The 281,154-nt window shown below is 38.9% G+C and overlaps 2 protein-coding genes and 1 non-coding gene across 3 annotated transcripts; all 3 read left to right on the forward strand.

The window, feature by feature from the left end:
- The first annotated feature begins 16,248 nt into the window (after window positions 1–16,248).
- On the forward strand, window positions 16,249–80,021 carry UFL1 (UFM1 specific ligase 1). The gene is made up of 19 exons (XM_043438980.1): window positions 16,249–16,442; window positions 17,620–17,765; window positions 19,123–19,151; window positions 32,309–32,406; window positions 32,928–33,042; window positions 35,544–35,674; window positions 59,916–59,974; window positions 63,714–63,860; window positions 65,526–65,701; window positions 66,326–66,505; window positions 68,225–68,345; window positions 70,641–70,757; window positions 73,592–73,709; window positions 74,746–74,912; window positions 74,993–75,123; window positions 76,365–76,445; window positions 76,760–76,845; window positions 77,338–77,518; window positions 78,145–80,021. Exons 1-19 carry the CDS (start codon window positions 16,366–16,368, stop codon window positions 78,361–78,363), a joined length of 2,379 nt encoding a protein of 792 aa, XP_043294915.1. The 5' UTR covers window positions 16,249–16,365; the 3' UTR covers window positions 78,364–80,021.
- A 7,786-nt stretch (window positions 80,022–87,807) lies between these two features.
- Window positions 87,808–141,602, forward strand: FHL5 (four and a half LIM domains 5). Its single transcript, XM_043438981.1, has 6 exons — window positions 87,808–87,968; window positions 124,247–124,417; window positions 125,219–125,393; window positions 127,149–127,318; window positions 131,456–131,642; window positions 137,145–141,602. The coding sequence occupies exons 2-6, from the start codon at window positions 124,259–124,261 to the stop codon at window positions 137,306–137,308; spliced, it is 855 nt and encodes a 284-aa protein (XP_043294916.1). The 5' UTR covers window positions 87,808–87,968; window positions 124,247–124,258; the 3' UTR covers window positions 137,309–141,602.
- A 1,004-nt stretch (window positions 141,603–142,606) lies between these two features.
- LOC122422963 lies at window positions 142,607–142,713 on the forward strand. Its single transcript, XR_006264047.1, has one exon. It is a non-coding gene; the product is annotated as a U6 spliceosomal RNA (small nuclear RNA).
- The last annotated feature ends 138,441 nt before the right edge of the window (window positions 142,714–281,154 follow it).

Raw genomic sequence — 281,154 nt, forward strand, 5'->3', positions numbered from 1 at the left:
GAAAAATAGATGGGGGAAAAAATGGAAAGAGTGACAGATTTATTTTCTTGGGCTCCAAAATCACTGCAGACAGTGACTGCAGCCATGATTCAAAGACACTTGCTCCTTGGAAGGAAAGCTAGGATCAACCTAGACAGTGTAGTAAAAAGCAGAGATATCACTTTGCACAAAAGTCCATCTAGTGAAAGCTATGGTTTTTCCAATAGTCATGTACAGATGTGAAAACTGGAACATGAACATGAGGGTTGAGTGCCAAGAATTGATGCTTTTGAACTGTGGTCTTGGAGAAGACTCTTCAGAGTCCCTCGGACAGCAAGGGGATCGAACCAGTCAATCCTAAAGGAAAGTCCTGAATATTCATTGGCAGGACTGATGCTGAAGCTCAAGCTCCAATATTTTGGTCATCTGCTGTGAAGAGCCAACTTACTGGAAAAGACCCTAATGCTGGGAAAGACTGAGCATAGGAGAAGAAGGAGACAACAGAGGATAAGATGGTTGGATGACATCACCAACTCAATGGACATGAATTTGAGCAACTTTTGGGAGACAGCAAAGGACAGGGAAACCTGGAGAGCTGCAATTCATGGGGTCGCAAAGAGTTGGACACGACTTAGCCACTGAACAGCAAGGCACTGTGCTGTGCATGTTTGTTGAACACAAAAATGAATGACTCTGTCCCTGCTGCTGCTGCTGCTAAGTCACTTCAGTCGTGTCCGACTCTGTGCAACCCCATAGGCGGCAGCCCACCAGGCTCCCCCGTCCCTGGGATTCTCCAGGCAAGAACACTGGAGTGGGTTGCCATTTCCTTCTCCAATGCATAGAGGTGAAAAGTGAAAGTGAAGTCGTTCAGTCGTGTCCGACTCTTTGCGACCCCATGGACTGCAGCCTACCAGGCTCCTCCGTACATGAGATTTTCCAGGCAAGAGTACTGGAGTGGGATGCCATTGCCTTCTCCAGACTTTGTCCCTAGACTTAGGTAATTTATGAGATAGGTTGTTGGTGGTTGTTAGAATTGGAAAGAAGTAAAGGATGTCAGAGATAAGAGACAAAGAATCTTTGGGGTTCAAGAAGTACCAAAAGATGTTTCCTGCTTTTCTTGCACCTCCTGTTCCCCTCACTAACAACCAGGCACATACAATATCCTTTTATATTTTTTGGCTTATATGTTGTTGAACAAATGTTATTAGGAAGAGAAAACATTTTTGGATTTAGAATACTATTTTATACTGTATATTTAAATTAGAGTATTTCTTCTTAAGATGGCAATATATCAAATTTCTGAAAGCCCATAAATAATTAGTAATACTTTGTGGACTTCTAAACATGTTTCTTTTTCATATTGTTTTTCTCTACCAAATTACCCAAAAGAAAGCTATCATAAACAGAATTAAAATGTGTGAAACCTCCATATGGTTATTGTGGCTTTTCATGGTATAGCTATAGACTTTAATCTCAATTCTGCTGCTAGTGTTAGAATCAGTTTCAAGTAGAACTACTGAATATTTTTCCCTCTGTATCCCAATCTATTCTAGCATGTATCGTTTTCTTGATAGATGAATGTCTCATATTGCAAGGAGCACAGATGTGTCTTTTTCTCAGCTATAATGATGAAAAACTCCAGTAAGCAATTATTTTGTGAATGGATTTTACAGAATGCCAACTCATGCTGCAGAACTAATTCATCCTTCTGTTAACAACAAACATTCACCCAAATATTCCCCCACCTGCCACAATAAGTGTGATAACAAATACAAGATTTTAGAAAAACCATGTATTTACCAAATTCTGAAGCAAAGTTCAATCATAGTAATATTACAGATTTTTATGAGGAAAAATCACTAGATTTTAACATATTGCAGTATATCATAATCTAGAACATTGTAATGTTAACAGTATTTCAAAGAAGCAATCTTATTAAATTTGCTTCAACCTCAGGGAAAGCAATTGAAAATTTCTAACAACTTATGAAAAATACACACCTTGAGAAGTTGGGTATTTTCTTACTGACCCATTGTTTATCCTCTAATGTTTTATTTATAACTAAAGACTTAAAGAAGCAAATTAAGAAGCTTTACTGTTGGTATTAAAAGTTATTTAAAAATTTAAAGGAAACTCAATGCTTTCTATTATCTTTGGGGTCCTGTCTAAACTCTGGGTTTTCTACCTAATTAAAAAATCAGAAAAGTTCTTTAGGTTCATTACTTACAAAATGGAGGGTCTCCAATTACTGTACTGCATCACCACCACCTCCAAGATTGTATAATCATACTTACTTTTGAACTTCAAGTCTAAAGGGAAAAAATGTTGCCTCTGATATCCAAGCTTAGTCCACTTTAGTTTTCTGTGGTTACTGTAACAAATTACCGCAAACTTAATAACAGAAGTTTCTGGAGCCTCTTCCAGCTTTGGGCAGCTCTTCTGGTGTCTGTCTTGAAATTCTTGCTACCTATCTCTTACAAGGATATATGTGATTGCATTTAGGGCCCTCTCAGATAATCCAAATGGGTTTCCCTGGTGGCCCAGCGGTACATAATCTACCTGCATTGCAGGAGACAGGTTTGATCCCTGGGTCAGGAAGATTCCCCTGGAGAAGGAAATGGCAACCCACTTCTGTATTCTCGCCTGGGAAATCCCATGGACAGAGGAGTCAGGTGGACTATAGTCCATGAGGTCTTAGAAGAGTTGGACATGACTAGCAACTAAACAACAACAGACAGTCCAGAATAAAATTTTCCTCTCAAGAGCCTTACCTTTGCCATTTCTTTTATCATACATTATTCACAGATTTTAGGGAATTAACAGGAATATCTTTTGCAACCTACCATACCATCTATCTGTGGTTTTATCCCATACTTTCCTACCTCTGCTGAGATTTTCTCCCTGATTCCCACCCCACCCCTTACCTCTTCCTCCCTTCCCCTCATACCTTTGACTCCTCCTTGCCAATGGTTTCCTTCCCTCATCATATATTCACAGTCTGTTAGGGCTACCGTAATGAAGTATCACAGTTTGGGTGGTTTAAACAACAAAAATTTATTTTCTCACAATCCTGGAGGCTAAAAGTCTGAGATCGAGGTGTTCTTAGGATTGATTTCCTTTGAGACTTGTCTCCTTGGCTTAACGGCAGCCTCTTCTCTCTCCCTCATATGGTCTTCACTCTGTAAATTTGTCTCCAAATTTCCTCTCCTTATAAGGACATCAATCATATTGGATTAAGGACCACTCTAATGACTTCATTTTAGTGTAATAACCTCTTTAAAGACCCTGTCTCCAAATACAGTCACATTCTGATGTGGGGGGAAGGAGGGTTAGGACTTCCACCTGTACATCTGGGGCAAGCACAGTTCAGGGCATAACACAAACCATTCTTTCCCACTCTGAAAACAACAGTAGCAACAAAAACTTCCCTTCAAAAGAACTATTCCCTCAAAGCTCCTTCTGTATTAAGACATTTACTTCCCATCAAATATCCTGTGTTCCTCTACATTTTCTGGCCCTCTTGCTATAAGCTAGAGCCTTGGGACTAATTTTCAATAGGCAGTATGCAGTTCTAATGGACCAGTAGGGGCTTGTACTATGAAAATGTGAATATAAAAAAGAAAAGTAATTTCATTTTAGAGTCATGGTCTCATAAGACTGGCAACAAACAGATTATAATGTTCATTTCATAAAAAGTGATTTCTGTGATATTCTCAGCTGCATTTTGTTCTCATGCCATCAGCTTTCACCAATGCAGGCTTTAAGAAATAGCTTTATGAAATCCATTATGACATTTCTATAAGAAATGTCCAAAAATCATCTCCAGAACATCTCCAAAAATCTTTGCTTCCCCAGAAAGGCCCTTTTTACTTTTGTCAATGATAATCTTGTGAGTGACATATTTGTCTGTTTGATTTTGGTTTTGGTTTTTTGTTTCATTCTTATATTGCCTGAAGTCATATTTAGCATACAAGTGATACAACTAGAAGGTAAGCTCAATAAAGGTAACAATTGGGACTGTCTTAATCACATTCATGTATCCCCTATGCCTGATCCGTTCAGTCCAGTTCAGTCGCTCAGTCGTGTCCAGCTCTTTGCAATCCCATGGACTGTAGCACACCAGGCCTCCCTGTCCATCACCAACTCCCAGAGCCTACCCAAACTCATGCCCATTGAGTCAGTGATGCCATCCAGCCATCTCATCCTCTGTTGTCCCCTTCTCCCCCCACCTTCAATCTTTCCCAGCATCAGGGTCTTTTCAAATGAGTCATTTCTTCGCATCAGGTGGCCAAAGTACTGGAGTTTCAGCTTCAGCATCAGTCCTTCCAGTGAACACTCAGGACTGATCTCCTTTAGGATGGACTGGTTGGATCTCCTTGCAGTCCAAGGGACTCTCAAAAGTCTTCTCCAACACCACAGTTGAAAAGCATCAATTGTTTGGCGGGGTGCTCAATAAACATTTATTAAATAAATGAATGAGCAACTTGACAAGGTTACATGGCCTGAATATCTACACTGTCATTTTAAATTTTTTTTTATTTATTTATTTACCTGTTGGCTGTGCTGGATCTTCACAGCTGCATGGGCTTTCTCTAGCTGCAGTGAGCGGAGGCTGTCCTCCTGTTGCCATCCTCAGGCTTCTCATTGCTGTGCCTTTTCTTGTTGCAGAGCATGGCTCTAGGGTGCACAGGCTTCATTAGCTGTGGCTTGTAGGCTCCGTAGCTGCAGCCCCCAGACTCTAGAGCACAGGCTCAATAGTTGTAGTGCACAGACTTAGTAGCTCCACCACACACGGGATCTTCCCAGACCAGGAATCGAACCCGTGTCTCCTGCATGGGCAGGCAGATTCTTCACCACTGAGCCAGCAGGGAAACCCTACACTATCATTTTCTCTCTAGATCTCAACTTTTCGAGTTTTCCTGGTATTTCCCTACACCACATTGTTTTTTATTTGAGTGAGTGCTAAGTCGTGTACGACTCTTTGCGACCCCAGGAGCCCACCAGGCTCCTAAGTCCATGGAATTTTCCAGGCAAGAATACTAAAGTGGCTGGCCATTTCCTACTCCAAGGGATCTTCCTAACCCAGGGATCAAACCTGTGTCTCTTGCGTCTCCTGCTTTGGCAGAAGGATTCTTTACCACTGAGCCACCTGGGAAGACCGTGTTTCATTTATCAGTTCAGTTCAGTCGTTCAAGTTGTGTCCGACTCTTTGCGACCCTATGGACTGCAGCACTCCAGGCTTCCCTGTCTGTCATCAACTCGCAGAGCTTGCTCAAACTCATGTCCATCCAGTCGGTGATGTCATTCAACCATCTCATCCTCTGTTGTCCCCATCTCCTCCTGCCTTCAATCTTTCTCAGCACTGGGATCTTATATAATGAGTCAGTTCTTCACATCAGGTGGCCAAAGTATTGGAGTTTCAGCTTCAGCATCAGTCCTTCCAATAAATATTCACGACTGATTTCCTTTAGGATGGACTGGTTGGATCTCCTTGCAGTCCAAGGGACTCTCAAGAGTCTTCTTCAACACCACACTTCAAAAGCATCAGTTCTTCTGCACTCAGCTTTCTTTATGGTCCAACTCTCACATCCATACATGACTACCGGAAAAACCATAGCTTTGACTAGACGGACCTTTGTCAGCTAAGTAATGTTTATTCTGAATCAATAATTATGAAAATATCTTCAATAAACATTTAATTGAATAAACTGACTCAGTCAACATATATTGTTTCGACAGGCTTGATACTTTTTGCATGGTAAAAAAATGACAAAGACAGTCCAACCAAGAGACTTTCAGCATTCATTTTACATCAAGTCAGCAGTCTTCCCAGAATGGGTTAAGGAGGCAGGCCTGAGAACATCAGTCAGGAACCTCCGCTGTCCGCAGAATCTTTCAAGGGGGGCTTGGCAAGGTCAAAACTATTTTCAAAATAGTACTAAGACATTATTTGTCTTTTTCACACTTATTTTATCAAGAGTATATAGTGAGGTTTTCTGGAGACTGCATGATGTGTGGATAGCTTAACAAATTGAATTAAGAAACTAGCTACTTTCTATTGACCTTTTAAAAAGACACTAAAACGGAGGGCACAGTTTGAATATACCTCTAGGCTAAATGCTTATAGTCTTGTAACCAAAATTTAAACCTGCCTCAATTTCCCTATAAAGCTGCCTCTGACCTTCAAGGATACTTTAGCTTTCCTCTTATCAGCATCAATTTACAGCTTCCTAGCCAATTAAGTGAACATATATGCAAACAATTCAGATAATAAATTGCTATTACCCTAAAAAGATTGTAAAGTTCTAGTTACCAATCACAATAAGAAACACTATACTTCCTCATCAGGCTTTGTAAACCTGAAAAGTCAATCTTTTACCACTCTTAGTTTTGAAGTCTCCTTGTTCACAAGTTATTTGCTTCTTAATCAATAAAATATTTGTATCAAGTAAAGTTCTCTGAATTTTCTTTTGGCAAACCCAAATGTTGCAACAATTTACAAAAATGTGAAACAATACATTCTTCTCAGTATTTTTTTTTTGTTCTAGAAGACTGATAACTTTACCACAAATATATATGTAAACAAGCATTTACTGAAGACATTTTCAATGATTATTTTATTTCTGTTTTAATTTTTAACATGATAAACATTGTTAGATATAACCCATATACAAAACTCTTTAGGAGATACTCAAAATGTTTAAGACCACGAAATATTCCTGGAGTAAAAAATGAGAATCACTAAGCTAAAAAGGACAATAAAAAGGGCAGTTCAGTTCAGTCGCTCCGTCATGTCTGACTCTTTGTGATCCCATGGACTGTAGCACGACAGGTTTTCCTGTCCATCACCAACTCCTGGAGCTTACTCAAACTCAGGTCCATTGAGTTGGTGATGCCATCCAACCATCTCATCCTCTGTTGTCCCCTTCTCCTCCCACCTTCAATCTTTCCCAGCATCAGGGTCTTTTCAAATGAGTCAGTTCTTCGCATCAGGTGGCCAAAGTATTGGAGTCAGCTTCAGCATCCTTCCAATGAATATTCAGGACTAATTTCCTTTAGGATGGACTGGTTGGATCTCCCTGCAGTCCAAGGGACTCTCAAGAGTCTTCTTCAACACCACACTTCAAAAACATCAATTCTTCTGTGCTCAGCTTTCTTTAAAGTCCAATTCTCATATTCATACATGACTACTGGAAAAACCAAAGCTTTGACTAGATGGATTTTTGTCGGCAAAGTAATGTCTCTTCTTTTTAACATGCGTCTAGGTTGGTCATAATTTTTCTTCCAAGGAGCAATCATGTTTTAATTTCATGGCTGCAGTCACCATCCACAGTGATTTTGAAGCCCCCAAAAATAAAGTCTCTCACTGTTTCCATTGTTTCCTCATCTGTTTGCCATGAAGTGATGGAACCAGATGCTATGGTCTTAGTTTTCTGAATGTTGAGTTTTAAACCAATTTTTTCACTCTCCTCTTTCACTTTCATCAAGAGGCTCTTTAGTTCTTCTTTGCTTTCTGCCATAAGTGTGGTATTATCTGCATATCTGAGGTTATTTCTCCCAGAAATCTTGATTCCAGCTTGTGCTTCATCCAGTCCAGCATTTCTTATGATGTACTCTGCATATAAGTTAAATAAGCAGGGTGGCAATATACAGCCTTGATGTACTCCTTTCCCAATTTGGAACCAGTGTGTTGTTCCATGTCCAGTTCTAACTGTTGCTTCTTGACCTGCAAACAAATTTCTCAGGGAGCAGGTCAGGTGGTCTAGTACTCCCCTCTCTTTAATAATTTTCCACAGTTTGTTGTTATAAAGAAGGCAGAGCACCAAAGAATTGATGCTTTCAAACTGTGGTGCTGGAGAAGACTCTTGAGAGTCCCTTGGACAGCAAGGAGATCAAACCAGTCTATCTTAAAGGAAATCAACCCTGAATACTCTTTGGAAGGGGCTTCTCAGGTGGCTCAGCGGTAAAGCATCTGACTGCAATGCAGGAGACTCAGGGTCGATCCCTTGGTTAGGAAGATCCCCTGAAGAAGGAAATGGCAATCCACTCCAGTATTCTTGCTGAGAAAATCCCATGGACAGAGGAGCCTGGTAGGCTGTATACAGTCCATGGGGTAGCAAAGAGTGGGATACGACTTAGAAACTCCACAACAACAATTCTTTGGAAGGACTGATGCTGAAGCTGAAGCTCTGATACTTTGGCCGCCTGATAGGATGAGCTGACTCACTGGAAAAGACCCTGATGCTGGGAAAGACTGAGGGCAGGAGGAGAAGAGAGCAACAGAGGATGAGGTGTTTGGAATGGCATCACTGATTCACTGGACATGAACTTGGGCAAACTCTGAGAGATGATGAGGCACAGGGAAGCCTGGTGTGCTGCAGTCCATGCGGCTGCAGAGTCGGACATGACTTGGCAACTGAACAACGACAAAGGTTAAGAAGAACAAGCTCCTTCCTCTATGTAGTAGGAACACAAAACCAAAAACAAATGTTTTCTCTTTCCTCTTTTGGACTGCTAGTCCCAGGGAACACCTATGATGTCATGACTGGGCAACATCTTGGAACACACACAAAAAAATTCTCAATAGAATGAGAGGAATATGCGTGATGGCTACACAGATAGACAATATACAGATCTAGAGGTACAGCCCCAAAGTTCGTTTTCTCTTTTCACTTCCATCTGACATATTCTGCAAACCAGAATTACCTTTCATCAGTTCCTGGCTCCTGAGAAATTAGGATTTCTATCTAATTTTCCTGGCAAAATTCCCCAATCAGAGAGATTTCTGACATCCTTGATCAGTGACCCTTATGTTTCTGATACCACTGCCCACAGATCTTTTTACATGAGGTTATTTCTCAGAGATATGGCCTTGCTCTGGAATGGCAAATATATTTCATAGCAAGTGCCAACTCTGATATATTGTTAGCGGTTGGCTGGAACATTGCAAAGAAATCTGAGGTATTTCCAGGCTTAGCAAAACAAATGCCATCATTGATTAGTGGTCTGACCTGAGTCCTAGATGTGTTAGCTTGTATATGTGTGTTTGCTGACCCTATAAAATCGATTAGAACTGCTGTGGTCAAACAGCTACAGAACAAGACAATAAATGTTCAGTACATGAAAAAATTACCCAAAAATATAGCTACTATGGTGGATAATAACAGATATCAATGACAACATCTCCCTCATGAGCAAACTCAATTCATTTAAAATATAAGCATAATGTTTTAAGATTCAAAACAACAAACTCATCTGAAAGAGCATAAGATTTGCCTTAAAGGTTTGCAATTGCATAGCTTGTATATCTGTATATATGAAGACATTTTTACCTTTCACACGAACTAGGATAGATGCCAACTACTCTTGATTATGGCATTTTAGGAACTTGGCTGAACTTACTTTCGGCAGCCATCTCCTGAGAATGAAATTTAGGAAGGTGAAGTTTAAGGTTGCCAGCTGTGGCTCTTGACAATCCCCAGGTGTTGTCCCTGCTGCTGCTGCAGTGTGGCATCTGCTGCGAAGTCCTATTCCTTTATAACATGTCATCCGGTTGGGGTAATTAATAAACACTACATAGAGGAAGAAGGAGGAAGCTGAGAGAGGAGGAAGAACAAGAGAGAAAGAAGAAAGAAACCAAACAATGACACATACTGAATGATATCACTTATATGTTGAATCTTAAAAAAATATTTTTTTTTTAACTCATAGATACAAATACCAGACTAGTAGTTGCCAGAGGTAAAGGATTAAGAGTGGGTGAAAAGGGTGAATGTTGTGAAAATGTACAAAAAAAGAAGTAAAAGGAGAAGGAAGATGATAATGATGATGGTGATGACAAGGAGAAGAACAAGGGGAGGAAAGGAAAAAGACACAAGCTGCTCCTGGAGATCTGAGCCAGCCTAACTTTCCCCTTGCTCGGCAGGAAGCACAGATATTACGGATTTCTTTAGAATGTGTTCCTATGTCTATTAACTCTACACACGACTGCCTTAGCACTGATACAAGCTGGCAATATATTCTTTTAAAGCATATTTTGTTGGTGAAATAGAAGAATTTTCAGCTCCTTGGAGAACAAAGCTCAAGCCCTGACGAGAGCACTAACTTGTTCTTTTACGAATTTGCCTTTTTGTCATTTTGCCTGGGAGTTACACTGTGGAGAAGAGTAGACAGGAAAGCAAGTGTTGCCTGGAGCTCTAATAAATCTGCCTCTAAATACAGTATTGTGAAGGAAGTGGGAGAAAAGTGAAACCAGAAAAGACTAATATAGAATTTGTTCCCTTGGAAACAAAAGAATGCTTAGTGCTTTTGGAATAAATAGTAGCACAAAAGGTGTGGCTCTAAAATGAAATTCTGACAATATAATCACAAATAACACTAGTGAGGAATAAATAGGGAGGATAAACATAAAATTTTATAGTTTACAAGGTATTTACATGCATTTGACTCCATAGGTCAAGACTACAACCATTATATACCAAAGATAAATTGATGGGAACCAGAAGTGACACTGGTTATTGCTTTACTGATGAGGGTAAAAGGTCACAATGAGCAGAAATTTGCTCCCTTACCTCCCAACAAAAATGACAGATATCAAAAGGGAATTTTAAGTCTTATATTGGAGTAAGAAGAAAAAGAACAATATGCAAAACAGGACATATTCTAAGATAAATCATTAAGTAAATGACTTCGTACAGTTTAAATCTTTAAAATGGTGGTTAGTAGAAAACAGTGTGAATTTCTTAAGAGTAAATCTTAAAAAATTTACTCCTCCTCAGATTAATAAATTTGAATTATGAAATTCTATAAACCAGGTGATATTCCATGATCTTCCCCTTAAACAAAAGGACTAGCATGGTGTGGTGCTAGTGGTAAAGAATCTACCTACCAATGCAGACTTAAGAGATGTGAGTTCATTTCCTGGGTCAAAAGATTCCCTGGGGGACAGCATGGCAACCCACTCCAGTACTCTTGCCTGGACAGAGGAGTCTGGCAAGCTACAGTCCATGGGGTCAAAAAGAGTCGGACATGACTAAAGTAACTTTGTATTTAAGACAACTATAGCCATGTTATAGTTATGCTAACTCTTTTTTAAAAAGTAAATGAATCACACTATTAGATGTTCCTAAATTTCTTCTGGCTCTAAAATTTTTTAAATCTAAGATCCTATTGTATGAGTGTCACTAGTTATCACAGGTATATATCCTTGATTCACTCTTAATCAATTTTGTTATTAAGTTGAATACTTAATCGCTATAGAAGGCAGGTGATGGCAGAAATAACAATGTTGAATGACATAGTTAATTTTTGAACTAATCTCAGCTAATTAGTTGAGCTTAATAATAGTTTGTTCTTCTTGGTATCCCCAGGGCATACCATAAAGTCTGGCATATAGTAGACCTCAAACACTATTTGTTGAAAGAATAAGTGAATGAATAGGTCAAAAATAACAAGGTGAAACTTATCAAATAAAATTAATTTGTTCAGGTACAGAATAGACTGAACTTGGTTTGATAGCAATTTAGATAAAGACCAGTCAGATACAGTTCATTACCAGATCAATTTAAGCCAAGAGTCCAATTAACAGAAGTATAATATCTGGGGAAATTAATCTCACTGTCATCGCTCTAGTCAGACTATGAGTAAAATACTAAATTCCTCCTGGGTATCACTTTCTAAAGCTGACATTGCCAAGCTAGAGTTTAACATGAGAGGGTAGCCAGGATATTTAGAAATCTGGAGATCTTGTCAGGAGATATAATTGAAGTATCTGAGATGTTTAACTTGGAAAAAGAAAGCAAGAGGGACATGCTTTGAATATGTAAAGAGTTGTTTATCATGGGAAAGATATATTAGAGTCATCCTCTGAGTCATCCAAGGAAAGAATATTGAAGTGACAGGGAAAAAGATCTCGCTTTAGTATAAGGAAGGAATTTCTAACAGTTAGATTTGTCCCAAACAGGATTAATCTGCCCTGCAAAGAAGGGAACATTTCATCATTTTAAGTGTTCAAGCAAAAGTACATAATCTGCCAGGAGCTGGCAAAGAAATCATTGCTGTGGATGGGTATTAGCATGAATGATCTGAAGAGCCTTTCCTGCCCTGATACTCTCTGATTCTATAAGCCCTGAGTGATTCACTGCCTGTCTCTTCAACATCATAATAATCTCTATTTTCATTGACTTTTCTTTTTATTTAATACCCAATTAATTCTCTTTGTTCTTTCTCCCATTACTCTCATTTGCTTGTGAGGTAGTTGTACAATCAAACGTTCATTGAAATCTCAGAAGGGAAAAAAGAAATTGCCTCTTAATAGTCACAACCAGGAATTCCCTGGCAGTCCCATGTTTAAGACTCCATTCTTTCAATGCAAGGAGCATGAGTTCTGTACCTGGTTGGGGAGCTAAGATCTCACACTCCACACAGCAACCAAAAGAAAAAAAAAAAAATCTCAACCTCTTTGCCCTAAAAGCAAATGGACTTCTTCCACCCGGGACTCATGCTAGTTTCCTGAGACACTGATGCTTTCTATGTATAGGATTATAGTGCCATTTTTGATGGTGGGATTGAGGTAATTGTTAAATCCCAAAGGGCAATAAGATAATGTTAGCTATGTAATTAACAATATCTTTGTAATTTCTATACAGTAACAAATAGTAAACACTGACTTGCTGAAAATACTCATTTTGCCATTGTTTCATTTCACTTTCCTAGTTGAGTTGAAGAAAGTTTATCTTGGAGGAACTTTACAGGATCACATCCCCTGCCATCTCAGTGAAGCCAACAACCCACGTTACAAATGTTAGAATATCTAATTAGCCTTAGATGAATCTAAGGATGGTGCCACAACCACATACTAGTGTAGTTGAAAAGACCTTGAGTCCTTTCCACATAATGAACATGTCACAATCTGACTTAGGCTTGTAGACACAGACTGTTAGAAAATATTCTAGAGAATTGAAATGCTATTTTTCAAATCTACACAAGCTTATTCTTAAAAGGAATCTCTCATCTCTTATTCAGTAGCCACTTGTGCTATTTACCATTAGCCTATCAGGTAATCTATCAGATGTTGGCCAACACTGAACTATTTCCCATTCAAATTTTTATCCCTTATTCAAAATGACTGAAATTATAGTTATGATACGTGGCTGCTAACTGGAGGTGGTTGCTTTGAATCTCATGATCCCAGAGTCTGAACAAATGTGTGCCCTTATCAATGGTCTAAACCAGAGCCATCCGATAGAACTTTTGGTGAGGATAAAATTGATTTTCTATACAGTCCCATAAGCTATCCATGAGCCACATGTGGCTATTGAGATCTTGAAAGGTAGCTATTGTGACTAAACAACTAATATTAAATGATACATGTATTTTTAAAGACTACTTTTAGAGCAGTTTTAACTTCACAGCAAAACTGTGAGGAAGATACAGAGACTTCGCATATACCCCATTCCTCCACACACATATAACCTCTCCGTTATCAATATCCCACACCACTGTGGTACATTTGCTATTAAAACAATCGATATGCTTACATTTATTTACACATCAAAACGACCCAAAAGCCCATAGTTACATAATGGCTCATTCTTGATGTTGCACGTTCCATTTATGTGAACAAATGTGTAATGACGTCTCTCATTATAGTATCATATAGAGTATTTTCATTGCCTTAAAAAAGCCTCTGTGTTCCACCTGTTCATTCCTCTTCCCTTCCCAAATGCTGCCAACCATTGATTTTTTACAATCTCCATAGTTTTGCTTTTTCCATAATGTCAGGACATTGGAATTATACAGTATGTAGGCTTTTCAGATTGGCTTCCTTCACTTCGTAATATGCATTTAAGTTTTCAGCATATCTTTCCATGACTTGATAGCTCATTTCATTTTAGCATTGAATAATATTCCATTGTCTGTATGTACCACAGTTCATTTATCCATTCACCCTTTGAAAGAAATATTAGTTGCTTCCAAGTTTGGGCAATTACAAACAAAGATGCTATAAACATCCATGTGCAGGTTTTATGTGGACATAATTTTTCAGTTCCTTTGAGTGAAATACAAGGAGTGTGATTGCTAAATCACATGTTTAGAGCATGTTTAGCTTTGTAAGAAAGCGCCAAACTGTCTCCAACATAGCTGTACTATCCTGCATTACCATCCATGAATGAGGATTCTGTTGCTGCACATCCTAGCCAGCATATGGTGTTGCCAGCATTCCAGATTTTAGCCATTCTGATAGTTGTGTAGTGGCATCTCATCGTTTAAATTTGTATTTCTTTGATGGCATATGATATGGAGCATCTTTTCATATGCTGCTTTGTCATCTGTATATCTACTTTGGTGAGTTATCTGTTAAAGTTTTTGGTTCATTTTTCTTTTTTTTTTTTTTAATTGTTGAATGTCATGACCTCTTTTGAAAAACAGTTCTTTATCAGCTGGGTTTTTCGCAAATATCTACTACCATGCTGTGGCTTGTCTTCTGTTCTCTTAACATGGACTTATGCAGAGCAATTTTTAATTTTAATGAAGTCCAGCTTATCAATGATTTATCTGTTGTGCCTTTGTTGTTGTATCTAAAAAGTTACTGACATGCTAGAATTCATCTAAATTTCCTCCTGTTATTTCCTAAGTGTTTCACAGTTGCATTCTTCATTTAGGTCTGTGATCTATTTTCAGCTAACTTATATGATGAGTGTAAGGTCTATGTATAGATTCTTCTTTTCTTTCTTGCATGTGAAAGTCTAGTCGTTTCCATACCATTTACTTAAAAGACTATCTTTGCTCTATTGTATTGATTTTGCTCCTTTGTCAAAGATTATTTGACTATGCAGGTTTATTTTTGGCTCTCTATTCTCTTTCATTGATATATTTGTCTATTCCTTCATCAATACCACACTGTCTTGATTACTGTAGCTTTGTAATTAGTCTTAAATTCAGGCAGTGTCTGTCCTTCAACTTTCTTCTTCTTCAACACCATGTTGGCAATTCTGGGTCTTTTGATTCTCCATATAAACTTTAGAAAGAGCTTGTTGATATCCACAAAATTAATTACCCAGATTTTGATTGGGATTGTACTGAATCTACAGATCAAGTTTGGAAGAATTGGCATCTTGACAATATTGCCTGTTCCTATCCATGAATATTGACTATCTCTCCATTTACTTAGTTTTTCTCTGATTTCATTCATTAGAGTTTGTAATTTTCCTCATGTAGATCTTATACATATTTTGTTAGATTTATACCTAAATATTTCATTTAGGGGGCTGTTACTGAAAACAACATTATGTTTTCAATCTCAACTTGTTTGTTTCTGATATAATCTTTATTTTAATTCATTTAAATGGCTTCATCTGTATAGTGACTATCCTTTTAGGCAGCACAAGCTGTCCCTACAAAATACAATCTTGAATTGAGCACCGAATAATTGATTTTTTTGAACTGTGGTGTTGAGAAGACTTTTGAGAGACTTTGAGAGTCCCCATGAGAGGACTGCAAGGAGACCAAACCAGTCACTTCTAAAGGAAATCAGTCCTGAATATTCATCCGAAGGACTGATGCTGAAGCCGAAGCTCCAATACTTTGGGGAACTCACGCAAAAAAAATCTGACTCATTGGAAAAGACCCTGATGCTGGGAATGACTGAAGGCAGGAGGAGAATGGGACGGCAGAGGATGAGATGGTTGGATGGCATCACCGACTGGATGGACATGAGTTTGAGCAAGCTCTGGGAGCTGGGGAAGGATAGGGAAACCTGGCATTCTGCAGTCCGTGCGGTCATAAAGTCAGATACGGCTGAGCTACTGACCTAAAAATATTATTGGAAGGAAAATCTTCGTTCAGGTTTTCCCGTAAGATGTTACGGGAAAATCCAAAGGAACTCTGTGACCCATAGCATGATTCCCTACACAAATCAAACCGCCCTATCTTAACAGAGAAGAGGTAATGTTAACCGCAGTTTGGAGCACAGGTCCTCCCCCGCCTCCCCAAAATAAATCAAACAGAGGGCAGGGGAGAAAAAAAAACACAAAAAAACAAGAGTGGTTAACTTGATTATCACTGCGCCAGAATATTAGGAATAATGCAAACAAAGACTTGAAGTAACACTTTATTAACTTGGCTTTCCGGCAGACGAGTACAGAGACGGACGGCCTGGCTCTCCGCAGCCGCGCAGGGATCCCACGCCCAGGACAAGCCTCCCGCGCGGGGAGGGCGGGGCTGCGGCTTTTCTGGCCCCGCCCCCGCCGGCGCAGCTCGCGCACGTTCCGTAGCCGCGTCGCGGAGAGTCTCTTGTCCCTCCGCGCGGCCCGTTCCGCCTCGGCTCCCGCGGCCTTTGGGCTGACGTGTCGGCGGTTGGTCGGCGGCTGGGCGAATAAGGCCGAGATGGCGGACGCCTGGGAAGAGATTAGGCGTTTGGCGGCAGACTTTCAGCGGGCGCAGTTCGCAGAGGCCACGCAAAGGTGCCTGACCCTCCCTCTCCGTTTGTGGAGTCCACAATAGCCTCGGGGGGCCACGCCGGGATCTGAGGCTGCAAACCCCAGGCCTTGGACCCCGGACCTTCCCATCCCGTCAGCGTTCCCGCCCCTTCCCTTCCTCCCAGAGGCTGGAGTGCGGTTTCCGAAATAGTTCTCGGTGGGGAAGACCTAGAACATTCCTTCCCACCCCCCCTCCAAGCCCCAGCCAGGTGCAGGCGAGGCCACCCCACCTCGACGGCTGGGACTGGTGACACCCCTAAGACTATCCCTCTGATCCTTGCTTAACGGTTAGCAAGTCCCTGAAGCATCATTGACTGTGATACACTTCCTTAGAGCTTGAAAGGAGAGGCTAACCCCAAGGTGCAGTATTTTGCAAATACTATGTTGACTCCGTAAACATTTTGCCTTCTTGTTCACCAGGATAGGTGTGCTAGGCCAGAGCCATACTCCCGTCTGTCATTTTTAGGGACTCCACAGACATTTGACGTTTTGGGGGGTGTGTCCTGAAAAAGCCCCTAAGTTTGCTTTTTACTTTTACCGAACACATATAATGGTAATAGAACCCCTTTTTATCTGTTGACTACTTCTTGCCTTGTTCCTTCTGGAGCTGAAGACTTTAATCACCTGATGCTGTGTTTTGTATCACCGCTTAGCAAACGAGGACACTTAGTTAAGTGTTTGTGTAACTATCAGTTGCAAAATTATGGTTTTCCTGGCCTAGCCAGGTGTCCTGCTTACAAAGCTTATACATAGGAGTGAGGCAACTGTGCATTTAATAAAAGAAAATTTTGTGTGTTTTTTTAAACTGAAGCGAAAGTGGAAATTGAAACAAAAGTAGGACATGTTTTTTCTTCTACTTGCATTACATGTCCTTACTTTTCTATTCAGATTTGAAGATTAGAAGCAGGCCTAAAAGAGCAAACTCGAAATCTACAATAGACTTGTAACAATGAACTACGTGATTTAAGTTAATGTAAACCTGTTTACTCCCTAGAATTTTTTTAAATGTTTTGAATTAGTGTTATACGAAAAAAGATGCAGATGCTGTAATATAGAAATGATGACTATCCAAACCTTTTAAAAACCCATTGTCATACATCTTTTTAAACATATTGAGCACTGGATGTAACAAATTCATTTTTAAAACTTCTGTTTCCCTCAGATTGTCAGAGCGGAACTGCATTGAGATTGTGAATAAATTAATTGCTCAGAAACAGCTAGAAGTAGTTCACACACTTGATGGGAAGGAATATATTACTCCAGCCCAAATTAGTAAAGAAATGAGAGATGAGCTACATGTTCGAGGTGGTAAGTAATTCCTTAGTTTTTTCTTCTGTTTCTTCGGAAAGGGGCCTGGGCATGACCTTTTAAACCATAAATCATAAATGATTTGGAGGTTATAGTACACCCTTCTTAATTGTTAATTTGATAATCAGCCTTAATACTTTTCAATAGGTTTGGGTGAACATTATATAATTTAAATGAAGTCAAATATTGTCACTTTACAAAATCGCATTTTTTTATTTTGAGATATGTGTTCTGTTTGTGAATTAATTAGCTCTTTTCACAGTTCTTGAATTTATTGGGTGACTCAGGTGGACTTAGCTGTCTGTTATCAGGTGATAATTATGAAAAGGGAACAGAGGTTTTAAATTACAGATCGTTGAAAATCAAGACTGTTCTATCATGTCTTTTTAAATTTTGTTTGCAAATTACAAAATAATTTAGTATGGTGTTATATCAGATTGTAGGAAAAGCTACTACAAACACACAAAAGTTTTTGTTTCCATTGCCTTTTTGAAATATGAAGAAATTCCTGAGCAAATTTGAACACTGTTTGATTAAAATAGATGCATCTGTGAAAACAACTTGTTAGATATTATTAGATACACCTTTGGTGTTTGTTTTTTATCTTACTGCATAGTCCTAATAAAATACTAGCTATAGTTTGAAATGCTTAACAGATATTCTTTAGCTAATAAGTAATAACCTACCAGTTTCAAATAATTGAAAATACATTATCTGAATTTTGTTGTTAATATGTCTTTGGTCACAGTAGATAAATTGTGAAGGGATGAAAATAATCCTCGTAGGTCTGCCCAACTCAGTATCAGCTGATGCTGGTTATTAGTTTGATATGACAAATGAAACTTTGAAAATAAGCTATCCTCTATATTTTAGCCATGGATACTTATGCTAATAACTTGTCTTTCAAGACATTAATTACTGTGGCCCTGTTGGTAAAGAATCCACCTGCAATGCAGAAGACCCTGGTTCGATCCCTGGGTCAGGAAAATCCGCTGGAGAAGGGGACAGCTACCCACTCCAGTATTCTTGGGCTTCCCTGGTGGCTCAGATGGTAAAGAATCCGCCTGTGATGCGGGAGACCTGGGTTCGATCCCTCCCTTGGGAAGATGCCCTGGAGAAGGAAACAGCTACCCACTCCAGTATTCTGGCCTGGAGCATTCCATGGAGAGAGAAGTCTGGCGGGTCACAAAGTGTCGGTCACGACTGAGCGAATCTCACTTTTCACTTTCATTGTGTCCTTTGCAGAAAGATTTATGTTTTGGATTTTGAAATGTCCAAAACATAAATCTGTTGAAATTTGCAGTTTTGGGCTGGTATGTACTTACTGATAACTTAAATGAATGTCTTTTTTTTAAAGGTCGAGTAAACATCGTTGATCTGCAACAGGTAAATTTCAGCTTTATAACAGTTTTTACTTTGATTTCTCAACTTTTATGTTACTAATTTTTTCAGTGCCTTAAGTAGTCACTTGGTATTGGTATCATATTGTGTTTGTGAAGAAATATATGACCTTCACTGATACATTTAATCAGTTTAACAAGTTTTTCTTTCTCAGTTGACTTGCTTATACTTTATTCTTTAAAATATAAACTAATAGTTACCATTTTATGTAATTATAGAGCTTATGTAATTTTGAGAAAAATCACTAGTTTCTCAGTGACTGGTTTTTAGTATGTGGAAGTTAAACCTAGGAGATATTTTTAGAAAATACAAGTGTATGTGTTACCAGTAAGGGTTTTTTTGTTGTTCAGTGGCTAAGTGGTGTCTGACTCTGTGCGACCTTACGGACTGTAGCGTGCCAGGCCTCCCTGTCCCTCACCGTCTCCTGCAATTCACCCAAGTTCATGTCCATTGAATCGATGATGCCATCCAACTGTCTCATACTCTTCTGCCCTTTCTCCTTTTGCCTTCAATCTCTCCCAGCATCAGGGTCTCTTATAATGAATCAGCTCTTCGCAGCAGGTGGCCAAAGTATTGGAGGTTTAGCTTCCACCTCAGTCCTTCCAAAGAATTTTCAGGGTTGATTTCCCTTAGGCTTGACTGGTTTGATCTCCTTGCTGTCCAAGGGACTCTCAAGAGTCTTCTCTAGCACCACAATTCAAAAACATCAATGCTTTGGCATTCAGCCTTCTTTATGGTCCAACTCTCACATCTGTACATGACTACTGAAAAGACCATAGCTTTGAGTATACAGACCTTTGTCACTGTATAGATTTGTCATAGCCCTCCTTCCAAGAAGCAAACATCTTCTAATTTCATGGCTACAGGCACAATCTGCCCAGGAAGAAAAAAATCTATCACTGCTTCCACTTTTTCCCCTTCTATTTGCCAGGAAGGAATGGGACCAGATGTTATGACCTTAGTTTTTTTTAATGTTGAGTTTTAAGCCAGCTTTTTCACTCCTCCTTCACCCTCATCAAGAGGCTCTTTAGTTCCTCTTTACTTTCTGCCATTAGAGTAATATCATCTGTATATCTGAGGTTGTTGATAATTTCTCCTGGGAGTCTTGATTCCATTTTGTAACTCATCCCGCTCAGCATTTCGCTGATGTACTCTGCATACCAGTTAAATAAACAGGGTGACAATATACAGCCTTGTTATACTCCTTTCCCAGTTTTGAACCAGTCAGTTGTTCCATACAAGTTCCAGCTGTTGACTTTTGGCCCGAATACAGGTTTCTCAGGAGACAGGTAAGATGGTCTAGTATTCCCATCTCTTTAAGAATTTTCCAGTTTGTTGTGATCCACACAGTCAAAGGCTTCTGCTTAGACAATGAACCAGAAATAGATGTTTTTCTGGAATTCCCTTGCTTTCTCTATGTTTCATTGATTGTTGGCAATTTGATCTCTGGTTCCTCTGCCTTTTCTAAACTCATCTTGTACATCTGGAAGTTCTTGATTCAAATACTGCTGAAGCCTACCTTGAAGGATTTTGAGCATAACCTTACTAGCATGGGAAGTGAGCGCAACTGTCCGATAGTTTGAACATTCTTTAACAGTGCCTTTCTTTGGAATTGGGATGAAAACTGACCTTTTCCAGTCTTATGGCCACTGCTAGGTTTTCCAAATGTGCTGACATATTGGGTGCAGCACTTTGACACCATCATCTTTTAGTATTTTAAATAGCTCAACTGGAATTCTGTCACTTCCACTATTTTTTTTGGTAGTAATGTTTGCTAAGGCCTACTTGACTTCACACTCTAGGATGTCTGGCTCTAGGTGAGTGACCACACCATTGTGATTATCCGGGTCATCAAGACCTTTTTTGTACAGTTTTTCTGTGTATTCTTGCCACTAATCTCTTCTACTTCTGTTAATTCCTTACCATTTCTGCCCTTTACCGTGCCCATCCTTGCATGAAATACTCCTTTGATGTCTGCATTTATCTTGGAGATACCTATTCTTTCCTATTCTGTTGTTTTCTTCTGTTTCTTTGCATTGTTCATTGAAGAAGGCCTTCTTATCTCTCCTTGCTATTCTCTGGATCTCTGCATTCAATTGGATATATCTTTCCCTTTCTCCACTGCTTTTCACATCTCTTTCCTCAATTATTTGTAAAGCTTCCTCAGATAACCACTTTGCCTTCTTGCATTTCTTTTTCTTTTGGATAGTGTTGGTCAGTACCTGCTGTACAGTGTTACAAAGCTCTCTCCATAGTTCTTCAGGCATTCTGTCTACCAGACATAAGCCCTTGAATCTATTCATCACCTTTACTGAATAATCATAAGGGATTTGATTTAGGTCATACCTGAATGGCCTAGTGGTTTTCCCCACTTTCTTTTAGTTCAAACCTGAATTTTGCTGTAAGGAGCTGATGATCTGAGCCACAGTCAGCTTCAGGTCTTGTTTTTGCAGACTATATAGAGCTTCTCCATCTTTGGCTATAAAGAACGTAATCAGTCTGATTTTGGTATTGATCATCTAGTAATGTCCATGTATAGAGTTGTCTCTTGTGTTGGTGAAAACGGGTGTTTGCTATGACCAGTGAATTCTCATAGCAAAGCTCTGCTCGCCTTTGCCCTGCTTCATTTTATACACCAAGGCCAAGTTTGCCTGTTAGTCCATGTATTTCTTGACTTCCTACTTTTGCATTCCAGTCTCCTATAATGAAAAGTACTTTTTTTTTTTTTTGGTGTTAGTTCTAGAAGGTCTTGTAGGTCTTCATAGAACCATTCCACTTCAGCTTCTTTGGCGTTACTGGTTAGGGCATAGACTTTGATTACTGTGATATTGAATGGTTTGCCATGGAAACTAACTGAGGTCATTCTGTTGTTGTGGAGATTGCCCACAAGTACTGCATTTTAGACTCTTTTGTTGATTATGAGGGATACTCTGTTTCTTCTTTAGAATTCTTGCCCATAGTGGTAGATATAATGCTCATCTGAATTAAATTTGCCCGTTCCCGTCCATGTTACTTCACTGATTACAAAGATGTTGATGTTCACTCTTGCCATCTCTTGGTTGACCAAATCTAATTTACCTTGGTTCATGGACCTACTTTCCAGGTTCCTATGCAATATCATTCTTTATGGATTGGACTTTACTTTCACCGCCAGACACATCCACAACTGAGCATCATTTCTGCTTTGGCCCAGCTCCTTCATTCATTTTGGAGCTATCAATCTGGGGTAATTGCCCTCTGCTCTACCCCAGTAACATATTGGACACCTTCCAACCTGGGGGACTCATCTTCTGATATTGTATCTGTTTGCCTTTTTCTATTGTTTATGGGGTTCTCACAGCAAGAATACTGGAGTGGTTTGCCACTTACTCCTCCAGTGGACCATGTTTTATCAGAACTCTCCACCATGACCCGTCTGTCTTGGGTGACCCTGCAGGGCATAGCTCATAGGTTGATTGAGTTTTGCACACCCCTTCACCTTGACAAGGCCATGATCTATCAGGGGGCATCAGTAAGGTACACTACACTATATGCAGGAAACTGGCCAATTTTGTGTGAATAGGTTTAATTTCTTATTTTTTCAATATTTTTTGTTTCAGAGTATAGTTGATTTCTAGTTCTTTTTCAGAATCCTTTCCCACATGGGTTATGCAGAACATTGCATAGTATTCCCTGTGCTATACGGTAGGACCTTCTTAATTATTTTATACATAGTAGTGTGTATCAGTTCAGTTCATTTGCTCAGTCATGTCCAACTCTTTGTGACCCCATGGACTGCAGCACACCAGGCCTCCCTATCCATCACCAACTCCTGGAGTTTACTCAAACTCATGTCCATTGAGTTGGTGATGCCAACCAACCATCTCATCCTCTGTCATCTCTTTATCCTCCCGCCTTCAGTCTTCCAGCATCAAGGTCTTTTCAAATGAGTCAGCTCTTCTCTCAGGGGGCCAAACTATTGGAGTTTCAGTTTCAACATCAGTCCTTCTAATGAATATTCAGGACTGATTTCCTTTAGGATGGACTGGTTGGATCTCCTTGCAGTCCAAGGGACTCTCAAGAGTCTTCTCCAACACCACAATTCAAAAGCATCAATTCTTTGGCACTCAGCATTCTTTATAGTCCAACTCTCATATCCATACATGACTACTGGAAAAACCATAGCCTTGACTATCCAGACCTGTCTTGGCAAAGTAGTGTCTCTGCTTTTTAATAGGCTGTCTGGGTTGGTCATAGCTTTTTTCCAAGGAGCAAGCGTCTTTTAATTTCATGGCTGCAGTCATCATCTGCAATGATTTTGGAGCCCCCCAAAAATAAAGTCAGCCACTGTTTCCACTGTTTCCCCATTTATTTGCCATGAAGTGATGGGACCAGATGCAATGATCTTGGTTTTCTGAATGTTGAGCTTTAAGCCAACTTTTTCACTCTCCTCTTTCACTTTCACCAAGAGGCTTTTTAGTTCCTCTTCACTTTCTGCCATAAGGGTGGTGTCATCTGCATATCTGAGGTTATTGATATTTCTCCCGGCAATCATGATTCCAGCTTGTTCTTCTTCCAGCCCAGTGTTTCTCATGATGTACTCTGCATATAAGTTAAATAAGCAGGGTGACAGTATACAGCCTTGACGTACTCCTTTTCCTATTTGGAGCCAGTCTGTTGTTCCATGTCCAGTTCTAACTAAATGTCGCTTCCTGACCTGCATACAGGTTTCTCAAGAGGCAGGTCAGGTGGTCTGGTATTCCCATCTCTTTCAGAATATTTCACAGTTTATTGTGATCCGCACAGTCGAAGGCTTTGGTGTAGTCAGTAAAGCAGAAATAGATGTTTTTCTGGAACTCTCTTGCTTTTTCGATGATCCAGCGGATATTGGCAATTTGATCTCTGGTTCCTCTGCCTTTTCTAAAACCAGCTTGAACATCTGGAAGTTCATGGTTCACATATTGCTGAAGCCTGGCTTAGAGAATTTTGAGCATTACTTTACTAGCGTGTGAGATGAGTGCAATTGTGCGGTAGTTTGAGCATTCTTTGGCATTGCATTTCTTTGGGCTTGGGATGAAATCTGACGTTGCCCAGTCCTGTGGTCACTGCTGAGGCTTCCAAATTTGCTGGCATATTGAATGAAACACTTTCACAGCATCATCTTTTAGGATTTGAAATAGCCCAACTGAAATTCCATCACCTCCACTAGCTTTATTCATAGTGATGCTTTTTAAGGCCCGTGTGACTTCACATTCCAGGATGTCTGACTCTAGGTGAGTGATCACACCATCGTGATTACCTGGGTCCTGAAGATCTTTTTTGTATAGTTCTTCTGTGTATTCTTGCCACCTCTTCTTACTATCTTTTGCTTCTGTTAGGTCCATCCATTTCTGTCTTTTATTGAGCCCATCTTTGCATGAAATGTTCCTTTGGTATCTCTAATTTTCTTGAAGAGATCTCTAGTAGTTTCCATTCTATTGTTTTACTCTATTTCTTTGCACTGATCACTGGAGAAGGCTTTCTTCTCTCTCCTTGCTATTCTGCATCCAAATGGGTATATCTTTCCTTTTCTCCTTTGCTTTTCACTTCTATTTCACTCTTTTTTAATGGCTGAGTAATATTCCACTCTATACATGTACCACATCTCCTTTATCTATTCCTCTGTCAGTGGACATTTAGGTTATTTCCATGTCTTACTTGTTGTAAATAGTGCCCCAGTGAACATTGGGGTGAATGTATCTTTTCAAAGTATGCTTTCCTCCAGATGTATGCCCAGGAGTGAGATTACTGGACCATGTGATAGTTACATTTTTAGTTTTTTAAAAATCTTCATACTGTTCACTGTAGTGGTTATACCAGTTTTACATCCCCACCAACGGTGTTAAGAGGGTTCCCTTTTCTCCACACACTGTCCAGTATGTATTGTTTGGAGACTTTCAGATGATGGCTGTTCTGATTGGTGTGAGGTTATAACTGATTGTAGTTTTGATTTGCATTTCTCTAATAATTAGTGACATTGAGCATATTTTCATGTTTTTGGCCATCTGCATTGTCTAATTCAGTGAAACCATGAACCATGCCATGTAGGGCCACCCAAGACAGACGGGTCATGATGGAGAGTCTGACAAAACATGGTCCACTGGAGAACAGAATGGCAAACCACTTCAGTATCCTTGCCTTGAGAACCCCATGAATAGTATAAAAAGTCAAAAAGATAGGATACTGAAAGGTGAACTCCTCAGGTTGGTAGGGGCCCAATATGCTACTGGAGATCAGTGGAGAAATCACTGCAGAAAGAATGAAGAGACGAGGCCAAAGCTAAAATAGCACCCAGTTGTGGATGTGATTGGTGCTGGAAGTAAAGACTAATGCTGTAAAGAACAATACTGCACCGGAACCTGGAATGTTAGGTCCATGAGTCAAGGTCAGTTGGAAGTGGTCACACAGGAGATGGCAAGAGTGAACATCAACATCTTAGGAATCAGAATGATCTCTGTTCGTTTTCAAGGCAAACCATTCAATATCACAGTAATCCAAGTCTATGCCCCAACCAAAAATGCTGAATAAGCTGAAGTGGAACAGTTCTGTGAAAGACCTACATGACCTTCTAGAACTGATACCAAAAAAGATGTCCTTTTCATTATAGGGGACTGGAATGCAAAAGTAGGAAGTCAAAAGATACCTGGAGTTACAGGCAAATTTGGCCTTGGAATACAAAATGAAGCAGGGCAAAGGCTAACAGAATTTTGCTAAGAGAATGCACTGGTCATAGTAAACACCCTCTTCCAACAACACAAAAGAAGACTCTACACATGAACATCATCAGATGGTCAATACTGAACTTAGATTGCTTATATTCTTTGCAGCCAAAGATGGAGAAGCTCTATACAGTCAGCAAAAACTGGGAGCTGACTGTGGCACAGATCATGAATTCCTTATTGCTAAATTCAGACTGAAATTGAAGAAAGTAGGGAAAACCAGTAGACTACTCAGGTATGACATAAATCAAATTGCTTAATGATTATACAGTGGAAGTAACAAACAGATTCCAGGGATTAGATCTGATAGCGTAGCTGAAGAAGTATGGACAGAGATTCGTGACATGGCACCGGAAACAGGGAGCAAGACCATCCCCAAGAAAAAAAAAATGCAAAAAGGTAAAATGGCTGTGTAAGGAGGCCTTACAAATAGCTGAGAAAAGAGAGAAGCTAAAGGCAAAGGAAAAAAGAAAAGATAAACCCATTTGAATGCAGAGTTCCAAAGAATAGCAAGGAGAGATAAGAAAGCCTTCTTCAGTGACCAGTGCAAAGAAATAGAGGAAAACAATAGAATGGGAAAGACTAGAGATCTCTTCAAGAAAATTAGAGATACCAAGGGAACATTTCATGCAAAGATGGGCTCAATAAAGGACAGAAATGGTAGGGGCCTAACGGAAGCATAAGATAGTAAGAAGAGGTGGCAAGAATACACAGAACTGTACAAAGAAGATCTTCATGACCCAGATAATTACGATGGTGTGATCACTCACCTAGACCCAGACATCCTGGAATGCCAAGTCAAGTGGGCCTTAGGAAGCATCACTGTGAACAAAGCCAGTGGAGGGGATGGAATCCGGCTGAGCTGTTTCACATCCTGAAAGATGATGCTGTGAGAGTGCTGCACTCAGTGTGCCAGCAAATGTGGAAATCTCAGCAGTGGCCGCAGGCCTGGATCAGGGCAGTGTTCATTCCAATCCTGAAGAAAGCCTATGCTAAAGAAATCAAAATACCACACAATTGCACTCATCTCACACTCTAGGAAGATAATGCTTAAAATCCCCCAGGCCAGGCTTCAGCAATACGTGAACCGTGAACTTCCAGATATTCAAGCTGGTTTTAGAAAAGGCAGAGGAACCAGAGATCAAATTGCCAACATCCACTGGATCATCGAAAAAGCAAGAGAGTTCTAGAAATACATCTACTTCTGCTTTATTGACTACGCCAAAGCTTTTGACTCTGTGGATCACAACAAACTGTGGAATATTCTGAAAGAGATGGGAATACCGGACCACCTGACCTGCCTCCTGAGAAATCTGTATGCAGGTCAAGAAGCAACATTTAGAACTAGACATGGTTCCAGATCGGGAAAGGAGTACGTCAAGGCTTTATAGTCACCCTGGTTATTTAACTTACATGCAGAGAACATCATGCGAAATGTTGGGCTGGATGAAGCACAAGCTGGAATCAAGATTGCCGGGAGAAATACCAATAACCTCTGATATGCAAATGGTACCACCCTTAATGGCAGAATGAAGAAGAACTAAAGAGCCTCTTGATGAAAGTGAAAGAGGAGAGTGAAAAAGTTGACTTAAAGCTGAACATTCAAAAAACAAATCATGGCATGCAGTCCCATCACTTCATAGCAAATAGATGGGGAAACAGTGGCTGACTTTATTTTTGGGGGGTCCAAAATCACTGCAGATTGTGACTAAGCCATGAAATTAAAAGACATTTGCTCCTTGGAAGAAAAGTTATGAGCAACCTAGACATATTAAAAACAGAGACATTACTTTGCCAACAAAGGTCCGTCTAGTGAAGGGTAACTGTTGCTTCCTGACCTGCATACAGATTTCTCAAGAGGCAGGCCAGGTGGACTGGTATTCCCATCTGTTAAGAATTTTCCACAGTTTGTTGTGATACACAGAGTCAAAGGCTTTGAAATATCAATAAAGCAGAAATAGATGTTTTTCTAGAACTCTCTTCTTTTTTCGATGATCCAGTGGATGTTGGCAATTTGACCTCTGGTTCCGATGGGGACTATGGTAACATTAATGGTGAACTGCGAGGGAGACCTTGCCCACCTGATGCTGCCACGGCCCTGGTCCCTGTGGTGAGCCCCAGCCAACCCACCCTCCCCAGGAGACCGTCCAACACTAGCAGGTTGTTTTGGTTCAGTCGCCTGTTGGGTCACTCTGCTTTCCCCTGGGTGTTGGTGCCAGCAAGGTTTTTTTTGTGCCCTCCAAGATTAGAGTCTCTGTTTCCCTCAGTCCTGTGGAAGTCATGCAAACAAATTCCACTGGCCTTCAAGGCCAGATTCCCTGGGGGTTCCTGCTCCTTTTGTCAGATCCCCGGGCTGGGAAGCCTGGTGTGGAGTTCAGAAGCTTCAGAACAATGAGAGTACTTCTTTGATATTCTTGTTCTCGTTTGTGGGTCACCCACCCCACGGGAATGGAATTTTATTTTACTGTGATTGCGCCCCCTCCTACCATCTCGCTGTGGCTTCTTCTTTGTCTTTGGACATGGGGTATCTTATTTGGGGGGTTCTAGCGTTCTCCTGTCAGTGGTTGATCAGCAGCTAGTTGCAGTTTTTGTGGTGTTGCAAGAGGTGGTGAGCACACATCCTGCTACTCCACCATCTTGAACTAAACAGCACTGATCTTTGTTTTCTGAATGTTGAGCTTTAAGCCAGGTTTTTCACTCTCCTCTTTCACCTTCATCAAGAGGCTCTTTAGTACCTCTTCACTTTCTGCCATTAGGGTGGTGTCATCTGCATATCTGCGGTTGTTGATATTTCTCCCTGAAACATTGATTCCTGCTTGTGATTCATCTAGCTCGGCATTTCACATGGTGTACTCTGCATCTAAGTTACATAAGCAGGATGACTATGTACAACCTTGATGTACTCCTTTCCCAATTTTGAACCAGTCACTTGTTCCATGTAAGGTTCTAACCGTTGCTTCTTGACCTGCATACAGGTTTCTCAGGAGGCAGGTAAGGTGGTCTGGTATTTGCATCTCTTTCAAGAATTCTCCGCAATTTATTGTGAGCCACACAGATTAACTTCAGCAGTATTATCCAAAGACACATACTGGAGACATACATAAATCCAGACTAACAGAGATCTCACAGTTTTTGCTCAAGGTTTAAAATGCCTCTTTGTGTTTTTTTGTTTGTTTTTTTTTAATCTTGGCTTGAAGTTCTACTAATTAGTCCAAGGGCAAAGTCCCAGAAAAGTGGGCTGTGCTTGTATCCCAAAGACATAGTAAGAGGATTTCAAGCTTTCTTCTAGGTGTGTTTTCTCTCAAGGTCAGAATTCCTAAGGAAAAAAATATTTTAACAAGCTAACTTTCTCTAATTGCCTATACAAAAGAACCAGTTTTTTTGAGAAGTGTCTGTTTAAATCTTCCACCCACTTTTTGATTGGGTTGTTTATTTTTCTTATATTAAGTAAGCTGCATGAGTTGCTTTTATATTTTGGAACTTTAACCCTAAGAAAACAATAATTCAAAAAGATACATGTACCCCAGTGTTTATTACAGCACTATTTACAGTAGCCAGGACTCGGAAGCAACCTAGATGTCCTTCGACAGATGAATGGATAAAGAAGTTTTGGTACATATAAACAATGGAATGTTACTCAGCCATGAAAAGGAATGCATTTGAGTCAGTTAGAGTGAGGTGGATATACCTGTAGCCTGTTACAGTGTGAAGTACGTTATTAATGCATATATGTGGAATCTAAAAAAGTGGTACCAATGAACCTATTTACAGGGCAGGAATAGAGATGCAGACATGGAGAAAAGACTTGTGGACAGAGTTGGGGAAGGAGAGGTGGGGCAGATGAGAGAGTAGCCTGGAGCATGTGCATTACCATGTGTAAGATAGATAGCTAACGGGAAGTTGCTGTGTAACACAGGGGACCCGAAGTGGCACTCTATGACAACCTAGAGGGGTGGGATGGAGCTGGGGGAGGTTCAGGAGGGAGGGGAGCATATGTATACTCTCGACTGATTCATGTTGTTGTATGGCAGACGCCAACACAGTACTGTAAAGGAATTATCCTCCAATTAAAAACAAATTTAAAAAAGAACCAGTTTTGCAATTTCAAAAGAGTTTTAACCAGTTTTCTCTGGAATCTAAACAATATTGTGGTCTCACAGCGTCAAAAAAGATTATCTTTTTTTGTATTCATAGTTTTATAGCTAAAATTTAGACCAAATAGTGGTTAAATTGACACTCATAAGAGGGGCAGACTGACTGATGAAATGTTGTCCCAGGGTACCATCAGTGGTGTTTATAACTGAAAGCAGATGGAAAGAACAAAAAACTTAATGCCCTAGGAGCATTTTCAAGGGATATTTCTTTGGGTTTAGAAGGAGATCCTCCCATGTTGAATAACCTGCAGCTGAGACCAGCACTCCTAGAAATGAAGTCCAGCATCCTGGAAACATTACTCGGAGGCACCTGTAAGGGATTCACAGCATCCTGTGGATCGCCTTTGATCTTGATGCTGATGGGCTTTGGGGCATCCTCTACTCCCTCACTGGTTTCTAACCAGACATCTCTGGCAGCTTTGGTTCCTTTCAAGGTGCTCTCCCTCCTTGCCTACGGTGGACATTTGCACCAGTGCAGAGCAGTTGCTGGGTTTTCCCTAAGCCTTTATAGACAACAGATCTCCTCTGTGTCCTATAGCAAGATTTCCTACGCTGGGGTGTACTCCTCAGGGTTGAGCATTTATAAAATTTACGTTGTGATCTACTGAGAATTGGCCAACTCAGTAGGCTGTCCGTAGCAGTGTATGGGCTGCAAAAGCCTGGGGTCAGTGTGAGGGGTCAGCTGAGAAGTAAAAGGAAAAACTCTTGGAGGAATTGGAGTTGAGAAGCATAATTATTTCAGATGTGTGTGTTTTATAACAAAGATAAGACCTCAGGGAGCCTGTGCACTCAGCCTGATGAAGACAGCACTGGCAGTTTAGAAATAAAAAGCAAAAGATCTTTTCCCAGGAGGATGTTGAACATATGTAGTGAAAAACAGGCCTTTCTGTGCAAGATAAGTTGGAAAGAAAGGCACAATCCAAAGGAGAAGCAAGGAAGATAGTGCACGCAGAGATCTCTTGCCATAGTGGAGCGAGACCTGCAAGTTACCTTGGCAGCAATCCAAATCATGGCACCAGATGATGTTGGCAAGTGAGAGGACCTTGGTTCTTATCTTCTTCAGAGAAAGAATTCCACAAAGAGACATTTTAAAGCAGACACAGAATTTATTGGAAGCACAGTACATGCAAAGAGAACAAAGAAGCAGTCTATTTAAAACAAAGCAGAAATACACACCCAGGAAAGAGTGTGGGTGTCCTCCCTAATGAAGAGCGTCCCAGAGAGGTGATTTAAATCACTTACATGGAAGCAGTTTTTCCTGGGTTTTTTATTTCCTCTGGCTAGTCCTCTTTCTTTATTTCCCACCTCAGACTTGACCCAAGGCTCTTCCTGATAGACTTATCCATCTTTTTGCCAAGATGGATTCCAGCGTGGGAGCCTGTAGGAGATTGACAGCACCTATTATGGGATAGCGCCCCTCCTTTTTGACCCCCAAGTCTTTCTACTCATGTGCAGTCCTGGAGATCTCCTTGACCTCAGAAGTGATAGATGCAGTCGTCTTATTTCTTGACTCCAACAGAGCTCAGCTTCTGCTATTAACTTTATCCTTGAAGTGTCTAGGGGAAGCAAAGCTCCAGTTTACTCCGCTTGACAAACTCCAGCTGTTCAGCTCAGGGACCCATCTGCCTCCAACCTCAGAACCACCAGCCAGGATCTGCTGAGAAACCTCATTCATGACGCTGACAGTGGGTTTGGCTGACTTATTTGCAAGCCCATGGATCACACCATGGGCTGAGATGTATCAGCAGGCTTGACCACCTGAATGCTGGCCTGTAGAGCCTCTCTTGAGTGAGAGAGTCAGGGCTGGGATGGTCCTTGGGCCAGGAGGCTCCCTATGGGACAGCAGTCCACCGATTGCTCAGAGGCAGTGGGCAGTTTGGGTCATAGACTCAGACTCACTGCATGATGTCAGCAGGTCAGGACCTGCCTGTTGGACTGCTTCAGGCGCTCCCTCTCACCCCTGTCTGCCTCCCTGGGGTCTAGGTGGGACTCTGGAGGTGAAGAGACCTTTGAAGTTGTGTGATTTTGTAGTGCAAGCTTTCTTAGCAAGTGAAAGTGTACAGGTTCAGAAATGAAAGTAAATAAGCAATAAGCCCCTAATTGTTTGAGATTTTTTATAATACTTCAAATCAATTTGAAATTCACCTAAGGGGAAGTAAGTTTTCATTTTTTTTAAAGTTCTAAAATGTATAATTTCAAATTTAAAAACAATATGAACTTATCACTAATAGAATGTGTACTTATTTCCCAGGTAATTAATGTGGATCTGACTCATATTGAAAATAGAATTGGTGACATTGTTAAATCAGAAAAACATGTTCAACTAGTATTGGGACAACTGATAGATGAGTAAGTACAATAATTAAGAATACCTTTTTGTGGGGTTTTTTTGGTAAGCTTATACTTAAATTTAGAATAATTGTGGCACTACGGCATTTTTTAGAACTCTTCTAGTACTGATTTTCATTATTGTACTTAAAAAGTAAGTGATTACTTGTGTGGAATACTAGGGAATAATATAAAGTTTTAATTTTTTCTGTTTTAAAGCAACACGAAACTTAATTTTTGTCATCTTTCCCATTTGAGCTTAACTCTGAAAGTAGAATTGTTCCAAAAGTCTTAATGAAAATGACTGTAGAATTTTAATTGTTGAAAACAATTTCAGCATTTCTTATTTGATTAACCTTCCATTTAGTTACACTGATAAGAAAAATTTCAGAATGTGATTAATGAATGGTGTTTACCTAAACATACCCATATTAATTACTTTTGGGGAATGCCTTATTGCAGCAGAAATTAAACATAAAAAGATAAAGGAACATTATTATTCCTAATTGAGTTTTTCCTTTTTTTTAAATTTAAACTATTAGGAACTATTTGGACCGTTTAGCAGAAGAAGTAAATGATAAATTACAGGAAAGTGGTCAAGTAACCATAGCAGAACTGTGTAAAACCTATGATCTTCCTGGAAACTTTCTGACACAGGTATTTTTTCTCCTTAATGGTATAATTTGTCTTTTCAAATAAATGGCGAGTTTGAAAGGATGGAAAAAAGCTAAACTTACTATTATTTGTTTTTTTGCAAGTGTTTTGACTATTTCCTAGTTTTAACTATGTTCTAGCAATATATTTGGGGGATACTTAAACATTGATGGCTCTGAAAAGATTGTTTAGAAGTGATTTTAATCTTCCTGAACCCAGAGATACCCTAAACTTGGTAGACTTAAGGTCTCTTGGACCTGCTTGGATGCAGTAGCAAGTATACCAGAAGTGTATCTTTATTGAATGCTTCTTTAGCGAGGATATCTTCAGTTCTGGTTGCTAGTTATAATTTAAGCAACAACTGATGAAGACTGTAATTTATAAGAGGTGCTTCTGGCATCTTGTGTGGTAAAGGTCACAGGTGCTGCTAAATGTCCTGCAGTGCGCAGAGCATCCCTTCCCAAGAGAACGCTTTCTTCCCCAGATGTCAGTGGTACCGACTTCTTCTGATGGCACCTTTTCTCCTCCTCTAAACAGAGAGCATGATAGGGAGAGGAATCAAGGAGTGGCTTATAATCCCTTAATTTTTGGTACTCGTGTCAATACTCAAATAGGATTATAAGTTAAATTACAGTGGTGCCTGAAAATAGAGACTATTTCCTTGTTTGTTATTTTGGTTTTCTTAAAGTGGTTTAACATTTTAGAAGTCTGTTTGGAACAGTGGAAGTTAAACAGACCATGATTTGAATTCTGTCTATGACACTGCTTAGTTACTTAGGGTCAGAAAAATTATTTTTTATGACTGTTTGTGCTTCAAGTTAAATATCTGAAAATGGGAATAATTGTCTCTCATAGATGTCAGTGAGGTGTCATGTATATGGTATATCAGGTGAAATGGCTGGACTAGAGGAAGTTCTCAATAAATGATGGTTCTGTTTATGTATTTACTGGGACAAATAAGGGAAAAGCCAAATCATTTTAGGTATACTTAAGAAAATCCAGCTTAGAGAAATTACCAAACCATAATTGCATGAGATTAATTTATAATGCAACAGATTTACTCACTCATTTTAAGTGGGTGATTTCTCCTCATTGCATCTAAAATACCATTAAGCATATAGATCTGTTTTACAAAGCGTTTCAGGAGGCTAAGCTCCTGAGCAAGTGTATGCAAATTACATAAGATAAAATGAGTCAGTTCAGTTCAGTCACTCAGTCGTGTCTGACTCTTTGTGACCCCGTGAATCGCAGCACGCCAGGCCTCCCTGTCCATCACCAGCTCCCAGAGTTTACTCAAACTCATGCGCATCGAGTCGGTGATGCCATCCAGCCACCTCATCCTCTGCGGTCCCCTTCTCCTCCTGCCCCCAATCCCTCCCAGCATCAGGGTCTTTTCCAATGAGTCAACTCTTCGCATGAGGTGGCCAAAGTACTGGAGTTTCAGCTTCAGCATCAGTCCTTCCAATGAACACCCAGGACTGATAAAATGAGTAAATACATGTAAATCACAGAAGGCAAAAAAATATGTGTTTTTGGTCAGTTTTACATTAAAGTATCAGAACAGACCAAGTGGTTTGTTATTGTGCTACTGATACATTTTAGAAATATATATGGTTTCTTTTTTCAGTTTTAATTTTTCTCAGTATCATAGGCAGTATTGTAAAAGCTCACTAAGAAGTTGTTTGGGGGACTTCCCTGACAGTCCAGTGGATAAGACTCTGAGCTTCCAATGCTAAGGGCACAGGTTTAATCCTGGTTCGCAGAAGTAAGATCCCACATGCCTCATGGGGCAGCAAAAAAAATGGATCCTTAAAAAAAAGTTGTTTGGAAAGCATTTTTCTGTACCATAGAAGTATCAGCCAGGCTGACTCGAGTGGATTTAACTTGTTCTGGAAAGGGAAATATGTCCAATATTTCCAAATACGTTCATAAACCTGACCCCAGTCATAGTGTAGCTGTGGAGAAATGCTCTCCTCAGGTTACCAAGAAATCAGGTTGTCTGTCAGTATAGATTTATGGACACAGTTTGTTAATATTTTCATCACAGAGTATAACTTTTCAGGTCTTATGTATCCCTAGGTTGCAGAATCTTGGGATAATATTTATTCCTCTGTTAGTATTAGCAGCTCCATATAAGATCCTCTCCAGGATCCTTGTAAATGTCTTGGTTGTCTGTGTTTCAGGCTGCCTATATCTGGAAAACTGGTTAATTTCTTTTATTTTACTCTATAAATAGGCCTTATTAGCAGGTAGCTGAGTTTTTTAACGTATGAGTTATTAGACTCATTCAGTTCTTGTCTTCACCATAAGATTATGAAGTTTCCTAGATCCTAAGTCTTCATTTTACTTTATATATCTTATTAATTTATGCTTGCTGAAATTACTCAATCATATGATTAATGCAACATCATCATGCAGCATGACTTTGGTAAACATATACAAATGTAAATCTGTAATTTTGTTCTATCATTTTAATAAGAATTTTCACCCATCTTTACCCTCAGGCACTAACTCAGCGACTAGGTAGAATTATTAACGGACACATTGATCTTGATAACAGAGGAGTAATATTTACTGAAGCTTTTGTATCTAGACATAAAGCACGCATCCGTGGACTGTTCAGTGCTATTACCCGGTAAGCAAGTTTTAAAGTATGTGTATTTTTACATTTCTTTGATCATTGTTTGCCTTTTTTTTTCCCCTTAAATCTTATTCAGGACCCTAGTTTATTAAACAGAAGGGGAACTTCCATAAAATAGGAATGGGGATCCCAGACTCTGGAATGTGTCCACGTTCTCTCCAACCCACATCTCTTTCTCCTACCTTCACCACCCTTAAGACCCCAAATGCACTTCTGCAGAATACCCAGATCATATATAAAGTCACTGTGGGATCATGGAAAGAGCATGCAGTCAGAAACCCCTGGGTCATAGCTCTATCATATAGTAACCATGTGACCTTGAGCAGGTGTTAGTCACTTAACTTCTTTGAGCCTCAGATGGTGCTGGATGACTTTAGAACTCTTTACTAAATAAAATTCTAGTAGTCTAATGAATAACCATTGTACTTTCAAAATCACTTTAACTGAATATTTGGGGCCTCTGTGACAAACTCCAGCATGGAATTAAGAAAACCTGCATTCTCAGTTTTCTCTTTTCTCCTTTCATTAAATTTATCTCAGTGGTTTTTTTGGTCCCCCAGCATATAAATGTCCAGATTTCTCCATTTTAAAACAATCAAACCTCTCTTAACCCTGGATTCCGTTCCCTCTACCATCTTGTTTATTCCTTTCCTTAAAGGGAACCATCTCAAATTGATGTCTACAGTTATTGTCTCAGTTTTCTTACCTTCTGCCACTTCTCAGCTTACCCATCTGGTTTCTTCCACTTACATAGCAATGATGTCAGTCTCGTTAAATCTAATGGGTATTTCCTATCCTTGTTTTACTTGACTTTGTAGCACCATTTAACTCCAATTATGTCTTCTTCTTGAAATGTTCTCCTCTCTTTTTCTTTTTTTTTTTAACACCACACTTTCCTGATTTCTTCTTACCTCTTTTGGCTGTGACTTTTAAGTCAGCTTTTCTGGCTCTTCCTCCATTCACTAGCCTTGAAGTTTTCTTTCAGGCCATCTTCTCTTCTCATTCCTGCACTACCTGCATAGTTGCTTTTAAGTTCCAGACACATACAACTTATATAGTATCTCTATTGAGGTGTTTTACAAGTGCCTCAGATTCAACATATTTAAAATAACTCACTGTCCTCAGCTGTCCCACTCCTCACCTCTTCTGAATTCTTCCATTTGTGTTTCCATTATCAGTAAATGCCATCATCAGGTTGGTTTTGCCAGAAAACTGGGAGTCATCCTTTACGCCATCCTTTCTCTCACCTCTGTTTCCAGAACACAACATCTTTTGAATTCATATTCTAAATATTTATGTAATCTTTACTTTTCTGACATCACCATTCTCACGAATTCAGGCCATTTTTTACTGGACTGTTTTAGTAGCTTTCTAACAAGGCCCTCTTCTATTCTTACTATATTTCAGGATGCTCTTTTGCATGGCAGCCACAGTGATTTCCTTTTGTCATTCAGTAAATCAGAAGCGCTCGTTGAATACCTGGTACATGCAGGGCCCTAGCAGAACGAAACACTGAAAGGTTAGAAGAGAGAGCTCTCAATCTGATGCAATAGTATTTTTTCTCTCTCTTTTTTTAAATCTCACGCTTATATTAATAGAAAAGTTGAAAGAGAACCTTTTTTTCAAATTCTGTCTCATTTGAAAGAAAGTAGCTGACATTATGTCCCATTACCAGAAATACTGTAGTCTGTTTCCTACAAACAAGGGCAGTGTCCTATAAAACTACAATACAAACATCAAAATCAGAAAACTGACCTTGATCCATTACTACCATCTAATCTTTGGATCCCATTTGTGATTTACCAGTTGAATCCTAATAGTATTCTATATAGAAAAAGGATCCAGTTCAGAATCACATATTGCATATAATTGTCAAGTCTCCTTGGTCACTTTCAATCTCCAACACCTACCTTACTTTCATGAGATTATTCATTCTTTCCTTTCTGCTACTTTTTTCTACTGATAATTCAGGTTGTTCATCATTGGCAGGAATATCACAGAAGTGATTATATCTCTTTGTCATTGAACCCTATCCAGTGGCATGCAATTTAGATTTTTCCAATTACTGATGCTGCTGTGTTGTGCTCAGTCATGTCCAACTCTTTGCAACCCCATGGTCTGTAGCTTGCCAGGCTTCTCTGTTCATGGGATTCTCCAGGAAGAATACTGGAGTGGGTTGCCATTTCCTTCTCCAGGAATGACTGAGGTGCATTGTAACTTCTTAATAAGAAGGTATGTAGATTTCTCATTAAGGTTTTTTTGTTTCCCTTTGTAATTATTTGTGGGGCAGGCAGTTTGAGATCTTGTGAGTTACCCTGTTTTTCATCAAATTTTCAATTTATTCACTAAATCACTACAGATTTAACGGCTTTCTATATTATTCTTTGGATTATAATCCATTGTTATCATTATTTAGATTTTCAGGTTGGCTAATGGAATGCCCTTCAGCCTGGCTTCTTTGTTCTTTTGACATTTCTCAATCTTTCCAGTACTTCTTTTCTTTCTGATACACAAAGGAGTTCCAGGCTCAGTTCATCCTTTGCCTGTTCGACCTTAGAATCATCCATTTCTCCAAAGACCTGTGGTTCCTTTTAGTACAGTATTTAGAAACCAATATCTGAACAGTAGATTGTTTATTGCTGTTTGGGTTGTTCCTGCTCCCAAGCCCTCAGCAGACAAGCTACAGGATACACATGGGAGGACAGGGAGGCCTGGCCTCCATAGGATCATAAAGAGTTTGACATGACTGAGTGGCAAACGACAATATACATGTACACCCCTATATATATGTGGTTTGTGGTTTTTTTTTTTTTTTTGCTTTTTTATTTTTGTGTATCAAAAACCATGAGGTCACACTGAAATAATTAGTTAGAAGAATGAGATATGTAGGTAAAGTAAACTACATTGCAATTCCAAGTTGAAATAAAAATCTAGCAGCTTAGTTTCATTGTACTAAAAAAGGTAGAAATTTTGTGCAGTCCAATTAAACTTGTATTGAACATCCACAATAGTTTATGTACCCAGTAGTTTTAAGATAAAGTTCTTCAAGGAGTCCTTTGCATGTTTTTAGGAATATGTTTGGGTAGAAAGAAACAGAAAATAAAAAACATGAGAAGCTTGTAATAAGATAAACAGAGAGAGGAGAGCAAAATTCACAGAGCGTGTAATTGGACCTAATTGGTCTGTTGTACAGTTGCCAAGTTGTGCCTGACTCTGCAACCCACGGACTGCAGCACACCAGGCCTCCCTGTCCTTCACCATTTTCTGGAGTTTGCCCAGGTTCATGTCCACTGAATTGGTGAAGCCATCCAACCATCTCATCCTTTGTTACCCTCTTCTGCCTTCAGTCTTTCCCAGCATCAGGGTCTTTTCCAGTGAGTCAGCAGTTCACATCAGGTTAGCCAGAGTATTGGAGCTTCAGCTTCCACATCAATCCCTCCAATGAGTATTCAGGGTTGATTTCTTTTAGGGTTGACTAGTTTGATCTCCTTGCAGTCCAAGGGACTCAAGAGTCTTCTCCAGCACTGCAATTCAAAAGTATCAATTCTTTGGCACTCAGCCTTCTTTATGGTCCAGCTCTCACATCCATACATGACTACTGGAAAGACAATAGCCTTGACTATACAGACCTTTGTCAGCAAAGGGGTGTCTTTGCTTTTTAATACACTGTCTAGGTTTGTCATAACTTTCCTGCCAAGAAGCATTCGTTTCCTAATTTCATGGCTGCAGTCAACATCCACAGTGATTTTAGAGCCTAGGAAGAGGAAATCTGTAACTACTTCCACCTTTTCCCTTTCTGTTTGCCATGAAGGGATGGAACCAGATGCCATGGTCTTCGTTTTTTTAATATTGAATTTTAAGCTGGCTTTTTTGCTGTCTTCTTTCACCCTCATCAAGTGGCTTTTTGCTTCCTCTTCGCTTTCTGCTAGTAAAGTGGTATCATCTACATATCTGAGGTTGATGTTTCTCCCAGCAATCTTGATTCCAGTTTGTAACTTATCCAGCCCAGCATTTCACATGATGTGCTCTGCATACAAGTTAAAGAAACAGGGTGATAATAAACAGCCTTGTCGTATGCCTTTCTCAATTTTGAACTAGTCAGTTGTTCCATTCAAGGTTCTAACTATTGCTTCTTGACCCGCCTACAGGTTTCTCAGGAAACAGATAATACGGTCTGGTATTCCCATCTCTTTAAGAGTTTTCCACAGTTTGTTATGATCCACCAGTCAAAGGCTTTAATGTAGTCAATCAAACAGAGGTAGATATTTTTCTGGAATTCCCTTGCTTTCTCTGTGATCCAGCAAATGTTGGCAGTTTGATCTCTGGTTCTTCTGCCTTTTCTAAACCCAGTTTGAATATCCATAAGTTCTCAGTTCACATACCACTGAAGGCTAGCTTGAAGGATTTTGAGTATTACCTGACTAGCATGGGAGATGAATATAATTGTCCAGTAGTCTGGACATCTTTAGTATTACCCTTGGGATTTGGGATGAAGATTGAGGTTTTCTAGTCCTGGGGCCACTGCTGGATAGTCCAACTTTGCTGACAAATTGAGTGCAGCACTTAATAGCGTCATCATTTAGGATTGTAAATAGCTCTGCTGGGATTCCATCATCTCCACTAGCTTTACTGACAGCAGTGCTTCCTAAGGCCCGGTTGGCTGCACGCTTCCAGAATGTCTGGCTCTGGATGAGTGATGACACCAACGTGGTTATCTGGGTCATTAAGATCTTTTTTGCACAGTTCGGTGTATTCTTGCCATCTCTTCTATATCACTTCTGCTTCTGTTAGGTCCATACACTTTGTGTCCTTTATTGTGCTCCTCTTTCTATGAAATGTTCCTTTGATATATCCAGTTTTCTAGACGAGATCTCTGGTCTTTCCATTCTGTTGTTTTCCTCTGTTTCTTTGCACTGTTCATTGAAGAAGGCCTTCTCCTCTGACCTTGCATTTCTCTCAAACTCTGCATTCAGTATACCTTTCCCTTTCTTCCTTACTTTTCAAATCTCTTCTTTCCTCAGACAACCACTTCGTAAAGCTTGCTCAGACACTTTGCCTTCTTGCATTTCTTTTTCTTTGGGATGGTTTTGCTCACTGCCTCCTGTACAGTGTTACGAACCTCTGTCCATAGTTCTTCAGGCACTTTATTTACTAGATCTAATCCCTTGAATCTATTCATCACCCCCACTCTATAAGCATAAGGGATTTGATTTAGGTCGTACCTGATTGGCCTAGTGGTTTTCCCCACTTTCTTTAGTTTAAGCATGAATTTTGCTATAAGGAGCTGATGACCTGAGGCATAGTCAACTCCAGGTCTTGTTTTTGCTGACTGTATACAGTTTTTCCATCTTCGGCTCCAAAGAATGTAATCAGTCTGATTTGATATTGACAGTGATGTCCATGTGTAAAGTCGTCTCTTGTTTTGTTGAAAAAGGGTGTTTGCTTTGACCAGTGTTTTCTCTTGGCAGAATTCTGTTAGCCTTTGCCCTGCTTCATTTTGTACACCAAGGCCAAACTTGGCTGTTACTCCAGGTATCTTGACTTCCTACTTTTGCATTCCAGTCCCCTTTGTTAAATAGGACATCTTTTGGTGTTGATTCTAGGAGGTCTTGTAGGTCTTTGTTTAACTGATCAACTTTAGCTTCTTCCACATCCATTGGGGCATAGACTTGGATTACTCTGATGTTGAATGGCTTGTCTTGGAAATGAACCGAGATCATTCTGTCATTTTTGAGGTTGCACCCAAGTGTACTGCATTTTAGACTCTTTTGTTGATTATGAGGACTGCTCCATTTCTTCTATGGGATTCTTGCTCACAATAGTAGATATAATGGTCATCTTAATTAAATTCACGCATTCCCATCCATTTTAGTTCACTGATTCCTAAGATGTCAGTGTTTTCTCCTGCCATCTTCTGCTTGACCACATCCAATATGATTTGTGGACCTAATATTCCAAGTTCCTATGTAATACTTTCCTTAATAGTATTGGATTTTACTTTCATCACCAGACACGTCCACAGCCAAGCGTCGCTGCCGCTTTGGACCAGCCGCATCACTGCTTCTGGAGCTGCTGTTAGTAGTTGTCCTCTGCTCTTCTCCAGCAGCATCTTGGACACCATCCAGCCTGTGGGCCTCATCTTTCGCTGTTGTACCTTTTTGCCTGTTCATACAGTTCACTGGGTTCTCACGGCAGAGTCCTGGAGTAGTTTGCCATTCCTTCCACCAGTGGACCACGTTTTGTTAGAACTCTCCACTTCATCGTCTGTGTTTGGGGCCCTACATGGCGTGGCTCATAGCTTCCCTGAGTTTGACACGCCCCTTCACCACCACAAGACAATGATCCTTGAAGGGGCTAATTTTCAGGAACTGTAGATAATTTAGCTGAATATTTTAAGTAAAATAATAAAACAAATTGGCCTATGTAGAAATTTGGTAAAATAATAATTTAGTCAAAAATCACCATACAGAGGTTTTAAATATTAAGTCGTATTTTGAATTAATATTTTCTGCTCTCCTAGGTCTGTCATATGGAAAAGTTATAATGTCTTAAATAGTCAACAAGAGAGGGTCAAGTAGTTTGAATAACTTAAAAGTCTGTTAGTCATATTTTTGTTGTTCAGTTGTTCAGTCATGTCCCACTCTTTGTGACCCCATGGACTGCAGCACGCTAGGCTTCCCTGTCCTTCTTATCTCCCGGAGTTTGCTCAAACTCATGTCCATTGAATTGCTGATGCCACCCAGCCATCTCATCCTTCTCCTGTCCTCAGTCTTTCCCACCATCAGGGTCTTTTCCAGTGAGTCAGCTATTTGCATCAGGTGGGCAAAGTGTTGGAGCTTCAGCATCAGTCCTTTCAATGCATATTTAGGGTAGAACTCCTTTAGGATTGACTGGTTTGATCTCCTTGCTGTCCAAGGGACTCTGAAGCATCTTCTCTAGCACAATTTGAAAGCATCAATTCTTCAACACTCGGTCTGTTGATGGTCAAACTTTCATATCCATACATGACTACTGGAAAAACCATAGATTTGACTAGATGGACCTTTTTTGGGAAAGTGATATCTCTGCTTTATAATACACTGTTCAGATTTGTCATAGCTTTTCTTTCAAGAAGCAAGCGTCTTTTAATTTCATGACAGCAGTCACTGTCCACAGTGATTTTGGAGCCCAAAAATATAATACCTGCCATTGTTTCCGTTTTTTCCCCATGATGTGATGGGACCACATACCATGACCTTAGTATTTTGAATGTTGAGTTTTAAGCCAGCTTCTTCACCCTCCTCTTCACCCTCATCAAGAAGCTCTTTAGTTCCTCTTCGTTGTCTGCCTTTAGAGTAGTGTCATCTGCATATCTGAAATTACTGATACTTCTCCCAGCGGTGTCGATTCCAGCTTGTGCTTCATCTAGCCCAGCGTTTCGCATGATGTACTCTGCATATAAGCTAAATAAGCAGGGGACAGTTTACAGCCTTGATGTGCTCCTTTCCCAATTTTGAACCAGTCCATTTTCCCATGTTCAGTTCTGTTACTTCTTGACCTGCATACAGGTTTCTCAGGTGGCAGGTAAGATGGTCTGATATTCGCATCTCTTTAAGAATTTTCCATTTTGTTGTGATCCACGTAGTCAAGGTTTTAGCGTTGTCAATGAAGCAGATGTTGATGTTTTTCTGGATTCCCTTCGTTTTTCTATGGTCCAGTGGTTGTTTGCAATTTGACTTCTGGTTCCTCTGCCTTTTCTAAATCCAGCTTGAACATCTGGAAGTTCTTGGTTCACATATTGTTGAAGCCTCGCTTGAAGGATTTTGAGCATTACCTTTCTAGCATGTGGAAGAGTGCAATTGTGCAGTAGTTTGAACATTCTTTGGCATTGCCTTTCTTTGGGATTGGAATGAAAACTGGCCTTTTCCAGTCCTGTGTCCCCTGCTGAGTTTTCCAAATTTGCTGGCATATTGAATGCAGCACTTTCACAGCATCATCTTTTAGGATTTGAAATAGTTCAACTGGAATTCCATCACCTCCACTAGCTTTGCTCATAGTGATGCTTCCTAAGGACAACTTGACTTCACATTCCAGGATGTCTGGCTCTAGGTGAGTGATCACACCATCTGGGTCATGAAGATCTTTTTTGTATCTTCTGTGTATTCTTGCCACCTCTTCTTCTGCTTCTGTTAGGTCCATACAGTTTCTGTCCTTTATTGAGCCCATCTTTGCATGAGATGTTCCCTTGGTATCTCTAATTTTCTTGAAGAGATCTTTAGTCTTTCCCATTCTGTTGTTTTCCTCTATTTCTTTGCACTGATCACTGAGGAAGGCTTTCTTCTCTCTCCTTGCTATTCTTTGGAACTCTGCACTCAGATGGGTATATCTTTCATTTCTCCTTTGTCTTTTGCTTCTCTTCTCTTCCTAGCTATTTGTAAGGCATCCTCAAACAACCATTTTGCCTTTTGCATTTCTTTTTCTTGGGGGTGGTTTTGTCACCATCTCTTGTACAGTGTTATGAACCTCTGTCTACAGTGTTTCAGGCACTCTTGTCAGATCTAATCCCTTGAATCTGTTCTCTCTACTGTGTAATTATAAGGGATTTGGTTTAGGTCATACCTGGGGACCTAGTGGTTTTCCCTACTTTTTTCTATTTAAGTCTGAATTTTGCAATAAGGAGTTCAAGATCCGAGTCACCGTCAGCTCCTGGTCTTGCTTCTGTTGATAGTATACAGATTCTCCATCTTCAGCTGCAAAGAATATTTTCAACCTGATTTCAGGATGGAACATCTGATGATCCATGTGCGTGTAGAGTCATCTCTTGTGTTGTTGGAAGAGAGTGTTTGCTATGACCAGTGCCTTCTTTTGGCAAAACTCTGTTAGCATTTGCCGTGCTTCATTTTGCACTCCAAGGTCAAACTTGCCTGTTACTCCAGGTTATCTCTTGACTTCCTACTTTTGCATTCTAATACCCTGTTATGAAAAGGACATATATTTTTGATGTTAGTTCTAGAAGGTCTTGTAGGTCTTCACAGAACCGTTCTTCATCTTCTTCAGCATTAGTGGTTGGGGCATAGACTTGAATTACTATGATGTTGAATGGTTTGCCTTGGAAACAAACGGAGATCATTCTGTCGTTTTTGAGATCGCACCCTTGTACTGCATTTCAGACTCTTGTTGACTATGAGGCCTACTCCATTTCTTGTAAGGATTCTTGCCCACACTAATAGATACAATGGTAATCTGAATTAAATTCGCCCATTTCCATCCATTTTAGTTCACTGATTCCTAAAATGTCGATGTTCACTCTTGCTATCTCTTGTTTGACCACTTATAATTTACCCTGATTCATGGACCTAACATTCTAGGTTCCTACACAATAAGTACTGTTCCTTACAGCTTTCGACTTTACTTTCACCACCAGATACAACCACAACTGGGCATCATTTCCACGTTGACTCAGCCTCTTCATTCTTTTCCAGAGCATTTCCCCGCTCTTCTCCAACAGCATATTGACCTGGGTAGTTCATCTTTCAGTGTCATATCTGTTTGCCTTTTCATGCTGTTCATGGGGTTCTCCAGGCAAAAATGCTGAAGTAGTTTGCCATTCCCTCCTCCAGTGGATCACGTTTTGTCAGGAGTCTCCACCATGACCCGTCCATTTTAGGTGGCCCTACATGGCATAACTCACAGTTTTATTGAGTTATACAAGCCTGTGATCCATGTGATCATATGGTTAGCTTTCTGTAATTGTGGTTTTCATTCTCTCTGCCAACTGATGAGTGAGAATAAGAGGCTAGTGCAAGCTTCCTGTTGGGAGAGACTGGCTGTGGCGAAAACTCAGTTTCACTTTGGTGGCAGGGCCATGCTCAGTAAATGTTTAATCCAATTATCTGCTAATGGGTGGGACTGTGCTCCCTCCCTGTAGTTTGGCCTGAGGTGGCCCAGTCCTGGAGTCTTGTAGTCTCTATAGAAGGGATATAGTCTCTGTTAGGCCTAATGACAACCTCCTCCAAGAGGATTTATGCCAACAAGCTGCACCTCCTAGGACTGCTGGCAACAGTGTCCCGGTCCCCATGGCAGGTCACTGCTGACCCGTGCCTCTCCAGTAGATCCTCAAACACTGAGGCAGGTCTGACTCAGTCTCATGTGGTGGTTACTGCTCCTTTCTTACCCTGGATCCTGGTGAACACAGGTTTTGTTTGTGCCCTGCAAGAGTCTCTGGCTAGTGCATAAGAACAAAAATACAGACTAAACCTAAACCAGAAAACTGGTATAATTGGCTTAAAATAAATAGGGAGCAAAGAATTGGAGTCAGAAAAAAATCTGGATTTTTTTAAATAATTTACTTAAATTATAATTATTAGAAAAGCATTCACAAGAATCTATCCAAAAGAAATTAAAACATATCTCCACACAAAGACATGAAAGCAAATCTTCATAGCAGCGTTTGTCATAATAGCCCCAAACTGGAAATAATCCAAGTGTCCATCAACTGATAATGGATACAAACAACAAAATATGGTATATTCATATACCAGAATACTCTTTAGCAATAAAAAGGAATGAGTGCTGATCCCTGCTTTATTATTCATGAACCTCAAAAATATGCTAAGTAAAGGAAGCCAGATGCATGAGACACATATTGACTCCATTTATGAGAAATCTCTAAAAAGGCACATTTGTAGAGGCAGAAATCCTGTCAGTGGTTCTCTGGGTTACAAGTAGCAACAGGAATTAACTGCAGACATCTAGGAAGGAACTTTTTGGGTGATGGAAGCCTTCTAAAGCGGGATTGTGGTGTTGGTTGCTCAGCTCTGTTAGTTTATTGAGGTCATTGAATTCTGTATTTAGAACTGGTTAGATTTATATGTGTCTCTAATTAAAGCTGTTTTTAAAAATATGTGTAGTCGTTACAGAAAATACTGATAAACAAAAGAGATTAATTAAAGTGGATCTCTCCCAGTCAAATTCCTTAACTGGATTATAGCATTCCAGTTTCCTTTCAGTTTGTGTATGATCTCATTTTTCTTTAAAAATACAGTCATATAAGATTCAGTGACTTCCCAGGTGAGGACAGTCTCTTAGACAGAAAGAATAAACAAAAACTTAATATATAAAAAGGGCAAGGCAGATAGTCAAGATCACTAAGTTCAATTCAGTTGCTCAGTCGTGTCCGACTCTTTGTGACCCCATGAACCGCAGCACGCCAGGCCTCCCTGTCCACCACCAACGGCCAGAGTTCACCCAAACCCATGTCCATTGAGTCGGTGATGCCATCCAACCATCTCATCCTCTGTCGTCCCCTTCTCCTCCTGCCCTCAATCTTTCCTAGCATCAGGGTCTTATTAAATGAGTCAGCTCTTCGCATCAGATGGCCAAAGTATTGGAGTTTCAGCTTCAGCATCAGTCCTTCCAGTGAACACCCAGGATCAAGATCGCTAAATCTGAAGTTAAATTTTGGTCAGAAAGGAAATTGATCCTGGAATAGGAAAACAGATCAGTTACCTAGTATTTCAGTAGCATAATTCTGCTTAAGGATGTAAAATTTCATGCAGTTTTTTTTTTTAAGTTAATTTACAGTATTGTGTTCATTTCTCGTGTGAAGCATGTAATTCAGGTGTACGTGTATTTGTATATATTTTTCATCTTCTTTTCCATTATAGTTTATTGCAGGGCATTGAACATAGTTCCCTGTGCTATACAGTAGAACCTTATTTATCTATAGTAATTAGTGTCTCTTAATCCCAAACTTCTAATTTATCCCTCTCCTACCCCTTTTCTCCTTTGTAACCACCAGTTTGTTTTCTGTGTCTGAGTCTGTTTCTGTTCTTTAAATAAGAGCATTTGTATCATATTTTAGATTTCATATCCAAGTGATACTATATGATATCTGTCTTTCTGTGTTTGACTTAACTTCACTTAGTATGATAATCTCTAGGTCTATCCATATTGCTGCAAATGGCATTATTTTATCCTTTTTTTATGGCTGAGTAGTAATCCATTGTATGTATGTACCACATCTTTATCCATTCCTCTGTTGATGGACACTTAGGTTGCTTCCATGTCTTACCTGTTGTAAATAGTGCTGCTTTGATCATTGGGTGCATACATCTTTTTGAATCATAGTTTTGACCAGTTTATATACCCAGAAGCAGGATTGCTGGATCATATGGCAGCTTTAGTTTTTTAAGGAGCCTCCATACTGTTTTCCATAGTGGCTTTACCAATTTATATTCCCATCAACAGTGTAGGAGGGTTCCCTTTTCTCCACATCCTCTCCAGTATTTATTATTTGATGAAAGCTCTTCTGACCCATGTGAGGGTGATACCTTATTGAAGTTTTGATTTGCATTTCTCTAATTACATTGAGCATCTTTTCATGTGCATATTGGCCATCTGTGTGTCTTCTTTGGGTCTTCTATTTGGGTCTGTTTGGGTCTAATGTCTATTTGGGTCTTCTGCATGTTTTTTGATTGGGTTGTTTTTTTTTTTTTGATTGAGATATGTAAGCTGTTTGTATATTTTGGAAATTAATCCCTTGTTGGTCACATCATTTGCAGATATTTTCTCACGATATGTAAGCTGTCCTTTCATTTTGTTTATGGTTTTCTTTGCTGTGTAAAAACTTGTAAGTTTGAATTAAGTCCCATTTGTTTATTTTTGCTTTTATTTCTGTTGCCTTAGAAGGTTGACCTAAGAAAACATTGCTACAGTTTATGTCAGATAATATTTTTCCTGTGTTCTCTTCTAGGCGTTTTGTGGTGTCATGTCCTACATTTAAGTCTTTAAGTCATTTTCAGTTTTTTTGGTGTGTACGGCATGAGGGAGTGTTCTGATTTCATTGATTTACATATGGCTCTCCAGTTTTCCAAACACCACTTCCTGAAGAGACTCTTCTCTGTGTATATTCTTGCCTCATTTGTCAAAGATAAATTGACCATGGGTGGTGGGTTTATTCTAAGCTTTCTCTGTATTTTGTTTTGGGGGGCTTTTTTTTTTGCCATGTGGCTTGCAGGAGATTAATTCCCCAATCAGGAATTGAACCTCTGCCATCAGCAATGGAAATGCAAAGTCCTAACCACTGGACCACCAGGGAATTCCTTGGGCTGTCTTTTCTGTTCCATTGATCTAGATGTCTGTTTTTGTGCCAATACCATGGTGTTTTGATTACTATAGCTTTAAATTATTGTCTGAAGTCTGGGAGGGTTGAGCTTCCTGCTTTGTTCTTTTTCCTCGGGATTGCTTTGGCAATTCTGGGTCTTTTATGGTTTCATATAAATTTTAGGGTTTTTCTGGTCCTGTGAAAAATGTCGTGAGTAATTTGACACAGATCACATTAAATCTGTAGATTGCTTTGGGTACTGTGGTCATTTTAGCAATATTAATTCTTCCAGTCCAAAAGCATGAGATATCTTGCCATTTGTTTGCATCATCTTCAGTTTCCTTTGTTAATGTTTTGTACTTCTGAGCATATAAGTCTTTCACCTCTTTGATGAGGTTTATTCCTAAGTATTTTTTGATGCAATTTTAAAAAGGATTGCTTTTTTACTTGCTGTTTCTGATACCTTTCATTATTAGTGTAAAGAAATGCAACAAATTTCTATATGTTAATCTTGTATCATGCTACCTTGCTTAATTCGTTTATCAGTTTTAGTAGTTTTTGTGTGGAGTCTTTTGTTGTTGTTCAGTCACTTAGTCATGTCTTAACTCTTTGCAGCCCCATGGACTGCTGCATGCCAGGCTCCCTGTCCTTCAGTATCTCCTGTAATTTGCCCAAACTCTTGTCCATTGAGTTGGTGATGCTATCGAATCATCTCATCCTCTTCCTCCCCTACCTCCTTTTGCCTCCATTCTTTGCCAGCATCAAGATCTTTTCCAGTGAGTGGCCTCTTTGCATCAGGAGGCCAAAGTATTAGAGCTTTAGCTTCAGCAACAGTCCATCCAATGAATATTCAGAGTTTCTTTCCCTTAGGGTTGATTGGTTTGATCTCCTTGCTGTCCAAGGGATTTGCAAGAGTTTTATCCAGCACCATAATTCGTAAGCATCAGTTCTTCAGTGCTCAGCCTTCTTTGTGATCCAACTCTCAAATCCACATATAATTACTGAAAAAAACCATAGCTTTGTACATCTGTGTCTCTTTTTCTGTACAGACTTTTGGACTCTGTGGGAGAAGGCGAGGGTGGGATGTTGTGAGAGAACAGCATCGAAACATGTGTATTATCAAGGGTGAAACAGATCACCAGCCCAGGTTGGATGCATGAGACAAGTGCTTAGGGCTGGTGCACTGGGAAGACCCAGAGGGATGGAATGGGGAGGGAGGTGGGTGGGGGGATCGGGATGGGGAACACATGTAAATCCATGGCTGATTCATGTCAATGTATGGCAAAAACCACTACAATATTGTAAAGTAATTAGCCTCCAACTAATAAAAATAAGTGGGAAAAAAAAACACATAGCTTTGACTATACAGATTTTGTCGGCAAAGAGATGTCTCTGCTTCTTAATATGCTTTCTAGGTTTGTCATAACTTTCCTTCCAAGGAGCAAGTATCTTTGAATTTCATGGCCGCAGTGCTTTTCTGCAGTGATTTTGAAGCGCAAGAAAAGAAAATCTGTCACCATTTCGACTCTTTATCTTCTATTTGCCATGAAATGATGGGGCCAGATGCCATGATCTTAGTTTCTGAATGTTGAGCTTTAAGCCAGTGTTTTCACTCTCCTCTTTCACCCTCATCAAGAGGGTCTTTAGTTCCTCTTCACTTTCTGCCATTAGAGTGGTGTCATCTACATATCTGAGGTTGTTGATATTTCTCCCAGCAGTCTGCATTCCAGCTTGTAATTCATTCAGTCCAGCATTTCACTGATGTACTCTGCATAGAAGTGAAATAAGCAGGGTGACAATATACAGTCTTGTCGTATTCCTTCCCCAATTTGGAACCAGTCCATTATTCCATGTCCAGTTATAACTATTGCTTCTTGACCTGCATACAGGTTTCTCAGGAGACAGGTAAGGTGTTTCCATCTCTTTAAGATTTTTCCACAGTTTGTTGGATCCACTCAGTCAAAGGCTTTAGTGTAGTCAATGAAGCAGAAGTATATGTCTTTGTGGAATTCTCTTGCTTTTTCTGTAATCCAGTGAATGTTGGCAAGAGATCTCTGGTTCCTTTACCTTTTCTGAAACCAGCTTGTACATCTGGAAGTTCTTGGTTCACGTAACTGCTAAAGCCTAGCCTGCAGCATAAGCTTGCACAATTGTACAGTAGTTTGAACATTCTCTGTCATTGCCCCTCTTTGGGATTGGAATGAAAACTGACCTTTTCCAGTCCTGTGACCACTGCTGAGTTTTCCAGATTTACTGACATGCAGAATGCAGTTTTAACAACATCATCTTTTAGGATTTTAAATAGCTCAGCTGGAATTCCATCAGCTCCACTAGCTTTGTTCATAGTAATGCTTCCTAAGGCCCACTTGACTTCACACTCCAGGATGTCTTGCTCTAAGTGAGTGACCACACTGTCATGGTTATCCAGGTCATTGAGACTTTCTTACATAATTCTTCTGTGTATTCTTGCTATTTTTTCTTAATCTTTTCTGCTTCTCTTAGGTCCTTACAATTTCTGTCCTTTATCATGCCCGTCCTTACATGAAATGTTCCCTTAACATGTCCAGTTTTCTTAAGGAGATCTCTAGTCTTTCCCATTCTGTTGTTTTCCTCAGTTTCTTTTCATTGTTCACTTAAGGCCATCTTGTCTCTCCTTGTTCTTCTCTGAAACTCCACATTCAGTTGGATATATCTTTCCCTTTCTCCCTTGCCCTTAGCTTCTTTTTTCAGCTATTTATAAAGGCTGCTTATAACCATTTTGCCTTCTTTCATTTCTTTTTCTTTGGGATGGTTTTGGTCACCCCTTCCTGTAAAATGTTATGAACCTCCATCTGTAGTTCATCTGGCACTCTGTCTGCCAGATGTAATCCCTTGAAACTATTCACCTCCACTGTATAATCATAAGGTATTTGATTTAGGTCATACCTGACCTAGTGGTTTTCCCTACTTTCTTCAGTTTAAGCCTGAATTTTGCAATAAGGAGCTCATGATCTGAGCCACAGTCAGCTCCCAGTCTTGTTTTTACTGACTGTATGGAGCTTCTCCCATCTTGGGCTGCAAAGAATATTGACCATCTGGTAATGTCCATGTGTAGAATCATCTCTTGGAATCTTTCGAGTTGTTTATATATGGTATCATGTCATCTGCTTATAATGAAAATTTTACCTCTTCCCTTCCATTTTGGATACCTTTTATTGCTTTTTCTTGTCTGATTCCTGGAGCTAGGACTTCTGATACTCTGTTGAATGGAAGTGGTGCGAGTGGGCACGCTTGTCTTGTTCCAAAATTTTATTAGGAAGGTTTTCAGCTCTTCACCATTGAGTATTATCTTATCTGTGGATTTGTCATACATAGCTTTTATTATGTTGAAATATGTTCTGTCTCACCCACTTTGGTAAGAATTTTTATCATGAATGGGTGTTGATATATGGTATCATGTCATCTGCTTATAATGAAAGTTTGTCAGATGCTTTTCTGCATCTGTTAAGATCATGTGGTTTTGTTTGTTCTTTTGTTTATATGGTTTATCACATTCATTTGCATATGTTGAACCATTCTTATGAACTTGGGGTAGATTCCACTTGGTCATGGTATATGGTCTTTTTTATGTGTTGTTTGATGCAGTTTGCTAATATTTTGTTGATATTTTTTGCATCTATATTCATCAAACATAGTGACCTGTAATTTTCTTTTCTTTTTTTTTTTATTTTTTGATGCTGTGTTTGGTTTTGGTATCAGGGTGATTGTGGCTTCATTGAATGTCTTTGGGAATGTTTCCTCCCCTTCAGTCTTTTGGAAGATTTTGAGAAGGATTAGTATAATCCTTTGTATGGTTGGTAGAATTTGCCTGTGAAGCCATCAAGCCCTGGACTTTTGTTGTAGAAAGCTTTTAAATTAAAGATTCTATTTTACTTCTAGGGATAGGTCTGTTCAAATTATGTAGTTCTTCTTGATTCAGTTTTGATGGGCTGATTTTTTTTCTAGTTTTTTAAATTGAAGTATAGTTGTTAGTAGTGTTGTGCTATTTTCAGGTGTATCTTTGTCTAATTTTTGTATCAGGCTGATGGTAGGTAGCTTCACAGAATGACTTTTGGAGTATTTCCTCCTCTTCAGTATTTTGGAAGAGTTTGAGAAGGATCATTATAAGTTCTTTGTATGCGTGGTAGAACTCCTCATTAAAGCCATCCAGCCCTGTACTTTTGTTTGCAGAGAGTTTTTTTTTAATCATTATTCCTACAGATTCTATTTCACTTATAGTGATCAGCCTGTTCAAATTATCTGTGCTTAATTCAGTTTTGGTGGACTGTATATTTCTAGAAACTTGTCCACTTCTTCTGGGTTGTCTAATTTGATGGCTTGTAATTGTTCATAGCATTCTCTTATAACAGATACTTTGTATTTCTGTGATATTGGTTGTTATTTCTTCTCTTTCATTTCTTATTTTATTTGGTTCTCTCTTTTTGTTCTTGGTGAACCTGGCTAGAGGTCTGCTAATTTTGTTTACCCTTTCAAAGAACCAACTCTTGGTTTTATTGATTTTCTTTTTCTATTTTTTTAAATTTCCAGTATAGTTAATTTACAGCATTGTGTTTCAGGTGTACAACAAAGCGATTCAGTTATATTTATATATGTATATGTGTGCATATATATATTCTTTTTCAGATTCTTTTCCCTTATAGATTATTACAAAATATTGAATACAGCTCCCTATGTTATACAGTGGTTCAGTTCAGTCACTCAGTCATGTCCAACTCTTTGCAACCCCATGAACCGCAGCACACCAGGCCTCCCTGTCCATCACCAACTCCCAGAGTTTACCCAAACCCATGTACATTGTCGGTGATGCCATCCAACTATCTCATCCTCTGTTGTCCCCTTCTCCTCCCACCCTCAATCTTTCCCAGCATCACGGTCTTTTCAAATGAGTCAGCTCTTTGCATCAGGTGGCCAAAGTTTTGGAGTTTCAGCTCCAACATCAGTCCTTCCAATGAACACCCGGGACTGATCTCCTTTAGGATGGACTGGTTGGATCTCCTTGTGGTCCAAGGGACTCTCAAGAGTCTTCTCCAACACCACACTTCAAAAGCATCAATTCTTCTCCACTCAGCTTTCTTTACAGTCCAACTCTCACATCCATACATGACCACTGGAAAAACCATAGCCTTGACTAGATGGACCTTTGTTGGTAAAGTAATGTCTCTTTTTAATATGCTGTCTAGGTTGGTCATAACTTTCCTTCCAAGGAGTAAGCGTCTTTTAATTTCATGGCTGCAGTCACCATCTGTAGTGATTTTGGAGCCCAAAAAAATAAAGTCTGATACCGTCCACTCTTTCCCCATCTATTTGCCATGAAGTGATGGGACCAGATGCCATGATCTTAGTTTTCTGAATACTGAGTTTTAAGCCAGTTTTTTCACTGTCCTCTTTCACTTTCAAGAGGCTCTTTAGTTCTTCTTCCCTTTCTGCCATAAGGGTGGTGTCATCTGCATATCTTAGGTTATTGATGTTTCTCCCGGCAGTCTTGATTCCAGCTTGTGCTTCCTCTAGCCCAGCATTTTCTCTCAATGTGCTCTGCGTATAAGTTAAATAAGCAGGGTGACAATATACAGCCTTGATGTACTCCTTTTCCTATTTGGAACCAGTCTGTTGTTCCATGTTCAGTTCTAACTGTTGCTTCCTGACCTGGATACAGGTTTCTCAAGAGGCAGGTCAGGTGGTCTGGTATTCCCATCTCTTCCAGAATTGTCCACAGTTTATTGTGATCCACACAGTCAAAGGCTTTGGCATAGTCAGTAAAGCAGAAATAGATGTTTTTCTGGAACTCTCTTGCTTTTTCAATGATCCAGCAGATGCTGGCAATTTGATCTCTGGTTCCTCTGCCTTTTCTAAAACCAGCTTGAACATCTGGAAGTTCACTGTTCACATATTGCTGAAGCCTGGCTTGGGTGGCGGTTTAATCACTAAGTCATGTCCAACTCTTGTGACCCCATGGACTGTAGGCCGCCAGGCTCCTCTGTCCATGGGATTTTCCAGGAAAGAATACTTGAGTGGGTTGCCATTTCCTTCTCCAGGGGAACTTCCTGACCCAGGGATTGAACCAAGGTCTCCTGCGTTGCAGGCAGATTCTTTACCAGCTGAGCCCCCAGGGGAGCCCAGGCTACACAGCAGGTTCTTGTTTATCTGCTTGTATAGCAGTGGTGGTCTAGTCACTAAGCCATGTCCGACTCTTGGACTGCATGGATGACAGCCCACCAGGCTCCTCTGTACATGGGATTTCCCAGGCATGAATACCAGAGTGGGTTGGCATTTCCTTCTCCAGGGGATCTTCCCCACCCAGGAATTGAACCAAGGTCTCCCAGGTTGCAGGCAGATTTTTTACCATCTGAACCACCAGGTAAACCGTATATATAGTAGTGTATATGTATTAATCCCAAGCTTTTCATTTACCCCTCCCCTGTTTCTCCCCCCATTTTCCCCTTGGGTAACTAAATTTGTTTTCTATGCCTGTGGGTTTGTTTCTATTTTGTAAATAAGTTTATTCATGTCATTTTCTAAAATTTCACATATAAGCAATATCATATGCTATTTGGCTTACTTCTGTTAGTATGACAGTCTGCACTTCCATTAATGTTTCTGCAGAAGACAGCATTTTTCTTATGGCTGAGTAATACCCCACTGTGTGTGGGGGAGGTGTATCACATCGTTTTTATCCTGTCATCTGTACTGAACATTTAGGTTGCTAAATGGACATTAGGTTGCTGTGCTGCAATGAATATTGGGATGCATGTTTTTTTCAAAGTATAGTTTTATCTAGTTGTATGCCCAGGAGTGCAATTACAGGGTCACATGGTAGCTTTGTTTTTAATTTTTTTAAGGAACCTCCATATTGTTCTCCATAGTCCCTGTACAGATTCACATTCTTACCGACGGTGTAGGAGGGGTCCTTTTTCTCTACACCCTCTCCAGCATTTATTTGTAGACTTTGATGATGGTCATTTTGACTGGTATTAGGTGATACCTCATTGTGATTTTGATTTGCAGTTCTGTAATAATTAGCAATGTTGAACATTATTTCATGGGCCTGTTGGTCATCTGTATGTCTTTTATGGAATGTATGTCTTAAGTATTCTGCCCATTTTTTCATTGGATTATATCTATTTTTTTTAATCTCTTATTTTATTGATCCTCCTCTGAGCTTCATTATTTCCTTCCTTCTGTTCATTGTAGGTTTTATTTTTTCTTCTTTTTCTAGTTTTTTTAGGTGTTAGGTTGTTTAATTAAGATTTTTCTTGTTTTTGGAGGACAGCCTGTATCATTATGAACTTCCCTCTAAGGGAATTGCTTTTGCTGTATCCCAGAGATTTTGTATGGTTGTGCTTTCATTGTCAGTTATCGCAGGATATTTTCAGCATTCCGTTTTGATTTCATCATGACCCATTATTTTTTTAGTAGCATGTTGTGTCCTCTCCACTAATAGTTTTTTTTTTTTTTTTTCTTGTTTCTGTTTCTGTGGTCGATTTCTAGTTTCATACTGTTATGGTCAAAAAAGATACTTGAAATAATTTCTACCTCTTCAGTTTGTTGAGGTTTGCTTTATAGCCTCATCTGTGGTAACTCCTTGAAAATGTTCCATGTGCACTCAGAAATTATGTGTTTTCTTGGATCTTTTTAATGTAGTGTCCTGAAAATATCAATTAAATCTGTTCTAGTGTGTCATTGATTTTCTGTCTGGAAGATCTCACCATTGATGTGAATATGGTGCTAAAGTCTCCTACTATTATTGTATTCCCATCAATTTCTCCCTTTATGTCTGTTAGTATTTGTTTTATGTATTCAGATGCTCCTGTGTTGGGTGTATATATGTTAACAAGTGTAATATCCTCTTGTATTGATCCTTTCATCATTATTTAGTGTCCTAGTTTATCTTTTTTTATGGTCTCTATTTCAAAGTTTATTTTTCCTCATGTGAGTATTGCTAGCCTCTCTTTCTTGCCACTGCTGTTTGCATGATAAACTTTTATCCATCCCCTCACTTTTAATCCATATGTGTCATTTGCCCCCTAAAGTGGATCTTTTGTAGGCAGGATATTGTAGGCCCTTTTTTTTTTTTTTTTTCATCCAATCTGTCACTCTTTGACTCTGGATTGGAGCATTTAGTCTATTGACCTTTAAGGTAATTATTGGTATATTGGTATATATTTCCATTTTAAACCTTGTTTTCCAGTTGTTTTGTATTTCTTAATGTTTCCTTTTTCTTTTCGTCTTTCCTTTTGTGGTTTGATGTTTTCTTTTGTATTATGCTTTCATTCTCTTTTGGGTTTTGTGACTCTATTGTGTGTTTTTGATTTGTGATTACCCTATTTTTCAGATGTTTTAACACATTCCAAACCCTTGCTTCAAACTGGTAATCATATAGGCTCAAACATACTCTTAAAAATCTATATTTTACTACTCTTCTCCCCCATATTTTATGATTTTGATGTCCTTTTTCACACCTTCATGTTTATCCTTTTGCTGGTCATTGTAGTTATTGTCACTTTCTTCCACAATATTTTTTTAATCTGTGCAGTGGCCTATTTAAGTGGTTTACTTTCCAGCTGTGATTTTTTTTCCCCCTACAGATTGTTCCTTATTTTCTGTTTAAAGAAGACCTTTCAATATTTCTGTTAGGATAGGTTTAGTATTGCTGTATTTTTTTTAGCTTTTTGCTTGTCTGATAAATTCTTTCTCCTATTTTAAATGACAGTATTGCTGGTAGAGTTTGCTAAGTTGTAGGTTTCCCTTTCAAGACATCAAATGTCACTTTCTTCTGGCCTGAAACCTTTTGTAGAGAAATCAATCGATAGGCTTAAGTGGGTTCCCTTTGTAACTCTGTTTTTACTTCTGCTGACTAGAAACCTTCCTCTAACTGCTATTTGAATTATAATATGTCTTATTGTGGGTTTGTTTGGGTTCATCTTTTGGAGGGAGGAGCTTCTGTGCTTCCTTTACCTGGATATCTGTTTCCTTCCTTAGATTTGGGAGATTTTCAGCCATAATTTCTTCCAGCGTTTTCAATCCCCTTTTTTCTTCTCCTGAGATCCCGTTATGCATAGATTGGAACACTTTATATTATCCCATAGGTCTCATATATTGCCTTCATTTGTCTTTTTGTCTGCTGCTCTTATTGGGTGATTTCCATTATTCTACCTTCCAGATCATTTATTCATTTTCTGTATCATTCAGTTTGCTGTTTATTGCCTTTAACTTGGCTTTAATCTCAGCAAATGAGTTTTCTAGTTTTTCTTGATTCCTCTCTGTAGTTACTAGTTACTTGTTACAGAGATCTGCATTTCTATTGATAACCTTTCTTAATTCTTCACTAGTTTCATTACCTCCTTTTTGAACTCAGGGTCTAGTAGACTGGAGAAATTTGTTTCATTTTTTTTTTTTTTTTCCTTTTCCTTACTGGGGAGTTGTCTTGATCTTTTAACTGGGTATGGTCCCTCTTCATTTTACTTACATTTTTCTGACTCTGTTAATTTAGGAGAAATAGCTATCTACTGTGGTCTTCGAGGACTGATTTTATGTAGGAGCATCCCTGGGTAGCCTGCATGAATCTAATATTTGGGGTGAGGCCTCTTTTTAGTACAGGTGCCTGTCAAGTCTTTTCTCAGTATGTGCTGGCCGTTATCCCCTTGATGGGGGTGTGACTGGTGCTGTGACCAGAGCTTCCAGTGGATATTGAGCAGGGCCTCCTCTTGGCTCTGTGGTTCTCAGAGCCCTGTTGGGAACAGAGCTGCTCCCAAGTTGTTGGAGTAGAAGTCCCCAGATCCATGTCAAAGCTGTGGTATGAGAAAGGCAGGCCTGGAGTGCTCCCACTGGGAGAGAAACCGCTGCGTAACTCCTCCACAGAAGCTGTCCACAGGGAGTGCATTCTGTGGTGCTGCCTGTCAGTCATCGTGTGGGCTCATAAAGTACATTGTTGGAATTGCCCTTGCCCCTTCTCAACCATGGGAATGCAGGCAGTTGGCCTGGGTTACCCTCAAGCACTGTGCTCACAAAACCATTGGCACAGATCTGCAGGCTCAGGTCCTCTGTAGTTAGGCACCTAAACTGTCATGGTCACACACCTGGACCTGCCATGAGAGCTACAGACCCCAGTCCCACCTATGTATGTGCATGCCCCCAAAGCTTGCAACTGTTCATGCCAGACCTGCCGCAGCCAAGGAGCGCCAGTAATCTTGTATGTCCAACAGGTGCTAAGCTTGCAAAACCATCAGCATGGCGTAAATCCGTAGATTGATCAGCCGCTGAGACATAGCTCAGATTTGAGCCCCACCTCCAAATGTGGGCATCACTTCAGCTCTTGCATCCTCCCAGAGCTCATAAAGGAAGAGCCACACTGCTGTGAGCACACAGAGATTAAAGATGCTCTGGTGGGACCCTGCCCTTCCCTTCTCTCGAGGGTTACCGAATTAACAATGGGGCTTCTACAGCAGACTCAGGCTCAATCCTGTGAACACCTCTGAAGCACACTCTACCTCCTTCAGGCTGTTTCTGCACAGCCAACCCCTGTCCTCTCCCCAGGTCTGTCCCCTGGACCCCAAATTTCAGCACCCAGCCCGTGATGTCCACTAGCAGACATGTGTCCTTGGCTGGGAATTGCAGCGAGGTGGGCAGGACCATTAGTGCCAATCTCTCTCTGTTCTGCCTGTGGCAGACTCGTTACTGCACTCTGCTCTGAGTCTCTGAAGCTCTCTTTCCATCCTGGTGGACATTTCAGCCAGTGAAAGGGGTTCCCAGGGTGAAGGAACCTTTCCTCTTTCACAGGTCCTTCCTGAGGGCCTAGAGCCTGTCCCAACTTCTTTTTTTCTTCCTACCCAGATTCTTGGTGATCTTTCTTGCAACTTTGTATGAGGTCTGTCAGCTTTCAGAAGGTATTCTGTGAGAATTAGTCCACATGTAGATGTATTTTTGATGTATTTATGGGAGGTATATATATTTATCTTTTCCACCATCTTGATCTCTGGTACAATTTTTGCCTTCATTTTTTTCTTCTAAATTAATTTATGTTTTTCATAAGCTAATCATCCTAGTTTATTTAATTCCTAACTATGTGCAACTCTATAATCAGTAAAAAGGTTTTTGTTTTGTTTTCTCTACATAAAGGCCTACAACAGTGAATTCTTTGATTTCAAGATATGGATTTCAAGAGCAGCTTCTTTACTGTGAGTTTGATTTAAATTGCATTTCACTTAATTAGCTTTTGAATAGACTAAATATAAAACTTAACTAATTGTAATATTTTTACCTCTTTTAATCTTAAAACTTATTAAAATATTTCTAGTTGTGAAGTTTCTCTGTACCATTTTTCATGTATGTGTCTTATCTGTTATATCCACCATTTAGTATTAGGTACCTCAAGAGGAATGGAATTTTTTTTTAAATTGTGTATGTGTATAAAATACTGTGCTGTGTGTATGCATATATAGAGAGATTTTAAATTTTAGGATTAAGAATAATTTTCACTTTGTTTCTTATCAATTTTTCCTAAATTTTTTTATGAAAGTAAGTGTGTGGGGGCTTCCCTGGTGCCTCAGACGGTAAAGAATCTGCCTGCAATACAGGAGACCCAGGTTCAATCCCTGGATCAGGAAGATCCTCTGGAGTAGGAAATAGCAACCCATTCCAGTATTCTTGCCTGGAAAATGCCATGGACAGAGGAGCTAGTGGGCTATCGTCCATGGCGTGTTTGGCTAAAAAAATTTTACAAAAAGCTTATAGCATTAAAAGTATATTCTTAGCATTTAAAAAATACAGTAATCTCTCTAAAATAATGTTGGTCCATTGCCTATTTTGTGTGTCTGTGAAACTCTCTCTTTCAAACTTTAATTTTGTATTGCTGTACAGCTGATTAACAATGTGGTAGTTTATATGTATATGTATGACTGAGTTCTTTCGCTGTTCATCTGTGAAACTCTTAAGAGGTTTTGAAGGGTTTTTTTTTTTCCCCTAAGCTTGACTGGAATAATTTTTTAAAGCAGTGGCTTAATTTTTCAACTCAGGTATACCTGCTGTACAAGTATAAGAATTAAATAATAGAAAAGAAATTCAAATACAGAACCAAAAATTTAATTTTTATTCACTATGTTTTACAGAATGTGGAGATAAATTTTTTAAGACAAATTAAAAATGTGATGTATTTTGGAATCTGCTTAATTGGGTTTGGTGGAATTTCATTATAATATAAACTTCTTTAAGTAATAACTGATAATTTGATAATTTTGGTCTGAATTTAGCTTGGATTTGTGTTGTACAGTCACACAAAATTTTAAATTATGTGTTTGAAATTTAGACCTTTTTGATGTATTCTAATTTACTCAGCAATGGAATTCTGAAATTCATTTTTAAACTAATTTTTATTTCTGTTAAAGGCTAAGTTTCCTGAATCATTTTGTCCCAGACATCTTTTGAATGTTCTTGTTGGTACACTTAGAAATAACTCCTTCCTATCTGCTTTATCTTTTTTTTAGGCAATTGATATTTAAAACAACAAAGTGTGTAGTTAAATGTTACAGTTTAAATAAAAAGCATAAATTTCCCACCAACAGTGTAAGAGGGTTCCCTTTTCTCCACACCCTCTCCAGCATTTATTGCTTGTAGACTTTTGGATAGCAGCCATCCTGACTAGCGTGAAATGGTACCTCATTGTGGTTTTGATTTGCATTTCTCTGATAATGAGTGATGTTGAGCGTCTTTTTATGTGTTTGTTAGCCATCTGTATGTCTTCTTTGGAGAAATGTCTGTCTAGTTCTTTGGCCCACTTTTTGATTAGGTCTTTTATTTTTCTGGAATTGAGCTGCAGGAGTTGCTTGTATATTTTTGAGATTAATTCTTTGTCCGTTGCTTCATTTGCTATTATTTTCTCCCATTCTGAAGGCTGTCTTTTCACCTTGCTTATAGTTTCCTTTGTTGTGCAGAAGCTTTTAATTTTAATTAGGTCCCATTTGTTTATTTTTGCTTTTCCACTATTCTGGGAGGTGGGTCATAGAGGATCTTGCTGTGGTTTATGTCGGAGAGTGTTTTGCCTATGTTCTCCTCTAGGAGTTTAATAGTTTCTGGTCTTACGTTTAGATCTTTAATCCATTTTGAGTTTATTTTTGTGTATGGTGTTAGAAAGTGTTCTAGTTTCATTCTTTTACAAGTGGTTGACCAGTTTTCCCAGCACCACTTGTTAAAGAGGTTGTCTTTTTTCCATTGTATATTCTTGCCTCCTTTGTCAAAGATACGGTGTCCATAGGTTCGTGGGTTTATCTCTGGGCTTTCTGTTTTGTTCCATTGATCTATATTTCTTTCTTTGTGCCAGTACCATACTGTCTTGATGACTGTGGCTTTGTAGTTGTAGTACAGCCTGAAGTCAGGCAGGTTGATTCCTCCAGTTTCATTCTTCTTTCTCAAGATTGCTTTGGCTATTTGAGGTTTTTTGGTATTTCCATACAAATTGTGAAATTATTTGTTCTAGTTCTCTGAAAAATACCGCTGGTAGCTTGATAGGGATTGCATTGAATCTATAGATTGCTTTGGGTAGTATACTCATTTTTACTATATTGATTCTTCCATTGCATGAACATGGTATATTTCTCCATCTATGTGTGTCCTCTTTGATTTCTTTCACCAGTGTTTTATAGTTTTCTATATATAGGTCTTTTGTTTCTTTAGGTAGATATAATCCTAAGTACTTTATTCTTTTCGTTGCAGTGGTGGATGGAATTGTTTCCTTAATTTCTCTTTCTGTTTTCTCATCGTTAGTGTATAGGAATGCAAGGGATTTCTGTGTGTTAATTTTATATCCTGCAATTTTACTGTATTCATTGATTAGCTCTAGTAATTTTCTGGTGGAGTCTTTATGGTTTTCTATGTAGAGGATCATGTCATCTGCAAACAGTGAGAGTTTTACTTCTTCTTTTCCAATCTGGATTCCTTTTATTTCTTTTTGTTCTCTGATTGCTGTGGCCAAAACTTCCAAAACCATATTGAATAGTAGTGGTGAGAGTGGGCACCCTTGTCTTGTTCCTGACTTTAGGGGAAAGGCTTTCAATTTTTCACTATTGAGGATAATGTTTGCTGAGGGTTTGTCATATATAGCTTTATTATGTTGAGGTATGTTCCTTCTATTCCTGCTTTTTGGAGGGTTTTTATCATAAATGGATGTTGAATTTTGTCAAAGGCTTTCTCTGCATCTATTGAGATAATCATATGGTTTTTATTTTTCAATTTGTTAATGTGGTATATTACATTGATTGATTTGCAGATAATGAAGAATCCTTGCATCCCTGGGATTAAAAAAAAAAAAAAAGCATAAATTTGGTGTTAATGGCAGCACCAGTAGGTGGCAGAGTTGAAGTTTGGACTTAGGCTATCTGGATCCATACCTATCCTCTTAACCATGGCATTATACTTCTGTTATAGGTAGGGTTTAAATGTGTTGCTTCAGTTTAAACAGTGGAAGTGTAATAATTTATACAGATTTTCATGGCTTCATTTTACACTGTTGATTCTAATAGGATCCAGGTGTCTTGATTTTCTAAATATGAGAATATTGAACTTGGTTACACCAGTGATTGTGTATTATCTACTCTGAAAGTGTATAGTCGTCTACTTTTAATCATGAGATAGATAATGGAATGTTTTTCCAAAATAACTCAGACTAAACAGTTCAACATTAATATTAATTAGTTTGAATTACAGTTCAGCATCTTTAGCTAGTTGACACAGTTTCCTGAATTTATGACATGAGTATTCTCATAAATGGCAGGAAAGTTTTGTCTAAAATATGATGTCTTTATTTAGTATGCAACTTGAATTTTAAATTGCTTTTTTTAAGGATAATAAATAAATGGTGAAATTGTAAAGTGTTTTACTTCTGAGATTTTTACGTGCTCTATTTCTGTTTGTTTTTCTTTTAAGCTGTTCTTGAAGAACTTGTTAATAACGGACGCTTACGAGGCACTGTGGTTGGTGGGAGACAGGATAAGGCAGTGTTTATCCCTGACATTTACTCCAGAACACAGAGTGCTTGGGTGGATTCTTTTCTCAGGCAGAATGGCTATCTGGGTAACTTTTTCTTTTTTTTCTTTAAACGAAAAATCATTTCTGACGTTTAACACATTCTTAGAAAAACTGTATTAACCCTGGGAGTGAGTACACATGTACTTTACTGTTGGCCAACAGACTAGAGTGGCTCTCTTTGAATATGAAAGTAGTCACATTGAAGGTTTTTGTGAGTCATGTAACTGAGTTTAATTACATAGTCACTGAACAGTTGTAATGTAGAAAGGCCAAAGCTAGTATTGATTGTTACCAGCCTTCCAGTAATGTGATACTATATATCAAATACTTCCAGTTCTTTTTAATTCATAAAAAGTGATTGTTTTTATACCATAATTTATAAAGTTGCCTGATTTACATAATCTTAGAAATACTTTATTGGCTGTCAGTTTTATCATTTTTATTAGTTATCCTGTATGTCAGAAACACTGAAGTTATACTAACTTCTGTTTCTGGGGTTCCATCATTTGGATGAAATACATTGATTGAATTTAATCATTAAAACAAGTAGTGCATGTGTGTGCGTATTAGTCACTCAGTCATGTCTGACTCTTTGCGACCCTATGCACTGTAGACGACCAGGCTCCTCTGTCCATGGGATTCTCCAGGCAAGAATACTGGAGTGGGTTGCCACTCCCTTCTCCAGGGGAATCTTCCCGACCCAGAGATCAAATCCAGGTCTCCTGCATTGCAGGCAGATTCTTTACTGCCTGAGCCACTAGAGAAACCCAAGAGATAAGTTACCTAAAAATAAGTAAATCTGTAAGTCATTAGCATTCAGTTTAAATGTGTGCTAGAATGAGTACTGGCTTGACTTATGTTTTCTTGACTTGACTTTCTATAATGTGCCTTTGCAGTTCTTCAACCAAGGAGTTGAATTGAAATTTTGTTGTAATTAATTTTCTTTTATTATTTGAGGACAGAGAGAGGTTGGTAGCTATCTCCAGTAACTTTAATGGCTGCACATTTAAGTCTTAAATATTTTACTTTTTATATACTAGATCTTTTACTAGTGTAAATTAGACTAGAAAATTGCTATCGTCAGTTGTCTGATAAAATATTTGAAAAATAAATTCCATTCCTTTAGCTAACTGTGATAAGCAAAATTTCAATTTTTGTTTCTCTAATCATTACATTCCTTTATCCTCAGTTCTGTTTTTATTGCCCTTTTGTCTTTTGTCCTCATCCTTCCTTTCAACTCCTCAGTTTAAGAGTAAAAGACAAAAAGCAGGATTAATCAAGTACTTGAACCAATTTATCTACAAATATGTTTAGCAATAAAAATTGGGGAGTGTAACATAGGGCCCCAGTGGCTCAGCAGTAAAGAATCTGCCTGCAGTGCAGGAGAATGTGGCAAGAGCAAGGGTTTGATCCCTGGGTTGGGAAGATCCCCTGGAGAAGGAAATGGCAACCCTCTCTAGTATTCTTGCTTGAAAAGTTCCATGGACAAAGAAGCCTGACAGGCACACTGCAGTCCATGGGGTCTCAAAGAGTCAGACATGGCACAAGGTAACATAACCAGGAAAGAGGCTGCGATATGTTTTACTCTTTAAAAATTCAATTAAAATACAGTGCATTCCCAAAGAATATAGATTTTGATAGAACTTAACATTTTCTAAGAATTCTAAGAGTGACTAACAATTCTATTCCAATCTTGTAATGTATTTCTAGAATTTGATGCTTTGTCCAGACTTGGAATCCCAGATGCTATGAGCTACATAAAGAAAAGATATAAGACTACACAGCTCTTGTTTTTGAAAGCAGCTTGTGTTGGTCAAGGACTTGTGGATCAGGTGGAAGCATCAGTAGAGGAAGCCATCAGCTCTGGAACATGGGTTGATACTGCAGTATGTTTTATCTTTTTCTTCTTAATTTTCCTTTAAGCCAAGGACAGCTGGTATTTCACTAGTATATGACCATTTTAAGAATTAGGATACAGCTCTCAGGAGGAATACTTTCATGGTTGGGGGAGGGAGAAGGGTATTACATTTTCAGATAGTAGAAAGAGCTAAGAAGAAATGTATTTTGGAGGCAAAGGTATCAAGAATTGAAGTTAGATTGTGAGTTTATGAGAGGAACAAAGTGTGACTTGTAGGTTTAGGGCCTGATCAACGGAATGGAAAGTGGGTCCATTGGTTAAGATGGGGGAACAATGGGGAAGGGAAGATGGGAGCCAAGTTCTGGGCACACCCGGAGGCACAAAACAAGTTTTGAACAGGACATGTTCAAGTTTGAGATGCCTACTTTTAGGTATGAGTCCAGGTAGGTTAGGGAAGCAGTAGGATATGTAATTTCAGAGTTCAGAGTGGTGATAAAATTAGAAATATAATTTGGGAGGTTGTTCAGCACATAGATGGTTCCAAAAACATTGAACTTAATGAGATCACTTAGGGAAAGCATATATGTTAACAAATGGTTGATCTGTATTATATTGCATTGATACTTTGTTTTCATTTTGTTTGTAATTCTAGCCTCTGCTACCCAGTTCCTTATCAGTTGAAGACGCTGCAATATTGCTTCAACATGTAATGAGAGCACTCAGCAAACAGGCTTCAGCTGTAGTCTTCAGCGATACTATTGTAGTCAGTGAAAAATTTATAAATGATTGTACAGACCTGTTCAGTGAACTGATGCACCAGAAAGCTGAAAAGGTATGCCAGATTTCCTTTCACCTACTGATTTAACAGTATTTTGACATTACAGTCATCTGATGACTTTTGAAAATAAGGTAAGCAGTATACCCAAAACTGAACACTGTTTCATACATTATTTTCCCTCCGTGCATCATTCCTTTTTATTTCCTCTCCTGGATTTGTTTTTCTCCTCCTTCATTCCCATCCGAACATAGAAGTTAGAACATAGGAAGCTGATTTTATAAATCGAAATCTTATCAATGAAATTATACACTTATGCCTGAGAGTATTGATTGAACATTAAAATCCGTAAAAATGATACCACTGGATTATATGCATAATACAGAGTGTATCTGTTTATCAATACACATTATATTTACTATATCTAGCAGAGCCTCATAATTTAACCTATTTAGTAGTTACCAGCCAGATAACTTACTGAGGAAAGAAATTGTTACCATCCAAATTGATTAGTTCCTCAGAGCAATGCTGTGGAAGTATTTAGAAGCAGAGGTCATACCATGTCTGCTTTAATGACTGTTGAATTCATTTTTCTGGTTAACAGCACCCCCATTATAAAGCCTGCTCACAAATAGGTAGAAAAAGGCCATTTATATCTCAGACTGTTAATAAATTCATGAGGGCTTATTAAGTATATAATTTGTGTTCATCTGTATTCCTTTTAAGCTCCTTAATTAGTCTTAAAAATGACATAACTTTTCTATATTTGGCCTGCAAACCAGCAGAGAGGAGTAAAAAGTACACTGGATTGATATCTGTAAACCTGAGTTCTAATTTCAGCTTGTTTACCCTGTAGGTGTTTGACAAATAGACCTCCAGTTTCCCCATCTTCAAAGAAAAGAATGGTGATGCCTATTCTTACAAGGATAAATGTGAATTGAGAAGTGATGAAAATAAAATGTCTGATACATGTTAGCTACCAGTTAGTAAATGACTATATTACTATTTTCATTTGTTACCTTTTACTGAACTACAGTTTAACACTATCATGTTTTTTTCTTGTTCTCCTCCCTCCAACCACAAAAATAAATTCAGGGGGAAAAGATTTCCTTTGTTTGAACTGTCATTTCAAATAAAATGACACTAAAACAAAATGATATAACATTTCATTGGAAAACTGAAAAGGAAATATTTTCAACAAGAAAATGTTTTTCACTGCAGATTTAGAACCATTTTCTGAACTTTGAAATAGTTCATTGTTTCTAACATAAATTTATAAAAAAGCAGAAATCAAGAATGAGTCCAGAGTGGGGAAAAGTTTACATGACTAAGTATGCAACTCATATGTGATCATTATTGTGGGAATGAAGATTTCATTATCTTTCTAGTAATCTCGGATATCCAAGTGGTACTGGACCAAGGAAGTCTTGAATGGAGAGGAAGAAAGGGTCATCTGTTAGGCAGTGGAAAAATTAGCCAATAACATTTAAAGAGGATTCCATCCAGTACTGTGTGACCAGTTAGTTGTTAAGTGATCAGGCATAGGATTTCTCATTACCTGGTGATAAATACAAAACATCAAGGACAACAAGGAAGGAGATTGATTTGGGGCAAGGACTAACAATCTGAGTGGCAGCTGAGACAAAGCTCTATAATTCTTAGCAGTGAAACCAAACAAAAAACAATTAGGATATGAGTATATAAACAAGTTTTATTTTATGCATTTTGTAATATTTTGTATCTTCACCTACAAAAAATAAGCATGTTTTATTTCAGGAAATGAAAAACAATCCTGTTCATTTAATCACTGAAGAAGATCTGAAACAAATCTCCGTTTTAGAAAGCATTAATACAAGTAAAAAGGATAAAAAAGATGAACGAAGGAGGAAAGCAACAGGTAACAAATTATTTAATAACATGGAAGTTTCAGATGAGTTTTCTTATTCATTGCAGTGAACTTTGTGTTTATCAGACCTTTAGGAAGGCCTTTTCTTTGTTTAATTCACCTGCTGATATTAACCAGATCTTTTGCTAATGAATTAACTTGATTATAAAAATGAAAATATTGATGGTTACTCTCTTATTTTGTGAGAATTAAGCTAGTTTCATGACCTCCTGTTCCCATTGCTCTTTAATGTTCCAGCCCTAGTAGCTTTCTTTTTTCTTTCTTGGTTCTCAGACTTTGCAAGTTTATGTTCACTTCTACCTGGAATGGTCACAGGAGTTCAAGTAACTGTTTCCTTCTTATCATCAAGAGCTCCCCTTGAAGCGTCCTGCCTCACAGAGGCCTCCCCAGCCACCACCCAGAATAGTGGGCAGCACTGTCAGTGTCCGTGTATTGTTCTCCTAGTGTTTTTCATCCCTTTTATCACTGGGATGTCCTTTATCATTTTGGAATCTTCTCCATCTCATTTATTGTTGTTTCCCTAATACTTAGAGCACTCCTTGGCATATTTTAAGTGCTCCATGAATATTTATTGAGTGAATGAATTTCCCGAGGGCCTGTTTTTATGTATTCTTTTAATTTAGAATCACTGGAAATTATCCTAGGTATCACTGGTATACTAGTAACTTGCACTGGGAAATTAACACATATTTTCCATACTTTTCGTCATTTGAAAAATTTTATTAGTGCTGTATCAAGGTTAAAAATATTAGATATTCAACGTATTTAATCAATAAATACAGCTATATTGACCATGCATTATAAAAACTTTATTTGCTGTGGAAGTTCACTACTTCAAGATTATTTTTCTCTTCAAAAATCTTTTTCTACAGAATCAATAATGGTATTTTGAAATTTCTCTATTCTAGGAACACTATATGGTAAACTGCTGTAATAAATCATAGTTTTCATAGCAATGCATATTTTGTTAATTGAAGATTTAAATCCACTTAATCAGTTGGTTGTACTTGGTATAACTAGTCCGTTTTAGATCCTCCTTAAAATTCAGGGTCATCTGGTGGTTTGTTCTGATAGTGCTGTTATAATAGTGTAATTACAGTTCATGGAATAATGTCAAACATATTTACCGTAAGAACTTTATTGCCAAATGTAAAAAACACATTCACTTTAAACTTTTGTTTTGAAAGTTGTGGTTTTCTATCATAAAAGCAATAGAACTTACGGAGTATGATAAAATCTAGGTGGCTCAGCTGATAAAGAATCTGCTTGCAATGTGGGAAACCTGGGTTCAATCCCTGGGTTGGGAATATCCCCTGGAGAAGGAAATGGCTATCCACTCCAGTATTCTGGCCTGGAGAATTCCATGGACTGTATAGTCCATGGGGCTGCAAAGAGTTGGACACAACTGAATGACTTTCAGTTCACTTTGACTTTAAGGGAATTCCACTTAGAGTTTAGAAAAAAAAAATATCTGTTTATATATATATCATTCTATTTAAAAACTGAATTTTTTTTTAAACTGAATCTTTTATGAAGAAATATATTTTCAATATTTTTCAATGTTATAATCCCATTATTTTATTTTGTTGAATAGATATTTTAAATGTACATATATAATAGAGAAATACCTCTAATTTTAGTCTGTTTCTTGGTTTGTATTTTTTAGTCTTTATTTAGCCAGTAGGTGATTGATAATTTTCCACTTAGCCAATTTATGGTCAACATTTATTGAGCACCTGTTATCTGTCCAGCATTGCCTTAACCCCTAGGATGTGAACATTAGTGAGAGAGGCTCCCTACTGTCAAGAAGTTCATTGTCTTTTTTAGGGTGGTGGGAGAGTCAGCATGTCCCCTGTAAACCTGGGGAATAATCTTTCAATCAAGAAGACAAAACCATGTTTGTGAGGTACTGGAATAGGGGCTGTTACTGAGGCTATGGTAACAGAGATAAGCAACTTAGGGCAATTTTGAGGAAGACAGAAGGAAGGTAAACGGATGGGTTTGGCCAGGAAAAAGTCAAAGCTTCAGAAATTAGATGTTATAGGGAGACTGCATTTAGAGTAGATAAGCTATCTAAGTGAGTTGCTTTAATTCAAATATTTCATCTTATTATTTATTAATTTTTATTGTTTGAATTTACAAAATATTTTAATAAATCACAACATTAAAAAGTGGCTAAAAGTTGTTCATTTGGCTTTTCTTTTTCTACTCTAAATATGACAATATAGTGTGATTATTTCTAAAAACAGTATTGGGTAATACTAACTAATATCCTTTTCCCACCAGAGGGCAGTGGAAGTGTGAGAGGAGGAGGTGGCGGCAATGCCAGAGAGTACAAAATTAAAAAAACCAAGAAGAAAGGAAGAAAAGATGACGATAGTGACGATGAGTCATCTCACACAGGTGTGTGGCTCATTTCATTTCTCCTTTGAATGTGTGTGATTTTTTTTAACTTACTTTCTTAAGATGCATACAGTGAGGTATCTGTGATTATGCAGGAAGTCCTTGCTTTGCAGTTTCAGTGGGCACAGTTTCACAGTTAAATACACCAGTACCCCAACAATGCAGTTCATATTTCAGTTACCAGGGTGGTGTACTAACTGAGTAATTACATAAAGTACAGACTTTGCTGCTGGCTCCTTAATCCACAGATCACAGAAATAACAGATGTGCATCATGATCTGTGACAGTCACATCACTTATGTCCAAGTTTTTCAGAGACTGATCATTGTGCGTCTCTTAACTTGCTTTATGCACTGAAAACAGCATGTAGTTGTGTTACCTTCTTGTCCCCCGGTGATAAATCCATGTGACATTTTACAAAAATGGATAATCAAGAGAGGAAATTGGCCAACAAATATGAATGTGTGGCAAAGGAAAGTGATACCACTGGAAATACGAATCAAGAATAAGTGGAGTTGTAGAAGAAATACCTGACTCTGGGAATGTTGAAGTTGCCTCTGTTCAAGAAACTTTAGCTGCACAGAGGAGCTTGGTAAAGGCACACTTGACGTAAAGAAGTGAAATGATTATGACAAAAAGGATAAAGATGTCTGTAGGGCATGAAGTTGACAAAAAAGCTTCACCTTAAAGGAATTCTCAGAAGTGTTTCACAGTGTTGAGAGGGCAAAGAATAAAATGTTGGAAGCTGATTGAGAGTTAAAAAGGGAATATGACAGCTTGCTCAGGCATAGAAAAGATGCTTGCTCTGTATTTTAAGTTACAGGATGAGAAGAAGGCAAGCAGTGTTCAAATTATTCTTGATAAGTTTTTTACAAAGAAAACATTTTCATTCTGTTTCTGATGCACTAAATTACAGTGTACTAAATTAGAATTATTAGTCTTATTTTTCATTTCCATATACATTCATAACCAGCAATAAGAACTTTGAATGTTTTCACAAACATTTTTAAAAGGTTACAGAACAATCATAAATTTTCCCATTGCAGTTTCAGCTTGCATAGATTTTTATGGTCTCCCAGCTTCCATGCAAAGCAAATTAGAAAATTTTATGAAAAGTGACTCTCTGCAAATTTAAGTTAAAAATAATTTTATCCATGTTTAATTTTTATGGTAACACCTAATTGGTTGGTTGCTTCTATCTAAGCAGAGGAACTAGATATATATGCATCTTTGTCTAGACTTTAGTTAGTATTTGGTATGGTTAAGTTAGCAAGACACACCTTACTTTGCTATTCTAAATAAAAGTACAATATTTTTTTTATGTTTGTTTTAAAAACAAATGAAACTATGATACCTCCCCTTCTCGTTTTCCCCAACACAAAGAGAAACTTGAAATGATGATTTGAGATTTTTTTTTAACCTCTTCCACAGAATTTATTATTTATCGGCTTGGGAAATATAAATATCAAGTGACAAGGTTGCAGATGTTAATACGTTACTACTTGTAATGGAACAATTGCTTAAGATCTGTCTAAAATATTCTAAAATAAAATAGGTACTGTTCTCAACATACATAAAGCAGTATTAATTAACAGAAAAGTATCTTAGAAACTGTGAACTTATTTTTAATTAGCATTAAGACTACTCTGTGTGAGTTCCTCAGAGGTTAAACAAGGAGTTAGGAGTGAAGGGTCATTTAAGAAAATACTTCTCTAAAATCTGTAGTCTTAAGTAATTGAGGCATTGTGATACTCCTTTTGTGTATAGTCTAGTAGGAGAGGAGCTATAAAAGAATTTTTTTAAAAGGCAATTTCAGTACTTTTGAAAAACTGTTTTGTTGTAATCTCAGAAATGGGGGATGCAGTTTGATTCTCATCTAAAATACATGCTCAACTCTGTATAAAAGATTACTAGAAGGAAATAATACAATTTAAAAACTAGTCAAATACCTACAGGAAGCAGACAGAAAAGTCAGATACTGTTTGATGTCAGAGAGCAGGAATAAATAGCAGAACTCAGGGGAAAAAAAAAGGATAGTACTTTCCTATCTATTCTAAACCTACAAGAAGTAGCTGTACTTAGATCTTGATGCATACTGAAAATTGATTTTTGAGCTATTCTATTTTTATCCCTAAGGTTTCACTTTTAGAGACAGTAACCTAATTTAGCTGGAAATAATCACTTTTTTATACTTTCACAATTAATTATGGAAATATTGTTAGCTTTCTTTGCAACCCATACTTTTCCAAGTAAGTGAGTAGGCATAACATTTCCTCAGTTAACAGTTATTTCCATTACATACAAATTTTCCTTGGCATAGAATTATTTTTGTGAGAGCAAAAATAATTATGGCTCTAAAGCTGTAGGTTTTTTCATCCATGCCTGTTGAAAAAGACAGTTTTTAGCTTCATTCTACTAGAATTGTGGTTCACTTGATTATAAGGATGATTTGATCTTTAGTAAATATTTATAAAGAAGGACAGTCTGCTCCGTATCCATTGTTCAACAAAAAAATTATCCTAAGATCTTAACAGTCCACTTGATTGTTCTGATTTCCAGATATTTGCATCATCCAAGTTAGATTAGGGGGGGAAATCATCATTACTATTTTTGATTGACATGTAGAAAACAAGTTAAAATGTTATTACTCAATGCCACTATATATTCTATTTTCATTGCTTATTGCTATTTGACATGGGCAATTTTTGGTGACAGAAGTTAACATTAGAGACTTTATGATCAGCAATGAATAAATTACTATCTTATTAAATATATTATTTGCTTGTAGGTTGCTTATTTTTGTTGTTTTTTCCTGTGGCTCATTTTTATTACAGGAAAGAAGAAACCAGAGATTACTTTTATGTTCCAGGATGAGATTGAGGATTTTTTAAGAAAACACTTACAAGATGCCCCTGAGGAGTTTATTTCTGAGCTTGCAGAGTATTTAATAAAGCAAGTATATGTTTTTTGTTTTATGGTAGAAATTTAGTGAGTTATTAAAATTTTCACAACCTCATAGAAAACATATAGGTGTTTTGTTTTCAGAACTTCAAATTTACAGTCACAAATTCCAGATTTTGTTTGCTTATAGAAGTAGTTCAACAAATATTTAAGTGTGCTGGGCAAGGCAGTGCCGAAAATACAGAGCAGGAATGTGGAGGCGGTCTCATCTCCTTCTCTCTTCCAACCCTAGTTGGAAGAAAAACAACATTGCATGAAAAGTAACATCTAAAATGAAAAGATTATTCTCTGTCAAACAGAAGATAAACAGTGCACTTTTACAGAGAAAATAAAGTAACAAACTGCCCTCAAAGAGAATAAATTTAGACAGCACTACCTTATAAATGAGCCAGGCTAAATTTATTTTTATACAGAAATAAATCGTATGTAACGACTATCCCTGACTACCATGACGTTTTCCCACAAGTTAGTCCGTGTGTGTAAGCTTCTCTAAACGCAATCCAGGAGCCCAGTGCCTCTAACTTTTTGAATTTAGAAATAGAGCTTTTGTAGTCAAATTTTTTAAAATCTAAATGAATGCTCTTGTGCATAAAAGTTACTATTAATCATTTGCCACTAGATTTTAAAAGTCTATTCTGTGTTTAGCATAAGGATTTTTTAAAATACAGATCTTTTTATAGTACTTTAGAAATCAAGAGTTTAAGTTATAAGTTATTACTCCTGAGGATGGGAAACAAATTTACAATCTGCTGTATTTATACCAGATTACCTAATTTAAAAAGCTGCTCTGAACTGAATTTGAATTGAAGCTTTTGTTAAAAGTTTTTCTCGTTGTCTTTAGTGCAATAAATTTGATTACTTTATAACTTCAAATTAATTATTCTCAATTTTAATTTCTGGAATTAGAGGAAAAATTCTTGTGAACCATTCTCCAAATCTTTAAAGCCTTATTTCCACAGAAGCAAATTTCTTATTTACATAAGCCCAGTGCATTTTAATGAACTAAATATATTTATCTTATTCATAGACCTTTAAATAAAAATTACCTCGAAGTGGTACATTCAGTTTACATGTCTTCAACTTCTTCGGCCTCTGGAACTGGTAGAAAGCGCACGATCAAGGACTTACAAGAAGAGGTTTCAAACCTTTACAATAATATTCGATTATTTGAAAAAGGGATGAAGTTCTTTACAGGTATTATACTTAATAGTGTTTTTTCATTGATTCTCAGTTGTTCTTGGACATTCATTTTAATAAAGCATTTTTTTTTCCAGATGATACCCAGGCTGCTCTTACCAAACACCTGCTGAAAACAGTGTGTACTGATATCACTAATCTCATTTTCAACTTCTTAGCTTCGGACTTAATGATGGCAGTAGATGATCCTGCAGCCATTACCAGTGACGTAAGTTAGTGTTTTTCTTGTCACTCTTGATGTGCTTGGACTTCAAAGCAAAACGCATTTTATTTTCTCACATCCTAAAAGGAAAATGAAATTCAGGAAGGAGTTTTTAGAAATCTGTCAGATTTTTAGTTCAGGTTTACTACACTGTATATACAATTGCTACCAGGATTGGTAATATGACCAGTCTATTAACAGTACTAATAAAAGGAAATACTAGTCATTGTGTCTGGAAATGCCTGTAATAAATATGATAGCATGCATACTTGGCCTTCTACTTCCTATTAGCATGTAGAAAGCAACAGGAGAGCATCATCTCTTTAAAAAAGATAAATAAATAAGCTCTTGGGCTTCCCAGGTGGCACAGTGCTCAAGAATCCATCCACCTGCTAGTGCACGATCCAGTTCAGTCGCCCAGGCATGTCTGACTCTCTGCGACCCCATCAACCGCAGCACGCCAGGCCTCCCTGTCCATCACCAACTCCCTGAGTTCACCCATGTCCATCGAGTCAGTGATGCCATCCAACCATCTCATCCTCTGCCATCCACTTCTCCTCCTGCCTTCAGTCTTTCCCAGCATCAGGTGGCCAAAGTCTTAGAGTTTCAGCTTCAACATCAGTCCTTCCAAAGAACATTCAGGGCTGATTTCCTTTAGGATGGACCAGTTGGATCTCCTTGCAGTCCAAGGGACTCTCAAGGTCTTCTCCAACACCACAGTTCAGAAGCATCGATTCTTCGGTGCTCAGCTTTCTTCACAGTCCAACTCTCACATCCATACATGACTACTGAAAAAATCATAGCCTTGACTAGACAGACCTTTGTTGACAAAGTAATGTCTCTGCTTTTCAATACACTGTCTAGGTTGGTCATCACTTTCCTTCCAAGGAGTAAGCGTCTTTTTGTTTCATGGCTGCAGTCACCATCTGCAGTGACTTTGGAGCCCCCAAAAATAAAGTCAGCCACTGTTTCTCCATCTATTTGCCATGATCTTAGTTTTCTGAATGTTGAGCTTTAAGCCAGCTTTTTCACTCTCCTCTTTCACTTTCATCAAGAGGCTCTTTAGTTCTTCACTTTCTGCCATAAGGGTTGTGCCATCTGCATATCTGAGGTTATTGATATTTCTCCCAGCAGTCTTGATTCCAGCTTGTGCTTCTTCCAGCCCAGCATTTCTCATGATGTCCTCTGTATCTTTGACATGTGGTGAATATACAATCCCAAAGGATTTTTTTTTTTTTGCCCTATAGGTAAGAAAAAAAATTCTAAGTAAGTTATCAGAAGAAACAAAAGTGGCTCTCACCAAACTCCACAGCTCTCTGAATGAAAAGGTAAATAAAGTTTTACTGTGTTTAGATACTTGAGCTAGAATTTGTGATCTTTGAATAGATTTTTATCAAAATAACTGAAAACTAAATTTAAAACTATTAATCCTACACTCAAGACATCTCTTTGGAGGGTGAAGAAAGAGACAAAGCTGGGGACACTTTACTGTCTAGTCCTAAATCACAGTTTCAAATCTAATGACAAAATGACCTTTTTAAAAATTGTATTCAGGGTATAAAATTATAAAACAGTATTACATGACTGCTTTTCTTTAGGCGACTGTTTATAAAAGTAAATAATGGTTTAAACACCTTTCCAGAGCATAGAAGACTTTCTTGGTTGTCTGGATTCTGCAGCAGAAGCTTGTGATATTATGTTGAAGAAGGGAGACAAAAAAAGAGAAAGGTAACACTGAATTAACGTCTTAAATTGGAGTCTCACTGTCTGAATCCTGCAGACAGAACTGTTGTATCTAAATGACTGTAGACCTTCAAACGTAGTCAGTCTTCATATCCTTAGGTGTCCCTCTCTGACCCAATGGAATAAGGTATCAGAGTTCTTAATCCCATAGCTGATCAAGCCTAGGAATTAATAATTCTTATTAGCCTTAAGACCTTCTTTATGGGAAGCCTTATTTAAACCAGTGCACTTCTGTTTGATACCCAACAATTCAAAATAAAAAACATACTTTGAGAATCCCTGATGTATAGTTTCTCTATCATTTTTTAGCATACTAGTTTATCCATGCTGTTCAGAACTATGTGTCTGTTGCGTAAAAGGTCCCTTAAATTGTTTATGAAGCTAGATAAACTGGGAAAGCTAAGAAGGGAAGAACTGAAATTGGTGAGAACTTGTTAGAATATGATAACGCGCTTGTGTTACTTTCTTTTTGTTTAGGCAGGTACTGTTTCAGCATCGGCAAGCACTGGTTGAACAGCTAAAAGTCACAGAAGACCCTGCTCTTATTCTGCATCTCACATCGGTTCTGTTGTTTCAGTTCTCAACCCATAGCATGCTCCATGCACCTGGAAGATGTGTCCCCCAGATCATTGCTTTTCTGAATAGTAAAATTCCAGAGGTATTATATTTTCAGTCTACTTGAAACTTTTAAAACTTTTAGATTCTGAATATTTTGAGTGGATAGATGTGAATCTAATACACAGAACATATTAACATCATGTTTCTGCTTCCTAGAATGGGAACAGTAAAGGAGGAGATTGATTTTTAAAACTCAGACTAGTTCAGGAATCTTTCAGGATCCTTTAAGATCTATGGTAAAGAATATTCTAAATTTAGAAATTAAGTTTTTGGAAGTGATATAATAATGTCAGTCTTCCATTTCAGTTTATGCAGGTTTAACCTGTCCTTCAAGGATCAGCTCAAAAAGTCTTACCCAACACATGGTTCTTCTGAGGGACTTCTCAGCTAAAAAGCAAACTGGCTTCTTTGAACTCTCATGTCACTTTATCTTTGGTGAGAGAACCCAGCTCAGTAAACTTACATTAAAATTATATGTATTCATGTCTTATCTCCACCAAACTACCTCTTTGAGAGCAAGGACCTTGCTAGATTCAGCTTTCTACTTCTATGACCAGTAATTTGTAAAGATGAAGACCTGCAGTATATAATGGTTGAATGCATCTTACTTTGTCCCACAGAAAATTAAATCATGTTTGTTAACTTTCCTCTCCTTTCTGTTCACAGGATCAACATACTCTTTTAGTAAAGTATCAAGGTTTGGTTGTAAAGCATTTAGTCAGTCAAAATAAGAAGACTGGGCAGGGAGAAGATCCCTCGAGTGATGAATTAGACAAAGAACAAGAGGATATCATTAATACAACTCGTAAAGAACTTCAGGAGCTTTCCTCGTCCATTAAAGACCTTGTTTTCAAATCTAGGAAGTCATCAGTGACAGAAGAGTAATGATTTTAATTTACTTAATGTTGTCATACAGTAAATGTTTCCCCCCAAAGTTAAAGGTGAGTGGTTACCAAAAAAAAAAAAAAAATGCTCATTTCACAGTCCAGAATCCCCCTAATAGCATCTCCCACACCCACAATTCAGTTAAAACAGTAGCATTGTATTCATTGTAAGTTTAAAAAAATGTAAGTTTTTGTAAATTGGGCTCTCCATGGAAAGTTTTTTTTTCACATTCTAAAAATTATACATTTCAAGTTTATTTTCTTCCTAGAAGCTGAATGAAAAATAAATTTTCTGATATCTTTTATCTCTAGGAAAGGACTCATTTGTTGTGTTACTAGATTTCAATTTACATAGAAACTTAAAATGTGGTCAGTGTGTTTTAAAGAAAGGAAAAAAACCTTTGGTGTCAAAATGAAAATAGTGTATTTTTCTTTAAAATTAATAGAGAATGCTTCAAACCTAAAATACAGAAGTTTGCCAGCTATTGTTCTTGTTTTATTACTAAGCCCTTGCTCTTATTCCTGGCAGATAGAGGGCCTCTCGTTTCCCCCACAGGAGTGAACTTCTGCGAGACTGGGGCTTCAGGGATGTGTTTACAGAGACAGAATGCCTGAGGGCCCCATGCGTTTCTATGCTCTATTCTCAAGTAAGATGCTGACAAGAGTGAGAGAAAAAGGGTAATTTACTTATAAGTGTTACATCACATTTACTAAAAATGTAATACAGATACTTTTCTATAACCCAGTTTGCATTTCTGATTTCATTTTTCATAGCAGTAGACACTGTCACCTAATACTTTGTTGTAGGGGATCTATAATGCATTTAAATCATTGGAACTTTTTTTTTCAAAAATAGAAACTTATTAAGAAATAGGTATTCTTAATTTGTAAAGATTAGCAATTAAAAGACTAAAGGAAAATAGTTCCTTGGAGTAATAATTTTAATCAAATGAGTTTTAAGCAACAACTTATTGTGTATAAAAAAGGAATTTAATTATTTAAAATATAGTAAATAAAATGTCAAATATTTTTAAAAATACTATTTTATATTATTCCTTATATGGCATTTAAAACAATGTTTTAAAATGTTTGACTACAAAGATCAGTCTACCTCTACCCTAATTCTAGACAAAGTATTAACATTGACTGAAAGAAATTAATATAATTTGCTAAGCAATGTCAAAGTTGATAGGAATATAACATAAATTTTAAAATATTGCCACTGGTAATTTTCTATTAATGTATTTTCATAAGGAAGGGCAAAGGAAGAAAAATGACAAATCCTCTGTGACCACAAACTCCGCTTCAGCTTCCAGAATACACCCAACCTAATTTTTTATTCAGTGCTTGTTTAAGGATCTTATTACTTAGGTTTCAAGAGATACCAAAGTAATCCACATTTAAGTCAAAGTATCAGACAATGAAACAAAAAGCCATTCTTATTTTGTTGCATTAAACTGTCATTAAATTTTTTCTTTTATCAAAATGGTTATTTTTCCACAGTAAATAAGCAGTTTTTAATTATTTTTGTAAATAAAATTAGTTGATTTTGTATGTAAAAATCTAATTTCATTAATAAAATAACTGTTAAATGTTTACTGTGCTCTTAATGGGCAGATTTAAGAATGTTATTTAGAATAAAGTTCTCTTTCTATTAAATTTTATGCACTTTGAATCTTCTGATTACTAGGATCAATGTATATGTGTGATATAAATACATTTTTAAATTTTTATCCTGAATATTTTTAGAGGATTTTATTATGTTTGTACACAAAAGTAGTTCCATAGTCCTCTGTTTCTTTCATTCCTTGCAAGTTTGCCATTCATGAACCTTTTCACCTTAATAAGTCATTTTCAGTTACCTGGATTTCAGCAAATGTATAGCTAAACTTTTATCTGCTATTAGTACTTCTTACTATTGCACATAATGGCAGGGATATTTGAATAATATGCTCAGGTATTTATGTTCATATGTTCTATCTCCAGACCATTTGTTTTTGAATAGTCAAAGGAAACTCATTTCTGACCGTCAGAAAGAGTCAGTGAACAGTGGCTTATCTTCATCAAAAATCAGTGTATTTCCCAAAAAGACCTTAACACGAAATTAGAAAAATAAGTGTAGAAGTTGCTTAACCTGAATGTAGACCCATCTTGAACTTTTTGGAGAATGTACTTTAGTCAGACAATGAAGCACCAAGGGTGAATTCAAAGTGCAGCAGTAATTTGAAGTAGTGTGTCTATACAGTGAAAAGAAACAGTTCATTCCTTCCTCAGAAATGCCACTTGACCCACAGCCAAATGGGATTTTTTTTCTATCAAGAACTAACTTACGTGAGTTGGGTAGGGGTGGGGAAAATGGAAGTGTTGCTGTCTTTGACTAATACCAATGAAGCCTTTGACCCCAATGTACACAGTATATAAGGAAAATGAAAGAAACACATTTATAAATTCTGGCATGTACATTTTCCATAAAATCTGGGAGCACTATTAAAGTTATGGCTATTAAAATAGCCTACAGATTCACTCAAGTTGTTCCCCTCTGAAGGCCACACTAAGCAAAGAGGGGAATAAATAGAACCCAGGACTCCACAGCAATGGAAGAAAAAGAAATAAAAGGAATCCAAAGTGGAAAAGAAGTAAAACTGTCCCTATTTGCAGATGACATGATACTATACATAGAAAATCCTGAGGATTCTACGAGAAAACTACTAGGGCTCACCAGTGAATTCAGTCAAGTTGCAGGATACAAAATAAATATATAGAAATCCATTACATTTCTATACACTAACAATGAAATTTTAGAAATAAATTAAGGAAACCCATATAAAGAATAGGATACCTAGGAATAAACTTAACTACAAAAGACCTGTACTCAGAAAACTCTTTTAAGATGCTGATAAAAGAAATTCAAGCCCACACAGATGGAGAGAGATTACCATGTGCTTGGATTAAAAGAGTCAATATTGTTAAAATAACCATACTACTCAAGGCATTTTACAGATCCAGTGTAATCCCTATCAAATTACCAATTATATTTTTCACAGAACTGGAACAGAAAAATTTTTAATTGTATGGAAACACAAAAGACCTCAAATAGCCAAAACAGTCTCGAGAAAGAGCTGGAAGAACCTGGCTCCCCGGCTTAAGAATATAAAGTCACAGTAATCAAATGAGTATGATGCTGACATGGAAACACACACACAGATCAGTGGAGCAGAAGAGAGTCCAGAAACAAGCCCAAGTGTTTAAGGTGAATTATCTACAGCAAAGGAGGAAAAAATATACAGTGGAAAAAAGACAGTCTCTTCAATAAGTGGTGCTGGAAAAACTGGACAGCTGCACGTACAAGAATGAAATCACAGTGTTCTCTAACACCATATTAAAAAAATAGACTATAAAGACCTAAATGTAAGACTAGATACTATAAAACTTGCAGAGGAAAATACAGAAAACTATCATATAAATTGTAACTTTTTATTTATCTCCTAGAGTAATGTAAAGGAAAACTAAAGTTTTAAAATGGGACCTAGTTAAACTTAAGAGCCTTGCACAGCAAGAGAAACCACAAAATGGAAAGACAACCCTCAAAAGGTAGAATGTATTTACAAATGATGTGACTGATAAGGGATTCATTTCCAAAATATACAAACATACAACTCAATAACAAAGCAATTAAAAAATGGGCAATACATCTAAATAGACATTCCTCCAAAGAAAATATACAGATAGTCAATGGGTATTTGAAAAGATGCTCAACATCATAATTATTGGGAAAACGCAAAGCAAAATACAATGAGCTGTATCACCACACACTGGTCAGAATGGCCATCAAAAAGTCTATAAACAATGCTCAAGAGGGTATGGAGAAAAAGAAAACCTCCTACACTGTGGAAATATACATTGATGCAGCCACCATTGAGCACAGTATGGAGGTTTCTTAAATACTAAAGACGGAGTTGCCATATGATCTAACAGTCCACTCCTGGGCACATACCCAGGAAAAGCAAAAACTAATTTGAAATGATACATGCACCCCGTGTTCACAGCAGCACTACTTACAGTAGCCAGGACATGAAAGAAGCCTGTAAATGCCCATCAAAAGATACATGGAGAGAGGTGTGGCATATATATTATACAAAGATATATAGTATATTGGGCTTCCCTTGTGGCTCAGCTGGTAAAGAATCCACCTGGGTTCAATCCCTGGGTTGGGAAGATCCCCTGGAGAAAGAAAGGCTACCCACTCCAATATTCTGGCCTGGAGAATTCCATGGACTGTAGTCCATGGGGTTGCAAAGAGACACAACTGAGCAACTTTCACTTTTCATATAGGTTGCACTCTCTTTCTTGCTTCTGCTTGAGCTCAGTCTCCGGTACTGCCGTGTAGACTGAGTGAAGTAGAACCAAGAAAGAACCGTTGCTTGACCGCAAATTTTTGGAGGTCTTGTGAGGTCAAACAAGACCAAAAAAAAAAAAGAAAAAAAAAATAAAAAAGAATGAAATAATGCCATTTGCAACAATACGGATGGGCCTAGAGCTTCATACTAAGTGAATCAAGTCAGAGAGACACGGTATCACATAGAATCTAAAAAAATGCATGCATACTATGTCACTTCAGTCGAGTCTGACTCTTTGTGACCCCGTGGACTGTGGCCCTCTCAGCTCCTCTGTCCATGGGATTCTCCAGGCAAGAATACTGAAGTGTGTTGCCATTTCCTCCTCCAGGGGATCTTTCCAACCCAGGGATCAAACCCAAGTCTCATGTCTCCTGCATTGGCAGTTCGGTTCTTTACCACTAGCACCACCTAGGAAGCCCATGTAAGTGAACTTATTTACAAAACAGAAATAGACTCACAGACATAGAAACTTATGGTTACCAGAGGAGACAGCAGTGGGTAGAGGAGAGATAAGTTAGGAGTTTGGGATAAAATAGATAATAAAGGCCTACTGTATATAGCACAGGAAACTATATTCAATATCCTATAATAACCAATAATGGGGGAAGATCTGAAAAGTACATGTGTGTGTGTGTGTGTTTTAGTGTTAGTCGCTCAGTTGTGTCCAACTATTTGTGACCCCATGGACTGTACAGCCCGCCAGGCTTCTCTGTTCATGAGATTTTCCAGGCAAGGATACTAGAGTGGGTTGCCATTTCCTTCTCCAGGGGATCTTCCTGACCCAAGGATCAAACCTGGGTTTTTTGCATTGCAGGCAGATTCTGTACCATCTGAGCCACCAGGGAAGTGTCTGTGTGTGTATACACATATATGTATGTGTGTGTGTGTGTATGATTAAAAAGTCACTTTGCTATATATCTGAAACATGGTAAATCAACTATAAATAAAAAAAAAAAATAGAACCCAGGTCAGACTTTTTCCAAACCATTAAGAAAGCAAGCCTGACTTTTGGACCTTTAAAAACTGTTTATTCCATTTACATCACACACAAAAAGAAGGAACAACTACATTAAACAGGTATTAAATTTTTTAAAGTTCCCAATGTTGTGTTTTATCTGTTTTACCAGGCTTGTCCTTATTTGCACCTCTATTCCTCTTCAATGATTAGTAGTAAGACTTAACCTGGATGTGTGTTTGAAGAGCAGGAAGGAAGGGATTATATTGGGGTGTGAGGGAGGAAAGGAAGGACATGGCGAGTTTCAATCCTTGGCTCAATAATCTCCTGGATCCTGTGAGACAACTAAGTACAAAGAATAAGAATACAAATCTTAAAAATGTGTCTTGCTTTCAAGGTGATGGCAAGAATCAACAGTTGTAGTTCAATACAGTGTTTGGAGAGCAGCAAGCAGAGGATGTAATGGGAGAAGGAAGTCAAACTCGTGCACTGCAGGGAGGGCTACTGAACCAGCTGGAGGCGACCCTCAAGAAAAGTAGGACTAGCCTGGTAAGGGCATTTCTGGGCAGAGGAAAGGAGATTCCAGACTACTAAGATAATATGAAATGAGAAGTGTTGGAATCCCTTAAGTATGAGAAATATGAAAAATGATTTGGGAAGTAGTGTAAGATGAAGCAGGAGAGACTAGAGAAGAAGGAATCACAAAATGGCTTACATGCTAAGCTGAGAAGTTAGCCATTCTCCTAAAAGCAAGAGATTGCCTTTAAAGATAACCAGGGAAGTGAGGTGATTGTCTTTTAAAAAGATCATCCATTCTGAAAGGCAGTTTGACAGTTTGCCAACATCCTTTAAAATGTATCTATTATTTGTGAGATCAGTGTCTCCTGAGAAGGAAAATGTGAACTTAAAAACGTGTACAAATCTTTCTCCCCCAGCCTCTGATAGAAGAGAAATGTGGATGATACCTCTCTCAAGGAAAGGAGGCAGTCTTTCACCAAAGAAAAGTCCTTTCTCTGACCAGTCAAGCTAAGACAAAATCCCCACAGGTTTTCTCCTGTGTTTATTATTCATTAAAAAGAAGAAAAAATCATTTCAGCAAATTGTTTTCCTACTGAACTGTCTTTACTTACTAGTAAAGTGCAGCCTTAAACTAAATGTTTAAGTTTAAATTAATGAACTTAGAGTATTCTGGTTTTTTTTCTTCCCTGTTTCCCACCAGAATCTAAGTCTTGTGAGTCATAAATTATAAATGCTCAGGCTAAGTTTTGGTGTTGAAGAAAACAGATCATAGAGAAAAAAGAGGAAGCATTATTCCACCACATACTTCATTATGTTGCAGCCATTATTTGCAGCCACTTCAAAAATATTTGATTTGGAAAATCATTCACAGTATATCAAGTAAAAAAGATATATGCAGTGTGGTTTTGATTTTCTTATTAAACATATTTAACTATAACTGTAAGCATTTGCATGAAAATATTTACATAAACATTTCCTTGTATAGCTACATGTATGCATACAGAATATTTCAAAGATATCTGAGTGATGAATTGTGACTGTCTCTTGAATTGCAAGTCATTTTAAACAATTTTTTTCATTATTTCAGATTTCTGCAAGAAGCATGTATTTTATAATTCAATAAACATATCTTTAAATATTGTTTTATAGTGATACAAAGAAATTGCAGAAGGGGACTAGACTGAGGCAGATGCCAAATGTTTTATGACTGATAACAACTATCCAAGTGAGAAATGTGAGGGCCAGAATGCAGGGATAATGACAAATCTAGGAAATATTTAACAAAGAACCACCAGAAGTTGCGGATGGGGATGAATGATGGGGATGGTGGAGACCAACAGGAAAGTGAGAAGTCCAGGGTATGATGGGTTAGGTGATTGTGCCATGTCCTGAGACAGGAAATACAGCAGACCTCATCTGTACCGTGGGAGGTGGGGAAAAGATGAAGGTGTTTGCTTGGGACTGCTGAGTTTGGGATGCCTAGGGACCTCTGTGCAAAGACAGCGAAGAGACAACAGGAGACAGGCCTAGAACCATAGAGAGCAACACCAGCTGAGAAGACAGGATTAGGAGTCATAATATATTGTTAATTGTTTTTATGAGAAAACCCGTGGAGAGTGTAGAGAAGCATTCTGAACTGAGAATGAAGTTCTAGGGAAGGGTGAGGTGAATAAAGGGAGAGGAAGTTGAAGATGCTAAGCCCAAGGAGAAAATTAGGAGAGAATAACTTAGTGAAACCAAGGGGAGAGAGCTTCAAAAAGAAATGGACATGGCAGAGATGAGAAATTTCAGGTAAGATTAAAGACAGGAGTGTTAACTAAGATATTTTATGGGCTTAATGGAGCTATGTGGAATAGTTTGAGAATGGAACAGGAGGATCTCAGGTTGGATGCGTGAATGTAGATGAGCCTCTCAGGAAAACACGGGGCCACTAAAGGGGGTTCCATAACTTTATGGGGACATAGGCGACTTTATAACTCCTAGATTCCACTTCCTCACCTTTAAAAGGAGAAAATTAATGCCGGTCTATCCGTGGCGTCATGAGAATTAAAAGCTACTACTAATAATAGATTTTATGTTAGATTGAATGTTTTATAATAGTTTGAATGTTCTCGTGTCCTTTCACTGAATCAATTTGTTGCTGCTCATCACAGTGTTTTCATTTTCATAATATCTTTATCATCAAAGTCAGGTGAATAACAAGGCACTGAGTTGATTGCCTTTATATATTTCCCTAGCTCAAGTCTCTTGATTGTATGTAACTGAGTTTGACCTCAGAAAATATTAACATATTTCTTTGGCACCTGGAACAGGGACAGTTCAAGTTTGGTCTGGGAATAGATGGAGTTAAAGCAGAACATTTCCTTCCTCACCCGCCTTTACAAACTGAAGAAATGGCCTTAGATTAAAAGTAAATGTCACTTGCTTTATAGATAAATATGACCCACTGAGAATTCCAGTTGTATATTAGTTCAGTATTCAAACATTTCTTTAGATCCAACTCCTGAAATATCTGGCCACTTTTTAAGTTTTGACTTCAGATTTCAAAAGACTGAGTCTGTGCTTAGGTGAAGTCACACAGCCGTGGACGTGACGTAACAATTGTTGCCAGCTCATAGGGAGTGAGGCAGCAGCAGGGAATGCCAGGTCCACAGTACAGGTGCAGGAAGCAGGTAGCTCCTTGCAGTTATCCGAGTCAAATCCAAGGCTAAAAGTTCACCAGTTTCCCAGGAAGCCAGTGACAGAGGCCACACGCCACGCTTCATCTCTCAAGCTACCGAAAACGCTACAGGTGAGAACATCGGGCCTCATCTCTTTCCAGATATTTCAACAGAAAAACTCTGTAGTTTGTCCATTTCTAACCTATAAGAAGATCTGATTTTAGCTCAGTTGGTAAAATATTCGCCTGCCATGCAGGAGGCTCTGGTTCGATTCCTGAGATGGGAAGAACTCCTGGAGAATGGATAGACTACCCACTCCAGTATTTTGGGGCTTCCGTGGTGGCTCAGACAGTAAAAAATCTGCCTGCAATGCAGGAGACATGGGTTCGATCCCTGGGTTGGGAATATGCTCCGAAGAAGGGCATGGCAACCCACTCCAGTATTCTTGCCTGGAGAGGATCCCTATGGACAGAGGAGCCTGGCGGGCTACAGTCCATGGGGTCGCAGAGTCAGCCACAGCTGAGTGACTAAGCACAGAACACAGCAACCCATAAGAAGGATTCTGTCAGTGAAATAACAGCAACAACAAGAAAAAAAAAAACAGGAAATATATCATCCTTTATAGAAAAAATTTTTAATTTAAATATACCCTCAATTTAGCCTAGGCAGTGGGAATTTCTTGAGTGTACGTGAATGTCTGTATGTGCACTTTATATTTTAAACTTCCTGGAGATTATCTAGACGTTTCATGTACTAATTCTGGCAGGATTTCCCTTTAAGGATGTCCTGCAGAGAACTTGCTACTCATAATTTTAAGTAAAAATTGACGAGTGCTTTTTCAGCCCAGTAGGAGTCAGCTATGTACATGTCACAAGACTTGGAGGAAACCCACACACTTCTATTTGCTTCCTCAAAGTTACAAAGGCTGCAGTTGGGAGGGACCCTCAGATAGTTTTGGTGGCCCATTCTGTACTTCTTGGAGGTAACATATGAATGTGTTGGAGGAGAAAGTAAACCATCATATATTCTCCTTTCATCTTGTTTAAACTGTTGGAAGAAGCGCCTTTAAGAAAAAGTAAGTTTTGTTTTCTTCTTCTTAATGTTGTCTTTGCATTTCTAATTTTTTTTTTTAAAGTGCGGGGGATTCTTATAAACTTTCTCATGGCTACTTAAAGGAAACTTGGTGGTGACTTGGTTTTACTTGGCAAGCAAGTATACATCTTGAAGTTTCTTAGAAACTTTTTAAAAGGCATTTGAGTCAGCAGTTATCAAACTTTATATGCTGAGCTTTTCAGATTTCTCAATTTGATGCCATGTGTATAAAGGCAACATAGTAGCCGGATAACTGTTTTGAGTTGTCTCCTGAGTTCTGAAAATTGTCTATAATTGGAGATACAGCTTCACTGTATTCATAAAGAAAAGGAATTACTTGATTCTGGGGTTTTAATTGGCTTAATTTATTTGAATGACTAACTTTATCACTAAGGATATTTTATGGCTGGATTTATATAGCCAGAGCACAATTTAAAGTCATTTACAGATTTTGAGTTAGTGAGATTCCTGCTATAAAAAAAAAAAAAAGAAAAACTGCCTATTTTTCACAAGCAGACATAAAGACAATTCCTAATCTTAGGCTTTCTAAGATTGAATTAAAATGTCTGTGTGTCTGACCCATGTGTAATATGCTGAATGAATCTAAAGCATTGCTTCTTGAAACTGAGATAGTATTATGAAAGCAGAAGTATGCTTCCCATATGTGTTTATACTTTTTCCCTCTCTAATCAGATTCTTTTTGGTGCCTGTCATCCATCTGAAAACCAAATGCAACTCTTCAACTTGTCAATCTGGGTTTTGGAAATGTGGGAACCAAAAAGAATCATTTAAAAAAATGTGTAATTCTTATAAATAAAATGTAACAAGTCATTTTAGCTGTCATTTCACATTCACAATATTATCATGTATAGGTTCTAGGATTTTTATTAGCAACATATATGGGTTAAAATTTAGCACAAACAGTTGCAAATATACACATTGCACAGGATATTTCTTAACATATTTGTTATGATATGTGCCTAAAGCCATAATCCAAACTGCTTGATGGGAAAGGTAAACTCTGACATCTGTTTTCTACACTTGTTCTATTTATTCCCATGTGTTGTCATTAGTTGCCAATTCCGGGACTGTTGCACCTAAACAAGAGCAGCGGATTTGTGCTTTAATGTAACATCACCTCACTGACAAGTCTACCTCTTATTTTTATTATATTTGCCAACAACATTCTGAGTAAAGTTGGATTAATTTGGGTTCCTTAAGCAAGGCTAGCCACTTTCTACTATAATATTGAAAATAAAATTTTTTCTAGAACATGCTGCATAAGCTTAGATTTGTTTTTTCACATTTTCAATCTAGGAAATGATCTCTTTAGAACTGAAAACCAAATACTTGGGTTCACATGGAAAGTTCTGAATCAGCTGTTAGTTAAACAACCTTACATTTCCATGTTCCTGTAATTCTCTTTATCCTTTCTGATAGTCATCATTTTTCTTGGTTACCTTTTGGCCCCCTGGAAGGAACTGTGAATAGGAGGGGAAGGAGGAGGAGGAAAGGGGACTCCCTCCTGCCATAACCGCTCGAATCCCTCCAAAATTATCAGCTTGAGCACTATCTCCACATTAGACTTGGGATCACAGATTCTCTAAACAATCTGAGAATCAATGGACACGTCTCAGAAGAAACAAGGCACGTTGTATATAAATTTTTTTTTCCTTAACATTTCTGGGGTTGATATACTCTTGAAACCTGTCCTTGAGTATTCTTGAGGTGTCCTGATTATGAACTACCATTCTCCACAAAACCAGACATAACCTGGAGTTGGTGGGTTTATGCAATCTTTAAATGGATTAAGGTGGAAGTATGTCTGTCTCTCTCAACTTACCCAAGGACAGGTAAGGTTAAGGCAAAGATTTTAGCTGAAGATGACATTTAAGGGTTAATTTTAGAAGTAGATACATAGTTAACCCATAGTCATACTTGTTCTGGGCAGCATGTCCACTGATTTAAAAGTGGAAGATTCAAATATCAGAAGTTTCTTCTGTGGCGACTAAGGCTTAGAATCGAAAGGTGATAGGACTAAGCCTCTAGAGACCCCCAGAATGTGGAACAGGTGACTGCAGGGGGACCTACCTATTCTCTGGCCATTCTCCCAAATCCCCATACCGACCTGTTGGTAGATTGGGGCATAAAAGCAAAGATCTAAACCAGTGCCTATTATCTCATATCCTTTACTTCACAGATCATGGACTTAAATCTTTCCTTCTTTATTGGCTCCTCTCATCAGCATTTAAGCTTGTTCAAATCCCCCATCTTGAAAACCTTCTGCTTCATTACCAAGCTTTTCCAGTTACCCTCATTCCTAAGCTTTATAGATCAAAATCCTGGAAGTATTGCTTACACTCTGTAAAGAATCCCCACTTTCTTAGCCCTCACTTCTCAATCTATTGCTGTCTGACTTTGACCCTCATCAGTTTTCCCCAGCTCTCACTGAGGTGATCAATCGCTAGTGTATTGCTAAATCCAGCAGAAATTTCTTATTCTCTTCTTACTGTTTCAGAACCAATTTACCTTAGTCTCCACTTTCCCCATCTTGAAACACTCTTTACCCAGAGCTTCCATGATGTCCAACTCCTAGTTTTCCTCCCACCTCTAAGACCACTATGCTCAGTCAGTTTCACAGATTCCTCTTCCTCTTCCCTATATCCTAGACTCCTTTTCTCTTTCTGAGCAATGTCACAGCTTCACTTACAGTCTATTCTGTATGCTTAGGAGTCCGAAATCTTTATGCCTAGCTAAGATATCTTTTCTGAGCAACAAACCTCTATGTCTGATTGTCTGCTGCATATAGGACTTCCCAGAGCAGGTGTAGACCTTAGTGAATACAATGGAGTAAGTGGAGGGACATGAAGGGCAAGCCAGGTAGAAATTTTGACCTAGAATTTTCCCTGGGATCCCTTTCAAAATGTCCAAGGAATTTATGTGGTTTCCCCGCCCTAACCCTAACCCGCACTCGCTCTTTGGACCTGACTGAATAGCTCTCCTTGACTTTCCCACAGTTCTCTCAAGTCTCATTTTAATCTAAAAGTAAACTCATCAACTGCCTCTCATACTTTCCACCCTGCTTCCCCCAAGTATCCACATACAGAAAATGACACCATGATACAACCGGTTGCTCAAGCCAGAAACTGGATGTGAACTAACTCCACCTCTCCCTCAATTTATGTACCCAAAGAATCTCCAAATTCTGTCCCCACCACCTCATCCACTCACCAGCTTCCCTCCTCTGTCACTGCCATCACCCTATTCAGGCTGCCATCCTCCTTTATTTGGTGAACAGTGGTCCTTTTTCATGGGTCTCCCTGCCTCCAGAATTGCCTTCTTTGGCTTCACTCCCCATACTGAAGCCAGAGTGACTGACATGAAACTACTGGTCTAAAAACAGATTTGATTTTGTCCATCTCTTACTGCAAGCCTTTTCCTGACTCTCCACTGGCCTCAGGGTAGTGTCCAGATTCCTTCTCAAAGTTAAAGAGAAGCAGTAGATCAATCTACTGTAGTAGATTGTAGTAGATCAATCTACAGCAGATGTCCCCTAACTTTAAAGTGCTCAGGAACCACCTTGTTAAAATGTATATTCTGATTCTGTAGGTCTGGGTTGGTGCCTCAGTTTTTGCATTTTTAATAAGTTCCCAGGTAATGCTGATAATACTGGTTCATGGACCATACTTTTCAAGCTAGACTGGCTGGAGCTCAAGTCTCTGTATTCCTCACTAAATCTGATAACTTAGAAGAGTCACTTAGTGCGCACACACACACACACACACGTGTGTGTGTGTTATTGTCCTTGTATATGAAATGAAGATCATGACAGTATAACTTTTTCTTGGGTTTAAAATAAGGAATAAATGTGTTATAATGAAATTACAATAGTGTCTGGCACAGAATAAGTATTAAGCACAAGGTATTTTTCTTACTAGTTAAGGCTCTGAATTGGAGAAGGAAATGGCAACCCACTCCAGTATTCTTGCCTGGAAAATCCCGTGGACAGAGGAAGCTGGAGGGCTACAGTTCGTGGAGTTGCAAAGATTGGACATGACTGAGCAACTGAGCCCTGAGCGCAAGACCCTGAATAATGTAGCCTCTATAGTCTTCTCCAAAGCAGTTTTTACTATTGCACTGGTGGGCACACCCAGGAATGCACATGTGTGCACACACACACACAACACGCTTTACTTCTCAGTCACAGCAAATGACCTTCAGCACAGTAGGAACTGAGCAAATGCCTCTTTTCTGCCCGGCCTCCGTGGGCACTCCACAGAGCGCTCTGCCCACAGACCTCACTCACCTTAGTCGTGTTCAGGTGCTCCTTTCTCCGGAAAGAACTTACAGACCACCCTCTACCCAAATCTGTGTTTGGTACCACTTCTTCATATTCTCAAACTGCCAACGTACCCTCTTGGGCTCACATTATAGTCTCATTTATCTATCTTCTATAAGACTGCATGCTCCATCAGAGCAAGGGACTATGGCAATTACTGCTGAATTTCAAGCATTCTACACACTGTTGCAAGTTTCAGATGATCAGTAAGAAAGAATGCATTTTATAGACACATTTCCAAAGACCATAAAATGAGACATGGAGACAGGGAACAAAGATTTAAGCTCTGATGTAATAGAATGAGCTTCTCTACAAACGCTGCCTCTGCGTTGCACTGTTAACCCACTGGAAAGGGAAAAAAAAAGTTTTAAATTCATTAAATAAATATGCAAGGCTAATAAGTCAGTGCAAGAGTGATAGTGTGATACAGAGGAAAGAGTCAAAGCTTTGAAGTCTGGTCCATGTTGAGTCCTCTGTGAACTTGAGCAAATTAGTTTGCCTCACTTCCTTAAAGATGGAATAAAAACACCCATCTTGTAGAATTTTGTTTTAGAATAATGCTACCAGTAGTCATTTTTACTTTTATATCTTCTCAAATTCTGCTTATACAATTCTGCTGCTACTGGACCTTAAGATTTTCCTTTGCTTATTCATTTTGCCAGAGCAGAATTATCAATGGACCTTAAGTGTTATTTTGCAGTAGATCATTTGGATGTATCAGGTTCTCCCCTCTCATTATTTAAGAATACACTTTGAGTTTTATTTTCAATTTAATTGCAATGATAACATGCACTGAAGATGATGGGGAAATCGGCTTCTGGGATTCTTGCTTTCCAGCTTGAGTGTGTTCTCTTTAAAGATCTTTTATATTTAATGATTCTTGCTGTTCTTAAGACAATTTAAGTAAAATGCCATTATCATGCAATTCCTAATACTTTTTAAAAGTCTACTAATAGCTGTCCTGGTCAAGGTATCAAACTATTTATCACTTTCCTGACAGAGTCAAAAAGTCATGTTCATCCCTTCACATATTCACTCATTCATTCAAGTAGATAAAGTCAGTATAGTATTAATATCTATAGAAATACTGGTCAAGGTGTTCAATTTTTCTTATATCATGAATCTCTCCACTGTGCTGATAACCATTTCATGGGTGAACAAGGAGATGCCTATGATAAATTTTGACCAAGGCTTCTCAGTATAGAACAATGCCTTGACTTTATGTAAATATTTTTTCTTCACATTGAATTCAGCATTTCTTTAGCAGTTCACAGATATAATTTGCATGCAGGGAGAAAAAAATGCATGTGACACCAAGCTATCACGTCACCTAAATGAAGTAAGGTGTAAAAATTATTTCTGGTCTTGTAATTACATTCATTCTATTAATTTGATGCCTTGAACATTTCTACACTTACACTATTACAGAAGATTCTAATCACTGAGTTTTTTTTTATAAACTGTACTACTACAATCTAATTTTGTTCAATATTTTTCCTTATTTTCAAAGTGATATAGTATGCATTGTACAGTTTAAAAAGTAATGAACAGTAAAAAATCTTTTTAAAAATCCATAACCTTAATCAATAATTTTAACATTTGAGCATATTTTCTTCTAAACTTGTTTTCTACTCTTCAAAAATATTTATGTGGTCAAGATCACACTGATTATTTAATTCCTACTTTTTTTCAACTTAAAGCAATATTAGGAGCATTTTGCCATGTTATTAAGGAATTTTCGAAACACCATAATTTCCAGTGTTATTTTAAAAGTCATTTAGTAAATAATTTTATATTTTTTAAACAGTGTGCAGAAGTTCTTTTCAAACCCTCGTTAGGTATAATTTAATAGACACTCAACAAAATATAACTAAAAAACACAAAATGTATTTTATGTTTTCTGTAAATGGAAGAGACAGTAAATATTTTAGATTTCAAAAACTATTCAACTCTGCAGTAATAATTCAAAAGTAGCCACAGACTGTAAATGAAAGAGGCTGTGTTTCAATAAAACTTTATAAGACACTGAAAATTGAATGTCATATAATTTCACGTATCAGAAAAATTATCCTTCTTTTGATTTTTTTTGATCACTTAAAAATGTAAAAGCTATGTTTAGGCCTCAAGCCATGCAAACACAGATTGTGGCTGGATTTTTGTTCTTGAGATGTAGTTGGCAACCTCCACTCAGCAGCCTAGTTCCAAGAACCTCGGCTTCACCAAGTTTGAAAAAGTTCCATGAACACAGAAATGTGAATACATTCTTAAGGAGAGGTAAATAACTTTCAATAGGTGCTAAGAAATTCTTAAGCTAAAAATGTTTAAGAATTACTGTCCCAGATAATAGACCCAAAAGCACTTTTTTGTAAACCATGCATGTGTGTTAGTCACTCAGTCGTGTCTGACTCTTTGTGACCCCATGGACTGCAGCCCGCCAGGCTCCTCTGTCCATGGGATTTCCCAGGCAAGAATACTGGAGTGGGTTGCCATTCCCTTCTCCAGGAGATCTTCCCAACCCAGGGATCAAACCTGGGTCTCCCGTATTGTAGGCAGATTCTTCACTGTCTGAGCCACCAGGGAAGCCCTTGTAAACTATAAATCATTATTAAAATACCTATTAGCACTTTGCTTATTATACTTTCCACTCAGACACCAAGTGACCTGAAAAAAATTGACTAATGAAAATAAATGTAGGCATTATCAGAATTCTATCTGAAAAACTGATACTCAGAATGAAAAAATCTTATAAAACTGTAATCTAAAGAGGGACCAGATAACAAGTTAAATTACTAAAGACATTTAAAATATAATTAATGGTTATTCTGATCAAGGTAATTAAAATATTTATTGTTTGTCTGTTTTTTTGACTGAGCCAAGAGCTTAGAAATAACACTATTCATTCCTTTGGTTTTTTTTAAGTTTTAAACTACAAAGTTAAAATAATCAGAGAATCCTAATTTACCACTCTGATTAATAAAAACTAGCCTGTGTGCATATATGTATATATACGTATATACACACATATGCTGTCTTTTCTCCTCTCCTGCCACATGAATATGCACCCAGCACAGCAAAAGGACTTAGGAATAAAGCCTTCTTTATTGGAATGTATGTACGGATTTGAAAGCGCCACTTACCCGTGAGCCTCTCATTTCAGAGCTCTAGGACAGCTGTGAGTCAGTTTATCACCGATGTTTTTATTGCTAAGGCTGGCCTCCCAGCCTGAACTGAGCTTATTTGCAGAGAGGCAGAGAACGAGGACCCAGTGCTCCTCCTGTGGCCGGGCGGCGGCAGTGGGCTCCCCCCAGGAGAGCAGAGTTTAGCCCTACGCCTTGGCAAATCCCACTGGAGGGAAGTGGGAGACACTTGAGTGGGGTCCTTTGCCCAGTTGCTTCTCAGCTAAGTGACTCCCCAGGTAGAAGAGAATCAGCAAGCGAAGGGACAAACATTTCACCTCCAAAACTTTCCAAAGACAGATTCCTTTACAGGGCCAGTATAGAAATCTGAGAGAAATGAGATTCTTTAATTTGATTTTTAATTCAAAAAATATCCCTGCTTCTTTGTATAAATGTAAGCTCTGCTGGAATTCCAATAGAGCTATTCAAAACTGTAAAGGATGATGCTATTAAAGTGTTGCACTCAATATGTCAGTAAATCTGGACGACTCAGCAGTGGCCACAGGACTGAAAAAGGTCAATCCTCATCCCAATTCCCAAGAAGGATAGTACTAAAGAATGTTCAAACCATAGGACAGTTGTACTCATCTCCCATGCTAGTAAGGTCATGCTTAAAATCTTGCATGCTAGGCTTCAGCATTACTCAAACCAAGAACTTCTACATGTCCAAGTTAGGCTTAGAAAAGGAAGAGGAACCAAAGATCAAATTGCCAACATTCGCTGGATCATAAAGAAAGGGAATTTCAGGAAAACATCCACCTCTGTTTCATCAACTACACTAAAGCCTTTGACTGTGTGGATCATAACAAACCGTGGAAAACTCTTAAAGAGATGGGAATACCAGACCATCTTACCTGTCTCCTGAGAAAGCTGTATGTGGGTCAAGAAGCAAGTTAGAATGCTCTATGGAAAAACTGATTGGTTCAGGATTGAGAAAGGAGTATGACAGGGCTGTCTGCTACTATTTGCTTATACCTATATGCTAAGCACATCATGAGAAATGCCGGGCAGGATGAGTTACAAGCTGGAATCAAGATAGGTGCAAGAAATATCAACAACCTCAGATACATGGATGATACCACTCCAATGGCAGAAAGTGAAGAGGAACTAAAGAGCCTCTTGATGGAGGGTGACGGAGGAGAGTGAAAGAGCTGGCTTAAAACTGAATGTTAAAAAACTAAGATCACGGCATCTGGCCCCATTACTTCAAGGCAAATAGAAGGGGAAAAGGTGGAAGTAGTGACAGATTTCCTCTTCTTGGACTCCAAAATCACTGTGGGTGGTGACTGTAGCCATGAAATCAGAAGATGATTTCTTCTTGGCAGGAAAGTTATGACAAACCCAGACAGTGTGGTGAAAAGCAGAGACATTACTCTGCTGACAAAGGTCCATATAGTCAAGGCTATGGTCTTCCCAATGGTTATGTATTGATGTGAGAGCTGGACTATAAAGAAGGCTGAGAGCCAAAGAATTGATGCCTTCAAACTGTGGCGTTGAGAAGACTCCTGAGAGTCCCTTGGATAGCAAGGAGATCAAGTCAATCAATCTTAAGGGAAATCAACTCTGAATACTCCTTGGAAGGACTGATGCTGAAGCTGAAGCGCCAGTACTCTGGTCACCTGATGTGAACAGCTGACTCATTGGAAAAGTCCCTGATGCTGGGAAAGATTGAGGGCAGAAGGAGAAGAGGGCGTTAGAGGTTAAGATGACTGGTTGGCATCACTGATGCAATGAACATGAACTTGGGCAAACTTCAGGAGATGGTGAGGGACAGGGAGGCCTGGCCTACTGCAGTCCATGGGGTTGCAAAGAGTTGGACACAACTTGGCAACTGAACAACAATAACAACTGTAATTTTAGTTTGGTATAAATTTAAGTCATCAATGTAAATTGTTGAAATGCCAAATAAGAGAGATTTTCAGTTGATGGTATACGTCCCAGGCCTGCTTAACAGTGTGGTCTTCAGCCGACCAAGAAGAGAACAGTAGGCTAGAATTATTCATAGCAACGTGTAGTTGAGTTCTGAAAGTTCTGACATGTAACAGTAAGTGACCTTTCACCTATCCAGGTATGGACCACCCTCCAAGCATGGTCCCAGCAGCTGTAGCAATGATCTCTGGCCTAGTCCACACCCCCACCTACTGCTTCCCACACAGCTGTGCGGAGTCCTTTCTGCTTTTCCCCACCTTTACTTAGAGACTCACTTTTACTCCACCTTCAAGCTTCAGATCTAAACATGCACATGGGTGCCCAGTGTGTCCGACTCTTTGCAACCCCATGGACTGTAGCCTGCCAGGCTCCTCTGTCCATTGGATTCTCCAGGCAAGAACACTGAAATGGGTTGTCATTTCCTCCTCCAGGGAATTTTCCCTACCCAGGGATGGAACCTGCATCTCCTGCATAGGAAGGCAGATTCTTTACCACTGAGTTACAGCTCTGGAAGAAGCCTTAACTGACATATTCTAGAAATTTCCTAAAATGTCCAGATGCCCTCTCTTGCTCCTCTCACTCGCTCTCACCCACAATATTTAGTGAGTGCCCAGCACGTGTTGATAACATGCTAGACACAAGCTAGTTTGGGGCCAACATAGCATCTGTCCTGCCCGAAGCTCCCTGTTGAGCAGGAAGGACGATTAACTAGGGCTGCGGTGCCCAGTGTGTGCTGACATACGGAGAGCCATGCAGTTCTAGAGCCAGGACTCTAGTCTGGGGGCAGAGTGATGGAGTAAAGTGCTTATTTGTACGTCTCTCCCATGCCAGAGTAGAAGTTTTTCACAAGGAGAGACCCAGTTTTACCTTCACTGCCAAGCACTATGTTAGGCACTCGAGAGCTCTTTGTGAAAACTACAGAAATAAAATTCACCGTGTTCAGAGAACCGTTTGCTGTTGTTGGGTTTAAAACTGAAGAAACCAGGTCAATGCAGATGCCAGATTTTGAAAGGTCTGAAACTCTATGCTAAAGGACTTAGACCAGGAATAGTTCACAGAAAGCAATGTGATTCAAAGACAGTCATTTAAAGACTCTGGATCAGTCCAATTTCTAAAGTGGGAGGGCAGTGGCAGTTTGACCCTAAATCGTTAAGATCCTATGGCCAAAGCTTCAACTTTCTTCCTGCATTCATTTAGCACATTCTCAGGCCAGGCTCTCTCTCAGGTGCCCTGGACACAGCCCTGAACAAGGCAGAGGACACCGCCACCGCTAGTGTGACAGGTTGGCAGGCCTTAAAAGTCCACACACTGAGTGAGGCCTGGAGTGAAAATGAAAATAACACTAAATCGTGACCAGTAGTTGTCAACTAAAACTGTGAACATTTGGTTTTCAAAGGAATGACAACAGATTTTTCCCCTTTGCTTTATACACAGAATTAGCAGAAGCAACCTGAGATCCACACATTGTATTGCCAAAGCTGTAACCCACAAGTCCTGAGTGAAGGCCATGAATACTTTGGGTCCAATCATTTTCCTTTGACAGATACCAAGAACTGACTCCGATTAAATCTCTGAGACTGAGAACAGATAAAAATTAAAGCTGATTTTAAAGATTACCCTATAACTATTTCAGTGGCCACCCACTCCATCACCAACAAATTTGAAACTGTCAAGAGAGTAGCTTGTAATTATTGATTAGTGTTATCAACAAAGTACAGGATATAACCCTGCCTTGTATCTTTGTAAATCACATTCTGGGTAGGAAGATTATTTTGCGTTAGGTATAAATACTAGGAAAACTAGTTAGCCTTAATCTCTACCCCTTCTCCAACCCAAACCCAAACCCCCTCTTCATGGCACATAAACTCACACATACATACACACACACACCCCACACACATGCACACACATCACTACCTCAATTTTTTAAGTGATGATGTGGAAGATAAAGCTTTTCTTCCCAACTGCTCAGTTAATCAGTAATAACTATAACAAAGGGCTTCCCTGGTATCTCAGAAGGTAAAGAATCTGCCTGCAGTGTGGGAGATGTAGGTTTGATCCCTAGGTCGCGAAGAGCCCCTGGAGGAGGATATGGCAACCCACTCCAGTATTCTTGCCTGGGAAAATCCCATGGACAGATGAGCCTGACTGGCTATAGTCCATGGGGATGCAGAGTTAGACACGCTGAGGAACTAACACACACAACTATAGCAAAAACCAATAGAAACTGAATTGTCTGCAATGTTGGGGGGAACATGTACTTGCTTTTGAGGCTAAAGACGGTTTCATACAGCTAGTGGCAGCTTGCCTTCAGGCATGAAATGATCATCTCTCTTCATGCATGTGAGGCTGTAACCTGGACACAGTGAAAAGGTAGAGATACAGACAGTGCCGCACTAAAGAGCCTCTTGATGAAAGTGAAAGAGGAGAGTGAAAAAGCTGGCTTAAAACTAAACATTCAGAAAACTAAGGTCATGGCATCTGGTCCCACCACATCATAGCAAAGATGGGGAAACAGTGGAAACAGTGGCAGACTTTATTTTCCTGGGCTCCAAATTCACTGCAGATGGTGACTACAGCCATGCAATTAAAAGACACTTGCTCCTTAGAAGAAAAGCTATGACAAACCTAGACAGCATATTAAAAAGCAGAGACATTACTTTACCAAAAATGTTGTATCTAGTCAAAGCAATAGTTTTCCAGTAGTCTCACATATGGATGTGAGAGTTGGACTATAAAGAAAGCTGAGCGCCAAAGAATTAATGCTTCTGAACTGTTGTGTTGGAGAAGACTCTTGAGAGTCCCTTGGTCTGCAAGGAGATCAAACTCGTCAATCCTAAAGGAAATCAGTCCTGAATGTTCATTGGAAGGACTGATGCTAACGCTCCAATACTTTGGCCACCTGATGCTAAGATCTGACTCCTTGGAAAAGACCCTGATGCTGGGAAAGATTGAAAGCAGGAGAAGGGGATGACAGAGGATGAGATGGTTGGATGGCATCACTGACTCACTGGACATGAGTTTGAGCAAGCTCCGAGGGTTGATGATGGACAGGGAAGCCTGGCGTGCTGCAGTCCATGGGGTTGCAAAGAGTTGGACGTGACTGAGCAACTGAACTGAACTGAACTGAACTTCACCTTTCCCCTTTTTAAAAAATCACAGTGGTAACCAAAGCTGTCATTTCATACAAAGTTTTTGCCTGTGTTTGTATGAAAACAGCCATAGAAAATGGCTTCTATAAGGAGCCTGGAGATCTGAATTCTGGATGAAGTTTTTTCAATGACCACTCTGTAAGCTTAAAAAAAGTCAATTTGCCTTCCTGGACTTCAGTTTTTCTCACTTGATAGATGAGAGGATCTAGAGAATTTCAAAAATCCCTCTCAGCTCCTAGATCTAGTGGTACTGTGAAAATGGGCTGAAATCAGAAGCATTTTTTAAAGAGAATGAACAATATCAAAATGACTGCAGCACTAGAGGCTTTCTCTCTAAATATCTTATTGTATCTATAGGGGATTCCTTTCCCCAAGTTTCTCTATAATTCTTCTATGTCCCCTTATCTTCCTTCCTTCTTTCTTTCTTCATCCTTGTCATAATGACTGAGATTTAATTATTTTAGTAAACTATTGAAGATTGGTTGGTTGTACAACTAATATACTGGAAAGTGGAAGTCAATTCTTTCTTTTTCCTTTACAGACATGAGATCACGTAGAGCAAAGTTGAGAAACTAATTGTGTGAAATTACCAAAACGGTGGTACATGTAAGACTCTTTAAATGGGTCACTAAACTGGCATTAAATTTTGGCTGATTTTAAGAAAATCTCATTTCTATTTAACAATTTGGCCCTAAAGTTCAATCTTTACTAACTAGGAATCTGTCTGAAAAGAAGTTTTATTAAAATTTGTTTTGATTAGCAATGTGGGCATTTCCTTTTAAGTATTTACAAAATTTTATTTGGAAGATATATTCCATTTTTCTGGAAAAAATACTAGATCTATAAACATCCTCTTTGGAGTTTCGTTTCTATCCCTGTAAAATAAGGAGCTAAAATTGATCTATCTCCTCTAGTTCTTATGTTCTATCATCAAACACAAGTGATTTAAGATAAGTAAGTTTAGTTTTTTGATTTGTGTTAAGATCTCATTTAGTTTTTAAAATAGGTCATTTGGTACAAAATTCAAAAGGTACAAAAGACTACATACAAGCAGAAAATAAATCTCACTACCTTCCCAGTCTCTTCATCACTGTTTTGAGTTTCTTCAAGAGTGATTAGGTATTTTTAAGTTAAACGTTGATTAATGAGAAGTTAAGCTTTTTTTGATCAGTACCAAATGTTATAGCACTTTAGAATAACAACTTATATATATTCTTAAAACTTTCTATCTACCATTAATTCCTATATATTTCAGCAAGGTTTATTTTTCCGTAACTCATAACTGTTTTAAGGTATTTTGATATATATTATCTAATTTGCTCCAAAGCACCATCTTTGGGTATGATTTACAATATTCTACCTTATAAGGCAGAATACAAATGTCATATTTTTTTTTGCCATATATGTATTTAGATGCTGCCAAAATGCCAAATGGAAGGCTGATTAGTTTTATAAACTGGTTCTTTGACTTGTGCCTGAAAAAGTCATGAAAATGATCAACAGAGATTAAGAATTTCGAGAATGAGTGGAAATTGTGTTCCCATGAAAAGGGGCTCTTATGCCTCATGGTCAGCCTCCGTGGCAGCCTGCTGAGACTGCCACCCTCACCCTTGGTCTGTGAAGGACCAAGGAGAATCCCTACCAGAGGTTCACAGGAGTATAAAGGCTGCAGTGACTATTACTGTTGAAAACAGAATAAAAAGGTCCAAAGAGACATCTACTCCAAACCTGTATCCCTCTATTAAACTGCTGGTAGACTTGCAAAGACATAAGACATTTGCTACCCTCTGACTTGCCCTACCAGTTCAGAGGAAAAGAAAAAGTATCTGGTGTTTCTTCCATAGAAATTAAGGGAAGATAGTTTATACCTGGCATGCTTCTAGTCACTAGAGATTTATAAGGATGCCTTCCAACAGAATATTCAAGACGGGAGGTACTTCAGCTTATTTTCTTGATCTTGAGTCATCATCACTTTCAGTAAAAAACAACTGTAAGTTTTATCTGAGACATTTTAAAAGATCATCCAGTAAGTGCTTGACACTTCCAGGCTCCATGTGGAGTACAGAAAAGAGTAAGATACAAAGTTAGGTGGGTCTATGGAAGCATTATTAAGAACAAAACTAGTGAAGATGATGGAATTCCAGCTGAGCTAATTCAAATCTTAGAAGATGATGCCGATAAACTGCTGCACTCAATATGCCAGCAAATCTGGAAAACTCAGCAGGGGCCACAGAACTGGAAAGGATCAGTGTTCATTTCAATCCCAAAGAAGGGCAATGCCAAAGAATGTTCAAACTACTGTACGATTGTGCCTCATTTCACATGCCTGCAAGGTTATGCTCAAAATCCTTCAAGCTAGCCTTCAGCAGTACACGAATTGAGAACTTCCAGATGTACAAGCTTAGAAAAGGCAGAGGAACCAGAAATCAAATTGTTGACATTCATTGGATTATAGAGGAAGCAAGAGAATTCCACAGAAATGTCTAATTCTATTTTATTTATTACGCTAAAGCCTTTGAGTGTGTGAATCACAACAAACTGTAGGAAATTCTTAAAAAGATGGGAATGCCAGACCATCTCACCTGCCTCCTGAGTAATCTGTGTGCAAGTCAAGAAGCAACAGTCAGAACCAGCCATGGAACAACAGACTGGTTCCAAACTGGGAAAGAGTACATCAGGCTGTATATTGTCACCTGCTTATTTAACTTATATGCAGAGCACATCATGTGACATGCCAGGCTGCATGAATCACTAAGCTGGAATCAAGACTGCCAAGAGAAATATCAACAAATTCAGATGTGCCACCCGAGTGGCAGAAAGTGAAGAGGAAGTAATAAGAGCCTCTTGATGACGGTGAAAGAGGAAAGTGAAATAGTTGGTTTAAAACTCAATATTCAAAAAACTAAGATCACGGCATCTGGTCCCATCATTTCATAGCAAATACAAGGGGAAAAAGTGAAAACAGTAACATATTTTCTTTTCTTTGGCTCCAAAATCATTGTGGACAATACTGTAGCCATGAAATTCAAAGAAACTTGCTCCTTGGAAGGAAAGCTATGACAAACCTAGACAGCATATTTAAAAGCAGACACATCACATTGCCAAAAAAGGTCCATCTAATCAAAGCTATGGTTTTTCCAGTAGTCATGTACGGATGTGAGAGTTGGGCCATAAAGAAGGCTGAGCACCAGAGAATTGATGCTTTCAAATTGTGATGCTACACAAGACTCTTGAGAGTCCCTTGGACTGCAAGAAGATAAAACCAGTCAATTCTAAAGGAAATCAACCCTGAATATTCATTGGACGGACTGATGTTGAAGCTCCAATACTTTGGTGACCTGATGTGAAGAGCTGACTCACTGGGAAAGACCTCAGTGTTGGGAAAGAGTGAAAGCAAAAGGAGAAAGGGGCAACAGAAGATGAGATGGTTAGATAACATCACCAACTCAACGGGCATGAATTTGAGCAAACTCTGGGAGACAGTGAAGGATACGGAAACCTGGTCGTGCTGCAGTCCATGGGGTTGCAAAGAGTCAGATATGACTTAGTGACTGAACGCCAACAAAGATACAGTGGTTGCCCTCGGTGAGCCTACATTATGGTCATAAGGAGTACAATAACCTCCTCCTCCTCCATAATTTATAATAGAAGTTAGGATATAAAAATTACCTAAGAGAAACACAAAGGGCCTTCATTGAACATATTGTAATACAACTTGTAAATATAACTCATGTACTTTATATATACATTATAATATAAATTCATATATCTTAAAATGCAAAAATGTCTGCAGCTTTAAGTTAATACTTGTAATAGAACTTGTTGATAGATTCTCTTTATTTCAGAAGACCCAGAAAAGACTCCTCTTCCATCATTATGTTTTATGAATTAGAAGAAGGTCATAAACCAAAAGAATCTATAATACACATTAATGCCAGGATACATAAAACCAGTATATTATATGGTTAGACTTATTCTCAGGAAAGAACTGTGTGATTGATTGTGAACTCTTATTTAGTGCCCTTAGTTAAATGACTGAAAGCTCTTCCTAATTTGTTTAACTTGAGTTGTCATTTTTAAGCCATTTTTCGACTTAGAAAACTACTTTATAGGGTCTATTAGATAAAGGATATATTTATCATTTTACATTGGCCACCTTCCAAATAAAGCATACTCTTCACTTCATTGGAGAGTTTCTAATGTTATTTTCCATCAGAATAGAAGTGGTTTCTCATATTTAAAAACATATTTATTGGAAGAAAAATCATGGAAAGCATTTTTTGCTTGATTCTTCAATATTCTGAGTAGCATTACGTTTAGGTTTTCAAGATTACATGCAGTTAAGATGCATTGACCAGACTGTTGTGATTAGAGCACTCAGCTCATCTTTCCTAAATTCCTGGGTCTGTTTAGGAATTTCATAAATTCCTAACCTGCTCTCAAGCCACTGTGTAAAGTGAATATGTTTATCATCTTCTAAGGTGAATTAATAGAGTAAGGATAGAGTTCTCTCATTACTAATTATGGAAGGAAATTAGAGTTTATTTTAAAACACCAAGAAAAGAAAATAGCTGCCTTGGTTTTATAGTGATCAAATCACAATGTCTTTATAACACATGATATTGAATTCAAAAATTGAAGAAAAAAGGTACAAAAGACACTGCATTTCCTGTCTGATGAAGCACACTCCACTAGGCCACAGCAAAGTTCTCCTGTGATCTTGTGAACTCAAACACCTGGCCCTGCAAGGAATTCAGCTGACTAGCATGTGTTAGAGATTCAGTCCTTCTAGTGTAGACGTAGTTTCTGCAGTGGCAGGTCACACTTCTCGCTAAATATACTTGTATTTGTCAATATATGCAAGAAGCAGCAGGTAGAAACAGTGTTAAGTGGACGAATCAATGAGCGCCCTCCCAGTGTTGAGAAAACCACTCCGGCTCAGATGGGGTTTCCCTGGCGGTGTTAGTGGTACATGATGCACCTGCAGTGCCGGAGACACAAAAGACAGGGTTCAGTCCCTGGGTCGGGAGGATCCCCTGGAGCAGGAAATGCCAACCACTCCAGTATTTTTGCCTGGAAAATCCCAGGGACAGAAGAGCCTGGCCAGCGATGGTCCACGGAGTCTCCAAGAGGCAGACATGACTGAAGCGGCTTCACACAGCAGGGCACTCAGGGCTGATGCTGAGAGCAGGTGTTAGCATGAGGAAGGCGACCTCAAACAGAAGAGAAGGGCAGCCAAGCAAAGCAAAACAAAACAGAACCAGAAAGCGATCACGACTATCTTCAGTATTCCCTATAGTACTTGAATTTCTCAAAAAGCTTAGAAGTGGGTGAAGGAAATAGTCTCTAATATTTACATCAGATCTGCAGGTATGTTTAGATTAGAATCCACTTCCAGGAAATGAGACTGATCTGGGGGATTCACAGGCAGGAAATACCCTGCCGCTACCATGTGTGGACTCTACTGAAACATATTTACATAAATTACCATATTTAGTTCAGTCCTTGTATATACCAAACCCCAGCACTAAATGAGAACTCAAGACTGTGAGGAGATCCTCAGGCAACCTAGGAACAGTATTTGCTTTTCCAGAACAACTTTTACAGAAATAATAGCAAGTTGACAGGGAGTAGAAGGGAAGACAACTTACACCTATTGAAATGATAGTGGTTCCTTCAGGATGAAAACTGAATCAAGTCTAAGGATGGATTTAGAAGCAGGAAGTTTGGTATTTGAATAGCCTAAATAATGCAGTTTCACCTTAAAGGTGGTATTCTTTATGTCTTGAAATTTTTCTTATATCCCAGTGAGGAAAAGAATCAAGGATAGTATTAAAACCACATATTTTTTCTATTATTTTCTATTTTGTAAAGAATGTAACATTTGATAAAATATGGTTATTCTTATATAGTACCATGAACTACATTTTACCTCTGTATCAGTAATAGATGCCATAACTACATGATTCTGAATGTAATCCCTCCAAGAAAATCATACAAAGCAGTTGTTTTCTTTGTTAGTATCCACAGGACAAATTAACCAGATGGAAAGCTCTTGTCAGCTGTTTAGTTTCATGGGAGAGCGCTGGTATCAGCTCTCAGGGGAATTCTCATCTGACCTCTCTACACAGAACATTCAGCTTCCAACAAACTGAGCTTGTGAATACATCCCTAGAGACTAATATCAAACATTCCACCACAATTCTATGATGCTTGTTTTAGGTTATTTTTGATTAATGGCCTGAAGTTATGGCTTTAGTTATTTTTAAAATTGTTTGTTGAGTTTTCAAAAGTAGTGTTTGAGGGGTTAGGAAAATAGCCTTCTTCTTCAAAATGGGAACGACAGTTATAATTGCACATTTTCCATCAAATCAAGTACACCTACAGTCAACTCACTCATGCCTTTTCCATCCCAATTGCACTTGATACTTCAGTGGGATCATACGCTGCTAACGATGTTCTCATTTCATAGTTAAGGAAAGTAAGTGCCAGAAAGATTAATTGTTTCCATAGCACTCATTTCTATGCTAGGGCTAAAGCAACCACTGCAACAAACTATACCCTCTGCATTCCAACCCAGTCTTCTCTGTACATTGTGTGTTGGGTTATAAGCAAAATCCAGATAATAGAGGACACACAGGTCTACTCAACTCCACCATCAGAACTAGGAAAAGAAACAAAGGAAAAACCTAAGAGGATAACTTTACTAGCTACTCTAACTCCTTAGTATTTTCAAATCTGAAAATTAAAATTTTTCTACTGTTCAGTTCCACCATTCAGTTGTGTCTGACTCTTTGCGACCCCATGGACTGCAGCACACCAGGCTTCCCTGTCCATCACCAACTCCCAGAACTTGCTCAAACTCATGTCCATCGAGTTGGTGATGCCTTTCAACCATCTCATCCTCTGTCATCCCCTTCTCTTCCTGCCCTCAATCTTTCCCAACATCAGGGTCTTTTCCAGTGAGTCAGTTCTTCACATGAGGTGGCCAAAAGGATTGGAGTTTCAGCTTCAGCATCAGTCCTTCCAATGAATATTCAGGACTAATTTTCTTTAGGATGGACTGGTTGGATCTCCTTGTAGTCCAAGGGACTCTCAAGAGTCTTCAGCACCACAGTTCAACAGCATCAATTCTTCGGCACTCAGCCTTCTCTGTAGTCCAACTCTCACATCCAAACATGACCACTGGAAAAGCCATAGCTTTGACTAGATGGACCTTTGTTGGCAAAGTAATGTGTCTGCTTTTTAATACACTGTCTAGGTTTGCCTATGACAAACTTTCAAAGGAGCAAATGTCTTTTAATTTCATGGCTGCAGTCACCATCTGCAGTGATTTTGGAGCCCAAAAAAATAAAGTTTCTACTGTAGAACATATATTAATACTTATTTCATCTGCCCTAGTTTACACAGACTGTGGAGGATATATTTCTTCATATATCTCACTTAACTCTGCCCAAGTTCTGTCAAATACAGTTACTCAGATAACACTGCAGTGAAACAATACTTCAGCTAACATCACAGATTTCAGAAGACAATGACATTGCAATCTTGGTAAAGACATGATTTGTCTGTGAAAATCATATTCACAGGCTAGTGCAGCTTCTAACAGAGAATTGAAGCATCTGATCATAACAGTTCAAAAACTGTTAATGGAAGCTTACTGGTACCCGCAGTTTAGAGAGAAACCCTTTAATAATATCAATAGATTAGCCACCTTCTGCTGTTTCCTTGATACCTTCCTCAGCTGGGATTTAAAGGGCATTCTAGCTGACTTCTTCAGGGAAAGTGAAAAGACCCTCCTTGCCATAGACAAGAAGCTTCCTTGGAGCTTCACCTTCTGTTCCCTAATCTCTATCTCAGTCCTTGGATATATTTGCCAAAGATATAATAGATATGAATTAATTTTACTATTGAAGTCAACATATGCAAATTCTTAACTTTTTTATTCTTGAGCCTTTATCTTTTATGTTGTTGATAGAATTCTCTGTGTTTTCAGTAGTACTTGTCTTGGATTCCAAGCTCATGGGAAATAGGAAGCTTTCCATTCATTCATTTCTTCAGCCATAAAGCATGTGCTGAAGCCCTGCTGTGCTCAGACATGAGACACACAGAAGTAGGCATCATCCTTCCCTTGAGGAGCTCAGAAGAGAGAAAGACACAATACAAATGTGGGGGAAACTCACACACTTGTGAACTAATGACAGCAACTTCTGTGTCCTCAGAGATCTGAGAAAGCTACGGAGAAGGATCTTTAGCTGGACCTTGAACCATGAGGAGGTGGGCAAGGTAGGGGGTGAGAAGGAGAAGGTCATTAAAGATAGAAGAAAAGTCATGTGTGAAGGCTCAAAAGTGTAAAAAGACAGTGCATTTGAAGAATAGGGAGTCATGCATGCGTCCTAAGTCGCTTCAGTCGTGTCCAACTTTTTGTGACCCTATGAACTGTAGTCCGCCAGGCTCTTCTGTCCACGTGATTCTCCAAGCAAGAAGAATGGAGTGGGTTGCCATGCCCTCCTTCAGGGGATCTTCCCAACCCAGGGATAGAACCCAAGGTTCGAACCCAAGGTTCTCATGTTTCCCACACTGGCAGGCAGGTTCTTTACCACTGGGTCATGGGAAACGGCTAAAGCATAGGTGAAGGGTGTGGGTGTGTGGGTGTGTGGGTGTGTGTGTGTAAGGAGATGACCATGAGTCTGAAGGGTGTGTGTGTGTGTGTGTGTGTGTGTGTGTGTAAGGAGATGACCATGAGTCTGAAGGGGGTGTGTGTGTGTGTGTGTGTGTGTGTGTGTGTGTGTAAGGAGATGACCATGAGTCTGAAGGGGGTGTGTGTGTGTGTGTGTGTGTGTGTGTGTGTGTGTGTGTGTGTGTGTGTGTGTGTGTGTGTGTGTGTAAGGAGATGACCATGAGTCTGAAGGGTGTGTGTGTGTGTGTGTGTGTGTAAGGAGATGACCATGAGTCTGAAGGGTGTGGGTGTGGGTGTGTGTGGGTGTGTGGGTGTGTGTGTGGGTGTGTGTGTGTGTGTGTGTGGGTGTGTGTGTGTGGGGGTGTGTGTGTGTATGTGTGTAAGGAGATGACCATGAGTCTGAGAAAGAATTTTCTTGAGCATTGTGAAGGATGTTCTGGAATTCCCAGGGAAACTGATCTTTAGTCACCTAGTAGAAATGTGCTTGCTTCCACTCAATGGAATGAGAAATTTTTAATAATATATTCAATTCTATGTAAGCCCCTATTGTCCATCAGAGATATAAGGCGGGGGGGAGGTACACAATGATTTAAGGAATGCTTCTGAAGTGGAATCAAAAAGATATGGTATGGCTTCCCTGATGGCTCAGTGGTAAAGAATCCGCCTACCAATGCAGGAGACACAGGTTAGATCTCTGGGTCAGGAAGATCCCTTGGAGAAGGAAATGGCAACTCACTCTAGTATTCCTTCCTGGAAAAATCCTATAGACAGAGGAACCTGGCAGGCTACAGTCCCTGGGGTCACAAAAGGGTCAGACATGACTTAGCAACTAAACACCACCACCGCAATAAAGATATGTTGGGGGGAACAGGCAGAGAGGGAGGAGAGAATAACCGAAACAAGTGCATTGGCAGACTAGCTGCCATGGTTATACATGTATCACCATGGTTTCTGTAACTCCTTATAGAGCATAGAAAAATATACTTCACTCAATGAGGCTTCCAAAATGCTCTGTACTGACCATCAGCCCACTACCTGCCCTCAGAGCAACAATTCAAATTAAAATATGAAATGGGGAGATTAAGCCCAGGTAAATCCATCTCAGCATAGTTCAAATTAAGATTCTTCATCCACTTTTAGTCTCCATCCAAGCTCTGTATATCAATCACACGTTTCAAAGACTTCAATGTTTTGAACTAACATTTTTCAAGAGCATTTTAACATTCCTTATGCCCTTTGGATTTAAATTCTTTCAACTTCTTTCCTAAAGAAAAGCAGAAACAGATCTACTTTACAGAATCAGTGGAAGACAGGAAGGGGCAACTGAAGCAGTCATGCAGCACTCCCAGATGAGCAGAGATGTATTAGCACAGGCTGAGTAAGGCCACCATGAACAACCAGATGACGATTAAGCCAGAAAGTCCAGCAAACTTTGAATTAAAGAACAGTGCACTAAAAAAAATAATAAAAAAAAAAAATAAACAGTGCACTTTGTGGATGAACCCAGAATCTGTCATATAGACTGAAGTATGTCAGAAAGAGAAAACAAATATTATATATTAATGTATATATATGGAATCTAGAAAAATGGTGCTGATGAACCTATTTTCAGGGCAGGGGTAGAGAACAGAGACAGGCATGGGTAACACAACGGGGAAGGAGAGGGTATGCTGAACTGAGAGAGCAGCATGGCTATACGTGCACTATACCAGCCCCCTTGGTGGCTCGGATGGTAAAGAGTCTCCCTGCAATGCAGGAGACCAGGGTTCGATCCCTGGGTGGGGAAGATCCCCTGGAGGAGGGAATGGCTACCCACTGCAGTGTCATCGCCTGGAGAATCGCATGGACGGAGGAACCTGGTGGGCTACAGTCTCTGAGGTCGCAAAGCGTCAGACACGACAGTGACTCACACACACACACACACACACACACGTGTAAAATAGACAGCTCGTGGAAAGCTGCACACACAGGGAGCTCAGCTCAGTGCTCTGATGACCGGGGCGGAAGGGCAGGGCTACAGGTACACATCCAGCGGAGTCGCACTGTTGTACAGCAGAAACTAACATCCTATCACTAAGCAATTATACCCCAATTAAAAATTAATTAGAATAGTACACTGTTCAGTTCAGGACTCTTTGTGACCCCGCGGCCTGCAGTACTCCAGGCTTCCCTGTCCATCACCAACTCCCGGAGTTTACTCAAAGTCATGTCCATTGAGTCAGTGATGCCATCCAAAAATCCCATCCTCTGTCGTCCCCTTCTCCTCCTGCCTTCAATCATTCCCAGCATCAGGGTCTTTTCAAATGAGTCAGTCTTCACATGAGGTGGCCAATGTATTGGAGTTTCAGCTTCAGCATCAGTCCTTCCATGATTGTGGCATTATTTTCATCTATTTAACAAAATTTACAAATCGTGTAGTAAAGATGGAAGTAATCTTAAATACCATTTACTGTATATCCTCTCACCAAGACACATAATCAACTTCATGAATTTATATAGTACTTCCTGCCTCCACGTGGAACTAAAAAGCTGTAATTGAATCAATCTAACAACTTACATTTGATATTTAGAATAAAGGATACATGATAATTCAACTCCCTTAACTAAATAAAATTCCTGAAAACCAAACCAACATACAGACATTGTTGGAAACCGAAAGACCCAAATTATATCCTAGTACATTTCAACTTCTAGGATATAATTGGGGATATAATTTGGAGAAGGGGATAGCTACCCACTGCAGTATTCTTGCCTGGAGAATTCCATGGACAGAGGAGCCTGGCGGGCTACGGTCCATGGGGTCACCAAGACTTCCACACAATTGAGAGACTAAAACTAACAGGTTTCAACTTCACCATAAAAGATAAAAGCCTCTCACTTCTGAAGCTTGTAATCTCTGGCAAGAAAGTAATAAGACAAAGCTCATGCCTTATTGCCAAGTAATAAGATGAATCTCGTGCACACTGGAACCACGTTTTGGCTTTGCACAATTCATGGTAAATGAGTATTGAGAGAAAACTTTGTCTCCGTCTCCACCCTTTTGCATCTAAATGGTCACTCCCAACTCAGTCAGGGGTCATGGTGATTTGCTGACCACTTTGTACATGCTTATTTGGTCTATGTATTCCTAGTGAACTTCATGTAAAATATCAGTACAGCATTCGGATGTATAATCCTCTGTCTTGAGAAGGTATATAACTGTGTATTAGACTTGTAACAAGTGGGACATTTCTCAGAGTTTCCTGACAGTTTATCTCCTAGGTTACCACTCTCGGGTTGGCTTAAATACAATTTCTTTTTTTTTTCTTGAAAACTAAATAAATTAAATAAAATGATCACCCTGAGCAACTAATCAGCCCTCAACTATCCTCATATCTTCCCTGTTTGGACAATAAATTCTATAACCACCAGCAGCATGCAAAAATATCCTCAAGATATTGCTACATGCATCTGGATTACTTCTCTGCTGACAAACATAACAAAAGAATGGTTTAATATAATACTTCTGCACATTTACCACCCACTCATTTTTTAACTATTAAAAATAAAACATATGTATAAAATATTTCCATGATATGCAAAGTATAAGAAATAATTTTGCTTAAAGAAATCAAGTATTTTCTATATATTTGAAACCCTCTGCCACTTCCCAATTCCAATCTAACTCCAGAAGTTAATCTTAAACTGAATCCTGATTTTTGTGTTTATCATCTCTGTGCTTTAATAGCCTTAATAATATTTATTATGTTTAATAACATAACATACATTTATTATAATTCCAGATAATCAACTTGGGCTACTTTTTAACTTTATAAAAATGCAATCTTGGTGTATGTACTATTTTATAACTTCTTTCACTCAATATTGTGAAATTTATCTGTATTAAGGAGGGCACCTGTAATTCATCTGTTTTTATTGCTGTATAACAGTATGTTATATGACCATAAATCTATTAATACTTATTTATCCACTTTTCCTTTGATGGATTTTCAGAGTTTCCTGCTGTTAGGGCTACTATAAACTGTGCGTCATGAGCATTCATTCTTTCAGGTGATCCCTGCAAGATTTATGATTCACACACTTAGGCAAGAAATCACTGAGTCATTTGAAAGGTACATGTTCAGCTTTACAATACAATGAAAAAAATTGCTTTTCAAAGTAGTTTTGTCCATCCATATTTCAGTCTTATTTCAGTGTGTGAGTTCTTGTTGCTCCTTATTCTCACTAACATTTCGTATTTTCAGACTTGATAGTTTTTTCTGACCTTGTGAGTATAAATTATCTCATTGTTTGCTGAACAGGTCAGACAAATTTCACTGAGTAGATTGAGCTTCCTTTAAAATATTTTGGAAAGAACAATTTTTGCTTATGTCTTTTGCCTATTTTTCTATTGGTTTACCTTTAATTCTTATCGATTCATGAGAATGTTTTATATATCCTGCATTGTAATTCTTTGTCAGTTATATATGTGACAAATATCATCCATTAATCTGTTATTCTGTGGCTTGTATTTTCATTATTAATAGTATCTTTCAATGTGAAATTTTTAAAATTATCAGTCTTTTTATTTGTAGCTAGTGTTTTTGCATCTTTTTAAAAAAACTTTCCCTATCCTGATCATAGAAATTTACTCCCATATTTTAAGCTTTGTTTTTATGTTGATGGTAGAATTGTTACCAATATGGTGTAAGGTAGGACCCAATTTAGGTTTTTGTCATGTAAATAACCAATTACTTCAGTACCATTTATTGAATACTTTTACTGAACTTTTATTGTATGTGTATAAATGTTTGATTTGATTTTCTATTACATTGCACAAATCTTTTAGTTTATCCAGCTCTAGTACTTTGCCTTAACTACTTTAAGTTTTGGTTTTCATGACAAGCCCTCCTACTATCAAAATTTTTTTATATATTGTATGACATTTAATACAAGTATAATTTTTATTATTTTAAAGCCTTTTTAACATCGTATTTCTGGGGTATAGAAATTCTGTGAGATTTATATATTGGTTTTGTATCAAAGAACTTGCTAAACTCTCTTTCAGCGACTGTTAATGAGACTGAGCACAACTTCATGTTTATCAGTTATTCAAACATCCTTCTCTGGTATAGTGTCTATTTGAGCTTTTCTCTCCTTTATTGGCTTGTCTAGGTTTTTTCTTGCTAATTTGCAGAATTTGTGTGTGTTCTGGATATGATTCTTTAGTTGATTCTTGCATTTTCCTTCTGTGTCTTCTGAAAAATTTGTTGCTGTTCAGTCACTCAGTCGTGTCTAACTCTCTGGGACCCCATGGACCATATCCCACCAGGTTCCTTTGTCCATGGGGTTCTCCTGGCAAGGATTCTGGAGTGGGTTGCCACTTCCTTCTCCAGAGCATCTTCCCACACCAGGGACTGAACTCACATCTCTTGCATTGGCACACGGATTCTTTACCACTGAGCCGCCAAGAAAGCCCTTTGAAAAATAGTGGTTCTCAATTTTAATGTAGTCTAATTTATTAAAATTCCCCTATTTGGCTAGTACTCTCTCCACCTTGTTTAAGAACGTGTTCCTTGTTACAAGTTAATGAAAACATTTTCCTATATATTTTGAAAGGGCTAAAAGACAAATAACACTGTCACAAAAGTAAATTTTGAAGTCCATCAACATAGTATATCTTTATACTTCTTTGATTTTTTTTTAATGTTCCTTCAAAGTATTCTATGTAGAAGTTTCACACATTCTTATTAGATTAAAACGTATTTGAGGGTCTTTTAATTATATCATAAATTATATATTTTTTTAAATTTAATTTTCTCTGTGTTGCTATAAGAATACAATTGATTTTTATACATTTTACCCAGCAACTGATAGCTCCCTTGCAAATTCTAATAATATAGAATTACTTGGATGTTTTTTGCACAAAAATCAGTCACCAGGAAATGAGAGTGTATTTGCTCCTTTTCAATTCTTATATTTTTTCTCATCTTAGTGCATAGTCTATAACTTTCAGTATAAAACTGAACAGAAATGATAATCAAGGACATTCTTTTCCTTTTTCTGATCTCAGTAAAAACTACCAACATTCACCAGTAAGGATAATATTTGCTGTATTTTTTACTGCATTGAGAAAATTCCTCTTAGTTTGCTAAGCTTTTAATCATGAATTGAAGTAAAATTTTTTACCAAATGTCTTTTTGCATCTGCTAAGAATATGGCTTTGTCTTTTATTTGGTAAATGTGGTAAAATACAATGATTCTTTTAATTTTAAACTAAAACCCTATTCCTGGGATAAACTCAACTTATCATATTAACTTTTTCATATATCACTAGATTCAGTTAGTTACTATCTGTGCAACTTTCTTGTAATTACTGCAAATTTTATTATTCTGAGTATGATTGGCCTAAACATTTTTTCTCATAATGTTTTTAGATTTTGGTATCAAAGTTTTGGGCTTCCATGATGGCCCAGTGGTAAAAAAAAAAAAAATCTGCCTGTCAATGCAGGAGATGGGACTTCAATCCTTGAGTTGGGAAGATCCCCTAGAGAAGGAAATGGCAACCCATTCTAGTATTCTTGCCTGGGAAATCCCATGGACAGAGGAATCTGGTGGGCCACAGTCCATGGGGTCACAAAGAGTCAGATGACTTAGTGACTAAGACAACATCATCAAAATTTTAATGGGTTCAAAATTAAATGGATCATGTTTTTTGTTTTTAATTATTTGGTATAGTTTGCTAATATTGTTATTTCTTCCTAAAAGCTTAGTAAAATCCACTGGAGAAGCCATGTGAACTTGTATTTTACTTTGTATGTAGACGTTTAATTTCAAATTCAGTTTTTCTAATAGTTACCAACCAGTTGAAACTTTATATTTCTTCTTGTTCAGTTTTAATGTTTTACTTATCTTAGAAGTTTCCCATTTTGCCTAAATTTTCAAATTCTTTAAAGTTGTTCTATGTTAATATTTATTCAGATTCATCTACATATTTATAATTTTGGTTGTTTTTCACCCATCTATCTCTGAGCTTCAGTCTGAGCTCAATATTCTTTTCCATGAAGAATACTATTTAGTATTTACTTTAGTAAGGATGTGCTATTGATATAATCAGTTTCTGATTGTCTGAAAAAATCTTTTTTTTTTCACCTTTATTATCAAAAGATAAAGTACAGACTTCTAGGTAGGCCCCCTTTTTTTTTCCAGCCATTTTATTTTTCCATCATCTACCTTCCATTTTTTCTGTTGAGAAGTAGGTAACTTCTCAATTTATTTTTACTCTGAAAGTAATATTTTTGACCTATTTTTAAGATCTTATTTTTCTTCAATTTTTAATAGCTTTACCCAGAGAAGCCTAGGTTGTGTGTTTTCAGTCTGGGTGAGGTTCATAGTTTTTGCTTTGTTTTTTAAATTTGTAACGTGATGAATTTGTTAGCTTTAACAGACTGGCCATTATTTCCTCAACAAAAATTCTCCCTCATATTCCCACCAAAATACATAAAACTACTCCTTTTACATGGAGATAATATTATTTGTAGATTAAATGGAATATTGAAAAATAGACTCCTAATCAGTTTCCTGTCTGTGGTGTATCTACCTTCCAAACCTTTCTATCACTATTCCTAGATTAATTTTCATAGATCTCAGTTCAAAACACTTCACTCATCTATTCTCAATCATCAGTGGTTGTATCTTTCCTATACAAAAGTACGTTCATCTCTAGTTTGAAGCTTAAGCCACTGATGATCTTACCCAGGCTACCTTTTCAAACTTGTCCTCCAATTTGTACCTTCTCATGCCCTACCAACCACTTCAAATAACTTACTTGCTGTTTTGCACGCAGGCCTCACTTATAAAGTCTAAACATCTTTCCTCCTGATTATGTTGGTCAGTCTCAATGTCCTTCCCCACATCTTCAGGAAAGGACAGGTTTATGCAGGCTCAGATCCTGGGCTTCACTTTCCGACAGGTGTAGGTTTAAATCCTAGATTCAGCATTTTCAAGTGGTCTTAGCCTCTCTAAGCTTTGGTTGTTTTCACCTGCCAAATGCGGACAGCAGTAGTGGACCCATCCTACAGGACTGTTGTGAGGATTGAGAGAGAATCTGCATAAAGTGGTTAGCACAGCACGTGGCTTCAGGAAAGCGCAGGAACATTAGCGCTCAGCGTTAGTATCCGAACAGTTCCTCCCTGGGTGGCAGAGGCTGCTCCCGGCCCACGTCAGCACCCAGGCTGCCCCGTAATCCAGGGGTCAGGAACTTCCTGCTGCCACCAATACCACTACCACGACTGTCTCTCACAGCCCCAAACCAAGTCCCTGGCCCCTGGAAAACCTGAGTCCGAGCATTCTGAATGGTGGAAACCACACACCACTCTATGACCCAGCCGGCCAGCAGCAACAGCAGCGGGAACATGTCCTTCACTTCGCTTCCGCCTGCCCATGCACACACGTGCTTGGAGTTAACAGCTAAATTTGCATCCTGAATATCAGCTGTAAGACGGTCCAGGAGAAATCTCTATCTGCCTGACCTCTCCAACCAGGAGGAGGATAGAACCAGGTTGGGAGAACAAATCCTTAATACCTACCACATGATCCATCAAATGCTATTTTCTCTAAGTTCCTGAATTTTTCCAAGCTAAAGGTAATCCCTTTCCTCTTCTTAACTGGGGCTTTTTTTAATTTTCACTCAACTTTAGAACTTCCTGGGAGCTTAAAGATACTTGTTCTCCTTCCCTACCCCCCAATAAATTCTGATTTCATTGGTTTGGGATACAGATGCACTTTGAGGGAAATTTTTAAAATTCTAATATGCCTCGTGTTTAGAACCATCGCTCTAAATTATTATAAATTCTCATTTCTCCTTATCACTTCCAAACTTTTGTTTAGTTATAAAATGTCCTTACTCTTTCTACTAGCTTATAAGCTCTCTGAGGATAGAATTTGAGTCTAGCCTATTTTTATGTCCTTCACGGACTTCTAGCAGATTACTTTGCAAATATAAAAAAAGTTTACCTGTTTATATAATGAATGAGTGAATGGTATGTGATGCCCTGCAAACACAAGCATGTTAGAGATGACCTGCATGGCCTCAAGTCCCTGCCTCTCTCCTGCTTGATGTTCTCTGAAGTACACTTCTTGTGAATTTATTAATTCTGTTCAGCATAATAAAAATATGAGTATATTGCTCACAGCATTTGCCTTCTAATCATTAACTCACCATATAACATTACTTGACACAAAGTTATTCCTAGTTTTAAAAATAACATGTATCCAACAGCATTCTCATCCATGAAAGCTATGATCATAGACTCACATCCTTTTAGGCAAAAATCTAAAATCTAAAGCAGAGAATTGTTAAGAAGAAAGCCACATCCATCCATGACATTGAACTTCTGAGCTATTTATCTTATCTTCATAGGTTCTTAAATGTATCAGTGTACCTCTAAATCAATATTCTAAAACCTCAGTATACAGTGATAAAAATTCTGTACTTAAACTGTTGTGTAACTGCAGAATGACTTTGAAAGAAGTTTGACAAGAATATATCTAATCTTATCCCATTGAAAAGCTCGACATGAATGTCTAATTGATATTGATACTAACATTTCTAAGTTCATGCCTAGAAAAGTTAAATGCTATCCAGTTGGGATCTACTGTTAATATTAAGATTCCCTATGACTCATAAATCAGCTCTGTTCAAGGATTTTAAATATTTGGAAGCAAACATTTTTAAATATCTTTGCCAAATTAACCCTCAGATGGGGGCTCCTGAGATAAGAATCACATGGTCCCTACCCCCTTTCCTACAGTTTTACCTGTTAGAAAATGATTGAAAACAAGTCATTTGGTCTGTTCTTGTGGGTTATGACCAACCTAAATAGCATATTAAAAAGCAGAGCCATTACTTTGTCAACAAAGGTTCATCTGGTCAAGGCTATGGTTTTTCCAGTGGTCATGTATGGATATGAGAGTTGGACTATAAAGAAAGCTGAGCGCAGAAGAATTGATGCTTTTGATCTGTGGTATTGGAGAAGACTCTTGAGAGTCCCTTGGACGGCAAGGAGATCCAACCAGTCCATCCTAAAGGAAATCAGTCCTGGGTGTTCATTGGAAGGACTGATGTTGAAGCTGAATTCCAATACTTTGGCCACCTGATGTGAAGAGCTGGCTCATTTGAAAAGATCTTGATGCTGGGAAAGATTGAAGGCAGGAGGAGAAGGGGATGACAGAGGATGAAATGGTTGGATGGCATTACCGACTCCATGGACATGGGTTTGGGTGGACTCCGGGAGTTGGTGATAGACAGGGAGGCCTGGCATGCTGTGGCTCATGGGGTCGCAAAGAGTCAGACACGACTGAGTGACTGAACTGAACTGAACTGTGGGTACAAATTATTCCCTGATTATTCAGAAATATTAATGAAAGGGATAAAGAGGAGGAAAAAAAGGCAAAAAAAAAAAAGTACAGAATTATGTTTAGGAGAATAAGGCGGTAAAATGTGACCCAATTGGAAAAATTCATACTCTTGCATTTTTGCCTACCCCTGGCCCCATTTAGAACTGTTTGTATTAAAGGTTCAAATAGTTTTAAATAGTTGGAAGGTCTTCTTTTATCCTGAATATACCTGGGTGAAAATCTGTTGGCAAGCCTTACCATTCCCCAACTTTGGATATAATCCCATCCTTCTCTCATTGTCTTTTCTCCTTCCTTCCCTGCTAATCAAGATCCTTGTTCTCTTCCTTCCCTCCTAACATATTTTCAAAAGCTTAACTTCTTTAAAATCTTCCTAGGAAGGTCTTCCTATGCTGTAGCTCCTCACTGCTTTCTAAAGTCACTAGGAATTCTATGGTCCTAGTGGAATGTGTATCATATTCTCTATGGCTATAACACTCCTGTTTAACAAAACTTTATGTGGACGTATTCCTATACCCGTAATTAAATGACAGGCTTCATGAAAATGAGGACTGAATTTCTTAGTGTACTTTTCCCAACCAAGAATAAGAGAGTGAACATTCAGTTTGTTCTATCTCAAATTATATTCATTATTACCAAGGTAAGAGCTAAGAGGATACAGACTTCTTGAGGGCAGAGAGTTCAGCTATTACTGAGTAGATAGTTCAATACACATTGACCTGGACCAAATGCCTACTCCCACTGTATCGAACTATAAAATGCAAAATTATACAGTTTTGAGATATTGGACTGACTCTTTCACCCTCCCCAGCTTCTTGACATTGCTTTTAAAAAACAGGTAGAATAAGATATACTTTCTCTTTTAAAAGAAACTGGAGAAAATATGGTCCATTTTGTTAAGAATTTTTATGGAGCAAGACCTGTTATGTAATTATAATGGAGATGGGGCAGAACCATATCTTCTTCCTGTACTTACATTTAGATAAGTATTTATATTCATTGATATATACTTCTATATCAATATTTATAAAATATTTAGAGATTTAGATTTTATATTTAGACAACTGATGACCAAATGAGGTACAAGTATTATTGTATTTAAAGTGTGGTTTAAAATAAAAACTTGAAAATCTGCCAATTTTGTAATCCCTTTGGCTGTTTCTTCATTTTATAATATACTAAAAGCCTCACAAAATGGAAGTAGCCTGGGAGTTTCTAAGTCCAGAGAGGCTATGTTTCATGGTGCTATTATACACATCTAAGACTAAAGAAGTACATGACTAATGAAAATGGCATTTTCCATATGAAGTGATCAAAGTTAAAAGTATATATTTTATTATAAAACTCTTGATCACTGTAAACATGAACAAAATTTGAGTTTTAAAACCTTTCAAGGGACTCACATTTATTTTCCTCCTGTTTCCAAGCCCTCAGCAATCCTTCTACTGTGTGTTGTATTTGCTAAAAAGGGACATTTCTGTGGAATTAAGCAAATAGGGGATTCAATATTCTTCGCAGATAATTTTGGCATGTTCCATTGGGAACTTCTAGTCTGAATTTTCATCCTTCCTTAGAAAAGACACACATGTTCCAAATCCTGTCTTTTCTCTGTTACTGAAGATCTACAATATACAGAATTAATGACAGTGTACATTTAGCAAGACACTCAGCTGAAAATGTTACCATTAAAATAAAAGAAGGCAAACTATGTGGGAATGCAATTTAAATATAGTAAATAAAAACTAGCACTAAAAATCCTGTAAAAAGCATCACAATAGTGGATTTTCTCATTTTGCTAAAATTGAAAAAAAAGAAACAAATTTCTGAGATGGAGAATTAGAAAATATCTGTAGTTCATAATATATTTTCCAAGAAAATCAGTGGTACTGCTTTTGGTGACAACAAAAAACTCGTGTTTAATCCCTAATTAATTGCCAACATCTGTTGGATCATAGAAAAAGCAAGAAAATTCCGGAGAAACATCTACTTCTGCTTGACTGACTTTGCTAAAGCCTTTGTGTGGATCACAACAAACTGCGGAAAATTCTTAGAGATAGGAATAACAGAGCACCTTACCTGTCTCCTGAGAAACCTATATGCAGGTCAAGAAGCAACAGTTAGAACCAGACATGGAACAACAGAGTGGAACACTTTCACTTTTCATGTCAAGGCCGTATATTGTCACCCTGCTTATTTAACCTACACGCAGAGTGCATCGTGGGAAATGCTGAGCTGGATGAATCAATAAGCTAGAATCAAGATTGCTGGGAGAAATATCAATAACCTCAGATACACAGATGACACCACCTATTGGCAGAAAACAAAGAGGAATTAAAAGAGCCTCTTGATGAAGGTGAAAGAGAAGAGTGAAAAAACTGGCTTAAAACTCAACATTCAGAAAACTAAGATCATGGCATCCAGTCCCATCACTTCATGGGGAAACAGTGGAAACAGTGACAGACTTTATTTTCTTGGACTCCAATATCACTGTGGACAGTGACTGCAGCCACGAAATCAAAAGATGCTTGCTCTTTGGAAGAAAAGCAATGACAAACCTAGACAGTGTATTAAAAAGCAGAGACATAATAATTTGCCGACAAAGGTCTGTATAGTCAAAGCTATGGTTTCTCCAGTAGTCATGTATGGATGCGAGAGCTGAACAATAAAAAAAAAAAAAAAAAAGGCTGAGTGCCAAAGAATTGATGCCTTTGAACTGTGGTGCTGGAGAAGACTCTTGAAAGTCCCTTGGACAACAAGGAGATCAAACTAGTCAATCCTAACGGAAATCAATCCTGAATATTCATTGGAAGGGACTGATGCTGAAGCTGAAGCTCCAATTCTTTGGCCACCTGATGTGAAGATCTAACTCACTGGAAAAGACCCTAATGCTGGGAAAGATTGAAGGCAAGAGGAGAAGGGGATGACAGAGGATGAGATGGTTTGATGGCATCACTGACTCAATGGACATGAGTTTGAGCAACTCGGAGAGATAGTGAAGTGTCAGGAAGCATTTAACAAGAGGCTTCCTGTGTGCTGTTTTGGATCTGTCAGGAACCCTCTGGCCCTTATTGATTCCTGAATATTCAGGAATTAAGAGGAGAGGCACGCCTTTCCCGGGGCTGAGGAATCCAGGCATTTCTCATTACAGTGTAAGTACCCTCTTCCTTTTTATGAGCCAAATGGTAAAAGGTGATTGTTTGCAACTCTCTCTCTCTTTCATAGGGATCGTCTTATGTTTTGTAAGTCTGGAATTTTAATCTTTATCTTTGCTGAGAATAACTACAGTATATATGCCCATGCCATGTTGATTAAAACACCTTTGCTCCATCAGAGCTTTGGTCCCCGTGTCTTTCTTTCTTTCTTTCTCTCTCTATTTCTGGCTAATTCCTTGGAGCGCGGAGGCCGGCTGAGCTCACTTTCTTGCCCGGGCTTCTAAGCCCCTCTCGAGAAGGCGCACTGTGCCTTCACCCACTCGAGAGGGCGCCTGGTGCCTACATGCAGCAGCGCGAGCCCAAAGAACAGGGCTCTATTGGCTTTCCGCCTAAACCAGGGGATATCGGCCTCTTTCTCTCTCTTACTCTCGGAACCACCAGGTTCCAGTCCATTAAAGGATCAACAGTGAAGGACAGGGAAGTCTGGAGTGCTGCAGTCCATGGGGTTGCAAAAAGTCAGACACCACTCAACAACTGAACAAAAACCTTTTGAAATCCATGAATTTTGTCTAATGGTTTTTTCCTAAATTTACAAAATAACTGTAATTCTTCTCTTAACCTTGGCTTTATATTTTTCATTCTATAAAATGCTGCTGCTGTTTTTCCTTCTGTGTACATATTAGTTTAGCCCTAAAACCTTAAATAGCCTATATCTCTTTTCTACCACTGATGGTTTTAACTGCATGTCTACATATGGGATATTGCTCAATGGCAGGTACAACAGTGTAGTTGGGGAGGGTGAAGCCACAGGTAAGGAGGATGTCTCAAGGGACCTTAGAACTAACTAATGTGCAGAAATCAAACTCACATCTCTTAAGTCTCCTGCCTTGGCAGGCAGGTTCTTTACCCTAGCACCACCTGGGAAGCCCAAAGATTAGGGAAATAAAAGGATGGCATAGAAAATGACAATGTACTTGATTAGTAATTTCTATTTCAGTTAGAGAAAAAAAAAAAACTTATTTCCATGGAACTCCACCTCCAGATCTCTACAACAAGCTAGTAAGTGATGACAGTTAGCCAAAGCTCTATCAACAGTTCATATTCATATCCTTGAGGTGAAAACCATCCTATTTCAACAAATATCACTTTCTCATTGAATTCCACATTAGTGAATGATGAATACAAGATGTTTTTTCACACTCTGGCTGCTGGCTTGATGCGTTTTGCTAGCAAAATACACAGGAACTGCCAAGATGGGAGAGTAGCCTTTCCTAAATCCCTCCAAGTGTCACCATGACGACAGCATATTTCCTAAACTGGTGGGTATTCATATAAGAAGATATAAATCCATTCAAGTGCTTGACTCATACTGTATTGAGGCTTTATAATTTATCAAAAATTTTGCCTTTATGTATGTGAATTATTCTTCTATTCACAGGATTAAGGCAAAATGACAACTGCTCGATTTTATTGCCAATACTGCATGGCATCACTTGTTGGGAAGAAGTATGTACTAAAGGATGACAATCCATACTGTGTTTCTTGTTATGATCATATCTTTTCTAACTATTGTGAGGAGTGCAAAGAACCAATTGAATCGGGTTCCAAGGTAGGTTGAGTTCACAGAATTATTGCATATGATCAGCAGAAAAATGTGTTGTGATGCCTCTTTTTCTTTAATAATCTAATGCTCTGCTACTAGATAAAAGGATTTTCAAAGCTATCATCAATCAAGTTGATGTTCAAGGCACTATGCTCAGCACTGTGAAACATAACACATGCTTTAATCCTTACAGTGATCTTAGGAGACAACTTAGGACGCTAAAGATTAAAGAAGTTATTTGACCAAAGTTACACAGCTAAAATGTTTTTTCTAGAATGACAAGAGTATAAATGACTAACTATATAAACAATTGGAAGTATAAAGATTCCAAAACCTTTATTTCCTAACTTTGAATCAGTTTCATCTTCATTAAAAATATTGTGCCCTGACACCTCTCATACATATAGCCCATTCCTACCAGAATGCATACATATTGTTGTATATTTTCTTTTTTTTAATCTTTTTTTTTTATCTTTGCTTTAGTTAAGTAGTGTTGAGATTTTGTTTACTTAAACAGTAATAGGATGTTATCATCTAAAAACAAAAATCATCTCAGGAAATTGGAAGAAATAGGAGAGTCCCGTTATTTTCCATCTGTCTTTCGTGACCAACCAAGGAAGCCGCAGGCTCTAGCTCTTAATTGCCCCAGAGTCTCCTCTCTCCAGGTAGTGGTACCAATAACATCATGCCCTCAAGCTACCAGCACAACCTACTAGCACCAGAGCCCCAGAGTGTTTAGTATTGTCTTACAAAATGGCCTGTTTGATCACAAACGCATTTAATTAACTTTTATTCACTGTCTCGAAGGATCTTTGTTACAAAGGCCGTCACTGGCATGAGGGATGCTTTAATTGCACCAAATGCAGTCACTCTTTGGTGGAAAAGCCTTTTGCTGCCAAGGATGAGCGCCTGCTCTGCTCCGAGTGCTATTCTAACGAGTGCTCTTCCAAGTGCTTTCACTGCAAGAAGACCATCATGCCTGGTAAGACCTCAAGGCCTCCTGGTCTGTAACTGAAGCTACAAGCACAGGAAGAGTGCAGTGCATCCGTGCCCCCGTTCTCCTTCCGTGGTTTCACTTTTCATGGTTGTAGTTACCCAAGGTCAAAAATGTTAAGTCTGAAAATATCACCTGGAAAATACCAGCAATAGAGTTCCTTAAGTTTTCCATTGTGTACTGTTCTGAGTAGTGCGATGAAACCCCTCTGCGCCTTTCCTTGACGTGAATCATCTTTGTCCAGAGCATCCTGGCCAGTAGTCACTTAATAGCCATCTCAGTTACCAGATCGGACTGTTGCTGTATCCCAGCGCTTGTGTTCAAGAAACCTTTATTTTAGTTAGCAATGGCCGCAAAGTACAATAGTAGTGATGCTGGCAATTCAGGTATGCTGGAAAAAGCCATAAAGTGCTTCCTTTAAATGAAAAGACAGTTCTTGATTTAATAAGGAAATAAATTGCAAGCTGAGGTTACTAAGATCTAATGTAAGAACAAATTCCCCATCCATGAAATCATGAAGAAGGAAAAAGAAATTTATGCTAGTTTTGCTCTCATGCCTCAAACTGCAAAAGTTACAGCCACAGTGCATGTAAGTACTTAGATAAGATGGAAAAGGCATTAAATTCATACAGCAAGATACTTTCAGAGAGAGAGACCACATTCACATCATGTTTATTACAGTATGTTGTTATAATTGTTCTATTTTATTGTTATTAATCTCTTGCAATACCTAATTTATAAACTTTAACATAAGTCTGTATGTATAGGGGGAAAAACACGGTATACACACACACACACACACAAGGTTTAGTATTATCTGTAGTGTCACACATCCACTGGGGATCTTGGGATGCATCGCCCACAGATAAACGGGACTATTACACAAAGCCCTGCTTTTCAGAAAGACATCTTTCTTACTATCTCTTTAATCTCATTTAGTGTACTTTAGAAATGAAAAGATTATACTTTGTTTCCAATGGGCAAAGTGTACTGTCTTTTATATATTGTCATAAACATAATTCATAGAAACATTTTGAACCAGAAACTGAACCAGGAAATAAAATCTACACCAATTAATAATGCTAAAACTGCATTAAACACCCTGTCCTAGGCAGAACCAATAGCATCAAAAAGCACAGCCCATCATAGGAGAATGGAATCACGCATCATTTTGTATCTCAACAAACACTGGTCTGAGGGTCAGTCGTCTTTCTTTTCTCTCAGGGAATACAAGGATCCATGTAAATGGTTACACCTTTAGGCAAGTAATAATCCTCTTTGTTGATCCTCTTCAATACCTATGGACAGCAGCATGAGAACAATTCTCTCTCATTTTCTTATTATAGATTCAAAGATTTTTCTAGGAGACTATAACTGCACAACATCAATCTCAGGAGTCTGTGCCATGGACATTCCTAATATCCTTGTAATTCTTATTATGGCTCAATTTATCTAAACCATGTGCAGCCTTTCAGAGTCTACTTTTATAGTCCTTTCACATCATAAAATTATGAAACAGCACAAGAATTTCCAGTGAAAGAGTGATTCACCATTATTGTAGCTGAACTCTATTGACCTCTTTTTTCAGATAAATGTTTTGGAAACCAAACACTATTTTTTTTTTCTATGTGGCTGATTAGTTTATCACATTAACATATAGTTTAAGTGATTTGATGTATTACTGCTTAAAAGAAAACAATGAAACTTGATTTGTACTAATAGACTCTTACTTTTGGGGTCCAGGTTCCCGCAAAATGGAATTTAAGGGTAACTACTGGCATGAAACCTGCTTTGTGTGTGAGCATTGCCGACAGCCAATAGGAACGAAACCTTTGATTTCCAAAGAGAGTGGCAATTACTGCGTGCCGTGTTTTGAGAAGGAGTTTGCTCACTACTGCAGCTTTTGTAAGAAGGTAAATATCTATAGAGCATAAGCTTATGAAATCTTCCAAACCAGTGCTTTTTAGCAACATGATATATTTGTAATGAACTGATGCTATCATATTATAGCCATCTTTGCACACTCAGGTTAGTATTGAATTCCAACAAGTTCAAAAGCACTACCTGTCACAGTGAGGAAGCCCATCTATTTTTACCACCATAAAATGCCACCCAGAACATGAATTTAATGTTCCAAAAGCTCAAGTGATTTGATATTCCAGTTCCATTCACTGCTGTTCATGCAAGATTTCACGTATTCTGGTGAAGGACCCACATCTCTCTTTGAATACAAATATTTCTTAGAAAATTTTTGATCCATATAATTTCAGAGGGAGATGGATTTGTCTCACAGAGTGACTAAGGGAACCAATTTAAACAGGATATTTCACTCCTCACTTTATATCCAAGCAATGTAAATGTCTTCTTGGCTTGAAGCTTTTATATTTCTAGCAGTAGACAGATCTCAAGAGTGACAAGATCATTAGGGAAACACATTCATTAGGCAGAAAGAAGGCTAAGCACTGCAAGTGGTTTCCCTCGCCTCCAGTTGCAAAGCTTCACGTAGGGCCTTTTAACTTGGATACCCATTCAAACTTTTTTTCCTATTGGAAACTTTTTTTCCTTTCTCAAGTAAACTTGGTACAATTCTTTTTTTATCCTCTAAACTTTTATATGAAAAAGTCACTCATCTCTATCACCTTGATAACATGTCTGTAATCCATTAATATATTGATGTTCTCAAACAAATCCTTGACCTGTGAGGTATCATAAGTTTCAAACACCCCTGTAAGTTGTGATCAGAAAGCCTGAATCATGGAAACATGTACTAATTCAGTACAGTGGTTTCTAAAACACTTTTGATCTACAGGCTACTCCAGCAGATCTCTTAAGACTATTTGTATATTTGCATCCGGACAGCTAGCATGTCATTACCACTTTCTACAAATTAACACACACAGTGAGTTTCTACATATATTTAAAATGCTGATACTGCATTTGAGGAGGCATTGATAAACTCCTAAGTTACAATTATTAAATTACACGATGTCAGTCACTCAGTCATGTCCGACCCTTTGTGACTCCATGGACTGCAGCACGCCAGGCTTCCCTGACCTTCACTGACTTCCAGAGCTTGCTCAAACTCACGTCCGTCGAGTCGGTGATGCCATACAACCATCTTATCCTCTGTCTTTCCCTTCTCCTCCTGCCCTCAATCTTTCAGGATCTTTTCCAATGAGTCAGTTCATATCAGGTGGCCCAAGTATTGGAGCTTCAGCTTCACCATCAGTCCTTCCAATGAATATTCAGGACTGATTTCCTTTAGGATTGTGGTGGCTGAAAATTATTACTGAAAGTAACATGACATAAAACCATCTCACTCATGGAGACTTCCATTACTCTATCAGAAATACTGACTTAGAAAATGACTTTACAAGAAACAGACTCTATGAAACTGAGACAGATGAACATGAAGCTTTCAAAAGTATCAATGAAATGCATTTAGAAAGAGATGAAATAAAATGGATAGATTGACCTGATTGTTTTGAGGGACAACTAAGTTGGCCATTTTTAGGCTGTGTTTCTTAAGGACTTACACTAAAATGAAACTTGTGGGAGTCATCTTAAAATCATTTGCTGGGCACACGATGTAAAGTTTCCTTCAATGCTATTCAAGATTCAAATATCTTCTCTAGTATATCAGAGCTGAGCACTGTCTGGGGCCAAAGCCCTGGTGTTTCCCAGGTTAGAGGAGCCTGCCCTATATTTAGGACATGATTTTAAGTCCCCAGAAATTTATGAAATGTTTGTATTGGGTAGTAGACAGATCATAACATGCCAGATTATTTTCTATTTAATTTTTTAAAACCACAAGTCCTTTAAGGAAAACTGGATATAAATGTTTCTAATCAAGATGATCCAAGCTGAAGAAAAACAATTTGTTTCAACCCAAGCCAAAGACCAAATATAAAACAAAAGAAAATAAGCAAAAACTATTTCTCAACCAGCCCATAGAATTTTTTCATAGATTTTATTTTGTGAAACTAAAATGTATTTTCTACCAGAAAGCAAGTAACCTCAGACAATAGTCCTTTGAATTCAAACGCCACAAGTTTCACGTGTTCTAAAGTTGATTAACTAAGTGCAAAATCATTGTTGCCTCCACTTTGCCAGAGAAGAAAGTTGTTCTAAATCCTGGGATCAATCAGTATCAAAAACCAGGCTTGGATATTAGACTTCACCTTAGCCTCCCTGCCTCTTCAAAAGGAATATAATCACAAACAAGCTATTTTTAATGTTCCAGAGTTTCTTCTCCCTGATGAAACAATCTTTAGTGTGTACATCCAGTTTCATTTTGCTGTGAATACAGTTTTCAAGTTTTGAATCTTTTAAGCCTTGCCTGCTAATCATTTGACCAAACAAATCAAAAGAATCCTGAATTCTGCTGTGCCTGTTGTAAGGCATTTGAAGTCAGTAGGGGGTATTTTAAATTGCTTTAGTTCACACACACCATTATGTTTCCCATTTACTTATTTAAAATAGTATATATTTTTTCTCATTTACAAAAAATAACTTTCTATCAAATATCTTTAATTATTAAGGCAGTCATTGGAAAAGTTTTAAATATCTTTAGGATAATCTTTTCAAAAGCCTGGAGCATACACAGTTATTTAATTTGTAACAATAGAACATCTTAGAATAGACGTTTTCTTTATCTAGTTAATTTGCATACAAAGACTACGGCACCATCTCAGATATCACTTTGCTTCAGTCATTGGAAGACATTTCTATGAACCCTTGCCAGGTTCCCCAGCCACCCCCAAGAGCTCAATAGCCATGGATTTGAAAAATGCTAGGATTTAAAAATTGCTACACAAGTAAAGTTGTCTAATATTTTTCCATCTGATTTTTAAATAAAGATATCTCAGTCTTTTAAAAGGTAGAATCCATGGATTAAACTGGGTTAGAAAATATTTTACGGAGGAATAACAAGCATCTCTGCAAAACCCTAACACATCACACATTAAGGGTCAATGTACAGCACTGATGACCGAATCCTGGTGCCGAAAACTCACACAGTTGCCCACAGTCATCCCATTTGTACTAGGTACGATACTAGAATTGCTTTCCAAACATGTTTTCCCTTGGTGCTTCTTCATTCATTCAACAAAGATCTGTCAGTGGCTTATCAGCGCAAAGTAATCTCGTCTCAGTGCTACGGTCACTGTTGGGCACACAAACTGTGGAATCAGACCGCAGGTTTGAATTCTCACTCTGTGTCCCGAGCAAGAGACGTACCTGCTCTAACTCTCTGGAGTGGTTCGTCTCTAAAGAGGGAAGATACTGTGTCAGGATGTTGAGAATGTTAAGAACAGGTTAAGCACAGGACTGAAGACTGAAAAAACAGCTTAGAAATATTATATTTAGTCATTATTAACAGATGACACGTGCCATGCCAAGTCCCGTCAGTCATGTCCAACTCTTTGCAACCCCATGCACTGTAGCCCACTAGGCTCCTCTGTCCATGGGATTCTCCAGGCAAGAACACTGGAGTGGGTTACCATTTCTTCCCCCTGGGGCTCTTCCCGACCCAGGGACTGAACCTGAGTCTCCTGGAGCTACTGCACTGGGACATGGGTTCTTTACCACTAGCACCGCCTGGGAATGGTGTTGAGCAAATCCTTTCAGGGATGCTACTGCTGCATAAAGCATTCAGGAAAAAATCAGCTTTTTTAAAGGATTCTTAGAAGTTATATATGAACATAAGAACATAGCATAGAAAGTATCTTAAGTCTAATGGCAGATCTTTGAAGACCAACAAGAAAGAGGAAGATGAGCAAAGAAATCAAGAGCCTATACCTTTTTCATCTTCCTGAGCTCATCATGACCCTGCTTCTTTCCTATACCACTGTAGGAGAAAAATTAGGATAATTCTCATCAGTTCTATTTGATCGAGACAGCCTTTTGTTTTACTTTGGTTCCAAAAATCACAGGAAAAAGACACCCTCTGACACAAGGTGATAGGGTCGCTCGAAGTACCACTTGTGGACAAAGAAGAGAATCACAAAAGACATTCCAGGGTCATGGCCATTTTTGTGATCACTTGCCAGGTAATAACTTCAGGTGGGATAACGTTCCATGACCAGCCATGGCATAAGGAGTGTTTTCTGTGCAGCGGCTGTAGGAAAGAGCTCTGTGAGGAAGAGTTCATGTCCAAGGATGACTATCCATTCTGTCTGGACTGCTACAACCATCTTTACGCCAAAAAGTGTGCCGCCTGCACCAAGCCTATTACTGGTAAGTTTAATATAGTCCTAGCAAGAAAAAGTATGGTTCTGAAAATGCTATACAGTTGATTTAGGAAATGTCATTTTAAAAAAAGGATGATCGTTCCCTTGTTTCCTTTTGAAACAAACATGAGTACCTATATATAAATATGAATATTACACAGAACCCTCAAGGTAAGTATAGTGTATAATTAAGGCAGCTAGGCTCTGTAGAGGGTCATAAATACTAAACTTCACGGTACTGACTCAAAGTAAAGTAGTCTTTCAGGAAAGAAGGAGAGTAAGATGAACAAAGAAGATCTTCACAAGGAGGCCTGAGCTGAGGTAGAACTTTAAGAAAGTGAGTGGGAGAAAGGGATACTTATAAATCAAAATGCTGCTCGATTCTAACCCAAGAGTGAAGGGGCCTTAAAATAGAAAAAGTTTTAATTAAGTGCAAGTACTGTGCAAAAATCAGAAGTTATAATAATTATGATAGCATAGGTGAGGAATTAATTAAACCTCAATTTAAGATGATTCTAGCAAATGTATTATTCTCTTTCATTCTGTTCCCTTACAGTAAGTTTTAATTATGAATAGATAAAACAAGATAGCATTCTGTTGAACAAAATGTGTGTGATATGATTTGAAAACAACATAAGTGGTAAATCTATCTGTGCTAAATGAGTTCTCAAGGTAAAAAGCACGTTGTATCTTCCTCAGACATTACTTCTGAAATGCTAATCCTGTCATAAGAGAACTGACCCTCTCATCCCTGAGAAACCCAATAGCTCTTCTTTTTTTCTCTCCTTGTTAAAAATGTATTTATTTTCAGTTGAAGGATAATTGCTTTACAGTATTCTGTTGGTTTCTGCTAAACATCAACATGAATCAGACATAGGAATAGCTACATCCCCTCCCTCTTGGAGCTCCCTCCCACCTCCACCCCATCCCATCCCTCTAGGCTGTTATAGAGCCCCATCTGAGCTCCCTGAATCATAGAGCAAATTCCCATTGGCTATCTATTTTACATATGGTAATGTATATTTCCATGTCACTCTCCCCACATGTCCCGTCTCTCCCTCCTTCCTCCGCTCCTGAATCCGTAAGTCTGTTCTCTGTGCCTTCATTGCTGCCCTGCAAATAATTTCATCAGTACCATCTTTCTAGATTCCATACACATGCATTAATATATGATATTTGTTTTTTTCTTTCTGACTTACTTCACTCTGTATAACAGACTCTAGGTTCATCCACCTCATTAGAACTGACTCAGAAAGGTCTCTTTTATGGCTGAGTAGTATTCCATTCCAATAGCTATTCTTTCAGGTATGGTCACCAAATAACATGGCAGAACTGTATTTCTGTTCTCCATTTCCAGTACTCTTAGATCATATTTCACTTCTGGCTCAGTTTATGTAACATAGGATTATTACAGATTATTTTCTCCCTCCTCTATCTTCAGATATATCACAAGTAAAATTGAATATTTATTTATCCTCAAGTAAAGAGTTTTGCTGCAAGCCCAGCTTGATAGGCTTTCACTTTCTTGCAAGGGAGGAAGTTTCCTAGATAAACAGAGCATGGTCTTGTTTCTCCATACAAGGCACCATATTTTTTAGAATCTCACACTGGCCCATGGGCTACATCTGGCCAGCAAGCATGTTTTGTTTGGCCTGCATAAGCTTGGAAACAACTAACGTAAAATCTCTCTCTTCAGCCAAAAAGTAAATGAAGAGCCTGCCCGGGGTGAGCATACTGCGCTCACTCCCGGGCAGGTCACTGTCACAGGGAGCCGAGTGGCCGGCCCACTGGTAGGGCATGCCCCCTTTGTTCCTCCCACAACCATTCAGCTATGTCACCTCTGCAGCCCTTTCAGGGACGTACACTGGCAATTTTAAGAACATAGGGCTCCAAAGCTTGGGCTGTTAATCACTCTGCTCTCCTGCTTCTGCATATCTGGCAACTCCTGCAGCCAAGGGAATAAGCCTCCCTCTCTACTGGTGCTAGTTAGAAATGAAACTTCCAAAAATGTAACAGTAACTGGAGCTCCAAAAACTTAGTATAATATGCAATCACAGCTTGATGGACTCAGACAATTTATTCTACGACACTTTTCTTGAATTGGCCAGAAAAAGGCGGGGTGCGGGTGGGTTGGAGGTGGATTTCCATGAAGAAATGAGAGATTTCAACAACTTAAAAATGTTTGAAAACTTTCCAGGGACTCAGATGGCTAGTATGGATCTTAAAGAGCCTATTCAAACTTTGAACTTGATGAGTTTCCATTCTGATGCATCACCACAGATGCATGTGTCTAAGCGATTTTTCTGATGGACGGCTGCAGGTCAATTACTGAACCCAACTTTCTAAAAATCAGACAGAAAAACTACATTTTCCACACGAAACACAGGGATGATCAGGAACCAAAGATTTGTCCCAAAAGTAATCCAAATGCAGGATATATATTTAGAATAATCAGTCTCTTGATCATTATCTTAATCTTTTGGCTCTGTGATTGAGACACACCAGAAACTAAACGCCTGCAAAAACTTCCAACTCACTTTAGTATGTCTTGATCTGATTTTTCAATATATATGGGCTTCCCAGGTAACTCAAATGGTAAACAATCTGCCTGCAATGTGAGAGACCTGGGGCCGATCCCTGGGTCGGGAAGATCCCCTGCAGAAGGGCATGGCAACCCACTCCAGTATTCTCGCCTAGAGAATCCCATGGACAGAGGAGCCTGGCAGGCTACAATCCATGGGGTCATAGAGTCAGACATGACTGAGTGACTAACACTTTTAAATATATATACACACACACATATATATATTCTCTGTAGTAGTGCTTCTTTAGAGTTGAGCTATTTGAACTAATGTACCATAGGGAACTATACTATTAATACCATACATTTATCTTCTGAAAATTGTACATTCAGGCAAACAATATGTCATCCCCAGAAACTATGTTACAATTGTTTCTAAAACATCATTTTAAATTAACCAGATCTATAAGGAACAAACTCAAGATGTAACTACAATTTTTTTCTCCTCCTCCAAGATAGGATTTACCTTTCTAAGGGGATAAATGAAGCAGTTTGACCTAGTGGGAACAGCACTGATCTAGGGAGTAAAAGACCATGGCCTTGTCTCTGCCCCTGATTACTGTGTGACTATAGGTATGCAACTCACCTCCAAGGTCCTCATTTGCCTTCTTTGCAAAATGAGGAATTAAATGAGATCACATCTTTGCTGTTTTCTATTTCTGTTTATTTTCAGTAAAGTGAGTTTCAAATGTTGACTTCTTCAGACAGGAATGCTAATGTTTCTGGTTATGTTCTTTAAGAAAGAAAATTCAGACTTAATTTGGTGAAGTTGGAAGCACAAACTCTGAAACAGATGGCCTAGGATTGAATCCCAGATCTGCCACTTAGCAGCTGGGTGATTTGGCCAAGAGGCTAACCTCTCTGTTTGACAATTACTGTCTGCAAAGTCGGTTGACGGTAATAACTACCCCATGGAGTGAGGTGAGAGCCGTGTGAAGTAAAGGGCTTGGAATAGTGACTGATTCATCTCTAGGAGCTCAACAAATGCCAGCTCTTATTTTACTGAATTTTCAGGAATAAATGAAACCAGATAAAACAGGTGTCAGAGTCCTGTTTCCTGGTTGACTTTCTTATTGAAAATGACCCCTAAGATCTGAGGGAGTAAACACATCCAAAATCGAAACAATTTATAACCATCTCACATGTTAAGTCAAGACTTTCTTATATTCTTGGTACCAGCTGCTTCCTTTTTATTCTTTTTTTGTAAAATTCTAGAAGAATTATTTTTACATTTGCCCCCTGTACAAAGCTTAATAATAAAATCAAGAAAATTTCATGTGCATCAAAATGCTAGATGTGTAATAATTAAATTCACGAACAGAGGTGGTTTATGTATATATAGAACATTATTCTTGCAATCAGCTTATTAACATCTTGAATAATATTAAGGGGATTAATTGGTACATTATTGATTTACTCTCATTAGAAAGTAGTGATGGCATCATAAATAAGCTACAATTTAATCAAGAAAAGTACAAGAATTTGATGTAAATGTATCCCTGAACTAGTAAATTATATGTGAAGACATCAAAAAACATTTCCAGGAAGGAAACAAAAGTTCATTATCATATCCAAGGAGAATTTACCTGAAATAAAATATTTATTCACCTTTTTTGCTTTACCATCCCAAATGGAATAGTTGGAAATTATATGTGAATCAGCATATGAACTATTTTAGCCTCACTAAAATAGTGTGATAAGCAAACCACAAGAATTTCATAGCCCTAAGATCACTTGGAGAAAAACCTGGCAAATGAAGATTCAAGTCTAGGGCATCCCAAACCCTTACCAGACCTTAGACCTTTTCTCCTTTTTTACAACTCCTCAAAATCAGTTCCTTGAACTGTACCCTGGATTTATATTTGGGTAGAGAGAGAGAGTCTCACAGAAGACTCAAATTCTCATACCTTTTCTTATTAATAGAAATCCTATGGCTCAAATAAGGCCCAAGTTGAAATGGGGAAGCTGATGTCATTGGGTAACATGGCTTCAGTGGCCACAGGAATCAGATTCACACATCTTTGTTGCAAGCCTACACTGCAGTCAACTCTGGGCAAGGTAACAAGGTTATCATACGAGGTTAGCTAAGGACAGTTCAGATGAAATTCTCTATTGGAGGCTTTTGGAAATTGTGTTTCAAGCCACAATATGACCGTGGGACTTTATCTTCAATAAAATTAAACATGGGAGAAGAGAGACGAGAACTAAAAGTCATTAAAATATCAGATACCAGGCTGGGAAGTATTCATTTATTTTACCTTAACTTTGCTTCAAAGTAAACAGGGTCACAAGGAAGGAAAAAATATTCTTACTTAGATAAGTAAGTAACTTACTTAGATAAGTAACCAAGTCACTTACTTAGATAAGTAAGATAAGTAACTTATTTTGAAGTCTTACTTCAAAACATTTCTTCTTCTCATTGCACTACCCTATATTTCCTTATATCTTTTGGAAATTGCTCAGCTGTGTACGACTCTGCAACCCCATGGACTAATACAATCCATGGAATTCTCCAGGCCAGAATGCTGGAGTGGGTAGCCTTTCCCTTCTTCAGGGGATCTTCCCAACCCAGGAATCGAACCCAGGTCTCCTGTATTGCAGGCAGATTCTGAGCCACAAGGGAAGCCTCACGTCTTAGGCAATCAGGAACTGTCTCCAAAAATATGTGCTTTGTATGTCCAAATTCAACCTACTTATGTAGATTTTGGGACAAAATTGACTGGGTATCTGGCTGGATCTCAAAGGAAGAACCTGTGGGTGGCATTCCTGAATGGACACAGGCCATTGGGGGTGGCATCATTTCTTGGTTACTTTCTTGATGTGGTCTTACTCACTGTTTTTTATCCAGCTCCCAGAAGTGTACCTGATAGAATGCTCCATCTATTTGTTGAGAGAATAGATTACTCTTTTTCTCCAATTGCTTTACAGGTCTCAGAGGTGCCAAGTTTATCTGCTTTCAAGACCGCCAGTGGCACAGTGAATGCTTTAACTGTGGGAAGTGTTCGGTCTCCTTGGTGGGGGAAGGCTTCCTGACTCACAACAAGGAAATCTTCTGCCGCAAATGTGGCTCTGGGGTGGACACTGACATCTAGAAGGAGACAGTCCCTCCCCACCGGAAATCCACCCTTGCTTTTGTTCTCACTAAATCCAAAACTCAACTGACATTGCACTTCTGACTTAATTTTTAGAAAAAATTCTTATAGAGTTTATAGCACAAGTATTTTTGCACACATTCTAATTGAACTATAAGGGCTCAGAAAAAGCACAGTCTAACAGAAATGAATAGACTCTAAATCACAAAGACACCTTTCCTTGCAAAATACTGCACTCTGCTGTTAGAAAATATGGGAAAATATTTCTTTATTGTAATCTAATGTATAACCTATACCTACAAGTCATGGATTTTATTACTAAAAACTGATGTTTTTCAAAACTGCAGAGTAAGAAGGATATCAAGAGATCAAATTGAAAGACAAATATATGAGACTAAGGTTTGCATTCCTCACTAGTTATACGTAACATGCTTAGCTGTGAATGGTAGAAAAACAAAGATGGTCAGGGAAAACATCAGTAATCATCATATTTAGGTATTTTGTCATTTTATCATTCTCTTATTGTTCACAAGTACTAACTTTGGAGTTGAAAAACAAAGCTACAATTTGCACTCATCCTCCCCGCTTCCACAACTAGTTGGTTACCATATTTAATCAAAGGAATTTGAGAATTCTGGGCACCTTGCCTCTCATTTTCTGCATAATTCAAAGGTATCCTTTCCCCCCAGGGATAGTTGAAGCATAGGTTTCAACACATTTTGTGTTAAAAGCATTTCAAAGTCCACAATGAAACTTTTTTCTAAATATTTACATATTCCCTGAAAGAAAAGTCTATTCTTTCAAAAGAGCAAACCAGGATAATCATTGTCCCCAAAGGCAAATCTTTAAAGTAAATTGATCACTAAATCATCACTTGTGGAAATGAGTTTTAGGGAAGGGATTGTGTGTTGGAACATGACTTTCATCCAGATATCTGAAGGCATAATAGAATGCATAATTAGCTCTGAGCCTCATGCATTTTGCCTTCCAACATTTCACAGGTGATTAATGAGAAGACACAGAAGTGAGTTTTAAAGAAATCTAGTAATAATAATAACCGAAAAAGAATAACTCACTGCTGATAATTCAGGACCTGTGAAGAAGCACAATAGAGCAATAAGGCCTGTAAATGAGGCTTCCTCCACACCTGGGCTACCCACAGCACCCTGCCTAGAGCTTCAGTCTCTTACAGGGACTCTGATGGGCACTCTCAACCTTCAGGAGCCACTCTACAAATAAACCAGTGTGTTTATTGGTCACGGCCTTAATGAAAACCTATCACTATGTGTTTATCTTTATACCACACATCTACTAATGATGACCCTAACTAGCGGCCCCTGGACAAGAATTTCCACATTATGTAGGATAAATGGAAATCAAACTCTGTTCTCATTCAATTATGACCCTTGGTTATAGCGTCACGGGTGCAGCAGACAGAGGTCAGGAGAGGAAATCCAGACTTGACACGACATTTTTATAAGTGTCTACTCCCATATTAGTGCATGAAAGTTTCGGACTGAAGTCTAATTACATGCTGTGGTTGACTACAATGGTTAAAGCAGCATCAGAGAAGATTCAATTAAAATTGTTATGGAAACACAATTTTTGAAAAAGTTTAAAATGCAAGAACATTTGGAGATATTAGCAATTTAGAGATACAAATAAAAGGTCAGGCTTCATCGGCTATTTGAAAGATATAATTGTCCTTTTTTGGGTATTAACAATGCCAAGATATTTTCTCATATTAACATTTAAATGTAGCCAAAAATATCAATATTCTTCCTGCATTGTTTGAAATTGCACATGTAGAACTGAATATGCCAATTGTTCAATGCTTTAGAATATAATAACAGTGAACCATATATTTAGAAAGCCAAGCCATTGTGAATCTGTGTGGATATACAATATGTAATACTGTCTCAATTAATCAATTAGAAGTAAACATACAAAATGGTTTTTCTTCAACAATTGGTATCGCTTAGGCATTTTGCCGTGTGAGACTGGGGGGAGGTGAGTATGCACATGATCAGAGTTGTTACTTAATTCACAGAATCATTTCCAAGACAGAGATTTTGTCATCCTTTGCTAAGTATACCTAAGTATATCATATCACTAAGCCACCTTCTAAATGTGGAATTATCTCTATTTTTAGAAGACATTTCTTCCATATTTAGTGGGTAGCTTAGTCACCAAACACGTATTAAACATGTACAACGCACAGTTAGAGCTCAAGCTGCTATGCTTCTGGGGTGGGGGGAGGTAGATCAGGGTACGGAAGCACTGGATGCCAGATGCAGAGAGCTCATAAAAAGCGCCACTGTGGACCTAACACACACAGAGCAGCAACTGAGAAAAGACACGATTAGACTGACACATAAAGATAAAAGCAAAAATCATACGTAATATGTGATAGGTGGTTTACGTCAATAAAAAGAAAACCCCTCTGACTGACTTATCACAAGATGGAATGGACTGTCTCAGAAAGCAGTGGGCTCCCAAGATTCAGGACATGACATCTGCCCAAATAGGGAAGCTGTTAGAAACCAATCCTGTGTGCTGAGAAAAACCCAATGGCTTGGAAGTAGCAGAGCAACTGGGCCAAAGAGGAAGAAGAAATGGGATTGCTAAAGAAAAGGGTCAGATGAAGGGAGAGGATGAACTCTTAGGATAAAAGGTTTATACTTAATAGAATAGGAAAGAGAAAGGTAGTTACTGTTCTTAAAAAGAGGAGAAAAATGTGTAAAGAACATTGTGCTAATGATCGCACCTGGCGTAGAACTGAAGAGGGCAAGTTTCTGAAGGTGAAGATATCTGACCCCAGTGATACCTTTGATTAGTGGCTGCAGAAGTGAAGAAAGGGGCAGCAATAGGTAATGCAAACCAACAGCTAGATTTAATGATATAGATGAGTGAACAAGTCAATGAATCAAATAATAAAATATTTGATAAATAATTGATAATTATCAAAAATATTTGATAAACATTTAATAAAATAACTGTTGTCATGTTGTGGTTAGGGATGAAAAAGAAAAATGCAGAAAGAATTTCTGCTTTCATCGTAAGAGGAAGGGTGCCCAAGTCTTCATTTTTCACTCAACAAAACCATAACACATTATATTAGAAAAATCTAGGGCCTACTGGTTAAGTGAAGTGTAATGGAGCTATAATCATGGGTTGAAAACTTACTTTAAAAAAAAGAAACATTAAATTGTACTTTGGAGGGAAAGATTGCTCAACCATGGTAAAAATGAATCACACTGTCAAAAAAGACCTTGGTTAAATATCACTGCAAAATTTAGTCCTACAAATGAAAAATTAACCTAAAAATGTATGTCTGTTGTTAGTATTAATAACATTTTTTAAGAAAAAATTACTTTTTTAACCTACTTTTGGTATGTTGATAGCAATTCATGTTTTAAATAGGAGAAGATGGTTATAATATGCTTGAGGTGTATTTCATTGAGCACAGAAATTATTCTCAAATACAATCATAGATGTTCATTATTACAATAATATCATTTTTGCTTGTTTTATAAATTCTGATTTTCAAAATTTTCTTAAGCTAAATAAGTTTTATAGTACATATTTCTCAAACTGTATTTAGAGATTTATTTTTTACATTAACTGTGCAGTAAGCAAGATAGATATGGAGTAACTTTATAGTGTTTATATGTCTATTACATAGTAGTTACGAATTTTATCTTCACTTTTACAATACCTAAATTAGCCATTTGTTCAAATATCATTTCAGAGTATTAAAACAGGAATGCTGCTGCTGCTGCTGAAGCATAATTCAATTCTGTCTGAACCAAACAGTAATATCTACATATCTATGTTCTGTCTTACAATGATCAAATTTTAAAATATTCTAAACTAAGAATTATTTTAATTACTATATCTGTGATTCTAAAAATATTCTATCAGAGATATCTCACTTCAGTTGAATTTTCTTATTTCTTATTTTGAGGTAGTCTTCTGCTAATTTCTTTTCATTTATATACTAGAGGAATTGGTAAGACTCTTATTGCTTTTAATCTCTTATTAATTTTGTCTAAAGCAAAATCTGCATCTGTACTAGACTCCATGTAACTTCAGCTAATCCATACTACAAGCATCAATTAAATTCTCTCTAGAGTTACATTAGATGATTCATTTAATGTCAGAATGTATTTCACAAAAAAACATTCAGAAAAATATCTCTCACCAAACATTTCTAGTGCATTTTTTTAAGCCATAGAGCTTTGAAATATGATGAAATTCTTATGGATACTCAATAAACATTTACATCTTGGAATGGTGTTTCTTCAATTAAATGGTCAGAAGATTACTAGAACTTATACTTGCAGGGATATACTTTTATCATGAAGCTCTTCCCCCAGAACTATCAGATCTTTAGATCTTCACTGTCCTACCAGAAACATTCCAAAAGTCAACTGGAACAACTGTAAAGAAATGTTTGGGGAACTTTGTGGTCCTCTTTCTAAGAAGAAGTAAAGGAGATGGATCAGGCTTCCCCGGTGACTCAGCGGTAAAGAACCTGCCTGCCAAAGCAGGAGATGTGGGTTTGACCCCTAGATCCGGAAGATCCCTGGAGAAGGAAATGGCAACCCAGTCCAGTACTCTTGCCTGGAGAATCCCATGGACAGAGGAGCCTGGCAGGCTACAGTCCATGGGGTCGCAAAGAGTCAGATACAACCGAGCACACTCACACACACCTGTTAAATGTGGGGTTGGAGGAGATATTTCTCAAATTGATAATCAAAAAAGAGGGGAAAGGAATGGAAATAATTCAAGCTCAAGTTTCAGTTTATACAGGAAATAACAGAGTTTATGCGTATTCAGAATGCCTGGATTGTACATCTCTGTGGTTGAGAAAGGAAACAGCTCACTGTGATAGAATTATGATCCATGCCACAGAGAAGCAAAGAGTATTTGGGTCAAATATTTTCCCACGAATGGTAATAAACTTATGGAGTGGATGTCCATAAAGGGTTCTCTGAATGAGGAACATTAATGAGCTCAACAGACATCCATTCAATGACTCAAACAGTGACATTAAATGCTATTCCCATCACATCTAAAAACAAAAATTAGGTTTGACATTTATGGAAGTCCATACACCGAATCCCAAAGGCTTATTCTTTATTTATTCAAGTGACAACCTACTCCTGATTTGCCTCTGTAGCATCATTTATGAAACTCTTTATCTGAGAACTCTAACCCAAGGAAATAAATGAGGGAGTATGAATAAAGAAGAAATGAAGAAAAAAAGAGTGGTGATAAAAAATTAACATTCCTGTGCTCGCTTCGGCAGCACATATACTAAAATTGGAACGATACAGAGAAGATTAGCATGGCCTCTGCGCAAGGATGACACGCAAATTCGTGAAGCGTTCCATATTTTTAAAAAAAGAAAAAAAAATTAACATTCCTGAAAAAAAATAGAAAATTTAATTTATTTTAAAGACATTTTTCCCTATAATATAATAAAACATTTTCAAAACCACAAGGCATTTGAAGAAAGCAAAGTATTATGGACAAAGGAAAAGAAAATTTGATAAAATTTGACATGAGAACTACAATTTGGTATCTGTCACCCACGTGGCTCAAGTAGTAAAGAACCCACCTGCCAATGCAGGTGACGTAAGAGACACGGGTTCGATCCCTGGATGGGGAAGATCCCCTGGAGGAGGGCATGGCAACCCACTCCAGCATTCTTGCCTGGAGAATCTTATGGACAGAGGAGCCTGGCGGGATATAGTCCATAGGGTCGCAAGGAGTTGGACACTACTGAAGCGACTTAGCATGCATGCATAACCTCTCTCAAGGGAAAATTACTCTCAAATACTACCAACAGACACACAGTCACCAAAGTCAATAATATTCACAGTTCCAATACTGTTGTGAGGTATTTACTACTGTTGGTCTTCCATTGTTCCTTCAAAATCTGACTATAGTAATCTTTTCACTGTGTGTGTGTGTGTGTGTGTGTGTGTGTGTGTGTGTGTGTGTGTGTGTGTGTGTGTGTGTGTGTGTGTGTGTGTGTGTGTGTGTGTGTGTGTGTGTGTGTGTGTGTGTGTGTGTGTGTAGATGTTGATTTTTATATGTATCTATCCAATTACCATGTAATACACCTTAAATAATTTTAAAAATTAAAAGCAAAATTCTCCAGTTAGTTGCCATCAATAGGTGCTCATGGCAATCTTGGAAACAGATCTCCTAAAAGAATAGTAATGTTAAATATTTTCCTTACATCTATAAGATACTCTTTTCATGTTTGATACATTTGGCTCATTATTTTCATACACTCCTGGGGGGAGAGAGGTACTTCTGGAAAGAAATTTGGCAATGTATATAAAAAGAGTCTTAATTTTTTTATATGCTTTTAACAAGAAATTTCAATTTCTAAGAATTTATACTGGGAAAATCATTGGAGAACCACACAAATATTTTGTACTGAAAGGTTTACTTCAGTATTCTTTAATAAGGTCCAAAATAAGAATTAATTATGGTATCTATTTATAATTAAATACTTTAAATTAGCCATTAAAAAATAAGACTAGTGACATGAAAATGTTCATGACTCAAGGTTGAGTATAAATAAAATATTATTAAATATGTATGATATGTCCGTGTTACTAAGTTTATTCATTTATGTGTGAAGAAAAACACTGCAAGGAAGTACAATAAAATATGAACATAAGCAAAATTTAAAAGTTGTCTTCCAATGGCATCCATGGCACTTGTCTCTCATGTCTCCTAAAGTCATACCTCCCTTTATCCATTTCTTTAAAAAAGATACTCCTACGTTTTCTCTGTCAATGAACTCCTCTAGTTTCTTGACTTCAATTGCCTTTTCTGTGTAACTGAGCCCAACTATACATGTCTTGCCTTCAATTCTCTTCTGAGTTCTGGACCTGAGTTTGTCTCTGCCTCTGAACATCTGCAACTCAGTACCATGTGAACGGCTCACAACTTGATTACTCTTCCTACAAATCCCACTTACTATGTTCTGCGTCTATAGTTACATGTATCATCCAAACAGTCTTTAGATTTTATGTCTTGGGCACATGCAAAGATACTCAACACCATTAGTCATTAAGAAAATGCAGATGAAAACCACAAGGTACCATTTCACAAGGACTAGAATGACTGTGATCTGTAAGTCAGGCAACAACAAGTGCTGTTAAGATGTAGAGAAATAGGAACACTCATACCCTGCTGGCAGGAATGTAAAGTGATGCAGCCACTTTGGAAAATAGCTGGTCAGTGTCTCGAAGGGTTAAATATAAAACTATCTAACAGCCCAGCAATTCTACTTCCAGTTATCTACTTGAGAGCTATGAAAACATACATCCACATAAATGTGCATAGTAGCATTATTCCTAATAGCCAAAGAAGTGGAACAACCCAAGCATTCAATTAATGAATGGATAAACAAGCATAGCATAACCATTCAATGGAATGTTTTTTTTTCCCCAATGGAATGTTAGTCAACCATAAAAAAAGAATGAAGTGCTGACACATGCCACAACATGTACTTTGAAAACGTCATTCTAAGTGAAAGAAACCAGACAAAAAAGATAATATATGTATGATTTCATTTATACGAAATGTCAGAAAATGCAAATTTATAGACAGAAAGTAGAGCCATGGTTTCCTAAGGCAGGGAGAAGGGCATGAGGGATCTTTGTTGAGGGGAATGAAAATATTCTAAAACTGATTTATGATGATAGTGGCACCACCACCTGGTAAAATTACTAAAAAAAATTATTAAATTGTATCCTTGAAATCAGTGAATTATCTGATACCTAAAGTACACCTTATAAAGCTATTTTTTTTTAAATCTCCCTTGGATCCCACCCCCTCCCAATCCCCTATACCTAATTCTCATAAGAAAAGCCACAATTTAAAAATTTTCCCTTGCAAGCTTTTGTCATTCTCCACAAGCTTCATTCCTTTATGCTTCCTATGCCTAGGAATCTCCTGCCTGTCAAAATGTTAATCACCCTCCAACATCCAAAGTTATTGCCTATGTCAAATCTTTACTGATATCCCTTAGAAAAAAATTCACCATTTTCCTCAACTTCTTTTCCAATTTTGTGAGCAGTTTAAATAACGATTTACAGTACAGTCAGAATTGGGAGAAAATCTAACTAAAAGGTGACGGTCTTTGGAGCCAGAGCTACCAGGTACAGGTCTCAGCCTTGCCACTTCCCTTGGTGTGTGATACTTGGTAGTTACTAAACTCTCTGAGTCTTGATTTTGCCATCTTGAATCGGGGATCTGTAATATAAACTTCAAAAGGCTGCTCTGAATATTAAATGAAATAGATGCAAGCTGCTTCACATCTACCTAAATCATTTCACTTACTAAAAAATTAAATGTCAGTTACTGTCACCTTCCTTTCTACCCTTGCTCTGCCCCTAGATAATGCTTTTATTCATCGTTTATAAACCCAGAGCCTAACAAAATGTCCGGCACTTGGTAGAAGAGCAATAAATACTCACTGAATTAAATGTTAGTTGTGAAAGAGTTATAATAATATTTTATGTTATCAGTAACCATGATAAATATGTAAATCCTTTTTGCTTCTCATCTCGATTGTGTGAAATGAAGTTGCCCATGTGAGAAGCAGCTAGACTGGAAATCGGCACCTGCAGCTTCAAGCTCTGAATTTTCTACTTTGATATCACTGTTTCCTCTGTCCAGAGACTATGATCTGTAGGATGCACTTGTCCCAGCCAGAATTCACGAGGGTGTCTTCAGACACTTAATCTTCAGGTGCCCTGGATAATAATTCTTTACTTGAAGTTTCCTCTTTCCTCAAAATAGATTTTGCATGCAGAGTAGGTTTTATGTCAAACCAGACCGTCCCAAATACGCCTGCCAAATATGGAGTCAGCCGGCCAGCAAGTGTTGGATCGTGTGCTTACAGTTAGAAATGTAATTGTGCTTACTTTGCTTAAACTCCAGAGTGCATTCTCTGTGTCTCTCAAAAGTGCAGAGAACTTTACTTTAACCTATTGCTGAGTACAGACAGTTCTGAGCATCCTAAATTCTCTTATAGTACCACAACAGCATACGTGAGCTGCCCTGGTCCTCCGGAGGTCCCTGCTTCTCTATTTCAGCGTTCTCTTTCTGTTGATGAGCATTACTTCGCTCTGGACATAGATTCCAGACTATTCACTTAATTACTTTGGAAAGAACTCCAGAAAACAGACATCTAAGCACACTTTTTTGTATACAAATCTTTATTAATAAAGATTAATTAACAGCATCTTTATTATAATAACAACAGGCTTCCTTGGTAGCTCAGTTGGTAAAGAACCTGCGTGCAATGCAGGGGACACAGGTGCAACAACCAAGTGTTTATCAATGGGTCAGTCAGTCCAGTCGCTCAGTCGTGTCCGACTCTTTGCGACCCCATGAACTGCAGCACGCCAGGCCTCCCTGTCCATCACAAACTCCCGGAGTATACTCAAACTCATGCCCATCGAGTCGGTGATGCCATCCAGCCATCTCATCCTCTGTCGTCCCCTTCTCCTCCTCCCCCCAATCCCTCCCAGCATCAGGGTCTTTTCCAATGAGTCAACTCTTCACATGAGGTGGCCAAAGTATTGGAGTTTCAGCTTCAGCATCAGTCCTTCCAATGAACACCCAGGACTGATCTGCTTTAGGATGGACTGGCTGGATCTCCTTGCTGTCCAAGGGACTCTCAAGAGTCTTCTTCAACACCACAGTTCAAAAGCATCAATTCTTCGGCACTCAGCTTTCTTTATAGTCCAACTCTCACATCCATACATGACCACTGGAAAAATCATAGCTTTGACTAGATGGACCTTTGTTGGCAAAGTAATGTCTCTGCTTTTTAATATGTTGTCTAGTTTGGTCATAACTTTCCTTCCAAGGAGTAAGTGTCTTTTAATTTCATGGCTGCAGTCACCATCTGCAGTGATTTTGGAGCCCCAAAAATAAAGTCTGACACTGCTTCCACTGTCTCCCTATCTATTTCCCGTGAGGTGATGGGACCAGATGCCATGATCATAAGTTTTCTGAATGTTGAGCTTTATGCCAACTTTTTCACTGTCCTCTTTCACTTTCATCAAGAGGCTTTTTAGCTCCTCTTCACTTTCTGCCATAAGGGTGGTGTCATCTGCATATCTGAGGTTATGGATATTTCTCCCAGCAATTTTGATTCTAGCTTGTGCTTCCTCCAGCCCAGCATTTCTCATGATGTACTCTGCATATAAGTTAAATAAGCAGGGTGACAATATACAGCCTTGACATACTTCTTTCCCTATTTGGATCCAGTCTGTTGTTCCATGTCCAGTTCTAACTGTTGCTTCCTGACCTGCATACAGGTTTCTCAAGAGGCAGGTCAGGTGGTCTGGTATTCCCATCTCTTTCAGAATTTCCCACAGTTCATTGTGATCCACACAGTCAAAGGCTTTGGCATAGTCAATGGGTAACTGGATAAAAATCCAGGGTGCATCCATACAGTGAGATACCCAAGAATAAAAAGTAAGAGATGACTAATGCATGGAAAAGCATGTATAAAAATGAAAAAATCAGATAGCAATGACTATAAACTGGATGATCCCATTTAGTTGAATTTCTGAGGAAGTAAAACTAGAGAGACAGAAATCAGTGGTGTTAGAGGCTGGGGGTGAGGGTATGAATTGAGAGGGTTACAAGGGAAATTTGAAGAGTGATGGTAGTGGTTACATATCTATTACTTTTGTCAAAATGGTGTCTTTTTAAAAATCTGTGCTAAGTCGCTTCAGCTGTGTCCAACTCTGTGCGACCCCGTGGACTGTAGCCCACCAGGCTCCTCTGTCCATGGGTTTCTCCAGGCAAGAAGACTGCAGTGAATTCCCATTCCCTTCTCCAGGGGGTCTTCCTGACCCAGGAATTGAAACTGGGTCTCCTGCATTGCAGGCAAATTCTTTACCACTGAGACACCAGGGAATCCTAATTGTTCCTAGTACCTAAACATGCTATTGATTTTTATATATTTATCTTAGATCCAGGAAACTTGCTGAAATTTCCTACTAGTGTTAATGATTTTAATCTAGATTAGGCATACTTCTTGATCCATATTGCCTGGTCCTTAACAAGTACCCACAATTCTGCTGCCTGATATTATCCTCTATACGCAGCTTCTAAAGATAGGGTAATACAAGTGTTCAGCTGGCAAATGTTCAAAGACAGATCCTGAGACTGAAAACACTCTGGCTATAGAAATTTTAGTCCAATGCCCATTCTTAGGTTTTTCATGAAATTTCTCTTCCTTAAATGAGGTATGTTTCTAGCTGCTGTAAATGAGACCTATGCCAGTTTACGAGGAGAGTGATCACCAAAATTCACATCTGCTAGGATTCCCAAAAGTAAAATAAGGCCCTTTCATTTGTGGTTCGTTCTCTAACATGGAATAACTGTTGAAAACTTTTTGGGTAATTACCTTTTTGGTGAACCCTGGTCAGCTTTAAGGTGAGAGCAACCTCCCCTACAAGTCCACACGTGTGCTAAGTCACTTCAGTTGTGTCCGACTCTTTGCAACCCTATGGACTGTAGCCTGCTAGGCTCCTCTGTCCATGGGATTCTCTAAGCAAATATACTGGAGTGGGTTGCAGTTTCCTCCTCCAGGGGATCTTCCTGACCCAAGGATCAAACCCATTTTCTCTTATGTCTCCCACATAGCAGATGGGTTCTTTCCCACCAGTGCACCTGGGAAGCCACCCTACAAGCACATCTGATGCTAAACACAGGCAAGTGGAGGTGACTCTGCTCAGCCTTAACATTCCCCAAGAACAGCCTCCAGGACCATGCCCTCACCGTATCTGCAGTCATGTGCAAAGTACCTGTGTTTATTTCCAACAACAATCTAATAAAGTGGTACTTTTAATTATTCCAGCTGGGCTGATGAGACAAAGGTTTAAAGAGAGAAAATAATTGGCTTGAGGCATTATGATACAGGTAGGTCTGACTCCAGAGTCTACGTTGCCAGTGAGGCTCATAATGCACTATGTAACTCTGCCTTCTCTCTCTGCAGCAAGCCATATGACATTATTTTTCATATGCTTTCTTTCTGCTGGTCCAAGTCCTGCTCCACCTGTTGGATGTCTTCTGAGTCCTTCTCCTTTTTGCTCCCACAGTTCAAGACTTCATGACCTCTTGCCCGGACGTTTTAAATTACCTCCTACTGAAATATGTTTCTGTGCCCCTATGGCCTCATCCCTACATCTATTATGCACACTTCCTTCACCAGGTAACTATTTCTCAGGTAGCACCTGATCGTGGCTCCATCTTATTCAGCAGCCTTTGTTGGCTCTTCATTAGGTCTCCTCCCAAATCTAGTCCCACCCTCTCTTTCCAGACATCTCTCTCAGGATTCTTTCTACAATGGAATGTGCATTCTTAAGGACAGAGTCTTTGTCTACATCATACATATACCTAGAACAGAGCCTGGCAGAGTAGATGCTCAAATTAGTATTAGGTGAAAGAATGAAGAAACCTCCTGCTTTAACTGAATCTTATTACTTGTTGAATCCAAAATAAATGTCTTATATTTTTTCCCAACTTGATTCCTTTGCTTAAAATATGTATCTGTGTTGTAAATAAGTTCATATACACTGCAAGTTCATACATATTGCTATATTTAAAATAAAATGCCTTTCCATTTCCATTAAAAGAAAATATACTCAGAGAAAAATTTAAAACATTAAAAAAATGGAGTCCTCTCTACCATCTCCACTTAGGCAATTTAATTTCCATTAAAATTTATCCATTATTTAAGCTACAGCTCATAAGTCAACTTCTCCAGCTGGAAACACCCTCTCTCACCTCTGTACTTTATGACAACTCTAGTATCACACTCAATATATTTGCTCTGAATTATAGTTAATTCTCCCCATTAATTTATGAGAGCATTGACTCAAAAACAGGGAAATGTCTGATTCAGCTTTGTAGTCCCTGTATTGCTGAGTATAAAATAAGCCTAAACAAATGCTTGTTAATTTTTTTAAGTGAATTTGGTCTCAGAGCAAACCACTTCTGAACTTCTTCCCCATAAATACTGATACACACGTAAACAACAACATTTTTCAACAGTTAAATGTTTTAACATTGTTTTGAACAATGTTAAATAGTTAAAGTAACAACAACGTTAAATTAGTAAAATTACTAATGCCATTGACACTAAGGACTTTGACTGAATTTCATCTTCTCAGCAGCCCTCTGAGGTATGATCCTTATCACGTGGGAAAGTCCAGGCACAAAGAGGTAAGTGCTCCAAGTTACCACAGTTAGTGCAAGGGAGAGCCTGAATTTTAAATCAGGAGGTTTGGCTTTCAAGTTCATGCTCTTAAGCTTTGACACTACCACTCCCAATAATGAAAAGTTCAATTTTTTTTTAAGTAAAGCAATGTTGTTTATTATTTTCAATACTACTTTGTTACTGAACTTTTATTGAGCCTTATTTATGCTTTGACTGGCAGCTAATTGCCTAGGTTGCGGAATAGTTATTTGTCTGGCAATGGGTATTTTGATGGTTATTTTAAGCATACAGATCCTATTTAAGTTTTGTTAGATTTATATCTAAATATTTCAGTTCTTTTGAAGCTTGTGTATGTTTTATTTTTTAAAACTTGGATTCACCATTGTTCATTATTTGTTTGCAGAAATACAGTTGATTTTTATGAAGACCTTGTATCTGCAACTTTGCTAAACCCACTTATTGGTCCTAAGAATGTTTTTGTAGATAGCTTCCGTGTAGACAATATTTTAATTTCTTCTAGTACAGAAAAAATTTTATAAGAGCCAAATATAAATACATCTATCTATACCACAAACCTGTAAGTATGCAAACTTTTGGAACTGAGCATTCAGTTCAGTTCAGTCCCTCAACCGTGTCTGACTCTTTGTGACCCCATGGACTGCAGCATGCCAGGCCTCCCTGTCCATCACCAACTCCCGAAGCCTACTCAAACTCATGTCCATGGCATCGGTGATGCCATCCAACCATCTCATCCTCTGTTGTCCCCTTCTCCTCCCACCTTCAATCTTTCCCAGCATCAGGGTCTTTTCCAGTGAGTCAGTTCTTCCCATCAGGCAGCCAAAGTATTGGAATTTCAGCTTCAGCATCAGTCCTTCCAATGAATACTCAGGACTTATTTCTTTTAGGATTGACTGGTTTGATCTCCTTGCAGGCCAAGAGACTCTCAAGAATCTTCTCCAACACCATAGTTCAAAAGCATCAATTCTTTGGTGCTCAGCTTTCTTTATAGTCCAACTCTCACATCCATGGGCTTCCCTTCTGGTTTAGCTGGTAAAGAATCCACTTGCAATGCAGGAAATCCCTGGGTTGGAAAGATCCCCTGGAGAAGGGAAAGGCTACCCACTCCCATATTCTGGCCTAGAGAATTCCATGGAGTGTATAGTCCAAGGGGTCACAAAGAGACAGACACGACTGAGCAACTTTCACTTCACTTCACTCACTTTCATACATGACCACTGGAAAAACCATAGCTTTGACTAAATGGACCTTTGTTAGCAAAGTTATGTCTCTGTTTTTTAATATGCTGTCTAGGTTGGTCATAGCTTTTCTTCCAAAAAAGAGTCTTTTAATTTCTTGGCTGCAGTCACCATCTGCAGTGATTTTGGAGCCCAAAAAAATAGTCTCTCACTGTTTCCATTGTTTCCCCATCTATTTACCATGAAGTGATGGGACCGGATGCCATGATCTTAGTTTTCTGAATGTTGAGTTTTAAGCCAACTTTTTCACTCTCCTCTTTCACTTTCATCAAGAGGCCCTTTAGTTCTTCTTCACTTTCTGCCATAAGACTGGTGAGCATAAAGGAACTGGGCATATTTGGATTTCTATTTTGTGTATCCACAATTTTTTTAGCAATATTAACAGACATAATATATTTTCTTTATAATGAAAAAATGTCAATAAATCAATAAAAATGGAAGACTACCTTTGAGACAATTTGTGGAAAACTATTCGTCTAACTAACACTAAACCTTTCCTTCCCATAGCAGGACATTCAGAAGCCACAGCTTTGTGACAATATTGATTTTTTTAAAATAAAGACCAGTTTATTCTTTGCATTATCCACTAGGTGGCAGAAAACTGTTACCATCTAAAGCGACATTTCTAGCTTAGTCTAGGCTCTTTGCTAAACTTCAGATTTAGGCAAATTGCTTTCACCTCTATGCTTCGCAATGCTGGCCTTTTCGTACATGGCATTTTAAAGCAAACAACTATTTTTAAGCTGGGAAAGAAAAAATCAGAGGTTTTCACAGTAATAAATACTATGTATGAGCATGCTAATTATATGTTTGCGTTGCTTTGTTTTAACATAGTGGAAACAGATGCACAGACATTGGGTGAAGGGCTGAAAGCCTCCATAGAATGTTCCATCCAGATGTCAGAGAGTATAGTTAAGCAGAAAGACCTGCAATAGGACAGTTTTCTGTAACTTTCAAGCCAACTTTCTCACCTCTGGTTGCACCCTAGACACTCAAGGGCCCTACCCCAGCACTCCGAGGGTGGAACCTGGACGTTGGTATTCGTTCAAGCCTCCTCAGCTATAAGAGGATTAAACTAGACAGTTTAGTCTTTCAGGTTCCAATATTCTAGGACTGATGTCTAATGTGCTCCTGCTCAGTCGTATCTGACTCTCTGTGACCCTAAGGATTGTGGCTCTCCAGGCCCCTCTGTCCATGGGATTCTCCAGGCAAGAGTACTGGTATGGGTTGCCATTTCCTCCTCATCTAATAGCATATCTATTATTGTAAGCTCTGTGACTGCAGGAGCTAACTCTGTTCCGGAGCCTTTATGAACATTAACCTAGTTAATCCCCTGCACTATGAAAGAGTTAGGGGAAAATGAGACATGAAAAGGTTTCAAAACTTGCCCAAGGCCACACAGAAAGAGAATGTTGAGATTCTTCCTGGCAGTCTGGCTTCAGAGCCTGAGCTTATAGCATTATAGCATAATTCCCTCATAAATGGTTGATTAATCCGTCTCTCTTTCTGCCTATATGTAAAAATGCACCTGCACCAACAATAGTTTCCAACATTGTTTTTAAGCCATAGCTGCCGATCTCGTTGGAAATTTGGCACACTCTATCTGGGAACTGTGCTTTGGCAGTGACTGACTAAAAAAAAAAAAATTAGTACATTGGGAGTGCTGTTGTTTTTCTGGAGGAAATTATAATTCAATTCAGTAATCCCTGGTATTTTGCAAAAGAAGAGAATTTTAAATGCACTTATTAGAATTTTCAAGAGAATCCTAATTGAATAAATTCTATAAACATCCATGACATGAATTTGATGCCAAGCCTCAAAGAGACTAATAAAAACTACCTTCTATTCACACTGTCCTCTCTTTTTAGAACCTCACTTTTTTCTGGCGTCTGAACACATGGCTCTCTTGACCCATGAGAACGCTTCCGTAGAAATGCAGGTGGATGTGCTATTGATTCTCCCACATGTGACTTAATCAGGCTGAATTCTTTGCAGGTTTCTCCTGAAAAATATATCAATACTTTTTGCCAACATTTCTTGCTAAATAAATACCCGGGGGCAGTGTTAAGTAGTAAGTATACTGTATGGTTGCTATGAAGTTTTGGATCATCTGTCTTTGAGGAAGACAGTCATATTCACAAGAATTAAATGCCTCTAAGAGTGACCATTATGTGCTATTATTTTTAGCTTTTCATGCTGGAAAACATATGTAAAAGTACAGTGAGAAGTACAATAAACACACGTACTCATCACCTAAATTCAATTAATTTTTAACTCTGGGCCAATCTCTTTCCCTACACCTCTACTTATTCCCTTCCCCTCAAACACAGGTTATTGTAAGCAAATCCCAGACATTATACTACCTCAACTGCAAATATTTTAGTATGGCACTCTAAAGAGGCTCTTTTTAAGAAAACATAACATTTATCTGATAAAGTAAAATTTACATTTTTAGAACCTATTTTATCTAGGTCCCATTCATTATTGAATGCCCTGGTCTTAAGAAGCATAGGTTATTGTTGAGGAATTACAGTTTATTTCCAGAAAGTAATTTATCAGGCAAATGTTAATCAGGAGAAATACAAAGGGCCTCGGCAATATACCATAATTTATATTGTTTTTCTCCCTTGCACTTTCTCCAAACATTAGACTATGTTTGGTTCTTGTCAAATAGTTGTGATCTCCTTAGTAACCATTTACTTTGAGAAAAAAGTTTCTTCTGGGTCAAATGTCAGTAGCACATGTTGTGTGAAATAGCAGACTACAGCAATTTAGCAAAACACAGAAGTTTACTATACACCCCCCAGACTGTGGATTGGGTAACAATTTTTAAACTGCACAGAAACTCCCATTGCAACTGGACAATGCAATGGAAGGAAGCTGACTTTAAAGGCAGGACTCTCAACAAGGAGTAATCTTGAGAACATCTCTATGGGCTCAGACTTTTCCTCTTGAAAATCAGTGGGTTAACATGGAGGCTCTCCCCCCAGGTAGAGCTTCCTTATACATAGTCACTTGGTCCATGAAATCCTGGAGGGGTGGGCTACAGCAAGGCAAAATGCCCTGAAAACTCCCGTGCTACATGCAAAATCCCTGAAATCAGTGAGAGGGGCTTTTTCTAAACCATTGTCGCATGAGGACTGGCAGCCACTCAACAATCATCTGAGAGAGTCAGGCGTATATTCTGGCCTCACCAAGTGACGAGTTGCCGGAGGGAAAGGAGATAATTTAAAACCATAGTCTTTCTATCCTTGAGGTTCCCAAAGGGCCAGTGTGGTAAATTTTAGAGTTGGAATGGGACTTGGCACTTGGTTATGGCACTGGTCCCTGGGTTGCACTTTGAAGAAAAGAAATTCAAACACAAGGAGAAGGGAGATACAGTAGGCTTCACAAAAGTGGTATTTCTACCAGCCTATAATTAACTGAAAATTATACCCTGATATTGTTCAGCACAGTGAAACATTCTATCTTCAACAGTTATATAAAACATATCTGATTCTTTTCTTTCAAAAATTTATTTCAGATCTATGAGTCTGTCATTGAAATGATTCATGGTCTCTCTCTTTCCTCCCCTTTTTCTCCAATGTAAGAGTTTCGTTTTCTTCATCTTTGTTCTGGCCCTATTTTTTTCATTCCGAGTATGTATAGGTGCTTTCCTGGTGGTTCAGATGGTAAAGAATCTGCCTGCAATGCCGAAGACCCAGGTTGGACCCCTGGGTTGGAAAGATCCCCTGGAGAAGGAAATGGCAACCCGCTCGAGTGTTCTTGCCTGGGAAATCCCAAGAACAGAGGAGCCTGGTGGTCTACAATCCACGGGTCATGAAGAGTCAGATGTGACTAAAACTTTCACTTTTTTTTCCCCCTTTACATGCCATCATACAAGCTTACCCAGCCTAACTGCCTTGAGTCACGACCTCCTCATACCCTTCACATCACCAGTCCCTGCCCCTGTGTCCAAGAACCAATCCTCTCCCTCATCCCTTGACTATTAAGAACATTCTATACATATAGCAGAATTGGGCAATAGAAGAATTTCCTTCTCTTTTTTAACTAAACAACTCTACTACCAATTTTCACTAGTAAAAGGCACCATCATGTTCTTTTCCCCAATACAGAATATCAAACGTCTTTTTCTTTTCTCCCATGTTCAATTTTTTGACAAAATGTTTCATCCTGTCTATAAAATATACATTTCCTTCATGATGACCCAAGCATCCATGATATTCTCAGGCATTTCATTATACAGACTACTCTAACCTGGTCAAGGAGTTACCCAGTTCTCACCTTTGTCCCCACTAATTCTGCTGGAGCCGTGCTGCCCAGCATCACCTCCGCTCTGCTCACGTGATAGGTCCTCGGTCAGATAAGCAGAGCAGCCAGGAGCAAACACGTGGGTGTCAGAGCTGGACTTCAGTCTTGGCTCCATTCCGTACTGGCCATGTAAGATTGGGAAAGTTGTACACCTCACTCGTTTTGAAAATGAGAAGAATAAAGCTGAGTATGATAATAATACAACTTTCATCACAGCATTGCTACAAGGATTACATTAACAAATGTATAAAGTACTTACTTGGTACCAGGCATCTAGTTGTTTAAAATGTGTGGCCTCTTTGGGATAGAAAGTGAACTGAGAAATGACTAGGAAGCCAAAGACAAAACTGTAGGATACGCAATTTCTCCTTTCTTATTATTTCTCCATCTCTCTGTCTCTCTAGCGCTCTCTCTCTCACACACACACACACTCAAGCAGTAACAAGATAAGAGTTGAGTCAATGAAGCAAATAGACTAAATAAACACTGATTCAAGAATTAGCAAGTTCAGTTAACCAACAGCCAGAGCTGACAGCTTCATAATGATGAGTTCATAACAAAGAAAATGATGATGGAAAAAATTACATTCGGTAAGTGTTCACAAGTATGTCTATTTCTCATATTTCTTACTATCTTCTATTTTATCACTCAACTTCCAGCTTTATTTAATCCATTATCCATGTTCTATATTTTTATTCAACTAGATTTTTCCTCTTGGCAAATCTTCTAACTACATTTATAAACCAGTCACAAAACATTAAACAAATTGCAAGGAGAAGTGTGCAGGTCTGTGTCAAGAAAACACATATACTTGAACTTCTGGAGTTTAGAATCTAAAACAGAAGCATATAGAAATTGGAAGTTTAAAAGAATATGTAGTGTGAGAGCAACCTAAAAGTCCATTAACAAATGAATGGTTAAAGATGCTGTGGTACACATTAAGATAGACAATGGAATATTACTCAGCCATAAAAGGAATTTTCATAAAAGAAAATTCTTTTCTGTAATGTTTTCTATCATCATTTTCTAGGACTTCCCTGATAGCTCAGTTGGTTTTAAAAAAAAAAAAAAATCTGCCTGCAATGCAGGAGACACTGGTTCGATTCCTGGGTCAGGAAGATCCGCTGGAGAAGGGACAGGCTACCCACTCCAGTGTTCTTGGCCTTTCCTTGTGGCTCAGCTGGTAAAGAATCCACCTGCAATGCAGGAGACCTGGGTTCAATCCCTCGGTTGGAAGATCCCCTGGCGAAGGGAAAGGCTACCCACTCCAGTATTCTGGCCTGGAGAATTCCATGGACTGTATAGTCCATGGGGTTGCAAAAAGTCAGACATGACTGAGTGACTTTCACTAAAAAAAGGAATATATTTGAGTCAGTTCTAATGAGGTAGATGAATTTAGAGCCTATTATACAGAGTAAAGTAAGTCAGAAATATAAAAACAAATAACAAGTCTTAATGCATATATATGGAATCTATGTGAAAAATCTAGTGAAAAAGCTGGCTTAAAACTTAGCATTCAAAAAATAAAGATTGTAGCATCCAGCCCCATAACTTCATGGCAAATAGATGGGGAAAAAATGGAAACAGTGACAGATTTTATTTTCTTGGCTCCAAAATCACTGTGGACAGTGACTGCAGCCATAAAATTAAAAGATGCTTACTCCTTGGAAGAAAAGCTATGACAAACCTAGACGGTATATTAAAAAAGCAGAGACATCACTTTGCCGACAAAGGTCTGTACAGTCAAAGATATGGTTTTTCCAGTAGTCATGTACAGATTGTGAGAATCGCAGCATAAAGAAGGCTGAGCACAGAAGAATTGATACTTTTGAAATGTGGTGCTGGAAAAGACTCTTGAGAATCCTTTGGACTGCAAGGAGATCAAACCAGTCAATCCTAAAGGAAATCAACCCTGAGTACTCATTGGAAGGACCGCTGCTGAAGCTGAAGCTCCAATACTTTGGCCACCTAATGTGAAGAGCAGACTCACTGGAAAAGACCCTGATGCTAGGGAAGATGAGGGGTGACAGGGGATGAGATGGTTGGATGGCATCATCAACTCAATGGACATGAGTTTGAGCAAATGCCAGGAGATAGGAAAGGGCAGGGAGGCCTGGCATGCTACAGTTCACGGGGTCACAAACAGACATGACTGAGCAACTGAACAACAATGGAATCTATAAAGATGCTACTAGCAACCTAGATGTCCATCAGCAGACGAATGGATAAGAAAGCTGTGGTACATATACACAAAGGAGTATTACTCAGCCATTAAAAAGAATACATTTGAATCAGTTCTAATGATGTGGATGAAACTGGAGCCTATTATACAGATTGAAGTAAGCCAGAAAGAAAAACACCAATACAGTATACTAATGCATATATATGGAATTTAGAACGATGGTAACGATACCCCTGTATGCGAGACAGCAAAAGGGACACAGATGCATAGAACAGTCTTTTGGACTCTGTGGGAGAGGGCAAGGGTGGGATGATTTGGGAGAATGGCATTGAAACATGTAAATTATCATATGTGAAATGAATCGCCAGTCCAGGTTCGATGCATGATACAGGATGCTCGGGGCTGGTGCACTGGGATGACCCAGAGGGATGGGATGGGGGTTCAGGATGGGGAGCACATGTACACCCATGGTGGATTCAAGTCAATGTGTGGCAAAACCAATACAACGTTGTAAAGTTAAATAAATAATTTTAAAAAATGAAATAAAGATGCTACTGATGAACCTATTTGCAGGGTAGCGATGGAGACGCAGACATGGAGAGCAGACGTGTGGACACAGTGGGGGAAGGGGAGGGTGGGACAAATGGAGAGAGTAATATGGAAATACATGCATTGCCATGTGTAAAACAGAAAGCCAGTGGGAATTTGCTATAAGACTCAGGGTGCTCAAACAGGTGCTCTGTGACAACCTAGAGGGGTGAGATAGGGTGAGAGATAGGAGGGAGGGAACATAGCTATACCTATGGCTGACTCATGTTGATATATGGCAGCAACCAATACAATACTGTAAAGCAATTATCCTCCAATTACAAATGAATAAAATTTTTAAAAGGAATATATAGTGAAAATTATCCTATTTGTGTCCCTCATCTTCCTTCCATTCCTCCATCCTACATTTAAGTTTCTTAATCTTTCTAAAGGGAAGTCGGTCAGTCGTGTCCAACTCTTTGTGATCCCATGGACTGTAGCCCCCCAGGCTCCTCTGTCCATGGAATTTTCCAGGCAAGAGTACTGGAGTGGGTTATCATTTCCTTCTCCATCTCTCTAGCATTTCATTATAGATTGTTTCTCACACCTTTTATATATAAAGGAGCCAATTACACATGCTAATCTGTACATGGACTCTTTAAATATTTTATTTTGAGGCAATTGCAAAGCCACATGCACTTGTAAGCAATACCTTCTGAGAGATCCTGTGTCCTTTTCCCAGTTTCCCCTGATGGTAAAGTCCTGAAAACCTGCAGCATGATACAACAGCCAGATGTTGACAGGGATCCACTCTGAACACAGAATACTTCCATCATCACAAGCATTCTTCATGCTGTCCTCTGGACAGCACCTGTTTTTCTATACAATGCATTTGTTATCAATAATTTTCCTCAAACTTAATTTAAAAAAAACTAGCCTCATTATTTTAAATTGCCTTTCCTTATTTTGAGAGGAGTCTAACATCTGTATATTTTCTTCATAGTCATTTGTATTTCCTTTCCTGTCAATTGATTTTTCATATCCTTTGAAGAACATTCTATCAGTTAGTTTGGGCTTTATATTAATTTCCAGGACTGCTTTATAAATTAGAAGCCAGGTATGATGTAAATATATTAAAATTCATCCATTTTGAATACACAGTCTGCTGTGTTTTGACAAATGTATTCACTTATGTATAACTACCAGCAGAATCAAAATATTAATATAAGACATTTCTATGACCCAAAAACTTCCCTTGGGCCCACTTGTAATCAACTGCCCCTCTCAAACGCATTCTCAAATATCATCTACTTAATAAAAAGCTGAATTAAGAATAACTAGGGAAGATATTTTATTACTACAGTCTTATTGTCACTCTCCTTTGGATCCAGTGGGTAAGTAAGGAAGAGGCTGAACTTCTTTTTTTTCTCATTTATTTTTATTAGTTGGAGGCTAATTACTTTACAATATTGTAGTGGTTTTTGTCATACATTGACATTAATCAGCCATGGATTTACATGTGTTCCCCATCCCGATCCCCCCCCCACCTCCCTCTCCACCCGATCCCTCTGGGTCTTCCCAGTGCACCAGGCCCGAGTACTTGTCTCATGCATCCAACCTGGGCTGGTGATCTGTTTCACCCTTGATAATATACATGTTTCGATGCTGTTCTCTCGAAACATCCCACTCTCGAGGCTGAACTTCTAACTATCTTTTTTCTGAGATTATGAGCTGTGAGATGACAGTAAGTATAACTTTTTTAGGTTTTATACTGCATTTACCATTTGCACGTGCTTAACAGATATTATCAGTCAACATTTGCTTCTAACTTGAAACTTGTCATACATTAGGTCATAAAAAGGAGGAAATAATTGAGTCGCAGTCTATGATATAAAAACATTGCCCTGCAGGTGTAGAGAACAGGCTTGCGGACAGTGTGGGGAGGAGAGGGTGGGATGAGCTGAGAGTAGCGTTGACATATACACACTACCGTGTATAAAGCAGATCGCTAGTGGGAAGCAGACATACAGCACAAGGAACTCGGCTCAGGGCGCTGTGGTGAGCTAGAGCGCTGGGATGGGGGGTGGGGTTGGAGGGGGGGGATGTATGTACACTTATGGCTGATTCACATTGCTGACATTGTAAAGCAATTGTATTGTAAAGCAATTATTGTAAAGCACTGTAATATTGTAAAGCAATTTACAAAAAAAAATATTGTAAAGCAATTATCCTCCAATTAAAAAAATTTTCAAACACATGCCTACTCACAAGAAGGTATAATTGCTTATACAACTGTCAGTAGAACTTTTAAAAAATGATAAAATCACCTTTAGAAACAAATACAGTCCCCTCCTTACCTGATGCTTTGTTCCTGACTAACCAATTGTAGGTAAATGCTTATATTCTTGGGAAGAAAAATGGCAGACAGCAATAGTAAAGAGGCAACGATTCAAATGAGTGTGAGCCATTTGCCACTGAATTTGGACAGATCCGTCACCCTCATCCTGACGCTCTCTGCCTCAGAGCTGATGCGTAAATCACTGAACTGCAGCCAGCTTTGCAGGGTTGAACGGGAAAGCCATTATGCACCCACAGACCAGAGTGGCAGCTTTCAATGACTACAGTTTGACTTATTTTTTAGGTCGTTTGTGCCTGTGTGGGAGGAATGGAAGCAGAGCATCTGGAGATAGAAGACAGACTCATTTTCCGTGTACTGCTATAGGAAGCACAGGGGTATTGAAGCTTCTGCATCAGCCATCCTGGAAAATAAATGTGAACTTGCTACAGAGCACTGTGCTTCCAACACCAATATCATTTCGGATAAGCCACTGCCAAATAACGACCATTCCTTTAAAATTAAAAGAAAACAAAAACTGTTTCTCCATTAGAAGTATCTAAATATGATAAAGTACTACTTAAAACCACATTTATGGAGAAGATGTATAACTGTGTGGCTTTCAGCATCTAAAATAACAACTCGCAAACTTGAGTAAACTTCTCTTTAATGGAGAGTCAAGGCTAGTTTCTAAAATTATCACAGAATAAAATAAGGAGTTAGAACATCTACAGTAAATACTTCCTCAAGCAAAAGAATGCCTTATTTGGGCTAAGCCCAAAACTAATACAAACCCTAAATAACCAACTAAATGAAAAACTTAGTCCTATTTCAACTCCTCTCAACCAGAAGACTCCCTTTTTCACTGCTAATTACCCTGTTTCCTAAACTCATGATGCGTGTTCTCAGCCGAGTCCGACTCTTTGTGGGCCCACAAACTGCTTTAGCCCACCAGGCCCCTCTGCCTGTGAAATTTTCCAGGTAAGAATACTAAAATGGGTTGCCATTTCCTTCTCCAGGGGATCCTCCTGACCCAGGGATCAAAACTGTGTCTCTTGCATCGGCAGGCAGGTTCTTTCACCACTGTGCCCCTGGGAAGCTGAAGGAGAGGCCCTCATCATAAAGGCACTACATGTTTTCCATACTTCTGACCTATATTTGAAATCCTTCCAAGCTCTAATTTTCTTCCAGGTAGTTTTTCTCCAGGAAGTTTCAGAATTAGATTTTTTAAAATAAACATGAGCTTTATTTATTTATTTTACAGTAGTATAATTGATTTGGGCTTCCCAGGTGGTGCAGGGATAAAGAATCCGCCTGCAGATATGGGAGACACGTGTTCAATCCCTGGGTCAGGAAGACCCCCTGGAGAAGGGAACAGCAATCCACTCCAGTATTCTCTCCTGGGAAATTCCATGGACAGAGAAGCCTGGTGGGTTACAGTCCATGGGGTCGCAAAAGAGTCAGACATGATTTAGCAACTAAACAACAACAACAGAGTTGATTTATAATGTTGTATGAATTTCTGCTATATAGAAAAGTGACTCAGTTATACAAATGTATTCATATATATATATATATATATATATATATTTCCATTATATATTTCCAGTATCCTATGGTTTACCATAGGATACCTAATATAGTTCTCTGTGCTATACAATAGGACTTTGTTGTTTTTCCGTTTCACATGTAATAGCCTATATCTGCTCATCCCAAACTCCCACTCCATCCCCTCCTTAACCCTCCCTGCCTTGGCAACCACAGTCTGTTCTCTATGTCTAGAAACATGAGCTTTAGATACATGGTTTACTATTGTGTAGCCTCTGAAGAATGGTACATAGAGTTCTCTTGGTACAATTTCAATTAAACCATATCATACAACTCCTATTCAATGACAAAATGAGAAACAACGGTAATCACATGTAAGTTTATGCCATTTCACTTTTGTTTGTCAATCTGTAGATTTCTACACATGCAAATAAGATCCAATTTTCAGAATTCTACATTTAGGATTTTCAAAGAGAGATTGACCTAAAGACATCCCAAACAAAACATACTGTTAGAGCCCAAATGGATAATACTTATTGGACTAAACTACACAGAGAAATGATCAATAAATAATCAGTAACTATTATCAGCATATATTTTAACCAATTTCTGACCTCTCAAGTTGTTCTTTGAGGTTAAGAGGGTGGCTAAGCAAAAGGAAAAAAAGGAAAAGAAAATAGAAAAATCTTATGTAAGGCATGATTCCCTGGTGGCTGAGCAGTAAACCCATCTGCAATGCAGAAGACCCATGCAGGAGATGTGGGTACGATTTCTGGGCCAGGAAAATCCCCTGAAGAAGAAAATGGCAACCCACTCCAGTATTCTTGCAGAGAATCCCATGGACAGAGGAGCCTGGCAGGCTACAGTCCATGGGTCATAAAAGAGTCAGATACAACTAAGTGACTAAACAACAATGTGAATTTACCAGAACTGAAAATCTAAGAGAGAGGACCATCCTACTGATAGTGGTGAACTTTATACTATACTAGTTTTGAAAAAGAAATATTAGTAGATTGTTCAAGAAGTTGTACACTAACTACAACAAAGATATGGCTTCAAAATCATTGACTATTCATAATTGATTTTGTACGTATTAGAGTCAAATTCCATTCTATGAGAATGTATTTTTTTCAGCTTTATTAAAGTATCATCACTAAGAAAAATTGTAAAATATTTAAAATATATGCAGTGATACTCTGATATACATTGTGAAAGGGTTCTCCCATCAAATTTATTAATACACTCATCACCTCATATAATGATAATGAAATACTGCATCTTATTAAATAAAATCCATGAATCCAAACTTACATAAATGAGTATATATACATACAAGGAAAGAAAAATGCCTTTGCTACAGAAGAAAAGTGTTATATTACAAAGCTACAATAATTGAGATAGTATGATACTGACATAAAAACAGAATAGATCAATGGGACAGGATAGAAAACCCAGAGGCAAATCCACACACCTATGATCACATAGTCTATGATAAAGGAGGCAAGATATAAAAAGACAGTCTCTTCTTACAGTGGTGCTGGGAAAACTGGACAGCGACATGTAGGAGACTGAAATTAAATACTACCTAATACTATACACAAAACTAGCTAATACTATACACAAAAATAAATTCAAAATGGATTAAAGACCTAACTGTAAGGCCAGGCCCTATAAAACTCTTAGAGGAAAATGTAGGCAGAACACTCTGACAAAAATTACAGCAAGATCTTTTTCGACCTATCTCCTAGAGTAATGAAAATAAAAACAAAAATAAACAAATGGAACCTAATTAAACTTAAAAGCTTTTAAATAGCAAAGGAAACCATAAACAAGACAAAAAGACAAGTCTTTGAATGGGAGAAAGTATTTGCAAACAAAGCAACAGATAAGGGATTAATCTCTAAAATATACAATAGCTCATGAAGCTCAATATCAATAAACCAAATAACCCAATCAGAAAATGGGCAGAAAACCTAGACATTTCTCCAAAGAAGACATACAGATGGCCAACAAACACATGAAAAGCTGCTCAACTTCACTATCAGAGAGGTGAAAATCAAAACTACAATGAGGTATTACCTCACACAGGTCAGAATGGTCAATATCAAAAAATCTACAAATAATAAATGTTGGCGAGGGTATAGAGAAAAAGGAACTCTCATACACTCTTGATGGGAATGTAAATTGGCACAGCCACTATGGAGAACAGTGTGGTTTTTCCAGTGGTCATGTATGGATGTGAGAGTTGGACCATAAAGAAAGCTGAGTGCCAAAGAATTGATGCTTTTGAACTGTGGCCTTGGAAAAGACTCTTAAGAGTCCCTTGGATGGCGAGGAGATCAAACTAGTCAATCCTAAATGAAATCAACTCTGAATATTCATCGGAAGAACTGATGCTGAAGCTCCAATACTCTGGCCACCTGATGCGAAGAACTGACTCATTGGAAAAGACCCTGATGCTGGGAAAGATTGAAGGCAGGAGGATAAGGGGACACAGAGAACGAGATGGTTGGACGGCATCACCGACTCAATGGACATGAGTTTGAGCAAGCTCCAAGAGTTAGTGATGGACAGGGAAGCCTGGCATGCTGCAGTCCATGGGGTTGCAAAGAGTTGAACACAACTGAATAACTGAACTGATGGAGGTTTCTTAAAAAACTTAATACAACTATCAAGTATGTGTTAGTCACTCAGTCGTGTCTGACTCTGCAACCCTTGTGGACTGTAGCCCACCAGGTTCCTCTCTCCATGGAATTCTCCAGGCAAGAATACTGGAGTGGATAGCCATTCCCTTCTCCAAAACTATCCTATGTCCCAGCAACCCCACTCCTGGGTTATACCCAGAGAAAACCATAATTCAGAAAGATCCATGCACCCCAATGTTCATTGCAGCACTATTTACAGTAGCCAGGACATGGGAGCAACCTAAATGTTCTTCAGCAGAGGAATGGATAAATGAGACAAGGCACATATATACAATAGAATATTGTTGTTATTGTTTCATTGCTAAGTTGTGTCCGACTCTTCTGCAACCCCATGGACGGTAGCCTGCCAGGCTCCTCTGTCCATGGGATTTTCCAAGCAAGAATACTAGACTAGGTTGCCATTTCCTTCTGCAGGGGGTCTTCCAGATGCAGGGATCAAACTCATGTCTCCTGCATCGGCAGGTGGAGTCTTTACCACTGAACCACCAGGGAAGTCCCACAGTGGAATATTACTCACCCATAAAAAAGAAGATGAAATGGTGTCATTTGTAATGATGTGGATGGACCTAGAGTCTGTCACACAGAATGAAATCAGAAAGAGAAAAAAATTCTTCCATATTAATGTATATACATGGAATCTAGAAAAATGGTACAGGCGAACCTATCTGCAAAGCAGAAAGAGACACATGGATGTAGAGAACAAATGTACAGACATGGAGAAGTGGCAGGTGGGATGAACTGGGAGATCGGGATTGACATATACACCTACGGTTATGTAAAAATTGGATAACTAATGAGAAGCTACTGTATAGTACAGGGAACTCAATGCTCTCCAGTAACAAGGGGATATACATATATATATTTAGCTGATTCACGCTGCTCTACAACAGAAACTAACAACATTGGAAAGCAACTAAACTCCAATTAAAAACAAACTTAAAAAAGAAAATCGTCACTTTGAAATGCCATAATAATAATTGATTCAGGCAAGAATCATCAATGGAGTCCCCCACAAATTTATTAATGACAAAGAGAAAAACAATAAATGTACAGAGGAGATACTTGGTAGACACCATGTTACTGAGTGGTAAAAATCAAGTAATTAGTAATGGGACTAAGTGAAGCTTCTGCTACCCACTGTGAAATTCTAAGAAGGATACCTCTCTTCTTTGGAATCCTTGCCAACAACACATGGCCTCCTGTCTAATTATGAGTTAATATCCAACACACCCAAACTGTGAGACATTCCATCAAATAGCTCGTCTGCACTTCTTTAAATTGTCAAAACCATGAGTAACAAAGACTGAGGAGCAGTTCCAGATTAAAGAGATGTGATAACTAAACACAGTACACGATCCTGCACTGGATTTTAGACTGGGGAAAAAAAATAACAATTGAGACAAATGGTGAAATTTGAATATGGACCATATGATAATGTATCAATGTCAAGTATGATAGTATAATTGTGGTTATGTGGGTTATGTAGGAGAATATCTTTGTTCCTAGAATATACACACTGAAGTCTTTAGGACAAAGGGGCATAATGTCTGAGATTGATTCTTAAGTGTTTCAGAAAAAAAATAAGCATTTAGAGTGAGAGAAAATGAGGGAAATGTAAGTGATTGGTGTGTCTGGTTAAGGGTATAGACGTTATTTCTTGGAACTATTCTATTTCTGTAAGTTTGAATTTGTATAAAAATAACAAGTAAAAAAATAACAGAGTACATGGTAAAATTTCCTTAGGAAACTATGGAATATTTTACAAAAAATATTTCAAAAAAGATTTGGAGCCATGGAAATATACCAGGGATCATCAAGGCTATGCATGCTAGAGCACCCTTAGCAAGAAAGGCACAGGAGATGGCTTGCCGCTTGCCGAGAGCAAGCCCAGGCCCGGGCTCCATGCCCCTGGCAGAGCTCAGGCCCCACCGCTAGCAGCCACCATGGCCATGTGGCTCAGTTTACAGGGGGCCACATCTCAGCCACACGGTTTGAACATTCAAATCCCCATGTGTGCAGCTGGTTCCACACATGTGTTTATCTGGGAAGTAATCATGTATATTCTTTGCTTACAGAATACTTTACTCAGTGTTCATAGCAGGGCCCCCTTCAAACAGAGCTGTAGATGCCTATCAAAAAAATTATATGCATATTTGTGTGTGTGTGTGTGTGTGCATACACACAGAGGCCCAAAACTTTTAAGGAATATACCAATTTCATAAAATGAGGCTATTTTCTTCAATCTTAGTTGTTTTCCCCCAAAATATCACTCAATTTGCAGACTGTTAGGAAGACTGGTCTCCCCATTAGTAGCTCTAAATCCCACATACCAAATCTCAAAGTAGGAAAGTTATTTAATTGAGATTCTATTTCCTCCTCTGCTAAATGGGGTGATACCAGTATTTATGCCATGGGATTGTAATTGTTAAAATGCAAATGCTTTGAAAGTACACAGCACAGTGACTGGCAAATGATCAGAATTCACACGAAGAACACACATGACGGTATTTTGGCCTAGAAGGACGTGCGCTTGGTCATCATCAGGAAGGCTGTTTCTCATTGAGCTTTTCCTCAGCTCTCTCAAAGTGACATATGTAAATAACCTTTTCCTTACATGTCAAGCAGCATATCCATTGAAAGTCTAGCTGAAATAATTTGAAAATAATCATCCAGGTCTTGCCATCAGCTTTAACAGCAGTTCACTTCTCGGGATCAATCAGATGCAAATAAGCACAATGGTTCTCCTTCCGCTGCCTATTTATAGTGGCTACGGGGCAGGCCTGCAGGCGCAGAGCTCACAATAGGAGCCCCCTTCCCTGGGGCCGTGTGCATTCACTGCTTCTTATAAGAAATGCCTTTTGCCACATCCTGAGATCAAATTTATTTTATTTATGATGGTTTTCACTGACAGTTTGAAAATATCTCTAATTACATAAAGATTTTTAAGTTCAACTTCCAAGTCTCTTAAATACACACATACACCTGCTCCTTTCATAGACAGATGAAATCACTCAATTACCTTCTCACAGAAGTTAAAATAGAAAACAGTTTTCCAACTGCCAGGCACAGCACCTTCCTTTTCTTCCAGGAGGTGGCATGTTAACCCGAAAAGCTATCAGAAAGAGCTGCTTCTGTTTGGACACAGAGAATGATCCCCAGACATGGAATGTCATCTCAGATTGATTTCCCTCTCACTGTTCCTTTGAATACGTTGTTATTTGAAGAAAACATACAGAAAAAGGATACATAATAGGACAAAAAACACATGCTCCCATGAGGGCTTTAAGACAGATGTTATGTAAGGAAGTGCCAAGAAAAATGATTCATCTTTTTGGATTTACAAATTCCTACTTATCTGAGTAAGCAAAAGAATAAAAGAATCGCAGGAGAACAGATCCTCAGGGACCCCTGTCCGCTCATGTGTACCCTTTCCCCTCTCTTCTCGTTCCTCTTTTCTGACGTCTTATTTATTTGCATGTGTACACATTCTCAATTCTTTCCCAGTTGTTTTATTCCCAGACAAGCTTCTAGAAAAGAGCAGTCTAAGCCCAGGGGCTCCATTTGCCTGCCTCATCTGCAGTGCTCCTGCTTTCTGCCCACTAGTTCTGTGTTCCTTGAAGCATACGGCTGGCACAGACCCTTGGGTGCTAAAGCCAGTGGACACGCCCAAAGCCTTGTCAACTGTGAGCATGCTCAAAGGCTACCTGAATGTGTTACTTCCCTGTTCCCCTCTCAAACTGCTGCCTCCTTAGTTTCTTTGAAGCCTCTGTTTCCCTTAGTTTTCCTGCTTTCATTTGCTCTCCTACCTCTGCGCACTGCTCTCAGATGTAGAATTCATTCATGCCCATAGCGTCAAATTCCACCTGAATACCAATGACCCCTATGTATAGCTCAACTCTTCCACCGTAAATCACCTTTAGTGAACAGACCACTTGTTAGTCATGACCTCAAGCTCCATATTTCAGAGAGTCCAGCATCTTCCCACTCCTCACTGAGTCTGCTCCCATGCCTCCTCACTGGGAATGGATCAACCTGCCGTCACAAGAGCAGCTACATGTATTCAATGTTGAGTTGGCATCAGGAAGTTCCCTGAGTATTTCACATGTGCTCTTGCATGTAATGCTACCCACAGCTCCAGGATGGAGGTACTCTTATGTAGCCACGTTGCAGGGGAGGAACACAGCATCCTCACAGAATCTCGTTAAGGCAGATAGGAGTGACAGCCGCGGGGCCAGGGGGGACTCCAGGGACAGGGTCTGAGCCCGCGGGTGGCCCTGCCTCTCCATCTCCCGCCCTTTTCTTGTGACCGGCAGTTCAGCTCTGTTGAGTCAGCTCTCTAATACTGGGCTGGTCAAAAAGTTCGTTCAAGATTTTTCCGGGATATCTTCCAGAAAAACCCAAATGAACTTTGCCCAACCGAATATTTCTCGACCTGATCCTCTCTTCATTAGCTTTGGTTTAGTCTTCATCATCTGTTACTTGATTGCCATAAAAGCCTGTTTCAGTTTTGTTTAGTATACTTGCCATTTGTTTAGTATTCTTGCCCTTTCAGGGGCTTCCCTAGGGGGCTCAGACAGTAAAGAGTCTGCTTGTAAGACGGGAGACACAAGTTTGATCCCTGGGTTGCAAAGATCCCCTGGAGAAGGGAATGGCTACCCACTCCAGTATTCTTGCCTGGAGAATTCCACGGAGAGAGGAGCCTGGTGGGCTGTAGTCCATGGGGTCACAAAAGAGTTGGACACGACTGAGCAACTAACGTTTTCATGTCTTCATTTGCCCTTTCAGCTCTCCATGTTACTGTGTGAGTTATCTCCACAACACCAATCTGATCTCATTCAACTGCAAACTTCTTACCACAATATACAAGGTCCTTCAAGATGACCCCTGCCTGTTTTCCCAGTCTCATCTTTTTTGTGTGTGATTTCAAATATTTTTTCATCACACCAATACATGCATCTAGTTTGACAAAAATCTATTTGATTGAACTACATGAAATTGCCGACGTTCAATTTCAGTACCCAAAAGCACCAATTTCATTTTCAATCTATTATTACTGAAACTCATCATGGAAAACTGTAGTTCCTGGCTTTGTCTCTCCCTAGCTCCAGGCCCGCTCCCCAAAGACAACCACTTTTTATCCTTTCTGTTGATTCTTCTGGATGTGAGCTCCATATTTCTCACCACACCCTGTAACAGTGTTAGGTCTGGTTCTGCAAAGTTCAAAGCAGTGCCTCAAATAAGAGAGGAGAGGGGTTTGTTTGCCCAGTGCTTGCTAGAATATGGCCTTTCTCCTCCTGGTTTGAGGGAGAATCCATGCTTCAGGCAGCAAGAGGGAGAAACAAACAAAAAAGCAAAAAAAAGAAAAATTTAAAAGCTCATATAAGTGCTTTCTCCCTCAAGGGAGATTTCAAGAGGCTATCACTTAAAACGTATGCATGTACCTTCTTTGCCAAAACTTCCTCCCAGCCAGAGAGAGGAGGGAGATGTAGGGCTCGCGCTAGCCAGCCGTGTGCCAACTCTTCCCTCTGCAGGACTGACAGGCTACTGGGCGACAGCTAGAAGTCTCTGCTACATATACTCATACCTGTGATTCTAGACTTATTGCAGTTTACACTTTCACGTGTTACCAATTTCCATTTCTGATATATGTGCATTTCCTTATACGTTCATTTCCTCTCTCCTATTATTTGAATATGGTTAAAAGCTACTAGTTGAATCAATTCATGAGTATGGTTTAGGAAATATAATTTACTGCACAGAAAAGCATTATCGAGATCTATTTTCTATCGTACGGAGCTTATTATCATGACAACTTTGTCTTCTATAACCTCCATGTAAATATCTTGAATGCTTTATCTCCAATTTGCTACATATAATTTCATGCAATCTACATGTTTTCCTGGAGCTCTCCCTCATTAAGGCCTCTGTTTTGCTACTCCAAACAAGACTGATAGTTCTCTCAGCTGGCTGAAGAGCTTTGAAGCTGGCACCCCTCTCCCTTACTCTCTTTTGTTAGAGACATGGTTTCCTACATTCTGTCTTTTCCTCTTTCTTGATGTGTTCCCTCAATTGTCTGGAAAACATCCTCCATTAATAGCTTAAGAACGTTTGCACAGAAAGCAACCCTTCTGAACAGGGCTGCATCTTCCCCACTTTTCACTGGTAGTGTGAGTATCAAGTTAGCACAAATATGTGGAATCTAGAAAATGGTACAGATAAACCTATTTCCAGGGCAGGAGCAGAGACACAGATGTAGAGAGCAGACGTGTGGATACAGTGGAGGGAGGGGAGAGTGGGACAAGTCGGGAGATCGGGGTTGACACACACACACACACACGCTACTGTGTGTAAAACAGCCCACGGGAACCTGCTCTAAAGCCCAGAAGGTCAGCTCAGTGCTCTGCAGTGACCTGGATTGGGTAGGCTGTGGAGTGAGGGTGGGAGGTGAAGAGGGAAGGGATATAGGTATACAAATAGCTGATTCACTTCGTTGTACACCAGAAAGTAACACAACATTGCAAAGCAATTATACTCCAGTTAAAAATAAAATAGGTCCTTCTATTTTAAAAAAATTTTTTAAATAAAGTTCACAGAACTATAGATGGAGATAGATGATAGCTAGCTAACAGGTAAGTAGATAGACTTTACTTCAGAATTTTGAAAATCTTCTACTGTCTTTTTGTTTTGGGGCTTGAGATATCCAATTCTATTCTGATACTCAATCCTTTACATGGTCTTTCCTAATACTTAGGATATCTGTGCTCTGAAATTTCCTACTGGAGTGTCCTAGTGGGAATCAGTTTCATTCTTGGCAGTGGCAAATTGGTAAGTTCTTTAAATCTGGATATTCATATTTTTTTAATTCTAAAATATTTTCCTGTATTTCTTGTTTTATTTCCTTCCTTCCATTTTCACTCTATTTTTAATTTTTATTTTATATTGGAATTCAGCTGATTAACGGACTTTTTTAGTGGCTCAGATGCTAAAGAATCTGCCTGTACTCAGGAGACCCGGGTTCAGTCCCTGAGTTGGGAAGATCCCCTGGAGAAGGGAATGGCTACCCACGCCAGAATTCTTGCCTGGAGAATCTCATTGACAGAGGAGCTGGGCCACAGTCCATGGGGTCACAAAGAGTGGGACATGACTGAGCAAGAAAACACACATGCATAGTTGATTAACAATGTTACATTAGTTTCAGATGTACAGTAAAGTGATTCACTTATTCATATACATGCATCTATTCTTCAGATCCTTTTTCCATATTGGGTATCACAGAATATGGAGTAGAGCTCCCTGTACTATATAGTAGGTCCTTGTTGGTGATGTGTTTTAAATACAGAAGTATGTATATGTTAATCCCAAACTCCTAATTTATTCCTCCTCCCCCCACCTTTCCCCTCTGCAACCACAATTTTGTTTTTGAAGTCCGGGAGTCTGTTTCTGTTTTGTAAATAAGTTCATTTGTTTCATTTTTTAGGTTTCACATATGAGCAATGTTGTATGATATTTGTCTTTGTCTGACTTACTTCACCTAATATGATAATTCCTAGGTCCATCATGTTGCTGCAAATAACATTATTTCATTCATTTGATGGCTGAGTAATATTCCCTTACATATATGCACCACATCTTTATCCACTTCTCTATCAATGGACAAGTAGGTTTTTTCCCTGTCTTGACTATTGTAAATAGTGCTGCAATGAATACCAGGGTGCATGAATCTTTTCAAATTATGATTTTCTCCAGATATATGCACAGGAGTAGGATTGCTGGATCATACGTAGTTCTATTTTAATTTTTTTAAGGAACCTCCATACTGTTCTCCATAGTGGCTATTCCAATTTACATTTCCACCAACAGTGCAGGAGAGCTCCCTTTTCTACACATCCTCTCTAACAATTATTGTTTGTAGACTCTTTTATAATGGCCATTTTGACTGGTGTGAGGTGATACCTCATTATAGTTTTGATTTGCATTTCTCCAATAATTAGTGACATTGAGCATATTTTCAAGTGCTTTTTGGCCAACTGTATGTTTTATTTGGAAAAATGTCTAGTTAGATCTTCTGCCCATTTTTCAATTGGATTGTTTGTTTTTCTGACATAGAGCTGCATGAGCTGTTTGTGTATTTTGGAGATTAATCCCTTTTCAGTCTCTTCATTTGCAAATATTTCCCCCATTCTGTGGGCTGTCTTTCTGCTTTGTTGATGGGACTTTCTTTTTCATTTAGGTGTCTTTACTCATGCTTAGATATCTTTGGTTGACAATACATATTAAAGATGAATGTTTAAAAAGCTAACTGGTAGCTTCCAATGTGTGAATGAGATGTGTCAACAACTGACATGTTTTGGTTTGGGGTGACAGGATGGGAACCATAATTCTATTGGGGAATTTCTAGACTTCCTATTCCATATGCAGCTCAATATGTGAAGGACTTTCCCCCAGAAATCCAGTTCTCCACAGAAAGGGTCTTCAATCTCCTAACTGGAGATACATGCAATATAGACCAGATGGGATAAGAGAGTAGATCTAAGTCATCCTTGAATGAAGCCTTTCAATTAATAACCTGCATTTGCTCTAAATCCCAAGCAGTTCTTGTTCAATTTCTAGAGAATAACCTCTAATCTCTTGTCTGAAGGCTATACATGTAGTTACTTATTCAAGGTACAGAGGTCTGGAAATAGTTCAGATTTCAGTTCTGTATACAGAAAAAAAATGCTTTTACCTATACCATTTTCAGTTCTGGACTTTATTGCCTGTATTTTGATATCTATATCATACCTAAGTTCTGACTCTGCATTTAAGGAAGCAGATCAGCCCTCCTCTCTTCTGTATAAGCTTCTGCTAAGTATGTAGTATTTATTCTACCCATTGCTGATATTCAACAGGCACTCACCAGTTTGGCCATGCAAGCTTCTGAAATAGAAATACTCTTGTACCTGTTGGTTATTAGCCACCACCCCAAAACGCCTTGCATATTCTCTGGCCCCCACATCATCTCCTGGAAACGCACACACACAGTTCTTCGAGGGTCACAGATGGCAGCCTTAAACGGGTCACTGAAAGGTTCAGTGAAGAGACCACTGACTGAGATGTGGAAAGGGTTAAGGGGAGACCAAGAAGTGATGGGCAGGACCCCAGAATCATCAAGATTAGCAAGCTGCCACCTCCCCTAAATCTGAACAAATAAGGGAAAGGGAAGAGTTGTCACAACCAAGCAGAGCTATTGCTACAGATCACAGTCCCCCGACAGGAACCGTGGTCTTAGGTGGATCACAGCAGACACTGACAAATCTTGACACAGCATGAAAAAGCCAGGGTCCGGAGCAAAGACCCTGACATCCCCTGTGCCTCCATCAGCTGAGCCAACAGGAAGCCAGCGGGCAAGAGAGCCCTCTCAGCCTGAGGCTCAGGTCGGCAGTGAACCTAGAGAGACAAACAGAAGGCTGACAGAGACCACGTAGCACATGGCCGTCTCAGAGTGTCCCCAGAGAGCTGCTCTGACACTGTATCTGGCAGTTCTTTTTGGTTGCTGGGACCTGATGCCATAATTATTTTCAAACATTTTAAATGCCCACCCTCCTCCTAATAAACAAACTCACAAACTGTAATAAACTTGTATTCACCAATATCCCCTCTCATTCTCCTTTTGCCTATAGATTTTTTTTCATTTATTTTTATTAGTTGGAGGCTAATTACTTTACATTATTGTAGTGGTTTTTGCCATACATTGACATGAATCAGCCATGGATTTACATGTATTCCCCATCCCGATCCCCCCTCCCATCTCCCTCTCCACCTGATTCCTCTGGGTCTTCCCAGTGCACCAGGCCCGAGCACTTGTCTCATGCATCCCACCTGGGCTGGTGATCTGTTTCACCCTAGATAAATACATGTTTCGATGCTGTTCTCTTGAAACATCCCACCCTCGCCTTCTCCCACAGAGTCCAAAAATCTGTTCTATACATCTGTGTCTCATTTTCTGTTCTGCATATAGGGTTATCGTTACCATCTTTCTAAATTCCATATATATGTGTTAGTATGCTGTATTGGTCTTTATCTTTCTGGCTTACTTCACTCTGTATAATGGGCTCTAGTTTCATCCATCTCATTAGAATTGATTCAAATGAATTCTTTTTAACGGCTGAGTAATATTCCATGGTGTATATGTACCACAGCTTCCTTATCCATTCGTCTGCTGATGGGCATCTAGGTTGCTTCCATGTCCTGGCTATTATAAACAGTGCTGCGATGAACATTGGGGTGCACGTGTCTCTTTCAGATCTGGTTTCCTCAGTGTGTATGCCCAGGAGTGGATTGCTGGGTCATATTTGCCTATAGATTTATACTCACTGTTCATGGGTAGTGGGGATGGAAGAATGGGGGTTTAGACTTTAAAAGAAGTCTAGATTCACTTTTAAAGACTGTTAAAAAAAAAAAAAAAAAGGCTCTGTCTTTGGATTCACCTCCCCAGTTTTGCTCATCTGCTTGGAATGACTTGCATTCACTTGACTAATTCCAACTCAACTCAGTCAACTCAACAAGTCAACTCAGAAAACTCCCTACCCAAGAACGCCCTGCCTCCCAGGTGCCCTCCTGCATGCTTTTATAACCACCGTGTGATGACCACTATCAAAAAATTTTTCTCCATTTTGCTGAAACTGTTTATTTCCACCTCTCCAATGACACTATTAGCTACCTGAGAGCAGGAAGAGCATATTTCTGTTCAGGGATTCTTGACCTATCAGACCATCTCCTTCTGTTGAAATACATTTAGCCCCTTTACCATCCTGATATGAAACCCACAGTTAACGCAGCCTACATAAGAATCCGCCTGCAATGTAGGAGACCCCAGTTCAATTCTTGGGTTGGGGGGATCCCCTGGAGAAGGGAATGGCAACTCACTCCAGTATTCTTGCCTGGAGAATCCCCATGGACAGAGAAGCCGAGAGGGCTACAGTCAATGGGGTCACAAAAAGTCAGACACGACTGAGCGAATCAAGGCATCCACACATGCTGAAGAACTGTCTTCCAAGGGAGTAAATCCAACTATGCCAAGGAATCCCAAAACCTTTTTTGACAGTCTTGGATTCTCCAGCAGAAAAAGACTGGAAACAAGCTTTTCAGTAGAGACAGTGGACAAAATGCAAAGAGATGAACCAGATTATTCATGGTCAAGAAGTAGACCAACTGCGAAAGGTTATTGATGTAAGCAAAACTAACCCCGATGACAAAAGAATCATTAGGTGTGCTTAGAATTTCCTCACCCCCAAAAAACACTGCCTTCATTGGCACTTGTGGCATGCCAGTAGCCAGTTCTTGGGCGAGCAGTGAACTTCAGCAGGCGACAGGAGACATTATCCCAAGGGGCCTTTCAGCATCATTCACATGATCTCACACATCACAGACCTGAAGCCAAGACTTTAAACAAAGGCTCATGACTATTTAAATCACAATGTACCATTAAAAGCTAATTAGATCGTTCCTTAATTTCACAGTCTTCAAAAAGTTGAGATAATTTAATTACTTCAAATCTGAAGATTTTAAGTTTAAAGGCTACAATCATCATCTGACTATTAAAATGGAAATAGTTGACTGAAAAATGTCTTCTAACGAGTTCTGTTTCAAGGATATAGTCAGTCTTTAAAGGGTGGTTTGAATGCCCAGGTGAAAGTTTTTGCTTTTTCTCTTAATAGAGAGAACTGTATCAAAAGCTATCAGTACCTCCAATGAAGAATATAAAAAGCTATCAGTAGCCTATCAATTATTAAGAACAGCTGCTCTAGGGGTAATTCCTTTATAAAAAAAAAAAAAAGCCCAATTCTTTTAGAAAAAAAAATTCCCTGAGCTTACTCTTTAAGGATGTGTGAAAATTCTAAGAATATGAATAAGATCAGATTAAAAGTTTATAGACTTTAGAAAAACATGTGGATGTATCTGCATGAAGAATGTCAGTGAATTTCAAGTATTATTTAAGCTATCAAATATGTACAAATCAAAATATGTACTATGGTAACAGTCATTTGAAATTATATTTTTGTGCCACTATAAATATAATAAAGCTATCAAGGGTGAAACAGATCGCCAGCCCAGGTTGGATGCATGAGACAAGTGCTCAGGGCTGGTGCACTGGGAAGACCCAGAGGGATGGGATGGAGAGGAAGGCGGGAGGGGGGATCGGGATGGGGAACACATGTAAATCCATGGCTGATTCATGTCAATGTATGGCAAAAACCACTACAATATTGTAAAGTAATTAGCCTCCAACTAATAAAAACAAATGGAAAAAATAAATAAATAAATATAATAAAGCAGTAAGCTGTGTTCAAAAGAAATCAACAAAATACCTTCACTTTAGCATATGGAGTAATAAAGGGAAATTACTTATAATTAAGGAGATTCTACGTCAATATAAAAATACTTGAACAGGACGAAATTTGACTTATTTAGATACTTGCAATATGAATAATTCCATTGAATGTACTGACTCAATGCTGACAGTTATAGGTGTATGATGTAAGAGCCTCTAATACCACAAATATCCCTTCCATCAGTGACTTGACCTTCCAAAATGATGAACAACTCTTGGCATGTTCTGAACAAAGCAAAGAACAATCTAACTATGATTTACACACAATTTGCATTCTTGGAAAAGAATGCAATACATAAATCCATACATAAATAAAATGGATTTAGGCTTTTTACTCATAACCACAAAAACAAATCTTTCACCTATTGTCCTGGGTAATATTTTCCCCTCACATTTTAATCTCTTTGAAATTAGGAAATTTATCTTACAGTCAAGGGCTTCTTACAGTCTCTTTCAACTGGGAGGCAGTCAAGATCAGCAAACTCAATCACCTGCTCATCATATCATCACTCAACTGTATTATCTGCTTTGTGGGTATTTCCTGTGCTAAGTTTAATTACTATGTAACAATTCCTTTTAAAAGATCATGCTATGCTCAACACTGAAACAAGTATTCAAAGGCATGGAAACAGTGCAGGTGGGCATCATTTTGAAATTTTAAAATGATCATTGGAATCGTGATCTTCATATTCAATTTTTTCCAAAGGTAGATCTAAATTGTTTCCTCCTTTAAGAAGCATACATTCCTTAAGGAAGGTAGACGCTGTAAGAAGATAGCGGCTTACATATAGTTAATGAAACAAATGCAAGGTTTCTTATCACATGTCACCCAGTGCAACAGATGTCAGGAGAATTTGTAGGTCCCTCAGAGTAGGTAAAAGAAATTTCAAAGATACAAGAGCTATGGAGAGTGACCTATGTTTCACATAGAACTAGCATTTCATAACATAGAACTAGCTATTTCATAATATAGAACTAGCATTTCATAATATAGAACTATAGCTATTTCATAATAGCATTTTCACCTTTCTCAGTTATACATAATCATATATCTTAAAAATCAATGGTATCATATCAAATGAAATATGGTATGTGAATGTATGGCCAAATATTTTAAAATCCTATGGAAACTTGTGCAATTCTTTACTGAAGGACTGTCCTACAGACTGAAAGATGTCTAGAGTTTCTGGCTCCTGACACTAAATATCATGTTTGTGACAAAAAAAAAAGAAGAGAATACACAAGCTGCAAAACACCACCAGAAAGGGAAGTGGGAGTTGGGTCGCGTTGGATACTACTGTTGGGTATTATGGCCATTCCAGGACCTAGTACATAATAGGTGTTCAATACATGCTTTTCAAAAGATGATTAACAAATGACTAAACTTTAGAATTTCCCAGTATGTTGACTGTTGCGAGCTCAGTCACTGATGCTTTGTCAAGAATTGACCTTTTGGTCATTCTTATTGTAGACTATAGTTCTCTTACATAAAAATTTTGCCCTCCTTTTAGTAGAGCATTGCTTAAGCAACCACAATCACAGCATTATTCATTTATTTATTCCCCAGACACATGTTCAACAAGTACTTATTAACAATTTACCATGAGCTAAACCTTGTACTAAATACTGTGAAAACAGTGTAAAATAAAAGTGTATATAGATCCTGCCCTTAGCTTATACTGTCAGAGGCAGAAAATTAAATAAGCAAAAACAATAAAATGAGATAAGTCCTCTGAAGGTGGTGAGAGGGTAGAAATAAGATTCATCTGATTTTTAGCCATGCTAATTCATTTTGCTAGTGATCCATTCTGATCTGAAATACAGATATTATTGTCACTTCAGTGTTCTGGTGGCTACAATAAAAACCCTCTTTTTAATGCAATTCTTTTGGCTCATGGAGTAAAGGATCAGCAGTATAAATGTGGGAATGGTTTTTTTCACACTGTAAGAAAAAAGGCATACTTTAAATGACAAATATTAAAATGAGAATTCTCTACACTTCTTTTTCACTTCTCGTTTATTTTCTCAAGAGCTCTAAAATGTCAGTCTCAAATTTTGATCTCAAAATGGAACCAGCAGTGCTCAGAAATTTGCCTTTATAACATGCCCAGCAAAATAGGTCCTGAACACACTTCACATTAAACACTGACAAGTTACATGTCATCCATTCTGTCAAACATAAAGTGAAACAGTGGTCCAAACAATGGTCCCAACAAATTTTCACAGTTTAATGAGCAATTTGATGACATGACCCCTAATTGACATTTTATTGTTAGATATATTTGAAAATACTTTTCAAAAAGTATGTTACTAAAGCCACTGGATTGCAAAAAGAAATCATTTTACAGATGATGATCAATTTTTAAAAGCATATCTCTCTTTCCTTCTCTTTCTTACAGCAACATACACATCTAACAGAGACTCCAGCATTTTTGGAAAAATTAAAAAAAGATGACTAGGCATCAGAAATAGAGATTAAATAAGTGAAGTAGGTTTACCTCAAGGTTGAATCATTATTGCAGCTAAAGATTTTACACTAAAAAGCAGCAATGTCTACTTTTTATGTTATTATATTTTTATCATTTCATGAAAATGTTTTTCCTTTGACAAAATGGTAGATATACTAATTGAAATTAATGTCCTGGATCAAAAAGCATAGTTACCAAAACTTCAGTGATATCAGGTTTATTTCTTTTTAAATAAAGAGTCAAATGCACCCCTTTAAATACTTAGAAGATCTTTGAGAAATACATCTCTAATGTAGTTTAAAATATTCTTCTACTTTGAAATTAATTTAATATAGTGAATTAAATATTCAGTCTCAATCACTAGATTATATATTTTTTCTATTTTATTAAATTTCAGACTAATTTCCAACCACTGAAATACTTTCATGTTGATATTTAAGCAAGAACAGAAGGATTTTCACCCTGTATCCTCTTTCTATTACCCTCCCCATCAAATCTTTATTTCACATTTCTGAGTCCTAAAGATAAGAGGTTCACTGCTTGTCAGGGTATTAACAAGATCATCTAAAATAAACCTAGTGGGTAGCACTTATGGATAAAAACAGCATCATGAATATGGATGTGGAAATAGTCAAGTTTGAAACCTTAGAAATTCATGAGTGCTACAGTTAAATCTGAAACCTAAAAAAAGAAATTTAGTATTTCACTGCTTCTGTCTTTTAAGGAGCTGAATACTCTCCACTTCTGCTATACTAACATTTTTCATAACATCTTAGAATGAGAAATTGAAAAATCCCCACACATGAAAGCCTGACCTATTATCATAAAACCCACAAACACTGGTGCATCTGTGTATTCTTAGCATTAAAAGCTTGTGATGGGGTCATTTAAAAGGTTTTTTTCTCCTCCTCTGTACCATTTGACTGGCAAATCAGGTAACTGGAAATGCAGCTCCGACTTCTTACAGACACCTCTTCTAAACCCCAGTGCCAAGTGAAGACACCCTGTGAGGTACTTGCACAGATGTGGAATCATAAAAAACCTCAAAACTTTACATTTCACAGATAATGAAGCAAAGAGCCAAAGGCATCAATATATTTACCCAATTAAGAAAAAAACAGCAAACTGCTGGCTAACAATTAATAAAACCTGACTTAATCTCTCCTTAGGCTATGAATTTTGACTTGAATACAGTGTGTTAATATAAATACTGTATAATCCAGATATGCCAAAGACAAGAAGATTCACTGGAAAGCTAAAAAAAACAAAATTTCCCTCCCTGAAATTCCATACCGTGGTGCTCCACACAATCTCTATTTTAAGGGTATAATTTTTATACATAGAAATGATTATAAAGTTGAGTGGTTAAATCATGAATTTCTTTTTTATCCCTCTACACAAAAGTTAAAGCTCTCCTTATGAATCACAGAGCAATCTATGCTTTTTCTCAGTGAGAAATTGATTTACTTATTTCAATTTCAAGCTGCTTATCTGTACCAGTTGAGGTTTTAAGCTCTTATCTTGCCGCCTCTCAGAAGCAAACCCACCTGTCTTCCCTGTTTTATGACGCTGGATCTGAACTCTCCAAACTACTTTTCTTCTTTGCCAACTGCCTTGATGTTCGGTTGTGCCCAAAGATGAGACTAGAGGATAAAGACGTTTTTCCAGCAATTATCTGACCCATGATTTCCAGAAATTCACTCTTTGGTCCTCAGACTGTGACTGGGGTTCAGCTTGTCACTTGCTTCATGTAAGGACTCAAATGGGCTCAATAAAATCTATTGTTTCATCAGTCAATATTGTTTATCATCATTGCTACTACAGGGTTGCTCTTCTAATTAGACAATAGCATTATCTTTAAGTCAATGTTTGAGCAAACCTTTCCGCAGTTCATGTTTGGTGCCTGTCAGAATCTGGTCAGGAGACAGACATTACACCACTAACTTAACTGGAAAATTTTAATACAAATAATTGGTAACTTAAATTACATGCAAAATTTAATAGGTGGGTTGAGAAATTAGAGGGTTTATTTGCAGCCTTGCCAAGTTTCTCAGGAAAAATTTAGGGTGCTGTTTGGCAAGAAACGGGTCTTTGAAACTGAGAATATGAGTATCTGATTTGGATAAAATGAGAATCTTCAAACCCTGAGTCAATCTTAGCCTTCCTCATCAAGAAAATGTTCTTGCTCTCCCTTGTAAGAATCTCCTTCCTCTGCTAGTAAATCCTATAATAACCTCACCTTTTACTAGGGAATGTTTTACTAGGGAATGCCTGCTCTGCTCAAAATGTGCTCTAACTATTCCTTTGCCACAAGAGCCATAACTAGGGTCAAATTTGAACTTGCTCCAGAGGGTCAAATAGAGGTGTGATTAGAGAGGAAGTAGTTTAAATACCAAAAGGATTGCAATATTTTGCTAATGCGTACTAGAAACCCTGGGGAATATGTACAAAAGCTGTTATATTAAGGAGGAGAAATTATACTACTATACCAGACTAAATTCTTTGATATGGATGCACTTACTAGAGATATTGAAATTAATGCCAGTTTTTACAGCTAGGATGTGTTCTAACAGTGTAAATAGTTGGCTGAAACTTGAACTTCATGGTGGTCTATGCTTAATGAGGTTGAAATGCCAATGTTTTCCTGGCACTACTGTAGAGAAAGGAATACAAAGCTTTATTTAGGAAGACAGAGCCATTAGAATGGATTTATCCTGTATAGTTACAAGTTTTCATTCCAATCCCAAAGAAAGGCAATGCCAAAGAATGTTCAAACTACCATACAAGTCTGCTCATTTCATATGCTAGCTAAGTAATGCTCAAAATCCTTCAAGCTAGGTTTCAACAGCACGTGAACTGAGAACTTCCAAATGTACAAGCTGGATTTAGAAAAGACAGAGGAACCAGAGATCAAAGCACCAACATCAGTTGGATCATAGAGAAAGCAAGGGAATTCCAGAAAAACATATACTTGTGCTTCATCGACATCACTAAAGCCTTTAACTGTGTAGATCACAACAAATTGTGGGAAATTCTTAAAGAGATGGGAATGCCAGACTACCTTACCTGTCTCCTGAGAAACCCGTATGCAGGTCAAAAGGAAACAGTTAGAACTGGACATGGAACAATGGACTGGTTCCAAACTGGGAAAAAAGTATGTCAAGGCTGGATATTGTCACCTTGCTTATTTAACTTATTTGCAGAGTACATCATGCAAGATGCCAGGCTGGATGAATCACAAACTGGAATCAAGACTGCCAGGAGAAATATCAACAACCTCAGATATGCAGATGATACCACTCTCATGCAGAAAGTGAAGAGGAACTAAAGAGCCTCTTGATGAGGGTGAAAGAGGAGAGTGAAAAATCTGACTTAAAACTCAGCATTCAAAAAATCAAGATCATGGCATTCAGTCCCATCACTTCATGGCAAATAGATGGGAAAAAAGCGGAAACAAACTTAATTTTCTTGGGCTCCAAAATCATTGTCACTGTGGACAGTGACTGCAGCCACGGTATTAAGATGCTTGCTTCTTGGAAAGAAAGCTATGACAAACCTAGACAGTGTATTAAAATGCAGAGACATTACTTGCCAACAAAGGTCCATATAGTCAAAGCTATAATTTTTCCAGTAGTCATGTGAGAACTGGACCATAAGGAAGGTTGTATGCCAAAGAATTGATATTTTTGATTTGTGGTGCTGGGAAGACTCTTGAGAGTCCCTTGAACTGCAAGAAGATCAAATTAATCAATCCTGAAGGAAATCAACCCTGAATATTCATATTGGAAGGACTGATGATGAAGCTCCAATACTTTGGTCACCTGATGTGAAGAGCTGAGTCATTAGAAAAGGTCTGATGCTCAGAAAGATTGAGGGAAGGAGGAGAAGGGGGTGACAGAGGGTGAGACAGTTGGATGGCATCACTGACTCAATAGACATCAATCTGAGCAAACCCCAGGAAGATAGTTAACGACAAGGAAGCCTGGCATGCTGCAGTCCATGGGGTTGCAAAGTTGGATATGACTTAGTGATTGAACAATGACAACAATCTGCACAGCGACACACACCAGTTATATCTGTGAGAAGACCCAGAAGATATTCCCTTTACTAGGGCATTGAGGAAAATATTAATGAGGATATCCTTAAAAATATCTGTGCTTGTTCTCTTGTTTAAGCACTAGTGACCTTTGGGATACTGCCATTGAGATGGGTTCCCTCATCACAATGGAGACTTCAAAATAGCAGAGACCAAATTTTAGTACTTTGTTGCCAAAGACAATAGGGATATTTCAAATAAAAAAAGGACTTAGGCACCTAGTGGTGGTCAGAATATTCTGACTCATAGGGGCGTTTAGTGAGCTAGTAGATCAGAGTGTCCTTGAGAATGAAATATATTGACAGCTTGCTAGAATATTACTTGATTCATAAACATCATAATTTTTATGCAAAAAGTCTGCCACAATGGTCACTGCCTCTCATTCAGTTATAACATGGCAAAAGGTATAGATAAAGAGGTGAAAAACTGGGAACAATGATGTCATATACCATAAGATTATTAGATGAATGAAGAGAGAGAAGGATAGCATTCCCAACTGACTCCTAAGTTGTGTGTCTAATTCCAGTAAGCCATTAATAAACACTCTCAGGACAGTCAGAGTATCTGTGATCACTCACAACTATGATCTCAACTTCTAAATTTTTGATCTTTTGAACTATGGACTTAAATGAATTAAGTATCACATATGTTTAGAATGTCTGTATTCTACTGAGGGAGATTCTTCAGGATATACAGTCCACCATACTAACAAATATAAATTAATTTTCTTTTGGCAGAATCCAGAATTCCTTCTGGATTCTTTTTCTTACTAAACTATATCCTTTAGCTCTTTTAAACTATATCTTCAGCTCTTTTAAAAAGATTTAGAATATACTAGTAGGCTCTCTTAGTCTTACTCTGAAAATACTTTTATTGTGACCTCACTCTTAAATTATAGTTTATCTGGGTATAGAATTTCTTATTAAAAGTGTTTATATCAGTACTTTAAATGTCATATTATTGTATTCAAGTACCTATTTTTGAGTAAGAAATTTCCTGTCTATCTAACTGTCATTCTTTGTTCATAGAGTATCTTTTCTGACTGGTAAGTTTTAAGATATTTTCCCTCTGATATTCTCTAGTTTAAAAATGGCTGAAAATTCTCTAAAATTAATGACAGCCAAAATTATAGATACAGAAACCTCAAGATGTGCAAGTAGGATAAATAAAAAAATATCTACACCTGTCTATATCATATTCTGACTTCAGGAAACTAAAGACAAAGAGAAAATTTTGAAAATCTCAGAGGAAACAAAACTACCTAATACATGGAGAAGCAAGTATAAGAAAGTCATCACAATTCTCTTCAGAAACCATGTATACAAGGAAATAGTGAAGTGAAATATTTAGAGTGCTCAGAAAAAAAACACTAATCTAGAAAACTGAATCCAGCAAAAGTACCCTTCAAAAATGGAGAAATAGGCATTTCAGACAAGCAAACTTATTGTTATTACTGCCAATAGAGCTGCCTTGCATAAATATTAAAAGTTCTTCAGACATAAAAGTCTGAAACTCATAGGTTAAAAACTCAAACCTGCATAAGAGAGAAAGACTCAGATAAGGAATAAATAAAGGTGAAATGCATGGCAACCCTCCTGGATTCGGGCCTGGAGACTCGCACGCACAGAGGAAGCTGGCAGGGTGCAGTCCGTAGGTTCACAGAGTCGGACATGAGTGAAGCAACTTAGCACAAAGCTGAAATAAGACCTTTTATTTCTCCTTTTTAATTGACCTAATAAATTTGTTCAAAATAATGATAGCAATGATGTAATCAGTGATTGCAGCTTATGGCTAAGTGAAATAAATGACAGCTCTGTTATAAGGAATGGAAAGGAGGAACTGGGTATGCTGTTACAAGGCGAACATACTACCCATGAAGCCTAACAGCATTTTTTGAAAGCAGGTTTATATTAGTTGTATTATAAGTGTATTTTGCAAACTCTAGGGCAATGATGAAAAACAAGCATAATTTATATGCTAAGATAAATGGAAAAAGAATCATATAAAATGCTCAGTTAAAACTGGAGCAGGCACAAAAAGAGTGGAAGACAGAAATAAAGAGCAGGGCCTTTATTTGCCCTGCTGCACACGACAGGCCTGCAATCCCTGTCCTTGCCCAGCTTCAAGACCAATGAAAGAGCCAGGAGTCAGCAACAGTAACATCCATGGTTTCATGGATGTGGGAGCTTCCAGGTCTGAAGCAAGGTCCTGGAGCAACACTGCATTGTGCACACCAAGTGGGCAGTCTCACTCCCAGGGGGAGGGAAATGTTCCCAGTTAAAGCGGAATTGACATCAGGTTGGGAGGGAAAGGTTTCCAGTTAAAGCGGAATTGACATCAGGTTGGCTTGTTGGCTACCAGGGAAATGAGCAGGCCCCTCACTGCCCCTTTGATAAGCTGTCCTGGGACAGATATTCTGATCTAAGGATCAGAACAATCACCAGCTGAGGCTGGAGTGGGAGGAGTATTTAGGAAGCTCAGTCAGGTGAGTAGGCTGTAGGTGAAGCAGGCGCTGGTCAAGCCGAGGATGAACAAAGAGCAAGAGAATAGCCATGTTGGGTGGCCTGATCATACACTCCACCCCTAGACCGCCTGCACACCCCTTACCGTCTTGGCCCACCCGTCTGGCCTGTGGTCGTTGACGTAGGATGGTAATGCAACCACATGCCAGAAGTAAGATACAATCAACAACGAGACACCAAGGATGCTCTGAACAGTCACTTGCCAGGATGCAGGCAAATTTTGGAGCCAAGGGCTTACCAGGTCAACAGAGAGGGAGTTAATGGTAGCAGCATCCTGTCCAGTTATAAGGAAAGTAAGGCCACCCCTGGTTTTGTGTAAACCCAGAACCACCTCCTTCGGGACGGATAGGCCCTGGCTCCAAGCGAAACATTCTGGTGCCAGGAGTCAGCCGCAGTACAGGTCTGCCACTCCATGTTATGCTGAGTGCCATTAGAGATGGACCCACAAGGTCTTTCTAAACAAAATCAATTAATCCCACTAGTTAGACGTGTGTGTCCAGAAGTAAGCCTATTCCACTCCACAGAGTATATGGCCCAGGGGGCTCATGGGCAGTCACCCCGGCAAAGGATAGGACGTGTTGTATGGTAACATTTACCAGCAGGTAGTCTTCTGATGAAATAGCACGTGGGACAGGAAGTCTTTCTCCCCACTTTCAGCCATCCCTACATGTTTACATTAGCCTGGTCAATTTTTCATGAAGTTCAGAGGATGATGGCAATGAAGTCTTACTGTAGGCCTGGTAATCAGACTCATTTCACAGTGAGGCCATTTTGTTGCCCAGGCTAGGGACTAAATATAAGACATCTCACAGCCATAGCACAGGGGAGATCATGACCATTAAGCAAATCACAAGCAGTAACCACATTCTGAGATACCACACCCTGAACAAGCTCAGAAATATATTGATGGCGAAACATTTTAGAAGCTATACATTTTATCATTTATACCAAATTGTTACACAACCATTATATCTGTGCTTTTAGCAACAGATTTAAAGAAAGCAATGTTACACATCATGAGTAGTGATACTCTGTGACAACTTCGTTAGAGAATTCTTTTTCTGTCCTGAACTTCAGGGCAAAAGTATGGTTAACACAACATAAATATAGACCTTAATTAGCAGAACTAGAATTTAATATCCATTGAAACATAGTGTTTTTCTCTCTAAAATTACCCTCATCTCCAAAGCCAAACCAAGACTAATTTATTTGCAAATTAAGTCTGGCCAATTAACTACACAGGCTCCTCCAAACTCCTCAGAAGGAGTCTCAGACTGAATTCCCAAAAGGCCTCTCGGGCTGAAAAAGCCCTGCCAAAGGCCTGCCCTCAGGACTCACCTTAGTGGATTTCTCTCTTCTAGAGGTCCCCCAAATATCAAGACTCCTGCACGTGCCAGGAGACAGTTTTTTCCCATTCACATGGTAAGGCTACTAGGAACCCAGCAATCTCCAAGTTCTGGAGGCACCAGTTGGAGAGAGAAGAAAAATGTTTTAATTCTACCCACATGTACATAGTTCACCAAATTGCTGTAAGACATAACTAGCTTGAGGGGAAGGATTTCTCCTGAAAAACACAGATCAAAACCAGACATTCCAGACAAAACCATAAACATTATAACCATATTTACCAGTTCACTCAATAACCAATCCTTTTGTGAAAGTTTTATGGAGCCATCAGGTTTTCCATTAGCATTCTTTCATTTCTTTCCCAGTTTGGTAGCATGATCTGAAATTTATCAGAGGCCTGTACAAACAGTCAGGCCTTGTCCAACAGTCCTCCCTGTGAATTTTCTTGAACATGAAGCACTTTTGCAATAGCATCAAAGTACAATAACTATAAATGACAAAAGACTTTTAAATACATGGCTAAACATCTGATTACAATGTAATTATTAAAGAAACTTGGCTACAATAAATAGAATTATGACCAATTATAATCTAACCCTTAAGAACCTTAATCTCTAGCAAAAACCAAGAAGCAAGTAATTGTAAACTGTTTGTCATAAAAGCATTTCCTTAACTGAAAACTTATACTTTAGTCTTTTTCTCCTAAGAAAGCAAATGTAGATAAACTTAGACCTGCCCAGCAATTAATGGGCTTCCCAGGTGGCTCAGAGATAAAGACTCCTGCCAATGCAGAAGATTCAGGTTTGATCCCTCGACTGGGAAGATCTCCTGGAGTGGGAAATGGCATCCCACGCCAATCTTCTTGCTTGAAAATTCCATGGACAGAGGAGCCTGCCAGGCTATACTCCATGGGGTTGCAGAGAGTCGGACACGACGTAGCATACACAACAATTAATACTCCAATATTTTATCCTATTTGAAATGACCCAGATAGTCAATTCTCTTCTTAGATCTATATACACAGAAATGGCACAGGTTTCCTGCTGGAGTTTAAAAGGCCTCTTTTTTCTCCACTCTCATGGATCACAGGTGATTATAGTTTCTGAGAGTCCACGTAGATCATTTACATCTCAAAGGAGCAGAAAGAAATACCAATTCTTTCTAGAAAACTAACTCCCTCTAAAGCATATGCAAAAACCTGTTTCAGAGTGTCAAATACTCCCATCTTGGCCATTTTCAGTGATTTTTTTCAGCTTCTAAATAGCCAAGTCAGTTTAAACAATAGTAAGGCAATAATACATATTATTCACTTATATTCACATGCCTCACTTTCAGAGGAGCAGGAATCAACATTTAATCTACCCTCACCTCAGCAGTTAGCCCAGCCTCTGTGGCCTTTCTTCATACAAAAAGCAATGGCAGACTTCTCCGGTGGCCCAGTGGTTAGGAATTCCCCTGCCAATGCAGGGGACATGGGTTCAATCCCTGGTCCAGCAAAATCCCCCATGCTTCGAGGCATCTAAGCCCGGCGTGCCGCAGCTACCAAAGCCCATGAACCCCAGATCCCGTGCTCTGCACCAAGAGAAGCCATCAATGAGGAACCAGCGCACCGCACCTAGAACGTAGCCCCTACTCACCGCAGCCCAAGAGAGCACACGGCAGCAAAGGCCCAGCACAGACAATAGATTTAAAATATAAATCAAGGAGAACAAAATAAAAAATAAAAAGCAATGGCATGCCACAACTAAAGATCCTAAATGTGGCAACTAAGGCCCACCGGCACAGCCAAATAAACAGACATTAAAGAAAACAAACCAAAAAAAGCAATGGTCAGCCTACCACTGTGCCCACTGCCTTATCCTCTAACTTCTTTCTTCCCGCCACAGTGGCAGGCACCATCGCAGCAGAAGCCTTGGGACTTGGGGGCGGGGGGTGGTGTCTGTGACTTCTCTGCTCTCTCTTGGCGCTCCATTAGTCAAGGACAGCCACCACAGGGCCCCACAGAGTAGGGGACAGCCACCCCAGAATTACCACAGCAACTTTGGGGATCCCCCCTGGAATTCTAGGGCCCTATATTGGTGGACACCCACCCTAGAATTACACCCGTAACTTTTTGGCTCCATAAGTTAATGGACGGCCGCAGCAACTTTCCATTGCCCACCCTCATTTCCCAGCTCGGGGCTCCTGGTCGGCTTCACCAATGGTTGGACTGTACCCTGCGGGCCTGTAAGCCCTGTGCGTGCCCAGCTTCAAGGCCAAAGAAAGAGCCTGGAGTCAGCAACAGAGATATCAATGATTTCATGGAGAGGGGGAGCTTACCTTTCCGGAGCAAGGTCCTGGAGCAACACCCCACCTCCTCGTGTAGCAGACAACAGGTAGGACCAACGTGGCAGCAGCCGCTGCTCCCTGGGAGGACGGAGTGGAAGGTTAGCGCTACAGGGGAATTGATATCTGGTTGGCTCATCAGTTACCAGGGGAACTAACAGAGGGGCACGCCCCTTACCACCCCTTTGATTAGCTATTCTGATGGAGATGTTCTGCTCTAAAAATTAAAACAATCACCAGCTGTGGGTGGGGGGGAGGGTACAAGTATGTAGGAAGGTCAGTGATGCTCGGCTCTAAAGATTAGAACAAGAATTAGCTGAGGCAGGGAGCAAGTGTGTGAGATCAGTCACATGAGTAGAGTGTAGGTGAAGCTGGGGATGTAAGAGAGGAAGAGAAGAGCAATCTTGGATGACCTGTTCATACAGCCACTGACAGAAAGTGGTTACAGGCATGCAAGGTATTAAACTGTATCAATAATCATTTTAAATATGAACGATCTAAATACCAATTGAATACAGCAACTATAAGAGGGTAAAAAAAAAATAAAATTCAAGATCCAGTATATGTTGTCTACAAGAAATTCAATTTTCATATGAAGACACAAATTAGAAGGATGAAAAACATAATGTAGAAACATAATTTAATAACTGGTTGGTTGTACTGAATTTAAAGAGAAAAAATAAACCAATTTTACACTCTTGGAGTACACAGCTGTAACAGCTCAGAACAAAAGTTGCTTACAAATGGAATTGGCAATTTAATTTGATGAGAAACACTATACTTCAAAATGGAGAAAATCTTTTATTTTGTTATAATTAGTAACTGCTATTTTTTAAATGAAAACAGCTAAGGGGAACACAAATCCATATTTATCTGGGGAAAAAATGAGTAGTACACATTACAGTTTTTAAAATGAAAATAAGTTATTTTATATTAAAAGTCCCCACTAAGCAGTTTTAAATGGATCTCTCTGGTTGTTTTCTTGCTTTTTGACCATACTCTGGTGGTGTTATGAATCTACGGAAATTTGGCTTTATTTTCCCTGAAATTTTAAGAATTTAGGAGTCTATGTAGCATTTATTCTGTACTCCTCATAGCAAACGTATTATCAAATTCCCATACAATAACTTGGTGGTGATGGTTTAGTCGTTCAGTCGTGTCTGACTCTTTGCGACCTCATGGACTGTAGCCCACCAGGCTCCTCTGTCAGTGGGATTCCCCAGACTAGAATATTGGAGTGGGTTCCCATTTCCTTCTCCAGAGGATCTTCCTGACCCAGGAATCAAACCCAGGTCTCCTGAACTGCAGGTTGTCTCCTGATTGATTGACCTTGCTGTCCTTGCAAATATTCATATTAATCTTTAATGAAAGGCTTTCTATATAAGTTCCCAATCTCACTTACAGAAATGCTTCACTACTTCTGGTTTGAAAGTGAAGGACATTCTTCATTTTTGTCCCAAACTCAGACATATTTTCAGGAACCATCCACAAAAATCACAAAAGAATTTGAGCTGGTATAATAAGTTTGTCATACAGTTCACTAAATCTACTCCATAGATTTTTTTAAGATTTGGTGATTAAAAACTTCATGATAATGAGTATTTTCTCATCCATGATAACTGCATTTGTAAACAATAACTCTGGGGGTTTTTGTGATTCAATATTGTATCTTCTTTGACATTCATCATAAAATCAACAAACTCCATTAATATTTATAGTTTCCTTTGAGAAGAAAAAACTACCCAAATAGTTGATTTTGTAGGCCAATAGCACACGGAGAGTCTCTAGAGAATAAAATGTGTACTTCCTCATCTAATAGACTTAAGAAACAATAATCATCTTTGGAGGCAAGCTAACATAACAAAAAAGGCAAAAAGTGTTATAGACTATGGATTGCATCACACATTTTGAGTGGCAACTTAGTTTTAGTAAGATAGTATGACTGAGAGGTGTCCCAAGACTTCCCAAGGCTGCATTTCTTTCTACTATAGTTGGCTATTCTTATCAGGCTCCAGGCCTTGACTTCCAGCAGCCAACTGATGCTGCTGCCAACACCGCTTACCTACCTTTACTTACTTATTACCACCACCAACCCCACGTGCTCCCACTCACTTCCAAGACTCACTCTTCCGTTTCCCCTTCTCCAGCTCAGAAAGAGAATCAATAAGGCAGCAATGACACAGCATTGGTGGGGAGGGGGAGAATCCCACTTTCTGCTCCTTCTCTTCCCTTTTTCCTGCTGGAGTCACAGGAAGTTCTCCTTCTAGTCCTGTGGTCAGCTTATTTTACAGTTTTATTCAGATTACTGAATACTTCAAGTCTCTATGTATGGTTCATTTGCTCATGTTACTTGCTGTTGAATATTGAAAGCTCATCTTCCATGCAACTAAAATATTTCTGAGTATTTTTCATACATGTAAGACACATGGTATGTGCAATATAAATGTTACTGAAGATCCAAAAGACAAGAAACTGGGCATAACCGTAGAGAAATATGCCTTCACTTAAAGACAAAGCAAAAAAAAAAAAAATGGCTTGAGTAGTACAAACAACTTTTATGGAGAAATGAGATTTCAAAAAGATAATGGAGGGCAACTGGTATAAAACTTAGAAGTCTCTGTTTACAAGTGAATTGTTGTTTAGTCACTGAGTCTTGTCTGACTCTTTTGTGACCCTGAAAGGTTGTTGCTGAGTCATGAAAGATGCTGGGATTCTTGGCCTCCGGAGGAGAGGAATTCAACCCGGGGCTAGTGACAGGGCTTGATCACTCAGAGCTTTTGTGTGATAAAGTTTTATTAAAGTATAAAAGAGATAGAGAAAGCTTCTGACATAGACATCAGAAGGGGCCAAAAAGAGTGCCCACCACACCCCCCCACACTAGCCTTTAGCAGTATGCTATATACCTAGCAGCAAGCTGTTAAATAGAGAAAGGAGATGTCCCAAAACTCAGACTGACACCAGGCCCCTCACCCACAACATACATTTTGAGATAACATTGGCACCAGGTGAGTTGCCACGGGCCATAAACCGATGGACATGAATCTTGAAGAAAGGCAGGTTTCCAAGTAAATATATAGTTTCGTTAACATAGATTAGGAGAACGATGTATGAGTAAAACATACAGGTTGAGCCCTTATGGGTTCTGAGTCTCAAGCGGAACCGACTTGAAGAAAGACAGAGTCTAGGGTAAATGCATAGTTCATTAACATAGCTCAAGAAAAACATTTCCATAGGAAAAACGCATTGGTTAGCTCAAGGTTTGAGAAAAGTTAAGTTCAGGTGGAGCCAGGTGTCGTGGCAACACAGAATTTTAAGAGGAACCTCCTTTTAAATTTCTATGCAGAAGGGGAAAAAATCTAACACTTGTTTGTTTCCTCCTGCCTCGTAAGAGAGAGATAAAAAAATGTCTGACATTTGCAGCCTGTTTCCTCCATTTGGAGACCTGGCCTTCCTGCCTGTTACCCTCTCATCCCCATGGACTGTATCCCGCCAGGCTCCTATGTCCCTGAATTTTCCAGGCAAGAATACTAGACTGGGTTGCCATTTCCTTCTCCAGGGGATCTTCCAGATCCAGGGATCTAACTCGTGTCTCCTGCATTGGCACGTGGATTCTTTACCATGGAACCACCTGGGAAGGAAGCCCTTACAAGTGAATAAATGGGAGTAATTTGAAAGCAATTTGTGGACGTTTACAGCCTGAGCAGAGCTTGGTAAAAATTATTTTGGCAGCAGTGTCCAGACCATTCTAGTGTGGAGTGGCTGGATGAATGAAGTCCAACAAGAAGATCACGGAAGTGTTCTAAATGAAACGTAATGAATGCCTCGAAATTTGATAGTAGGTAGAGAAAAGAGGCACAGTCAGAGCAGAGAGTGATTTTCCAACAAATTTTTGTTATGTGTCTGTAGCATGCCAGGCACTGTGCTGGGTGCCAGGAATAGAATATTAGGCAAAAACAACCATGGTCTATGCACTTCAAAAGCTTAAAAGGTAAATTGCATGAAAAAAAAGACTTCCTTGAGAAACTCAGTGTATCTGAAGGATGCCGCTGCCTACACGCTCAGTTGTGCCTGACTCTTTGTGACTACATAGACTGTATAGCCCGCCAGGCTCCTCTGTCCATGCGATTCTCCAGGCAAGAATACTGGAGCGGGTTGCCATTTCCTTCTCCAGGGGATCTTCCTGACACAGGGATCAAACCTGAGTCTCTGTGTCTTCTGCATTGCAGGTGGATTCTTTACCACTGAGCCACCTGGGAAGCCTAAAGTTGGTGTTAACTAACAGCAGATTGGAGGTGGAGAAAGCATACACAAATAATACTACCTTTCACCAGACCAGATCTGTAAATATTTGGCTACATCACTATCATCTGCATCCCACTACCCTCATAGGACCTTGTCATTCATTTGTTCAGCAAATCTTTATTAAACAGTTTACTCTGTACCCATTACAGTTCAAGGTGATAATGGGTATTTTCTCATCCATGATAGCTGCATTTGTAAACAATCACTCTGGGGGTTTTTGTGATTCAATATTGTATCTTCTTTGACATTCATCATAAAATCAACAAACTCCATTAATATTTACAGTTTCCTTTGAGAAGAAAAAACTACCCAAATAGTTGATTTTGTAGGCCAATAGCAATGGAAAAAAATCTTAAAATATAGTGGAGGAGAGAGAAAAGTAAACTGACCATTCCAGCACATTGTGACAATGTTGTGCAGTTCCAGGAAAGAAAAAGCATTAATAGTAGAATTGATGCTTTCAGACTGTGGTGTTGGAGAAGACTCGAGTTCCTTGGACAGCAAGGAGATCAAACCAGTCAATCCTAAAGGAAATCAACCCTGAATATTCATTGGAAGGACTAATGCTGAAGCTCCAATACTTTGGCCACCTGATGTTAAGAGCTGACTCATTAGAAAAGACTGGGGAAATGCTGGGAAAGATTGAGGACAAAAGAAAAAAAGGGTGGCAGAGGATGTGATGGTTAGATAGCATCACTGACTCAATGGACATGAGTTTGAGCAAACTCTGGGAGATAGTGAAGGACAGGGAAACCTGGCTGACTGCAATCCATGGGATCCCAAAGAGTCAGACACAACATAGTGACTGAACAACAACAAAGTAGAAACAGTTGTAATCTCCAATAACAAAATGATAACTCCTATTACCAAGTTCTTGAAAATCACCTTTACAGTAGAATTTTAAATTGCATTCAACCTTTTCTACAAGAAACTACAGTTTGGGGGTGTACAAGATGATCTGAACATCACATGTCCCCTCTTTGTCACAGGCAGTGCCTGGGCACTGTCATCTCAGGCAGAAAAAGACCAAGATAGGTCTAGAAGGGTCACCTCTTTGTTTCTGCTTTGGGACTTTTACTGCCTTCATTGCAAACACAGAATAAAACCACATAATAAAACACCTTTTCATAAACAGCAGGTGAAAAAGGGACTAAAACTAATCAAACCCTGCAGCTACCCAAGGCACCAAACCTAAGCTGCTTATCCTCTGAGAGGAGCAGTTGTTTTCCCAGCAGTATCCCTTGTAGTGGTGAGTGGACATGATGCATAACCGCAGGGCTTGTGAAAGACTGCAGGCAGGAGTCTATTTCCTGAATCCTTTCTCTTGAGCTTCCGCAGAGCTCAGAGGGGGAATTTTTGTATATTTACGACGATTACTTGGGTACCTTCCATCACCAAAATTGGATATGTAATGTCTCACATTCTACTTATTTAGCAATAACACATTTAAGTTGCCAACTTCAGGCTTCTCAGGAAACTGTCCTGCTCATGGAATTCTGCCAACAGCCTAAGAAGGTTCTGAAGGGTTTGGCTGAGAAAAGGAAACATCGGCGAGTAATTCGATCCAGCATGAAAGGTCACAGGCGTCAAGATCTGTTGCCAAAATGCTGCTAGTGAGTATTAATTAATATCAGTTGAGCAAGTGTCTGGCATTTGACTAAGACTGTCATTCTTAGCCTCACCCCACTAAAAGAAAAAATGTGCAGTTTCAAGCTAACAGGGCCCAACAGACATTTACCTCTCTGGCCACAAAAAAAAAATGGAAAAAGGTTGATGTGATTACAAGGGTAAACCCCTCTCTTATTTCCAGGTAGACGAAGATCAGTTTTGCAGTCATTTATCTAAGACCATTTTCCACTCAGAGAGAAATAAACAAAATAACTAAAATTTATTGAGCTCTAAATATGTGCCAGACCCAGAAGTGGTCATATTATTTTTATGTTTAATCATTCAGCCTTCATAAGAACCTTGCAAAGTGTTATTATCCTCATTTTACAGATGGAACTGATGTGGTAAGCACTGGCCAAAGACATGTAGCACACACGAATTCTCTACCTGCGAAGCCAGGCCCTCCCTATAACGCCCGTGTCTTGCTGTATCTAAGCAATCTATTACTTGCAACAGGAAACTCTGCATAATAACCGAAATATTGTCTATCACTGGAGGCGACTCTCACCTGCTGACTAGCTTGGACTGGGCCACATCTCTTCCCCCACATAAAACCTTAAGAATCATTCACTAGTGCTGAGTATTTGTTTAACTCGGGCTTCCTGGGTGGCACAGTGGTGAAGAATCCATCTGCCAGTGCAAAAGGTGCGGAAGACTCAGGTTTGATCCCTGGGTCAGGAAGATCCCTGGAGGAGAAAATGGCAATGCACTGCAGTGTTCTTGCCTGGAGAATTTCATGGACGGAGGGGCCTGAAAAGCTATAATCCATGGGGTTGCAAGAGAGTCAGACATGACGGAGTACACACGCGCGTGTACACACACACAGAGGTTTAACTCTGATCAGCAACTGAATGCCTACAGCCTTTAGCCTATAGTATAAAATGGAGCATAAATCCATTGTTACAGTGGTGTGGTCACCGGAAGCCGACACGTGCAGAACTCAGTTTTGGGTAGGCAGTGAAAGAACGTTGAGTATCTCTTTTCCGCATCTCTCTTGATCTAAGGTTGGCCCGTCTAACATGGCACATCTTGTAGAACATGAAGGATTTCCATTTTTTCTTTCACTTCTGCAAGGACACAATTAAAAAACCCAGGATCATGACTCTGTGTGTGTTCAGTGGTGTCTGACTCTTTGCAATCTCGTGGACTGTAGCCTGCTAGGCTCCTCTGTCCATGGTGTTCTCCTGGCAAGAATTCTGGAGTGCGTTGCCATTTTCTTCTCCAGAGGATCTTCCTGGACCAGGGATTGAACCTGTGTCTCCTGTGCTGACAGGTGGATTCTTTACCGCTGCACCACCTCGGAAGCCCAAGGGTCATGATCACACAGACACTGCAGAGGGTGTAATAGATAGTCTGTGTGTTGTGTTTGATTTCTTGCATATATATTTTTAATGCTGAAATGTAAAAATTTTTGAAGAAGTAAAAAGTGCTTAAATAGGAAGGAAAGGTTGAGACGTTGATTATGGTGTGACCATAAATATATGAGTGAAAACCTATACTGTAAGTCTTAACCTATGGTTAGTTAGCCCTGTTTCAATCCAGCCCAAGAACTCTGTTCTATTTGTTTCTGTTTTGTTTAATTTTCATTTTGTTCTGCTTTCCTCAAGCACATAGATCCATGATTTGGATTACAAAGAGATTGCGTATTCAATAAAACAAGCATGAATTGAATTACTCCTTTTACTCTTTCATCTTACAACCTAGTTATTTCATTTCCTACCTATCACACATGACTGTTTTCTGTACTCTTATTACTGGAAGTTACAGTCAGGTCAATCTATCATTTTTCTAGGATTTGAATTTCCTTCATTATTGTGTAAATCAGTGTGTATATGTGTGTGCTTGCTAAGTTGCTTCAGTCATGTCTGACTCTTTGAGACCTTATGGACGGTAGCCTGCCAGGCTCCTCTGTCCATGGGATTCTCCAGGCAAGAATACTGGAGTGGGTTGCCATTTCCTTCTCCAGGGGATCTTCCTGACCCATGGATCCAACTGGGGTCTCCCGCATTGCAGACAGAAGCTTTAACTTCTGAGCAGAGTGTGTTTAGATAATGTAAATAAATCACTCCAATTTACATGGCTTGAGAATCAAGACAAACCCTGGTATGTTCAGGTCCAAGGCTCAAATTCTTGCCTTGATCTGTTTGTACTACCTGATGTCTACTAGGAGAAAACCCACTGATGCTTCTGCATACCCTCTTTCCTAGTTTTCAAATGTACTTCATTCGTAATTTTTGTTCAATCAGGGATTTTATTTTATATTATCTCCTATTCTTAAACAATGTAATTCACTCTCCCAATGTCAACAATCACATATAGTCAAATAACTTGCACATTTTTATCATCCTGATTCCCCTCATAAATTCTAGAAGAATATTTATAACTGTTTATCCTATTCCTTCCCCTGAATATTCCATTGGAATCTCAAATACAAACCATCCTACTATATATTCATAAAAATGTATATGTGGAATAGACATCAGAGTTTACTTATAATAAAAGTAGTAAGTTCATATATAGGACTTGAATTTTGTTCCAAGTGTTTCATGTGTCAACCCATTTAATTCTGCAAACAAATACATAATGGAAATACTATTATCTCCATTTTACAGATGAGGAAACTGAGGAAGACATAAGTTAAGTAAATGGCCCAAACCACCTGGATAGTAAATGGGATAAAAGAATGGGGCATTCAAACTTGGGCACTCCAGTTCCAGAGTCTGGGTTCTTTACCACTATGCTCCTCTGTCTCTCCTATTTTGTAGGTAAGGTCTCTGTAACCCATGGAGGTTAGGTGATCTGCCAATAATCATACAGGCAAAGTGGCAGAATCAGGTTTTTCACATTTCTGAGCCATGACAATTCTATTCCATTGTCTTTCCCCATCCACCCCACCATCACCTTTGTCTTCTTTGGATTTCCTAATCCTGTTAATGATTTCATTGTCTTCTCAGTCACCCTGCCTGAAACACCTGTCATCTTTTTCCTACTCTTTTTATAATCCAATCAATTGCCCAGTCCTACAAATTTAATTTTACATTTCTCTCTCTCATCTAGTCCTAAATTTCCTTTCTTCACTGCTCCTTCCTTACCTCACCCTCTTGTGTAATTTTAGACCATCCCCCTTTGTTTTCCTCATCCCCAAAGCCAGCTCTCTCCTGCTCTTTTAAATGATTCTTTAGCCATATGTGCATCCTTACTTCCAAATAATATGTGTCTGCTGCTCCTGTTTTTAACATTAGGCATTGACTATTGATTTCTCACAACAGAATAGGAAGATTTAACTCTCCCTCTTGCCAGCTCCCACCACACACTTTGCAATCCTCATTCTTCAAATATAAATATATTATAATTTTGATTGGATCAATGTTGACATTGCTATGACTAAGCAAATGCTTTTATTGATCCATGTAGCATAATATGATGTCTTTCTCTACTGAACAATTTGTTTTTGCCAGAGTTTCATTGGCCTGATTTTCTATCATGAGTTCAACCACACATTCTCCCCTATTGTGTCAGTATCTTCTCAATACATTCAAACAGCTCAAGTGTCCTTTTGATTTCATCTTCATGACATCTCTCATTGGAATTTCAGATTCAGTGCTCCACGAAGACTGTCTCGCATACCTCACCCCCACGTCAGGCCAACCACACAGCCGCCACATTAAGATCTCCCATCACCAGCATCCTGATGATCTCCTTCTCCCAACTCCTGAGCTGAGTCTCTGTTTTCTGGACCCCATGTCTTCATTCTAGCTATGCCTTCTCATTTCACTGATGCAATATCCTGAGAAAAGGTGACATTTTGAAACTTTTAAAATTTTACCCTCACATTTGATTGAGACTTTGTGTAGATGTTGTTTTCAAGGTTAGAAAACAGTATCTTCTAGTCTTCAGTGTTGCTTTCACCTGTGACATTTTTATTCTTGGTTCTCTTTGTATGAACTTCCTTCTCCTACTAATACTATTTATTTTTGTATATAAAATAATACAAAAGCTTGTAGTATCTTTTATTAGTCTCCAGTATTCTGAATTTTCACACATATGTGCTTTCCTGTGAGTCGATTTTTACCCATTTTGCTGAGAACTCAATTCAGAGAGCCCTTTCTGTTGAAAGCTTATGTCCTTTATTTCCCTGGTGGCTCAGATGGTAAAGAATCTGCCTCCGAGGCAGGAGACCTGGGTTGGATCCCTGAGTTGGGAAGATCTCCTAGAGATCTCTCAGTGTAATGATTAATTTTCTTACATCTCTTGGGGATATGATGCTTCATATGGTATTAGCCCACCATTATGGCTCATTACCTATGATTTCCACTGACCCTTGCACCAGCCAAAATTGGCTGGGTTTTTTGTTGTTGTTGTTGTTCCCTTAGTCTGACATGTATTTTCTCTCTCTAACTTTGTTTATGCCACTCCTGCATATCTAGAATACAAATCCTTTTGAGCTACAAATCCTTTAAAACCCAGGTCAAATGGAGCTTTCCCTCCACTCTCAACTCCTTAGAGCTATGTACTTCACACATAGCACTTTGTACACCTCATTTGGTTTTTACTAAACTGAACATATTATTTATATTATTATTTCTCTTCCTTTAGATAAGGAATTGTAGGAATTGTATCTTATTCTTAAACCTTTGCCAATGCAACACACATGTGGGTTCATTTAATTGAATTAAAACTATCCAAACCATAATACATAAGGATATACAATAACTTCTAAAGCTTTAAAATATTTTTCCTCTTTTATTTATTTGAAAAAACACCAAGATTTAAAACAAAAGATAAACCCCATTCACATCTTCATCTCTACTGGCTTAACTGATTCATTGCCATTGTAAAACTCTAAGCATAGTCTGAAATTTGGTTGCCAATTGTGTATCTATGAGGGAAAAATCATTTCCCAAAGTATAATTTTCCCCATAAAATATATCCATCAAAATTTCTGTGCAACTGACTGTAGAGAAATCGCACATGACTCACTAAATCAATTTACTCAGGTAAAAGGACATTGCTGGCTTGAGGGGTTATGGGGATTGTTATAGTAACTTCAGAAAGATAGCCAAGTACCTTCTCTGAACCATTTTTAAAACCTACCTCAGCACTGAAAATATTGTGTGTTAGCAGGAAGAGAAGGCAACTGACAGAGGCACAGGATCAGTGGAAATATCTAGTGTTGTCAAAAGAAATCCAGTCTTAGACTCGACAACCCCCATGCTTATTTTCAGAGCCATATTTCAATACCTTACTTCTGATTAATGTTAGTCATTCCATCTTGTTCCATTTAATATAAATAGCTCCCATTCATTGAGCATTTCATGCTAAACACTTTATATACTTTTAATTTAATAATTACAAAATCTCTTTAGATGTTACTCTTCCCATTTTTACAAATATGTAAAATCAGATTTAAAAGGAAGCTAGGTAAATTGTCTAAGGTCAGAAAGCAGATAAAGTGTCCTTTTTCTCTTACTTAATGATTTTAAGTACTTGGTGTTATTTTCACATGCTGCTGCTACTGCTGCTAAGTCGCTCCAGTCGTGTCCAACTCTGTGCGACCCCAGAGACAGCAGCGCACCAGGCTCCTCCGTCCCTGGGATTCTCCAGGCAAGAACACTGGAGTGGGTTGCCATTTTCTTCTCCAATGCGTTAAAGTGAAAAGTGAAAGTGAAGTCGCTCCGTCACTTCCGACTCTTAGCGACCCCATGGACTGCAGCTCACCAGGCTCCTCCGTCCATTGGATTTTCCAGGCAAGAGTACTGGAGTGGGTTGCCATTGCCTTCTCCGTTTCACATGCTAGTTGCCTATATATCCTTGAAACAGAATTTTCATTCTTAAGCTTTTATCCAAGAACCAATGGAAAAGCAATGCTGGGTAAAGGTTTGCTTGTTATCTAGAGTGAACGTGAAAAGGAAGATTACCTATGCAGACAATATCTACCATGCATATCCTCTGCACAGTATTTGTCTGTTTAGTTCTGTTTGTAATCTATGTTTACCCAAGAGAGATGGAAACTGCATTCTTGAGAGCTGTCTGTCTTCCTTTCTTTCATTTTCTGAAAAAGACCATTGTGCCGTGTGCTGCCTCTGAATCCAGCAATATAGCCCTGCCCTAGTACCCACAGAAGAGTTCGTCAATTCATCACAGTCTGTCTAAACCCCCTGCTTTTTATTAGTTGCTTTTTACTAACATATATTATAAGGGAAATCATATTTTTCCTTTAGGACAAAGCTAAAGGATCCAAACTTTTGTCTTTGGTTGTATATCCATTACTGTGCTACAGTTTTAAAAGCTCCCTAGTTTGAGACCCTTCCATCATACCACACCATCTCTTCAGCAACAGAACTGAGGCTATGTTCATGATCAACCACTCAGCATCAAATAAACAGCAAACAGAGCAAAGAACAAGCATTCACTAAATTATTTCTTGAACTCCTATCATTTACAATGTGATAAAGACTGAGTTGATACACAGATAAATAAAAAGTATCATTATACTGCAAATATGCAGAGGGCTTCCCTGGTGGCTCAGTTGGTAAAGACTCTGCCTTCCAATGAACCCTGGAGGAGATGTGGGTTCAACCTCTGGGTTGGAAAGATCCCCTGGAGAAGGAGAGGACAACCCACTCCAGTATTCTTGTCTGGGAAATCCTATGGACAGAGGAGCCTAGTGGGCTACAGTACCTGGGGTCACAAGAGAGTCAGACATGATTAGCCACTAAACAACGATGACAATATGCAGAGTGTTCTGGTATACAGAGCACATATAATCAATCATCTAAACACTAAATTTGTCCTGAAACAAATATAATACTTTTTGGTTGGCTATAGATGTCTTCCTGTTCTGTTCAGCTTTCAATAAATTTCTCTCCATGAATTAGACACATTAAAATTGTGAATACCGATGGTAGAATCTACATATTGAAGTCCCAGGGGAAGATCTCAGAAGTTAAGATATAAAGAGGGAGAAATCTTTAATTTTATCCTTTTTTATCAAACTTTCTTGCTTCTTTCCTGCTGCCTACCCTCTCTACCTCCTCCATATTCCCTCTCTCTCTCTCTCTCTCACACACACACACACACACTGCTGTAAACTGAAAGGGTGTGTCCATCCCAAACTCCTGTTAAAATATAATCCCAAGTATAATGGCATTTGAAAGTGGGTCCTTTGGGGAAGTGATCATGCCATGAGGTTAGAGGCCTCATAAATGAGACTCAGAGACCCCAGGGAGTTCCCATGCCCCTCCTTCCCGTGAGGCAAAGTGAGAAGCCAGCTCTCTGTGAGCTAGGAAGCTTGTATTCACTAGAAACTGAACTTGCCAGTACCTTAATCTTGAACTTCCCAACCTCCAAAACTGTGAGAAACACATTTCTGTAGCTTATAAAGCACCCAGTCTATAATATTCTGTTATAGCAGCCCCAAAGGACTAAGGTGCACCTTCTAAGGCAACTTTGGTGGAAAAAAAAAAAAAAGTTCACTACAAGGCAATCTGAGAGAGAGAAGTGTGTGTGTCTGAGTGAGTGTGTGTATGTGTGTGTGTGAGAGAGAGAGAGAGAGAGTCGCTCCGTAGTGTCTGACTATTTGCAATCCCTTGCACTGTAGCCCGCCAGGCTTCTCTGTCCATGGAATTCTCCAGGCAAGAATACTGGAGTGGGGAGCCATTCCCTTCTCCAGCGGATCTTCCAGACCCTGGGATTGAAGCTAGGTCTCCTGTATAACAGGCAGATTCTTTATCATCTGACCCACTAGGGAAGCCCGAGAGAGAAGAGATGGTTTAATCTTTTGCTCTTTTGCTTTAGCAAAAATTTCAAAGACTGGTGCACAACAATATTGCCTCGGATGCTGTCTAAAGATGTAGTTCCAGATCATCATCCCCTGGAAATTCAGTGTATCTGGTAAGACCAGGAATCTGTATTTAACAATCATTCTCCAGGAGATTCCAAGGCAGTTCTGGGGAAGACCATGTTTTTAGGAACTCTGTTTTAGAAAAAGAAAAGGGTTTTGATTTATTTACTAAGAAATTTCCAGGGCTTGTAGCCAACTATATCCCACCCAGACCCCCCTAGTTGCATCCACCTCCTACAAGGTCTATTGCATCAGTGGGTAGATTCATCAAAGAGTAATGTGTTATAGACATCAGGCTGTCTCCAGGAAGAGGTGTTGGTTATGATGAGGATGTGAGATCCAGGGGAAGACAAGAAGAGGATTTTCACAGGCTCGGTTGGAGTGCAGTTGTCTGGGGAGGCTGGGATGCTGCAAACTCTACAAATTTGCATCCAAAATGCAAGTAATCACTTCATTTATTCAAACCATCAAACTCTTCTTCCCAACTATTTCCAGCTTCTCAAGACTGAGCCAGAGGAAAATAACAATCCTGTTCTATAAAACAGCTTCGTATATGTCAAATATAAAGTCCTTCACAACTGTTTTCAATCTGAGTCTAAATTTTAGGTTTTTTTCTTCAATCTGTAGGCTCACTGACAGGCTCTGTAGCCTTAGTTAGCATGCATGGCTTGGCTTTGCAAGTTTCACTAGGGATTGGCACAAGAAAAAAAAAAAAATAGAAATGTGTGAGTGGGCTAAATGGGAGCCCGGATCTCACAGGACACTGGATTAGGTACCAAAAGTCCCCTCTGGGAATCGGCCTGGTGCGAACTGCATCTTCTCAGTCTGCAGCCTTGCAGACTGTCCACCCAGCCCCAGCTGGTAGCACTTCACTAGAAGTCGGATAAGTACATGCGACTCCTGTGAGGAAAATGTGTGTCGGGTAAGGGGTAAATAAAGGAAGGCTCTGTGCTTAGTTTTCAAATATATCCTTGGAAGTACAAAAGTTCAGAGGTTTTAGAGAAATAATCAAATAGTGTCTTCCTGTTCTATTTTCTCAAAGTGCCCAGAGGCGGAAGTCATTTGTAGGAGGGCTTAGGATGAGTCCTCTGAGACCATTAGCGCCAGAAAGGGCTCCTGAACGTGCCCACTCAGATGGGAGAGGTGCATGCGTGTGGAACTGAATTGCAGCTAACTTCCGCTGGTTATCTTTTCAGAGTTCAACCTCAAGAGTTCAGCTATAGTCTCCTTGCCCCCAAAGCTATGCACCTTCTTGTGAGCAACACAGCCTCTCCATCCAGGCTCACAGATGCTGGGCTGTCTACTCCTCTCCTCCCACCCCAGGAGCTCTGCTCCAGTCCTCTGGGATGGGCACTCCCTTTCAAGCTTCCACTGTGCTGCTCCTCAGACTAATTTTCATCTCGCTTCTACCTCTGTTAAAATGTGTCAAGGTCTGTATTATTTACCTTTTCCAAAACCCTTCCATAAATCCCCAGCTGTTTGCCCTTCTGCTGTGCTCCTGGGGCGCTTAGTTTGAATAACTGCATTTGGCCTATGTATAAATGTCCATATTTCTCCCTGGAGAGTTATATGTAGATTATCTTTGTTCTTTTCCAGGTAGGTGAGAAGTCCAATACGGGTCTCACTGGGCTTAAAAAGCATCCGTAAGGCCAAGGTCTTTTTTGGAGACTCTAAGGGAGCATTTGCCTCCTTGCTTTTTTCAGCTTCTAGAGACCCTGGTGGCTCAGATGTTAAAGCGTCTGCCTATAATGTGGGAAACCCAGGTTCAATCCCTGGGTCTGGAAGATCTCCTGGAGAAGGAAATGGCAACCCACTCTAATATTTTTGCCCAGAAAATCCCTTGGACTGTGGAACCTGGTAGGCTATCATCCATGGGGTTGCAAAGAGTAGGACACAACTGAGTGACTTCTCTTTCTTTTTTCTTTTTCTTTTAGAGTCCACCCACATTCCTTGGCTTGTGGCTGTCTTCCACCATCTTCAAAAGTCAGCAATTTCAAATCTCTCTCTCATCCTTCTTCCATAGTCACATCTCTCTCTAAATTGGGCCAACTGATGCAGGGTTAAATGTCCTAGCCATGTCATCTAATTCAATCTTCAAACACAAAGTAAATAATACTATGTCATTGAAAGAAAGCTGGTAGGTTAAGGAATTGCCCCAAGTCATCTAGACAGGACAGAGAGTCACACATTGGTCTGGCTATTGCCATCCATTCTGACTCTTCAACTGACTAAAATTCACTACATAACATCCTCAATTTGAGTGGAGAGAAAAGGAGACTTGCACTTCCATTCACGCAATAACCATCACAGCCATAATTCGCTCTGCTTTTCTGCCCCTCCCCATACAACCCCCATAATGGCTCAGATTTGATCATCACTTTTTGATGGCTTCCTCTTTCTGAAATTCTCCTGTATAAACAACATCCTGCTGGAGGAGACACAAAAAGCCCGTATAATTACTGCATTACATCAGAAACAGAATGGATGATATGAATGAAGGTCAAAGATGAAAAGTGAATCTAGAGGGCATTGAGGTTAAGACCTATGCTATTCTTTTTTTTATAACTAAGACATTTTGGGGGCCATACAGCATGTGGGATCTTAGTTCCCTGACCAGGGTTTGAGCCCACTCCACCAGCAGTGGAAGTAGAGAGTCTTAACCACTGGGCCACCAGGGAAGTCTCGATGCTGTCTTCTTTAAAATCACCTTCCTCACATCACTTTCTGAAATTGGCCCGAGTGGCACAGTGTGAATCACAATCAAAGCCTGCACGGACAGTTCCTTCCATCACATTACCTCCACCCTTCACAGACACCGGATGGCTCTCCCAGTAGGCATCACTTTAAAAATCAGAGAAATTGATTTTAGCTTTTGAGGTGATGTTGTAACATTGTCATTCTTCCCATTTGGCAAAGAGTTACATTGCAAAGCACAAATCCCTCCCTCTCCCTTCCTCCCTCCTCCAAGCATACCCATGCTGGGAGATAAGCTTACCACCAGGCACTCTGGTAAAGTCAGCATCTGTTTAGGTCCGCCTGGGCTGCTATCACAGGAAACCATAGTTTGACTGGAAAATAAACAACATAAATTTACTTTTAACAATTCTGAAGGCTGAAACGCTGAGATGAGGGTGCCAGTGTGGTCAGGTTGTAATGAGGGTCCTCTTCCAGACTGCACACTGCCAGATTCTCCTTGTATCCTCCTCCCAAGGTAAGGACAGGGCTAGGGAGCTCTCTGGGGTCTCTTTTGAAAGGGCACTCATCCCATTCCTGAGGACTCCAGGGCCCTAACTCCTAATACCACCACATTGTGAGGGGCTAGGATTAAGGCAGACACACTAAAGCCATAATCACAGGAAACTAGCCAATCTGATCACAGGACCACAGTCCTCTCTAACTCAATGAAACTAAGCCATGCCATGTAGGGCCACCCAAGACGGTCGGATCATGGTAGAGAGGTCTGACAGAATGTGGTCCCCTGGAGAAGGGAATGGCAAACCACTTCAGTACTCTTGCCTTGAGAACTCCATGAACAGTATAAGAAGGCAAAATGATAGGATACTGAAAGAGGAGCTCCACAGGTCAGTAGGTGCCCAATATGCTACTGGTGATCAGTGGAGAAATAACTCCAGAAAGAATGAAGGGATGGAGCCAAAGCAAAAACAATACCCAGTTATGGATGTAACTGGTGATAGAAGTAAGGTCCGATGCTGTAAAGAGCAATATTGCATAGGAACCTGGAATGTTAGGTCCATGAATCAAGGCAAATTGGAAGTGGTCAAACAAGAGATGGCAAGAGTGAATGTCAACATTCTAGGAATTAGCGAACTAAAATGGACTGGGATGGGTGAATTTAACTCAGATGACCATTATATCTACTACTGTGGGCAGGAATCCCTTAGAAGAAATGGAGTAGCCATCATGGTCAACAAGAGTCCTAAATGCAGTACTTGGATGCAATCTCAAAAACGACAGAATGATCTCTGTTTGTTTCCAAGGCAAACCATTCAATATCACTGTAATCCAAGCCTATGCCCCAACCAGTAACCCTGAAGAAGCTGAAGTTGAACAGTTCTATGAAGACCTACAAGACCTTTTAGAACTAACACCCAAAAAAGATGTCCTTTTCATTATAGGGGACTGGAATGCAAAAGTAGGAAGTCAGGAAACACCTGGAGTAACAGGCAAATTTGGCCTTGGAGTACGGAATGAAGCAGGCAAAGGCTAATAGAGTTTTGCCAAGAGAACGCACTGGTCATAGCAAACACCATCTTCCCACAACATAAAGGAAGACTCTACACATGGACATCACCAGATGGTCAACACCAAAATCAGATTGATTATATTATTTGCAGCCAAAGATGGAGAAGCTCTATACAGTCAGCAAAAACAAGACCAGGAGCTGACTGTGGCTCAGATCATGAGCTTCTTATTGCCAAAATGAAAGTGAAAGTGAAGTCGCTCAGTCGTGCCCAACTCTTTGCGACCCCATGGACTGTAGCCCACCAGGCTCCTCTGTCCATGGGATTCTCCAGGCAGGAATACTGGAGTGGGTTGCCATTTCCTTCTCCCTTATTGCCAAATTCAGACGTAAACTGAAGAAAGTAGGGATAATCACTAGACCATTCAGGTATGACCTAAATCAAATCCCTTATGACTATACAGTGGAAGTGAGAAATAGATTTAAGGGACTAGATCCGATAGACAGAGAGCCTGATGAACTATGGACGGAGGTTCATAACATTGTACAGGAGACAGGGATCAAGGCCATCCTCATGGAAAAGAAATGCAAAAAGGCAAAATGGTTGTCTGAGGAGGCCTTACAAATAGCTGTGAAAAGGAGAGAAGTGAAAAGCAAAGGAGAAAAGGAAAGATATTCCCATTTGAATGCAGAGTCCCAAAGAATAGCAAGGAGAGATAAGAAAGCCTTCCTCAGTGATCAATGCAAAGAAATAGAGGAAAACAATAGAGTGGGAAAGACTAGAGAGCTCTTCAAGAAAATTAGAGATGCCAAGGGAACATTTCAGGCAAAGATGGGTTCGATAAAGGACAGAAATGGTATGGACCTAACAGAAGCAGAAGATATTAAGAAGAGGTGGCAAGAATACACAGAAGAACTGTACAAAAAAGATCTTCAGGACCCAGATAATCATGATGGTATGATCACTCACTAGAGCCAGACATCCTGGAATGTGTAGTCAAATGGGCCTTAGAAAGCATAACTACAAACAAAGCTAGTGGATGTGATGAAATTCCAGCTGAGCTATTTCAAATCCTGAAAGATGATGCTGTGAAAGTGCTGCACTCAATATGCCAGCAAATTTGGAAAACTCAGCAGTGGCCACAGGGCTGGAAAAGGTCAGTTTTCATTCCAATCCCTAAGAAAGGCAACGCCAAAGAATGCTCAAACTACCACACAATTGCACTCATCTCACACGCTAGTAAAGTAATGCTCAAAATTCTCCAAGCCAGGCTTCAGCAATATGTGAACCGAGAACTTCCAGATGTTCAAGCTGGTTTTAGAAAAGGCAGAGGAACCAGAGATCAAATTGCCAACATCCGCTGGATCATTAAAAAAGCTAGAGAGTTCCAGAAAAATATCTATTGCTGCTTTATTGACTACACCAAAGCCTTCGACTGTGTGAATCACAATAAACTGTGGACAATTCTGGAAGAGATGGGCATACCAGACCACCTGACCTGCCTCTTGAGAAACCTATATGCAGGTCAGGAAGTGACAGTTAGAACTGGACATGGAACAACAGACTGGTTCTTAATAGGAAAAGAAGTATGTCAAGGCTGTATATTGTCACTCTGCTTATTTAACTTATATGCAGAGTACATCATGAGAAACACTGGGCTGGAAGAAGCACAAGCTGGAATCAAGATTGCCGGGAGAAATATCAATAACCTCAGATATGTGGACGACACCACCCTTATGGCAGCAAGTGAAGAACTAAAGAGCCTCTTGATGAAAGTGAAAGAGGAGAGTGAAAAATTTGGCTTAAAGCTTAACATTCAGAAAACTAAGATCATGGCATCTGGTCCCATTACCTCATGGGAAATAGATGGGGAGACAGTGGAAACAGTGTCAGACTTTATTTTTTGGGGCTCCAAAATCACTGCGGATGGTGACAGCCATGAAATTAAAAGACGCTTACTTCTTGGAAGGAAAGTTATGACCAACCTAGATAGCATATTAAAAAGCAGAGACATTACTTTGCCAACAAAGGTCTGTCTGGTCAAGGCTATGGTTTTTCCAGTGGTCATGTATGGATGTGAGAGTTGGACTGTGAAGAAAGCTGAGCAGCGAAGAATTGATGCTCTTGAACTATGGTATTGGAAAAGGCTCTTGAGAGTCCCTTGGACTGCAAGGAGATCCAACCAGTCTATCCTAAAGGAGATCAGTCCTGGGTGTTCATCAGAAGGACTGATGCTAAAGCTGAAACTCCAGTACTTTGGCCACCTCAAGCAAAGAGTTGACTCATTTGAAAAGACCCTGATGCTGGGAGGCACTGGGGGCAGGAGGAGAAGGGGGCGACAGAGGATGAGATGGCTGGATGGCATCACCTACTCGATAGGCGTGAGTTTGCGTAAACTCCAGAAGTTGGTGATGGACAGGGAAGCCTGGCGTGCTGCGATTCATGGGGTCGCAAAGAGTTGGACACGACTGAGTGACTGAACTGAACTGAACTGATTCCAGCATATGAATTTGGTAGGACACAAACATTCAGATCATATCAGGATCATTCGTCTTTCCTCTTCCTTGTTCATCAGCCCATCCATCTCTCTAGTTAGTTCCTCTTTCTTGGGTAGGAATGTTGTCTCTACTAGTATTAAACAGAAAACTTTTAACAATTCTTTCACCTCAGGGCCACAGAGTCTTATCTGTGACTACTTTCAAGTCCCAAAGGATTATTTAGTGCATGCAGTCGTGTCCGACTCTTTGTGACCTCATGGACTGCAGCCCACCGAGCTCCTCTGTCCATAGAATTTTCCAGGCAAGAATACTGGAGCGGGTTGCCATTTCCTACTTCAGGGGATCTTCCTGACCCAAGGATCAAACCTGTCTCCTAAGTCTCCTGCACTGACAGGTAGATTCTTTACCAGTGAGGTACCTGGGAGGCCTCAAAGGATTATTTAATAATCATTAATAGAAAGATTTGGGGTTTAACTGAAGGGGATTTTTGTTGGAGGGAAAAAGCACTTTTGTTATTCCTCATGGTAGACCACATGAGCAATCACTCATTTGAAAGATGTCTATTTTCCTTTCTCTTAGTTATATTAGTGTCCTAGAACATTTCTTATTCAAAGTGAATACTTAAAATGAGCCCTCTGCTGAATGTTTGGGTAAAGACTGGTGAGTGGTTACAGGTAAAGGACCAGGCTGTGCGATCATCAGGAATTCCGAAATTTAGCCCAGTGCATTGGCTATCTTGCTATGGAAAATATGCGGGGGTCAGAACACTGTATATGCTTCTGATGGTAAATAATTTGTGCTAATTTTTTTTATATATATTACCGTACCAGATAGTAATTTAATCGGAAAAGGCCTGGAGAAGGATAATGAGGATAGTTAATGTTTGGAAAGGTATATGCTTTGTAACTAGACTGCCAAAGTAACATTAATTAGCCATTACAGGAGAATCACATGAATAAATTGATCAGAGTCATAATATATGTCCATTTTTCCATTTAACCATCCTATAAACTCCCAAAGACTTCATTAAGTTTCTATGATTAAAAGAAATATAACTAATAATTTTTTTTAAATACCAGAGACTTTCCAGATGTATTAAGGCTATAACGTGTGCTTAAAATAGAGCTGAAGAATGAAATAAATGAATTTTTGGTTGATAATATCATTAGATCACTTAGATACTAAGGGCAGTGATACTTACATTGGCTCATAAAATGGGCAGTGATTAATATCATTAAGTTACTCTCCTCATATTCATATTCCAGTTCTAATATTCATAGTTCCTTGATTAACCAACATGTCCAAAAAGAGAATCTACCCTGTCAAAATTATGAGTCTTGTAGTTCAGTCGCTCAGTTTTGTCTGACCCTTTGTGACCCCATGGACTGCAGCACGCCAGGCTTCCCTGTCCAACACCAACTGCCAGAGCTTGCTCAGACTCATGTCCATAGAGTTGGTGATGCCATTCAACCATCTGATCCTCTGTTGTCCCCTTCTCCTCCTGCCTTCAATCTTTCCCAGCATCAGGGTCTTTTCCAATCAAGAATAATCACCTTTCATTAGTTAATCTCAGAAAATTTTAGAAAAGTATGTTATGCTACAGAAAATCAAGAACCAAAAACCTCAAAACTCTGAGAACTCTTAATGCTCCACTAAAATAACTATTAGTATTTTGATATATTTCTTTTCAGGCTTTTATTTTCTATGCCGTTGTGCAGAGATGCAGTCCTAATGTAGAGGTATAAATAACCAGCACTTCTATTTCTGCCAAAAGCATTTTCCCATATTTCTTATCTTCCTACTCAGCTTTTTTAAGCTGCATAGTATTCCAACAAAAGATTATATAACACTTTACTTACTAGTTCATTTCAGATTTCTGCTATTAAAAGTTGTTAGAGTAGTTAAGAGAACATCCTTTGACATCAAGCAGAGTTTCTACCAGTAATCAGCTGCTTGATCATAAATATGCTACTTAATCTTTCTTCAGAATCTCACACAAAGAGACACTTAGTAAGCTTTCAATTAATATTTGTTGAACAAATGAATGAACCTCTTCTATGGACCAAATAGTGTCCCCTCAAATTTGAACATATATTGAAATCCTAAGCCCCAGGTTTTCAGAATGTGACTATACTCATTGATAGGCTCTTTAAAAGGTAATTAAGATTAAATGAGGTTACTGGGGTGGGTCCTAATGTAATACTGCTGATGAACTTATAAGAAGAGATTAAGACACAAACACTCAGGAACTTCTGCCAGCAAACAAGTGGAAATTTGCTATATGACACAGGGGAACTCAAAGAGTTGACGCATGGAGGGGAAGGGTAGGAAAGGGAATAATTAAAGCTGCACAAATGCAGTTTTTCATTGACATGCACGGAAGCTTCTTTAAACTTTGTTCATAGGTAAATGCCTATTTTGTACATCTTCACAGGCATCAGGAAAATTCAATCCTGCCTTAGCAAAGGCACACCATGCCTTGGTCTTAGCATAAGTCCGATTCCTAGGCTGTCCCAGAATCAACAAAGGTGCATGCCTCAGGCTGAATGCTGCTATAACTTAACCATGAAAACTACACAGGTGCCAGGCTAGACAATGAATTCAATTGGAACTTCAGCAAATGCAGACGGGCCTCATGAACGGTAGTGAGAGGATTTGATTACAGAAAAAAGTCTTTTCATGTGAGGCTTTTTAGATATTTGGGGGTCATGTAAATTATTTGGTGCTTTTGCTTAGGTTTTCTATTGTTTGTTGTTCTGTTTCGCCAACTAGATCAAATCTTAAATTGTAACTATGTCTATAAGAACTACAGAAAAATAGGGTGTGAATTTTTAGTTTTCAATTGTTCAAATGAGGCCTAGGTCATTAGTGAGATAGGTTTCTCCAAATTCTATAATGTTTTATGCTATTCTGAACTTCACTCATGACAAATTGGAAATGGTGGGGGAGCTGAGCTTAGATACATGTGGTTTGTCCACAGAGTCTTGAAAGTTTCCCCCGCTATGACCTCAGGATGGCTCAATTATTAATTACCTAAGTTCTTAAACAGCTTAAAACTATATAATTCTCATATTGTGGCTAAATTCATGGAAGAGTGGTGAGTGGTGAGTGGAAGAGTATTATTTCATTAATAAATAAAAAAGTAAGTTTGTGGCCTTTAATACAGAGACACATGCTACCTTCTTGGGCTCAAAGAAATATTACAGAAACACAGATGGTAATTTAAAAGCCTGTGCCTGGAACATTCTGCTCCTAGAAATCAAGTTGCTCAGTAGTCAAAGCGAAATTGAGAGTGATTTAAAAAAAAAAATTGATTCAGTATTATACTCAGAAAAAGGGCTGTGGAAGAATGAAAACAAATCAAGGAAGACAGATTGATTAAATTGGAGGGAGGAAGAAATTTCCTCAAGAGAAAGGTTAAGATCTGAGAAAACAGATGCAGATATTAAAGGAAATATGAGATTTTTAAGGCCAAAATAAATCAATAATGAGGAGAATATTATAATAAGTAATATATTGTTATAACAAAAATAACAAAGAAGCATTATACCAGTAAAGAATAAACAATATATTATAACAAAACATAATTATATATTATTATATCAAAATATAGTATTATGACAAAAATAATAACAAAGAAGGTGATGTGAGAATAAAATGAGTAAGTACAAGAAAAGTCTTAAAAAAAGAAGTCTTTAGGGCAATGTCTACATGTGGTAACGATCTTACTACTCTCTACTGTCATTATTATCATTACTGTTGAGAGGTGTAAAGACACCAACATAACAAGCAGAATAAACAGTTAGATGCCAAAGAGACTTTCTAAAAGAGGAGGAGCAGAAAGGAGAAGGAAGAGAAGTTATAGAAATAAATTCCACTTGGACAGAAAACAAGAGGGTTCAATGGCTAGTCAAGGTCTCTGACATCTGAACACTGAGGAGAAAAAACACAGGCGTGGATCCTCACACGGCCTCTTGAAGGAAGCTTCTGTGCAGAAAGGGGGTTCTCCAGCTGAAATAACTGTGAATTTGATGGAGAAATTCTTCCTAAGAATCAGTTTTCATAAATGAAAGCAACTTTATAAGAAGAGGCAGAGGCCACAGCCCCTGAGACAAAGGACTGAAAAGGCCACTCGCAAGAAGGCGACTCCACCCTTGTTCCAGCACTGAAATCCAGAAATACCATTCTGGATGATAGAGACCTGTATTTTCTTTTTTTTAATAATTTCAATTTTTTGGCCACACAGCTTGGCATGTGGTATATTAGCTCCCTGACCAGGAATTGAACCTGTGTCTCCTGCATTAGAAAGAAGCATAGAGTCTTAACCACCGGACCACCAGGGAAGTTCAAGTTGTGTAAATTTTTTTTTTACCCTAACAGCCTTTGACCTTCGATTTCATTATCTAGTTACTATTTCTGCCTATATCCTGCCCTAGACTCCACTGGGACATAAGTCTATCTTATTCATTCCCAGATTTCTAACAGTTAACACAGTGCCTCGTATATAATTGTTGGACAAATAAATAAATTGACAGGTATGGAAGATACTAAAGTGTTCACTTTTCTTTTGGTTCTGATCATTACAAAGCATATAATTAGAAGCATAAGTATCCTTTGAAATTTTAAATGTATATTTTCCCTTGTCCTACTGTATATTGAACATAGGCCTCATGTTCTAAGGATTGGTCTGACTGTATTAGTTTCCTAGGGGTGTCATTACAGGGTGCCAGAAATGAGGGGGTGGGGAGGAGCTGCTTAACAGAATTTCTTGTCCGACAGTTCTGAAGTCTATAAATCCAAAGTCAAGGTGTTGGCAGGGTGCAAGAGAAGGATCTGTTCCAGGTATCTCTTGCTGGATGATAGATGGCTGTCTTCTTGTGTTTCATATCACTTTTATGTCTGTGCATGTCAGTCTCTATGTCCAAATTTCCCCTTTTTATAAGGACTCAATCACATTGGATTAGGGCACACTCTAATGATCTCATCTTACCTAATTACATCTGCAATGACCCTGTTTCCAAATAAGGTCACTCTGAAGAATTCAGGGTTAAGATTTCAACATATGAATTTAGAGAGACATAATTGAACACATAACAATGTCCCACCCCACAACTGCTTTTTCATCCTGAATCCAAGAATGAAGGAGATACATGAAGGAAAGCCTTGTTGATTGAGTTGACATTCAATACAAGCCACAAATAAATCTTTATTATTGTATATCACTGAGATCGCAGGGCTGGTTTGTCATCACTGTTTCACTTAACAAAAGCTGACCAGCTTAGGATCTAGTATGCATTCATTTGATGCAGTTCCCTTGGCTTCAGGTAGCGCAGTATGTTGAACTGTGTCCACCCCCTTCCCCCAAAAGCAAGTTTAAGTTTTAATCCTCAGTGCCTGTGAATGTGACCATTTTCAGAAATAAGGTCTTTGCAGAAGATGAGGGCCTATTGGAGAAGTGTTGGCCCTAAATCCAATGACTGCTGTCCTTGTGAGAAGAAAAGGACACAGAGATACAGATGCAGGGAAGAAAGCCATGTGAAGACAGAAGGTTACGTGCAGAGGCTGGAGTGACGCATCTACAGACAAGGGACGCCCGGGATCACTGGAAGCTAGCGGAAGCTAGGAAGACGGAAGAATTCCTCCCCAGAAACTTCAGAGAGAGCACGGCCTTGCCAACACTATGATTTGAGACTTCTATTCTCTAAAACTATGAAAAAAATAAATTTACTTTGTCTTAAGCCACCCAGCTTGTGGTATTTTGTTACGGTAGCCCATTATGTTTGTTCTAGTGGGATCAATTCCTATTTTCATGGCAAAGCTTTTTTAATACTCTGTTTCACGAAAGCCAATAATTCTTAATGCTGTTTCCTCATCCTTTTCTCTTAATGAAATGCCACAAAATATGGCAAGAACTTGTCTGAAACTGTCTTAGTGGTGGTATATGCTTTATTTTGTCTTTTTGCACATATTCATGGATATTTCAGTGGGAAGTTAAGAATGCATGCCAAGTACTCCTAAAGCTAACACTCTATTAACTCTCATCTAATATATTTAAGCATTCAGAAAGAGATCTTCTGTTGAAAAGTTAATCTCCTAAACCAACAAAGGAGAAGTAAAGTTGACAGTGTCAAGAAGAATGGGACTGAAAAATCCAGTAGGAAACAAATACCTAAAAACCAACCTCCCTGAGTCTTAAAATCTGATGTGCTCAGCTATAAAGAAATTCCAACTGCCTGCACAGAGCTGGCCTTACCTACGATGCCCCTAAGGCGCTAGAAGAGAAGGAATCATTTTATCATTAATTTTATAGCAGTGGTTCAGGGTCGCCATTTGGTGTGCACTCAGGGTAGGCTCTTGCCAAGATAACTCCTGTTAGATCTCAAGGAGGGCCGAGTGAGGAATCTAAACGCGAAAGCCAGAGTCACATCATTGACCTCTCATTGAACTGGCAGCAGCAGCAATAAAGAGCATCTGCATTTACCACAAGTGGGAAGGCACCTGTTACCTTTGTAACCTCAGGGAGACTGATTCGACAATCGGGGGCTGTGTTGAGCAGCAGAAAGTGACAGGCTGTCCATGGCCTTTGCAGAGGCAGCAGGAAATAAGGATTTGCAGCTTTGGGAGAGTAACCCAAGAAAAGGGACTAATTATTGGGGATAGGATTGCTTATTATTTATATTTACTATACTTAATACTTATAAAGGAATTATACCATCATTGAAGAATCATTCAAACAATACAGAAATTAAGCCAGCATCATTCCCAGAAGTAATCTAATATACATATATGTCTAGAATTTTTCTATTTCTCTAATAATATAGTTTTCCCTCTCTTTTTACTATTTATTTATAAAATGGGATTATATTTTTTTTACAATTTGCTTATTGGATTTAACAATATGGAAATACTTTTACAGTATTAAACATTTACTTGCCTTTTTTTTACTTTTTAGAGCAATGTTATTATTTTAATAAACATGAAGCATTCTCATTCCAAAATATTGAAACTCTCCAAAAAGTACAGAAAAGGTAGCAAAAATATATATGTATAAATATATATTTATATATATATAATATATATAAATATTTTAAAAAATATATACGAAATGTAAACAACTAAAAATAACTCTCAATAACGTTAAATGAGCTTCATTCCAGATATTTATTTATGTACAAATATATATAAAATAATAGAGAGATGAATAGATATATATATAAAGTTTTTAATATATGTAATATTTTAAGAAATATTTTACTTGAATTTAAACAACAGGATAATTTTTAAAACTGAAACAAAATAGAAGAATGATGAAATAGACAAATATCCCTTCTGACAAAGGGAATTATTTGGTTAAGTTATAAGGAAAAATAACAAGCCTACAAATATTTAGCTTTAACTCCGCATACAAATGCATTTAGTGTTTTAGCAGACATTATCAAGCATCTATTTCTGCCCCCTCCCATCTTCCCCTCCCCCTAAAATCTGTTTCTTCCAGTTTCCCTCCTTCTCATAACCGTGTGCTTTAGGACAGGACAGAGGGTGGGTCTTCACTGGTCACCACGCGGAAGCCCCTTCTCCTCACCAGTGATTGGTTAGCACTGTAGGCACGTGATCTGACCAATGAAATGAGGGTAACATTGCTGGAGGACTTCCAGGAAATGTTTCCTAATTTTTAGAAGGAAACACATAGAAGCAAATATTCTATTCTTCCCATCATTGTTGCATTTGGTTGTAATGACTGGATTGTTGCAGCTACTTTGAAGCCTTAGAACAAATCTGGTTCTTTTAAGAATAGAAGCACAGAAAGATTCAGAGAATCTGGGTCCGTGATATCATTGTTGGACTCTCATATTAGACAGCAGGTTTCCCAGGTGGCCCTAGTAGTAAAGAACCCCCCTGCCAATGCAGAAGACACGAGAGACTCAAGTTTGATCCCTGGGTTGGGAAGATCCCCTGCAGGAGGTCATAGCAACTTACTCCAATATTCTTGCCTGGAAGAATCCTATGGACAGAGGAACCTGATGGGCTACAGTCCACAGGGTCTCAGAGAGTCAGACGTGACTGAAGCAATTTAACACACACATACACTAGACAGTATGGAGCAACACTGCTTCTGGAACTTCTTGTTATATAAAGTTACAAGTACTATTGTTTAAGCCGTTTTGAGATGGATTTCTGTTTCTTGAATCCAGTATTATCTTCAAAGTTATCCTTATGGACATAAGCGTTTATCACTGATCACGTCCTGATGTTGTGTGTGGATGTGTTTGTGTCCATGTCTATAATCTAACTTAATCCAAAATAATCTAATTTAATCCTGGGGTGATTTCAAGGCAAGCTTTATTTTGTGGTGGGAAAGTTCTATAATTACTCATATAACCAATCCACGTTTTATTATTCATTCACAATTTTTTTTTCAAAAATGTGTTCTGTGTATGCATATATGCATGAGCGTGTATTTACCATATGTAGTTAGATACTGTTTTTAATGCTATGGCATAACTATGGCATAGTTAAACATGAAAAATCTCTGTTCCTATGAATTCATAGTTGAGGCTGTGGGGGAAGAAAAGCAATAAAATAAATAAGGATATTGTATTATCTATAAGAAGGTGATAATTCTTATGGGGGGGAAACAAGAGCAAGAAAGAAAGTAGGGAGAATCACAGACAAAGGATGGAGTAAGGGTTGCAATTTTAAGAAGGGGATTGGGCAAGTCCTCCCTGTTAGATGCACTTCTCATTGCATGCCATTTAATCACATGGCTGTCCTGTAGGTGAACAACGTTAGCTACAGAAATGAGGCTGCATCATGTGAAACATTTTTGTTGTTCAATTTTAGATTATAAAAATCCCTTGAAATGAGAACTTGGGTCCACAATACCTCATTTGAGCAGATATATATTTATCACCATCTGACAGCTTGTGCCCAGCAACACATCCTCCTGAGAAGGTAATTAGATGTTTGATAGAGACACATTTGTGTGTGTGTGTGTGCACATTGAAACTGAAACACAGTCTTTCCCCTCCCACCTAAGTTCTGTTTCAAGTGTCAGTCCAAAGACAAAAGAACCTAATATGTACTAGTTTGTCCACCTGGTTATTTACCCTTAAATACATTACATAATAGCTATTATTTTTTGAGGATAAGATAAATCTCAGATGAGGTAGCAAACTTACTGCAAGATCCTTCTACATTATTACAACTATTTTACTACCTTTTATACTTATCTCTCTCACACAGAATTTTACAAAGATTTTGCTCAATAAAGCATTTAATTTATTTTCCTAAGAAGCCACAGCTCTCTTTTTGCAATTCATATTTCATTTCTTCCATATTATTTAATTAAATAATTACAGTAACAAGTATAACTGATTTAAACCAACAAACAAAATCCCTGATTATTTCACAAGCAAATAAAGAGTACGACTGGACATTTTTCTTTGGATAATTAGTGCTTATCGCATAGGACTGTGTGGCCCCATCATACAGTAAAACTAAAACCTGAAAGCATTAACACTGTTGGGTGCGATTGTTCAACCCCAACCCCTTCACCACTCTGACTTTTTTCCTCCCATCTGGCCAGGATTCACGTGGGAAGCTTTTCTCCATAGGTTAGCGGTCTGTTCTTTACTGTCACGCTGGACTGTGGGCAGGGGGGAGCCTCTGTTAGCCTCAGGCAGGGAGAAGTCATGGTTTATGACAAGAAAACAGAGAAACACCAGGATTCAGGAGCTGGCTGACTTGTCACGTACATAAAGAAGGTTGTAAGTACAAGCACAGTCAGATAAAGTGAGCCAATCTGAAGTCTTTGAAGGGTGTATCCAATGGTCAGGCTTAGAGAATATTTCTTGAAGACTAGACAGAAACCAGGAGGTACAAAAACAGAAGAAGACAAAGGGAGGGATGAATGGAAAGCACATCAAGTCAGTGCCTTGAAGGCTGAGGCAAGCTGGATGTCACCATTTAGTCTCCATCATTCTTTCCATATAGGAGAAGCCAATCCCTATGATAGAAAGTCCAAGGGAGCAAACAATGAGCTCGGTGTAAACTGATAAAAAGGAATACATCACACACTGAGATTTACCCCAGTTAGATCAACAGCACTTCCCTTTCTTCCAGGGAAAGAATATTGTATCACTGTCCAACTCCACAAGCAAGGCTTTCTCTAGTCTTGGTAATGATAACTTGTCACCAGTTAAACACAGAGGTTGAAAGTGTTAGTTTCCCAGGTGTGTCTGACTGTCTGCAACCCCATGGATTGTAGCCTGCCAGGCTCCTCTGTCCATGGGATTCTCCAGGCAAGAATACTGGAGTGGGTTGCCATTCCCTTCTCCAGGGGATCTTCCCAACCTAGGGATTAAATCTGGGTCTCCTGCCTTGCAGGCATATTCTTTATTGTCTGAGCCACCAGGGAAGCCCTTAGTTAAACCCAGAGGAAACAATGTTTAATATTACTTTGTATATGTTTGCTGAAGCTCAGAAATAGAAAGAAAATCACAGGAAAAATTAAATTTACATTCTCAGGAATACAAAATAGAGGGGTATGAAAGGTAGGGGTGTCCAAAGGAGAAAATTTGATATCCAAATATCTGGCCTTCAGAATACTGAGAGACCTACATAAATATTTCTTGGATCATCAGTTTCATCTGCATCTATTCCTCCCATGGCCATGTTACGACAAGGCCACAGATACTTCCATCTTTCTCCAATCAAGAAGACGGGTCTATGTCTCCTCCCCTTGAATGTGGTAGGCTGCGGCTTCTTTGACAAATACAGCAGGTAGGAAGAGAGACCATGTGACTTCTGAGGATAAATCACAAAATCATGGCACTTCAGTCTGATTGGCTGGAAACTTTCCTGGGGAGCTCTCATTTATCAGGTAAGAAGTCCAGCTACCCCTAGGACACCATGAAGAGACTACATGGAGGGGAGCATCTCCCCAGACACAGCCTTTGAGCCCTCCTTGGTGATGCACCAGATATGTGTCTCCAGCCCCAGCCATTTGAGTCAACCCAGCTGAGGTCCCAAAGCAAAGACAATGCCTTGTGTGAATTCCTGACCCGTAGGAAGTGTAAGATAAACAAGATGGTTGTTGCCTTATCCCACTAAGTTGGAGGGGGAAGGTACTCCCTTTCACAGAAAGAGATAACTGGAATAATTTCTAATCCTCTGGGACAGTGAAAGACAAAAGAAAGCAAAATACCATTTTTGCTGAGTTTTCTCTATAACACTTTTGCAGTTGTAGTTATGAGAAACTACTCAGAGGTCTTAAAAACTGTATGTAATTAATTTTTAAGGAATATGAGTTCTTCAAACTGGACATATTTGGGGCTTGTTACAGAAACCAAAGGTTAAATTAAAAGATTTTATCATCTAAAGCACTAAAAGATGAGAGGAAGCACCCATACACTCTTAACATCTTTCTGTCTGCCTTTTCCCTGCTCTTCTCCGCCTCTTAGTAAACTTGATCAAAGATTATTTGTCACTCTCAGTTCTACAAGAGACAGAATTCACCTGTGTCTTATACCTGGATTTGGAGCTGCCAATACTTCTTACTATGAACCAAGCAGAAAGCCACAAACCCAAAACTAGGGGGGAAACGGCTTTTGTGTAGAAAAGCTATTTTTAAATCATCCAATATGTCATTTTCCTATGGGTGACTTTCTTACAAATATTCTCAGCAACACCTTCATAGATAACTTTTTAAGAGAAAGCTGAAAGTATATTTTCTTTTTAAATTTAAGCCCAAAATAGATGATCTCCAAAAATATGAAAAAGAATCATTTTGCTCTACAGTAGAAATTGACACATTATCAACCAACTATATTTGAATAAAATATATAAAAATAAATGATCCAAGATCCAGAAGACTGTAAGACTTTCCCATTTTGTATATCTTGAGGAAATATTTTAAAACTAAGATCTTTTGGCTAATTTAAAAATTCCTATGTGAGAATAAATATCCCTAAGTTTTACACAGAACTACCAAATGTTAAAAAGAAATATTTTTTTCACTCTAAATTAGAAGTTGTCAATTTCTTTCCTTCTTGAATATTAAGTATACTATTAAAGGAAATTATATAAAAATAATCTAGGTTTCATTAAGGATTTTATCAATATCTCTGCACCATACAAAAAGTAAATTAAATACTGGGACTCAAACACTTATAAATAAGAAAATTAATGAAGTTATTTTACCAGCTTTATATTTACTGGCAAAAAAAAAAAGTGTTAATTGGTTTTAAGTAGCAGCTTAGCTAAACTTCTTAATTTGTCCACTTGTGATGGTTTTGACAAGTCACTTCAAACGAGCTGACTCTCTGTTGTGCATTCAAGGGGGGATATATGGTGTGGCTTTTGCTGGTTAGAACAGACATCTCAGAAGCACAGGTGAAGAGACAGCAAGAGGCAGGATGTCCCAGACATCCCCAGCTCAATGAACAAGGGAAAAAGTGGTGAAATCTGTGAATATATTTTGATGCACATGCCAGTATTACTTCCCAAGGCTGAACCATCTGAAGAAGGTGGAATTTCCTTGACTTTTGAAGTCTTCCATCCCTTGTTTTAGGAGAATCCTTGGCACAAACAACATGTAAATTTCAGCAGCTTAACACAAACTTTCTTGCCCATGTAACGGTATGGTCAGGGTAGGTGGTGGACTCTGCTTTATGGAATGATTCCAGAACTACATATACTTCTCTCCACCATCTTTCCTTTGCTAGGTCGTCTCCATCTGGACAAATGACAAGTGATAAGAGAAAGAAGGAGACACCTGCTCTGGTCATGTCAGCCTCAATGGTGAAACTTACAACTTCTCATGTTCCACTGGCAAGAATCAGTCTCGTGGTAACCAGCTAGATGCAGGCTTTGCCACATACGTCAAAAAATAGGTTTCTACATTTCCCCAATTCCATGACCATCTTTCTTTTTTTTTTTTTTTCCCCACTTCTGGAGTGGCTACTTCCCTAATCCTAAGTAACATTATTAATTAAAAATTTTACATATCCTTTAAGATGTAGCTGGATATGGGGGAAATATACCAAGTAACGTTTGATGTAGATATCATTGATATTTCAATAACTTGCTTCCATTATCTGTGAAAAAATGCAAAATTTTGGCTGAACAATTATATGAGGCATTTAAACCTTTTTATCTACCAACCTCCAGTCTTAGAAATCATATTTAAAGAAAAACTCTCAACATGTTATGCTATTCTTAGTTCAGATAGAAAATGATGCTGATTATAGCAGTGTAACTATGGTGTTGCCATGGTTATCCACCTATTAATGATTAAACTTGCTTCCTTATGCTGGTTAGAAAGTATATTTTAAAAGTAGAAAAGAAGTTTCAGTCTATTAGCAGATTATAAGACCCAAAGTTCTCAAACAAAAGTTTGGATATCAGAAACCAATTCAGGCTCTGATATTCAACAGATTTTTCTCTAGTGTCCATGATGTGGGTTGTTTTTCCCTCATCAACTCAGTAGTCATTCTTCAAAGAAATAAGCATTTTATGCATCAATCAGTCATTATGACTTCCTGGGCAGAGAGAAACTTGGTGAGAGATAATATGAATTATGCAAAATATAAAATTGTTTAAAACCATAAAGCATCAGCAAATTGAATGTTTATTTTTTTTTCAATTATTTATGAAACCCATTCTCCTGAGTCCATATACAAAACTATCACCATAAATTACCAAAGCACTCAAAGTTTCAGAATCATATGAAAAAGATGAATAGCTAATAGTTTTTCACATAAATGATTTTGAGATTTAAAACACAAGATATTTCTGTTTACTGTGTTTTTAAAAGCACTCAAATGTTTGTAGGTATTTCCAGCTTCCAACACAATAGATAATTTATCTCCTTACATTTATAGTCCTCACTACTGGTTTTTAGGAAGAACAAACGCTTGGAAAAGATATACAAGGTATCTCTGTCTTCAGATAATTTTGTTCTGTACTAGAGGAAAAAATAATAATTATATGGTAATGTTTATCTTCCTGTGCTTATCTATTTGTTCATTCAATAGACATCTCTGGAGTGCTTAATTGCATGCCAAGCTCTGTCCTGGTATGAAATGCACAAGACAGATGTGGTTCCTATCATCATAGAGCTTCTAATAGCATAGGTAAGAAATGATGAAGCCCTAAACAAAGGCTTCTGAATGAAATCACTCTCTTTTGACAACAGGATGAACCCTTAACCTGTCCTTCAAATTCTTCAGCCTATATTTTAAGCGTTACTTGCAGAAGAGTACTATGCTTGCACACCCCCCTACACACACACACACACACACACACACACACAAATGGTTGTTTGCATACATCATTTGGAACCAAATTCCCATGTCCAGGATTGTGTTTTCTGTCTCCAGGAAGTAAATTATATCCAGATTTCAAGACCTAACTCAAATCTCACTTTCTCCACAAAGCCTACTCTGACTGACTGAATGGTCTCTCTGTCCTCTGACCCCATAGATTTTTTTTTTTAAGTGTTAAAAACTTGCATAGGAAAATGTATTGAATTTATATTATGAACCAGATATGTTACAATTAGTTTTTCTCATTTTGAATCTTAATGGTGAAAAATCTGTATTTCACAGATGAGAAGACCTGAATTACAGTGGAGATAAATAAATTGCCCCAAGTTAGAGCTATAATTCAACTCATGATGTTATGATGAAAAAACATCTGTGCTCTTTCCCAACACATCACACTGGCCTAGTAACACTTTCTTATTTCTTATCAGAGTGTAAATTCTGTTAGGTCAGGAATCACCTTTATATATGTCTACATTTCCCTTAATATCTAAACTTAACACTTTATCCATTGTATATCTTGATTAAATTTTTTCATGATAATTATAATAAAAATGCAAGATATAATACAGAAAACACCTTCATTCACATTTATGAAATAACAATTACAAGAGGTTGGGAAGACAAAAACACAGTGGGTTGAGGTAGTGAGAAAGGAAGCTGAGAACTAAAGAATGAGTAGAATTTCAGTGGCTGCCGTCATTAAGTAAAAGCATTCATTCCAGATATGGGAAAAGTCAAGAGCAAAGGTATTGAAATGAGAATGCCCAGGGTCCATCCATGGCTAGAGCCAAGGTTGATACAGTGAAAGACAGATTAGAATGGTCAGAGTGTGGGATACCCCCAAAAGACATCATGTCCAAACCCTGAAATGTGTGTTTGTTACCTTATATAGCAAAGGGACCTTGCAGAAGTGATTCAAAGTAAAGATTTTGAGAGATTATCCTGAATTATCCAAATGGCACAGTGTAATCACAAGGGTCTTTATAAAAGGATATAAGGAGATCGACTGTGTGGATCACAATAAACTGCGGAAAATTCTGAAAGAGATGGGAATACCAGACCACCTGACCTGCCTCTTGAGAAACCTGTATGCAGGTCAGGAAGCGACAGAACTGGACATGGAACAACAGACTGGTTCCAAATAGGAAAAGGAGTACGTCAAGGTTGTATATTGTCACCTTGCTTATTTAACTTATATGCAGAGTACATCATGAGAAACGCTGGGCTGGAGGAAGCAGAAGCTGGAATCAAGATTGCTGGGAGAAATATCAATAACTTCAGATATGCAGATGACACCACCTTTATGGCAGAAAGTGAAGAGGAACTAAAAAGTCTCTTGATGAAAGTGAAACAGGACAGTGAAAAAGTTGGCATAAAGCTCAACATTCAGAAAACTAAGACCATGGCATCTGGTCCCATCACTTCATGGCAGATAGATGGGGAAACAGTGGAAATAGCGGCTGACTCATTGTGCTGCGGTTCATGGGGTCGTAAAGAGTCAGACACCACCGAGCGACTGAACTGAACTGAACTAAACGGAAGGAGATCAGAGTGAGTAGAAAGAAATGTTACAATGAAAGCAAGAGGTTTAACGATAAGAGAAAGGGACCATAAGCCAAGAAATGCAGGTGGCCCAGGTGGCCTCTACAATCTGAAAAGAAAAGGGAACAGATTCTCCCACGAAGGAACCTAGCCCTGCCAACCCCTTGATTTTAGACTTCTCACCTCCAGAACTGGAAGATATCGAATATCTGTTTTCTTAAGTCACTCTGTTTGTGGTAATTTGTTACCTAAAAAATAAGGTATCAGGAAATTTGAGGGCTGTACTAAATAATCAGGAATATCCCCTGCACGCATTGAGCATTTCTAAGATAGGGATGGAAATAAAATCATTTGAAGATAAATCGTGATGTTACATTTATTCACAGCTTTCTAGACAATTGTGGTAGCAATGAGAAAGGAACACAGGGAGATGCTTGGAGATTATCTCCGAGGAACTCAGAAGAAGGAAGAAAAATTCAAAGAAGATACATAAGTTATGAGTGTAAGAAGATCAACTGAAGTTATTAGGATTTACTATATAGCGCAAGGAACTACTAATATATTCAATATGTTATATAACTTATATTTGAAAATAATCTGAAAAAATATGTATCTATATATATTTGCCTTACACCTGAAACTAACACAATATTGTAAATCAACTATACTTCAATTTTTTAAGTATAATTAAGAGAATAAGAGAATTTAGGCCGACTATTAAGTGCTAAGGAAGATTATTAGTTAAGTGTTGCAAACACTGAGTTTAGCATGCTGATGTCATACCCATTTAACAAATAAGACCTTACTACTAGAGAGGCAAAGATGACTTGGAAATAGTGCCAACTAACTGTGAATTCCATGCAAGCAAGAATATAGTCTTTTTCTCTTTACCACAAATCTAAGTACACGCAGCCAACTACACTTAGTAGATGGTGGACATATTTGTTGATGGGGAACATATCTGCTCTTGTTAATCAAATGTATTGTAGACATTTCTGATTTTAAAAGAGCCTCATTGGGATAAGAATCTAGGTGTAAAGATTTCTCTCTCTTTTAATTGATCTCCTTTCCTCCTCTTTCCAATTTTGCATCTGGATTCTAGAATCCATATATATCCATGTGGCTTTGACGGGGAGGAATGCCCAGTCCTTATGCCATCTCCTGAGTCTTCATGTGTCCGCTGAACTGCGCCATGGCCCACCAGGTCCCTGGGTGTCTTTAACTGATCTCTGCTGAATTGAGAGCATCCCATGTGGACGTCTGAGCATCACTATGGTGTTGTTGCAGGTGCCGTGGCCTCCAGCTGCAGGATGCTGCAACCACTTCATTCTCATTCTAACCACCTCATATCTCAACCTTATGAAAGCTCTCCCGCGTTCCTCCCAGCCCTTCTATGTCCTCCGCCTCTTAGGGACCTTGGGATTCTCAGTTGCTTTCTCTGCATCATTACAATATGTACTCAATCCAGTGTAGTTTTTATCAGGACCAACTGCCCAGGCCACCTGCCTTCATCTTTGTTACTATTCATTCTAGTATTCAATGCAGACTTTTCTGAGACTCATGCAGGTTCCCTTAGGCTATATATTTGGAAACCCTGAATTTTCCAGATTTATCTGAGTTTTTAAAAACAATTCCTTGGCTTTTAAACCTCTTGCCTCTCTATGGCTTTTTAAGTGTCAGATTTGAAATTAAAAGGTGAACAAAGATGTTTGAGTTGTAGACAGTATCTCTTCCTTCCTTCCTTAGAGCAATAATTATTGGTCTCTGACTTAGCCTTAACAAGACAGGACCACAGGGAATGAAAAAGAAATATTTGAGAAAGGAAAATCCATTGAAAGCCATTTCAAAAGCTTTATATATAGAAGCAGAAGAGAAAGCTGAAGACATGCACATGAATGACAGCTGAAGGAGAAAGAGAAATAGTAATGGTCTGAGGGCTCAGCTGGGCAGCAGCTACAAAGCGGGACCAGGAGAGAAAGAGGAAAGAAGAGTGAAAAACACAGTGGTGGAGACAGGAGGAGAACCAACGTTTCAGAGACCCCAAGTCCAAGAGAAAAAGGACATTTCCCAAGGAGGAGAGGAAGAGAAAAGTGAAAAAGTAGAGCGATCAAGGAGAATAGATACCCAGATGGAGCCCCAGGATCTGACATATGCAAGGTAACTAACATTTGACAAGTGTGGGTTAGGGGTAAGATTTGGATTAGACCCCCAGAGACTATCCAGGTAAGGACTTCACAAAAAAATACCATCTTCTTAGTCTACTCCTATGCCAAAATGTTAGTAAACCATAGTAGATCTTATATATATAAACAATACATTTATAAGCAGCATATATAAGCTATATATATATGTATATATATATATAAAGCTGTATATTTCTTTTTATTATCCCTATGGAAATATCACTCATTATTCATTTCATGTTTACCCCTAAACTGGTATATGACCACTCTACTAAAGTACATCCTTTTCCTATGTGTAAAATTCATTTTTCACATATGTTTTGACATGTTACACAGAAAAAAAAAAACATGTTTTCTGTACATGTTACATAATTCTCCATTTAAAGCACACCAAAGTTATTGTGAGTTCAGAAAATAGTCATTGTAGTTCCTACTATAAAATTCCACGGCTGGAAAAAAATTCTTATTGTTCTGCTGAGCTTACTAAATATAAGAATCACTTTTGCTGTCTCAAGAATTGCTAAGCTTTCAATAAAGGGAAGATGTCAGTTTGCAAGTTCAAATGAGGGCCTGTGCTATAAACACTGTATCAGTTCCAAAGGGAACTAATGAGAAAGTGGATTGTATACCATGTGTATGTAAAGCTCACTTCAGCAGATACTCAAAGAACTGAAATTTTATACTTAAGTTACTTAATTGGTCACTGAAAAATTCACTATTATATTGTTTCCATTAAGTATTTCATCAACAAAAATGTACTCAATAAGGCAGGCAGATGCTTGCCTTATTGAGCACATTTTTGTTATAGTTTTGTATATCTATCTATAAACAAAACTATAATCTGCCTGCCTTATTGAGCACATTTTTGTTATAGTTTGTATATAGATAGATATCAAAGAGAAAAGGATCTCTCTATGGGACTTTATATATTTTTAATAAATATAAATATATAATTTAAAAGATACATATGAAATAAAACAGCCCAGACTATAAAATTACCTGAAAGTCACAATGATCAACCTAGCAAGTACTTAAATAAAAAGACCTGAGCTCTAGATGAAGTGACTACAGGTACAATGTTTAAGCTTTCTGAACCCCAATTTCTCCATCTACTAAATACATATGAATACTATAAATATTTTTAAAATAGTGATAGGCATAACACATATGCTCAAGCAAGCTATGGCATATTAATCGGGACTATGCTACTCTTTTACTGTTGGTTTTACAAAACTGTAGGAGTGAAATATAGCTAAGTCATGGAGTGAAGAATCAGCAAAATATTCCTAGATTCCTCCAGAATAATTTTCTCTCCACTTAATGTAATCTCTTCAGCATGTCATTCCACTGACATATTCTCTGAGTATACAGAATATCAATGAAGCCTCTGTGTCAGATTTTACAAAAATAAAAACTGAAGCTGTTTTCTGTTCTCTTTCATTTATTTAATTTCCAAACAAAAGCCCATCCTCCTGATCCACAGGACAGTTAGGACTGTCAATCTCATTTCTTTCACCAAAACTGAATAAAGCCCACCTGAGCCTTCACAGCAACAAACAAACATTAGGTTTTGAATAGGACATGTATCTGAGGGTGATGGACTCATCCAAATCTTGACACATTCTCGAGAGGCGGGCGGGAGCACAGAGGAAGACCCTGTTACCAGATCCGGCAGGCAGAAAGAGGACACAAGATTTGCAGCTGATACCATCTAATTCACTGACCTGATTGTGCTTCCAGAGGAAGACTCAGATTTCTGAGGTAAAAAAGATGGAGAAGATAGAATAAACAGCCCGGGTAGCCCAGGGCGTGCAGGGCTCTGGACGTAATACTCACATCCCGCAGCACCACATGTAATGCGGAAACCAGCTGGTGAAGGCACAGGGTGTAGTCTTACATAATTATTGTTTAAAAGAAAATAGAGATTTATTTTTATGGACCTCTCACTGAGGCACTCTGCGCTTAAGTAAATAAACGTTCACGGGTGATAATAAATAAAAGTGGTTTTCTTCTCATCAAGTGTCCAGAGGTCCCAGGTGGAAAAAACAGTCAAACACATTGTCAGAAAAATGGCAGACAACTAACTTCCTCCTCCCCAGAAAAATAATTGGTATGTAAGGAAAGCACAATGAAACACACCTTAATAACGTAAAAGTTAGATTCTAAAATGACTCCAGGGCTTCCCTGAAGGCTCAGCGGTAAAGAATCCACTTGGCAATGCGGGAGATGCAGGTTCAATTCCTGGGTAGGGAAGATTCCCAGGAGAAGGAAATGGCAACCCACTCCAGTATTCTTGCCGGGATAACCCCATGGACAGAGGAACCTGCTGGGCTGCAGTCCATGGGGTCGCAAAAGTTGGACACGACTTAGCAACTAAACAACAACAAAATAACTCCAGCTTTCATCAGACGGCAAATTATTATTATTTGTTAGCTTCCTTCTATATTATCAGAGAAAACTCTGGGAAAGAATTCAGATGCATATTTTATATCCATCAAATACTATTCATAAGTCTATTTTGCATATCAATTCAAGTTTTGCCACATTTTAGACAGAGGAAGCAAATTAATTCATTTTTATATGATTGTTTCCCTCTTCAGTTTTCTTGATTTGGACTTGTTCTCTCCCCAGTTAAGAACATTCTATACCCCCCAAAGTTCTGCAAACCTCAAGATGGTCCTGGGGATGCTTCTGTCTGGAGCTATATTTCTGTCCTTGAAATGAAGAATGATTCAATGATTGGTTTTATTTGCTTGCTTACTTTTGTTTGTTTTCATAACATATTGGAGTAGTTCTTAACAGTAAAGCCATCTGGATTTCCTCTTTCTTCTGAACTTTGCTTCCCTTTCCTTTAACTCTTTTTATTGTGCTTCTGTCTATACAGCTGAAGTGTTACAAACACTATTTATATTAGTTGTAAAAATGGACTATAACCTTCCAAGATACTGTCCAATAATAAGGTCCTGTGAAAATTGAAGGGCTTCCCCAGTGGCTCAGCAGTAAAGAATCTACCTGCAATGCAGGAGCCATAGGAGACACGAGTTCAGGCCCTGGGTTGGGAAGATCCTCTGTAGGAGGGCATGGCAACCCACTTCAGAATTCTTGCCTGGAGAATCCCATGGAGAGCGGAGTCAGGCGGGCCACAGTCCATAGGGTTGCAAAGAGTTGGACACTACTGAAGCAACTTCACACACATGCATGAAAATTTAAACTTTTCTCCCTAGACTCTACTGTACCTCGAACGGCTTTCAATGTTCTCTCAGTAATTTATTCTGTGTTATAAAATGAGAACTGTGGAAGCTTGTGAAGTCTGAGCCTGTATCTAACCTTATACACATAGCATCAGAGCTGGGTGGAAGTTCAGGCATCATTTTGTCCTGGGTTCTCAACACAGGCTGAGTATCCCAACCACCAGAGTGAGCTTTCAAATACTGCTGACCCAGTCCCATCCAGACCTGATATTTCTCAAAGCTCCTCAGATCATTTCAATGTGCAGCCAGGGTTGAGAGCCGCTGGTCTCATCTATCAGACATTACCAAACTGAAGCCCAGGAAGGCCCAATCACTAATCTACCTACATAAAATAAAAAACCGCAAAGAAAAGATTAAAGACCCATATTTTAGTGCAGGATTCTTTCAACTTCAAGGACTACAGGACTGCAAAGGTCTGAATTTCTTTCTAGCTTAGCTCAGGCCAGAACCAGCTATATAATTTGCAAAGCTAGTGCAAAACAAAAAATGTGAAGCCCCTTTTTCATAAATTGCTGAGAACTTCAAAAAGCTGGCAGCAGAGATTTAAACCAGGCTCAGGGCCCTTCTAAGCACAGGGCCTGAAGCTACGGCACAGGCCACACACACCCATGAAGCCAGCCCTGGTCCAGGTTTTGAAGATCTCCTGTTCAGTAACAAGGTGAGTGAGAAAAAATACAAAAGTTTTTCTAACTCCACAGCTCCAATACTTTGGCCTCCTGATGTGAACAACTGACTCATTGGAAAAGATCCTGATGCTGGGAAAGATTGAGGACAGGAGGAGAAGGGGGCGACAGAGGATGAGATGGTTGGATGGCATCAATGACTCAATGGACATGAATTTGAGAAAACTCTGGGAGAGAATGAAGGACAGGGAAGCCTGGCGTGCTGCAGTCCATGGGGTCGCAAAGAGCTGGACATGGCTGAGCAACTGAACAGCAGCAGCTATAAACTGGGAAGCAGTGCTGAACGAGTCTTTAGTTTCTTGTTTGTGTGCTTGTTTTGTATTTTTTAACTGCAGGAGCTCTCAGAAGACTTCAGTAAGCTAACGTACATCATGACTAGCCTGCCCTAGCCTGCTTCTCCCCCTGTCCAAAGCAGAATCTGTGAGACAACAGCTTTAACTTGGGGCAGTGATCCCAGAGAACCAGAGGATGGGAATAGTATCATAGGGAAGGAAGAAATCAATACAAGGGTATGTAATGGAGCCAGCCACTGCAGTGGGAAAGTGGGCTAGATCTCCCTGGAAGCCTCTGAAGAGCCACGTAGAATAAGCTTCAGCAGTGCCGAAGGGTGGCGAACAGAGCCCTTATCCCCTGGGTCCTGTTGCCTGTTGGCCCTGAGCATGGACCCTATAAGGGGTAAGCCCCCTGGCCTTTCCAGACTGCATGTGTCAGGAGAGACTGGATGGTCTATCAAAGTGATACCATGTAAAGCTGGCTGCCCCAGCCAGGGCTAGCGGGATAAAGAGGCCCTGAGACCATGACCCTCCAAGCTGGCATTCAGTCAGCAGCAGTCCAAACTGATTTGAGCTAAAACTCTTTACTTCCCCAGAATACCTATCAACATCTTTCTGGACACATGTGCTATCTATGGAGCATACTTTGGAAAAAGCCGAGGAGATATTGTTACAGTTAGATATTCCTTTTCAAAGAAATCACATGCTGGGGAAACCAAGTTAGGTGTTGGAAAGATCAAAGGCCTGATTAGAACAGAGAATCAAAGCCTGCCTCCAGCTGAAGGGCAGTAATTGTTTTGAATGTCCTCCCACAGGTATAAAAGCTCCAGGATTCAGGTCCCCCAACTCAGCTCTGTGCCAGCTCTCCTGAAATTCTTTAATGTATATCCAGAGAGTTTTAATAGGGCTGTCATTTGTTACAACATCTAAGTCAGACAATTTTCAAATGAATGCTGAGTGAAACAGAAACCACTTTGGGCCTGCAAACTGGTAACAGTAAAAGGTTTTAAGTGAACTTGGCTACAGCTCACAATGACACAGAGAAATCCTTTCCTTGTTCAAGACAATTCTAAACATATGCACTCTCGGTCACTGAGACCGCTGGCAGTCATTTGCACAGACATATTGTGAATAAATGTCTTCTTACTATATTTATTTAGCTGTAACAGCAGACTCCGTGCAGTCCTAGCCTGAGAGGAAAAACTCCCTAGATATGTTTAGTAGACATGACACAGTTAACATGCAAAAATAGTGCTACAACAACGAAAAACTTTACATACCCAAGTCATAATTTCTATTTTTACTTAAGAACTCTATGTGTTCATTTTTTGCAATTGCTTGTTATTTAAAAAAAAAAAAAAATCCCTTCAAACATCTCTACATCATGTCTCCTATTTTCTGTCAGTCAGGCAATATTTATTTAATGTTGATGCTGTCCAGAGCCCTGAATCTGATTGTGTGTATCAGCAGGATGTTTATATAAATTTAGAAAAGCACAAAGAACTCTGTCTCTCAGGGAAGCTAAATTGAAACATCAAAATGACAAAATATCCGGTGTGGCAGAACATTTGTATAAGGTTTTCAAAAACAGATTCATCTTAAGAGTGATTCAAATTCTTAGAAAGAATGTTTTTATCATAATTTTCAAAATGTAATTGTCTTACTCTGAAATGTTTGTATGTCATTGGAAAACATGCCTTTAAATATTTAGTTTTCCATCTGTTTTAAAATACGACCACCCACAAAGGCTGTATGCTGCCAGTTTTTTCTACATTCCTTTTCATTGCCACACTTATAAACCTGGAAAATTTCACACAAAAACAACTCAATAGCCTGGACTTCCAGAGCAAAATAACTTTAAAATGAGTAATGTAACTTTAAAACATGTAAATGTGTATATGTAAAAAAAAAAAAGAAAAAACTAAGCAAGGTATCTTTCCATTGCTATATTGTATCTAAATTTACTCTTAGATACAGTATTTCAGTACAATTATTTATATTAGTATGGGTATTTCTCTGCTCATTATCACATGAGCAGAAATTTTCCTTAGGATAAAGGTCACAAAAAAACACTTAAACAGGTATACCTCAAATTTACATCTTTTATACCTCATTTTATTTCTGTATCTCATATTTTCTCTTTGTCACATCTCTATTTGTCATTCAATAATATAAAACAAATATGATACAAATTCTGTCTCTGAACCTGAGTTACTCTCAGCCAGCAAATGATAAAAGTTTCTGCACCTTAGTTACCTGATCTGTAAAATTAGGATGTTATACCAAATAACCACTATTCTCTTTAAATCTTAAAATTAAACATAGCTTTAAAATAGGACTTCTTGTGAAAGAGATGGGCTGAAAACCTTCCTGTACATTCCAGATTAGGACAGCAGATTGAAACCTTTCATCTTATTTCACTCCTCCAAACTCTACTAAAATTATAGTAACTAAATGTTTAAAGAAAAGGAGGCTAAAACATTCCTCCCAATGAATATTCAGGGTTGATTTCCTTTAGGATGGACTGGTTTGATCTCCTTGCTGTCCAAGGGACTCTCAAGAGTCTTCTCCAGCACCACAGTTTGAAAGCATCAGTTCTTTGGTGCACTGCCTTCATTATGGTTCAGCTCACATTCATAGATGACTCCTGCAAAAACCATACCTCTGACTATACAGACCTTTGTCGGCAAAGTGATGCCTCTGCTTTTTAACACACTGTCTAGGTTTGTCATAGTTTTCCTTCCAAGGAGCAAGCATCTTTTAATTTCAAGGCTGTATTTACTGTCCACAATGATTTTGGAGCCCAAGAAAATAAAATCTGTCACTGCTTCCACTTTTTTCCCTATTATTTGCCATGAGGTGATGGGACTGGATGCTATGATCTTAATTGTTTGTTTGTTTTTCTTTAATATTTATTTTAAAAGAAAAAGGCTGAAGACATGAGACAGAGTGACGTGCATAAAGTATAGGCAGATTTAGTAACTTTGAACCCACTGAAATTTGACTGCAGATCCCACTTTGCCCTGATCTCATTCAGCTTCCAAAGACTCCAGCAGCTAGGCATTCACTGTCCAGGCAGAGAAATTGACTTTCTTAAAGGAAATACCTAAGAGAATTCCCTAACAACAGACTCACTCAGGGTGAAATTTGAGGTTCAAATATGAAAACGGATTTCATGCATTCAAAATCATGAATCATCTTTTTACTCCTTCATCACAAATCATGACTAGACAATCAAGGACTACTAAATATCTAGGCAAAAGCTCAAACAAGGGTGGAAGAAATAAAACAACTTGACATAAACAGCTGGGAGGAAACACAGTCTAGGCAACCATCATTGAAAATCTCAGAAATATAAAAGAAGATGCTGCATTCCTGAAACAAGAACAGGAGAACATTTTAAATGAAAAAAAAAAAAAAAACTTCAAATTCAAAAATATTCTAGCAGAAATTTCTTAACCACTATTGAAAACTTAGAAGATATCTACCCTATAGAGTAGAGCAAAATGACAATAAAAAAAATAAGAAAGAAAAAGATAAGAAAATGGAAGCACAGTTCTTGATCAAGTGGACTTGGGATGCAAGAATGGTTCAAAAAGAATGAAATTTTGTCATTTGCAGCAATGTGAATGGGCTAGAGAATATTATGCTTAGTGAAATAAGTCAGAGAAAGACAAATATTGTGTGATAGCATTTATACGTAGAATCAAAACAATAAAACAAATGAATTTATATAGCAAAACAGCAATAGACTCACAGATATAGCCAATAATCTAGTGGTTAGAAGTGGGAAGAGGGAAGGTGCAGGGCAAGGCAGGAATATGGAATTAAGATATACAAAATACTGTCTAAAATAGAAAAAAAAATTAGAAATTAAAAAATGAAGACAAAGAGAAGATTCTATAACTTTTTGTGAAGACAGGAAAGAAAAAGATCACATTAAAAAAAAATGAGGCATCATACAGTTTTGAAGTTCTAAGCAGCAACACCAGTAGCAATAATATATCAACACCTTCAAAATTTTGAAAGCAAATAACTCACTATCTAGAATGCTATACCAAATCAAAGCCATCAATCAAATATGAGGATAGAATAAATATGTTGTTTTAAATTTATTTTTTTTATTGAAGGATAATTGCTTTACGGAATTTTGTTTTCTGTCAAACCTCAACATGAATCAGCCATAGGTACACATATGTCCCCTCCCTTTTGAACCTCCCTCCCATCTCCCTCCCCATCCCGCCCCTCTAGGTTGATACAGAGCCCCTGTTTGAGTTTCCTGAGCCAGACAGCAAATTCCCGTTGGCTATCTATTTTACACATGGTAATGAAGTTTCCATGTTACTTTTTCCATACAGCTCACTCTCCCCTCCCCTCTCCCCATGTCCACAAGTCTATTCCCTAACTCTGTTTCTCAATTACTGCCCTGTAAGTAAATTCTTCAGTACCATTTTTCTAGATTCCATATATGTGCATTAGAATACGATATTTATCTTTCTCTTTCTGACTCACTTCACGCTGTATAATAGGTTCTAGGTTCATCCACCTCATCAGAACTGACTCAGATGCATTCCTTTTCATGACCGAGTAATATTCCATTGTGTATATGTACCACAGCTTCTTTATCCATTCATCTGTTGATGGACATCTAGGTTGCGTCCATGTTCTAGCTATTGTAAATAGTGCTGCAATGAACAATGGGATACATATGTCTCTTTCAATTTTGGTTTCCTCAGGGTATATGCCTGGGAGTGAGATTGCTGGGTCATATGGTGGTTTTATTCCTAGTTTTTTAAGGAGTCTCCATACCATCTTCCATAGTGGCTGTATCAATTTACATTCCCACCAACAGTGCAAGAGTGTTCCCTTTTCTCCACACCCTCTCCAGCATTTATTATTTGTAGACTTTTTGATAATGGTCATTCTGACTAGTGGCTGTATCAATTTACATTCCCACCATGAGGTGATATCTCATTGTGGTTTTGATTTGCATTTCTCTAATAATTAGTGATGTTGAGCATCTTTTCATGTGTGTGTTAGCCATCTGTATGTCTTTGGAGAAATGTCTGTTTAGGTCTTTTTCCTGCTTTTTGATTGGGTTGTTTGTTTTTCTGGTATTAAATTGTATGAGCTGCCTTTATATTTTGGAAATTAATCCTTTGTCAGTTGTTTCATTTGTTATTGTTTTCCCCCATTCTGAGGGTTGTCTTTTCACCTTGCTCATGGTTTCCTTTGCTGTGAAAAAGCTTTTAAGTTTAATCAGATCCCACTTATTTACTTTTGTTTTTATTTCCATTCCTCTGGGAGGTAGGTCATAGAGGATCTTGCTTTGATTTTATGTCAAAGAGTGTTCAGCCTGAGTGTTTTCCTGCTGAGAAGAAAGAAAAGAAAGAATAGCTATGCAAAGTTAAATGGAGGTAGATGAAGAAGGTTTATATACATTAAAGACTAACTGTAAGGGCAAAAGAACAGTAGGAAAAGTAAATAAAGCAATAAATGTAGAAAAATATAATAGGTTTAAGAAAATTAAAAATTAAAATTTAATTAAAATTTTAATGTAAATTAAAATTAAATTTAAAAATTAAAATTATAAAAAAGAGAAAAGAAAATAAAATGGAAGAATAAAGAGAAAAGGAAAACAAGGAAAACTCCACAGAACTGCAAAGGCCCAATGTAGAGGCAGAGGTTTATAACAACAATAAAAAGTGTGATTGAATATACACATATACATATATACCCATAAGTAAAATTGAAACCATCCAACAAAAATAAAGTACAATAGATTGACCTGGCAAACAAAGGGAACCAAAAATCATGTCTACCAGAACAACATTAACTGAAGCACAAACTGGAAAACAAAACTAAAGCAAGGTAAACTAAAGCCAATTGGGGTATAAAGCAATGAAAATAAAACTAACAAATATGTTGAGACTAAAGTGAGAAAAAAAAGACTAGATATACAAAGTTAAACAGAAGTAGATAAAGAAGATTTATAAATGTTAAAGATTAACTGCAAGGGGAAAAGAACAGTAGGAAAAGCAAACAAAGGAATAAATGTAGAAAAAAATAGGTCTAAAAAATTGAAACTAAAAAAAGAGAAAAAAAAAACTCCCCAGAACTGCAAAAGCCCAACATAGAGACAGAGGTTTATAGCAACAATAAAAATGTGACTTGAGGGGGGAAAAGAAAGCTCAAAAGCTTAGATTTCATAGTGCCAATAAAATCAAAAACTACAACAGAAAGGGGAGGGGGGGAAGGAAACAAAAGAAAAAAAATCCAAAAGAATCTACAGAACAAGTCAAAACATAAGAACAATAAATGTTTTTCTTGAATCACTGCCGTCAGAGCCCTTTCCCTCGCTGGGAGTCACAGTCCACCTCACCTCCCTAGGAGGCCCTTCGACACTGTGCTGATCTCTGGACCTGCTGGGGGGGCAGCTCAGATTCCAATCTGTTCCTAGTCCTCTGTGTCCCTACCTCCAACGTCCACAGCTATCAGAACGAGTGTGTTTTCCTTTCTGGGAGCTCTCAGTGACCTTGTATAAATTCCATCAACACAGAGTCTGCCTAGTTGATTGTGTGGATTTAATCTGCAGCTTGTGCAGCTGGTGGGAGGGTTTTGGGTCTTCTTCCTTGGCCACACTGCCCCTGGGTTTCACTTGTGGTTTTATTTCCACCTCTGCATGTGGGTCGTCCACTGGGGTTTGCTCCTAGGCTGCCCTGGAGGACTTGGGTTTCCCCTGTGAGGACCAGGCGTGGAGGTGGGGCAGCTGCTTGGGTCGCAGGGGTTCTGGCAGCACCAGGTGCTCAGGGGGGTTGGCGGCTAGAGCAGCAGGAAATATAGTCTCTAGAAGGGTGTGGCAACCAGGATTGGCCAATACGCTCCAGTGTTCTTGCCTGGAGAACCCGCTCTCTGACGGAGAAGCCTGGCAGGCCACAGCCCACAGGGTTGCAAAGAGTCGGACACGACCGAAGCGACCCTGCGCTCATAGAAGCAAGACTTTTTAGCCCGTGGCAGCTCTGCCCCGTGAGAGCTGAGCTGAAGGCGGCGCGGCTGCTTGGCGTTGGGGACCCCGGTGGCGCCGAGTGTGCAGGGACACGGGCCGCCTCCGCCGCAGGAGCTGTGGCCCGATCGGGGTCTTTTTTCGAGCCTCTTGTAGCTGGCGGTCAGAAGGCCTCTTTGGCCGGTCTTTCTCCGTAGCTCCGCCCGTTCAGGCACTTAGAGGGCTCCCTGGCTGGGGTCCTTCTCTGTTGTTCAGCGGGTCAGGCACATCGAGGGGCCCCTGGCTGGGGTCCTCCTCTGTAGCTCAGTGCCTCAGGTGTTTGATGGGCCAGCCTCTCTATGTTCAGCTGCCAGTGCTGGTGAGTCGGGGGAGAGAGGCTAGGGTGATGGCTCCACCCCCTGTGTGTGACTCAGCATATCGCCTCGCTTCCACGGCTGCCTGGCTTTCCTCCACAGGCTTTTCCCACCACAATCTCCTCCTTCATATCCCTTTGATCTGTCTCTCCTCCATCAACGGCAACCCTGCCCGGGGATGGCTCCACAACCCCTAAACTCCAGCTCCCAGCCGCTGCACTGTCTGGGGTATGTATGGCTGCGGCAAGGACTGTCTGATTCTCCTTCCATTTAGGCTGCCCCAGATCAGCTGCTTCCCTCTCAGCCTTAAATGTTTCTCCTCTGACTCAGACAGTTGCCCCAATGTGGGGATCAGACCCCTGCTTCAGTTCCCCCACCCACCAAGGCCAGGTCCAGTCCTACTTACATTCCTGTTTTCTCCCCCAGTTCCCTCATCCTACCGAGTTTGCATGGTTCTATATATTCTTTAAGACTTCCCCAATGGCTCAGACGGTAAAGCGTCTGCCTACAATGCGGGAGACCCGGGTTCGATCCCTGGGTGGGGAAGATCTTCTGGAGAAGGAAATGGCAACCCACTCCAGTACTCTTGCCTGGAAAATCCCATGGGGGAAGACTGGTAGGCTACAGTCCATGGGGTCGCAAAGAGTCGGACACGACTGAGCGACTTGACCTGACTTATATATTCTTTTCCACTGGTCAGGTACTCCTGTCCAATCTCAGCTGGTGTTCTGCATGCATTTCCGTGTCTGAAGGTGTGTTCCTGATATATTCGTGGAGAGAGATGTACTCCACATCCACCTACTCCTCCGCCATCTTGTTCTCCTCAAAATGTTTTTAATATGTGCTTGGTATCAAAGTATTTGTCACCCACGACCCATTCTTAAGAAGTCCTTTAAGGATGTACTTTACCACAATGAGGGGAAAAAAAACCAAGAGAGACAAAAAAAGAAATGGGATGCAGGAAACAGGAGGTATAATACAGAACAGAGAAAGAAAACACAAGGAGGATAGAAGAGGAAGACCCAAGGATTTCAGCTGTGGCCAGTTGTCAGTGTGACTTAAGAAACAAACTAGAGCTGGAATCACCTAGACACCCCCTGCTACATCTTTGTAACCTGGGACAGAATGTATCTATGAGGCTGATCCAGATTTTTATCCAAATTTGGATGAGCAGATACTGATGAAGCTCTTCCACACCACACCAGATCCGCTGTAGGGATTAGCACAAGTACCTGTTTCCCTGACCAAAGTGCTCTTCTCAAACCTATTCCTGAGAGCTAGAGATAGACCATGGTGAGTACAGAATACCGACAAAGCAGCCCTTTCCTGCTGACTATATTCCTGCTAGACATCCGGTACCTGCCAGCCAGTTGCCTCCAGCATATGAGCGAATGTACAAGCCACGGCAACAGGAACATTCTGTGATATGTGGCCCTCGCCATTTATTATACAACTCAACCAACTGGAATTTTTGATTATATATTACTGTTCAGAACTTGGTTACTACACACCCACCCTTGAAAAACTAACCTATTCTAGGGGGTACTGACAAGTCAAGCTTCTAACCCTTTAAGGCTGAAGGCCACTTTCTGATAAGTTCACCAAAGAAATACTCATAAGAGGAGCCCTGTAACAGAGGCCAGACCACTAGTTCCTCTTGATGTCTTCTGAGGGTCTTCTATCTTCTTATTTGAAACCTCATCTCCACCAAAAACAACAAACCAGCCAAGCAAAATCCCCACTAAGACTAGGGAGAATGGTGTAACTTTAAATAAGACTATCATAAGAAATGACTTGATTTATGTTGAGCGGGAAAAAATGCATATTATGTCTATGCAATGCTCTGTGGTGACCTCAATGGGAAGGAAATCCAAAAAAGAGGGGATATATGTATACATAGAGCTGATTCCCTTTGTGTACAGAAGAAACTAACACATGGTCAAGCAACGATACTCCAATAAAACTTAATTTTAAAATGCATATCATGGCCACTAGTAGGTAAGAGAAATAAAATACATCTCTGTGAAGATTTCTCAGACCACCAATCCCCCCAAATGACTGAGAATCAAAGTGTTGTGAATTCTTCCTTCTCCGTGGCAGACAACCTTTCCTTACAGGAGCTAAACTTAAGAGAACAAGAGACAAAGCGGAAATTGCAGTGAAGTTTTTCTGTGTGTGTTTTGGTACATTTATTTTGCATTTTTTGTTTGTTTCATTTTAGTGATGAGAGAAAGGAATTGAATTTCTGGAAGAGGTTATTTACATTTTAAAAAACAAATATAAAAAAAATATGGAGAGATGGGGAAGGCAAATAAAGATGAATAATAAAGATGCAACAAAGATACTTTAGGTGAGCAGGATAATCAGCAGGTTCTAAAAACCAAGTTTAACTTGATAAGACAACTTGGTCAAGAAGAAATGCCTAACTCCTCATTGACAGATATAATAGCAAAATTCTTGTGATCTGTACAGAAAAACTCTATTTCCAACAACTATTATTATTATTACTACTTAATCACATTCATCCTTTTATACAAAATGTTTTGCTCATTCAGCATTACAGTCCAAGTCACTGATGGAACATTTTGCTTTTATTCAGAAATAGAAAATCTAGGTATCTCCAATTTTAAATGATAGTCAAAGGCATTAATCAGTAGATTATGAATTAAATAAGGCTAGTAGATATTTCAAATTTTCTTTGACTTCTTTCTTCAATGTATAAACAAAGTCATGCTCAGAAACAAAAGCACGTGTAAATAAAGAGTGTGAAGAAGGCTAAATAGCTTTCTAAGAACCTTTGTCCTTTGTGACCTGGTTCCTTTTTCTTCTGTCCATTTACAATTGTGCATGATACATCAAGCCAAGAAATGAGCCCATCGATAGATTCTGTGAATAAAGTGATAAAGAACTGTTCCTGTATTACTTAGCTGAAGGTGATTACAACATGCTCCTTTTTATATCAAAATCTGTTCCAATACTATGTGGATTCATGTCAGAAGGCCCTGATGAAGTCCACCTTTGATTTCAGTATTAATGGCAACAATAGGAAGGAACTGTAAATTAGGTTTGCAAAACTATTATCTGCTGCAATCAGAAATAGCTTTAAATGACAGAGACTCTTGTTATTCAAGGCTCTGTGAGAAAAAGTAGAAATCACAAATACATTGTTTTGTTAGGAGAACATTGTTCTCCTAACAGACTGGACTTTTTCCTTTGTTTTATATTCCTCCCTAGCCCTTCTCCATTTGTCTAAAAAGTGCACTGATGACTTTCTCTGAGTAAAAAATAAGGATGAAATACTCATGGATAATTGGAATTCTGTTGGCCATCACCTTACTACATTCTGAGCTTTACACCAGGAATTCAGTTCGTTTTAAGATCAGACTCACATTTCCTGAGTGGTTATTTGCTGTTCCAGTCCAGTGACTACTATTCACTTAGAAGCTTTCAACATTTGGTGACAATAATAACAAAGGTGTCTTAGAGTCCGTTTATACATACACTGGCCTCGTTCACACAGATTCTCAAATAAGCACAGTCAGGGCTCTGCGGCAGGTGGGTGGGGTCATCTTTCTGTCATCCGACAGAGGAGAGTCCAATAATAAGCCAAACATGCTTAGGACTCCAAAGAACACCTAAAGGTAAAGAGGCTACCAGCCTCTGGCATGCTTTCATTCTGGCCTGTGAATGAATAAGACAGTGTCTTCTGTTGTTGAAAGCTACCGAGGCCATGCTAAAAACCACTGACTCCCAAACACTAAAGTTGACAGTGGTTCTCTCTATATATATTAAGCTCTGATTTACTCAGGTATTCCACTGCTTTCCTTTGACATTTTGCCAAGTTTCAGCAGTAGAAGCTTTTTTTATACCTCAGAAAACTTAGGAAATGCAAAGAAGACATAGGAACTATGTTTAGTCAAAGTTAACTTTCTAAAAACAAATAGAAGGGCTCCTGGAGAATAGTTGTTGTTGCTTCTGACCATGGTAGCTTACTAGGAAAGATTATTCACTATTCATTATTAACCTAGCATCACCACACAACTTCCTCCTCCTGTAAAAAAAAAACTCCGGTTCTTGACAATTTATCTTAGGTAAAGGGGCGGTGGTGATTTAGTCACTAAGTCATGTTTGACTCTTTGTAACTCCTTGGACTATAGCCTGCCAGCCTCCTCTGTTCATGGGATTTCCCAGGCAAGAATACTGGAGTGGGTTGCCATTTTCTTCTCCAGGGAATGTTCCTGACCCAGGAATCAAACCCACATCTCCTGCATCTCAAAGGAGGCAGATGCTTTGCCACCGAGCCACCAGGGTAGAGGGGGGAGAGTAAAATGCAATTAATTATGCAAATTAAATCCATTTTTAATTATCTACCTATAAAATAATATTTGAGTTTTATCTTCAAAGCAATCACTGGGCTAGGGTACTATATAAGTCTTCATTGAATGTGAACAAGCCAAAATCCATATCTTACCCTGCAACTGATGTAATTTCTAAGCAGTAAAGAACCATTTAAATTCTCACTATTGCCACCATCCTACTTCTCAAAATTCCATTCAAATTCACACATCTACAACATCATTGGAGTAAATAAAACCATTGATTAGAAGAAAAACAGATGGCATCCATAATATAAGAATTTTCTAAACGCCATGTGATCTTGGGTTGATTATTAGCAGTGGTTTCATTACTTTACAGAGTAAGACAAATAGTTTATTAGAAAGCAGGCAACCTGAATGTCTAAGAAGTGTGGGAATTACCAGTGAGGATATTTCTAAGGTAGACTACAGTTGGCAATTACAAAGACAAAATTCAAAATATTTACTCAGGGTCCACCATATGTGAGTAACTAGTCCATATTTGATAATGTCAGGGAAATAAAATTAAAAATCAAAAATCATCTCCCACCCTAGAAATCCTCTTCCAGTAGAAGAAGAAAATATTTTATCCAAAGAAGAAAAAATTTCTCATATTTTTATGACAGGAGCAACTTGGAGCAAGGTGCCCACTGCAGTTGGGCTCCTACCCTCCCTCAGAAACTGGGGAGAAGCTATCTGCTTGATGTTTACTTTCAAAGAGATGGGTCCCAAAACCTTGAGAAAGATATTCCAGGATCCTAAAACTGACAAAAAGCCCTACACAGTCTCCAAAAAGATATACATACTTTTCAAAGAGAGGAGAAAGTACTTAGAATTTTTTAAAGTGACTGTTCTAAGATAAAGGAAGGAGAAGTTTCTTCAGTTATTTCCAATAAAATTAAGCTTCTTATTTTTAATTTTTATTTGTCCCTGAAAGATGAATTCTCAGCACAAACTCCAATTTCTTCCAGTATTTCTTACTGTCATATAGATTTCAATTTTGTTCTCCAAGTCACATGTCTTCATCCCTTCCCATTAGTTGCTAGTAAATTTGAGTTTCTTGATGTCTCATCACAGAAATGATTCAGTGAGAGACAAAGTGATAGGTAAGAAGCAGATTTATTTAGACAGAAACAGACCCCACAGGTGGAGTGTGGGCCATCTCAGAAGGTAAGAGAGAGCTTTGAAATATGGGGTAGTTAGTATTTACGGCCTGGGAGGATTATTCCTATTATTTTGGGTAAGTGGTGGGGATTTCCGGGAATTGGGCCACCACCCACTTTTTGGCCTTTTATGGTCAGACTGAGAACCGTCATGACACTGGTGGGTGTATCATTTAGCATGATGAGGCTCAAGGTCTGCTGGAAGTTGATATTCCACCATCTCAGACCCAGCTGGTTCTATGGCTACTTTTAAATGTTGTGCCCTGCCCCCTTCTTTCCTGTTTCACATTCAAACCTTCAGAATGTTCGTTTGCCTCGGGGCTTTTATGCAGCAGGGCAAAACTCAGCAGCTGGCCTGTGCCAGTAGGAAGAAGGATAATGCAGTCATTTACTCAGAGACTGGGCAAAGAATTGGTTATTGGATCCAGAGTCTATACAGTGTTCCAAGTATTGGGGAAATATAATTAAAAACAAAATCTCTTCCTAGCCGAGAAAACCTCTCCACAAAGACTGAAGAGAAAGAAAACAACTTTATTATTGAATGCTCATTAGCCAGAATGTAATGCTCATCACAGGCAAAAGAGAATCCATAATATCCATATGCTTGTTCTGTATGTCTGTGTCTCTAATTCTTGTTTATAAATAAGATCATCTATACCTGTTTTTTCAGAGAAGGCAATGGCGACCCACTCCATTACTCTTGCCTGGAAAACCCCATGGACAGAGGAGCCTGGTGGGCTGCAGTCCATGGGGTCGCTAAGAGTCGGACCCGACTGAGTGACTTCACTTTGACTTTTTACTTTCATGCATTGAAGAAGGAAATGGCAACCCACTCTGGTATTCTTGCCTGGAGAATCCCCCGGATGGGGGAGCCTGGTGGGCTGCCGTCTATGGGGTCGCACAGAGTGGGACACGACTGAAGTGACTTAGCAGCAGCAGCAGCATGACAGTTTTCCAGATTCCACATATTTGTGTTAAAATACACTTGTTTTTCTCTTTCTGACTTTCTTCACTGTGGAAACAACCTATATGTCCATCAACAGGGGCGTGAATAAAGAAGGTGTGGTACATACATATAATGGACTATTACTCAGTCATAAAAAGGAGCCAAATTCAGTTATTTGTACAGATGCGGATGGACCTAGATGCACCACAACTATTTCTGATCACATCCCTTTAAAGGTACATAGCTATGTATTCTTACGGGGTATATTTTCAGCTCTCCCCTCACTTGAAGAAAAAAGGAATAACCTACTGATGGTCTTAGAAAAAAATTTTTTTCATGCGTGTAGGTACACTTTCTACTGAAAACTCTTTTTTAAAATTAAGACAATATTTTGCCTCTGTCTTTAATTTAAGGGCCTCCCTCGTGGCTCAGACAGTAAAGAATCTGTTTGCAATGCAGGAGACCCGGGTTTGATCCCTGGGTTTGGAAGATCCCCTGAAGAGAAGGGAATGGCTACCCACTCCAGTATTCTTGCCTGGAGAATCCCATGGACAGAGGAGCCTGGCAGGCTACAGTCCATGGGGTCACAAAGAGTCAGACATGACTGACTCACAACTTTAATTTAAAGATGAGAGGAACTATGGAAAGAATACTGTAATTCAAAATCATACAAATGTCTTTAGTAGGTATTTTCCTAATAGCTTAACCTGGAGAAATAAGTGCCTGATTTCAGCTATTCATTCAGTTATTTTATTCATCATATCCATAAACATTTTCAGTAGAAGAAATTCTCAGAGAGTGATGTATTGTTCCATTTGAAAGAATCGTAAATTTAACTTAAATGTGCTTAATTCATTGACTGGAAGTTATGTAAAGTATTCTTAGATTCCATAAGAAGTTCTTTAGTTGAGTTTCTTGAAGTTAAATATTAATGTGTACTGATGCTACAAGGAGATCCAACCAGTCCATCCTAAAGGAGATCAGTCCCGGGTGTTCATTGGAAGGACTGATGTTGAAGCTGAAACTCCAACACTTTGGCCACCTGATGCAAAGAGCTGACTCATTTGAAAAGACCCTGATGCTGGGATTGAGGGCAGGAGGAGAAGGGGACGACAGAGGATGGGATAGCTGGATGGCATCACTGACTCAATGGACATGGGTTTGGGTGGACTCCAGGAGCTGGTGATGGACAGGGAGGCCTAGCATGCTCCGATTCATGGGGTCGCAAAGAGTCAGACACGACTGAGTGACTGAACTGAACTGAAGCTACACATCACAGGGAAATTAATCCTTAAATTGGAAATTTAGGCATAATTGCAACTAATCATTTTAATTGTGTAATTGCTTAGCCTAAATAAGCTGCTTGTTATAGCTGTGTTGTCAGTAACTTTATAATTAGATCTGTGTCTTGAGAAACAAAGTAATTCAACACCATGTTATTCACTAACAGAACTATTATGCAATGAAATCAAAAGGAATAAGTCCATGCAAATATGCTAAAATAACAGTTCATAGATTGCAATGGTTTTCCCAAATCCCTAGGCTGTCTATTAAGACTATTACCTCATTCAAAATGAAAATAGCTTTCTCTTTTCAGATTATAAAATACTAAATGTTCAGTTTAAAGAATTTCCATGCAATTCAGAAACTATTTCTAAAGAATAAAAATAAAATCAGCCTTAATGTCTCCACGAAGAAATAACCACTAATATTGTCCTTTATATCTTCCAGATATTTACTATACCTATATAGAGATATTTTTACAAAACTGAATCATTTTTAAACAATGTACTTCATCTTGTTTCATTTACTTATTATATTATTAAAATATTTTGCTATTTATATACATTATACCTTCATTAATGTAAATATTTTTCAAAATATATTTTCCTTATTTAACCAATCCATTTTTAAAATGCACTTAGTTTTTATGTTTCTTTTTTTATATTAAAAGCAATATTTTAATGAACATTCTTGTTATACTTTTATGCCCTTTATTTCATAAATTTCTATATTGCAATTGCTGGGTCAAAGAGGACATATAATTTTAAAATTTTTGTTAAATATTTCTCCAAAAGTTTATACCAATTGATAGTCTCATTAATAGTGTACAAAATGACTTTTTCCCTGACACTCTCACCAACACCAGTTCTTAACACTATTTTTAATTTTTGGCACACTGGTTTTGTTTTTCAGATTTAAGGAGGAATTGCAAAGAGGAGACTTTGGATATGTTCACTGGATATACTCATTTTCTTTATTATAATGCTGCTTCACAGACATATACATATGTCAAAACTCATCAGTTACATACTTCAAATACCTGCATTTATAACCAATCATGTTGTTTATAACCAATAAGGCTGAAAAAAAAAATGGATTTGAAACAAAAACAGGCAAAAAAAAAGTTTGGTTTTATATTTCTGATTAATATTAGAGAAGTAAAATATATTTTAAGTGCCTGCTGGCCAGTAGGTAATTGTGTTTTTTATTGCGGACTTGTGTATTCTCTTTAAAGACTAAAATAATAACTCTTTATAAATGTCTTTTCCAAGTTTTCCTGGTTTGATTATGCTGCATTTGGTTACTGTATATGCATGCATTCTTGCTAAGTCACTTCAGTCATGTCCGACTCTTTGCGGGCTTATGGGCTCTTTGGAGCCCACCAGGCTCCTTTGTCCATGGAATTCTCCAGTCAAGAATGCTGAGTGGGTTGCCATGCCCTCCTCCAGGGGATCTTCCCAACTCAGGGATTGAACCAGTGTTTCTTACATCTCCTGCATTGGCATGCAGGTTTTTTTACCACTAACACCACCTGGGAAGCCCACATTTAGTCACTAGAGGTTTCAAATATTTAAGTAGATAAATCTGTGTCTTCCTCTTGTTGGTCAGGGCAGAGTCCTGTAGCAATGTTTCTGAAGCCATAACCTGTTCCCATTTTTTATGTCAAATCTGTGTTGAAGGTGGTCTACCCTCCGTTTCCTGCCTGTTTTAGAAGCTCAAGTCAGAACCAAGGTGGGTTCTGGTGGTTCAAGGAGCCACTCATCCTTTTTCAAACTTGTTTTTTTCTTAATAGCACAAGTTCTCACGGCTCCCACAGAGAGTTGCACACATCAGTTTACAAACAGCAGGTATGTTATGTTAAATCATAAGATTAAAGTTATTCGACCATTTTTGATCTATGAAAATGACCATTTTGTATGGTTCAGTTTAGCAAGCCGACTCGGGTACATGTACATGTTTGGGGAGCATGGAGCACTCAGTAACATCAACCTGCAAAAAGAGTTGGATTTCTTGAAGGCAAAGTCCCATGTGGAGAGAACAAAGCTCCAACAGCTGGGAAAAGATTTTGATCTGCACAAGTTGCATGGTATTGACAGGGATAGAGATTGTAAGCACAGCTGCAGGTCTGATAGATGTGCCACTTGCTTCTATGGCCAATGCAAGCCTAACGCAGCCCTGCAGATGTTTGGTGCACCAGCTCTTAGGTCACTGATGACCCAGCACCTGCTTCTTCGTTATCCTCTTCCCCAGCCATACGCCAAAGGAAGGGGATGGCAGGAAGTGGTGTTAGTGCTGCCCTCGAAGCAAGGATACTTCTCCAAAACCCAAGGAATTCAAAACACAAAGAAAGTCCAGGTTTGGGTGAGATGTTGCACATCATAGAGGGCATACTGGTCTTCACTGGGCCCCAAAGGGTGCCGACTAGGGAGACAGCACCAACTCGGAGCTCCAGTTTAAAAATATGTCTATGTATCCAACTCCTGACACCAAAAAAAAAAAAAAAAAAATGTCTAGAAACTGGATACAAACATGGAAACAAGAGGCAAAACTGTCCGGGAAAGCAAGGGTTAAAGAAACTCCACAGCAAGAAAAGGGAACCCTCTTACACTGTTGGGGAATGCAAACTAGTACAGCCACTATGGAAAACAGTGTGGAGATTCCTTAAAAAACTGGAAATAGAACTGCCATATGACCCAGCAATCCCACTTCTGGGCATACACACTGAGGAAACCAGATCTGAAAGAGACACATGCACCCCAATGTTCATCGCAGCACTGTTTATAATAGCCAGGACATGGAAGCAACCTAGATGCCCATCAGCAGATGAATGGATAAGGAAGCTGTGGTACATATACACCATGGAATTTTACTCAGCCGTCAAAAAGAATTCATTTGAACCAGTTCCTAATGAGTGGATGAAACTGGAGCCCCTTATACAGAGTGAAGTAAGCCAGAAAGATAAAGACATTACAGCATACTAACACATATATATGGAATTTAGAAAGATGGTAACGATAACCCTATATGCAAAAGGAAAAAAAAGAGACACAGAAATACAGAACAGACTTTTGAACTCTGTGGGAGAAGGTGAGGGTGGGATGTTTCAAAAGAACAGCATGTATACTATCTATGGTGAAACAGATCACCAGCCCAGGTGGGATGCATGAGACAAGTGCTCGGGCCTGGTGCACTGGGAAGACCCAGAGGAATCGGGTGGAGAGGGAGATGATGGAGGGGGACGGATGGGAAAATAAGTGTAAATCTAATGGCTGATTCATATCAATGTATGACAAAACCCAGAAATGTTGTGAAGCAATTAGCCTCCAACTAATAAAAAAATTAAAAAAAAAAGACAAGACACATAAAAAAAAAAAAAAAAAAAAGAACTCCACAGCAGAAAGTGGAGACCGCACAAAGTGGTGAGGGTTCTGGGTTTCCCCTGGGCTTTGTGAAATACCGCAAAGATCCGTGGGGAAGATAAGACCACCAGCTGTGATAGGAGAGTTGCCACTATCATTGCAGGGGGCAGGGGGAGGTGGAGGGGTTACCTTCTCTTTACAAAGTGTAGAAAGTGTATTCCTGAATAGGTGGCACTCAATTTAGTATTGGCTTCAGAATACAGAGATCGAAGAAAGACTCTGAAGGAAATATAACAGACTTTAACTCAGAAATAATATTGTTGAGTCAGGGAGAGTAAACATTTTTAAACTTTGACTAAAAGATAGGAGTGTTTTAGGTGATATTCTCTAACAAATGAAGCAGTCAATATGGGTGATGGATTTTTTTTTTTTAAGGTGAAATGAGATAGTGTTATAGTTAATCTCCTCACAGGTGATTTTCACCAGTTGACTTTGAGACTCACAAGAGGTAAATTTTAGATCACTGGAATGGATTTGGGGGCAACCTAGCAAAGCCAGACCTAGGACACTTCCACTTTCTCGTTCTTCTATTTTTTTCTATTAAACCATCATCCCTGTCCCTCCCCAAACTGAACTATAAGTTACTTTTTTCCCCATTTTTAATCAAAGGCATGTTAACTTGCCATCTGATACACACCACACAATCAAGGCAATCATGCCAACTGCCACACTCAGCCCAAGGCCAAAAACAATGTACGTTTAGACTGGGCGTTGCCTCTTCACAGTGTCAAAGTGACAGGTGTGAAAATTTATAGAACTTTGTGAATAGTTAAAGAACCTCAGGCAGAACCTAAAATTGGAAGCCCTGCTTCCAGGGAAAGAATCTTTCAAATTAAATCTAATACTGATCCCCCTCTACCTTTATAAACACTTATTTCTAGAATTCATTATAAGTTCCATATATGAAGTCCTTTAGAAGAAACACTGCATAAAACTTCCCAGAGAAATGAAACCTGCTGTTAACAAAGGAACAAAAGTGCGCACAGTCCTTTTCTTACACCTTAGGAAAACAGGAACATCTGAGGTTTAAGCTGCTCGTTTTTCAGCCATCCCTTTCTCTGCAGGCCTCTCTGCCAGTCCATCACCCACTGAATCCCAGGTACTGCCCCAGGCACTTTATCTCATAACATTTCATCTTCACCACAACCTTATAAGGGAGGCATGATTATCCTCATTTTAAAAGATAGAGACGGAGCATATATCTGGAGAAAGCCACAATCCAAAAAGACATGCACGCCAGTGTTCATTGCAGCACTATTCACAGAAGCCAAGACACAGAAGCAAACTAAATGTCCATTGACAGATGAATGGATAAAGAAGATGTGGTATGTATATCTAGAATGGAATATTACTCAATCATAAAAAATAACAAAATAATGAAATTTGTAGCAACAAGGATAGACCTAGAGATTATCCTACCAAGTGAAATAAGTCAGACAGGCAGAGACAAATATCAGATGATATCACTCATATTTGAAATCTTATTTTTTTAAAATGATACAAATGAGCTTATTTACAAAACAGAAACAGTCTTACAGATATTGAAAATAAACTTATGGTTACCCTAAGGGGAAACAGGGGAGGGAGGGATAAATCAGGAGCTTGGGATGAACACACACACACTACCATATATAAGAAACTATATGTAAGATAGATTACCAACAAGGACATACTGTATACCACTCTACTTAAGAGAACTCTACTTAATATCCTGTGATGACCTATATGAGAAAATAATCTAAAAAAGAGCAGATATATGTAAATGTATAACTGAATTACTTTGCTATACACCTGAAACTAACACAACATTGTAAATCAACAGTTTGCCAATAAAATTAAAATCTAAAAAAATAAAAAGGACAGGCACATCGAGTTTCATAGAAATTCAAAATAGTTTGCCATAACTAATACATGGTCCATCTGAATGCAAGTTACATAACTTTAGAGTCATTACATCATTCAGTGAATATAATTGAGGGACGGGGCACTGGGAACACAGCAGTAAACAAAGTGAAGTCCTTGCCCATGTGGAGAATATATTCTGGTGCTGAGCACCATTTGCTTTCTTGAACCCCATTTGCAGTTAATTAGTTTACTTTGAGGCAGTTGTAAATGGAGGTTAGCCATAACATCATATTATATCCCAGCCACACACTCCTATCCCCACCACTAGGCAATAGCTGCTGATCAACATCTTTACCAGGAGGAGGCACCAGGAACTGGATGAGTGAGTGGGATAAACTGATGAGCCAGTTCATGTTTTGTTTTGATCCTTGATATCTTTCACGTTTTTTATTATCTTACCTTGCTGTGTGTGCTATGCTCAGTCACTCAGTGGTGTCTGACTCTTTGCGACCCCGTGGAATGTAGATCTCCTCTGTCATGGGATTTTTCCAGGCAAGAATATTGGACTGGGTTGCCATTTCCTTCTCCAGGGGATCTTCCCGACCCAGTGATGGGACCCGTGTCTCTTGTGTCTCCTGCATTGGCAGGCAGATTCTTTACCACTGCGCTACCTGGGAAGCTGGATCTTATGTTAGTTGGGATCAAAGGGTCAAACTGATATTAGCCTGTGTAATAAGGCTTTTCTTTCACAGAAACTTTTTATTTTTTCTTCCCTTTGAAAAAGAAATCCATGCTAGCCTTATAAGATTCAGGATGCAGAATACATTCTGGCTCAAAATTATCATGAATCAGCAATTATTTTTAAACTATTCAAAATGGCCTGCAAATGTTTTGAGTTTTACTATTTCTTGCCTGGAAAATTCCATGGACACAGGAGCCTGGTGGGCTGCAGTCCATGGGGTGACAGAGTCCGACATGACTGAACAACTGGGCATGTATGCACGGCTAAACTTCTAAGTTAGACTGACATAATGGAGCCAAGCATCACTGAACCCTCATCCCTCCAATTGCACGCAGAGGAAGAAGTAAATCAATGAAGAGTAATCACTCACTTGTCAAACATCCTCATATACTGCTCACTTCTTGTACAAATGCTCGGAAGGACAACTGATCAGTGGAGGCCTCTGCAAGAAGGGAAAGCTTTGAAACTCATTTTATAATTGTCCCAAAGTAAACTAATTAACTGAAAATAGAGGTCCAAGAAAGCAAGTGGTGCTTTACAGGAGCTGTCGATGTCCTGCCCACCTCCATCCAGGAAAAGAAAGTCCAGGTCAGAAAAGTCTCGAACATGAGGAGCTAGCAGATGGGGTCTTTTGTTTTCCTCTTCTGTGGACTAGTGTTCAAAGAACATAATTTTTTTGAAAAATACCTGGGTAAATGGAAAAGCCATCTGTAAATTAAACTAGTCCAGAAGTCACTCGGTACTAACTCACAAGTTGGAATACCCCTATTAAGTCACAAATGTAAACATTTAATGAAATAAATTAGATCGAAATGTCTGACACAAAAATGTTACACAGTATAAATGTTCATTAAATGTTTTAAGAAAACATCAGTTACAGTTATTTAATCTATTAAGTGGGAGTGTTGAGCATAACATAGCGTGGCACAGGCTTGATTTCTAGGTTGGCATATGTGGGCAAGCCTCGACCATCACTATGATGTCACCAGTCAAGGGAGAAAAGGGGACAAGCTATACAAAGATCCTTAATCCACACTCTGAATATTCAACCTCTCAGTTATAAAGATCAGCTAACCTTGGGAAAAACAAGATGATTGAGTGGGAGGAATTGTCTTTTACACAGCAAAAAATTTGATTAAATAACCACCAGCTAATTTCTCATATATTAATATTAACCACCACAATTCTTTAACTCTAGTGCAATTCTTTCTCAAAGAATAAATACATGAATAAGAATAAAATTACAGTGATTATATTTATAATATAATCACAGTAGTCATTATGCTCAATTTATTTGGGAATATGGAAACCAATTTTGAAAGGAAACATTTTTAAACATCTCGTATTCTCTTCTGAAGATGAATCAAATATTTTAGAAGACATTTAATTGAGCAAGAGGGATCAAGAGAGCTTCAACACAATAGTGTTAACAACTATTTTCAACCATCCAAGGATTTTTTTCATGTTGTTTCATTTAATCCTGCCCATGACTTAAACAGCTACTTTTGCTCTTCACCTGGGTTATTGCCAGGTGAATATAATACTGTCATTTTTATGTCATACTTTTTAAATTTAACCAAGAAAGTTACTTGTCAATGACTTAAATATAATAAAATCTGCTTTGATTGAGAGCATTTTTAGAGGTCAGTAAAAAAACAAAGACACTTCAAATGATAGTTACCAGTCAGTGAGCTAACAAAATCATTTTTAGATGACATTTTAAAGTGCTACAAAATAGTACAATGTGTTTGGATGTAAGACCATAATTCTTCTCATGAGTCCTAAAAAAAAAATCCTTCTTTTCACGTTTAACATGTTGTACGTTTAAGCAGCTGCTCTATAACTGCACAGGGGTACATATACTTAAGTTAATTCCCAGGTTTCTTGGAAAAGCTTATTCACATAGGACATCACCCTCTGATTTAGATTAAGTGCTGTTACAGATATTCATTCAATTATTTCAGTGTTAATAGACTACAAAAATTACACTGCTCTATTATAAGCATCCTCACGTACAATGACTTTTACTTGGAAGTTTTAAACAGATGGATATTCAATATGCTCCAAAGTCATAACTCTTCACTCTTATTCAAATGACTTCAGGGAGATTTTCAGCAGACCCTCATGAGAAGAATTTAAGTTAGGATTTCACACAGTCAGTAGTTTTGGGGGCTATAGGTTTTTCAGCTCTAGCCAAATCCCTAGCCCAGTCTTTTCTGAAAATTCCCCTTGTTTACCCAAGCTTTCCGAAAATTCTGTCCTAAAAAGCCTGGATTTGAGGTATGACCACATAGAGAAACAGGAGAAAATGTCCATATGAAGCATTTTGAAAAGTTTTAAACTTCAACAGAGCAGAGAGAACGATGCTGTGTGTGTGTTAGTCACTCAGTTGTGTCCAACTTTATATGAACACACGACTGTAGCCCACCAGCTACTCTGTCCATGGAATTCTCCAGGCAAGAATACTCCAGTGGGTTGCCAGTTCCTTCTCCAAACAGAACAATCCTAGCCACGTACATTTTTACATTTCATCAAGTTCCAGACTTCATACCATTTGACAAATTTCCTAGGTTTTTTTCTGTATCTCATTGTTTCCTAAGTTCATGCAATAGAAAAATCACAAGATCTCAATTTCTTTTCAGTTAGGATGCCCAGATCATACTAACCTCAATCTCTTTAACTTGTACCAGAGTTCCCAAAATACAATTTCACTTTACTGGGAAAGATGAAAGGCACATTTGGCATTTGCACTGCAATGAGAAGTCAGTAGTAGGTGAAAAGCTATCAATCTCTAAGGTTTTTTCCTTTACTTTATAAGTTATATGCTAATCTTAAAAGGCTTACAAAGTGAGTTTTCTAAACAGGAAAATAGAGGATTAGCAAATTCCTAGAAACATCCCAGTGGAAAAGGATAGGAGTTCCTGTTTCTTCCAGACCTCACACCTTAATTAACTCACAAATAAATATCTCACAAAGTATAGAGAAATTTCACAGAAGAGAAGAAAAGTAAAACATTGTAAAAGATAAAGCTGAAAGAGATCCAAAATCTAAGTATTCTCTTGGCTTCTTGCTCTCTCACAAATACTACATCTAAACCATCAAGTCTTGTCAGCTCTTCCACATTCAAAAGTTTTCTGGACAGTCCTTTTTCCTGAAGGGGCCTATACACAAATCCTGAGACCAACTCCAAGCCTGAAGGTCATCATCACTTCTCAGTAACATGGGACTCTCAGCACAACCACATCTCATTTTGGCAAAACCTACTTCCCCCTGAATTTCTCCGCAAATTTCCACCTAGGATATCACAATACCTGTTAGTGACAGATTTTGAGTGCTTGAGAGCAAAGACAGTGAGCAATGAGAAGCTGTGTTTCGTTGGCAGCAATACTGTGTTCCCACTGTAACCAGCTCCCAGGCCCTTTGAACCTCGGTAAGGAGGATGTCAAGTAAACCCTGGGGCCCCTGGGGGCTCACGAGAAGACTACGATGCTCCTGGTCGGTGAAAATGACTCATTAGCTACTATCATCATTGGCTGCATCCCACTGTGCCTTAACAAGTAGTTCCAGAAGCCTTCTTCCCACCAGGGTTTCCATACCAACCACTGGTTCCCTCCCTGAACCTACCAACTCCAATTCTTTACTGTCTTGAGGCAGCTATAACTATCTCATATTAGATTTTATTTGGGGTGGGGGGGGGGACAAATCACATATGAGAAAATGGCCCAAGTTTATGTTTAAACGCTTGCAGAGAGCTAGCCTAAGATGTAGAATACTCTTCAGTTGTTGCTGTTTAGTCGCTAAGTCGCGTCCAACTTCTTTGCAACCCAGTGGACCGTAGCCCACCAGGCACCTCTGTGCTCGGGATTCTCCAGGCAAGAATACTGGAGTGGGTAGCCATTCCCTTCTCCTGGGAATCTTTCAGACCCAGGGATCGAACCCACATCTCCTGCATCTCCTGTATTGACAGGCGGCTTCTTTACTGTTGAGCCATAAGGGAAGCCTCGCTCAAGGCGATCCAGCAAAAAGAGAAAGGTCACCAGAGGGAAAGCAGAAAGCTCAAGCTGAGAGGAGGGAAGACAAGGTGACTTCAGCAGACTCCAGTCCTGAGGAGAAGCTGCATGGAAGTGAGTAGGAGGTGACAGCTGAGCCCAAGGCCAAGGGCCCCCTTGTTCACCCGCCGAGGGGCACCTTTGGGTTGGATGAGTTTAAGTGAAAATTTTCCAGGGAGAACACAGTATTCTCACGTTCTGCAGTGCTACATATTTTTCAGACCATGTTAGTTGGGATGACTGATCCTTGTGTGCTGATTATAGCACACTCGGCACTTACCCAGAACTTCACGAGTCGCAACCTAAGCACTGGGATGCTGGACAGAAGTTGGACAAACAGAAGGAGGCCTTGCCAGTGTCTACCTCTTTGGAATCAACTTTTATATTTGGACTCTGGGCTAGAAGCTTGCCCTCCCACTGGGTCCATATTGGTAGGTGTCCTGTGAGTAATTGATACGGTCACTAAAGAAAACAAAACAATGAAATTTTCCAGAATTTGACTTCTTCCCACCTGGCCGCAGCTGCCACCCAAGTATAACCCACCCTCTTGTCCACCTCCACTGATAGAGCATCCTCCTACTTCCACATTCAACCACTGTAATTGATACTTCACAAGGAAGCCAAGTCATTCTTTTAAAATATGAAATGGATCATGTCATTCTTCTGCTGAAGACACTCCAAAGGCATTCCATCACATTCAAATAAAATCCCAGCTTTCAAAATAATCAGATTTTATGTCTAAGCAAAACCCGGACTGAATGGATTGAGGCCCTTCTTGTTCTTCATTGTCTTCCAGGAGATAAATCCTCCACTTTTTAAGAAATGAAACTAAACAAACACTGCCGGCCAGGTGAGGGTCATTTCCTCTCCTCACTTCTCTGTCACTGTCCCCTGCAGACCGCCTCGTTATGCCCCTTCCAAAGACAGTGGCACCTGGCCTATAGCCCTCCTCTCTGCCCTGAGCTTTAGCATCATTCTGAAAGACTTCAGGGTCCATTTAAACCCTTGCCTCTGCGGTTTCAGTCCAGCTATCTTCTAGAAACTTTCTCTCTAATTTCAATACATCTAAAATCAATTATTCTAATATCCCACCAACTTCTCCCCTTCCAGCTGACTGGCTAAAATATTCCTCCCTCAGCCTCACTGAGATCTCTGCTTCATGAACCAATCTTCTTGCTTTCAGTCTATGCTTCCTTTCCTTTCTTATTTATATTCATTAAATGGTCCCTAACTTCAACTTGAGTCTTAAAATACTCAAATTTTCTTATCCTCTTATACTATTGTTGCTGCTGTTAGGAAAATATCTCAAACCTATTTGTTTGAGACTGTAACTGTTATATTCTTTATATTGGCTGATGAAAATCATAAAATAAGGTAGAATGATTTCACTTTAAACTCACACCCAGGGCTTCCTTAGTGGCTCAGTGGTAAAGAATCTGCCTGCTAATGCAGGAGACGCAGGTTCAAGCCCGGATCCAGGAAGATCCACAGGTTATTCAGCCTGTGCTCTGCAACAAGAAAAGCCAGAGCAATGAGAAGCCCACACACTGCAACTAGTGAGTAGCCCCCACTCACCACAACTAGAGAAAAGCCCAAGCAGCAATGAAGACCCAAGACAGCCAAAAATAAATAAATAAGTAAAATTTTAAATAAAATTTTAAAATAATAAACTCACATCCATCAACCCAGACAGGCTCCTAACACTACCTGCCGTTCCAACTATGATGCACTATTTAACTCCCTCTCTCCACACTGGCTTCAGTTTTACTCTATTCTACTCGCAACTCCAATGCTCTTCTTCCTACCTCAGTATCAGCAGATGATTCCTACTTACTGAGAAAATTAGACACTATTCTAGTTAAATGTTAAAATTTAAATGTTCATGAACTGTGTAAAATGTGAAGTTCCCAATTAAAAAATAGAAATTAAATGTATTAGCCACAAACCAGTAGAGAGAAAATAAATAGTAAGGAACTTAGTTCAATTTTGCAAAAGGAAAAATGCAAAAAAATGCATAGCAAATAGAAAGTACTATTTGTTATTAAATTTAAAAAGTGACATAAACAAAACTAAATATATTAGTAATTTTATAAATAAAAATGGAATAAAACTCCATTTAAATGGCAGATTCTTCAAATTGGATTTTGAAACTTTAAAATCTGGCTGTGTGCAGTTTATAAGGAATATATCTAAACTATAATAATAAAGATTGAAATTAAAGTAGTAAAAAACATATACCAGATAAATAACCAAAAAAGGTGGTAGATTTATTTCACAATAATTTGAAACTGAGTTTAAAGAGAAAATCATCATTAAGAGTGAAGAGTCAGTACATGATAAAAGACAAATTTACCAGGATGACATATCAGTTCTAAACTTTTATAAACCTAACTTACTTCAAGTAAAACAATAAAAATGGACAGAACTATAAGGATGTACTTGAAAACCTGCAATTATAGTGGGGAAACGTCTGTCAATAATAATAGTTTTTGCTTATATAGTATTATTTAGCTTTAATATTTTGGACACTAATCTGATAGACTCTCATGCTTAACACACTCCAAATCAAAGTCCTGATTTCCATCCCCAAATTTGCCTACACACATTCTTCCCCATCTTAATACTGATGCTCTATTTTTCCAATCACCTGGCCCAAAACCTTGGAGTGATTTTTATGCCTCACATTCTTTTATATCCCATATTCAACAGATCAGGAAGTCCCGTCGAGCCCGTCTTCAAAGTATATGCTAATACAATCATCTCTCACCCCCTCCTCTGGTACCCTCTAGTCCAAGCCACAACCATCATCTACCTACATTTTTTCAATAACCTTGTAACTAGCCTCCCTGATTCCATATTTCTCCCCATACCATTCGGTTATCAACGCAGCAGCTAGGGTGATTCTTTTAAAATGTATGTCAGATCACATCACCTCTCTGCTCGATATCCTCTAACTTCTCAAGTTACGTACAGTGAATATCAAAGCTCCTCACAGTGGCTTGTGAGGCTCTACAGATGTGAACTTTTACCCCCAGACCACTTGCTCTCCCATGCTCTTCTCTGCTCACACCTCTCATGAAACTGTGGAATCTCATGCCATGCCAAGCATATTCTAGTCCTGGGGCTTTTGTATTTTCTTCTGCCTGGAACACTCTTGCCCAGATAGCAGCATGCCAAGTTTCATCTCTTCTTCTAGGTCACTATTCAGATATCATCACCATGAGAAGACCTATTAGGCCTTATCTATTAAAAATAGGAACTTAACTCTCACCTCACTCTCCTCTGCTCTATTATTTGCATGGACTTATTGTCTAAGATACTATATAATTTACTTATTTATCTTCTGTTTCTCCCTCAAGAGAATACAAGCTGTAATGGGGGAAGGGAATATTTGTATATTTTATTCACTGGTGTGTTACATATGGCAAGAACATAACTGGCACATAATGGGCTCTCAAAAAATATTTGTTGAGGGACTCCTGGTGGTCAAGTGGCTAAGACTCCACGCTCCTAACGCACGGGGCCTGGGTTCCATCCGTGGTCAGGGCTATCAGGCCATGAAAATAACATGGAGGTGCCTTAAACACAGATTACTAAGTGGAAGAAGTCAATCTGAAGGGGCTGCTTACTGTATGATTCCAACCACAAGACATTTTTGGAAAAGAAATTATGGAGATAGCTAAAAATATCAGTGTTTGCCAGGAGTTAGACAGAATAAAGGAATGAATAAGTAGAGCACAGGGGATTTTTAGGGCAGTAAAACTACTCTGTCCTAAAATGGTGAATGTTAAGTCATCATAAACTTGTCCAAACCCACAGAATGTACAATATAAAGAGAAAACCATAATGTAAGCTATGGACTATCAGTGATAATAATGTGTCAGTGTAGATTTATCAATTATACCATTCTGTAGGTGAATGTTGACAATGAGTGAGACTATGCGTGTGTGGGGGGATAGTTGGTATACGGGAAACCACTGTATTTTCCACTCCATTTTGCTGTGAATCTGAAACTTCACTAAAAAATAAAGTACTAAAATGTTTCTAATGTATCAAGAAATCTTAATTCCATCCCCATTCCTGCTCACCTTGTCCACTCATCCATTACAAGTAGTATAATTAAAATTAACTTAATTAAATCTAATCAAAACTAATTAGTTTCTTAATCATTCTAAAACATCTTCGTTCAAATATAAATAAACACAAACATACATTCCTCTTTTCTCATCTTTGTTAGATAAAAGGTAGCTTGGAATGTACACAACACTGCTCCTGGCTTTTTCAGTTGACAGTAATGTATTCTGGAGATTTCACATTAGCACAATATGGATGCCATAGTCTAGTCAGTAAAGAATCTGCCTGCAATGCAGGAGATCCAGGTTCAATTCCTGGGTCAGGAAGATCCCCTGGAGAAGGAAATGGCAACCCACTCCAGTATTCTTGCCTGGAGAATCCCATGGACAGAGGAGCCTGGCAGACTACAGTCCATGGGGTAGCAAGAATCGGACACAACAACTAAAGAAAGAGAGAAGAGAGATTCTTTTTTTAAATTATTTTTATAATCCTTGTAAAATCTTTATTTTTTTTTAATTTTATTTTTAATTAGAGGATACTTGCTTTACAATATTGTGCTGGCTTCTGCCATACATCAGCATGAATCAGCCAGAGGTATACATATGTCCCCTCTCTCTTGAAACTCCCTCCCATCTCCCACCCCATCCTACGCCTCCAGGTTGTCACAGAGCACCGGGTTTGAGCTTGCTGTGTCATACAGCAAATTCCCACTGGCTATCCATTTTATATATGGTAATGTACATGTTCCAATGCTACTCTCCCCATACACCCCACCCTTTCCTTCCCGCACTGTGTTCACAGTCTGGAGGCCCTCATTCTTTATGCAACTGCACAGAACACCACTGTGTGGTAAACCAGGTCCCCATTACTGGGCACTCATAATGTTTCCCCTCTTTTGCTCTTGGAAAACCAAGATATTGGAAGCTAAGCCACAATGACTAGGCTTATACATGTGACAGTTTGTGTTTGTGTACATATAACTATATATATTGTGTACATATAATGTGTAACTCCTTGAGAGTCCCTTGGACAACAAGGAGATCAAACCAGTCAATCTTGAGGGAAATCAACCCTGAATATTCACTGGAAGGACTGATGCTGAAGCTGAAACTCCAGTATTTTGGTCACTTGATGCGAACAGCTGACTCAGTGGAAAAGAGCCTGTTTCTGGGAAAGATTGAAGGCAGGAGAAGAGGACAACAGAAGATGAGATAACTGGATGGCATCACCAATGCAAAAGACATGAGCTTGAGCAAGCTTCAGGAGATGGTGAGGGACAGGGAGGCCTGGCGTGCTGCAGTCCATGGGGTTGCAAAGAGTTGGACATGACTGGGTGGCTGAACAAAAACAGCATATAACTATGGGCTTCCCTGGTGGCTTAGTCAGTTAGGAACTCACCTGCAATGCAGGAGACTCGGGTTCAATCCCTTTGTTGGGAAGATTCCCTAGAGAAGGGCATGGCAACCCACTGCAGCATTCTTGCCTAAAGAACCCCATGGACAGAGGAGCCTGGCAGGCTACAGGTCATAAAGAGTCAGACACAACTGAAGCAACTGAGTTCGCACATAGATATAACTATAGAAGAGATACCCAGAAGTGAGATTTCTGGGACCAAGAGTAAAATGCATCTATAATTTTGGTCGCTATTGCTAGATATTCTTCCGCAGTTGTTGTAGCATTTTGCTACATCTGCAGCCAGCAAGTGACAGTGTGTTCTCAAGCTTTTAGATTTCGACCAACCTCATATGTGAGAAATGGTATCTTATGTATTTCATTTTTATTTCTCATATTATGAGGGGGGTTGAACATTTTTTCATATGCTTAGGGACATTCCTATTCTTTTTCTATAACTGCTCCTGCCTTTTAATGATCTTTTATGGGGTTGCTGGTATTTACAGTTTTAGGAATTCTTTACACATTAGGAAAGTTACACCTATGTATAACATGTGATTACATTGTCTTTTTCAAACTCCATACAACTCTAGATGGTAGCACAATTACTCCCACTTTAGCGATGAGGACACTGGAGTAATAGGAATATTAAGTAAGTTGTTCAAGAACACACAAACCCAACCATAGACTTGACTTTGAAGATGGTATAACACCCATTATACCACAATGCTCTCATGCCACAAAGATAAAAACTAAGGCAAGCAATAATATCTAACACTATACATTAACTACATTTGTATCTTCACAACAACTCTATAAAGTTGACATTATTATCATCATCTTACTGATGAGAATGTGAGATTTCAAAAAGATAATTAAATTTTCCCAGGAAACACTAACTCATTCAGCAAGGATCAAGTCCCCACAGTCTGCTCAGAACTGGAGTGCTTCATCTGCAAACTCTTCAGTTCTTGTTCTCAAGGAACTTACACAATCCAGAGGAGGAGACAGAAACGCAACGAGCCTCAAAAATAAAATAGAACTATTTTATTATAACTATTATAACTATTTTATTATAACTATTGTAACTATTTTATTATAACTATTTTTTATAACTAAAAAATAAAATAGAACTGCAAGCAAGTACTGTTGTTATCACTCCATTTACTGGGAATCTTAAGCTGAGTCTCATTTGTTTTAGAGATAATGATAAACTGAGGCTAGTATCCAAGAGATTGGGCAGTTTCACCTGATGCTGTCACTACACCCAGCCAAGGCTCCTAGCAATGCATTTAATGAAACACAAATTGCCGTGCTTCAGCTTAGGGAACATTACTTCAAATTCACAGCGTTCAGAAGATCTTTGGAAAGGAGCGCTGTTTATGGAGGACTTCCTAAAGGGTCAGTACATTATCAATTCCCCTCAGTAAGCACTAGCTCCAGTATATCCAGACTAAGAAAGGAAGGTACATGTCCAGCTTTATGGTTCTCCCTCCTGAACAATTGTTGTGACTGAAATTTGATCTTAAATGATGCTTTCGACCAATAGTGAGAACATTTTAGAAATTTCTAGGAAACTATGCTTTCTGTTAAGGTGATATTACAGATACTATTCAAAATGATCTCCGATGTCTTCTCTTTGAAAGAAAACTGGAAGTGATTTCTGATCTCAATGTCAGGAATAGTTTTATTCCTACTGAGACTGAGTTTTGCTTATCTTGTGGACTCTGAGATTCTCCTAGATGATCATATTTCCCTCTTTGAATTGGCTGTAATTCAAATTGGCTCAGATTAGAGTTTGTGCCACACACATGCACTTTGTATACTCACTTTACTCGCAATTCTGTCTTACATCCTCAGCCTTCTTGCCCTTATACTCCCTTAAATTATTTTATCTTATTGAATTGTGTGGATCATATTGTCACCTAAATGAATTTTAAAGGAGACCAGGCATAAATATATTCAAGGTATAAAAATATTCAAGCTACATATTTTAATCTCAATTTCCATTCTTTTAAGCCTTGCCGAAACATCATGATTGGAACTCTATTGAATCTAAATTGTGATGCAAATTAAATAAGCAAGTAAAGAAAGACTACTCCAGGGACTTCCCTGGTGGTCCAGTGTATGAAACTCCATGCTTCCACCATAGAGGGCATGGGTTCAATTACTGGTCAGGGAACTAAGGTCCTACATGACTCACAGTAAAGCCAAAAAAAAAATTACTCCATCTGCACCAAAATTTCACTAAATTCTTCTCACCTTGTGCTGACCTATAAAACTTAACCAGAAACTTGTGGCAATTTGTATCTCTGGTAAGAGAAAGGTCAGAGCACGCCAGAATTCTCTAGTTGCAGATTATGCAGTCTGGCATGCTAATTGCTACCTGATCAAATCAAGTTTAAGCTATTAAAGATAAATTTTCTGCTGTTAACTGCTTTGAAGCCAGTAAACATGGAGCCTTTAAAGTAGAAATTGGTGCTCAAAATGCAATCTTCCTAGAAATAGGCCCCTACATGCTATAATAAAATCATGCAAAGAGCAAACTAAAATTACCTGGAACATCATTTTAAAATACTACTGGCTACAGAATAGAAAATTCTGATTATGTCAAAAAAAAGGATCCAAATGAACTCCAGAGTATTTACTTAGTAACTTGTTTTTATTAACCTTCAGTGGATTACAGATTCTAGGCTAGTAGTACAATTGAGAGAGAAATTCCCTCTGTTCTCAAGCGTCTCTCTTTATCACTCCACCTACAGAAGTCTATCAGCATATTCCATCCAGAAAAAAGGGTATTTCATAAAATAAAAACTCAGCTCATTGTGATAAAAAAAATCAAAACTAAGAAAATCCAAATATGTTGACATTTCTATCCTAAGAATAAAAGTAAAAGGATTTTTGGTCTTGCTTTGTTCATCCATTGGCTCATTTGTTTCTGTTTTCGGTGACTTGATGAATAGATCAGGATTGATTCCCCCTAAGCCTTGGCTCATTTAATACTTAGACAAGCTGAGTCCGGTTATCTCAGGAAAAATCATTCTTTCGACTTTTGCAATATTTCTAACCTCAGAGAATTACCCATGTTCCTGGAGTCTAAAATGACTATACCCAGAGGAGCTAATTTTCATCTGTGCTTTGAACTTACATGGACACCACAGCTACGTTTATCTCTTTGGCTTATAGGTTAATTTGCCACAGGGTGCTCACTTTGGCTCTCCTTGGTGTTAAGCTGATAAAAACTGCTTGGACATATTGTGACTCCCTGTATCTTGCCCTTATTATATTGTCCAATTTAGTTCATATCATCCTTCTCCTCTCTTTCGACTCTTTTTTTTCCCTCTCTGAAATTAGGTTTAGCTGTTGTCAAGAATGAACTGTTCCTTGGGGAAACCAGGGAAAATCCTAATTGCATGTCACCTTGAGCAGAACCATGTCAGGTCATTTTAGTATCCCCTCCATTTAAAACCACCGTTTCCTCTTCTTCCATTTCTTTTTCCACCTTCCAAGGGAGGTGGAGAGAAGTGCCATATAACTGACATCATAAACTCATTTACTAGAGCATATCTACAAACAAGGAATTAAACTATCCCTAATTGGCAAGAATTAATATTAAAAAATAAAAGGTGTGTCCCCCAGTGATGATAAATAAAGTAATATACCTAAGAGTTAAATATTCAACTCAAAAGAAGAACATAGTCCTTATTTTCTGGGTCAGGCTTAAAATATTGGATCTTTCTGGCTTTTATCTAATTTCTAGATCCCTTATGAAACCATTATTTCATAGTGGTAGCTGAAGTCGCCCTGAGGCTGTTTCTCAGGTGTAGTTTCTCACAAAAGGCACAGAGAAAAGCAATTTTCCAATTATAAGCAGAAGAAAGGACAGCCTGTCTTTTAATAAATAAATAAACAAAATTCCAAATGGTAAACTAATTGTCTTAATGCTGTGAAGTTTACTTACCTTTCCCTAAGTGACCCCTACTGTTTTCTTCTAATGCTCCAAATTCAGAGGCAAAATTAAAGCAGAACAATAAAACAGGAAACAGTGAAAGGCCCAGACTTAAAGAAAATAATTTGAATAAAACTCTATGAGAAACATTTGAGCAGAGCAGAGTTGCAAAGAGATAGAGCTGTGGTATACAATTATTAAGAATGAGTTATATCTATGTAGACAGACCTGTAAAAACAGCCATGATCTATTAATTAAAAAAGATATTCTACAATAATGTATATTGTATGACCCCATATTTTATAAAATGAATAAATAAGTAAACAAAACTAAATAGACATTAGAAGTTTCTATAATCATAGAATAAAATATATAAGTACATGTAACTAATGGTCAACATTGGTTACTGCAGAAAGGTGTAATTAGAAAGAAGAAAGTAAAGGTTTTTTTCTATGTGTCTACATTGCTTTGACTATTAAAAATGAATACTTATTATCTTATAATTAAACAAAACAAAAATGTAAGGAAATAAAAAAACTATATACCAAGGTAAACACATGTATCATATATGGGTGAGAATTTTCTGTTTGATCCAGTAAGTCTTTGTTGAGTATTAAGAATGGTCATATAGCTTAGGTATAGTGCATTTGGCTACAAGCAGTAGAAAACCCATGACTTAAGACATGTACTGGCACGCATAACCAGAAGTCCAGCAGTCATGTGGGTTCAGGAGTAACATAATCTAGGAACACCAGCTCCATTTCACTGAGATTCTCTTGGCTTTCCCTTCCTCATGCACTGACTTCATCTTCAGTCATACAGAAGAATCAGATTTCCATATATCACATGTCCAGAAGAAGACAGGATTGTGTTCTGGAAGTTTCCCAGAAGACAAAATAAATACTCCCATCAAATCTCTCCTGGTGCCTCACTGGTTCAAAAGCAACACATTACCAATCTTGAAAAATTTATTGGCAAAGGAGATAGATATTAGGTCAATCAGGGCTACTATTAGGGTGGGGTGTGCACATAGTCTACTGAGGAGCATGGGCTGAGTTGGGGAGGGGACAGGGTAGACACCAGGATAGGATTCCATTAGCAGAGAGAACAGAGAAGTGACGACTCTGGCCACACAAAAGTAAACAACAGTTATACAATCCTTACCCTAACGAAGTTTACACTGTTGCAGAAGGCAAACAATAAACAAGGAATTATGAAGCAAACAGCATTAGGAAAAGTAAATATAGAGAGTTACACTTTGGGAACAGACTGCAAAGGATTTATCATTGACAAAAAGGGTTGGAGAAGTCTACAGAAGACTACACTAAGAAATGCTCATGACCTGAAAAAAGGGGAGAAGACAGAACACAGGAAGACAGGAATGTCAGCAAGTGGTTAAAACAACCAAAAGCAAATAGCCAGAGCCACGATAAACTGATGCAAAGGCTACATCTTCTGTACATTAGAAAAACTCTTACAAATTGCAAGGCAAAGACAAATGCCAAGAGGGGGAAATGGGCAATGTAGAGCACAATAAATAGAAAAGGCAAATTATATAGGATTTGGTTCACTAAAAAAGTGGAGCTTTCCAAGTGGCTCAGTGGCATAGAATCCACTGGCAATGTCAGAGTACAGAAGACATAGGTGCGATCTCTGGGTCGGGAAGATGCCCTGGAAGAGGAAATGGCAACTCACTCCAGTATTCTTGCCTGGGAAATCCCATCAACAGAGGAACCTCATGGGCTACAGACCACAGGGCTGCAAAGAGTCAAACACAGCTTACTGACTGAGCACGTAGATGTAGCAATGATTAGAGTAACGCATTTTGAAATAAATATTCCACTTTTCACCTAACAAAATAAAATAAATAAAATGAGAGGGGTCCCAAATTGAATTGGGGATATACATTTCAAATGGATAGCAAGAGAATGATTCAATCATTCTGAGGTCATTGCTCAAATTTTATTTTTTAAAATTAATGTTTGGAATGTATAAAACATGAGATTTCAACACGGCATTTGTAATATTGCTAAAGGTTTCTGCTTTGCAAACAGGAATTCTGATAAATTCTCCTTCACATTATTCCCATCCCCAAAGAAACTTACATGTGAGCTGAATTTTCAATTGTATTATTTAATATGTTCCCAACAGAAAACCTCTTTTTGCTAGGTTTCAGTGAAAGCTGAATTCTCTACTTGTAATTTTACATTTGTGAAGATTGGAAGAGCTTTCTACAGATTAGCTTCTGGCTCCAAATACTGAAAATATTGTTTCTCCCCCACCATCTTCGTAATGCCTGTGTTAGGCACCAAAACAAGCATCTTCACAGCACTTTCACGTCACAGTCGAGTGTGAGTCAGCACAGTGAGGAGTGGGAGTATTCCTGGAAGCCATCCCTACCCTAGGCTTGCTAGCAGTAACTTAATTGTATAGCCTTAACTTAACTCAGCTTAACTTAACTGTATATCTCACTAAATCTAAATTAAAGTGTGTCCCCAATTCAATTTGGATCCCAAAATGCCTACTTCCTTCCAAAATACAAAGCAATGTGATAGAGGTAAGTCAAAGTGGAGTCAGGAGTCCTAGAGTGAGAGAGAAAGAACACAGAAATATTACCATTAAAATATCTTACTTTTGCACATTGTACAAATACATGTGATCATGTGAATACACCCCTAAGGTCTCACTGAGAACTTTGAAAAGGGCTCAGGCAAATGAGAAGCCCTGAAGATTATTTAAGCTTCACTGGCTTTGTGAAGAGTTAGCTGAGTGGGACTGAAGTCCAAATAAAATTGAAGAACATGAACTTGAAATGTCACCAGTCTTTAGGGTTGTGTGATAATCTCCAGCAGCATTCAGCAGCTCAGCTGAGAAACCAAATGTAATGGAAATGTGTTGATTTTTAATCACTCAATATTCATAGGCTATCATTTTAATCACTGTACCCCAATTTCTTTCTTGGGGAACCACCCACTTCCCCTACTTTTAGCCCATGCACTTTTAGGCTCCAGAGTACAGCGTGTTCCCTAGACCCAAACCAGACGATGTGGTATTCTGTCACTTAAAATGGAAAGAGTCCTCACACAATTTTTAAAAAAATTAAAAAAGAAAGAAACTGGAAGCATAAGAAATGAGGAAAATAAGGATAGAATAGGGGCTTCCTTGGTGGTCTAGTGGTTAAGAATCTGCCTGCCAATGCAAGGGGCACTGGTTCGATCCCTGGTCTGGGAGGATCCCACATGCCTCGGAGCAACTAAGCCCTCAAGCCACAACGACTGAGCCCACACCCCCTAGCTGTGCTCTGCAACGAGAGGCCGCCAAAATGAGAAGCCGGTCAACACAACGAAGAGTAGCCCCTACTCACCACCACTATAGAAAGCCCGCGTGCGGCAACAAGACCCAGTGCAGCCAAAAATAAATATATAAATCTGAAAAAAACACAAAGATGGAATAGGCAAACGTAAGATAGAAAACAGACTTTCCGTCTTAGGCAAGAAAGCTGATAATCCTTGGTAAGGAGTAGAGTAAAATATTTAATCTTATTTCTTGGAATGGAGACCATGTGCCTGTTGAAGTTTTCCAATAAAAAAACTTGATAAGGAAAGAGTTAAGAGTGCCGCTTATTCTGGCCTCCTGTAAGGTCCTGCAGTGAAAAACCTCACTTAGGCTCAGCTGAAATTGGATCATTTCAAAGCACAAAGGAATGAAAATTAGGAATATGTTGATGGAAACAATTTCTGCCTGTGGCCTGTGATCTGAGTTGGCTAAAATCCAATGAAATGAAACCAAGGTCTGGAAAAGATGGAATGCTCTGCTGTCAGTTCTTGCCAGAAAAGGCAGGGAGGAGTCATCCCAGAGACAAACTTGGGATGTGTTCCCACGCAACTATCTGCTGTCATGCACTCCAGAAGTGACTGACCGACAGAGGGAACAACTAACTTAAACGGAAAGAAGCAGCTGGGATGGAGCCTAGGATCAAGAGGCAAATTACTGGTGGTTCAAAGCACAGTTGTTGTTTAATGTTATTCCTAGGTAGAGACCAAAATGAAAGCCATTAATCTGAGACTCAAGTGCATAAACTAAAATCTGAGACTAAGGCAATGGCAGCTACTGAGATGTCTTGATAGGATGTCCGACTTTGGGTGTCAGTCCATGGAATCCAGAGAATGAAAGAGTGGTAGTGGGTGGGAAGCCTTCTAAATTGTTAAAGTAGTTGCTTTGCTTAACTCTCAATCAATTCCTAGGCCCCTGATACTTAACTAGTTCAAAGTAGAATGCTCCATGATGATATTAATATATAGCTCATTCTGTCCAATATCTAAGATATCTTAGGATATGCCCAATATATAAGATATAGCCATGGCAAACAATGAACAAGAGAATATATCCTATAAAGACAAAATATGGACCAAATTGTCCCAGTAGGTCTTGGTTGGGGTTCTGTACTTTTAATCAATTAAATGGGCTTATTCCACATACACTTAAATATTTGGAGTATAGCAACTTAGGGGAAAATAATCTGAGGTACAGGCAACTTAAGGCACTGACTTTCATTGAGGATTTGTCCTATCTGTTCAAATGGTCACTTAGGCCTATCTTCAGCTCCTGAGGCCCAGGAAGTCCCAGCAAGAGAGCTGCAGATTAAGGCTTAGATGGTTGACAGGAATCTTGGGGAAATCTTGGGTCAGGTAAAATATTTTTCCAAGGAAACTTGCAACCTTGATTCCAGGGGCAGAATATGAATCATAGTCAAGAAGTTACAGTAAGAATTTATGACCAAGCAGCAGATCCTAAAATTACAGTGAATTCATAAATAGAAAAATTAAGAACTATGGGTGGAAGGTAGGAGAATCTCATTCATAAATTTTCACAAATTCTAAGGTCATAGACACATGAAGATGTTTATGATCCACTTTTACATGTTGCACTTATAGGTCACATGGTTGACCTCCAGCACCACGGGTTCTATGTGATCTTCTACCCAGATGTTCACGGGTCAGAAGCCCTTCCCCAGTGTCCATCCCTCAGTGGAAGTCAGGTGTATTTACTCAGACTTGCACAAAATTGGGGCAGTTTAGCAGCAAGGCCTATGCACCCAGGATCCGGAAAACAGGATTTTCTATAACTACCATTCTATGGGTTTGTGCCCAGTCCACTGCAATCCTATGAGCATCTGGAGTCCAATACGGAACACATATTATTAAAATAAATATAGAAAATGGAAGAGGAGAGAAAAGCACAAGTTAGAGGAAGAGAGAAGAGAAAAACCAGCAGTTGCACTTACTAGAGCAGAATGTACATTTCCCATCATTGAGTAAAGGGCCCTTTGAATAGAAGGAGGGGAATATTCACAGAATTAGCTGGTTTCTCCAGGATGCAACTGTAAACATCCCCACTGATTGCACCTTCACACAGCGATGACACGCTTCCTTCACTCACACAGTCTATCTCCAGTCTTCAGCCAACAAGAATGTATGGCTGGCTTGCCAACTTTCCATGCATAGACAACTGATTTTGTATCCTACACTAATCAATCATGCCTTTACACACTGTTCATGGGGTTCATGCTTTCAAACTGCGGTGCTGGAGGAGACTTTTGAGAGTCCCTTGGATAGCAAAGAGATCAAACCAGTCAATCCTAAAGGAAATCAACTCTGAATATTCATTGGAGGGACTGATGCTGAAGTTGAAGTTTCAATACTTTGGCCACCTGATGCGAAGAGTTGACTCACTGGAAAAGACTCTGATGCTGGGAAATATTGAGAGCAGGAGGAGAAGGGAGACAATAGAGGATGAGATGGTTGGATGGCATCACTGACGCAATGGACATGAGTTTGAGCAAACTCCGGGTGAAGTACACGGAAGCCTGGCATGCTGCAGTCCATGGGGTTGCAAAGAGTTAGACATCCCTTAGCAACTAAACAACAACAATAAATCATGAAAATATCATGTAAGTTTCCAGAAAGCCTTCCTGAAACATTCAGGTCCCCCCTGCTCTTAAATAAAACATGTACCAACAACCAGAACCCCTTCCTATTTTCAGCAACACATTGTCTGATGCCCTTATAGAAGTGAGAGGTGATGGAGGCACTTGCTGCCAGGTAGGATAATCTGACATGGCCCAAAACTCTTCCAGAAATCCTGCATGGTGCTTCAGGAGGAGTCTGGTTGGTTATGAGTGTGGGACTGTTCATCCATTTGTCTCTCTTCTCAGCCACGATATCAAGATAGTCACTCATTCTGGCTCACCCATAAATTTCACAGCCTTACATATAGAGTTCATCAATAGCATAAGGAAATCAAGAGGCCAGACTATGTCAGGGGAAATCTTAAGGAAGCTGGACCTGCATGTGGGGCAACTATCCAGCGCCACTACCAAACTGGGAGGGAAGTCCAGTGCTCTTCAGTGGGTTCTTTTTAGGATACTCTGATCAGAAATGAAGAGGTCATTGTTCACTGTACTGAGACAGAAAACACTGTGTTTTCACCAAAACTTATGTCTTCTTCATCAGGAGTACACGACTAGACCACATTTCTCAGTCTCCATTGCAAGAAAGTATATCTAATGTGGCCAAAATTTTATCCAATGGAATATGGGGGAGAAGCAATGAATGCCACCTCCAAGCTTGGCTCTTAAACGTCTCCCAGGTGTCCAGGCATGGTAACTTTATCCAGTCTACTGATATTGGCACATTATAATTCATCAGACTGAAGATAGTAGAGTTCCTATCATCTTGGCTTCCTGAATGATTATTTGGAGCCAAACCAGGGATGTGTAAATTGAATCGTTATATGAAAAAGAAATAAATTATTGTTGTGTTAAACTACTGCTCTGAGGACTTTGTTGTCAATAAACCTAGCACTACTTTAATGAATCTATGTACTGATGTTCATGTCACATTTGTGGTGCTGGGATATTAACACTCACAGTCATGGTTGAATCGGAGAGACAATGGCCCAGGGTAGCCTGAGGAACCATAGACAAAGAATTTCAACTGCAGCATAAGAATGAAACAAACCTAACTGCTAGGAAAGCATTCCCAAAAGTCAGCATCAAGGAAGGAAGCCATTCACAACAAAGTAAGTAATGGGGATTGAGCCAGGAGGCCTGTGGGTGAGTTGGATTCTGGGGATGAAGACAGAGCCCATGGTGTAGGATTTGGGCAGAGATAAGAGGGCAGCAAAGGTCCATTTTCTGTGCAAATTCAGACAACGTCTGTCACTATCTTTAATAGCCAGCTCTTTATCCATTAGCTTCCTGAAGACTCTACTCACTGGTCTCATTTCTGCAAACCCCATGTCTCAAGGGCCAGTCATTTCCCAAATTCTTTAATTTAGCTTTGTCCTGTACCTGTCACACACTGATGGTATTTTCATATTCTACTTCCTCACCATATCTGTGCCTTAGATTTCCACTTTCTTCATAATCTGGCAATTGTTTGCTGAGTATGTTACTGGGGGGAGAGAAAGACTGCTGTTTTCACTCTCGTGTTAAACTCTCACTGGCATAAACACTAGTGTGTGTCAGCCCCCAATCTGGGATTAAGTCAAAAGTACCCAGGTGAGGCCCCAGGCTGCAGAAGAGGGCAAACGCTCAGGAAACCCTGCTTCCGAGACCTCAGGACCTCATGACAAAAGCCACACACCTCTAGGCATTCCATGATCTCGGCCAACCTAACATTCCTGAGGGAGGAGGTGGCAGGTGTGGGTTGGCCAACCTAACATTCCTGAGGAAAGAGGTGGCCGATGTGGGTTGAAGGTCTGAATAGGAGCTTCACCAGCCTGAGTCCCTCTCCACTATCCAAATCTCACCTGCCTCTCTAGTGATTACCGTGTCTGAACCTCTTCCCAGGAAGAACCCCAATGCAAAGAATCATTCTTTGTTTATTGTTTGGACTATTTAGATCTCAAAAGACTTCTGCTGGCCCCAGCCTCTAAGAGCTGTGTGCCTGCTTGACCTGTCTGGATTTCTGCCCCGTGTGAGGAAGTGCTCTGAGGACATACAGGCCAATAAAGCTTCATAAGGATCTGTGGCCTTTTGTGCTTGTCTGCAAGAAACACACGACTTCAGGCCATAATAAGGATATGCATCTTGTGGGGTGGCATGTATGCAAATTATCAGCAAAGAGCAGCTCTCAGCCTTAGTGATGCTGAACCGAGTATCTACCAAAATGAAGCCGTGATGAATGTAGGCAGACCACCAAAGCCAGGAAATCATAGAAGAGTTGAGAAAAAGCTGAGGGCAGGACCAGAGGCAACAGGAGGAATCATGAAGTCCAAATTAGGTTGACTGGGACAATCAGGTTCTAAAGGAAAATCCTTCATAAGTGAAGGAGAAATAAGGTGAAGGAAATAAGAATGCATAGGTAAGAAGCTGGATAGAGAGCACCACAATGTGAAAAAAAAGAAAAGAAAAGCCTGAGTTATGGTGCTGACAAAGTGTTGAATTTCTGTATCTCCACTTTATATACCTTGTGGCCTCTTAAATTCATTTACCTATTAACTTAAAACCTTGAATGGTTTGTAAAACAGATTGATAATGTCTACTTCCTAGAATTATCATAAGAATTAGAGGCTTCCCTAGTGTTTCAATGGCTAAGACACCACACTCTCAATGCAGGGAGCCCGGGTTTGACTCCTGGTCAGGGAATTAGATTCCACATGTTGCCACTAAGACCTGGGGCAGCTAGTTGCTAGTTCGCTAAGCAAGGAAATACTTTTTAAAAAGAATTAGACATTATATATGAATATAGTATTGCACCATTTAACAGGCATCAAATAAATGATGGATGTCATTAATATGATTACTTGGTTGTGAACTTTCTATAGGCTTTAAACAGCAATCACAGTCTTACCCAGGAGCCAGTGACTGAAATCATTCTTTATAATGCCTATCCTGCTCCAATCAAAAATGAATCTTTATTTTGTACTTAGACCTTTTAGTATTTATTCATCAAACATAGTAAGTAAACTCTTTTTATACATAAAAGGCTGAGGTAACTGAGCACTACCCATGCATATACTATATTGTTACCTGTTTCTATGTAGCTATACATCTTGTTTTAAACTGTCAGTATTTTAAAGCTATGTTACTAAATATAAGTTTTCTGCATTTCCACACAACACTGTACTGATCTGGCTGCCTTTTTTGTTCGCCTAACATTTCTTTTTTATTGAATCAACCCTTTGTTCTGGCATATGTTAATGTACCTTTTGGTCTATTTATACATGTCATGTCTTGGATTGACTTTTTATTCCAAGTTCCTTCCTGGCAAAGATAATGAGCACAGTGAGCTTGCTTAATAAATGTTACATAATAATAACTATTAAGTGTTCCTTTAAAATCTCAAGCCGCTTTTTATCTTTCGCTTCTACTTTGAGATAATTATATACTTCTCCAAAGCTATTTATAGCCCCCATCAGGAAGAAGAGCTGAAAAAAAAAAAAAAAAAAATGTGTTCCCGGTCCTGCCAAAACTATGGTGAAAGTGATTTAAACTCCGAATTTCTTTTGCAAATGTTCCAACGGCATTCGACATATGGATGTCTAATTCTAGCAAGAGGAAACTTCTTCCAACCAAAGTCTCCCCAATGGAGGTGGTTATTAAATACATATTGTCCATATCACCATCATCATTCATTTACCAACAAACTGAGATCACACAAGAACAGTCATGAAAGAGACCTTGTACTTCTGTTATCGGTCCGTCTGCATCTGCTTCTCAGCTGCACAGTGAGTCACGCCCTCCTCTACCCTTTGAAGTCTGAACCCCAGCATATTTAGTCAAGACCGCAAGATGTAGCCACAGATGAGCCTCCCAAGAGGAGCAGAGGACCTCCTCCGCGCCATGACTTGCACATTTACAGGGTCAAAAAAACTATATACACACGTGCGCTCTACTCTGTGGGGTGCCAGGTTTAGCAAATAGAAATTTAGCAGCCCTATCCATTCCGCACAGTTGTCTCTCAAACTAGCCTTAAAACCCTCTAATTACTTTCTCCCCTAAGTCAAGGCAGCAGGTTTATAGTGGGCAGCTCACTGGACTTGGAGACTGAGGCTCTGTGTGCCGACCTTAGCACCTGCTACTTGGCTTGGCTGAGTCCACTCTGATTTTAACCATCAAGATTCTTTTACCAAAGGTCCATTTCCCGACTTCTAGGAACCACCCCTCTCTGGCAGCCATGGCGCTAGGTGCCGGGGACACAACAAACAAGCCCAGTGGCCTGCCCCCGGAGGGGCGTAGGGCCTAGTAGGAAAGACAGGGAGACTCCGGGGAGGAAGGGAGGGCTAGAAATCAAGACCAAACTGATTTTTTTTCTTTTTGGTTGTCAACACATCTCTGTCAGATTCCATTCCTCTATTTCTCTATTTCCCTTCAGTGTACAGCTTGCTTTACTGTAAATGTTTTCATGAGAAGCCTTTTGCCCTGGAGAGAGATCTAACAGAACCTGTTGCTTGACAATTGCAGCCTTCACAAAGGTGAACATAAAATATCGTGATGCCTTGCAATCCAAGTTCATCACAGCATTTGTATAGCTTTGGGGAAGCTATACAAGAAAATTCCATCTTTCTTCCTGTCAGAGGCAAGTGTCTTCTGAGCCATTTGCAGTTGCTTTGCTCATTAGATGAATCCTGGAAGGTGGGGTGAGAGCACAGTGAAATTCCCTGGGGACTAACAGTTTCCCAAGGAGTCCTCGGCACCCATGAAGAAAAAACCCTGCCGGCCTAGGTCCAGGAAAGCAAAAGCAATAGCGATACTTACCAGACAAGTTTGGGGATGTACCTCCAGGGCAGGTTCGAGGTTTGTGTCCAAACTGAGAACAAAATGCTCGACCCAGGCTGGGAACCAGCCGCTCCTGGCCTGTGCGCCTTTTGTCCTCAAGCTCAGCCTTTTTAGCAGTAAATCTTGGATGATGAACTAAAAAAACTTGCTTTCTTACAAATATAAACAGTCTATTATGAAAACGCACATATTCAATTAAGAGACATTCCAGGATTATTTATTTGACCTCTGTTTACTTGGTTACTGTATTTTTTCCAAATCTCACAAGCTCATTTCCCGGCCCTTCTCTCTCTGGTGCTAAAAGCCCACTAACTGCTTCTGAGCTCTAAAGTTGGGAGCTGATGAGCTGGGCTTGAATTCCCGTTCTACCTCCTAACTGCTGCGAGACGTTGGGAAAGTCGTTTAATCATTTAAACCTGTTTCTTCATCTGCTTATTAGTAGATACAGCTGATCCCCAAACAACGGGTTAGGTATCTTCACCCTTCAAAAAGTGGGAAATTCGGGTAGAACTTAACGGTCGGTGCTCCAGCCCCGCGGCTCTTGCAGCCAAGATTTGACCAACCACGGATCTTGTAGTCTAGTGTATTTACTATTAAAAAATTTCAATGTGAGCATACCTGAACAGATGGTCAATAAGATAAATTACACAATTAAATCTTTTTCATCATTTGCAAAACTATATAAAAAGAGGGCTTTATTTTTTTTTATACAAATGCTGCTGTCAACTAATAAATTCTATTTACTATACCAATTATAAGTTAAGAGGATGTTAAAACACAGCCATTTTATGTCCTGGTTGGCAATACAACAGGAGTGTCAAAGCTGGCAGCAGGACCCCAGGGTTCTTGACCTTATCACCTCCACCTTCTCTTCCAAAGTCCGGGCTACTATAAATCCTGTGGAACTTCAGACAAACCAATACATGCTTGAACCCCAAATGTGCACCAGCGTGAAACTCTTTCCAAAAGGGGTCGTGACATCTGTGCAGTCTAGGAAACTGTCTGGGTAGCTAAGTGTTCCCAAAATTTCTGCCACAGTCAGCAAGTTCCTGAAGGTCCTATGATATTAGAGATGGTGTACCCAGGGCTCCAGGGGCCCTATCAGATAGCTTGCCAACTTGATTTTGATTTAGCCAAATTTACTTAATGACTTAAAGAATAAACCAATCTAGGTTTTGTGCTAATACCTACAACTTTGTGTACAGGTTTTTCTGCCATGATTATTTTATCTAATGCATGGAGAGGAATAATCACCTAGAATGATGCTTCGTAAGTATACGAGTCTCACTAGAAACTCAGTTCTATTATTGGGGAATAATAGAAGCAAGGTATTCTAAAAAACTGTGAACTTCGGCATTAGGCCTAGATTTGAATCCACCTGAAGAAGTTACTTAATCTCTTGGGAACATAACTGGAAAAAGGAGAAAATACTATGGCTTGAAACAAAGTGTATTTTGACTACGTTAAGTGGCCAAAACATGGCATGCGTGCTTAGTCGCTCAGTCACGTCCAACTCTTTGGGACCCCTTGGACTGAAGCCTGCCAGGCTCCTCTGTGCACTGGATTCTCCAGGCAAGAATACTGGAGTGGGTTGCCATTGTTTACTCCAGGGGATCTTCCCAACCCAGGGATCAAACGCGTGTCTCTTGCATTTCCTGTATTGGCAGGTGGATTCTTTTATCACTGAGCCACCAGGGAAGCCCATTTAAGACATGGCACTCGTCGTCATTATTATTGTTAGCATGTTTTTATGTTGTGAGTTAATATTAACTATTTATGCTTTCAAATTTCTTAGAAGAAAGGCATCATCCTTGCCAAGTATTACAAATAATTAAAGTTTATATAAGAAGAAAGTTAATTTATGAAATCATCTGATCAATTATTATTACTCCCTTTTGAGAAGTTTCACAGTGCTGTGAATTTCACAAACACTATGTCCTGTGATAATGTGAATTTGAATATAATGCAGTCAGAATGTTTCCCATCCTCTTCAACATACTTATCTTGGTCATGATATTAATCTCAACACTAAGATTTATGTGACAGATTTATGTTTTTATACTAACACTATAGCATTATTTGTTGTTGTTGTCCAGTCACTAAGACTGACTCTTTGCAACCCCATGGACTGTGGCCCACATGCCAGGCTCCCCTGTCCTTCTCTACCTCCCAGAGTTTGCCCAAACTGATGTCCATTGAGTCAGTGATGCCATCTACCCATCTCATGTCTGCTGCACCCTTCTCCTCTTGCCTTCAAGCTTGCCCAGCATCAGGGTCTTTTCCAACAAGTTGGTTCTTTGCATCAGGTGATCAAAGTATTGGAGCTTCAGCTTCAGCATCAGTCCTTCCAATGAATATTCAGGGTTGATTTCCTTTAGGATTGACTGATTTGATCTCCTTGCACTCCAAGGGACTCTCAAGTCTTCTCCAGCACCACAATTAAAAA

The sequence above is a fragment of the Cervus canadensis genome, chromosome 20, assembly GCF_019320065.1.
Source record: "Cervus canadensis isolate Bull #8, Minnesota chromosome 20, ASM1932006v1, whole genome shotgun sequence".
NCBI lineage: Eukaryota > Metazoa > Chordata > Mammalia > Artiodactyla > Cervidae > Cervus > Cervus canadensis.

Excerpts from the sequence above, each read along its gene's own strand:
- UFL1 (XM_043438980.1), top strand. The coding sequence starts at position 16,366 with ATGGCGGACGCCTGGGAAGAGATTAGGCGTTTGGCGGCAGACTTTCAG. Across the intron at positions 59,975-63,713 it reads TCAAGAGCAGCTTCTTTACT|CTGTTCTTGAAGAACTTGTT; the intron begins GTGAGTTTGATT and ends TTTTCTTTTAAG. Across the intron at positions 76,846-77,337 it reads GGAGACAAAAAAAGAGAAAG|GCAGGTACTGTTTCAGCATC; the intron begins GTAACACTGAAT and ends CTTTTTGTTTAG.
- FHL5 (XM_043438981.1), top strand. The coding sequence starts at position 124,259 with ATGACAACTGCTCGATTTTATTGCCAATACTGCATGGCATCACTTGTT. Across the intron at positions 127,319-131,455 it reads ACTGCAGCTTTTGTAAGAAG|GTAATAACTTCAGGTGGGAT; the intron begins GTAAATATCTAT and ends ATCACTTGCCAG. Across the intron at positions 131,643-137,144 it reads CTGCACCAAGCCTATTACTG|GTCTCAGAGGTGCCAAGTTT; the intron begins GTAAGTTTAATA and ends ATTGCTTTACAG.